Source organism: Lepidochelys olivacea (genome assembly GCF_965140295.1).
Source record: "Lepidochelys olivacea isolate rLepOli2 genome assembly, chromosome: 7".
NCBI classification, from domain to species: Eukaryota; Metazoa; Chordata; order Testudines; family Cheloniidae; genus Lepidochelys; species Lepidochelys olivacea.
In genome coordinates, this window is record NC_140417.1 from 49,204,638 (window position 1) to 49,490,522 (window position 285,885).

At 53.2% G+C, this 285,885-nt stretch overlaps 1 protein-coding gene and 1 long non-coding RNA gene across 3 annotated transcripts; both read right to left on the reverse strand.

The window, feature by feature from the left end:
* Positions 1-16,120: 16,120 nt before the first annotated feature.
* SEMA3F (semaphorin 3F) lies at positions 16,121-129,371 on the reverse strand. Of its 2 annotated transcripts, XM_084634473.1 has the most exons (19): positions 128,967-129,371; positions 120,776-120,927; positions 56,414-56,574; positions 52,913-52,975; positions 50,902-51,021; positions 47,721-47,810; positions 37,634-37,727; positions 34,682-34,801; positions 29,174-29,313; positions 28,504-28,618; positions 27,709-27,778; positions 26,044-26,188; positions 24,443-24,665; positions 22,444-22,532; positions 21,809-21,850; positions 21,135-21,292; positions 20,715-20,782; positions 20,384-20,517; positions 16,121-20,143 (listed from the first exon to the last, which is right to left on the reverse strand). In XM_084634473.1, the coding sequence occupies exons 2-19, from the start codon at positions 120,885-120,887 to the stop codon at positions 19,685-19,687; spliced, it is 2,403 nt and encodes an 800-aa protein (XP_084490599.1). In that variant the 5' UTR covers positions 120,888-120,927; positions 128,967-129,371; the 3' UTR covers positions 16,121-19,684. The 2 variants fall into 2 exon arrangements, with proteins under 2 accessions (XP_084490599.1, XP_084490600.1); XM_084634474.1 differs by lacking the exon at positions 47,721-47,810.
* A 79,805-nt stretch (positions 129,372-209,176) lies between these two features.
* On the reverse strand, positions 209,177-211,648 carry LOC311524116. The gene is made up of 3 exons (XR_014712488.1): positions 211,492-211,648; positions 210,020-210,216; positions 209,177-209,283 (listed from the first exon to the last, which is right to left on the reverse strand). It is a non-coding gene; the product is annotated as an uncharacterized lncRNA (long non-coding RNA).
* Between the last annotated feature and the right edge of the window lie 74,237 nt (positions 211,649-285,885).

The following is a 285,885-nucleotide window of genomic DNA, read 5'->3' on the forward strand; positions in this document are numbered from 1 at the left end:
ACACACGGCCTCGGTGCTAGTGGCCCCTGTGCCCTTCCCCCACTTACAGAGATAGTCCCCCAGCAGGTTGGTGACCTCCTTGTAAGGGACACCTGAGGTCTTGCGTACACCCTGGAATCGTTTTCTGTACGCCTCGGGGGTCAGTTCAAACTTCATCAGCAAAACCTGTTTGAACAGGTCATAGTCCCCGTCTAAATACCACCCATTTGGTTGAATGTCTCTTAGGCCTTGGGACCCAGCCGGAGTGAGTAGACAGCGGTGCCTGTCTGTGAGGTCAGTCTAGTTCAGATCACAAGGCTTCTCAAAGGATGTGAGGTAGGCATCAATAGCCCCCCCTACCCTGCCCCCTTAAACTGGGCCAACAATTTGGTGTCCAGATTCCCCGTAGAACTGGCTCTCAGGATCCTTCTCCATTTACCCCTTGGCAGGCCCTCTAGGCCTGCCTCTCCTCCAACTCCAGTTCATGCTTTCGCTGTTCTGCACGGTCCGCCAGCCTCCGCTCCTCCAGCTCCAGCTCCTTCGCTTTCAGCTCCAGTCTCTGCAGCTCCTCTGGGGAGAAACCGGATGTGGGATCCCAGCTGCTGACCAGGGAGTCAGGTCTGATAGACTCCCGGCTGCTACACCGATAGCCCCCCTGGCTACTCCCAGGCTCTCCGGAAGCCCTGCTGGGATCTGGAACTTGCTCCTTGCACTGGTCACCCTCTACCAGCTGGGAAATCAGCTGCTCCTTGGTGAGCCTCCCAATGCTCAGCCCTCTCTCCCTGCGCAGACGTGCAAGGTCCCTTTTAGGTAGCTGGTTATAGGCTAGGGGTGGGTAAATTATGGCCCCGTTCCAGCTCCTCTGTGCTCCAATGGGAGCTGCAGGGGCCACGCCTGCATTGGATGGGGCAGTGTGCAGAGCCACCTGGCCGTGCCTCTGCACTGGAGCTGGAGAAGGGACATGCCCCACGCCCCAACCCCCTGATCCCTCTCCTGCTCTCCAAACCCCTCAATCCCAGCTCGGAGCATCCTCCTGCACCCCAAACCTCTCATACCTAGGCCCACCCCAGATTCCACACTCCCAGGCCGGAACCTGCACCCCTTCCCAAGCCCTGATCCCCCTCCTGCCCTCCAAACCCCTCAATCCCAGCTCGGAGCATCCTCCTGCACCCCAAACCTCTCATACCTAGGCCCACCCCAGATTCCACACTCCCAGGCCGGAACCTGCACCCCTTCCCAAGCCCTGATCCCCCTCCTGCCCTCCAAACCCCTCAATCCCAGCTCGGAGCATCCTCCTGCACCCCAAACCTCTCATACCTAGGCCCACCCCAGATTCCACACTCCCAGGCCGGAACCTGCACCCCTTCCCAAGCCCTGATCCCCCTCCTGCCCTCCAAACCCCTCAATCCCAGCTCGGAGCATCCTCCTGCACCCCAAACCTCTCATACCTAGGCCCACCCCAGATTCCACACTCCCAGGCCGGAACCTGCACCCCTTCCCAAGCCCTGATCCCCCTCCTGCCCTCCAAACCCCTCAATCCCAGCTCGGAGCACCCTCTTACACCCCAAACTCCTCATCCCCAGCCCACACGCCTTCCCACACTCCAACCCCAATTATATGAGCATTCATGGCCCGCCAAACAATTTCTCAAAAAGAAAAGGAGTACTAGTGGCACCTTAGAGACTAACCAATTTATTTGAGCATAAGCTTTCGTGAGCTACAGCTCACTTCATCAGATGCATTCAGTGGAAAATACAGTGAGGAGTTTTAAATAAATAGTTTTCCCTATGTTTATTCCCCCCACCCACACACAGCTCCTCAGACGTTCCTGTTAACTGCTGGAAATGGCCCACCTTGATTATCACTACAAAAGGTTTTCTCTCTCCCTGCCCCGCTGGTAATAGCTCATCTTAAGTGATCACTCTCCTTACAGTGTGTAGGATAACACCCATTTTTTCATGTTGTGTGTGTATATAAATCTCCTCACTGTATTTTCCACTGAATGCATCAGATGAAGTGAGCTGCAGCTCATGAAAGCTTATGCTCAAATAAATTGGTTAGTCTCTAAGGTGCCACAAGTCCTCCTTTTCTTTTTGCGAATACAGACTAACACGGCTGCTACTCTGAAATCAAACAATTTCTATTCCCCGATGTGGCCTCGGGCCAAAAAGTTTGCCCACCCCTGCTATAGGCCATTTCCTCGCTGGTTACTTCAATTCCCTCATTTTACGCTGGCAGCCACTCACTGCCAAGTGCCTGCGCTTGCAGCCAACCATCAGCATCCACAAACCAGCCTCTGCTTCCATATTGTCATGGACTCACAGGACTCATGCTCTCTCTAGGCTCCGTACGGTCCCTGGGAGGAACCCCCTTCAGTGCAACAGCTCTTCTCGGGGGTCCACTCTCTCCTCAGCTCATTGTCCTTCCACTGGCCAGAACCGGCTGTGACTCCCGAGCTGGGCCTCCCGGTCACCAGGTCAACAGTCACTGGGGTATCCATTTTCCAGGCTGGTCATCAGGTCACTTGTCACTGGGGTATCCATTCTCCATTCGCTGTCCCTCTGTAACAACGAACACCTCTCCCACCACCTTGTTAAACCAATAACACACAGGGAAACTGAGTCCCATGTCCTCCGCATGCAAACCACTGCAAACAACAAGAAAACCCCCTGCTTTGTCACACCACCTTGGGGAGGGACTGGGGGGTGGTGTATGAAGCTGGGGGAACAAGGAGAGTTTGTTTGTGGGTGGTGGAGATGGAAGGGGGCAACTAGGCCTGAGAAACATGAACACCCCCCCACACAGTGGCTCAGACATGTGTAAGTGGGGGAATGGTCTCACTATTGTGGGGAACTTTCCTGACTTATACACGGTGAAATGGGCTAGCGAAAGAATCTGAGTCCTCACTCCCACTTCCTTTACCCAGAGGCCCCTCTGACCCCCAGGGCTCCCCTTCCACTCTGTGTGGCAGAGTCCTCATAACCCCAACAAGACTGGGCCCAGGATTCCTGAGGGGTTCGACCCCCAACCTTGTTGTGGTCACTTCGGGCAGGAGCTAGGGTGTCCCCACTCCGGGGTGCTCTCTCTGCACTGGATGCTTCCCTGACCCACTGATCATTACATACAGTTCAAAGAAATACAATTTATTAAACAGCAATCAATTTAAAAAAGATAAGGAAAAAACGGGAAAGGTTAAAGGAAAACCCGTCACCCTGCTCTATGGCATGGGGACATCACAACCAGCGTCTCTGGAAAGTAAGGGCAGTTCAGTCTATTCCTCACAAGTCCCAGGCCTTCTTCTCAGCCCTGGCTGTTCTGCAGGGATGCTGGGGGTCGGACACTTGCTCTGATGGTGGCCACACACTCTCAGGCTCTAGGTGTGTGACGTTATTGACTTGAACTGGGACCGTATAGAACATTGTTGTAACCAAGGTCCTGTAGGGGCACCAAATCTTCTATAAAGGGGGTCAAATAAGGTGTCTAAGATGAGGTTATGGTTTGCTGGTTAGGATTATGCTATCTGTTTGCATGTATCATTTTTGTATTTAAAGTTGTAAGTATTGGTTCTATACTGTCTGTATTTCAAACTTATGCTATGCTTCTGGGTGACACCCCAGACAAGTTGGTGTCAGCTCTGCCTAGCCTGCTTGATGGCCCATTAAGGACCAACAGCTATACAACTGACCCATTGACCGAAGGCAGACACGCCTTGGGACTCAGCAAGGCACGCAGGGACCTGCCTATGGACAGAACTCTGAGGTTTTTCCAGGCCATGTGATGGACAGCTTGTCTTTGGGACACTGAAAGAAAGACCACCTGGTGAGAGAATATAAAAAGCTGCTGCAGCTCCTCCATCTTGTCTTCAATCCTGCTTCTTACCTGTGGAGGAACTTTGCTACACTGAAGCTCTGAACCAAGGACTGAAAGACCTATCCCAGCTGTGGATGTACTCCAGAGACTTGATTTGAACCTGCAGTTTATTCCATCACTGCTACAAGCCTGAACCAAGAACTTTGCCATTACTGTATGTAATTGATTCCATTTAACCAGTTCTAGCTCTCATCTATATTTCTTTCCTTTTACAAATAAACCTTTAGAGTTTAGATTCTAAAGGATTGGCAACAGCATGATTTGTGGGTAAGATTGGATTTGTACATTGACCTGGGTCTGGGGTGTGATCCTTGGGATCAAAAGAACCTTTTTTCTTGGACTGGGGTATTTGTTTTCATAACCATTTGTCCCCATAATGAGGGGCACTGGTGGTGATACTGGGAAACTGGGGTGTCTAAGGGAATTGCTTGTGTGACTTGTGGTTAGCCAGTGGGGAAAAACCAAAGTCTTCTGTTTTGCTGGTTTGGTTTGCCTTGGTGTGCACAGAAACCCCAGCCTTGGTCTATAACGGCCTTGCTTTAAGCAATTTGTCCTGAATTGGCACTCTCAGTTGGGTCCCGCCAGAACCAGCCTCATTACAGGCACATTTCCTTCACTGTCACACTTCTCCACATGGGTAACAGGTAAGTTATAGGGACACTCATCTTCCACTATCCTTGCCTTCCCAAACTCCTGACTAGACAAAGCCATCAGCTCACAAGGCTGCCTAGGCTCATCCAGACTTTCCTTCCCAGGCACATTACCACTCCCCACAGATAAACTGCTGCTCTTCTCACTACCCTGAGCTACTGCCGGCAAATCACAGTTACGCTTTTCAGGTTCACTTTTATAAGTTGTACTAGCCAACAATCCATCACCCATCAAAAAAATCTACCCTTTCCTTCCTCAGTTAGGGCTTCAACCTGACCATCCACTTTAATCTGCTCCTGAGAAACATTGTCCTGACCAATGAGATCTTTCTGTGCTTGACCTAATTCCAGATTCACTTCTGAGACATTAGACAGACAATCAGAAACTTCATTCACAGACAAAATTTTTGGAAAAACCCTCCATAGATACAAGTTCAGGATTAATCCTCTCCTGTGCCTGGTTTGTGTTAACTTGACTGAACATAGCTTTAATACCATTTCCAATCATAAAATCCTTAGGGATTGTGTTCTTCACTCCCACAACCATGGTGCCCTCAAATCCCTTCCATTTAAGGTGGATTTTAGCCAAAGGCACCCTGACAAAATACTCAGATAGGGCTACAACAGTTACACTTTCATCTGGCCAGTAATCTTCCTCCCTGACAAGACTTGCTTTAACCAAAGTAATATCTGCTGCGGTGTCCCTCCATGCCATACACCTTACTCCATTCACTTCTGCACTGCTAATAAACTCTGCATTATTTTTCCCATATTTAGCTTTAATATGAGCTTTAAGGTCAAATTCTTCAAAGACCACAGAAACAGTATTTACACACAGGTCACCAGCACTGGGCTCTGTGTGGCTTGCCTGTGAGTTTATAATAACAGGATTAGCATTTGCCATGGCATTTGGGGTTGCTGGTTTTGGGCTGCCCTTCAGGGTTGGGCAATCTGGTCTCATGTGGCCCAGCACACCACAGTGATGGCATTCAACCTTGTTTATTCTTGTAGTGAGAGTTCCTACCCTCTAGGCCCCCTTTATAAGAGTCAGGGCCAGGTTTACTTTTAAATCCTTCCCTCCTCTTGAACTGGGGAGAATGGTGATTAATTTCCCCCTGGGGTTTATACCCTTCCCGAGCCTTGTTTTGGGTATGGGCATCTGCAATCTCTGCAGCCCGTAGGACTGACTCAGGGTCCCTATCACACACACCTGCTCTCACATGCTCAGGAACAATGTCCAAGAACTGTTCCAAAGTTATTAACTCCAGCAGTTTTTCAAAACTCCCATGGGCCTTTGCTCACACAAGACAAGTCACTTTTTAACAAAACCCATCAGCTTGTGAGCACATTCTACAAAAGTACAATCATTGGACATTTTAAACTTAACTCTGTAAGAATCGGGAGTAACCTTGAACCGCCTCAACACAGAATCTTTAAACCACTCATAATCCGAGGCTTCTTGTTCCCCCAGTTCATTAAATACCTCCCTGGCTTTTCCAGTCAGTCTGGTCAGCAAGACAGGCATTCGCTGACCATCAGGGATCTAGTACAGATTGCAGAGGCGTTCAAAGGTAGACAAAAACTCCTCTATATCCTCAGTATCATTGTAAATGGGAAACATCCTCTCCCAGTTTCTCTCGTGGTGGTGGGGAAGTGGAGTACCAGGTGGCGATGACTTTCTCTGCTCTTCCATGACTTGGAGCTAAAGTTTGACTGTCTCCTGTTCCATCTTGTGAGTCTCCTGTTGAGCTTTCTCCTCAGCCGCCAGCAGCTCCAGACGCCCCTTGTGAGCTTTTTCTTCTCTCAGCGGCTTCTCTTTCGAACTCAGCATTCTTTTGTTTTTCTAGCAATTGAAGATCTGCTAGATTCTGTTCATGCTCAAGTTGCAGTTTATTTGCTGCCTTTTGCACTCTAATTTTTTCTGCAGCTTCTGTAGCCTCAAGTAAGGGCTGTGCTCCTGCCTCCTGATCACTGGCCACTAACAGATTTCTCAGTTCTTGATTTGTAGCTTTCTTTCTAAAGCTTATCCCCTTTTCTGAACACAATCTTCCAGGGCCTTTTTGTCAAGGCCCTCATTATGCTCTTCGCTCACCCATTGCAACTGCTCTTTAACCAACCAAACTCTCGATACTAAAATGCAAATTTGGATAGCGTGGGGTTCTGACCCAAAGCTTAATTGACCTGGTTCTGTGGATCCAAGCATGACTACGACACTGTAACGAGGCTGGTTCTGGCGGGACCCAACTGAGAGTGCCATTTCAGGAGAAATTGCTTAAAGCAGAGCAGTTACAGCCCAAGGCTGGGATTTCTATGCACACCAAGGCAAACCAAACCAGCCAAACAGAGAAGACTTTGGTTTTACCCCACTGGCTAACCACAAGTCACACAAGCAATTCCCTTAGACACCCCAGTTTCCCAGTATCACCACCAGTACCCCTCGTTATGGGGACAAATGGTTATGAAAACAAATACCCCAGTCCAAGAAAAAAGGTTCTTTTGATCCCAAAGGATCAAGCCCCAGACCCATGTCAATGTACAAATCAGATCTGACCCACAAATCATGCTGTTGCCAATCCTTTAGAATCTAAACTCTAAAGGTTTATTCATAAAAGGAAAAAGAGATGAGAGCTAGAATTGGTTAAATGGAATCAATTACATACAGTAATGGCAAAGTTCTTAGTTCAGGCTTGTAGCAGTGGTGGAATAAACTGCAGGTTCAAATCAAGTCTCTGGAGTACATCCACAGCTGGGATAGGTCTTTCAGTCCTTGGTTCAGAGCTTCAGTGTAGCAAAGTTCCTCCACAGGTAAGAAGCAGGATTGAAGACAAGATGGAGGAGCTGCAGCAGCTTTTTATATTCTCTCACCAGGTGGTCTTTCTTTCAGTGTCCCAAAGACAAGCTGTCCATCACATGGCCTGGAAAAACCTCAGAGTTCTGTCCATAGGCAGGTCCCTGCGTGCCTTGCTGAGTCCCAAGGCGTGTCTGCCTTCGGTCAATGGGTCAGTTGTATAGCTGATGGTCCTTAATGGGCCATCAAGCAGGCTAGGCAGAGCTGACACCAACTTGTCTGGGGTGTCACCCAGAAGCATAGCATAAGTTTGGAATACAGGCAGTATAGAGCCAATACTTATATCTTTAAATACAAAAATGATACATGCAAACAGATAGCATAATCCTAACCAGCAAACCATAACCTCCTTTTGGAGTCCTTATTTGACCCCTTTATACAAGATCTGATGCCGCTATAGGACCTTGGTTGCAACAATGTTCTATCAGTTCAAGTCAATAACGTCACAAGGTGGCAGGACCCTTCTTCCCAGTGTCACCCCGCCCTGTCGGGATTACAATCTCCCTCCAAGTCTGGCTTGCCAGGTGTCTTGGCTGGGGGCGTCTCCCGGTGCTGGGCCTGCTGCCCAGGATCCCCTTCGCTCTTCCCAGCTGCTCACCGCACCCAGCTCCAGACTGCTCCAGCCCCAGCTCCACCCCTCTGCCTCAGCTCCAGCTCCGCTCTGCCTCAGCACGGCTGCTGCTCTGTCTCCAGCTCCCTGGGTGGCTTCTCGGACCCCTCTGGCTCTGGTTGCTGCAGCTCTGCTCCCAGGACAGGTCTGCTCTGCAGGCTGCTTCTGTGACTCTGCTCCCAGCACTGACCTGCTTCCCGGGCTGCTTTTCTGGCCGCTCTGGATCTGGCACGGCTCTGCTCCCAGCTCAGCTCGGGACCCTGCTTTCTCCTTAGCTCAGCCCGCCCTGTCATTCAGGCTGACCTGGAGCATTGGCCTCTCCCCATTGTTCCTGGGGACTGTCAGTCTCAGGGTCCCGATTCCCCATTGACCCTTCCCCTTCATAGAATCATAGAATCTCAGGGTTGGAAGGGACCCCAGAAGGTCATCTAGTCCAACCCCCTCCTCAAAAGCAGGACCAATTCCCAGTTAAATCATCCCAGCCAGGGCTTCCTTTTGGTACTGGGAGCTAGCCAACTAAAACACCCCCATTGAGTTTTAGTAAGGGGACAACAGTCCTCTTACATTCCCCCTTGCTAAAATTCTGCCGCAACCACAATATTCAAACTGATACATCCGGGCCCATATTAACAACATATACCCACATCATGTCATATTAAAAACCCATTAACAATTATCAAAAGAAAATTTAACATATTTAACATTCTACATCTACTTCTTCATACTATACGTGACAAGATTCATTAAAACATTACATAGGGGTGTTGTGAGAGGCTGAGTAGCAGCCCCAGAGACCGAAAACCTCACTGCAGCACAGGGACAGCCCAACCACCCATGAGTGTCCCAGACTGACTGGATTTCCTGTGCCGGAGGGGAGAGTGAGTCTGCGGGGCCTGTGTGCTCCAGCCAGGGAGATGATTTGGGTAAGAGCTCTGTGACAGGTGTCGGTTGGTCCTCCGAGCCCCTAGGGGCGATGGAGAGCTATGGTCTCCGTGGCAGGCCTCAGCCACACCTTCGGGGCATTGGGGAATTAGCGGGGAAGGTGTGCAGGCACGAGTCAGTAGCGCGCCCCTCAGGCGGGGGGGGCCGGGGTAGGGGAACGCAGGCCCACCCAACTCCACTGCCTTCCAGCCCAGGGCCCTGACAGTGGAGGGAAGCTAAAGTCCCGCCGCTGGGTCAGCGGGGCCGTCCGTGCCCGCTGACCAAACACACCCACCCCACGGTGCAGTTCGGCCCCTGGGCTACTTCCTACCCGGTCTCTCAGGCGGGTCGCTCCGGTCCCTCCATCTCCGCCGGGTATTCCGCTGCGGGCCACTCCCGCTCCCCCTCGGTATCGGACTCACGCTGGCCCAGGCTGCAGTCAGGCCCCTCCAGGTCCTCTGGGTATTCAGCGGCTGGCAGCCCTGGTTGCCACAGGTCTTCCTCCCGGTCAGACTCCTTGCCCAGGGCTTCGCCTGGGTCAGCAGCAGGATCGCGAGGGAGCAGCCTGTGTCTCTCTCCCTCCCTGGTGCTCTCCTCGCTGGGCAGAGGTCCCCGCCCTTTGTACTTCCTGTCCCACCCTTCCCCTTCCGGGGATTGGCAGAAGCTTGGCCTGGCCCCGCCCACTCAGGCTGAAAGGGTGGCTCTTTACCCTCTGGTTCAGAGGGGAGCCACCCTGGCTCCCTACATACCGCACCCCTCAAATCCAGCTCCTGATCTTCGGAGCTGGTGTCCTCACCTTCTCCGAGGCAGGATAGGAAATCTGCATTGCCATTGTCTCGTCCCGCCTGATGGTGAATCGTGAAGGCATAGGGCTGCAGAGCTAGATACCACTGCATCAGCCTGGCATTATTGTCCTTCATCTTATTAAGCCACTTCAGGGGTGCGTGGTCCGTAACCAGTATAAAGGGAGCCCCAAGGTGGTAGTAGCGGAGAGCATCGACTGCCCACTTAATGGCTAGGGCCTCTTTCTCCACGACGGAGTAGTTCCGTTCTCTGGGGAACAACTTCCGACTGAAGTAAACAATCGGGTGTTCCTCCCCGTCCACCTCCTGCGAGAGGACCGCCCCAAGCCCAACGCCTGAGGCATCTGTCTGGACAGTAAAGTCACGATGAAAGTCGGGGCTGAAGAGTATTGGATCGCTACACAGCTGTTCTTTGATAGTTCGAAAGGCCGTTTTGCACTCGTTGGACCAATGCACCCAGCGGGGACTGTCCTTGGTCAGGAGCTCCGTTAGCGGGGCCGTAATGCTTGTGAAGTGGGGTACAAACTGCCGGCGATAACCAGCTAAGCCCAAAAATTGACGTACTTGCCTCTTCGTGGTCTGCACCGGACATTCCTGGAGTGCTTGGACCTTCCCGATGAGGGGGCGGACCTGTCCCCGGCCCAAGGTGTACCCCAGGTAAGTGGTTTCCTCCCGCCTGATTCGGCATTTTTTCGGGTTGGCCGTCAGCCCGGCTGCGCGGAGGTCCCGGAGGACTGCCCCTACTTGGTTAAGATGTTCCTCCCAGTTATTTCCATAGATGACCACATTGTCCAGGTAGGCCGCCGCGTATTTCGTGTGCGGTTGCAATACCCGGTCCATCAAATGCTGGAAGGTTGCCAGGGCCCCACGTAGGCCGAAAGGCATCCAGGTGAAATGGTATAATCCTGAAGGGGTGGCAAATGCGGTCTTCTCCTTGGACCTGGGATCCAAGGGGATCTGCCAGTACCCTTTGGTGAGATCTAAAGTGGTAATATAACAGGCCTCCCCGAGCCGGTCGAGGAGCTCATTGACGTGGGGCATCGGATAGGCATCAAATTTTGATATGGCATTGACCCTCTGGAAGTCAATGCAAAACCGCCGGCTCCCATCGGGCTTCGGTATGAGGACGACGGGGCTCCGCCACTCGCTCTGGGAGGGCTCAATGACGCCCAGCTCCAACATCGCCTGGACTTCCTCCTCTACGGCCTCCCGCATTTGCCTAGGCAATGGCCGGGTTGTCTCTCGGACCACCACCCTGGGTTCCGTCTGGATCACATGGTAGGTGAGCATAGTCCGCCCGGGTTTCGTGGTGAACGTCTTGGGGAATGCCCTCACTAAGCAGAGTGCCTGTTCTCGCTGCTCGACGGTGAGTGTCTCTGCTAGCTGGGGTTCACCATTATCCGACTCCTCGGGTGGTTGGGGCCCCAGTTCCGGTTCGGGGGGATATGGGGCCACTAGGAGCCCTTCCCGGTCCTGCCAAGGTTTTAAGAGGTTTACATGATAAATCTGGTCACCGGCCGAATCTCATAAGTTACCGGCCCGACTTGGCGGAGGACCTCATACGGACCCTGCCAGCAGGCAAAAAGCTTTGATTCCTCTGAGGGGAGCAGGAGGAGTACTCGGTCCCCTGGCCCGAATGATCGAGCCTGGGCGCCCCGATTGTAGTGTTGCTCCTGGGCTCTTTGGGCGGTGTTTAAGTTCTCCCACCCGCGCCAGCCGCCCCTGCAGTTGTAAGACATATTGCAAGAGACCCTGTGTTGCGGATGGGTTGTGTTCCCAAGTCTCCCTCAAGAGATCACCGCCCATATCGGAGCTCGAATGGGGAGAACTTCGTGGACGCCTGTGGGACTTCTTGAATCACCAGTAGTAAAGGAGGGAGCAGCTGGTCCAGCTGGCAGAGGTCCTGGGTGGGGAAACGCCGCAACATCCCCTTCAGGGTCCGGTTGAACCGCTCGACCAATCCGTCAGTCTGGGGATGGTAGACCAAGGTCTGCAATTTCTTAATCCCCAATAGGGCACATACCTGGCGGAACAGCTTAGATGTGAAGTTAGTCCCTTGATCAGTATCTCCTGTGGGAGGCCCACCCTTGCAAAGATCTTCACGAGCTCCGCAGCGATAGTGCGGGCGGTGATACTTCTTAAGGGGATGGCCTCTGGGAAGCAGGTGGCGTAGTCCGTCAGGATGAGGATGTATTGATGGCCTGCCTTGCTTTTTGGGAATGGCCTGACCAGGTCCATTGCTACCCGCTCAAATGGCACACCTACGACTGGTAATGGGACCAGGGGGGCCTTCTGTACCCCGGCCGGGGCTGCATGTTGGCAGTCCAGGCACGACGCACAATACTCCTTCACCTCACGGTGGATGCCGGGCCAGAAGAACTTGGCCAGGACCCTAGCCACCATTTTTTCCTGCCCTAAATGGCCAGCAGCCGGGATGTCATGTGCAAGCTTCAGGACAGCCCGACGATGGATGCGGGGGACCACGAGTTGGGTCCGGACCTCTTGGGTCTGGGGGTCTTGGTCAAGGCGGTAGAGCCGCTCGTGGTTGAGTTCAAACCTGGGCCACTGGGTGGCATGCTGCGCCTCCACGACCTCACCATCCACCCGGGCCAGCTGCTCATAGGCAAACCGGAGCGTAGGATCCTCCCTTTGATCTCGGCTAAAGTCCACCAGGTCAGGAGGGGGACCCGCCATTTCCCAGCCGGGGGTGGGGCCTGGTTCAGCTCCAGGGTCGGAGCTCGAGTCAGGTCCTGTCTTCTTCTCAGACGGGGCTCCCCCGAACGCCTCTTTGGTGGGTAGGGGTTGTAGCACCTCGATGAAGTCTGGCCAGTCACGGCCCAGGATCACTGGATAGGTGAGGGATGACGCCACCGCCACATTCATCAACTGAGTTACTCCGTGCGCCATAATGAGACCCGCACCGTGGGGTATGATTTTACATCTCCGTGGATGCACTGAATCCGTACTTCCGACGGTCCGCTTGGTATCTGAGAAGAGCACCTGGCAGACAAGGGTCTGCCCACAGCCCGAATCGACTAGACCCACCACAGGGACCCCGGCAACTTCCATGGGAGCTGTCAGTTTGGCCACGGAGGGCAGACGGGCCCGTCGCTCCCCGGCGCACACCAGGCCAAAGTTGCAGTCCATTGCAGGACAGCCCCGTTGCAGATGCCCATACTCATCACATCGGAAACAAGGTCGTCCCTCTGTGCGTGCCACCCGCGAGGGGGCACCAGTGGGGCCGCAGAGTGGGCCGGGGCCTGGTGGTCGGGTTAAGCGTCCAGGGTCGGAGAGTGGTGTTGACTCAGGCCGTCAGGAAAACTCGGTCCTGCCACCTTCTGGTCGTCAGGTACGGTGGGGTGCGTTGGTTTGGGAGGTGGGCCCCCTCCGTTCAAGTTTCTGTGCATTGGGTCCAGGGTTTGGGGGGCAGGCGGCCAGTCCTATCGGGGCCTCAGCCTCGAGAAAGTCCTCCATAAGCCGAGGGGCGTGCGGGCATCGCAGGCCCCTCGCGACGGCCAAGCTCAGACTTTGTGGCCGGTGCCGTAACACACAAGCCCTCCCCTGGGGTGCGAGGATGTGCACGAATTGTTCGAGGATGACCTGTTCCGTCACCTCAGCTGCAGTTCGACGCTCGGGTTGGAGCCATCAGGTACCCACCTCCTTCAGTTCCTGGGCCACCGCCCGGGGTCTGGCGCCCGGTAGGTAGACCTTTTCCCGAAACCGTCGCCGAAAGGTTTCCGGGGTAATGTCGAAGGCATCCAAGATAGCTGCCTCCACTCGAGCATAAATGCGGGCCTCATCTGGGAGCCCACGGTATGCCTTCTGGGCTAGCCCCGTCAGATATGGGGTGAGGAGTGTCGCTCATTGGTCCGGCGCCCAACCAGCCACTGAGGCAACCCGCTCAAAGGTCACTAGGTAGGCTTCTGGGTCATCCTCCGGCCCCATCTTGGCCAGGCGGATCGGTGGGGTGGGAGGGGTTGGGGTGGCTGCCCGCTCCGGTTGAGCACCACCATGGCCCGACCACAGGGTTGCAAGCTGCTGGAAACACTGGGTTTGCTGTTCCTGGTGCTGGGCCCCCAGGGTTTGAAGCAACTGCTGCTGGTGGGCGCCCAGCTGCTGCATGAGTTGGTGCTGCTGCTGTTGCTGGCTCTCAGCCAGGAACTTGATAAGCTTTTCCATCTCCATCTTTCCAGTAGGGGAGCTTCAGAGGTGCCCTCGCACTAACGCCTTTCGGCAGGGGTTGGAATCGCCTGCCCACATTCTCCACCACTTGTGACAGGTGTCGGTTGGTCCTCCGAGCCCCTAGGGGCGATGGAGAGCTATGGTCTCCGTGGCAGGCCTCAGCCACACCTTCGGGGCATTGGGGAATTAGCAGGGAAGGTGTGCAGGGACGAGTCAGTAGCGCGCCCCTCAGGCGGGGGGGCGGGGTAGGGGAACGCAGGCCCACCCAACTCCACTGCCTTCCAGCCCAGGGCCCTGACAGTGGAGGGAAGTGAAAGTCCCGCTGCTGGGTCAGCGGGGCCGTCCGTGCCCGCTGACCAAACACACCCACCCCACGGTGCAGTTCGGCCCCTGGGCTCCTTCCTACCCGGTCTCTCAGGCGGGTCGCTCCGGTCCCTCCATCTCCGCCGGGTATTCCGCTGCGGGCCACTCCCGCTCCCCCTCGGTATCGGACTCACGCTGGCCCAGGCTGCAGTCAGACCCCTCCAGGTCCTCTGGGTATTCAGCGGCTGGCAGCCCTGGTTGCTACAGGCCTTCCTCCCGGTCAGACTCCTTGCCCAGGGCTTCGCCTGGGTCAGCAGCACGATCGCAAGGGAGCAGCCTGTGTCTCTCTCCCTCCCTGGTGCTCTCCTCGCTGGGCAGAGGTCCCCGCCCTTTGTACTTCCTGTCCCACCCTTCCCCTTCCGGGGATTGGCGGAAGCTTGGCCTGGCCCCGCCCACTCAGGCTGAAAGGGTGGCTCTTTACCCTCTGGTTCGGAGGGGAGCCATCCTGGCTCCCTACAAGCTCCCTCCTGACAAAATCAGAACTAGCCCGGGGTGGCAGAGCGGAAGGGGGGAGCAGGCTCAGGCCCCCACTTGCCCTGGCTCAGGGTTAGTCCTTGTCCCCAGCATTAAATTGGGGTGCACTACGTAGGAAGCACTGGCTGCTAGCCGATGGCCCAGGGTGTAGACCTTGGCTTCTCCACCTGAGGGTTTGTGTGCCCCATGCGACCCCGCTTCGGGCCCCTCAGTCCCGTCCCCTGGGCCCTGCCAGTGGAACCAAGATGCGCCAGATCAGGGTCAGTGTTAGAACTGGTGCAGAACTCAGCATTTGGGAAAAAAGCAGAAGAAAGGAACGTTTTAATTTCATTAGCTGTTACCTGGTGGGGGGGATTAAATGAAAATTTCAATGCGATAATTGTCAAAGAGGGCCTTGCATTTGGGTGACCCCCCCATCTGCCTAGACAAGTGGGGCGAGAGAAGCAAAAAGGGCTTTCCCCACCTCAATGGAATGACAGAGTTTTTGATTTTCTCATCTGCCCCAGCCCATGGTGTGAGCATTTCATATGCACCAAACCGTGAACGGTCCCCAATGAATCGAAAGTGACTGTCCCCCCAAAGTCTGACATTTTTCATTTTGAATTCTTTTCACAAAGGAAACTGCTGTGAGTTTTGCAGTGTTTTGCTTTGTTTGCAGCTGCTTTTTTCCAAGCAATTCTTTTGCATGCAGAAAAAGCCCACCTGTGTGGTGCTGGCCCAGCCCTTTGCCTTGGGAGCAGCTCTGAGTTCCCAAGCCTCCCTGCCCACTACTGACAGGTTGTGCTGCTCTCTTGGGGTGTCACCGTCTGATGTAGAGCAGTTGGGCGGGGGGAGGAAGTCCTCTCGCTGGCGTTTGCCCACAGTGTCACTGCACAAATATGTGCTAACCAGCTGTTTAGACTTGGAGTCTGAGGTGTATTACACCCGCTGCTGCCCTCTACTGGATTGGATGGGCTCTGCTCCAGGGTTTGTTACCCTCTAGTGGCTGAGTGGTGAATTGTCTCCTCTAGGTTGCTGAGCTCGGAGCGGGCTCGCCTGAGTGCTACACTTGATGCCACACACGTGCTTAGCTGAGGACTGTGGTGTCTGGCTGCACGGCACATGGCCACATATACCCACCCCGCCTCGGCCGCTAAGAATCATTGCTGGACATCAAACCCCGAACTGTGAGCATTAAAAGCCTGGGTTGCTATTATGTTAGCTAAAGGAGCAACTCCATGCATTAGTAGCAGTAGTAGGCTCTTATCCTCCTAGGGGAGCAGCCACTAGAGGGGGACTCATAACACAGCGCGCCGGTGGGTTACATGTGCACTGGCACAGCTGGACAATGGGTTGCTCTGATCACTAGAGAACTCCCACTAGCTCAAGGCCTTTCTAGAAAGAACGTGGCTGAGAGAAGGTTCAAGGAAGAGGCAGCGTCTCCATAAACAAAGCCATTGTTTATTAGTTCGTTCCCAGCCACAGGAAGTTCACAGTACAGGTGTGATGTGCCTTGGAGCTCAGTCTTGCTGCCTGCTCCGCTTCCGTTACATTTGCCATTTACAACTATTTACACCAGAGAGCAGATGCGCTTGGTCTGAACCGGCACAGGCAGCTGTCCCATGGGGTGGGGGACGGGGGGCATGGCCCTAGCGGGTAACTGTCAGTAACACCACATGAGCTGTGGGCTACTCAATCTCATGAGTGGCCTGCTTGGAAGTGGTTAACACTGGGCATTAGCAGCATTGGGAAGCAAAGGGCACAATTCCTGCCTCACTGGCTTGGCCTGGTAAGGGTGAGTTCTCCCTGGCTGTCCCTATGGCCCATGGTGTACCCTTTTGAGTCTCAACTAGCTGGGAGCGGGCTCTTAGGGCTTGATTTCCTGCTTTGGAATTTGCATAGCTGACCCCAGGATGCTTTGCTCCCTCACCCTCCCTCAGCTGGGGGGAGCTGAGCCCTATGAGGGGTGTGTGTGGGTAAGGAACCTGGCATTGTTATCTCAGAGGAAAACCAATGGATGACTCTCGGATGCCTGTCATGTGAATAGAGATGGGCACAGCCCCCAGGGCGCCCAGGCACTCTGACTGTGGTGGAATTGCAGGGTGAAGTGTGTCCCAGCATGATGACCCTGTCACATGTTCTTCTCTCATCTGAAATCATGGGTAGTTATCCATAGTATTGCCTAGCTTTCATTACAGACCTCCATGGGGCTAGCCACTAATTTCTATAGCCCCATATACTTGCCACCTAAGGCAGCTGGTTCCAGCCCCAGAAAGCCAGGAGTTGCTTGGGGAGAGCTGATCTCCGTGCTATAGTCTCCCCTGCCCAGGGAGAATCAGCACTTAGTGCCGTGAGTACTGCCCTGGCTTCCTTAGTGTGCAGCCACACATCGTGGCTCGGATGGGGCAGTGACCCTGGTGGCTAATGGTGCCTTCTCCCAGACTGGTACCTAGTCCCCTTTGTGTCCCCAACCCTTGGGCCAGCCCCCTTGCCCTGAGCCTGAGTAACCTCCCTGTGTGCTGTCTGGGTAGCATTTCCTGCCCTGCTTGGCTCCACTACTCCAGCCTGCCTGGATTTCCCCAGCGGGCAGCGCTACAGCCACTAGTGGCCATGGAGTGCCCATGTGCAAGAGGACCATGCCACGCTAGTGGGAGGACGGGCACCTGACTCCGGAGGGGCCAGGGCCGGATCCTCAGCTGGTGGGAAGGGGCGAAGCCCCACCAATACCCACGGCAGGCCATGACGCCACGCTACTTTGCACCAGCCACGGACTTGGCCTGAACTATTGGGGTGGTGTGGGCAACATGCCAGCGGCTCTGTGAGCCCAGGAGCTGGACCCCCTGCTCAACCCAGGGCTGAGGTTGGCCCCTAGTGATGACTCCGGACAGCACAGGCTGGGAGCAAGGGAGCCAGGTTAAACCCCAGGCTCAGTCTCTCCCCACCAATTAACAGCCCTTTTGGGCAGGTGCTTTGAGCACAGGCCTTAAAACTCCCACGGCAGCAGCAGCAGCCAATGCCTGCCCCAGGCACCTGGAGCCCAATTTGCCTCCTCCCCCAGCTCCCGGGTCAGCTTCGGAGTCCTGACTTAAGCTGTGGGGCAGAGGCTCTGTTGTAACCTGCCCCTCCCCAGAGGTAGCTGCATTTTAGCAGTGGGTGAAGTGCCCCTGTCAGTCCAGTTTGCAAAGCACTCTGGGGTCTGCCAGGGTGAGTGTGGCTGTGGCCACTAGGCCTAGGGATTGAATGCAGGCAGCGCTGTCAGCCAGTCAGCCCCTTCCCACAACCCCTTTTTTCACCCCCCCATCCCACTGGCCCCGTCCCCACATACACTCTGCTCTAGCTCCCAATCAGTGTAGCTGCCAGAAGACCCACTACTCAGCTCCCACACACGGGCCAGGGTAGCAACCGGGCGCCCCAGGACTTCACTACCCACAATGCCTCACAACTCAATACTGACCCTTCTCTCTCCCCCTGCCCCCCCCCCCATCATGAAGCCGCACAGCAGAGAGGCTGGTGTTGCCAGGTCCAGTGGCAGTGGGGCCATGGCTAAATAAATAATGAGAAGTAATCAGATGGGGAAACTGAGGCACAGATAGGGGAGTGACTTGCCCAAGGTCACTCAGTAGGGGGGACCCGGCTGTCCAGGTACCCATTGCCTGCCTCTGCTCCCCACCTTGCCTGCTCCCCGCCTTACCTCGCTCCATCCCCCTACTTGCTCTGTCCTTTCCTCACTTCACCCCACCTGCCAAAAAGAATTCTTCCCACCTCCGAGGGTGGGTGGGGGGGCGAGGAGGAGGGAGGAGGAGTGTCTGCCCCATCCATTCCACCAGAGAGCAGCTTTGGCCCCTATGCCCAGTCTCCCTAGTACCCTCCAAGGTGCCACCGCAGCAGAGCCCGGGAAGGGGCATGCTTGCTAGGTGCAGCTGGCACCAGAGGAGCGCAGCTGCAGCTGACATCCTCACCCCTCCTGCTTCCTGAATCCCTGATTTAACCCGGCTGCAGAGCCAGCTTTTTATACCACTGCAGCTCCACCTCCTTGAGGGCATCACATCATCCACCAATCAGCCCAGGCTGAGCCTGTGATATCATTCCCAGCATACCCCTTGCAGGAGTGACGCGTGGCCAGCAGTGGGTGGAAGAGCCTGGCCTTGTGCCCTCGACCCCCATGGGGTTTAGCCCAACGATGGTGCCTCCCTGGGAATTCAAGAAGCACCCAGGAGTGACATGCAACTGGGCGTGCATGCACGATGGGTGCCAGGCTCCTGGGGACCCAGTCCCCTTGTTGGGACCACTTCCCTCTCTCCCTGCCAGTCCCTTCCTAGTCCAGTGCCAATAGGGGAAGGATATTGTCAGTGGCCAAGAAGTTCCACCCCCAGCATGGACTTCCCATTCCTAAGTCAGACACCCCCCCAGCTCGGGCCCACCACACATCAATGCCCAGGGCACTGGTGGGAAACAGACCAAACCCAGGCTCCCCAACGGGTCCCATGTCAGGGGGAGAGGGAACATGGCAGCTCTGCCAATGGCACCCCAGCTCAGAGACACCCCCTCCCAGCTAGAGAGAGAGAGTGGCCCCTCCAGGTGCCAGCACTCTGGCTTGGGATCAAGAGAGTGGGCAGAGGGTCCTGCGCTGGCTCATACCTACGTTAGCATCAAGAGCTTCTGGTTTGATGAGGGACTGGGGGAGGGGATCTTACCATAGCCCCACCCCCATACTTGGTGCCTGCCTTTTATTTTACAGTACCGTAGACATTAGGAAGAGAAAAGGACAAGCTGCTGGCCAGGGTGCCTCTGGGAACCTGGCTATCTTGCCCAAAGGCCATGGGGCAATAGGGTGGGACTGCATCTCCCATGGACTATGTACAACCTACAAATAAATACTGTCTTGAAAGGGAGTGGGGGAGTGTGTGTGTATATATATATATTTATATATATATTTATAGATATTTTTAATATTAAAAGGGGGGGGGAATATAGCACTGTTATTACAAAGTCCCTGGTGGCAGTTTCATGTGAGCTGGTCCACGTCTGGCTGGTGATTCCGGCGGTTTCGAGGCTTCTTTTCTTCCTGCAGCTCCTTGGCTTTGAGGCTGGCCAGCGCCTCCTTGTGGCTGGAGGCTGCATGCCGCCAGTAGCCCTGGCAGTACTGGTTGATGAGTCCCATTTCAGGCTGGGTGAGGAGCTGCACCAGGTCCTGGTAATGGGGCCCGGGGGCACCAGGGAGGCCAGCCCGCATGCCCAGCGCAGAGGTGGAGACGTCGCCGTCGGCCTGCAGGGCGGGCGCCTCCGACTGGAAGAGCACGCTGTGCACTGTCTCGCTGCTCAGCACGTGCAGCTGCACCTTGGCCACCGTGTGCTTGAAGTTGTTCTCAGTGGCCGTGCAGGAGTAGAGACCGCTGTCTGAGAGCTGCAGGGAGCGTAGGAGCAGCCCCTGCTCCGTCCGCAGCACCCGGCCCTCTGTGCGCAGCTGGACGGGAGAGAGGCCAAGGGCCAGAGCATTAGAACGGGCGAGATACAGTCGGGCATGGCAGGGGTCATCAGAGGGCGGGAGGGGAGATTAGAGACAGGCTCCATGCAAGCCTCCCCCACTGCCTCAGTCCCAACCTGCAGCCCCCCGCTATGCCAGCCTGGCCCCCCACCCCAGACAGCAGGCAGTGGGCTGCAGGGCCTTTCCCTCCAGGCACCCCCCAGCGCCGCACCCTCCTACCTCTTTCCGCCGGTCACTGTTGTCCTTCTGGAGCAGCCACTTGACGGTGGCCTGCGGGGAGCGGGGCTGGCACTCCAGGAAGGCTGTGCTGCCCTCCACCCCGTACTGGACAGCCTCCACCGTGTTCTTGTTGGCTGGAGTGGGGCAGAGGAGACGGGGGGTCGGACAATGGAATAAGCACAACGCTGCGAACCCGACCCAACCCAGAGAGTTAGGAGAGGACATCTAATCTACATATTCCACATCTCGCTGTCTTTCTCCATCCCTCGTGTCCCAGACGTACCCGCCGTGTGTGTGAGGAGGGGCAGGGTGGCCAGCTGGCCCTACTCACCATTGGAGTTGTAGCCCCGGCACTGGCGGATGGGGTTGCCGTGTCGGACATCCTGGCGCCTGCTCCGCCTGTGGGAGGGGGAGAAGGCACAGATGGAAAATTGCTCACAGTCGCAGGGTGTCCCCAACCACCTGGGGCAGCCCCGTGGGTGGAGTTCGGCTGCAGTGTGCGGGGCTCGGTCACCCCCCTCCACGTACCGCGGGGATTGGGGCTAAGCCCCAATCCTGCCTCTCATCGAAGATACAGAGTCCCCTGCCCCCCCACGCTGTCTCCCAGCGCCCTGTTGGCAAACCCAGCCAGTGAGTACGAGAACGCATGCAGGGCTCAGGGTCCCCCCGTATAAAAGCCCCTCCCTCTAGCACTGCTTGGCCCTGTGCTGGGCCCTGGTACAACCGCCCCTGCAGTGCGGCTGGCCCCTACCTCTTGGAGGATGCTGAGTAGCGGGAGCAGGCCTTGCCGTCCCACGCGCAGTAGGGGTCCCTGGCCAGGCAGCAGTCGGCACAGGCCTCCCCGTACACGTCACAGCGGTGCAGGGCCAGGTGGGTCACGCCTATGGCCGAGGCCACGTACAGCTGTTGCTGTGGGGGGCAAAGGGGACGTGGTGAGATGCCCCCTTGCGGCAGACCCTGCACTGTCCCAGGTGCCAAACCCACCAGCTGGGAACGAGGAGGGGCTGCCTCTCTGAGAGCGCGGCGCTTGTCCGGAAATGGCCGGGAACTGCACCCTCCCAGCAGATCCCCTCTCCCCGGGGCTGGCTGAGGCAGAGCAAGCGGGTTTCTGGTACGCCCTGTGCATCGCCCGCCGAGCCGGCCCCCTGGTGCTTCCGCAAGCGGGGCTGGGCATTCAGATCTCTGAGTGACCCTTTCCACGCCCGCCCCACGAGTTAACGACAGAGCCCATCTGAGCCCACGGGCCGTGCTACGCGAATGAAGGTGGAAGCCCCTGGGGACGCTCGGAAAGTCCCTGTCCAGCTAGGAACACGTGGAATCTCCATCCCTCCTCAGCAGGCGGGAGTGCCGTGGCTGGGCTGGCATCTGCACCAGGTGGGCGACACCCGTGAGGACCCCATTCCCTGCAGCGCACCACTGGCTTACCCTCTTGGAGGAGATGGTCATGGTCTTGATGGGGGCTGGAACCTGGAATGAGAGCACGGCGGTTAGTCTGGGTCATTCAGCCCCCTCGGAGCTGCTCCTGATCACAGGGAGCAAAGGGCTGAGACAGAGTCAGAAACAAATTCATTGGCACCAAACCCTCTCCCTGGAGCAGTCACACATGCCCCAGGGAGCCAGGGCTCCAACCCCGGCTCCTTAGCGCCGGGAACAGGCTGCTGGCACATGATCTACTGGAGCGCTCCCTCAGCAAGCTGCAGTAGCAGGGCTCTCATACTTTCTGTGGAGCCCGCCGAATGGCGTGCTCACCTCCTGCCACTGACCATGCCGGAGGTCAGAGCCCATGGGACTGGGCACCTCATAGCAGCTGACGGGGCCCCGTGACACCCCCAACTGACACCAGCAAGTGCTGGATCAGGGCCCAGGTGCCTGCTGGGAAGCCGCAGATGAAGCTGCAGTGGTAGCCTGCTGCACATTGCCGCTACATTGCCTAGGAGAAAGGGAGGTTCCCTGATGCTGGGGGTGAGGGAGGGAGAACTGTCCCAGGCCATGGCAGGGGGGCGGGGGGGGGGCACAGCAAGGCCTGAGAGTGCAATGCACGCAGAACCAGGAGACGTTACCTTGAACACTTCCACCTCCTCCAGCATCAGCTCCTCGGTCTCCAAGTCGTCCTTGGGGAGGACGATCACCTTTTGGACTGTGCCGCGATCTGCAAGGCACAGCCAGCACTCAGTGCCATGCGGGATGGACCCTTCTGCCCTGCCACAGCCTGGGGCGCGGGACCATGCCGATGAGGATGGCGTGGGAAGGGAGAGGCCACCCCGCCATCACAGCTTTATAAACACGCTGAGGCTGGATCAGCACGAGGCTTTTAGCCAGCACAGGACTCCAGGGCCTGGACTGAACCCCAGAGTCACGGCTTCATCTTCCTCAGGGGGATCCAGCTGCCCAGTGCCGCCTCAGGTGCTTGGATCTCTCCAGCAGCCGCTGCGCCTGGCTGGGGATCTCTGAGGCGAAGCCTCCGCTGGAGTGCCAGGGAGAGGCGGGGGGCCCTGCAGGCAGCACCAGCAGGAGGAACTCACAAAGCTGCCGGCGTCTGCTCTGATTTCGGTGTGGGCCCCCGCGATGGGCCCCGTGCACATGGGGCGCTGCAGAACATGCTGCTCCAACGAACACACGCACATGGCACCGGCTGGCCCCTCACCCGCGGGTCGCCCAGCACTTCACAGCACATGCCACTGACTGGGGGTGGGACAGGCCAACTCCCGTCACTCAAACCAGTTGCCTCTGGGGGGCAGTGCAGCGGCGGATGAACAGAACGTAGCTGCGCAACGCAGAGCGAGGCTGGTCTGGGACTCTGATGCTGGTCTGGGACTCTGATCCTGGGCCTGGGGAGAGCTGGCTCGCAGGCAGGGCTGCCCAGGCAGCGATGGGGAAGCCCTGTCCCCTCCCCCACATCCTGCTGGGCACCCCACCCTTGGCAGGGCAGGGGCACTGGTGTGGGAGCGCCTCACTACCATCAAGTGCCGTTGGCGCAGTCATCTCCATCCGGGAACCAGCCTGAACCCCCTACGCCATCCCACAGGCTGCTGCAGCCCCTACCCCCGGGGGAAGGAACAGCTGAGTTCTGGCGATTCGTTACACTGATGCTGGGGCAGGGAGGAAATTCCCTGATGGGCGGGACAGGTGTTGGGAGGATTTGGCCAGGCTGCCGTGTGCAGGGGCGGCTGAGTGAACAGCTGGCCAGGAGGCAGCGCATTCGTTAGCAAATGGGATCTTTCTGGGTCGTTAGCATTCCCTGCCACCTGTGTGGTGGCGCCGGCTGGGCTCCCCGGGTCGGCTGGCAGCCAAGGGCACGGCTCCCTGAGAGGGGCCGAGGCAGCGCTGGCCGCTCTGTCACGAGCCCCCCAGTTAAACAAGCCCCCTGCCTCCTAGGCTGGCTCCCTGGGGGCCTGGCACAGACCCTGCCCCCACGGCCCCAGATGACCCAGACCCACGTGGTCCAGCAAGCGCCAAGCTGCCCAGCACAGGGTGGGCTGGGATCTGCCCAGGGCGTCAGCCTGGCGCAATCCCTCCATGAGGGGTGAGGAACCAACAGCCAGTGCAGACCCTGCCCCACCTACAGCCCTGCTTGGTGCGGCCCAGTTCTGGTGGCTGAGTCCCTGCTGAGGGCACCACGTTCCCCATGCATCCTGCAGGACAGCTCATGCCCCTGGGCATTGTTCACGCCAGGAGCCTGGGGGGGCCGAACACTCACCTCCAGATCCCCACACCCTCCCCGGCTCTGTGCCAGGCTGGAGTCACCACTGGGCACCCACTCCATTCATCCTGAATACACAGCCTGGCCTGGATTGCCGCACCCCCGGAACAGGCTCTGGGGCAGCCCCTGGGTGGGGGGACTCCAGATGGAATTCTCTGCCAGGCTCCCCTGTCAACGAGCTGATCGTCAGCTCTCGCAGTGGCCAGGCACGTCTGACGGGGAGAGCGCGGCAGGGCAGCCCTGGCAACGCTGACCTGGCGAGTCGGCCCAGAGCAGGACTAAGCTCCCTGCCATGCCCAGTGCCAGGCAGTGTGCCCTCCCACATGGCTTGTGTGTCTCCAGCGCACGTCTGCGGGTACCTGTGCCCAGGAAAAGCACCTCATAGCGCCCGTCGGCTGCGTCCACCTGGTCCACGGCCACGGTGGTGAACTTGTAGTGCACGTTGCTGCGCACGACCAGCGGCTGGCGGTGCACGGGGTACACGGCATGGTACATCAGCGGGTGCGTGCGCATGAAGTTGATCACCTCGTCTGGGTAATCCTTGGTCGACTTCATGGAAGGGGTGAAGGTGCCTCCCGGGCACTGAAACACAGAGCGGGCAGGCTGACCTCCCTCCTCTCAACCACAGCCCGGCCTCCCCCGGCTCCCCACCCCACGACCTGTCCCCCGCTCCCCACACCCAGTGGCCTGGCTTCCCCAAGCCCCACCCCATGGCCTGGCTTCCCCCCGCCCCACCCCATGACACCGCCTCCGCCCAGTCCCTTGAGGCATGGTCCCTCTGCCGCACCGCAAGGCCCGCCTCCCGATGCACAGCCCCCCCACCCCAAAGCATGGCCAGCCTCCCAATGTACAGCCCCCCACCCCAAAGCATGGCCTGCCTCCCTATGCACAGCCCCCGCACCCCACCACATGGCACGGCCCCCCTATGCCCCCAGGGCATGGCCCCCACCCCACCCATCCTGCATGACAGCTCATGCCCCTGGGCATTGTTCTGCCCACCTCTCCCTTCCTGAAGGCATTGGCGCACCCATCCTGCAGCCAGCATCAGGTGCCATGAGACCCCGACCCAAAGCAACCATCTCATGTGTGCCCCCTTTGTGGGGAGCCTCTGACTCCTTCGTTCCCCACCATGCTGCCCCTGTGCCCTGCCCCTGCCTCTGCCCAGGCCGGAGGTTGTGGTATGGGGGAGCCTCTGTCCTGGCAGAGCAGGCTGCGTGCCATTGGTGCAGGGGCTGGCAGAGCCCTGGCACAAGGCCAGCATGGGGCCAGCACTGGGCTGAGCACCCCACACAAGGATGCCCTCTCCTCACAGCAGGTGGCCAGGCAGCCACAGGGCCAAAGTGCCCTTTGCCCAATTCCCTGGGCCCCTCTCAGTCCCTGGCCTCTCTGCTGGGAAGAGGGGCTTGAGGGTGTTCAGAGTGGGGGGGGCCCCGGTAGGGGACCCCAGCCCACCCAGCACTAGGCTGACAGGGGGCTGATCCCAAGCCAGGCTAGGCTAGGTGGAGCCCAGGCAGTGGTGAAAGGCTCTACAGGCCATGGCCAGGCCTGGAGCCAGCCAGCTCCCCACAGGGCTGGGCAGTGCCAGCCCCACTCCCTTGGCACTGAGTGCACTATCTCGTGGCCCTTCCCTCATCCCCCTGCCCAGCCCCCCAGCCCTGGGAAGGTGCATCCCTTCATGGCCACAGCCTGTCTGCCACCCCCTGGCTCTCCTGGGAGACACCGGGGGAGTCGCTCTAGGCCCTTTAGTGAGGCAGGTCCCAGAACTCCTGGTGAGGAAGCATCAGAGTCTCTGCACAGGGGCGGTCCATGCCCAGACACACACAAACTGGCGGGCACTCTGTGATTGTGCCCCTGGCCCCACACCTCCGGTGCCCATCACTGCAGCCATCCCCAGAGGACCCCCGCTCCCCTACTGCCTGTCCTGGTTGGGTGCTCTGGCAGGAGGCCCCGATTTACTTACAGTGCCTGGGCGCGGATAGGGCATCTTGCCTGTGTATGGCATCCACTGGTAGTTGGGTCCCTCCTTGTGGGCGAAGGGCCCATTGAAGACCATGCGTATGTCAGCCATGGAGTACACGCACACGGCGGAGCCTTTGAACACGGACCTGAGGTGCGGGGGAGCATCACGTTATCCCCAGGGGGCACCTCTGTCAGACCCACCCTGAACCCATGCCCCGCCCTGCCCTGCCTGGCAGGGACCCTGCCCAGTTGTATTGGGACAGCACCTTGAGCTCTGCTCATGTGGGATCCAGAAACGCTCATCCCAAACGTATGTGAGGGGCCTGTTCCCAGGGTGCCAGGATCCTAGCCTGGCATGGGGGTGTCCGGGCACCACTGGCTGTGAAGGTGATGGCACAGCGATGCCCGGACATGTCCAGCAAACAGCGCCACCCAGATGCCTGTGATCCTGGATCTCTGCAGAGGCAGATCCGGAGGGATCAAGGTCCTCAGTGGCTGCCCAGCATGACCTCTCCAGCTAGGACTGACTCAGTGACGCCAGCTGGCACACCGCAAGGCTGTCCGCATGCTTACTGCACCAGCCTGGGCGCCATGATTCCTGGGTTACATGCCAGGCTCTGCCGCAGGACTGCGGTGTGACCCTGAGCCAGTCGCTAGCCTCTCTGTACCTCAGTTTCCCCATCTGTGAACTAGTGTGTGACTCCCTGCCGAGGGTGGGAGTGATCCTTTCCGGGGCTCTGGGTGACATTGGGTGAATCCCCAGTCGGGCTGGGATCCCCTCCTCTGGGGTAGTGCAAGACCCCCCCGACACCCCTGCCCCCCTTCAGTGATCAGCTGGATGGGTGGGGTAGGCTTCTGTGGGAGGAAAGAGACCCCTTTGCGCCCACGAAGCCCCGGGGAGCATGTGGCTAGATAGGGAGTGCCAGCCCCAGGCCCATGCCAAGATGGGGCAGAGCCCAACGTTGCCCAGGCCAGCACCCGGCCCTGCGGGGTTCCCAAGGTTGGGGAGGGAAGCCGAGAGGGATCCCCACTCCTGGGCCTGGTGCAGGCAGAAAAGAGGGAGTCTCAGGCCATGGAGCCCCTCCTGCCTGAGCTAAGATGGTGCAACGGAAGGCCATGCTGGTAGGGAGGTGGGGGTTGCCAGGGGGAGTGGGGAACAGGGCCCAACGGGGCACTGCTATCACCTGGGGGGACCTGACCCTGAATCCTCCCTGCCAGCGATGGGACGGGCCTGACTCTGAACCCTTTCTGCCCATGCTGGGACAGGCCTGAGCCAGAACCCTCTCTGCCAGTGCTGGCATGGGCCTGACCCCAAACCCTCTCTGCCTGTGCCAGGACTGACTCAGAAACCTCTTTGCCCCGTGCTGGAACAGGCCTGACCCCGAACCCTCTCTGCTTGTGCTAGGACAGGCCTGAACCAGAACCCTCTGCCTGTGGTGGGACAAGCCTGACCAGCGTGCCCTGCACCAGGAGGGTTTGCCCCCGAGTGTGATACCTCCGATATCTACTCCCCTCCCCCCAGAAACCCCTCCATGTCATCCTTGGGCTTCAGGGCCTGCTGCAGTGCTCCCCCCTCCACTCCCATGGGGATGCACTCACTCAGCAGGGGCTGCACCCAGCTTGGTCCCCACGGAGACCCATCCCCAACCCCTCCCAGTGGGCTCACCCAGAGGCAGCGAACACGGCGTAGATGATGGGGTTCTTCACGTCCTGGGTCTGCTGGATGAACACGTCCTCTGAGGGGAGAAGAGAAAGCATCAACAGCCAGGGAGACGCCCCAGAGCTCTGCAGGGATTGGGGGACACAGGGCAGATGGAGAGAGAACAGGGGGCGTTGCAGGGAGCGTGGCAGAAGCGCTGCCTGTCGGGGGGCTCCCAGCTACTCCAGTCTCTCCCATCAGGGGAGAGGCTGCTGTGGGGACCAGGGCAGGAGTGCTGGCTGTGGGGGGAACATCTGGCTTCGCCCAGGGCACTGTCGCATAGGGGATGCTTTGGCTGCAGGGCGTGCACCAGTGGGAAAGATGCAGGCTGGGGACAGTGCCCCTCAGGAACCAGGGGAGCCTCTGATCTAGGCAAGCAAAGCGCAGGGAACCAGCTGGCAATGGGATGGCGCGTCCTGCTCCCGGGTGCAGCCCATCCATCACGTGCCACGGCAGGCGCTGACAAGCTGCTGGGGACTGCGCTGCCTCCCAGCCTCTGCCGAGAGCAACTTCACTGGGAGCCTCCAGAGAGGCTCCTGGCTGGGTAGGAAGGCCCCTGTGAGCTCCCCAGGAGGCGCTGGGGACCTAGATGTGGCGCTGCCCTGCCACAAGCGATGCCCCTGCTCAGAGACGCTGCAGCCTGCAGTGACTACTCGGGCAGCACAGAGGTTCTGTCTGCTACCACCTCTGGGGTCTGTGGTCAGCCGCTGCCCCACCCAGACACCTCGTTGCCCGGCGTGCCCCCTGCCCACCGGCCCTTACGGAGCTCATCGAAGTGCGTTTCGATCCCGTCAGGCCCTGGAACGGAGCAGATGAGCCGGGCTTTCAGGAACGTGCTCCATTTATTGACAAGGCAGCAGTGACCTCCGTCGTCATTCTAAACCAGGGGGGAAAATACCATCCTCAGGCACCTGGGCAACCAGAATGTGAGCTAGGCTCGTCCTCCTAGCTTGGGCTTCCCAGCAGGGGGCGCTGTGGGGAGGGGCAAGAGTGCTGGCTGTTGGGGGTTCCCCAACTACTCCAGCCCCAGCTTCCCCCAGCAGGGGGTGCTGTGGGGAGTGGGACAGGGGGCATTGGTTGTGGGGGAGCTCCCAGCTGCTCCAGCCCGAGCCTCTCCCAGGAGTGGACACTGTGGGGAGTGGGACAGGGGATGCTTGCTGTGGGGGGCAACCCCGTATTCCAGCCCCAGCCTCTCCCAGCAGGGGGCACTGTGGGGAGGGGGCAGGAGCGCTGGCTGTGTGGGGACACTGCTGGTCCCCAGCTACTCTATTCAAATCCCATCTTTTCCCTGCAGGAGCTCAATCTGTGGGGGACACTGCTGGTATTCCAGGCCCAGCTGGGGGCACTGTAGAGAATGGAGCAGGAACTCTGTCTGTGGGGGGAGCTCCCAGCCATTCCCAGCAGGAGGTGCCGTGGGGAGCCAGGTACATACCAAGCAGATGCGCCCGATGCGGGAGTAGACAGCAGGGCTTTGTGGGGCATCAGCTGATTTCTCCCGGAAGAAGAAGTAAAGCTTGTCGTCATTCCTTTCGGCGCTGTCTGGGATGAGCTGGGCGTGAACAAACGCCGGGTCTGCAACCAGAAATGCCAGCGCTGTGAGCCTGCCCTGCAATCTACTGAGAGGCCAGTACGTGGCACCGCTGCCCCCCCGGCTGGCAAAACAACATGTGAATTTGTCAAGAAACACCCTATGGCAATACCCACACACAGGGCAGTTAAGGTTCTGTGGCTTTGGAATGCTCAGCAAGGCAACCTGAGTTTTCTCTTAACAGTTTTTAATGTAATATCCTAAGTTTTTAGCTAGCAATAAAGCCCATAAAGTGGAACTAGTTATCTAGAGAACTCCCTGTCTTTTGGGGGAATGCACTCCTAGCCAGAAGCCTCCAGGGCCTTCCCACAAGTCCTCCCAAAGGATAGACAAGTTCTCCTGCAAATGACCAGGAAGGACTCCACAGCACAAATAACTGTGGGATTTGCTGCAAGCACACGGGTGAGTGAAGACACCATAGCACAGCTTGGGCCTTGCAGTGGGGACGCTCAGACCCAGACGAAGCTAACCTGGCTGCTCAGACCTAGCTGCCAAGCCCCCAGGCTAACTGCAGCAACAACATATCCTGTGACCAATCCCATGGAAGCCAGGGGGACTTTTGCCACTGACTCTGACAGGAGCATTGACTGTGGTTAGGGTGACCATGGTTAACCATCTGGCATGCATGTTTCACTGAGGCCATAATGCAGACTGATGCCCATGCATTCTCACTGGCATGTCTCATACCATATGTCAGTGGCCTACCCCCACTTGTGCCAGTGCTCAAGGTGCTGTACAAAAGTCCGATGATTTTTTTTCTTAATAATGAGAAAAATGTATCCCCCCTCGGCTCCCAACTCTCCTTGGACTCCAAAATGGCTTGACAGTGTTTTGCTCAAACGTTTGGATATCAATTCACACGAAGGAGCCCACGCTTGGGAAATTTCAGCCCCGAAGCTCCAGCAATTTTCGAGCAACTGGAAGCAGGAAGTTTGAATGGAAACTGTTTGGCAGCTGGAAGTCTGTGCTGTTCCTGCTAGAATCTCTGTCCATCATCAATCAATATGCCTCCAAGCCCATGGTGACAGCTCTGCCTTCTCAATTGCAGCTACTGTGCCCAGAGGTATAATATGATCGCTCCAACTTCAGTTTACTCAGCTGTCACTGCTGCTTTGTCACAGTTGCAGGTGCTACTGGGAGAAGGCCAGGCATACTTTCCACCAGGGATCTCCCTCTGCTGCAGCAGAGAAGGGAGGGAGAGCAGGAGAGAAATGTTCTGGATTGGTTATTGCAGATGATGGGGTTGACACCCCATTCCCATTCAGACCCATCCAACTATTCCCATGCAGAACCATCTATCCCTCTATACCAGAGGTGGGCAAACAAAGGCCAGTGGGCCACATCCAACCCGCAGGACCCTCCTGCCCGGTCCCTGAGCCCCTCCCCGGCTTGCCCCCAGCCCCTCCCCTGCTGTTCCCCCTCCCCCACAGCCTCAGCGTGCGCAGTGCAGTTGCAAAGCTGCGTCCTGACCTGGTGCTCTGGCCGGCGCGGCTGCAGCCCCACCAGCCACTGGTGCTCCAGGCAGCATGGTAAGAGGGCAGGGAGCAGAGGGGGTTGGATAGAGGGCAGGGAAGTTGGGGGGGTGGTCAGGGGGTGGGGGTGTGGATAGGGGACGGGGCTGTCAGAGGGCGGGGAACAGGGGGGTTGGATGGGGCAGGGGTCCTGGGGGGACAGTCAGGAAGGAGAGGGAGGGTTGGATGGGGTGGTGGGGGGCAGTCAGGGGCAGGGGTTCTGGGGGCACTCAGGGGACAAGGAGAAGGGGTGGTTGGATGGGGCAGGGGTTCCGGGGGGCAAGTCAGGAATGGGGGGGGTTGGATGGGGCGGCAGGGGGCAGTCAGGGGTGAGGGGTCCGGGGGTGGTCAGGGGACAGGGAGCAGGGGGTGGTGGATGGGATAGAAGTCCCAGGGGAGCCGTCAGGGGGCGAGAAGCAGGGGTGTGGGGGGTCGGATAGGAGGCTGGGGCCTGGCCACGTCTGGCTGGTTGGGAAGACACAGCCTCCTCTAACCGTCCCTCCATACAATTTTGGAAAACCAATGTGGCCCTCAGGCCAAAAAGTTTGCCCACCCCTGCTCTATACAGACCCTTCCATCGATCCAGACCCACATATCCCTCCATCCTCACCCATCCATTCCCATACACATCTATTTATCTATCGATTCCCACACCCTATCTATCTAATCTATCTATCTATCTATCTATCTATCAGTTTTATTTGTTCTCTGTCCTTTGCTGTTTCTATTCCAGGACTTGGCTCTGCAATACTTGAGTTTGTGTGGGCACTTCCCCCAGACCCCACATGGGTCTTCAAGGGACTCCCTGTTCCTTTGGTAAGACCCTTTCGTTGAGGTTCACATGCTGGGAGGGAATTCTTGTCCTTGCCTGATGAAATGGCCACCACTTCTTCTGGGTTTTACCAGGTCTGAAGGTGGCTGAGGACATAGTGCTGCTGATTGGTTGTCCACTTTCCAGGGATGGAGCCATGAGGGCTTGGCAGCTACTGGGTTGACTGGCCTGAATTTTGGTGAGTCTGGGTGCACATCTGCAAGTGTCTCAGGTCATGCACCTGGGGCAGGTCTCACACTTTCAGATCACTATACCAGGGAAGGGCTGCCCTGGCAAAACAGGTCAGGGATGCTTCAGAGTTCCTCCTCAGCTCCAGCACTAGCCTGGTCCTTCAGTAAGAACCTTCTTCAGCAGGGCACTTCTATGTCATGGATGAAACTTTGACCCCCGTCCTAGGCAACGGCTGGTCTTAGGCAGCCATGTCCTGTCTGTACCACTTCCCAGTCTGACAGGTTCTCCTGCTCAATGAGGACAACGCCTCTGAGGGGAGAATGCAGCCAGACGCCAATTGCTTTGCTCTGTGTCCTGGGACGATATCAACCTTCCGATTTGTTTTCCTCCTGGGTTGCATGGGCCACAGGAGGTGAGGCTTTCACAGCCCCAGCCTGGGCTCTAGCTCAAGCTTTAGCACCTCCTGGTTTGAGCTCTGGAGGTCCCCAGGCCAAGATGGTGGCCATCCCATTTGCTCTTCTGGTATTTCCAGTGCTCACAAGCTTCCCAAGCAGGGCACCCAAGGACTTAGAGCCTGGTTCTGGCTGGCGCAGAGGGGAGCAGCAGTGGAATCTCTCTGTGCTCCCAGTGGACCAGTGACTGCGCTCATCCATGTTCTACACAACTGCTGAGGGAAGGAGACGGGCCCAGCCTTAGAACTGCCCCCTGGCACCAGCATCGCCGCAGCTCCACAGCAGGTCGCTGCGTGGGAGGCCTTTGGGATGTCTAGACCCGCTGTGACCAGAACCAGGAGGCTCGGCATTCCTGCTGGGGCCCTCACAGCGGTTTGCCATGGTGGGAGTGCCTGAGAAACTGGCAAGGAGGCAGGCAGGCAGCACCTTTGTGGTGCCCGCTGAAGATGGAGTGGGCCAAGCATGCATTGATGGATCTTTGCAGAAAGATCTCTTACTGCTGGACACACACCCAGAGTGGGGATTGCTGCCTATGAATGCCCCCGACCGTGAGTGGGTTGGCGGCAGGAGCCCACTGTCGCGGGCTCTGCTGGCAGAGGCAGAACTGCCAGCAGGAATCAGAAGGGGGCAGATGTGCAGGCCTCAGGCTCCAGGGGGCCCTGGAAGCAGCTCAGGGGGGTGGAAATGCCCTGGTGCCAGGCTCTGAAGGAAGAGAGTGATGGCTCCCAGCACAGGGGCGGCATGGGAGAAGGCACAAAGCTGAGGGGGGGTGAAGGGAAGTTGGGGGCTTGGAGGGAAGTCGAGGAAAGTTTGTCGTTCACTTCACCCTGGTTAAAACGCACCTTGCCCGCTCCTGCCCTGAGCCCCCAGGGCTGTGACTTCACCAGCTCTGCCTGGCATACCACGGGCAAAGGGAAAACTGCACCCCGAGGCTGCCCCATGCGTGACGTTATTGACATAATCTGTAACCATATAGATCATTGTTGCAACCACTGTTATATATTTGCAGCAAATATTGTACAGAGGTTGTCATGTGAGGTGTCTATTAAAAGATTATGATTTGTTGGTTATGATTATGCTATCTGTATGTGTGTATCATTTTTGTAGTTGAAGTTATGAATATTGGCTATGTACTTGTATCTCAATGTGTTTTAATTCTAAGTAGCCTCAGTGAAGCAATTGGTCAGCTTCTTGAGAAAGGACTATTCTCAGTAAGTGCCCAATCAAGAAACACTTAACTGACAATGGACTTTGGGAGACACCAATCCACATCTGAGCTTTCTGGAGAATGTTCAAACTAACATGTAAACAACGGCATCAGCCCCTGTAAAGAACGGAGTTATGCATGGACATGTGACTTGCCCATGTGACTCCAAATTCCATCTTGCTGCTGTGATTTTCCACAGTAAGAACAAAGGGGTGTCCTTCCACAGGGCAGAGTATATAAAAGGTGCTGGAAATCCCTCCACTTTGTCTTTAATCCTGCTTCTGGAGGAACCTTGCTCTGAACAAGCTCTGAACAAAGGACTGAATGACCCACCCCAGCTGTGGATGTACTCCAGAAACTTGATTTGAACCTGCAGTTTATTCCATCACTGCTACAAGCCTGAACCAAGAACTTTGCCATTACTGTATGTAATTGATTCCATTCAACCAATTCTAGCTCTCATCTATATATTTTTTCGTTTATGAAGAAACCTTTAGAATTTAGATTCTAAAGGATTGGCAACAGCGTGATTTGTGGCTAAGATCTGACTGGTATATTGACCTGGGTCTGGGGCTTGGTCCTTTGGGGTCAGGAGAACCTTTTTTCTTTTACTGGGGTATTGGTTTTCATCACCATTCATCCCTATAAGAAGTGGCACTGGTGGTGATACTGGGAAACTGTAGTGTCTAAGGAAATTGTTTATGTGACTTATGGTTAGCCAGTGGGGTGACACCGAAGTCCTCTCTGGCTGGCTGGTTTGGTTTCCCTTAGAGGTGGAGAACCACCAGCCTGGGGCTGTGACTGCCCTGCTCTAAGCAATTTGTCCTGCATTGGTAATCTCAGTCGTGTCCCACCAAAGCCAGCATCGTTACACCATGTACATGGCACAGCCTTGCCAAGCTGGCACGAGGCCACGATTGCCTTCCACCGGGGCTAAGCCATGGAGATTCTCCTGAAACGCTGCAGGGGGTGGGGATCTCCAGGGCACTTGTGGGATGTGGGCCCCATCCTGGATGCAGTGCTCATGCTATATGAGCCCCAGAGAAGCTCCAGGAATGGCAGGCCAGAGGGCAGCCAGGCACTGGGCTTTATACAGACCGCGAGGCCCCTGGGCAGCATCCCATGTCCTGGAGACGCATGATGCCGGCCCGTCCCCACCCGCAGCTCCCCCAGACTCACCGTTCAGCCAGCGGGAGTTGTACTGGTCAGTCCTCATGGCCGTCTGCTTGCCCATGGTGCGGAAGATGGCTGCGTCCGTGCCCATGAAGTCAATGTAGACGCCAGCATATAGCTCCTCATCTGTAGGTGGGAGGCAGAGGTCAGCAGAGACTGGGGTGTGGGGGGGAGCAGTTCCTGAAGGGGGAGCGTGTGGGGCCTGAGGACCCCCCAGCCCCTCTTCATGTAGACCCTTTGTCCTGCCCCCAAGCCCTGCCCAAAGGGGGAGCTTGCGGGCGGTGGTGGTGCTGATTGGCATGGGGGCCTGGCTGATGCCCTCTCTCCGCCAGGACATCCTGGGGCCGGGGGTGGAATGCAGGACACCACCATGGGAGCCAGTGAGGAGACGACTGGTGCCCACAACACCCCAGGAGCTGGCAGATCCTCGCTGCCCACGTCCACTGCGAGCGGCACACGCCATGGGACAAAGACAGGGAGTCACAACCTGCTGCTCCTGCAACACCGGGGTCACCAACTTGTGCCACTCATGAGCTGTCTCAAAGGCTGTCCAGGAGCAATGCCCTTTCAGCCTAGAGTGTATGGGCTGGCGCGGGGCCCCTGGGTGTGGGGAGAAAGCCCAGGGGAGAGAGCCTGGGGCAGCCCTGAGAGCACTCCATCTCCCCTCTGGGGAGAGGGACCGCAGCTCCTTGTCAGCTCCTAGACAGGTCTCCATCTCCCACATGGTGCCCGGTTGGCACTGTGGCGGGGGCACGGTCCCAGGTCTGGCTGCCATCCCCCTGCTTCACAGCTGCTCCCCAATGAACGAAGCAGTGCTGGGGCTGGCGTGTAAGGCAATACCTGTGCCTGGAGAGGATCAAAGGCAGCCGAGGCCCTGCAAGGCCTAGGGGCGGGGGGAGGGAGGGGGATTAGCAGTAAGTGAGAGCTTTGGCTAGTGCTCCTGGGGGAGCCCGGCACAGCTGTTGCCCAGACAGGCCCGGGGACGGCAGGACATCGATACCGACCCGCATTATTTCACTGCTCCGACTCGGTCTCTCGCCCTTTGCAACCCCATCCCAGCCATCCCTGCCCCTCGCCACCCCAGGGGCAAAGCACCATGGACACCAGGGCTGCCATGCACTGTGGCCTGGCACCTTTCAGGAGGGCGCCAGCAGTGCCCGGGGCTGCGCCTGATCAGCTGGGGGGGGGAGGGGAATAGGAAATGGGAAATGAATGGGGAGAATAGGGACAGAAATAGGACAGGAAGTTGGGGTGGAGATGCTCCTAGCACATGGGGCTGACTCACTGTGGCCATTCCTACGCCGGGGTTGGATCTGACCTTGTTGAGGAAAGAGACGCCCTGGGGATTTTTCCATCATCTGTCGGTGGCTTTCGGAGCCTCTCCTACCCCATTTCCACTCTGTTCTACCTAGGTTCGTCCCACACCCAACACCGTGGCATCCGGGGGCCTCTTGCCATGCCACAGCCCTCCAAATCCTCACATTGGGCCAAAGTGCCCCGTCTGCGTGTGTCTCGACCTGCTGCCTTCCCTCCCACACACCCGGACTGGGTTTGCTGGCCCCACAGCCGCTGGGCCCTGGACTCAGATCCCTGCTTGGCTTTCTTGGGGGCAGCCACCTTCAGCAGAGCTGCAGAACACCGCCAGGCTAATGTCTCCAGGGAGGGGGGAGCAGCCCCCCAGCAGCCACCCGTCCTGCAGTCCTAAACAGCTTCTCATCACCTCTCATTTTAACGTTGGTCTCAAACCACCTAATATTTCCCTGGCATGCAACCAGCCCTGGCACTCAACTCAGATTGGTGCAGGTCCCTCCCCGGCCCACTGCTCTGCTCTGATGCGGCTGGGAGGGAGAGCAGGGGTCTGTGAGCCACCCCCACGCAGTTGTGGCGCTGGCTAGTTCAAGGGGGTGGGGGACAGCCTAGGGGAGGCACAAAATGGGAGCTCGTGGGGAGAGACTTCCCCAGCCTTGAGCAATGGGGAGTCATGGTGGAGCCTTGTGTTAGGCCAGCAGCATCTGTTTCAGGTGAGTGCCATGCCAGGTTCATGCAAGGGGAACCGTGTGTGCCGGGGCCGGGAAGAGAACAGCCGGCTCCCCAGGGCTCTGCTCTCTGGCTTGTCCCAGGCAAAGCCTGGACAGGAGTTCTGGAGCTTCCTCCTCAACCTGGACCCCAGCCCATGCACTTCCTGGTTTCAGCTCCCCGTAACCTGCAAGTGGCTGCTTCTCGCTGGAGTGGCAAGTTCGAATGGGTTGCAGTGCAGCAGTGTCTGCACAAGGCAGGGCTCGCCAGCAGCCGAGACCAGAGCAGGCAGCAGGCATTCTGTGGCTGTTGAGTTCCCCTGGAGGTTCCCTGGGCAGCGAGAGTGGTCGTGTGGCACCACTGGAGAGTGTGACCCAGGGTTCAACTGGTGGCAGCAGGGAGGACAGAGTAGCTCAACAAGACTGACACGTTATCTGCAGCGGCTGCATTCCCTGTGAGCCAACCAGCCAGGTCCCTCCTGGCTCCGGGCCGGAGCTTATGAATTAAAGGCCACAACTGGGTTCTGACATGCCTGGGCACCTTCCCAATCTCCTGGTCCCTTGGTGGAGGGCTCAGGTACCTTCCTGCCCTGGCTGAGGTGGTTCTGGCGAGCAGCCGAGCTTAGATCTTTGGGCTCTGGTGCCCCCTGGGCCTTGGCTACTCCACCTTCACCCCTGCAGACATCTCCCCGTATGGAGACTAGGCAACAGCCCTGTCTGCATTTCCCCTTTGCTGCTCTGGCCCTTTCCTGGTCTTGTGCCTTGGCAATGGCTGACACCACTATACCCCTTTGCCCCTCTTGGTCTAGGACCATCTATGGTCCTGGAATCAGTGCCAAGAACCAGCTGGGTGTCCCTCTGGAGCACCGCAGGGCCCAGCCAGAGCAGCCCTGGTCCCCTTGGCCACCTTGCAGTGCTGCAGTCGCAAGAGAGAAGGACTCACTTATCAAGGCTGAGACGCTGTCCACCTTGGGGTCATAGGAACACTTCCCTTTCCCTGATTCCAGCTTCTCCGGCTCCAGGTAGAAGATATAATCCTGGAACAGAGATAGGAGGGAGCCCATTACACCCGCCCCTTCCATTTCCATAGGACAGAGGAACCCAAAGCACTTTCATAACTCCACAGCGCTCACAAGCCTCACCTTACCCAGAAGCGAAATGCAGCCCCCTCTGGGGAGCATGGCAGCTGTTAGCAGCCCACAGTCATGCTGCACATACCGAATGGTAGGCAATGAAGGAGAATGCTGGGTCCACTGGAACTGCAGAGGCAAAGTTAAGAGGCAGAAAGGAATTACCCATTGCCGAGGAGGAATCTGAGTGGGACACGGCGGTTATCACTTCTCCTCTGGGGAATTTTGTCATGGCACCAAACTCCAGCTGGGGCGCATCCCGGAGGCAACCTGGGAGCACCAGCTGAAACAGAATGTGTTGGTACGGTGGAACGGTGAGGGGCTGTTACTCCAGCGCTGCTGCGAGTGCCCAGTTCCCTTCCCAGCTGAGCCTAGACAAAGCTCTCAATGGCACAAGCCCCAGGTTGCTCAGCGATCGCCCCGTCACAGCACCTGTCCTTCTGTCTCTACCATTAATCTCGCTGGAGTCAGTGCCTGGGCATCTGTGGTAGAGCGGCCCCTGTCTGGCCACACCTTTGCCCTGGCTTTCCATGCAGAGTAGCATTGCATGCAGGGTTATTACAGTAGTAAGAGCCACAAGCTGACAACTCTGTCATCTCGCCTAAGCAACGGCACCTCAGCCACGCTGGGGGCGCTGACCCAAAGTTAAAAGGGCCTAATCATTCATTTTTAATGGGCAATCTGCCATCCAAATATCAACCAGGCCTGGCCCTGCTTAGCATGTGAGAGCAGAGACAGTCAGTGCCCCGGCATTTTATTACAGCTACAGAGTGACTGCTTTGCAGGAATGCTGCTGGTCATCAGTCACAAGCCTTTTGATGGCAGCCTGGGTTAGAACAAAAACAGAAGCAACCACAGCTAGGGCCCGTCTGAGTGGCTGCTAAGGAAATGACCTTCCAATACAAGCAGCAATGAGTTTAAAGTCTCCACAGTCATAGAATCATAGAATATCAGGGTTGGAAGGGACCTCAGGAGGTCATCTAGTCCAACCCCCTGCTCAAAGCAGGACTAATCCCCAAACTCAATCATCCCAGCCAGGGCTTTGTCAAGCCTGACCTTAAAAATATCTAAGGAAGGAGATTCCATCACCTCCCTAGGTAACGCATTCCAGTGTTTCACCACCCTCCTAGTGAAAAAGTTTTTCCTAATATCCAACCTAAACCTCCCCCACTGTAACTTGAGACCATTACTCCTCGTTCTGTCATCAGCTACCACTGAGAACATTCTAGATCCAACACGTCCACTGCTTTCCCCTCATCCACAGAGCCAGTTATCTCGGAGGCCCTGCTCCATGATTTTTCCAGGGACTGAGGTGAGGCTGACTGTCTTGTTGTTCCCCGAATCCTCCTCCTTCCCTTTTTTAAAGATGGGCACTACATTAGCCTTTTTCCAGTCATCCGGGACCTCCCACAATTGCCATGAGTTTTCAAAGATAAGGGTTAATGGCTCTGCAATCACATCCGCCAACTCCTTTAGCACTCTCGGATGCAATGCATCCAGCCCCATGGACTTGTGCTCATCCAGCTTTTCTAAATAGTCCCAAACCACTTCTTTCTTCACAGAGGGCTGGTCACCTCCTCCCCATGCTGTGTTGCCCAGTGCAGTAGTCTGGGAGCTGACCTTGCTCGTAAAGACAGGCAAAAAAAGCATTGAGTACATTAGCTTTTTCCACCTCCTCTGTCACTAGGTTGCCTCCCTCATTCAGTAAGGGGCCCATACTTCCCTTGACTTTCTTCTTGTTGCTAACATACCTGAAGAAACCCTTCTTGTTACTCTTAACATCTCTTGCTAGCTGCAACTCCAAGTGTGATTTGGCCTTCCTGATTTCACTCCTGCATGCCTGAGCAATATTTTTATACTCATCCCTGGTCATTTGTCCAATCTTCCACTTCTTGTAAGCTTCTTTTTTGTGTTTAAGATCAGCAAGGATTTCACTGTTAAGTCAAGCTGGTCACCTGCCATATTTACTATTCTTTCTACACATTGGGATGGTTTGTTCCTGCAACCACAAAAAGGATTCTTTAAAATACGGCCAGTTCTCCTGGACTCCTTTCCTCCTCATGTTATTCTCCCAGGGGATCCTGCCCATCAGTTCCCTGAGGGAGTCAAAGTCTGCTTTTCTGAAGTCCGGGGTCCGTATTCTGCTGCTCTCCTTTCTTCCTTGTGTCAGGATCCTGAACTCAATCATATCATGGTCACTGCCTCCCAGGTTCCCATCCACCTTCATCCTTTGCATGCGATACCACGATTATTGTCTGCTAATTAAACTCCATTGAGTAGGAAGCACAGGAAGTGGGATGGCAAGTGTCTCTATGTAAATGGGTGTTAGAAGATCAAATGGTGAGATCAGGCTACATGTCCTACCCTCACACTACATCATACCACCAGTACTGGGTGATTTCCTTCCAGGAAGTTCCACGCACCAGTAGTGCAATCCAGGAAGTACCGCCCCTTAGGATGGCATTCCAGGTAGCGTGGCAATTTATTTACTTTGTACATTTGACCTTACTTGGGAAATAGTCCCTGGTTTCCCCATAAAGTAGGTCCCAAGTCAGCAAACCATCCCTGTTAAACACATGCTTAAGTGCTTTGCTGAACTCAAGTGTTGCCAACTTTAAATGCAGAACAATCCTTAATCTGGCCTGCCAAAATCATGAGATTGTCTTAAAAACCATGAGATTTGAAAAAAAACCAACCTAATAATAATTGTGGGATTGTTTTTCTTAGATTTTTAGTTTCCAAGCTTTTGGGGCACACGTATGTCATGTTTTCAAGCTTTCCTCTGCAACCAGGAGGGCTAGAAACTGCCTTTGACTTTGAATGAAAGCCGAGACTCTCCTGTGATCTCTTGATGCCACCAGCCGGAGCTTTAAACAAATACTCCAGAAACTGCCGGACTCACAATCAAACCGTGAGAGTTGGCAGCAGTATTAACTTTTAACCATAAAGTTCAAGCATGTGCTTAAGTGCTTTGCTGAATGGGGCCCATATTTAATTAGGCCTGGTCTGTACTAGCGATTTCCCCTGAGTCCAGCCAGCCACCACTGTAGCTGAACCAGTGCAACTCCTAGTGTACGCAGGGCTAAATAGCTGTTTGCACGGATTGAGCCCACCCCTGCTTGCCATTTGGGTTGGCTGCTTCTGTGCCAGCAGTCATTTCCCTTGTGTACAGCAGGGGTCGCTACACCAGGGTGACATCCTCCATTCAGCCCAGGCATTAGCCAGCTTCTCCTGCAGTCTGAGTGGGTCCCCATACCGTGACGGCAGAGAAAAGCATCACAGAGGAGGAAGTGTGAGTGTAATACCACAGAACTGACAGGGGCAGGGCCGGGAGAGACATTTCACTCATGATTGAAACGGGCTAGATTTCAAATGGGTGGCGGCCCTTTGAACTCGCTCCACGTTCCCAGGCAATCTCCATGGCAGCCAGCCTACCACCGTGCGATCTGCTATAGCACCTTGTATTAGCCCTATACCAGCAATGGGCTTGCCTTGTTTGTCCGCCCTAGCAATGCTATTGCCACCTTATGCCCACAATAACTTTTGGTAGGGATATTCCATCTTGTACATAGGGCATGAGCCAGTTGCTGGCTACTAGAGACCTATGTGGGGAGAAGATTACCCGACTTCGACCGCTGCAGGGCTTTTACACCTTCCCCTGCAGCAGCTGGTGCCAGTGTCAATCAGAGATGGGACACTGGGCTGGATGGACCTTGGTTCTGATCCAGCCTGGCAATGCCCATGTTCCCGTGTATCTGGGCAGTCCAAGGTATCTCATCCCTGGCTAGTGATATTTTGTATGGCAGCATGGTACAAACCATCCTTGAATGAAAAGTCATACCAGCCCAACTGCCCTAAGCCAGCTGCTTTCATGCCACTCCAGCACTTGTGAGTAGAGAGCCATGGGTATCAGTCTCGGTGTTTCGAGGAAAAGTCATGCACCCATTCCTAGAACCTGACAAGGTGTCTTCTGACTTTTTGTCTGAAATCCAAGAGCCAGTCCTGCTTAAAGCTGTTGAAAAACCAGTGGAGTGAAAACCGTTGAAGTTGTTTTCATTTTGAATGGTTTGAAATTGACCCATTTTTTTCCTTCTTTGCAAATTGTTATACAATTGTTTTTTTTTTAAATTGAAATCCTTATCCAAACGGTCATTGCAATTTTTCATTGCCTGAAAGTTGGGAAACAAAAAATGCAATTGACACTTTGATCACCTTTCTGATAAAAAAATATTTGCTGGAAACCAAAAATAACACTGGTGATGGGGTGTGTGACCAAAAGAAAAAAGGGGCATTTATGAAAAAATCCTACTTTTTAATAGAAAAACTTTCCATTGGAACATTTCAACCGTATCTAGTCCAGATGTTCCGCTTGCATCTAAGCTGTTGGTAACATAATTGCTGTTGATTGTTGGAATGTTCCGCGAATACTTGTCTAACAAGGGGATGAAAAGGAGGGTCGGTTATGGGCTTCAGAGCATGGTAACTGTTTTGGAAGTGGCTGGATTTGAAGGGCTGGAAGTGAAAGACACAGGATTCAGATAGCTAACTGCTGAGCTCATCCCTGTCTCAGAGAGTCACACAAACGAGCTCTGCTGAGCTGTGCTGAAGTTGTCTTCAAGATGGATTGGATCAGACAGAATTAATCTCCCTCCCTTGACCCCTCTTTTACCTGAGGACTTGCTCATGTCAAGTCCTTTCCGTGGAATGGGCTGAGTCAGGGCAGGAGGTGCTCTTATAACATGGAGTCATATAGGGGCATTTTCAGGGCTGGATTACCCAATAGGCAGACTAAGCATGTGATTAGGGCCCCAGCAAAGCAGGGGGCATAAAAAAAATGAGATTAAAAAAATTGATATTTGATATTTCAAAAAAAGCATCAAAGTAGTCATCATGGGAAAAATCAGAACTTTGTTAGACTTCCTTACACTGCACTACACACTCTTCCCGCCATTTTTCTGTTCTCTTTTTACTACTTATCCCCACCTAAACCAGGGGGGCGTCCTACTAATGGGACATTTGGACATTTGGTTCATTTCAGAATGGAAATTTCTTGGGATTGTTGGAGCTTGTGGCTCAGTTTGACCCATTTTTAGCAGCCATATCTCAAAAGATGGGAATGCTGGCAAAGGTAACCCATCATACTTATCCAAGACAATATGTGATGAACTCATTGGTCTAATGCGTGACAAAGTGTGTTCAGCTATTGTGGATGAAATAAGTACTGCTGGGTACTTCAGTTTATCTGTCGACTCTACACCTGATCTTTCACATATTGATCAATTGAGTATTGTACTAAGATATGTGTCTCCCACAGATGGAAAACCAGTTCAACGATTTATAACATTCCTCAATCTGAAAAGCCACGCTGGTGAAGAAATGGCAAATCAAATACTGCATTATCTGTGCCAAGTTTGCAAAAGAGATTTCTCAAAGTGCAGAGGTCAATCTTACGACAACGCTGCCAACACGTCAGGGCGTTATCAAGGAATGCAGACGAAGCTTTTAGAACAGAACAAATATGCCATAGTCATACCATGTGCTACACACTCTCTCAGTCTTGCTGGCCGCGGTGCTGTTGATCGTTGTCCGGTGGCAGTAAGTTTTTTCTCAACAGTCCAGTTACTTTATACATTTTTCTCTGCCTCAACACACCGATGGACAGTTCTTAAAACATATTTGGGCAATGATCGTGTGTTGAAATCTCTTTCTAATACTCGCTGGGAAGCACATGCAGTGGCAACAAGTGCAATTCTGGAGTCCTACTCAAAGATTGTGGATGCATTAGAAAGTATAGCTGAAGACCAATCACAAAAGGGAGAAACTATAAGAGAGGCAAAAAACATTGCAAACAAGATGCAAGAACTAGAGTTTGTATTCATGTTGACCATGTGGAATGAATTTTACAACACTTTTACTACACAAGTCAAGCTCTCCAAGAAAAAGAACTGGATTTGAAAACATGTGCAGACCTCTGTCAATCATTAGCAGACCACGTACACACGTTGAGGAATGATTTCGAAAGATTTGAAGGCATATCAAAAGATATCTTGCCTGATACTAACTACAAAGAAGCTCAGTCCCACGAGCAAATCAGGAAAAAACAAGCAAATGATACCAGTGCAACAGAAACAGCATTGAATCCTAGAGACAAATTTCGCGTATCTACTTACTACGCTATAATTGATACACTTGAAGCTCATATGAAGAGGAGAGGTGACGTGTACAAAGAAGTATCAAGTAGATTTTCTTTTCTAAATGATATGGACTTATCTGATGAACAATATTCACAAGGTTCCCAAAAGCTAGTTGACTCATACCCTGTTGACTTGAACATGAATCTCTGTGGAAAAGTACAGCAGTTCCACTGTTATATGTGCGCAAAGTTTAATGAAACAGGAAAAATGAAATTCAGTCACATTGATCTTCATGACACAATATTGAAAGACGGAATACAATGTGTATTTCCGAATGTAGAGATCGCACTTTTTTCTAACATTGATGATTACTAACTGCTCCGCAGAACGCTCTTTTTCTCAGCTGAAAAGAATAAAAAACCTTCAGAGAACAACAATGTGTCAGGACAGACATGATTCATTTTCCCTATTGTGTATGGAAGCGGACATGCTTCGTCGAGTCAGCTTCGATGAACTTATCCAGAATTTTGCAATCAGAAAATCTAGAAAGAAGCTATTTTAATTTCAGCAAACGTAAGTTTTTTGTGTCATTTTGAAAAATAAAATTTTATTTTACGGTATAGTATTGTTTTTATTTTGAATTACATATGGGGGGGCACCATAATCTTTTCAGTGCTTAGGGCCTTTAAAGGTCTTAATCCAGCCCTAGTTGGGATGAATGGATGGGATGAAAAAGACCATGTAGCGCAGTGACAATGGGTAATGCAAACGACTAGCTTCACTGGGAGCATGCACATCAATGTGACTGAGGTAAAACTGGGTATGTATGACCCCCACCCTGGTGTATATCCAACCATCCCAATCCAACAGCTATCGCCACACCCGCACTGAATACAAACACATGGCTCCCCATCTGCAAATGCAGCACTATGGCACTTTCTCCTAGCATGAACGGCAGCTGCAATTCAGTGGTGCAGGTGAGCTGCACTAAAGGTTACTGGAGACTGACCCAGCGCTGGGCAACTCATTTATTGTGGATAATTCATCCAGCAAATTTAAACCCTTTTTCCTTCTGAAGCAGACTTTGATCTTCCCAAATTGAGTGCCTATTTGCAATGGTGAGACCAGTCATTTGGGCCAGACACTTTCAGACAATGGCTTCAGAAAACTTCACCACTACTGTTTCTCAAGTGCGTGATTGGTCCCCTAAGCCGCATGATATTTTTTCTGCTCCCTGATTGGACGACTTAAACTTTTTAAGCGGGAGACTGCGTGATGAAGAGCATGATAAAGGGCACCATCCCCCGAATATTCAAACCAAGTAAAACCTACTCATGAATAACCAGCAGTTAAAAAAAAAAAAATCCCAGCTTCAAACTCATTGCCTTCTGGGCTTGGAGCCTTTGGCCTCCATGCTTCCAAGCACATCAGTGAGGGCTAGAAAATTGCCCAAAGATGCAAGCTGAGTTCCTCCCATAAACCCCTGACTCCAGGTACTGGCACTCTGAGAACCGCCCCTCCTGAAATCTTACGAGAATTGAGCCATTTGGAATCCCAAGGCCCATCAGCAAACGCTGGTTTGCAGGCTTCGCCAGGTGCTAGTGGGGAATGTGGTAACGTGAGATATCCAGGGGGCAGCCCAACGATAGTCTCTCTGCTCGTGGCCAGGCAGGCCTGGGTTCTCCCACTGGAGAGGGTTCTCCTGGCTTAGTCGTGGGCGCGCTGGGGCTGCTACAAACTGGCATAGATTAAAGCTCCGGGCTGCCCAAGAGCTCAGATATGGCATCCAGCAAGCTCAGTGGCCCCCTGCCCCAGTTCCGTGCTGAGTAGAGCTTGACCAGAGGCTCCTGTTTCTTCCTCACGACGTTCTCTCTCTGCCTTGCAACTCCTCATCCTCTTGCTGGGGGGGTCCTGTCCAGGAGGGCCCTGGTGACCCCCCCCCCCCCGAGACATTCGCCTCTCAGCCCAGGGGAAGGGCACTGAGGCTTTTCCTCCATTCTCTGACGACGGTGACCCAGGCACAGCAGCAGGCGTGTAGTGAGACATCAAAGGGAGTTCTTCCTTTCTGGCCTGAGAGGGGCTGGCGCAGAGGGGGCACCTCCCAGGGACTGCTGTCTGCCTGTCACGGGGGCTCCTGCCCTGAGCCCAGCCCAGGCTGCCCCTGGCCCAGCAGGGAGCATGCTGTTGTCCTGATGGGGATACACAGCTCCTCTCTGGTGGGGTGCAGCGATGCTGAGGGACTGGAGCTGCGGCAGGCAGGTGCCTGGAGGAGAACCATGTGCCATGGGGGGCCTCGCACAATCACATGAGGAGCCAGCTCCCACATGGGAGCCAGGGAGGAGAGCTGGACTGCAGCCATGCTGGGGGAGGAGATACTCATGGGGGGGAGAGAGAGGGGCTAAGAAGACCCAGGAATGGGGGAGCTGCCACCCCCACCCTGCCCTGGGATGGCAGAAGGAGAGCAGGACACCAGGCCCCACCCCAGAGGGCTGTCGTGGGAGGCGGGTGCCCAGGTCTGTATGACACCCCCCCTCCCGCCCCACGGCTGCTTTAGGGAACAGTCCCCATGTCAGTGTCTCGGCCCCTTGCTGGGTGGCAGATGGTGCCTCCTGCCAGGCAGCTTTCTATGCCCCCCATGCTTTGGACCCCTCTGGCGGGTGGGGGAGGTGGCCGGTCTGAAACCTGCACAGGGACAGGCATCCACAACCCTTGGAATTGGGTCACAGCCGAGAGACGGTAGCTGAGCGTGGGCAGTTGGGGTGCTCTGAGCCCAGGAGGAGCATGTGTGTGTAAGGGGCACTGCTGGATCTCACTGGGCCCTGCCCACCAGCTCTGTGGAGGGCTTTGGTCTCTAGGCTCTCAGCGAATAACCTCCCCAAAGCAAACTGTCCCATGGAGAAGGTGCTGGGGCATGGGACGTGCCCATGGACTGGCAGAGCCCCCTGCTGGCTGCTCCTGTGGGGGGACGTAAGGACCAGACCTGGGTTTCTGAGCTCCTGGAACATGCTCTGGAGGCAGCTGGAGTCAGGAGGGCAGAGCAGATGCCCTCAAACAGGAGTCTTGAGTGTGTCGCTCATGGCACAGGGAAAACCAAATCTTGGAAGAAGCTGAACTTCCCCCTGAGACCATGAGCTCCTGATTCCTCCCGGCACCCTGAGCTGCTTATGGCATCAGCGACGTGAACCTGGGCTAACCCTATCTCCATGCAGTGAGCCAACCTGGCTGCTAGCCCGGTGGGAAGATGATCTCGTCGAAGAGATACTGTCAGGGGCAGGGCCTCAGAGCTGTGCATCCCATTCCCTCGCCTCATCTGGCCAGTTCCCAATTAAACAACACGATCCGTCTCCAGCTGGAGTGTTGTCAACTTTCCTGCCCAGGTGGTGGGCACTGCTGTGCTTAAAGAGCCAGCTGGGGGAGTGTTTTCGTAGGTCCACCGTTCCCCCACCCCTGCAAGCGGCCAGTGTTCTGAAAGGAATCAAGAGCCCGTGGCTCCGTTCCTGGCACAGGGCCCCTGACAGTGTCCCTCCTCCCTGCAGCGTCTGGAGCAAGGCCTGGGGGAAAAAGGTGTTAGTCCGAGAGGAGATGCGAGGACCAGCTGCCCTGTGCCAGGCGGTGGCACAGACAGCTTAGCCATTGCAAGAGACGTGCCCAGCTGGGGGTTAGCGGTTAGGTGCATGCCATGGGGGAGGAGGGTTAGGAAGCCCAGGCATGCCCTGGGAAGGGAGCCGGCTCCTGCCCTTGGGGGGGATCTGAGCGCGAGTCCCACCTTGCGTTCTGCTGGTGTCGGGCTGTGGGAGGAGTCGGCGGCTCGGCTTCCCCGTCCTCCCGGCTGGACACTTTGGGTCAGCGCAAAGGCCTGAGGAGAAGGAGCAGTGCAGAGAGTTAGAGCTGGCGGGGACAGAGGCCACCCAGGGGGTGGGCGGGGATGGTCACTAGTGCAGCGAGAGGGGGTCATGCCCACCTGGAAGGGCTAGAAACTCCCCCTGCCCCCAGCCAGCATGCCTGCCCCTGTTCCTAGAGCGCCCCCGTGGGCAGAGCCAGCGCTCTTGAGCCCAGGGCATTGTGAGCATGCCCAGGCTCTTGTGTGTGCCGCATGCAATTGTGCCCACCGTGTGCTAGTGTGGTGGCATGCTTGTGATGGCATGTGTGGGCATGGTGTGTGCCAGCATGCGTGGCACATGTATGTGTGTGGCACACACTGGATGGGCCTCCTCCTGCCCCGTACTGACACTGACAGCAGATGTGGAACATTGTGACAAGCCCCCTCCCCCCGCCCGGGGACAGAGGAAGGGACCAAGACCCTTGGTTAAACATCAGGGAATCCTGGCTCCAGCAGGGCTGGGTCCTGGCCCCGCTCTGGGACTGTGTGTGACCAAATGCCTGGCTCAGGCCTGCCACACAGTACTCATAACCGTGCCCTTTGCTCTGCCTGCCGCATCCTCATGACACCCAGACTGAGAACCCCAGGCTGCTGAGAGGCCAGGACAGTGGCAAATGCCCTGATGCGGCCTGCGGTTTGAGAAGCCTCAATGCTTCCCAGTCCTTACCCCACACTCAATCAGGCTTGCCCAGTGGTGCCCATGGGTGCTATACAGGAGGTGCCACCCTGGCTGATGGGCTCAAGGCACATGGTTCACTAGTCATGGTGTATCAACTTTAAATTAAAAAAAAAACAACAACAACCCCAAACTTAAGTTTATATTCTCAGCCGGGAATAGTGTGGAGCCCACAGTTCCATAACATGGCTGGGAAATCCCTTCCTGACCCCAGCTCTTGCCCTGAAGCATGAGGATAATGAGGAACTCCGGGATTACCCCAATCCCACAAAGCTGCTGTGGGGGGCCAGCTCCTCCCTCTCTACTCACTTCATGCACAGCTTCACCATCTGGCTTTTCTCCAATGGACTGCGGTGCTAGGAGGTACCACCCCTCCAGGACCCCAGGACCAGTGGGCAAAGCCCATGGCAAACAACAGGCCCCTCCCCCTCCAGTGACAGTCATAGCCTATTTGAATCCTGGGAGGTGGTGGGCGGAGCCTCTCCAAAAGAAAAGCCCACTCCCACTATATGGGCAAGAGTGGGACTAGATTCCCCCCCCAACTGGGGGGTGACCCCCTCCTGCCTTGGCCTCTCGGAGGAGACTGACAGCAAGGGCCCGAGGTCAATTAGGGCCCCTGATGCTCACGGCGATTAGGGGATGCAGCCCCAGGGGAAATGCACTGAGATCCCCATGAGCCCCCAAACAGCCTTAAGGAGGGGACAGAACAGCCTCTGCTTGTCAGGGATCACAGCTGGATTGGAATGGATGTGGGGGAGCCCCTCTGTCCCAGCCCCCATCCTCTAGGGCAAGCAGCCAATAGAAAGCCAGGAAGATGTGCGTCCATTTCTTGCACAGAGTGCGCAAAAATGCATGCCTGTTTGGCTGTGAGTGATGAACCCAAATCACACAATTAGAACAAGGCAGGTGTTAGCCAGGCACAGTCCACGACACAGAGGGCCTCATTGGGTGACGCTGTTCCCCAGACTTACAAGTTGGCCAGCTGGAAGAAATGCCGGGGCGGCTGGGTGCTGTGATGCACGTTCTGTAGGAGGGAGCTGCGGCAAGCAGCAGTTTGCTCGCCGCCCCATCCACTCTAACTAGAGTCAAGTCCGGAGGGCGAGTTGCTGCTGAAGAACTGAGCATTGGTGCATGGGCGAGATTCTCGGATGAAGGGCGGTTTGGGCCCACCTCAGTTCCAGGCCCGGTGGATACACTGCTTTCTCCTCCACTGGCAGGCTGGCCTGCAGGCCCCGAGCTCTGCAGAGGGCTCTCTGCAGAGAGCTCTGCAGGGGCAGAGGGGCAGCAGTATTAATGAAGCCATTCGCAGACACAGGCAGGCTTAGTAATGGGACCGAGGCGCTGACCTGTGCGTGGGATCAGCTCTCCAGTAACACAGGACGCTGGCAACCCCAACCAGCTGCGACGCAAAAACAGAGATTCCCTGTTCCACACCTCACTGTATGCACATGATAGAATAACCTAGAGCCGAGCGCTAGCAGAGCCCTGGTGGAGCCGAGCTGAGGAGCAGCACCTGATGACTTCATTTTTCACTGTTTAATATGTGTCCCCATCCTTGACTCTGGGGGCATGAGCCCATCTTAGATACAGATACAAAGAATTCACTAGTGTAAACTGAAGTTAAACGTACCAAACCTCATTTACCCCTCCCTCCCCATAGCTACCTGAGCACCTGCCATGCAAAAATTTCTGCATTTCCCATGTGCCCCATGCTGCCAAAACTCATCAGCCTCCAACGGGAGAGAGACGTTCCAGCCCCCAATGGGATCACTTGCTACCCCAAGCTAGGCCACCGAGCAGCGCCAACGACTCTGCAGGCAGCCAGGCCCAAAGCAGAGATTCTCCCACCTCAAGGAGTGTGCAAAGCTCAAGGCAGATCTTCAGCAAGAGCCAGGGGCTCGGCATATCTCAGCGCAGTGCAGGGGCTCCCCAGCTGCTTTCCAGATGGAGCCCTTCCCTGCCCGAGGATCCTGTCCAAAGGGGATTCACAGCCCAGTAGCTGAAAACTGCCCCCTGGCAAGGAAATCCATAAAGCGAACCCCACACACAGTTCAGAGACACCGGGATGGCCAGACAGCTGCTCTATTCCATGAGTGCCCCCTTTTGAGCTGGCTACAATGGCCCCAGGTTCCAGACTGAGAGGAGCAGCTGCCTGGCCTTGTGCTGGAGACCTCAGCCAGGCCTCTTATGGGCCTCCAGCAGGGTCCATTGGGTTGAGAGCGGCTGCAAGCCACAGGCTGAGCCAGGGTGATGGCCTCTTGGGGCAAATATTGCACCACCCAGGGAGCCTTGCCAGGACATGCCATGCCTAGGCCAGCTCCCTGGGGCAGAGAGGATGCCACCACTCCGGCTGGGGGTGTGTGGCTGAGCAATGGCCCTCCGACGCCTCACCTGTGCTTTGCGCCCCCTGTTGACGAAGGTGCAGACGGGGTTGTAGGCACCAGTGCCACAGACGTACAGGTGGGTCCGGTTCCAGGGCTGGATCAGGCGGATGAAGTTGCCACATTCGCCCTGTGAAGCAGGAGGAGAATGAGAGGGGTTATGGGGGCTTGGGGCAGCATGCGCAGGATCCTCGGCACCCCTATGCCCACCCCAGTTCTGCTTGCATGGTGCATGCTCAGGCCTCAGGTGTCAGGGCTGCTGGAGACTGGCATGTAGCCAGGAGAGTGTCCCGGTGCCAGAGGGGTGGTGTAGCCTGATCCCAAGCCTGGAGCTCCTCAGAGCACAGGGATTCAAATAGCCCAGGGATGGTGGGGGTCAGTAGGTACGGCCAGGACTGACCCCCGCTGCGTGGCCTGTAGCTGATCCAGCCCCGAGGATTCAGTGAAGGAACTTTCTCCCCACATGGAGTCCCACTGGGAGCGGATGGGGCTGGCGTAGCCATGAGCTCCCCCCAAGCCAGCGCTTCCTGCCCTGCTCCGGGCACCCCAACCCCTGTGCTCTGGGGCACAGGCCAGCGGGCACCGCACCTCCTCTGCCCCAGGGTGCAGGAGGCCAGTGGGTGCCCCACCCCTTTCTGCTCCAAGGGGGCAGGCAGGGGATGCTGGACTGTTCTTGTTGGGGCCGCGTTCCGGGGCCAGTCAGGCTGTATTACCAACGGGTGAGAGGCAGCAGTACAGCAATTATAACTGGGTGTCCTGCTGGGCCCGGCTTATTAGTTAACGACCCAGGGTCAGGGCTAGGCATCCTGTTTGCAGCTCCTGTTTCCTCCGCATCGGGGGAGGGGAGCCTGGGAGTGCAGCACGGGAAGCCGGCGAAGGAGCCATGGCAAACTGGGGGGCCGAGTGGGGACTCAGGCACGTTCGTCATCGGGGGAACAGGACAGGACCGACAGCAGCTGAGCGACCAGTGGAGAGAAGGACTGGGGGTCAGGCGGCTGCCAGGCATGTGGGGCTTGGCTCCGGTGGAGGCATCTCAGTGACCGCCAACCCCTCGCTTCCTCAGAACCAGGCACAGTTGCTCGGTGGCCAGATGGGAACTGTGGGACATGTGGACTGGGGATTTCAGGTGGAGCCTGGCTGGTACCAGCAGGAACCCAGCCTAAGCCTGGCTGTGCCCCAAGCAGCAATGACTGTACGGCACGCACGGTGTGTACGGCCGGGCATGGTGAGGAGCAGCAGTGCTGGCTGCCCCCCGCCCCCTCCTGGCTCTATACCCCTGACAGAGGGGCCACAGGGCCAAACCTGCTTGGGCAGGGGGCAGACAGTGCTGCTTATCGCCGCTGCCATGGGGCTGGCTCCTGCACCAGGCATTCCCCCCAGGTGCCCCACTTCCACTCTTAGGGACGGGGAGTGACGCTGTACCTGGGTGGGCCAGGCTGGCAGGTGGGGCCTGAGCCTAGCATGGGCTGAGGGGGCGAGGTGCTGGGGGCAGCAGCTGCAGGGGGAATGGCTCCACAGGTGCGTCCCATAGGCAAGATTTCTGGGAGGTGCCTCTGCCCCCCACGCCCACATCCTCTCCAGTTCGGGCCCTGAGATGTCCATTGGAACGGGAGGACGTCCCCAGCTCTCAGTGTCCTGCCGCGATCACTTAGCCTCCCAGCACAGCAAGGACTGAACTCAGACCCTCCCGTGGGTTGAATGACGGGACGATCACCAGGCCCGGGCAACCTGGATCCTCTCCCCATGGTCGATTGGTTACCATAGCAACACGTCGGGGAAGGTCACACGTACTTTCCCCTGGTGAGCCAACGGCCTCTTGAACCACATGCCAGTATCACACGGCTGGGATGCAAGGCACCGGGGTGGAGATTCCCTGTTGTCATTAGAGCCCGTAGTCTGTCAGCTGACCCGGGGAGTGTGGATCTCAAAGAGCCAACCCCTGAAGGAGTGCTCAGGCCGGCTCTCCATGACCACAAGTGCCTTTGCCCAGCCCCCAGGCACACGCCCCCAGAAGGACTCACATTGTTGTTCTTCCCCGACAAGATGCATTCTTCGATCCGCTGCTGGGACGCGGGCCAGTGAATCTGACAAAACAACAGGCGCTCAATTGTCACCTGGGGTTTTCCACCGGGGCTAAATTTAGATCTGGCTGAACCCACGCAGCCGAGGCCTGGGCCCCTCAGAAAGCTCCACGCCAGGGTCTGCTACTGGCTTCCTGGCAGGAACAGCCAACAGCTTGGCCAGCACACGGGGATTGAACCAGGGCCCTGCATCTCACCGTGCTCCGGGGGCCGGGAGAAGCTGCCTTGGACTGACAGACGGGGAGGTTGAATTCCCTTCTCCCCAGGGGTGGCTCCACTTCGGCCCACGGAGAAGGCATCTCCTACAGTGGCGGATTTAAAGCTAGTGGGGCACTGTGCACAGCTTCATTTTTGCCCCCCCCTCCACTTGGAACCCAGCCAAGAAAAAGAACATTCTCTCTTATCTTCCCACCACCCCGGGGTTTTCATTCCTCGTTCTCCTCTAAGTAATGGGAAGTAAATGAAAATAAAGTGAGGTACCTTGATTGGGGCAGGGGGTTGGGGTGCAGGAGGAGGTGCGGGGGGTGGGCTCTGGGAGGAAGTTTGGGTGCTGGGGGTGGGTTCTGGGGTGGGGCAGGGAGTTGGGGTGTAGGAGGAGGGGTAGGGGTGCAGGCTCTGGGAGGAAGTTTGGGTGCAGGGTGCGGGCTCTGGGCTGGGGCAGGGGGATTGGATGCAGGAGGGAGACGGGGGTGGGCGCATACCTTGGGTGGCCTGGCTCCCAAAGTGACCAGCACACCCCCCCCTCTGGCAGTGGCTCCTAGGCAGTGGGGGTGGTAGGCCAGGGGGTCTCCGCATGCAACTGCCCGCAGGCACCGCCTCCATAGCTCCCATTGGCTGGGAACTGCAGTCAGTAGGAGCTGCAGAGTCGGTGCTCAGGGTGGAGGCAACACAGGGGCCACAGGGACATGCCAGCTGCTTCCAGGAGCAAAGCGGCATGGAGGGAGGGAGGCAGAGCGAGCAGAGAGCCACCTTAGCCCTGCTGCACTGCTGCTGGCACGTCTCTGTGTCCCTTGGGAGGAGAGGAGCAATGGGGCTCCGTGCGCTGTCTCCCCCCACCAGGGGCATGCAGAGCCATGCCAGCAGTTGGCCACTTTTGGGAGTGGCGTGGGGCCACTGGCCATGGCATACAAGCAGCCTGCCTGCCTGAGCTCTGCTGAGCTGCTGGCTGAGACTCGGGGGCAGATTGTCAGATATTTGTCCTGCATTTTGGGGAACCCCCTGTTGTTGGGGGCCCCATGCCACTGCATGGTTTGTTTCATGGTAAATCTGCTCCTGGTCTCCTCCCCGGCAGCTCAGGCGCCAGATGGGGGAGGCGGCTCAGGGGCAGATAAAGGGCCCAAGCGGGGCTGACACCCTTCCCGCTCAGCTTATCCTGCCCTTTAGCCCCTGTCCAGCCTCAGGCATGGACCCACGATCTGCTGCTGCTGCTCCATGGCTCCGCATTGGGCAGACCCCAGGAGCCATGGGCTGGGGAAAGCTCCTCCAGAGAGGGCCCAGCTGAGCCCAGTCTGATGGGCCAGCAGGGCACCTGTGAGACCTGGGAATGCTCTGGGGGTGGCTTTGCCACGTGACATCCCACATGCAGTAGTAAGAGCTAAGAAGAGAGGAGGCAGGGTCTGGGCAAGCTCATGCTCCCCTCCCCCACAGCTCCATCACCACACGGCCATTAGGGTTGCCAGGCATCCGGTTTTCGACCAGAACGCCTGGTTGTAAAGGGACCCTGATGGCTGCGGTCAGCACTGCTGACTGGGCCACTGAAAGTCCAGTCAGCGGTGCCGCAGATCTAAGGCAGGCTCCCCACCTACCCTGGCTCTGCGTGTCTCCCAGCAGCGGTCGCCATGTACCTGTGGCCCCTAGGTGCAGGAGCGATCAGGGAAGCTCCAAGTTCTGCCCCTGTCTCCAACACTGGTTCCACAGCTCCCATTGGCCGGGAACCACAGCCAATGGGAGCTGCAGGGGCCTGGGGAGCGTGCACCACGCAGAGCTGCCGGGCCATGCCTCTGCCTAGCATCCGGACATGCTGGCAGTCGCACGGAGCCAGGGCGGGCAGGCAGGTAGGGAGCCTGCTTTAGTCCCGCTGTGCCACCGACCGGCAGCCGCCTGAGGTAAGCGCTGCCCAGACAGAGTGATCCCCGCCCTGCACCCCAATCACTGCACCTGGTCAGAACCCCTTCCCACACCCAAACTTCCTCCCAGACTCCATACCCCCACCTGCACCCCAACCTCCTGCCCCAGGCTGGAACTCTCTCTCACACCCAAACTCCCTCCCAGAGCCCACACCCCCTCCCGCATCCCACCACCTACCCCAGCCCTGAGCCCCCTCCCGTACCCTGCCTCAGCTCAGTGAAAGTGAGTGAGGATGGAGGAGAGCGAGCGATGGGGGGGAAGAAGGGGGCTGGAATGAGTGGGGGCAGGGCCTCAGAGAAGGCCTTGGGGAAGGGGCAGGGGCAAGGGTGTTCGGTTTTGTGCAATTAGAAAGTTGGCAACCCTAATGGCTGTGCGTGGGCGTGCTGGGGGTGACGCTGGTGCTGGTCAGAGGCGTCTGGCTGGCAGCCAGTGAGAGCATCCCCATGGGGGCCTCCTCAGTTCGGAGGTTTTCCTGCCCATGTCCCACCGCCGCACTGGAGCACTCAGGCTGCCTATGGAGGCTGATGTTTTTACTGGGTGGCTCATCTGCTCTCAGAGAAGGATTAGCCAGTGCAGAAACACAGCCCCATCTGCTCTAGTGCTTCCACTCTCGCTAGCGCCAACAGGGAATCTTCAGAGAGCTCCTGCAGAGCCAGCCCATGGGGCAAGTCTCCATTTAACCCTCAGCTTCTCTGCTGACACACCAGAAAGCACTGGGTCAGGGGGCTTTAGGGAGACCCAGACTGAGACAGGAACCCATTTCCCTGTCCCCAAAGAGCCAGGAAGGGCCGTAGGATTGAGACGGTCACCACTGGCATAGGCCAGCTTTGAACCCCAACCTAGAGAAATTTGTACCTATTCCTAGCATGTGTTTCTCTGGCTTCAACTCCCAGCCATTGGGCGGGTTCTGCCTTTGTCTGCTAGGCCCAAGACCCTCTGCTACCGGATCTGTCCTCCCCGCTCAGGCTCCCATCACCCAGGATCAACCTTCTCTGGGATCAATTAAACAGCTGGAGCTTCCTAAATCGGTCAGCAAAGGGCCCTGACTGGCTCTCGGCTTCCCAGCCTGCCAAGGTCCTGGGGGAAGTGCAAACTAGAACTGGACAATCCCCAGCAAGGGTCTCACGTCCTGGGGCCCTGGTCTCCCCCCGGCAATGACTCAATGGAGCCAGGCAAAGCAGGGGATGGATGGTGGCTACCAACTCATTTCACTCCAGCCCAGGGGCCTAGCATTCTTCCCCCTCCTGCCCCACATCTCCAGCCCTGCATCCCTAGCGGGCCCCCCAGGCGGAGGCAGGTCAGAAGGGCTCTTACAATGAGGGGCTCCCGGTTGATGTCGTGCAGGTCCAGCGAGAGGATGTAGTCCTTGCTGCCCACGTACATGCGGTCATGGTCCTCGTCCTTCAGCAGGATGCGGTAGTCCGTGGAGTTGAGCAGGAAGTTGAAGAAGTGAGCGGTGCCAGTGGCCTTCAGCTCTGCGGGCAAACACAGACAGGGGGGTCAGGCTCCTCCTGGCAGGGCTCTGCGTGCAGCAGGACCCAAGAGAGCAATGACCCCACAGCTCGGAATCAGCCAGCCTGCAACACAGGGCCACGATGTCCACCACAGCCTCAGCAGCTGCAAGGTTCAAACCCCCACAGCTTTGGGGTGCAATAGGACTGTGGCACATGTGCCAGGGTCTCCCCTGCCAGGCTCTGAGCACCCAACTCACATGCCAGGGCTCTGCCAGCCTGTGACATTACTGACATAACCTGGGACAATATAAATCATTGTTGCAACCACGGTAATATATTTGCAGCAAATATTGTACAAAGGTTGTCGTGTAAGGTATCTATGGAAAGATTATGGTTTGCTGATTATGATTATGCTATCTGTATGCATGCATCATTTTTGTATCTGAAGTTATGAATATTGGCTATGTACTTGTATCTCAATGTGTTATAATTCTGAAGTAGCCTTGCTTGGCTACACTTGGGTGAAGAGCGCTGGGAGTTAAACCAGCCTTTGGAGACTGCAGCAGGGAAAACGCTGCCATGTGTTTACACTGTCAGCTGCAAGCACACTGGTGTGGCCAAATTAGCAGCTCTTGCAACTGCCACAAAGAGCAGTGCATTGTGGTAGCTATCCCAGTGTCCAAGTGGCTGCAATGGGTGCTTTTCAAATGTGGGCTGGTGGAGTGTGACAGGGAGTGTGTTGTGTGTATGTGGGGGGAGAGACAGTGTGTTTTGGGGGGCTGAGAGCATGTCAGCATGCTGCCTGGTAAATTCAGACAGCAGCAGACCCCCCTCCCGTCTCCTCCCCCTCTCTCACACACACTCACAACAGCAGCATTCCATACTAATGGTTTGCTTTGTCCTGGGGCAGATAAGCATTCTGGATGTCAGAAACGGAGCTTTGAAAGGGGATATCTGCATTCCTACAGCCGATTTCAAAACAATGAGAAGAGTGACCACTTGACTTCAGGGGATTATGGGACATTTCCAGAGGCCAATCACAGCACAGTAATGCAACACGTCCTCCACACTGACACCCGGGCATTTCAGCCGGGGCGCAGCAAGCTTTATGCTTCTCGTGGAGGTGGATTACCAGGAGTGCTCCAGCTGCAGAGTCCAGGTGCTCTACCTGCCTTGCAAGTGTGGACACCTCAGGAGCTAGGGCTCCCGGGGCTGCTTTAATGTGCTCTAACTTGCAAGTGTAGCCAAGCCAAAGCTAGCATTTGGACAGCTTCTTGAGAAAGGAATGTGCAAGTTAAGTGCCCAACCAAGAAATACTTAACTGACAATAGACCTTGGTAGACTCCAATCCACATAAGAAGTCTTCCTGGGGACGTTCAAGATAGCATGTAGGCAATAGCTGCCACCTGTAAAGAACTAAATCATGCATGGACATGTGGCTTACCCACGTGACTCCAAACTGCATTTTGTGGTAATTTTCCACAGTAAGAACAAAGAGGTGTTTTTACACCTGGAAGAGACTATAAAAGGCAGCTGCCTCATCTCTATCTTGTCTTCAATCCTGCTTCTTGCCTCTGGAGGGACGTTGCTAAAAACTGAAGCTCTGAACCAAGGACTGAATGACCCATCCCAGCTGTGGATGTGCTCCAGAGACGTGATTTGAACCTGCAGTTTATTCCATCAGTACTACAAGCCTGAACCAAGAACTTTGCCGTTACTGCATGTAATTGATTCCACTTAACCAATTCTTGCTCTCATCAATATCTTTTTCCTTTTATGAATAAACCTTTAGCGTTTAGATTCTAAAGGATTGGCAACAGCATGATTTGTGGGTCAGATCTGATTTGTCTATTGACCTGGGTCTGGGGCTTGGTCCTTTGGGATCGAGAGAACCTTTTTTCTTTTACTGGGGTATTGGTTTTCATAACCATTTGCCCCCATAACGAGTGGCACTGGTGGTGATATTGGGAAACTGGAGTGTCTAAGGAAATTGCTTGTGTGACTTGTGGTTAACCAGTCGGGTAAAACCAAAGCCCTCTCTTTCTGGCTCGTTTGGTTTGCCTTAGAGGTGGAAAAACCCCAGCCTTGGGCTGTAATTGCCCAGCTTTAAGCAATTTGTCCTGAACTGACACTCTCAGTTGGGTCCCACCAGAACCAGCACTGTTACAGTGGCATAGTCATGCTAGGATCCAGAGAACCAGGTCCATTAAGCTTTGGGTCAGAACCCCACGCTATCCACATCTGAATTTTGGTATTGAGAGTTTGGTTGGTTAAAGAGCAGTTGCAATGGGTGAGCACAGAGCATATGAGGGTCTTGACAAAAAAGCCCTGGAAGATTTGTGTTCAGAAAAGGGGATAAGCTTTAAAAAGAAAGCTACAAATCAAGGACTGAGAGATCTGTTAGTGGCCAGTGATCAGGAGGCAGGAGCACAGCCCTTACCTGATGCTACAGAAGCTGCAGAGGCAATTAGAATGCAAAAGGCAGCAAGTAAACTGCAACTTGAGCATGAACAAAGACTGGCAGAAATTCAATAGCAGGAACTAGAAGCTAAGGCAAAAGTGGAAAGACTTAAGCTCCAACTAAAGAGAATAAAGGAACAACAGGAACTGTATCATCATGGAAAGCCAGCTTCTCTCAATAGCAAAGTTGGGGACAGAATCTGTCCAGTTTCTAACAATGTTGGTATGTTGTATAACTCTGAGCAGTTGTCTGGGTGTAACCCTGACACCTTTTATGTAAAGGCTGTTACTGTAAGGTCGGTAGAGACCCCATAAATTGTGCCCGTGCTATGTATGGCGGTGGAAATGAAAAATTCATAGAGAGTGTAAAAGTCAATGGAAAAAGCTGTTTAGGGCAAATTAGGGCTTCTAACATCACCCTTGTTAAAGCGGATCTTGTCAAAGAGGAAGATTACTTACCAAATCAAAGTGTGAATGAGTTTACTGTAAGAGTGCCTTTAGCCAGAATCCACCTTGAATTGAATGGTACTAAGCATGAAGAAAAGGAGTACTTGTGGCACCTTAGAGACTAACCAATAAGTTATAGCTGAGGTAAGGAAGTTATTGCCTAAGGATCTTTTGATTGGGGAAGATGTTAAAGCTTTGTTCAGTCCAGGTAGCCGGTCACAGGAAAGGAATGATCTTAAACCTGTGTCTATTATGGGCAATGATTTGCCCAGGGAGGGTTTCGCCAAATGTTTGTCTGAGGAAAAGAGCAGTTTGTGTGTGAATGAAGTTTCTGATTGTCTGTCTAATGTCTCAGAAGTGAATCTGGAATTAGATCAAGCACAGAAAGATCTCCTTGATCAGGAAAATGTTTCTCAGGAGCAGATTAAAGTGGATGGTCAGATTAAAGCCCTAACTGAGGAAGGAAAGGGTAGATTTTTGATGGGTGATGAATTATTGGCAAGTACAGCTTGTAAAAGTGAACCTGAAAAAGGTAACTGATTTGCTAGAAGTAGCTGAGGGTAGTGAGAAGAGCAGCAGTTTATGTGTTGGGAGTGGCAATGTGCCGGGCGAGGGGCTCCCAAGAAACATTTTCCTGATCAAGGAGATCTTTCTGTGCTTGATCTAATGAAGATGAGTGTTCCTATACCTTACCTGGTACCTGTGTGGAGAATTGTGACAGTGAAGGAAACGTGCCTGTGTCTGTTGGGGGTAATGACTTGCCCATGGAGGGAGTTACCCCGGTCTCCAAGCAGTTGTCTGTGAACAGCCCTGTGTGCTGGGACAAGGAAAATAAGATCCCAAGCTGTGTGTCTGGTGAAGGAGAATGTGTCTCCAGTTCTTTGTCTGTGAAGCCGACAGAAGGTGCCTTTCAACCTGTGATGGTTGAGAATACTGCAGTTGTCTCAGAGTTGGTTCTGAATTCAACTAAAGCCCAGGAAGGGAATGGTCCTAAGTTTGTGTCTGCTAGGGAGAATGGCACTGTAACTAGGTTGCATCCAGTTAGGGTATGTATACACTGGAAACTTAAAAGCGCTGCTGCGGGAACGCTCCTGGTAATCCATATCCACGAGGGAATTGGCTCCCAGCGCTCGGAGCCTGTCTATATTAGCGCTTTAAAGTGCTCAGACTTGCTGCGCTCATGCGGGTGATTTTTCACACCCGAGCCAGCAAGTTAGAGCGCTATAAAATGTAAGTGTAGACAAGCCAGTAGTGTTTTAGCAAAATCCCAGAGACCAGACAATTCTGGTGCTTGTATTTTGCCTGTTGCTTAATGTGTGGCTGAAAAAGGTTGTAGCAACTTGTCTAATCAGGGTGATATCCTAGCCAGGGCACAAGGAGAGCATAAAGGTGATTTAATTGTGTTACACACTGACAGTTTGAAAACGTGTAACAAGAAGGAAAAAATTCCTGAGCTTGTGTGTGGCAAAGGGAAGGAGAATGCTTCTGACCTTTAACTATGAAATCTAGCAGTTTGCCTGAAAGGGAATTGTGTAGAAATCCGTCTGATGAGCCAGAGGTGATCCTGGGTGTAAGATCCAGAAAGAGTCTGTTGTTGCTCAGGAACGTGTTCCTTTAGAGCAGTGGTTCCCAAACTTTAACAACCTGCGAACCCCTTTCACTAAAATGTCAAGGCTCGCAAACCCCCTCCTAAAAATGAATATTTCCAGGGATTTTCTCCTTTACCTGAGTATAAATTATAAAAGCAGTGATCTTGGAAATATAAAATTTGTTTTTATGACATGCTTATTACACACTATTTATTAATTATGATTTATCATTACCGTATTTTTATTACATTATGAAAACAGCAACACTCTTCCAAGATCTCACTTTTGTAGCTTGTATCACTTTGAATAAGCCAGTTATAAGACAAGGCTCCTATGTTTCATCAAGGAGCATCAGATGTGAAACAGCATGAAGGTATTTAAGAAACCAACTCAAGAGTTCCTCCTACACAAGCATTCAGGTCTTGAGCAGGCCAGGCAAACAACACACGTTACAACAAAGCTTAAACTTATTCTTCATAATAATTTTAAAAACAATACTATCTGCCCATTTAATTTTAAAAACAGCAAAAGATATCCACCTCCCTTTCCATTTCTTATAAGGAGTCTTGAACTTTAAATCTCCTCTGTGTGATAGATATGCTTGCTTTGATCTGCTTAGCTTTTGGAAGTCCAGGGGTTCCTAGGGACAGCCATTAGTGAATTTTTTTCCCGAGAACCCCGTGACATTTCATGAACCCCCAGGGGTTCACGGACCCCAGTTTGGGAACCACGGCTTTAGAGCAAGCCCTAGGTGAAGAGGGTAAGGGCAGAATTTCTGTGAGGGGTGAACTGCTGCTTAGAGAAGCTCCTATGGAAAGGAAACCTCATGGTAATGTGTGCAAGCAGTTTGCTGTAGCTGAAGAGTGTGGAAGTTTCAGTTCCTCACAGCCAGACATTTTCTGTTGTGAATGGATCCACTGACTTTCCTTTTGAAAGATCCAGTGTGGATAGCTTTAAGAAGGTCTCGGAGTAAAACTGTTAAGGAATTTAAACAGCCCTATAACCAAGTGGACAGCTTGTTGGGGAGTCAAGGTTGCTGAGAGAGGAATGTCTCCATGCTGATTCTGTAAGTGAACAGTCTGTGTCTCGGGTTCAGAGGGAAGACTGGGTAGCTGAGTCTGCAGAGCAGGACAGCTGTGCAGTTAATCTCTGGAGGATGCAGGGGAGGGCAGGAATACTCTCATCTCTAGACACTTTGGATATGACTTGTAGTCTCTCAGTGGACTTAACATCTGATTCCATGTTGTGGAAGCAGAGGTTGGTAATGGTAGGACCACAAAACTTTGAGTCTAACTTGCTGGTAAAAATGGATGGTATCTCTTTCAGACAGAGTCCAGCCTTAAAATTGGTAATGGCTGAGAATTTAAAAGCTAGTGTTTGTGTTGTTGCAAATTACTTGGCTGACTGGAGGAAAGACTTGCTAATAGCTGGTAGCACAGAGAGCACACCCAATCAGCCAGTGAATTCTGTTCAGCAAGAAAAATCAGGGTTTAATCCTTCAGGACATGGAGGAAAAAGAGACCTTAATTTTGCAAAGGAAAGCCAAAGGCTAACCCAAAAATGCCAAAACACCAATGGTATTGAGCCAAAGGTGTGGCATGACAAACATGATTGTAGATGGACACTTGCAATGAATTTGTTGTTATTGCGCATGGTGATTTTTGTAACGAATGTGTTGCTGTTACCAAGAATTGTAAAAATGTACAATGTGCCTAATCTTTTGGAAAAACCCTTGAACATGTTAAAAGGATTACATGAGAACACACTTTATGTTAAAAGGCCTTGTTATATGGATGTTGCACAGTTAGTGCCTGTAAACAATACTGGAACTTTTCACAGGGGAAAAGACATTCCAAACATAATGTGCTGTATAAAAAGGAAGACTGAGGCACACTACCATATTGCTTTCATGGCTAAATGCCAAGATTTCTATACTATGGACAATATTAATATCTACATGCCTCTGAGCGCCCGACCCACAGGCCAGGGCCCTGCCAGGCTGTGAGCACCTGACCCACACGCCAGGACCCTCCAGCATTCCCTCCTCACGCCTGGACTGATCTTCCACCAATCAACCCAGGGGCATGAAGCAGCCCTTCTACTCAGGCCCGGGCACCCCTAGGTCAGGAAAGGAGAGGGCTGGCAGTGGGTTACAATGACCCAAGCCCAGATATCATTGGGCCAGGCAGGGACAGGGCTGGCAGGGGATAACAATGACCCAGGCCTGGGTACCCCTGCGTCTGGCAGGGACGGGGCTGGCAGGGGATTACAATGACCCAGGCCCAGGTACCCATGGGCTGGGCAGGGATGGGGTTGGCAGGGGATTACAATGACCTAGGCCATGGCACCATGTGGCCTGTGTTTAACACGCTCCTCAGTCCGACCATCCTTAACCTCAGGCTGGCCATCATCCTATAGGACAGATCTGGACACCCCCACCCCTTCCCTGTCCCATCCCTCTTTGCACCTCCATCCCCCCTTCCCCCACCTCTGTTCGCTCTCCTGAAGGCTAACACTGGACACGCTGATGGCGCCTTTCACATCAAGAGATCACAGCCCTTTCGGTCATGCTTATAGACACCCAGATCATAAGAATGACCATACTGGGTCAGACCAAAGGTCCATCCAGCCCAGGTCGCGTCATCACTTTGGGAGTCCAGTCATACTGGAGATCCCATCACGACAGGCTGGCTGAGCTGTGCCAGGAAGTGGGCATGCATCGGGCATTTGTGCCCACAGCTGCCAGTCAGTGAAGGGGGGATGCAGGGAAAGGGGATTCTGTGCCCCCTGGGGAGCTGGGTCGTAAGGCAGAGCGGACCGAGAATCAGGGTCTATGCCCAACTGTGCCTGGCACCGTCAGCAATTGCCTTCCCCCTCTGTGCTGCCTCCCAGCCTGTGAGTATTTAAGACTGGCAGCCCGTGGGGGTAGGGACTCTCTCGCCATGTGTACGTGTAGCGCCCGGCACAGTGAGGCCCTGGGCTCAGAATAAGGCTCTGGCCCCTCATGCCAGAAAGCAAAGCAGTCAAGTACTCTGGTCAGCCCCGTGGAAATGTAGAATATTATCATCCATCCACCCACCTCTCATGCATGCATCCATCCATCCCTCCCTCCCTGTACATACACACCCACCCATCCATCCATCCACCAGTGATGGCAGAGCCTGGGTGACACAGTGAGGCAGGGCTGGGTGGCATAGGGCTGGGTGGCACGAAGGGGCAGGGCCGGGTGGCATAGGGCTGGGTGGCACAAGGGGCAGGGCTGGATGGCACAGCAAAAACTCATTGAAGAACCACAGCTCAGGACACTGTCTGCAGCAGGTGTCCCCCAGGGAGTGCAGGATTGGGGCCTGTTGGGAGCCCCTGGTTTGCCGCTGAACACCTCCCTCCCCCATGCCCTAGCACTGCAAAGGACACAGCTATTTTTGCCATGTTAATAGCCAAGCTGCTCGTGCTGTGGGGGGTGGGAGGGTTGCCCAACACCTGCCTCGCTGGATGCAAGGGAATCAGCTAGCTCCTGCCCAGTCTACTGGTGCAGGATTCCCCCAAAGGGCAGATCTGTCCCCACTTTCCAGGTCAGACCAGACCCAAGGCCCCCTCCGACTGGGCTCCCGTGCCAGGCAGGCCCAGGTGCACCATTGGCTGCAGCAGGACTCTGCATTCTGCCAGGAGCTGCCCCAACTACCCTGCAAGGAAAACAAGCCCCAGAGCCTGGCACCAGGGTTACACCCACTGCCCAGACACCAGAGCACCCACCTGCCTGCTCCATGTGGGCACCAGGGCTGCAAACCCTCACACCACGGCAGCCACCTCCGCTCACCCTGGACGAGCAGCACCGAGCCCCCCGCCCCCTCCTTCCCCACAGAGGCATTAAACCCCCTATGGGGTGTGGCTTGATGGGCTCTTTAATGACGCCTGCACCCTGGAGCCACGTGTCACCCCCAAGCCCTGCTGGCACCAGCTCCCACATGGCCACCACGCGCTGCCCTTCCCCGTATTGAGCCAGCACAGATATTAACAGGGGATTTGCACTCCTCTGCCTCCTGACCGTCACGGCACTCCTCATAGAGCTCCATCCCCCAGCAATGCCACCCACACAACGCTGAGTGGGCCATACCCCAGGCATCTTGCCAAGGTGTACTCATACGTCAGCCAGCAGATCAACCCCCCAGGCCTGCTGGGCCAGCAACCATGGCTCCATGCCAATGGGTGCTGGCCAGGACTAAGCTGGACTCCTCACTCCAGGGGCTGAGCACCATGCACGAGTGCCAGTCCTACCCAGCTGGCTGCTGGGGATGGGCAATTCTAAATGCAGCAGTGATGCTACCTTCCCAGCCGATCAGTGCCTGGGAGACCCCCTCCCTGGGTGCTGGCTGACTGCACTCAGGATGGAGGGTCCCTGGGAAGAGCCCCCCACAGTCGTCCCACAAGCTGCATGCCAAGAATTGCTCCAATGCCTGAGCTGGCAAAGCCCATCCATCCTGCCATTCTCACTTCCTCCTCATAGTTCAGAAGCTTCCCAGGTGCACACCTCTGTACTTCCCCCCCACCTGAGCAGGGCCTTCTAGGACGAATGCCAGGAATGCAGTGACCCGGAAGGAGGTACTGGGTCCAAACTGCACAGAGGGACCAGATCTGACCGAGAGCTCAGCATGCTGGGTGCACCCTGAGAACCTGCCCTGAGGTGCCTCGGCAGGAGCTACTAGGTGTGGAGTGTGTGAGGAAATCTGGCCCTTACTCAGGTGCCTCATAGGCAGAGAGCTCTTCCCAAAGCCAGGCCACACCTGAGATCTCCTGCCCTCAATGGAGTGACACCAGAGATGGCTCCAACCCTTGGCCATTTAGGCTGAATGCTGCTTGCTAGTTCATTTGTTCTTTCTTTTTCTTTCTTTCCCTCTCTCTCTGGAGATGGTTTCCCCGAGGGACCCATAGAATCATAGAATCATAGAATCATAGAATATCAGGGTTGGAAGGGACCCCAGAAGGTCATCTAGTCCAACCCCCTGCTCAAAGCAGGACCAATTCCCAGTTAAATCATCCCAGCCAGGGCTTTGTCAAGCCTGACCTTAAAAACCTCTAAGGAAGGAGATTCTACCACCTCCCTAGGTAACGCATTCCAGTGTTTCACCACCCTCTTAGTGAAAAAGTTTTTCCTAATATCCAATCTAAACCTCCCCCACTGCAACTTGAGACCATTACTCCTCGTTCTGTCATCTGCTACCATTGAGAACAGTCTAGAGCCATCCTCTTTGGAACCCCCTTTCAGGTAGTTGAAAGCAGCTATCAGATCCCCCCTCATTCTTCTCTTCTGCAGGCTAAACAATCCCAGCTCCCTCAGCCTCTCCTCATAAGTCATGTGTTCCAGTCCCCTAATCATTTTTGTTGCCCTTCGCTGGACTCTCTCCAATTTATCCACATCCTTCTTGAAGTGTGGGGCCCAAAACTGGACACAGTACTCCAGATGAGGCCTCACCAATGTCGAATAGAGGGGAATGATCACGTCCCTCGATCTGCTCGCTATGCCCCTACTTATACATCCCAAAATGCCATTGGCCTTCTTGGCAACAAGGGCACACTGCTGACTCATATCCAGCTTCTCGTCCATTGTCACCCCTAGGTCCTTTTCCGCAGAACTGCTGCCTAGCCATTCGGTCCCTAGTCTGTAGCTGTGCATTGGGTTCTTCCGTCCTAAGTGCAGGACCCTGCACTTATCCTTATTGAACCTCATCAGATTTCTTTTGGCCCAATCCTCCAATTTGTCTAGGTCTTTCTGTATCCTATCCCTCCCCTCCAGTGTATCTACCACTCCTCCCAGTTGAGTATCATCCACAAATTTGCTGAGAGTGCAATCCACACCATCCTCCAGATCATTTATGAAGATATTGAACAAAACCGGCCCCAGGACCGACCCTTGGGGTACTCCACTTGATACCGGCTGCCAACTAGATATGGAGCCATTGATCACTACCCGTTGAGCCCGACAATCTAGCCAGCTTTCTACCCACCTTGTAGTGCATTCATCCAGCCCATACTTCCTTAACTTGCTGACAAGAATACTGTGGGAGACCGTGTCAAAAGCTTTGCTAAAGTCAAGAAACAATACATCCACTGCTTTCCCTTCATCCACAGAACCAGTAATCTCATCATAAAAGGCGATTAGAATAGTCAGGCATGACCTTCCCTTGGTGAATCCATGCTGGCTGTTCCTGATCACTTTCCTCTCATGCAAGTGCTTCAGGATTGATTCTTTGAGGACCTGCTCCATGATTTTTCCAGGGACTGAAGTGAGGCTGACTGGCCTGTAGTTCCCAGGATCCTCCTTCTTCCCTTTTTTAAAGATTGGCACTACATTAGCCTTTTTCCAGTCATCCGGGACTTCCCCGGTTCGCCACGAGTTTTCAAAGATAATGGCCAATGGCTCTGCAATCACAGCCGCCAATTCCTTCAGCACTCTCGGATGCAACTCGTCCGGCCCCATGGACTTGTGCACGTCCAGCTTTTCTAAATAGTCCCTAACCACCTCTATCTCCACAGAGGGCTGGCCATCTCTTCCCCATTTTGTGATGCCCAGCGCAGCAGTCTGGGAGCTGACCTTGTTTGTGAAAACAGAGGCAAAAAAAGCATTGAGTACATTAGCTTTTTCCACATCCTCTGTCACTAGGTTGCCTCCCTCATTCAGTAAGGGGCCCACACATTCCTTGGCTTTCTTCTTGTTGCCAACATACCTGAAGAAACCCTTCTTGTTACTCTTGACATCTCCGGCTAGCTGCAGCTCCAGGTGCGATTTGGCCCTCCTGATAACATTCCTACATGCCCGAGCAATATTTTTATACTCTTCCCTGGTCATATGTCCAACCTTCCACTTCTTGTAAGCTTCTTTTTTATGTTTAAGATCCGCTAAGATTTCACCATTAAGCCAAGCTGGTCGCCTGCCATATTTACTATTCTTTCGACTCATTGGGATGGTTTGTCCCTGTAACCTCAACAGGGATTCCTTGAAATACAGCCAGCTCTCCTGGACTCCTTTCCCCTTCAAGTTAGTCCCCCAGGGGATCCTGGCCATCCGTTCCCTGAGGGAGTCGAAGTCTGCTTTCCTGAAGTCCAGGGTCCGTATCCTGCTGCTTACCTTTCTTCCCTGCGTCAGGATCCTGAACTCAACCAACTCATGGTCACTGCCTCCCAGATTCCCATCCACTTTTGCTTCCCCCACTAATTCTACCCAGTTTGTGAGCAGCAGGTCAAGAAAAGCGCCCCCCCTAGTTGGCTCCTCTAGCACTTGCGCCAGGAAATTGTCCCCTACGCTTTCCAAAAACTTCCTGGATTGTCTATGCACCGCTGTATTGCTCTCCCAGCAGATATCAGGAAAATTAAAGTCACCCATGAGAATCAGGGCATGCGATCTAGTAGCTTCCGTGAGCTGCCGGAAGAAAGCCTCATCTACCTCATCCCCCTGGTCCGGTGGTCTATAGCAGACTCCCGCCACTACATCACTCTTGTTGCAATACCCAGCAATGACCCTCATGCCCTTTTATCGCTGATCAGCACCAACACACTGAAATCACAGGCTCTTGAAACTGACGAACTCTCTTGATCCACCTGGCACTGAGCTCTGCGGGGGGGACCTGGAACCGGTCCAGGGGAAGGAAAGCCCAGAAGGATGAGAAGAGAGTGAGTGGTTGAAAGGACAAAGAGCCGACCTGGGTAGGTCTGTAATGTCCCCATGGGGTAGGTGGTCTCTCATTCTGGGAGCTTCTCTTGGCGTCTAATGGGCCCCGCATGCAATGTTGTGAACCGGTGAACCAGGGGCGCAGGCGCTGTATATTCTAGGAAGGAAATATTCCCCCTTGGGAAATTATTTTTAGCCTGAGTGTGGGAGAAACGACTGAGAGTATAATGAGGGTCATGAATATTCACGTGCTAAATGAGGCAGACAGATGGAAGTCAGGAGTGCTACAGATGCTTTGGGCAAGAGCCAGGTTTTTGTAAGCACACAGTGTCACTGGCGCTACAGCAGGACTCAGTCTGGTTACATTATCTGTCCCTCTGTCCATCCCTCCTTCTGTCCATAGGTCCATCCCTCCCTCCATCCGTCTGTCCCTCCATCCGTCTGTCCCTCCATCCATCCCTCCGTCCATCCATCCAGTCAGTCTGTCAGCCAGCTGTCTGTCCACAGGCCCGTTCATCTTCTTGTCCATCCCTCAGACTTTCCTATCTTCTTTCCCTTCCAGCCAGCCAGCCAGCCCACCCCTCCTGCCATGGCACACCCAGGAGGGAGCAGCTGGGAATGGCAGAGTCCCAGGCCAGATTACATCCATGGGTCAAAAGCAACAGCACCAGGCTAGGAAAGACCTGCATGCGGGGTGTGCTTAGACAGGCACTGAAATGATGCCACCTGGATCGTTGGCTGGGGGCACAGAGTGATGCCACCTCTCAGGACATGTCCCAGGATGCCCATCAGGAGCCGGGCAGCATGAGCAGACTGCAGCTGGCTCATCAGTACAAGGCGTATGCTTCCACTCACCAAGGGCACCTGACACTCCACAGGAGATGGGGGATTCCTCCCAGCAGTGCCTCATCAACACTAACCAAGATGCGAATGGAGTGAGCTCCCTCCCTCCAGCCCCAGCCTCGCCCAGCAGGGGGTGCTATGGGGAGGGGGCAGGAGCCCTGGCTGTGGGGGAGCTCCTGGCTACTCTAATTCCTTCTGGCAGTGCCCCTCCAGTGCCAGCCAGGATTTGGGCATGCAAGGTCCCTCACAGCCATACCCTGGCAGTGCCCATGGCATGAAGGGCAGAGTCAGTGTTGGACACCCAACCTGTGTCACAGGGACACTTGTGCTTCGTTCTGCTCTGTCACTGCTTGGTTCTGCCAAGTCCCAGCCCTGACGCCCCACCACAAACCCGGCTCCGCCCATACCCCAAAATAGCATGGGGCTCGCACAGGGTCTGGACCTCGGTTCCCTTTATGCACTGACCAGAGTGCATCTTCTGCAAGGTCTTAGTAACCCAGCTCCTGGGACTGTTCTGGGATGGCGTACGGCACTGCCAGGCACCCGCTCGGCTCCCATCCCAGCCAGCTCTTTGCGTCACTCACTGAAATCCCCCAGGTCCCTGCACTGGCCTCACACAAGTGGGAAAGGCATCCCAAGAGTTTTGATTCGATCCCCTGCCTCCCAGCCAGGTCCCCTCTTCCCTGCAAACACTGAATCCAGGAGCACAGTCGCAGGCCTACGACCAGCTGCGCCCTTTGGATTTCTCCTCCGCGTCGCTGCAATCCCAGCTCTGCCAGATACGGCTGAAATAACAAATCCTTTCAAGATCATCCAAGGATGTCCACGTGCAAGGGATGCCTCCGAAGCCTCTCCAGAAAGGGAAACTCTTTTGACAGATGTCTTCTCTACTCTGGTCCCAGCCTCTCCCAGCAGAGGGCGCTGTGGGGAGTAGTACAGGAGCACTGGTTGTGGGGGCAGCTCCTAGCTACGCCGGCCCCAGCCTCTCTCAGCAGGGGGCGCTGTGGGGAGCGGGGCAGGAGATCCTTAAGTGGTTGATGAATGCACTGACTATACCTATATAGCTACACAGGCTGAGCTGTGAAAGGGCACAAGGGGGATGTAGGAGGGCAACGGGCTCCGGACCAGCCCTAAGGCCATTCACCCCAGACCCCTCGGGAAATCCAGGGTGGGCCTGTGCCAATGGATGTTAGACACAGACCGGGGGGGGGGGAGGAAGGGGGGAGAAATTTGGGGAGGGTCTGGTGGGGTGGCAAAGGTTTCGGGGGCTGGAGGGGGAAGTCAGTGGCATGAGTCCCTGGGAATGGCAGACATGTAATGGTGGTGGTGGGGGGAATAGATCCCTGCCCTGTCTAATGTGGGGGGGGGGGCAAAGGGGGCAGGAGGAGTTGGGAGGGGGTGGAGGACTTGGGTGGGAGAGTTGGGGAGCTGTGGTGAATAGGGAGGGGACAGAGGGGAGTTGGGAAGGGGCAGGGGGGCTGGGGGAAGTTGGGAGGGGGAAGGGGGGAGTTGGGAAGGGCCGGGGAGCTGGGGGAGTTGGAAGGGGTGGGGGCAGGAGGGAGTTGGGATGGGGAAGGGAGAGCTGGGGGGAGTTGGGAGGGGGCAGTGGGGCTGGGGGCAGTAGGTAGGGGTGGGGGCATTGGGAGGGGGAGTTGGGAGGGGCAGGGGGGCTGAGGGGAGTTGGGAGGGGTAGGGGACTGGGGGAGTTGGGGTGGGTAGCAGAACCTAAGGAGAGCAACAAATCTGTATCGGGGGCTCTCCCCACCAGACTCCCAGTTCATCTCTGTTCCAGGCCCAGCCCCAGCCCCAGCCCCCAGGCCTAGCTGCACCTTGGGAGCCCTGTGCTATGACCCCAGCTCTCCGGAGGGGCCCCCACACTGACCCTGGTGCCTTCGTGCACTACCTGGGAGCTGCAGGGAGCTGCCTGCCCAGCTGCCACAGCAGGCCATGCCTGGTGGGATGGGTGCAGGGGGGGCCATGGCAGGGGGCTGGCACCCTGCCCGCTGCGATATCCCAGCACGTCCCTTGCTGGGAGCAGATGCCTTTGCCCTCACTCTTCCCAAACAAACATCTGGCAGGGGAGCTGGTGGGTGGCTCCCACATCTGGTTCCCAGCTGGGCTGAGCGATCGCCCAAGTAGGAGACGCGGGAAGGGGGGCCGGTGGCCTTGGCCAGCTCTGTTTATGTTGCATGGCGCTTGCTGCTCCAACATCCTCCCCAGCTGCTGCTACCCCACAGGCGAACGGGGCCCGGCTGCCCCCGCACGCTCCTGCAGCGCCCCCTGCTCCCAGCCCTGTCTGCGTTCCCCATTGTCCAAGCACTGCCCTCCGCCACAGCCCCACGGCTCGCAGCTTCATGGCGGGCCTGGGATATCCAGAGCCTGGCACGGCACCACCTGACTGTCAGAGCCGCTCCCCAGAATTCGGTGCAGACTAGGTGCATGGCACAGGATTGGAAGGGGGCCCTGAGCAGCGACATCCCATGAGGATCCAGAGACCCACTGGGGCTGGGCGGCAAGGCAGAGCAGAGCCTTCAGCACAACTAACATCCCTGGGCCCGGAGACCAGGACGGTTCAAAGCACATTGCAGCCTCTCGGAGCCACTCTGCCCACACCCCATTTCCAGGCAGCCTCTCACCCGCCCAGCCTGTGTGCCCACATGTGGGTGCTTGTGTGTTCCCAGCCTCGGTGTGCGTGCGTGTGTGCACACGTTCCCACCCTCGGTGTGTGTGTGCGTGTGTGATCCCAGCCTTAGTGTGGGTGCGTGTGTGTGCGTTCCCACCCTCTGTGTGTGTGCGCGTGTGTGATCCCAGCCTTAGTGTGGGTGCGTGTGTGTGCGTTCCCACCCTCTGTGTGTGTGTGCGTGTGTGATCCCAGCCTTAATGTGGGTGCGTGTGTGTGCGCGTGTGTGATCCCAGCCTTAGTGTGGGTGCGTGTGTGTGCGTTCCCACCCTCTGTGTGTGTGCGCGTGTGTGATCCCAGCCTTAGTGTGGGTGCATGTGTGTGTGCGTTCCCTCCCTCTGTGTGTGTGCGCGTGTGTGATCCCAGCCTTAGTGTGGGTGCGTGTGTGTGTGCGTTCCCACCCTCTGTGTGTGCGCGCGTGTGTGATCCCAGCCTTAGTGTGGGTGCGTGTGTGTGCGTTCCCACCCTCTGTGTGTGTGCGCGTGTGTGATCCCAGCCTTAGTGTGGGTGCGTGTGTGTGCGTTCCCACCCTCTGTGTGTGTGTGTTCCCAGCCTGTGCATGTTCCCAGTCTGTGTGTGTGTGCATGCATGCACCGCCTCCAGATCTCTTAAAAGCACAGTGCACTAATGTCGTAGGAGTTGGGACATATTTTCTGGTACCATCCCTCCATCTCCCTCTCTCTGCCAGCCCCAGCACCCTGCACCCTTCCACAGCCCAGACAACACAGACTGTACAAGACTCTAGAAAAGTCAGCCTATAAAAGACACTCTCAGCTTAGCCGTCCCCTGAGACGGGATGTGGGGCCCAGCTCCGTAGCTGGGCATAACAGACCAGACACCCTCTGTTTCGAGATCTTCTGCCCTAGGGAGCGTCTGGAACCTGCTCTTGTGGCACAGTGTTTGAGAGCAGGGTCACTGTGCACACGCATGCACATACGTGAACACTCACAAATACAAATGCACGCAAAGATGTGCACATGTGCAGACATGCAAACGTATACACACACGCACATGGGAAGTCAAAGCAGCCCAGGGATGTGTCTATTTTGCTCTTCCCCCAGCCGCAGGAAAGGAAGCAAAGCAATTCTCCGGTGTGCTCCCAAATGACAGTGGTTAGGGGAAGTGAGTGACTCCTCAATCAGTCGCTCACCGCCACCCTTGGCTCCCAGAAGGCATGCCCTCTGCCCTGTCCCTTCCGTGACTGCCAAGTCCAGGCTAGTCCATGGGGAGCCCTGGACCCCCAGTCTGCGAGCTGAAAAACCAGAGGGAACCACAGGGTCTGTCTGTGTCCTGCAGCCATAAAACGAATTCTGCTTTTCCCCTCTGCAGCTTGGCCCTGGCCCTTCTCTGCCACACGGGGCACAGCAGGACCTGACCCATGCTGCCACCCAGCTCCTTCTGGGGCCACTGAACGTACTAAGGCCAGGTCTGCAAAGGAGCTGATTCCTAGGGCAGCTAGGCACCAGAATGCCTTGGATGGTCTGACCGTGGGACTGGGTACTAAGGTGAAGAACGAGCAGCTTTGCTGAGTCCAGCCTGTTGTGCTCTCTGCAGCTAGCTCCGCTCTCCCAGCTACCATACCTCAGTGGTGCCCCCCAGGCCAGGTTGGGAACTGCTCCCCTGGGCCTCAGACAGTACAGGCAACAGGGCGTAGCTTACCAATTAACTCTTTCCGCAGCATGTCTGGCACAGGGCAAAACTCCCACTGGGTCTGCAAAGGGCGATTCTCACACTGGGGCAGCCTGGGGAAGGGCTGAGGGGAAGCCGGGCTGACATCCTTCTCCCAGTAGACGGTTGACACCAAAGCTTGAGACGCATAGAAACAGTGTGTGTGTGTGGGGGGGGGTGTGGGTGTGTAAGAACAATGTGTGTGTGTGCGCACATAGGAACAGTGTGTTTGTGTGTGTGCAGGAACAGCGTGTGTGTGTTTGTGCATGTAGGAACAGAGTGTGCGTGTGTAGGGAAAATGTGTGGTTTTGTGTTTGCAGGAACAGAGACTGTGTATGTTTGGTTTCAGAGTAACAGCCGTGTTAGTCTGTATTCGCAAAAAGAAAAGGAGTACTTGTGGCACCTTAGAGACTAACCAATTTATTAGAGCATAAGCTTTCGTGAGCTACAGCTCACTTCCTCAGATGCATATCGTGGAAACTGCAGCAGGCTTTATATATACACAGAGAATATGAAACAATACCTCCTCCCACCCCACAAACAGAAAAGGACCTTCCAAGAGGTGATTTAACCCTCCCCCCCCACCCGCCCCAGGGCAGGGACTGCTCTGCTCTGTGTCTGTCCAGCGCCTGGCACAGTGGGGTCCTGGACCGAGACCAGACTGGTGCAATCAGCTTGCACATAAACAATAATCAAAGCTACAAGGAAATACTCAAGTGTCCATTTGACTCCGTGAGGCCGGGGCACCCGCCCTGCAACCACCTCTTAGCTCTAGACGAGAACCAATTAGAGTGAATTAGCCTGTTCCACCTCATCCGGGTAGCCCTGGCGATACTCTCCCCAGGCACAGGGGCTGACAGCTCAAATGAGGGGCACTGTCCCTTTAAATTAGCAAAGCCATCGTGAAAGTAACAGGCATGGGGGGCCACCCCTATCACTGTGCTAATGGCCTAGGCAAAGGCTGCGGCAGGTTTTCATTAACTTGGGTGTCCCAGCTGGGTGATGCGTGTGAACTGGGCACAGGCAGGCAGGACGGTGCTGTGTCAGCAGACGAGGGGCACAGCTCGCCCTAGGGAGCAGGGCAGCTCTGGAGACCTGGGTGAGGAATGTGTGAAGATGTCCCACCTGCGATCATGTCTGTGGTTAGCAACAGGCAGAGACAGAAGCCGCGCCAAGCCTTCCAGGCTAGCCAGTGCTTTCGGCTCTCAGCGGGCTGGCAGACCCATGGCGGGGTCCTGGGGATAATCCACGGGTGGGTGGGATGGATCTGTGCTGGCTCACAGGGCGGGATCCGGGGCTCCTGGCCGATGGGGGAGACGCAAGAGTATTTGTGACCCTTTTTCTGTGAGCACTTGCAAATTTTCCCACACCAATGTCAGAGGGGTGCAAAATGCCCCTCGCTAGTGTGGTTTGTGGAGACCTGTCCTCACCTCTGAGCACCTGCTCTTCCTCCCTCTCTGCTTCCCTTTCCACGACCCCGATCAGGAACCTACCCACACACCAGAGCTGGCTGAAATTATTGCATCATTACGTTCATTCAACAGACAGCAACTTTCCAAGCTTTCGACAACAAAACCAAACAGAAATGGGACAAATCGCAGGGGGATTCACTGCAAGGCACTTGCGCACCCAGTGCGTTGCTGCCAACACAAGCCATGGGGCCTGTGAGCCTGACCCGCTGGCTCTGCCAGTCCCTGGCCCACTCAGCCAAGCGGGATGGCCAGAGTTCTGCACACCGGCAGGGAACCGCCTGCCACCAAAGCTATTGTCCCGGCCCAGCCCCCCTCGCTCCCTCCCTGCCCTGGGACAGGCGCTGACCTGCCAGTGACCCCCCACTGCACCCAGGTTCCTTAGCCTCTCCCCTGCGGACCCGGCATCACTGGGCCCACGCTGCAGTGGGGTGCCAGGCTGGGGACTAGGCTGGGCTCAGAACTCACAGCACACCTCGCGAACAGGCTTGTTTGACCCACACAGGTGCCGGCGCTGCTCACGCTCGGGCTGGAGTCTGGTTTCCTGGGCTAGCCTGCAATGCCGTCTGCATTCACAGCGCCCCACACACAGCCTGTGACCTTCCACTGGGGGCGCCTTGGCCAGGAGCCTGGGGTTAGTGCTGCCCCTTAGCTGGCCACATGCTATCCCGCAGGGCCAGCCCCGGGCATGGTGTCCCCACCCGGGACTGGGATAGAAACCCGCTGCCTGTTGATCCCAAGGCAAGAGCCTCAGAGCCAGCATAGGGACCGTGATGCCAGGCCCTTTCCCCACACACCCCGGGGCGGGGCAGCGCAGGACTATCAGCCCTGTCTGGAGGAAGCTGCGCCCCAGCCGCTTCAGGTGACCCCTCCAAGGTCGCACAGAATCACCGGACATCCCTCAGCCCCCACAAACATGCCATCCTGACACAGGGCCTGCTCCCTGGGCTGTCAGCCTGCGCACCCCCTCTCCAGATGCCCATGGGATTTGCGCCAACCACAGAGCCAAAGGGCAGTTTTCCCTGGGGCCTGGGGAAGGGCTGCGGGGCTGCAGCCCCTCCAGTGTCCTGCTGGGAGCCAATTACAGGTGGCTGGGGCCAGCGGTAGGGCCAGCTGGTGGTGCCCCGACTGGGGCTGGCAGTCAGGGTTGGCATGGAGCAGCTCGGGGATGTACCTGCTCGGCCGGCCAAGCCTGACCCACTCATAACCACCCACTGAATCCCCACTGATGCTCCAGCTACTGCTGGTCTCTCCACCAATCCCCTGGAGAGCCCCTCACCGCCTTCTCAGACCTGCTCCTGTTGCTCTTCCTGCTGCCAGGACAGGAAGAGGTTCTGAATCCAGAGACTCCCCCCAGTTCCTGTGACCTCCCCCACAGGACAGGGGCAGGAGATGAGGAGGAGATGACTGAGGGAGCCAACAGTGACAGCTCCCCCAGGGTCCTGCACCCCATGGCCAGAAGACCGTGTCCATGCCCAAGTGCCAGGGTTCAAAATGGCTCCCCCCGAGGCCTCCAGGCGGAGGTTCCCAAAGACCCGCACCACTATGAGGGGTTGAGGTCTCCCCTTGGCGGGAGGCCAAGGCAGCTCTCCTGCCCCTCTGACCAGCCTACCCAGCCCTCCCTGGGGCCCAAATTCTACCCTCCTTGCTCTCTGGCTGCACTGTGCTGGGGCAGCAACCTGCTCTAGGCACTCCCCACTGAGCTCAGCCTTTGTGGGGTCTGGGAAGGAAATCTACAGCTCTCAATGTCCAGTTCCCTGCCCTTAAAGCTAGGCATGTGGGGCCAGGAGCTAATGCTGCCACGGGAGGGGCGTAAAAGAACCCCCACCTGGTGCTCCAGTGGACCCGACGCTGAGGGAGACAACGGGGGTATGCCGAGGGGGTGCCAAGCAGGTTCTGAGGGTGTGACCGCGCACGGTCCAGTCTGGTTTGGACTCAGAGGGGTACACACGTATCCCAGCAACCCGTTTTGGGACATAAAGGCAGGGAGAGCATCGAATGTAGCTGCAATCGTGGGGGAAATTTCGGGAGTCAGAGTGTGGTTACCAGGAAAGCCAGTGGCACTGCTGAAAAGTGCCAGGCGGTTTGTAATTAACAATCATTATTTCTTGTGCCTACTCCCGGAGTGCCTAGCAGCCCAAGGAGCTGGGGGCTACACACACTCAGACCCCTGCCCCAAGTCAGACGGCTCATTTGTAAGACACCATCAGCCCCGATGCCAGTGGGTGGCAGGGGGCAGCACGCACCCAACTGAACTGCCAACACCACTTCCTGAAGCCCCTGGGTTTCCTTGGGCGTCTCCCAGCCCAGCCTGGACACTGCTCAGCATCCGAGTGCAGCCCAGGGAGACACAGCAGCTGGCAGCATGTCCATCGTCTTCCCAATGACTCATCCCTTCTTCCTCCAGCAAAGGGCAGGCAGGATCGGGTGGGTGATGTGGAGCCCAGGGACCATAGTCCGCCCAAAGCAGGGAGTGGCAGATTTTTGCCTCTTTGGCTGACATGCATGCCCAAGTGAGTCACTGCGAGCTGGAAAATGGGTAGGAACAGTCAGGGGAGCAGCTGGCCGCTTCCCTTTGTGATTCGGGCAGTCATCAGCCGTTTCCTCTCTGGGCCGTGCCACGGTCACCTCCGCTGCAGGAAACACGGGCACAGGATGTGAGCTCACCAGCCTCCTTTGGCCGTGACGGTTGGCTTCCCTGTTTGCTTTCCCAAGGGCTCAGGCGGACGAGTGCCTTTCCTGACCTCTGGCAGGCCGGCTCGTGGGGCTGGTATGCTCCCCGGGGGACCCGCAGATGCATGTCTGGATAATTGATGAACTTGAGTTGGGTTTATTCAATACAGCTGGCCAAGGAAACCCAACCTGTGACAGCAAACAAAAGCACAGCAAAGACAGGGCCGGGGCCTGGATTGTTTATGGCTGTCGGATCTGTTTTCAATAAGCTGCAGCCCTGGGGTGATGGATTGTTTGTGGGTGGCAGGTTTGTTGACATTGTTTTGGAGCTCACGGGATCCTCCCTGGGAGGGCAGGGAAAAGCAGGGGGCCCAAGGCAGCTGTGCTCGGGCTCTGGAAGGTGCTGTTCCCCACTGCCTGGAGAGGGGGATCCAGCAGGAGGGGCCACCAGAGGACAGGGTCCCTCTATCCCAAGGCCTGGAGTCTGGACTCCAACCAGAGGCATTTTAAAATCTTTGGCCTGGGTCTGGCTCCCTGGCATTTCGCCTTTGGCAGCAGAAGTGTGAGGAACATCAGAGTTTGCATCTGCCCCTCCTCTCCCCCAGGGTGATCCTCTCTATCCACAGTGTGCCCTCTGTGTGTGGGGCTGGCGGGGCGGGGCCAGCTATGTGTGTGCCAGTCCTGCCTGTTGGGGATCTCTCACCCCTGAGTGGTGCTCTGGGACGGCCCAAGGAGCTGGGGGCTACACACACTCAGACCCATACCCCAAGTCAAATGGCTCATCTGTAGGACACCACCAGCCCTGATGCCAGTGGGTGACAGGGGGCAGCACGCACCCAACTGAACTGTCAGGGAGCGTTTCTCCTCCGTAGCCTCGCTTGTGCAGACGGGCATCCAGCAGCCCGATGAAGGCTGGGCCATACCCCTCTGGCAGGGGCACTCTGGGGCTGGTTTCATGTGGGCACAGACACACACCTATGGACTGCCATGAGGCACCAGGGCTGTAAAAGTGGGGGCTCAGTCCTCCCCCCGCAGACTCTGGCTCCCCCAGCGCCGGGACCCCTACCCCGACTCAGGGGCCCCTGAATGGCCCCGGAACACAGACCTGCTCTGGGTGCCAAAACAGCGCTGTGTGGAATGTCCTGCCCGCTGTGTGCCACAGCACCCCAGATGCAAACTGGGCTGCTCTCTCCACCCGGGATGGAAATGCCCGTCCGTGGCCACCGAGCCTGGTAAAGGAGGAAATGTTGTTGGCCCGGCCGGGCCCATCGCATCCCTGCAAAACAAGATGGCAGCCGAGGGGCATCCCCTGGCTCAGGCCAGCAGAGGTAGGGTTGCTCCAGGATAGATGAGGCCGAAATCCCCTCTTGTTCCAGGCATGGCTGGGCCACTCTCTCCCACGTCCTGCAGGGCAGGAAAGGGAACCGGGGCCACCCTGCCCAAGGTCTCTCCTCAAGAGCTAAATTTAGCCTCCTGGCCCCGCGGTGAGCGAACACGGTGCTCCCAGTCTCGGGGATGCTGCCAGCTGAGCATTTCCTGCAGCCTTGGGCCAGGAGAGAGGCTGGCAGGAGGGACCGGGATGGGCTCTGCCGCAGCTTCTCACACTGCTTTGCTTTTCAGAGAGAAGATGCTGGCTAGTGGGTAAACTCCAGAGCACTGAACCTGGCCCTGCAGATTTGCATCCACACCAGCCAGCAAATCCCAGTACCGGGGGAGTCCAGCCAGGAGACTGCAAATCCTGGGTCCCTAGCAGGGAGCCACAAAGAGACGCCCTGGCACTGCATCACAAAACCGCACAGCCACACAGCACTATGGTGCAAACACCCCCACGGCTTTCCATGGACTTACGGGCTCCCCTGCTTTCCCCAACCCACTGCCCTGCCCAGAGGATGACGAGTGTCAGCAGCTCGGCTGCATCCGCTCTGTGCTTGTGAGTACCATGCCACAGCATAGGGCAGATGCTTCTGATGCTCAGGGGAGGCTAGACAGGTAGCTGGCGGAGCCTCCATCCAAGCTGTGGGAGCTGCATGAAGCCTCCTGAAGGGCCATGGGCTAGTCCAGGCTAATACCCATCCTTGAACTCAGAGGGAAACTGAGGCCCTGTGAGACTGAAGGTCTGCCTGCACTGTGCCCTGGACGTTTGGCTGCAGCCCGGGTAGACACACCCAACCAAGCCCTGCTCTAGTGAGATCAAAGCTCTCTTGAGTAACAATAGCAGTGAAGCCGTTGCAGCTGGGCGGGGGGCCCCCGGTGTGTGTGCCCAGGGCCCTGGGTGAGGGAGGCTAGCCAGTGCTGCCATGCCTTTGCTGCTGTTGTCATGTGAGCTCGCTCAGGCATGGCTACGTAGGCTGCAGTCACGGCTCCCAGTTGCAGCGCAGATGGACCCTCAGTCTCGCTGGGCCTCCGTTTCCCTTGATACAATGGGGATAAGAGCATGGTGCTGTGAGGACACAACCTCCAGGGCCACCCCAGAGCCTAGACTGACCAGCCATCCCTGAGCCAACCTGGTCTCTGCTGCCACTGCTCTGCCACTGCCACTGCTCTGCCCGCTGGCACCTCTTGCCATGCCTGCAGATGCAGAACATGCCAGGACCCAGTAGGCCGCCCGCTCCCCCATAGTTCTGCAGCCAGGCACTGCTGCTGCTGCTTGTCCATGGGTGCCCTCCGATGCACGGCCTGTCCATGTGACAGCACCATCCCCGGCATCACAACCAGCATCTGGAGCCAAGGGCCGAGAGCCAGTGAGGGGCAACTCAGCAACTCCCGGGGGGGCAGGGCACAGTTACCCTCTGCGAGGTGGGAGAGGGCCAGGGAGGCTGGGATTGGAGAAGAGAACAAGTGGATGAAGGGGTGTGTGGGCAGAGACAGGTGGGGTGAGGACAGAAGGGGCCGTGGTGAGCGGGTAAGGGGGTCTGAGGACAGGCAGGCTGGGGTAGATCAGGGGGAGGGGTGTACAGGGTGTGTGTGAGGTCATCCAGGCTGGGGTAGATCAGGGGGAGGAGGGTGGTGGTCAGACAGGCTGGGGTAGATTGGGGAGGGGTGTGTGTGGAGTAGGGAGTATTAACCTGGTAATGTTGCTTGGGAGTTTTACTAGTTTACTGTCTTCTGCTAACGCGGGGCGTGCCTCCGTTTCCCTGGGGTACTGCAACAATACTAGATGGTGATGGGAAATAAGGGTGGGACTTCACTGAGGGATGATACTTGACCTTCGTAACCTGAGCCCAGGATGGGGTTGGGGCCAGGTGACACCACCTGCCCAGGAAACTGGACAAAGGCTGGAGGATGGGCCGGGGGTGTGGCTGGGTGAGGCAGTAGGAAGAGGTTTCAGTTTGGAGCTGGCTGGGGAGACGGGGGGGAGGCCCAGAACCTGGATCTGGGCTCCCGACCCCCCAAGAGGGACCTGACTGAAGGGTCCTGTTTTCTGTACCTACAAGCTCTGTTTTAGACTGTGTTCCTGTCGTCTAATAAACCTTCTGTTTTACTGGCTGGCTGAGAGTCACAGTGAATTGCAGGAAGTGGAAGGTGCAGGGCCCTGACTCCCCCACACTCTGTGACAACTGCTGGCAGCGGTGGGATGTACTGCACTGCATGGATGGCGCTTTCTGAAGTAAATGACTGGGGAGCAGTAAAACGAAGGGGGATTAACGAGAACCAGGAGTGCTGAAGGCTCAGAGTGGAGCAGTTTCAGGAGATGGAGGAGCTACATGTAATCCCTGGGAGTGTGGGACCAGAGAGAAGGATTGTTGCAGTAACAGGGTCCCCCTGGGGACTGCAGTGAGCAGTTCCAGGGGCAGAGGAGTCTGCGGCTTGACCCTGGGAGAGAGGTGCTGTCATAGAGAAGGGCTGGCACAGTAGGGGTTCTTCCTGGAAACCGTGGGGAGCTGAGAGCACACAGGCCTGCGAGTCCACAACACCTTGGGAAAAGCGGGGAGATCTATAACCATCTCCTCAAGAGGGACCTTGTAGAGCTGTGCAAGGAGAGGGGGCTTCGCAGAGGGAAGGCCACCAAAGCACAGCTGATTGCCCAGCTGGAGGAGGAGGATCAGTTGGAGGAGCTGATCCCTGCTGCGGTGAGTTGGGTAGACCCAGGACTACATGGAACTTTGATAAGCACATCCTGTCCCAGTTTAAGGAAGGGGAGGACATAGATGGATGCCTGATGGCCTTTGAGAAGACCTGCAGGCTGCACAGAGTTGACCCTGCAGACAGGCTCTGGTTTCTCACCCCCTTACTGGACCCCAAAGCCATAGGAATGTACAGCCAAATGGAAGGGGTGGAGGCAGGGGACTATGAACTGTTCAAAAAGGCCCTGTTATGCAAGTTTGGGATGACTCCCGAGGCATACTGGAAAAAGTTCTGAAGTCAGCGTAAAACCCCTGAGGACACATATCTGGAACTGATCCTCTGAATGGAGGGATATGTCAAGTGGGCAGATGGGGTCCCGACTAAGGAGGACATGGTTAAACTGGTTGTACTGGAGCACCTGTATGAACATTGCCCATCCAACTTGAGGATATGGTTGGTGGACAAAAAGCCAGAGGACCTGCAGAGCGCAGGGCAGCTGGCTGACGAATTTGTGGACAGCCAGTCAGGGGATGGAACGGAGGAGTCCCAGAAGAATAAGCCCACCAAGGTGCAGAGAGAGAGTCACCCTGGGATCCCCAAAAGGGGGAATGTGGAGAGCCCCCTCTCCAGGGGAACAACCGGCACCAGGACCAACCGACCAGCTTGAGGCGACCAACGGAATGTGAATTGTTATTATTTTGGGCAGAGAGGCCACAAACAGACCCATTGCCCCATGCTCAAGGACAAACTGAGCAAATCAAACTCTCACAGGGTTAACTGGGTAGGGACCCAGCCGGAGGAGGGGCAGGCTTCCCAGGCAGGAGGGACTGGCAGCTTACCAACTGCTCAGGAGGGAGGAGTTTCCCAGACCAGCACTTCTGTGGGGCTTGATGTTCTGGACTCAAGGTTCTCAGTTTAACGGGTGGGTGCAGGGCTGTCCCTGTAGAGAGACTGCCTTGTTCCCCTGGAGGTGGATGGGAGGAAGGTCAATGGATACTGGGACAAGGTGACGCTGGCCCGGCCTGAGGTGGTGGCCCCAGATCGGGTGGTGCCTGATACCTACTTGACCCTGATGGGCATGAGCAGGACCCCATTCCAGGTGCCCATGGCGAGGGTACATCTGAAATGGGGGGCCAAGGAGGGCCCCAAGGACATGGGGGTGCACCATCATTTACCCACTGAAGTGTTGATGGGGAGTGACCTAGAGGATTGGCCAGGCAACCCCCAGAATGCCCTACTTGTGACCCGTAGCCAGAGCCGGCGAGGGGCACTATGCCCTGACATCGGGGAGAGTACCACTCCGGAGGCACAAGACCTTACCCTCATGGGGAGGGAGTGCCCAAGGACAAGGCTCAGAGGGGCTGCGGCTTCAGACCCAGCCAGTGAGAGGGAGCAGGCCCCCATCCCTTCCCCAACCACTGAGTTCCAGCCAAGTTGCAGAAAGATCCCTCCTTGAAGAAGCTAAGGATCTGGCTGGCCTCAGTGCAGCACAGACCATGGGAAAAGGCTGCCAGGAGAGGTTCCTGTGGGAGAAGGGATTCCTGTACCGAGAATGGGCTCCCCCAGGGGAAGTGGAGTCATGGGGAATCCACAGGCAGCTGGTGGTCCCCCAGAAGTACTGCCTCAAGCTACTGTATCTGGCCCATGACATCTCTCTCTCAGGACACCAGGGAATCCGGCATACCAGGCAGAGGCTGCTACAGAATGTTTACTGGCCTGGAGTCTTTAATACTGTCCAACAGTATTGAAGATCCTGTGACCCCTGTCAGAGGGTGAGGAAGGCTGGGACAAGGGGAAAGCAGCTTTGAGACCTTTGCCCATCATAGAGGAGCCTTTTCAGAAGGTGGCTGTGGACATAGTGGGGCCTCTCAGCAACATGACCAGGTCAGGGAAGAAATACATTCTGGTGGCGGTAGATTTCACTACCTGTTACCCCTAGGCAGTGGCCTTGTCTTCTATCGAAGCAGACACAGTGGCAGATGTGCTGCTGACCATTTTCAGCCGAGTGGGGTTCCCCAAGGAAGTCTTGACAGACTAGGGATCCAACTTCATGTCAGCCCTGCTCTGGTGCTTGTGGGAGAAATGTGGGGTCCAGCATATCTGGACCTCAGCATATCACCCCCAGTCCAGTGGGCTGGTGGAGAGGTTCAATGGAACCCTAAAGATGATGCTGAAAACCTTTATGAACCAGCATCTGCAGGATTGGGACAAGTATTAACCTCATCTGTTGTTCGCGTACAGGGAAGTGCCCAAGGAGTCTACCCGGTTTTCGCCTTTTGAACTGTAATATGGAAGAAGGATAAGGGGGCCCCTGGACCTGATGAGAGACGAATGGGAGGGGAAGGCCACTCCCGATGGAGAATCAGCAGTGGAATATGTCTTCACCTTCCGAGAAAGACTTGCTGAGCTCCTGGGCTTGGCCAAGGAGAATCTGGCCAGAGCCCAAAAGAAGCAGAAGGTCTGGTATGACCGCACAGCGTGGGCCCGCACCTACACCACCGGGGACCAGGTGATGGTTCTCATCCCCATGAGAAAAAACAAACTACAATCCACCTGGGAAGGTCCTTTCAAGGTTGTCAAGCAACTAAATGATGTAAATTATGTGGTGGAACTGTTTAAATGGGCACACCGCCACCGGGTGTACCATGTTAATATGATAAAGCAAGATTATGACAGGGGGAATGTGGTGTTGGCCATGTGTAGGCATTGAGAGGAGCAGGGAGATGACCCTTTAGTAGATCTAGTCCCTGAGACAGGGGCTGGCTCCTCCTTGGAAACAATTCCCCTCTCTGATCAGCTAACACCAGCCCAGCAAGCTGAGATCAGAGGGGTGCTGCATTTGTACCGACGGCTGCTTTCCAGCCAGCCTGGACTCACTAATCTGACTGTCCACCGGGTGGAGACAGGATCACATCCTCCTATAAGATGGTCCCTCTTCCAAGTCACAGGGGAAACTGCTCAGGACCTGGAAAGAGAGGTCAGTGACAAGCTGGCTTTGGGGGTGATCCAGCCATCTTCCAGCCCTTGGGCCTCTCCTGTGGTGTTGGTCCCCAAAAAGGATGGGTCGATCCGGTTCTGTGTAGACTATCGGAAGCTTAATGCCATCACTGTGTCTGATGCCTACCCCATGCCCAGGACTGACGAGCTCCTAGACAAGCTGGGAGGAGCTCGCTACCTTACCACTATGGATCTTACAAAGGGCTACTGGCAAGTGCCGCTGGATGCAGATGCCAGGCTGAAACCTGCCTTTATCACCCCTCTGGGGCTCTATGAGTTCCTGGTCCTGCCTTTCGGCCTCAAGGGGGCACCTGCTACCTTCCCGCACTTGGTGGATCAGCCACTGAGGGGAATGGAGAGTTTTGCCGTGGCGTACATTGATGACAACTGTGTCTTTAGCCAGACCTGGGAGGACCATGTGTCCCAGGTTAAAAAAGTGCTCGACCGACTCCAGGAGGCTGGGCTGACCATAAAAGCTGAGAAGTGCAAGGTGGGGATGGCTGAAGTATCTTACCTGGGCCACTGGGTGGGGAGCGGCTGCCTAAAGCCAGAACCAACCAAAGTGGAGGCGATCAGGGACTGGCCCACTCCCCAAACCAAAAAGCAGGTCCAGGCCTTTATTGGGATGGCGGGGTATTATCGAAGATTTGTGCCACACTTTAGCTCTATAGCCGCCTCCATCACTGAGCTATGCAAGAAGGGTAAGCCAGATAAGGTGGTCTGGACTGAGCAGTGCCAGAAGGCTCTCTGTGTGCTGAATGAGGCTCTGATCAGTGACCCAGTTCTGATAAACTCAGACTTTGACAAGCCCTTTATGGTGTTCACCGACACCTCAGACATGGGGCTGGGCGTGGTGTTAATGCAGGTTGATGTACCTACAAGCTCTGTTTTAGACTTTGTTCCTATCATCTAATAAACCTTCTGTTTTACTAGCTGGCTGAGAGTCACAGTGAACTGCAGGAAGTGGGGGGTGCAGGGCCCTGACTCCCCCACACTCCATGACAGGGTGTATGGGGGGTGTGAGGTCAGGGTAGCTGGGGTAGCTCAGGGGAGGGCTGTATGGGGGCTTTGAGGTCAGGCAGGCTGGGGTAGATTGGGGAGGGGTATACGGGGGGGTATGAGGTCAGGCAGGCTGGGGTAGATTGGCTGAGGGCTCTATGGGGGCTTTGAGGTCAGGCAGGCTGGGGTAGATTGGGGAGGGGTATACGGGGGGGTATGAGGTCAGGCAGGCTGGGGTAGATTGGGGAGGGGTATACGGGGGGGTATGAGGTCAGGCAGGCTGGGGTAGATTGGGGAGGGGTATACGGGGGGCTTTGAGGTCAGGCAGGCTGGGGTAGATTGGCTGAGGGCTCTATGGGGGCTTTGAGGTCAGGCAGGCTGGGGTAGATTGGGGGAGGGCTGTATGCAGGTTCTGAGGACCAGCAGGCTGGGGTAAATCGGGGGGAGGAGGGTGGTGGTCAGGCAGGCTGGGTGTTGCCAGCCATGGAGTCACTGTGCACCAGGGTGGCAGTGGCTCTGTATGCCAGTGTGGGAGCGGAGATGGAAGCGCTAGGAGTCCACTTGCTAGACGCCAGCCAAGGGCCATGTCTCCGATGTGCTGGGGGCGCAGTGCGCGGGGGGCTGGGTACCAATGAAACTGATGTCACGCAGCGCTGCCTGGCTGAGGGCTCCTTGCCCTTCCCAAACACGTCACAGCCTGTGCCTGGGCTGGGAATGCTCTCCCGCCTGTGCAGCACACCCACCGGGGCCACAAGCGGGGGCTGGGAAGCAGCCCCACTCTCTCTCTAGGGCTGGGCGTTCCACTAGCCCCCTGTCCGAGAGACAGGCCAGTGTATGTCCAGCCCTGCTTCCCAGCGTGCTCGCCCAGCCGCGGCTGTGCAGACTCCATGAAAGATGCTCCGGGCAGTCACAGCATAGGCACCAGCGTAGCATGTTTCTCCCCACAGACAGAGAGGAACCTACGCCACTTGCCCAAGCAGCTGAGCCCACCAGCGAATGGGCGCTGGGTGCCAGTGGATGGCTGTCCACCTGGGTATGGACCTGAGCTCACAGGCTGCTGGTTGCTTCTGCTCTGGGGCTGGATTTGAACCCCTTACCCTGCCACGAACTGCTCCAATCGCCTCAGTTCTCTCATGGCCCCCCTCCCATGAACAACCTCCTTCTCTGCGCGTTTGGTCCCCCTGCCTTCCCCCAGCCTCAGACAGTCCTGCCCTGCGCTGCCCTGGGAAGGGGGAGCCATGCCCCATACTCATCTCTGGGCTCATCCCCCGAGCAGCTGGCTGAGCCAAAAAGCTCACCCTGGAACCAGCATCTGTGGGGCCGGAACAGTGTCCTGCCAGGGGGCTGGCAGTGGGGCGAAGGGAGAGAGAGGTTGGAGTGGTGTGGGGTGCAGCACCACTTTGGACAAATCAGTAAACGCACTGGCCATGTATTCTGCATCTGATCGCATGCCCGGCTCCTCCGTCTATATTTCCACTCTGATCCAAATCCCACCGAGCCACCTTGCGTCTAGCTTGCTGCCCCAAGGGGCTCGCCCTGCACCAGCCTGTGCCAATGGAGCCAGCGCAGTCCCACCACCTAGGGCCAGGGGTTGCCACATGAGCAGTGCGGCCCCTGCGGTTGGTATGCCAACATCTTTCAGCTGGGAGCCCTGCAGAGCCTTTCTACCAAGGAAAGCAACCTCCATCAGCTACCTCCGCCAGGCCAGAGAGGCACAGCAGCCTCTGTCCTGCCACCCCCTTGCAGTGGGGCTGGCCCATGACAGCAGCCACTGCTCCTTCCAAGGGCATGGACCCCCTCCTTTGCCAGCACCCTCCCAGGGAGCAGGGTAGGGACTCCTCCTTCCTCAGTGCCCCCCACCCCGAATACCTGGCTCTGAACTTACTAGGTGGGTCCATCCTCCCCACTGATAACCCAGCCACAGACTGGCTGTGAAGTGCCAGCCCATCCCATGCCAAGCTGCCCACCTCACACCGGGTCCAATTCTCATGAGCTCAGCACTGAGCAGCTCCCATTACACCTGAGGGGGGTCTCCACTGTTCTCAATGTGGTGGTGGGGACTCCATTGTTCTCGTTGGGAAGGGGGAGTGTCCGTTGTTCTTGTTGGGAGGGAGAAGGTGGGGGTCTCCATTGTTTTCAATGGGGTGGGAGAGGGGAGGAGTGTCCCTTGTTCTTGGTGGCAGTTAGCCCTTGTGAAAATCCTTCCCCTGGTGTGGAGTAGGTTGCGAGGGGAAGACGGAGGACATCCAAACCTGCCCAGGAGGCTCAGGCGGGCTCAGCTCTGTGCGGGGAGGGAAGGGGAGTCATGGGGCTGGGTGCAGAACAGTTACAGCAAAATGACTCTCTTCTCCAGAGACTGCAACCTCCAGGGAGCGCTCTGTGTAAACAGATACAATGTGACAGCAAAGAGACTGCACCGGGCAGGAGATAGACAGACAGACAGATAGAGGGGGTGGATGGGGAGAAAGAAAGAAAGTAGTCTTCCTGTGCAGTTGCACTGAAGTAGCAGGATTCACAGATTGAACAGCCAGAAGGGACCTTTCTGATCATCCAGCCTGACCTGCCCAACCCAACCCAACCCAACCCAGAGGGTCTCACTCAGGGATCCCTTCCTCCAGCTTCTAACAACAGCTTGAGCTAGAACATGGGTTTTAAAGAGACCACCAGGGTTGATTTAAAGATTCAGAGGGAGAACCCACCATGCCCCTGGCTCTAGCATTCCCAGGGATAATTACCTCCACTGTTGCACATGGGTGCCTTATTTCTAATCTGAAGTTGTCTCGCTTCAGTTGCCAGACCTTGGATCCTGTTATGCCTTTGCCTACTAGATTATGGCACCATCTAATATCATGTAGGTTTTTGTACACCATGCTCAAGTCACTTCTTGGATAAACTACCCAGCTTGAGCTCTTTAAGTGTCTCACTCTTAGGCAGGTTTCCCAACCCTTCAGTCATTCTCGTGACTCTTCTCTGACCCATCCCCAATTCTTCAATGTCCTTTTCCAAGTGTATAACCTGGACACAGTACCCACTAATGCTATGTACAGAGGTAACACCACCTCTCAACTTCTGCTTGATGTTCTGTGACTTATACAGCCAAGGTCTGTGTTTGCCTCTTAGCTACAGCATCCCACTGGGAGCTCATGTTCAATTGTTTCCTGAGCATGCCCCCTAAGTCCTTTGCAATGTCACTGTGTTCCAGAGCACAGTCCCCCATCTTGTAAGGGCAACCTGCATTATTTGGTCCTAGATGGATGGGATTGCACTTGACACACTCAAAACCCTGTTGTTCGACTGAGACCAAGCGACCTGGCTCCCTCTGTCTAGCTGACCTGTTGCCCCCCGTCACTATTTACTGCTCCACCAATGTTTGATTCACCTGCAATGATTTTATATTATCTTCTAGATTACTGATAAAGACATTGTCTAGCCCCGGGCTGAGAATATGATGTCTGTGGGGGGCAACATGGAGAGAAGGAGCGAGCAGCTGCTCCAGGGATACCTGGGTTCCTTCTCAGGTTGAATGGACTGCAGCAGCTGCATGGAGCCCAGGGCCAACCTACTCGCACTGCATCCGCCCCATCCTCCAATGAGAGTCTTACTTTACATCTCCCCGGAAAAAATGTGCTGTGGGGCACCAAGCCCTACTGACAGTGAGACAGATGCCACCGGACACAGCAGCCCGTCACCACCCACGTACGCCAGTGGCATCCCACAATGCACCGCCAGAGAAATCCCCGGAGCCATAGAGCGCTGCACCATGGGAAGTCTGCCCAGAATGCCAGAGGTTATTTAGGACAATGTACAGCCGGGGGTGAGAGCAGCGCTTCAGAATGGAAGCAACTTAATAATACAGCATGCCGGTACTGTTTCTGAACAGTTATAGCTAATTAATTCAAGTGGAAACCCATAGTCTGAAATACCTTTCAAGTTGGGAGCAGGCCCCATAAAACCTCTGTCCAAAGAACTCGCCTGGGGTCGGGACTCCAAGAAAAGTGACCGAGGTGCTGTGAAAATGACCATCATCAAAAGAGCAAATTGCTAGGCTGCTGAATAAGCCCTAATGCCAGCTGGTTAGTGATACCAGCCTAGCCACTAAGTAAGTAAATACATTGGCTCTAGCTACCTCAGGCTCACTGACAGCAATTCCGGGCCCCAGGGCAGAACAGTCAATGGGTGGGTCGCTGGGGCGGGGAGCCGCTGCCACTGCGCATCGTGGGGGGCGGGCTGGAGCCGGGCCCCACGCTGCTGCTGGCCTGGTGTGGCATCGCCACGTGGGTGCGGAGCTGGATCACGTGCCATGCCTGCACAGATGCGGTCCGCCGGACATTTTGGCGGTGCTGCGCCTGTGCTGGCCGGTGCCCCGTGGCATGCCTGAGCTACCTACTTCCTTAATATTTGTATTGCACTAGAACCGAGAGGACCGGAGCGAGGTCAGGGCCTCCTTGTGCTGGTGCTGCACAGACACATAGTAACAGCCTCCATCCCAATGAGTTTACAATCAAAAGAAACAAATGGGGGGAGGGGAAATGGAGAGGTGAAAGGACTTGGCCAAGATCACAGCAGTGCTGTGGGTAGATCTGCACAGGGCAAAGCAGCCCCCAACCGCACAGCCAGAGAACAAGCCCTGCGACTGGCAAAGAAAGAAGGGAAATGGTTTACACAAACAGCCAAAAATCATGGGAGAAACTGTAGGAGCTCTCCAGCTGAAACCTCCGAGAGCCACTTGAGGCTGACTTATCCTGTGCTCCCTGCAGTGCCCCAAATCAACAGGAATCAGACAGAGCCCGGGAAAGGAAAGTTAGCACAAACCGAAGGTGCAACTTCTTCTGCCAGCCAAGCTGAGAAGAAGCTAAACCCAGGGAAAGGTATCTGATCCCAGCCCGGTGAAACCTAGAGAGAATGGGGCCACTCTGTAGTCAATCCAACCCCAACAATGTATTAGAGAACAAAACGGCATCGCGGAAGAGCCAGTTACACCTGAAAATGCCCATACTACCACCAGATATCCCGCTTCAGGGAGTTTTATGGCCCGGACAATAGACCAGGGGTGGGCAAACTTTTTGGCCCGAGGGCCACATTGGGGTTGCAAAACTGTATGGAGGGCCGGGTAGGGAAGGCTGTGCCTCCCGAAACAGCTTGGCCCCCGCCCCCTATTCGACCCCTCCCACTTCCTGTCCCTGACTGCCCCCCTCAGAACCTCCGACCCATCCAACTCCCCTGCTCCTTGTCCCCTTGTCCCCTAAACGACCCATCCTGGGACCCCCTGCCCCTAACTGCGCCCCAGGACCCCACTCCCTATCCACCCCCCCGCTCCCTGTCCCCTGATGGCCTATCCACACCCCCGCCCCCTGACAGGCCCCCCCAGGACCCCACGCTTATCTAACCCCTGCTGTTCCCCGTCCGCTGACTGCCGGCCCAGAACCTCCACCCCATCCAACTGCCCCCTGCTCCCCATCCCCTGACTGCCCCCTGGGATCCCCTGCCCCTTATCCAACCCCCTGGCCCCGGCCCCCTTACGATGCTGCTCAGAGCAGCAGGACAGGAGCACGCAGCCCCGCTACCTAGAGCTCTGCCCACGCGGCGGCATAGCTGCGGGGGAGGGGGGAGAGCAGGGGAGGGGCTGGGAGCTCAAGGGCAGGGCAGGATGGTCCCGCAGCTCGGATGTGGCCTGCAGGCCATAGTTTGCCCACCTCTGCAATAGATCAAGCGAGGTGCTAAAACACAGCAGGAAGCCTTGTTAAAGTTCACCAACTCTTCAATTTTGAGACTTCCTAGAGATGCTGTCAGGTGGCCACATTACCCCAGTCCACCCAAACTGATATGTTCTCACCCCAAACACAGGCAGAGGCATCTGTGTTAATGTCAGCAAACTGTTCTGCAGAATCCTCAAAAAAAGACACACATAATACCCGATAGGTAATACCATTATACCGGGAAGGTAAATTGGATTCCACTGAGACAAACAAACCACTACGCACATCTCTGACCACATAGATGTTCATTAACAAACAAGAGACAAACAAACCAGGCAGTGGGAGATACTTGTCTGCTTTTATAGACTTTTAGAAGGTTCCTTAAATTGCTACAGAATGGGATCAATGGAAAAGCTTACGACATCATTAAAACCATCAATCCACCAATCATCAGCCACAGGATAAAAAGAAACACTGTGCAAGCAGAGTCCTTCAAGCAAAGCAGGGGACTTAAACAGGGAAAGTAGCCACAGCTCAATGCTTTTCAAGGAGTCCATCGATCACCTACCACCTCCACTAGAGGTGTCCCCAAAGTCAGCCCCTTGCTACAACTCACAGGTACAATATCTACTGTAAGTTGATGATCTGATCATGCAAGTGTTGCCCCTTCTCCTGACACCAGCTGACATCCTGTTCTGTTGCCTCTCTGCTGAGCAGGGCCCTGCAAGTTGTCTTCCCAGTGGAGGAGAAGTTAATGATTAGTCTGGGTGAATGCTAAATGTAAGAGGTTTTATTTACAGATACACCAGGTGTGGAACAGCAGTAGTCAAACAGCAGCCAGTGCAATGCTGTCTCAGGGATATCAGCTCAACCCAAATTCCTGGCTTCCAACCAGTGACTCTGCCTCAAGAATTGCCTATTCGGAGCAAACACTTCTGCTGCTTATACAGTTCCCCAAAGATGCCTCTACACAAAACCTGGCGTAATCCCAAACTAATCACAAGGCAGACTGTCTTCCCAAGCGTCAAAACTTGCTCGCACGCTAGGAGAAAGAACTGGTGGATGATGTGTAATGGCACCACCTGTTGGCACCTGGCTGGTCGACACACTCTGACTGCTCAGCATGTTCCCACCGACCAGTGCTCCTGGACCAGCCAACCAGTGCTCTTTATCCATGAGAGGCCTGCAGCCAATCAGCATTGTCCAGCCATCAACACCTTCTAGCCAATCAGCATCCCCAACCCCTTTTGCTGGCCCCAGCGCTGCAAAGGCCATGCCCCCGAGCGTGGGGTGCAGACAGCGGTCTCTGCTGGCGGGGCAAGGGGTCACTGTTTTCGCCATGACCCATTTGCTCTCTAGTGCCAGTGCTGAGGCCTCAGGGTCAAACGGAACTCCCCGGGGATGTGCCTGACATCGCCCTGACATCCACCCAGAGCAGGCTGATCACACGGGATCCCCCTCCGGACCCAAAAGCTGCCCAGGGGCCACGCTGCACCAGATAGATAGATTACATCTCTCCTCCCATCTCTCTAAGTTGTTCTATGAGGCTGGGCTCCCCCTGGTCCCCACACCCAGCAAACTCTCTGGTTTACCCTGCTCCGAAGGGGAAGCAGCCTCCCCTCTCCTATGGATCTTGAATGCATCACAGAGCCATGGGCGCCCCATCCCTGTTGGGATCTGTGCTGGACTCTCCCAGAGAAGGTCCATGCTGGGAGCTGGGAATCATCCGACCTAGCCACCCGCTCTCCCTGGACCCTGCTGTGAATCAGAGGTTTGTCTCTAAGGGCTTTCCTGGGTTCTGTTCAGTGTATCCCTGCAAACAGAATGGGACAGGCTGGGTACAAAGGGCTCTGTGGGGCTCCAGACCCCACTGCTCAGCCCATTCAGAAGCTAAGCTCTCCATTCACCCTCCCGCCCCACCAGTCAAACGTTGGCTACCAAGACAAAACAGCCCCACGGCTGAGTGCTCAGCAGTGGGCGGACACACCCATTCAGTTAAAGTGCCCACAAAGGGGGCCGTGGTCCTGATGGACACTCGTCACTCCCCTGTCTGCTCACTTGACGCCCGGTGACAGCTCAGCAATCGCTGATCTGAGCTCTGTAAAGGTGATGGACAGCCAGCCGCGCCCACGCACTGACCTCTGACCCCCCCAACCCTAAATCCCCAGGAACCTGCTGACAAGCGCAACTAAGGTGGGCGGGCCCCTTGCTGCTTAATCCCTGCCTTTCAGATAGCTCTATGGGGAGGGGGGCTCAGGGCCTGGGTCACCCTCAGCAGAGATCTCAGCAGCTCGTCACAGATTTTAAACACACTCAGGTCAGGCCATGCCTGAGCGGCTCCCACCAGGGGGACAGACCAATTCCCCTCCCTCACGGTGTCTGAAAAAGATCTGGAGTGGGGTGGGGGGGCTAATCGGCTAAACAGGAGCTTCCAGTGCCATGCTCAGATGCATAAACAGGGGACTCTCCAGTAGGAGCAGGGAGGTGATTTTACCTCTATTTTGGCCTGATGTAACCGCTGCTGGAACCCTGGGTCCAGTTCTGGTGCTCCCAGTTCAAGAAGGATGGTGATGAAATGGAGGGGCTTCAGAGAAGAGCCGCAAGGATGATGAAAAGATTAGAAAACCTCCTTATAGTGGTAGTCTCAAGGAGCTTGATCTATTTAGGTTAACAAAGAGAAGGCGTAGGGGTGACTTGAGCCCAGTCTATAAGAACCTACGTGGGGAACAGATATTTAACTGAGTGGAGGAAAGTCAAACACAATCCATGGCTGGAAGTTGAAGCTAGACACATTCACACTGGGAATGAGGTGTATATTTTTAGCAGGGAGGGTAACTAACCACTGGAACCACTTACCAAGGGGCACGGTGGGTTCTCCATCACTGGCACTGTTTAAATCCAGACTGGCTGGCTGGCTAACAGATCTGCTCCAGGAATGATTGTGGGGGCGTTCTCTGGCCTGGTTAGCTAGGTCAGGCTAGACGGTCACATCCTTCCAGCCTTAGACTCTGGGAATCTAATGGGCTCCCCGAGAGTGGGCTCATACCAGGGGCTGGGCCTCCTTCCAGCAGTGCCCCATACTCACAAGGCAGTGTTTTGCCAGGCACACCAGCCTGCGGCTCACTGGGAAGGTTGGAGGTTCAAGTCCCAGTCCAGAGTTGGGTTTGTAGCAAGGTGCTGGGAGAGGGAGTGTGGCACTGGTGGCCGGGCAGGGCGATTCTACTCTGCGATCCCAGGGCCTGTATGGATCCCAGTAGCTCGGCCAGGCCTGGTCCAGGGCTCTGGTTGGAGTGCTGAGCCTGAGGGGAGCAGGAGCTAGATGCCGCTCTGAGAGCTTCCTGGGCACTCAGCTCTAGAAGGCAGACTCAGCATGGGGCGGATGAGTGGGAAATAAAGGGAGGGTGAGATATGACCTGACCCAGATCCCGTGGCAACACCCCGAGCCAGGACGCTGCTTCTTCAAGGTGTGTGTGCGGGGGGGGGGGGGGGGGTACTGCTGCCCTGTGCCTCGCTAAATCATTGCCTTGAAATGCCATCCCACAGGCAGGGAAACCCCGTGCCCCCCGACCTGCCAGACAGACCCACCCTCTCGCCACCGAGCTGCGAAGCTGGCTGGGTGCTTGGAGTGTGGGTCTGGTCTACAGTGTGAGTGGCTGAGGTGCCCCGGGAATACATGCGGGGGTCTGGGATCTGACCTATCAGGCTGTGTGTGTGGGTCACAGGGATGCCCATCTGGGGTGCGCTGAGGAAGCGGTGCAGATAATAAGTGTGTGATGGGGGGTTCCCCAAGGCATATCTGGGCTCTGCCGGGGGGCAGGCTGGGAGTGTCCTGGGGGTATGTGGGGAGTGCCCAGGGTATATCTGGGCTCTGGGGGGCAGGCTGTATGAGTTCTGGGGGATGTGAGGGAGTCCAAGGGGGTGGCTGTGCTCTGGGGGGGAGGCTGTGTGACTCCTGAGGGGACATGTGGGGCCCCCGGGTGTGTCCGAGCTTGGGCGGGGCAGGCTGTGAGAGTCCTGAGGGGACATGGGGGGCCCTGAGTGAGTCTGGGCTCAGGGGACAGGCTTTGGGGGGGAAAGGTGTGTCTGGGCTTGGGGGGCTGGCTAGGAGGTATGGGGGCCCCTGGCATGTGTCTGGGCTCAGGGGGTAGGCTGTGGGGGTGTATGTGAGGCCCTGGGGTGTGTCTGGGCTCAGGCTGCTCTGGCAGAGGAGGCCTCTCTTGCCCCTCGCTATAGAATGCCCCATGTTTAGTTTTCAGCACATGCCATTTCCCATATGCACAGTGGCCAGGCCCAGCCCCCCAGGGCGGCCAGGCACTGAACGCCCGGCTGGGCACAAGCAGCCCCCAGGCACTGAGCCTGGCAGCCCTTCGACCTGTGTCACAGAGCCAGAGTCCTGCCAGCCCATCTTAGTCCTGCCCTTCTCCACCCCAGCAAAGCACCTGCCTCTGGCTCTGCAACCCAACGTCCCATGGTAGGGCCAGCTCCCACACTGGGGGGAATCACCAGCACCCCCATTGGAGTCAGTGGGGCCAGGCCCCCCACTGGGGTAAGTCAGTGTCACTCTATTGTAGCCAATGGAGCTGTGCCAATTTACACCAGCTGAGGAGCTGGACCTTGGATTTTAAGATCATACAAGGATTTTGAGACATTGTGGGCCAAATTCAGTGGGTGCATAAATCCAGCGTAACTCCCTTGCCCCAGGGATTTGACAGGGCACGGCTGAGAGCAGAGTTTGCTGAGCCATTGTCCTGTCTCTCCGGATGCGCTCCCAAGCAGAGACAGCATTTTCCCAGCCTGGGAAAGTCGGCGTCCCTGGTGCGGTTCCGCTCCCAGAGCTTGGGAAATGCCGCAGCCCTGGCCACAGGACGGAGGCAGCGTTGCTGGGGTCTCCCCAGCACCCATGTAACCAAACGAAACACAGGCATGCCAAAGAAAACTGCTAATTAGTGGAGTCGCTTTCCTGACAACATATCTTCTCTTGCATCCCAGAGCCCTGCCTTGCACCAAGGGAGACCAACAAAGCAGCCCATTTCCACGGCTGGCCAGCAGCCTAATCCCCTTTTAATTGGCTGCCACCAGAGGAAAATCCCGGAACTCCCAAACGTCTTCTGCCCAGCTAGCCAATTAGCCAGCGGCGCGGAGTCCTGGGCCAGGCTCCTCGCGGACGGGAAGAGCGTATGGGGGACAATGGGTGCTGTCAAGCTGCTGGGCAGACATCCTCCCAGAGGTCAAGCAGTGAACAGTGCCACCCCAACTTGTGAGAGTGGCCTCTGATGTAGGGGGCCTCCGTGTTGGGGTGCTTGCTATTAAAGCCCCGCTTCCCCCACTCAAACAACAGGACATCCCAAATGTCAAGCAGTGTTGGGATTTTCTTTCCCCTCTCGCAATATCTGGGGCTGAGAAGGCTCCAGCTCCTGGAGTCCCATCATTATGGGGGAATGACCACTTTCAGGGGCAAAAAACCCCAGGAAGTTTCTAGCCCTTCTGGTTGCGGCATGAAAACATGAGCCCCTAATTCTCAGAAACCAGCAAGAAATAAGAACCCCCCAACATTGTTTTTTAAAACAATCTCAGGATTTTAAAGATAATCTCAGGATTTTTTTGTGCAGGGTGGGGGAGAGGGGGCTGGCTCAGGGGTTTTGAACTCTTGGCATTGGCCACACTGCTTTGCTTCTTTGGCTGTGCTGTGAAGGGCGTTCCAGCCTGGTTTTGTTGCAGCCACAGATCACAGCCTTCCAGCCTCAGCAATTTCTTCCTCCTTGGTACAAGATCCATTCTCTCCCATCCCACCAAACCAACATCCCATGGCATGTGGACACAGAAGTCCCCTGACTGGATCAGACCATTGGCCCATCTAATCCACGATCCTGCCTCCAGTTCCACCAGACAATGCAGTGACCCATCCAAGCCCGTGTCCTTCCCCTGCAGCAGACCCTTTGTCAGGTATCCTGCCTCATACACTAGATCAGACCCCTGGTCTAGCCAATCCAGAGCCTGGTAGGAGCCAATACCTGGTACCCACCTCACCCTGCCCAGGATGCAGCTTGTGTGCCATGCTGAACATGGGCAGTGGGGAAATCCAGGAGAACATTTTCCACCCTCAGGCATTAGCTTTAATTACCCGAGTCATCATCTCTTGAACAGCTACAAATGATGCTGGTGATCGTAAAATTATCCAGACCTTTAAAGAATCAATCTCCCAGCCCCCGGGACTCAATGCGCCCTCCCGGCAGTGAATCGTGCCGGCTGATGAGATGTTCCATCAAGCAGAATTCCCCTGGACTTGTTCTACATTTCCAGCCTCGTCACTTCATCCAGCCACTCCCCACTGTGGGGCAGCAAAGAAAGAACTTGCCCATCAGTTTTCACTCCACCCTCAGTCCTGTCCTGTCTAAGCCTTCTCCTGGCTGGGCAAAGCAGTTCTTGCCAGTTTTTGGCAGAGAGAAGCTTCTTCATACCCACAGCCATCTCCACTGTCGTTCTCTGGTGCATTCCAATCAAGCCAGTTTCCTTCCTGCAGACAGCTGACCCAGACTGGATTCCCCCCCTGCCCCTCACTTTCCAGCCGTGTTTGAGATGATGCCACGGTGGGTAGGATGGTCAGAAAGTGGACGCCTATGCGCAGATGGTCATTTTCCACCTGAAAACAGGCATTTCCTGGAGTTTGCATGGCCCACTCACAACTGCTCCAAGTCCTTGAGCCTCAATCTTCTGGCCCTATCAATAGCATGTTCTGTGTTATTTTCTATCCCTGCCCCCCTTTTTAATACCTCCCAAGCATCTTACTCGCATTGGAGGCCAGATCCTCAGCTGGTATAAATCAGGAGGATGCCCTCTACTGAGGATCTGGGTCTCTAATTACATACAAAAACCCCGTCCAGGTGGAGAGAGAAGAACCCAGCCCCGAGGCAGGCCAGACGTGCAAGAAAGCAATTGGCATGTGGTTTCATGGATAGCCAAGGTGGTTTTGCTTCACCGTTAGCCACGGGCTGTGTGGTTCCTTGATCTTGCGTATTCCAGTGCTTGGTTAGCCACCAGCCTGCCTAATGACTCCAAAGGTTTTGTGAATGTGAGGGATCCCAAAAATTCACACTGGAAGGGTGCCACTGGATACTCTCCCATTTTCAAACTTTCAAGCATCGAATCCAGGATCGGGATAATAGTGACCAATCACCAAACAGGAAGAGAGAAACGCTACCGACCCAGCAGGCGAATGCCCCACAGGCTGGAGTGTGTTTCCAGGGTCTGTTTATAGATATGATGGCAGAGGCCAGGATTGGTTTGTGGACAAAGAACCATGCTCCCAGGGAACCCAGAATCACTGACTGCCCAGGGCAGATCTACCCGCTCCCACTCCCCCATGAGGCTTTTCCGCCGGCTGCCCGCCTCCCTTGGAACCTACACAGGGCCCCTACTGGGAGCTGGCATGGCGGGCATCAAGGGTTAATTCCGGTTGGGGTGCGAGGCAGCTCTTTCCCCAGGTGCACCATTAACCCATCCGCTGCGCCTGCAAAACCAATTACATGCGCTCTCACCCAATTAGTTTCTAATTACGGCCTTGTAGTGCATTCAACGTAATTAACATGTAAATTACACGGCATGTTTATATTCAATAACCACTTCCCAGTGTTCCCGGCTGCAGGGACGGTGCTGCCTTTCGGGAGGGGGCTTTGCTTTATTTTAATCTGGGTGACTGAATTTAATTTAAATGCCAACAGAGTAGACGATACCGTATTTCCCTAGCTATAAGGCACACACCATCATGACTGCTGGTACGCAGGGATCATTCACACCTTGCATGTGTCTCTCAGCAGGATTCGCGTGCACACACACACACGCACACACACGTATGCAGACACATGCATACGTGCACACACATTCACAGGCCCACAACCACACACACACTCGTGTGCACCCACACACAAGGAAGGCAGAGTGAGAAAGGGGAAGTCACAGCTGGGAAAAGGCAAAGAGCAATCTGCTTCCAAGCGAAGGGAGCAGAGCAATGTGTGGAGGTGAGAGGAGATGGGTGGGGGAAAGAGACAAAGGAGTGAAGAAAAGAGCTAGGAGGCAGGCAAGGAGCGAGGGATGGGAAAGGAGCCAGACAGAGGGGAGGAGAGGAAAGAGAAGGGGAAAGCAGGGAAGAGCACAAGCCTGCACAGACAGAGTGGGAAAGCGCTCACAGAAAGGTCTGATCCTGCCTCTGCAAAGGTTGATGGCAAAATATCCCGAGCTGGGCGGTGCAGGGTCTGGGCCAGGATGCCATGTGAGTCTCAGGCACCACTCAGGCAGTGTCATTTACACCCAGAGGGGCCGAGGTGTATCTAAGAATCAAGCCTCGGGTCTGCATTGGGCCGGATTCCTAGAGTGCAGGGCATTCATTGGTAACCGTGTCCTTGGAGGGGAGGCCCGTAGCCTGGGAGATCTTGGCTGCGGCTTGGCAGGGAGGTTACGTCCGCAGCAGAGAGGTTCTGGCCCCGGCATTAGCGCTAACCTAGGGCTGTCTCACTCAGGCGAGCTTGTCTGCACCTGCACTGGGAATTGCACAGGCCCATTTCCTGCATGGCAGGTTTGATTCAGCTCCGGTTCGTAGCCCGGGGCAGAACTCGGTGCTCTTAGTGGGAGCTGGGCGTGGGTGGAACTGGCCCCAAGGGCAGGGAGCTCCATATATTAACCCTCCCCAGGCCCCTGGCTCTCACTCAGTGGTTGTGGGCAGCCAGAGGCATGGCACATGGCTCCCACAGAAAACGTCCCTGGAGAAGGGAGGGCATGGGGGTGGGGGGCGGGCACCAGGCAGCCCTGATAGGGGGTGGGTGGGCACCAGCAGGGAACACCCAGCTCTCAGAGATCACTGAAAGGGGGTTGAAATCCTGCTTGGAACGAGGGACTCCCCAGGCCTGCCCCACCTCCTCCCCTCAGAGACGGGATCTGCCTAATAATCGCTCAGATGCACAGCTGGGAAACAAACACGGGGACCATCCGTCCCTGCAGCAAACCAAGCTGAGATTTCAGCTGAACGGGTGCTTTCTAATGAACCCGGCTGGCTCTCCGGCAGCCTGGGAGATGGGCGGGGAGGGCACCCAGCTGAGCTGGGGAGGGTTTGGAAGCAGGAACAGGACAGCTGAAGGCCCGGGCTGCAAAGCCCAGTTCCTGCTGCCAGCGTCTGCTCCCTGTTCCCACACAGCCGTCCATCCCCCTGGCCCCAGCTGGCTTCTCAGAAAAGCCTCCGGCTCCTAGCCTGCATGTGGGCACACAGCATGGGCTCCAATCTGTACCCCTCTGCACAACAGCAGGGTGCGGAGCGTGTGTGCACGCCACTGGCCAGGGCAGGATGGGCCCCCTCAGGGCCCGAGCCACAGAGGTTAGGAGTGTTACAACCCTGGGCAAGGGAGGGAAGTTGGCTCTGTAGCTCAAATGGTAGCAGCTCAGGCTCTTAGCCCTGATTCAATTCCCCAGAGCGTCAGCCAAGATTACAGCTGTCACTCCTGCCCCACGTAATAGCACCCCTATGGGATGTGACACTGGTATTGCAGTGCCCCCAGACATGAACAGAATCACATACTGTCCTCCCAGCCACCCATAGTCCCAGGGACGGCACTGGGTATGGGGTAGAAGCTGTAGCCAGACACACATTAACTCCCCCTCCATGCCCAGACTCAGGATGCTCAGAGACAAGGCTCCTGCGGTGGATTTTGAGGCCTGGTTTAAGCCCCCAGGGCTCCTTCGCAGCCATGATGCCCCCTCCAGCTGGGAAGCTGTGGGGCTCGAGGGGAGGAGGAAGTGCACTCTGAACCCTTTGCACAGAGTGGGACAATGGCAAGAACCTGTAGAGAGCCCCTGAGAGAGGGAATGGCCTGCTCATCCCTAGAGGGCACCAGAGACACAGGGCTCCCAGCTGCTGCAAGCATAGCACCATTGCTGGAACCAGGCTTACCACCTGTGCCCAGCCACAGCCCCACTACTCAGCACAGTGGGGGGCACATGCTCTCTGACCCACAGTCCATAACACGGCAACACAGGCCCTCTGCTAACATCTCCTGCCCCTTGGTGCTGCAAGGAAAGCCACACCCACAGCTGCCAGCTCTGGGAAAGAGACACGCTGCTCAGCCATGCAGCAACCTTCCCCTGCCCTGCTCCAGTCCAACCCCTACAGCTGGGAAACACTCGGCTCACCCATTAAATACATCCCAGGACAGCCTGCCAGCTGGACACCAGACCCGTAACCTGGGGCTAACACGGCCGTGCAGCCATCCCTGGGCTTAGTTATTTACAGGCATCATCCCTCAGCCACCTGCTGCCAGACCTGGAGCCTCACAGGATGCAGGTTCCCTGCTGTGCAGTCAGCATTCAACAAATGGGGAAACTGAGGCCCAGGGAGGGGACATAACCGAGGCAGTGTAGCATCAGAACCCAGCCCTTGTGACTTAGTCATGTGCCCATCCTGCCTCTCGCTGGATGAGGCGAGCGGCCACAGGAAGGCCAATCCACGGGAAGCAGAGCCAGCGTGGGGTTCTCCTGGGACGTGGGGCACAAACACAGGTGCAGAGGGAATTCACACATGGCTGAACATCCAACCCCTCTCAGTAAACATGCCGCCCCCTGTGGGCCCCCTGGGATAAAAGGTCCATTTCCCCCGCCCCCTTCCCCCATCCCTGTCACAGGGGGCATGGAGCTTTCAGGGCTGACTGGGTAGCTGACAGCCAGCCTGCCCCATGCTGACTCTGCGGTGCTGAACCAAGGCAGTAAGGTGGGAGAGGCGGGCCTGGAATGCACCCGGGCGTGGCCTTTCCGGGGAGGCCCCCCTGCCCTGCTTCAGAGCCCGTCATCTTTTCCTGCTGACTCAATGCTTTGCCACGAGCCAGAGCGTCAGATCAGCAGCACAGCTTGCTGGGCAATGGGCACATGGGGCTGCAACCAACCGCAACTGGACTCCGCATCTTACACTATTCAAGCCACAGCTCTGGGAGGCAGGTGATGACAGACCTGCAGCTTCAATTTAACCACCACCATATCTAGCTCTTGGGGCTGCATCGCAAAGCTGGAAAGGTGCCAGCACCCCTAGGAGGAGAACAACAATCCCACCCATACTCCCTTTTATGGCGTGCCAAGTCGGGGGGACCCAGCCCTGGAGTTAGGGACTGTTTGGGCCAGCGACGCTGAGGGTGTGTGGCTGGGTTTCTTTACACAGCTCCAAATGGTTCCCAACTGCTTGAGGATGGCCAGTTTGTCTGAGCCTCTGATCACACTCACACTCTGTGTTTGCTTTACCCCAGGGGCGCTGGCCTCAGCTCGTGGGAGGGGAAGGGGCCCCAGCAAACCCACTGCAGCCCTCTCCACACTGCCCTGAGCCATTTTCAGCTGCTGTGTGTGCGTGACGGCAGGGGAGCCCAGCGGCCCAGCAGCACCCGGCCACGCCTCTGGGGCACAGTTCAGAAAATTGTCATCACACTGTCTGAGCTGCTTTTAAAGGGGGTCATGTCACTGAGCTAGGGGCATGCCTAATAATAAAGAGTTAGACACAATGGAAGTTAGGAACATTGATAATTACATTGTGGGTCTGGGCCTTACCCTCTTGTAATGTGCTGTGTGCCCAAAGGTATGAGGGTAACAAGAGTTTTCTCTATTGTACATCTGCAGAAACTGAGGCACATCACCCAGCAGCTCAGGAACAGAGCCCAAGCCTCCAGCCTTCCACTGGGGCCCAGGGCCAGACTGACAAAGGTATTTAGGGGCCTAAAGACACAGATACACAGCCTGCAGGATTTCCAAAAAGTGCCTAATTCTCACTGACTCCACTTGGAGTTAGGTGCCTACCCTGGTTAGGCGCTTCACAGGTGCCTAGCAGTTGCTGTAGGCACCTAAATCCCTTTGGATCCTTGACATCGGAGCTCCCCAGGTCGGACAGTGGCTCCAGGAGTTTGCTGGGCTGCTGGCGAGGTGGAGGCCACTGCCATGGTGTCGTCCCCTCGTGCCCTGAAATGGTTTGTTGCCATTGAACTGATCAGAAAGCAGCGCGGACTGCATTCTAACCGTGGCACTGCTGATTTGTTTGAGCGTCGCTCCCCCTTGATGGGTTATTTATGATGTAATTAAGCTAATTACATGTAATGCGAGCGGCTCCATGGCCCTGAGCCAAGCGTTTTTCCTATTTAACCACTTCACAGGTGGGAGGGAACGGAGGAACGCTGACGATGCCTTGGAGATGAAACGACTGGCTTCTTTGTGGCTCTGCTGAGCATTTGTGCTACTGGTGCCCGCTTGCTTTGATTGCGAGTGGCTCCGGCCTCCCAGAGGGCTGCTCTGCCCTGCATGATCACCTAACACCTGCCTCAAAACTCGCACAGTGCCTCCAGGGGGGAATCAGGACTGGAGACGGGCAGGGAGGGGAAAGAGCAGAGCTGCCAGGAGGGGGCGCTCTCGACTGCCTCAGCTACCCAGAATGAAAATACAGGGCCCCACAAGCAGGTCCCGTGACGCTCCCCTTCCTACCGAATACTGGGGGAGACCTCAACTGTAAAGCCCCTTGTGGGACTGGCACATAGCACCTGGAAGACCATGTGTCTGTGAATGACGGTGACATTCCAGAAGCAGCGAGGCTGGGGCCAGGGCCCCTCCAGCCTCATGGGGGCAGGAGGCAGAGGCCTTGGGAGCAGCCATCTCGGAAGGGGTTAGACACAGCTGTGGGGCGCCAGTCTGCCCCCCCACCGCCAACAGCAAGCCGAGAAGCCATCCACCCTGCGGCTGGAGAAGAAGGGTAGCTGCCCACTGTCCAAGCAAGGAAGGCACTCAGGTTGCTGGAGGGAAAGGAAGGAAGGAAGACAGGCACGGAGAGTAAAAGAGGAGGGCATGAGGAATAACAAGGCCAGGGGAGCAGCGCTCGCGGGGCCCTCTGCTCCCGCATGAGGCGTCTGGATCTCGCTGCTTGGAAAGCACTTTGGGAACCCGGGTGAGTTTTCACAGGGTGTGTGTGTGTGTGTGTGCGGGGGGTGCTCTTCTTGAAGCCAGCTGAGCCCCGGTAGCAACACACAGTAGCTTGGGCAGAGCACCCCACCCCCAGGCTCAACCCCATTATCCTGCCTAACGGAAACAAACTCTCCACGGCTAATTGAGATCAATAAATCACTCCTTCACAGGGAGCATTTTCCACTGGTTCCCAGTGACCCAGCCCCCTCCCCGCCCCAGGTTTGCCTCTCCCCTCTCGCAGGGAAGGGGCCAGGTGCTCAGAGAGTGGCAGCATCCTCACAGCCCTTCAGCCATCGGGATGGGGGGGAGGGATAGCTCAATGGTCTAAACCCAGGGTTGTGAGTTCAATGCTTGAGGGGGCCATTTAGGGATCTGGGCTAAAAATTGGGGATAGGTCCTGCTTTGAGCAGGGGGTTGGACTAGATGACCTCCTGAGGTTCCTTCCAACCCTGATATCCTATGACAGGAGAAAGCTGGTCCTGCCGTGGGATTTGGCTGGGATCCTAGGAGGCAAGGCCTGGGCTACTTGTTATTTAACTCTGTACTCCACTGGCCAGTGAGGTGGCACCTCAGCCGCTCAAGGGCCAAATTCTGCTCCCCCGGCACTGCTGTAAATGCAGAGAACAGCCATGGCAGCAGGAGGAATTTTCCCCACCGTGGCCATGCAGCCCACCACTTCTCATCCGTGGAGCTGGGGCTGGCGGGAGCATTTCGCCGCCGGGCCCGTCCCTAGACTCCAGCTGGCCTCTAGCTGCAGTTCCCAAGAACACTCCTGCTGGTGGGGCAGAGCAGCTGGTATGTCGGGGAAGCACTCAAGAGGCAAGGGGGAACAGAGGGGATGGTAAGGGGACAGCCCTCCATGATGAGGGTGAGGCCTCAAGTGGCGTTTCCAGAGGTGGGATAGCGCAGCTTCTCCTCAGAGAATTGCATAGCTCTGTGCAGGACACAGAACCTGCAGGCCTGGAAGAGACCCACCCTCCTGCTCCTAACAGCGCCAGGCACTGCAACTGCTAACGCATATAAATCTCAAATCCTCCCCCGACCCCCCCAAGCTATTTCCCTCAACAGCTATCCTACAGCAGGGCGTTCCGCAGGTTAACATCTGCAGTGCATGCACAAATGGCACCTAGACTCACATCGCCAGGACTAACAGAGGTCTGAGTGCCTGCCCTCATGGCCAAACCGAACAAACTGGCTAGGAGTCAGCCGCGCAGACCATGCCGTCAGCCAGCGTTGCTGAAGTAGCACTAATGGACTTTGGCCACAGGCCGCCCTTGTGGTTACTTATTTGAACAGATACGCTCTGATTAAACATTTACAAGCTACTTCACTGCCCAATTTGGTTTGGTTTTGAAAGGCTGCTGCCACGAATATTCATTTTTCAAAGCTATGTGAGTCAAAATCCTGGCCCCCGCAGCAAAACTCCCATCACCTTCTCCCAGGGCCAGATTCCACTCACAGGTTCCAAGCCCAGAAGGGCCCATTGGGATCATCAAGTCTGACCTTGCACCCCTAGCGATTCGTGTGTCGAGCCCCGTAACGGGTGGCCGAGCTGGCACGGAGCTTTTAGAAAGACCCATGCTTGATTTAAAGAGCGCAAGAGACGGAGAAACATGTGCACCCGGAGGAACCACTCCTCAACCCTAGACACCCATTCAGACTGTATCGATTGATGGGCTCTAGAAGAAACAAGGCCCAAACAGTAAAACGACTGGGGCTTTACTGTGGTGAATAAAAGGGCTAACTCTGGAGGCCAGGTTTACTTGTTAGCAGTGATGAGCTGCCAAAATCTTAACCACCAGTTCCCTATAAAAAGTTCTGATTTAAGGGATGTGCCCCAGTATGTATTTTTTGTACCAACAGGGTTACCATACTTTTCCCGGGAGGAATTTTTTTTCCCGGACGGCGATTTAAGAACCAAAAAGCCTGACCTGTCCGGGAAAATACGGATGTATGTTAACCCGGGCTAAAGTTCTTTTTTAAAAAAGATGGGCCTGAACTAGAAATGAGCTCCATTTCCCATGTATGGGTCCCCGCCCCTCCCTGGGGTTGTGCTAGGGTGACCAGATGTCCCGATTTTATAGGGACAGTCCCGATTTTGGGGTCTTTTTCTTATATAGGCTCCTATTACCCCCCCTACCCCCATCCAGATTTTTCACACTTGCTGTCTGGTCACCCTAGGGTGTGCACATGTGTGGGTCCCAGCTGCTCCCTGCCCCCCTCATTGAAGCAGGTGTGCAGGGTTACTGCCCTGGGAACTGCAGGGCACCAGGGAACGCGGGGCCAGCTGCAGACAGGGCATGGGGCAGGGCTAGCTGGAGGCAAAGGGTGCAGGGCTGGCTGTGGGCAGGGCATGGGGTGCGGGGCTGTCTGGAGACAGGAGGGTGCGGGGCTGGCTGCAGGCAGGGCAGGGGATGCGGCAGGGGCTGGCTGGAGGCAGGGGGTGCGGGGGTGGCTGGAGACGGGTGGCTGGAGGCAGGGCAGAGGGTGGCTGGAGGCAGGGGCTGGCTGCGGGCAGGGTAGTGGGTGCTCACGGGGAGAGTGGCTCGGAGCAGCCCAAGCAGCAGGACGCAGCCCAGGCCTGGCAGAACAGCCGGGGACCACCAGGCAGCAGCGGGAGCCCCAGGGCCAGGGGAGCAGCAGCAGCAACAGGGCTCAGGCTCAGGGCCAGGCGGCAGCCCACATGGCTCCTGCAGTGCAGCGCCCCCGGCGGCTGGAGAAGGAATTACATCACTTCCCAGCAGGAGCCCATCAAAGCCTCAGCACCCCCTGCAGGGAAGAGGGTTAACAACCAGTTCTAAAACTGCTTCAAAATTTAACAACCAGTTCGCGCGAACCAGTGCGAACCGGCTCCAGCTCGCCACTGCTTGTTAGTCTCCCCAGGATTTAGGCACACCCCCTGGCCTTTGTGAATCCAGCTACCCCTCCAGCAAGCTGCACAATGTTAGGCCCAAGCGCTAATTCATCCCCAAAGCATGCTATAGCCTATTTCTCTATAGAATCATAGAATATCAGGGTTGGAAGGGACCTCAGGAGGTCATCTAGTCCAACCCCCTGCTCAAAGCAGGACCAGTCCCCAACTAAATCATCCCAGCCAGGGCTTTGTCAAGCCTGACCTTAAAAACTTCTAAGGAAGGAGATTCTACCACCTCCCTAGGTAACGCATTCCAGTGTTTCACCACCCTCCTAGTGAAAAAGTTTTTCCTAATATCCAACCTAAACCTCCCCCACTGCAACTTGAGTCTATTAAAACGGTCTCCCTTTAAAACGGTTCCCCTTGTCCAATTAGGGAGAGGAAACGTGCATGTGACCTAACTGATCAGCCATGCAACGTGCCTAAAAGTCCAAAGAAACAACCCATAAACGTATTAGGAAAAGATTGTGGTATATTTCCATACTTTGATTAGTCTGTGAGAAGTCTCATTGATGGAGCAAGTTCACTGGAGAAAGGGTATCAGGATCAGGCCCTGGTGAGGAGTTACGAGTAAGCCCGTTTGTCCACATCATTTTGGGGTAAAACCCATATTTAAAAAAAAAAAAAAAATTCGTCTGTCATCCCAGTCAGCGTGCGACTGAGCAACACTCCACGAACTGGTTTACACATCTGGCTCTGTCCATGTCCAACCTAGTGGGGTTTGGAAGAGAAACTTTGGTTTTTCAAGCGTATAATTTCAGAACGTAGAACATGCTTTATCCAAACAAGACACACCAGCAAATGTTTTAGAAGATTTGTAGATCTAGTCGGCAGCATGAGGATTGTGGTGCAGTGCTTTTACACTGTGCGTGACAGCTAGTTCCAATGGAAAACAAACTTAGTAATATCAGCTGTTGTGTGCCAGGATTCTTTTTTAAGCTAAAATTCAGACTTTTGCCATGACATGCAGCCAGCCCTTGCAAAGATGCAGTGGATTTAAAGAGAAGCAGGTTGGTACGATGAATGGCGTTCACAACAGGCATTTCTGGGAGCAGGGAGTTCCAATGGCCCCCATTAGTCAACACTTACGAGAATACTTGGCTAACCTGCCTCTAATATCCTGGGACCGACATGGCTACAGATACGCTGAATGCAGGGCGAACCTGAACACTTTCAAGCCAGCTTCCATTCTGGGACTTTCCTTCTTGCATCCTCTACAATAGTTTAAAGCATCAGGGATAGTTTTAGAGAACTCCTGGGCACAGCTGATCCAAAGGAATGGAAAGAGTTAAAGACAGCAGCGAGGGGAAGACAAGAGGAGAAACAAGAACCCTCAAAGGAAGTCGACTGCTTTAGGAAGGGCTGAGGTAGTGACCAAAGTTGTCCCTTTGGAAGCAAGCACATAGAGCAATGCAAGCCATGAGTGGTAAGCAACAGGAGTTACTCAGAAACAAACTAAGCCAAACTAACTTTATTTATTACGTTGATAGGATAACAGGCTTAGTAGACAAAGGGAGGAGAGGGGACTTACTATATCTTGACTTTAGTCAGGCATTTAGCAGACTGGCAACAAGATTACAGAGTCTTTCAGCTCCAGATCACCAATTTCAGTCCAAGCCAGGTCAGTGATGAGTGGCTGGCTGGGCTCGTTACAGGCCAGGTGAGCAGGCTGCACCCCTGGCCCAACCCCTGGGGCGGGTGGCAGGATAGACCCTTGGAGTATCATCCCCTGAACTCTAGCAGGGGTCCCTCGAGGTTAGGATTAAAGGACATTGGTTGGCACAGCCTGTGCTGGACAGGTCTTAGTCTCCAGGGCTGTTGATCTTTTCTCCAGCGCTCAAATTCACCTCTGATTTCAAGATAAGGTCATTTGCTGTTATGTCTTACAGGCATGTTCAGAAAGGAGCCCTGGTAAGCTGTACAGGGCTTTTCCTCAGCAACCTGTTCTCAGGTGCTTCTGGAGCAAATGTCCCTGTAGGCCGACAGTTCTTTGTTCCCAGCCCAGAACTGGACATGGCCACGGGAAATCCCTTGTGAGTGTTGAGGAGTCACATGGGAGGGAGACCAGGCCTGGATGCCGTCCATCAACAAGGACCTGGGGGAGCTGCATTCTTATGCACACAAACAGCGTAAAACCAGTCACAATTCCTAGCCGGTCCTGGAGTCCATCCTCCGTGGAACAAGAGCCAGCTGTCCAGCCCCTGTAACGGTACAGGCATTTAAAAACACTGAAGCAGTCCTTGAGGTTCCTTTGACTGCAGGAGGGTCATGGCTGTGGCTGAGAGCAGGCCACGGCTCACTGTGTTCTGGGTGCGCGGGCTGCTGTTCTCCAACGCCCTGCAGCGGCGTGCAGCTCCCCAGGTGTGACTAGATACTCTAAGTCAGCAGGCCTTGACGCTCCGGTCTCTCTCCAGACCTTGGCCAGCGATCCCCGCCCCCGAGATTTCCCAGGCCCTGCCATGTTTATTTGACTATGCAGTCCCCAGGCAATCCCTAGCAATGTAGCTCCAGCTGTGGCTTAAGGAATCTCCTTCCACACACAGTCCCAAATTCCCTGCTCCTTGACGCAGCTCCATTCTGCTAATGGCTAGGTCAACGTGTTGTGTGTAAAGCAGGCAAAGGTGTCCCTGGCAGGTGGTTCACGGAGATCACAGCCCCACAGCACTAGGTGCTGTACAGTCACACAGCAAGAGCCGCTCTGGCCCTGAAGAGCTTCCAAACAAAATCGATCACACAGACAAGTGCTGGGAGGGGAAACTGAGGCACAGGACGTGACTTGGCCAGTAGCAGAGCTGAGAACAGAAACCCAGGGTGGGATCCTCACCCCCACTCTAGCTACTTTATGTCAGGTCAAAGTACCAGAGCCAGTGGCATAAAGGGTCCCCAGGAGCCCAGGGTCCAGCCAAGGGGGAATTCCCCTAATGGAGGCACAGCCGAGACGTCGCATCCTGCCCCGCGGCTACTCACGTGGCTCCCAGAGGGTCACAAAGGTCCCTTTGGGCCTTGCAATCCATGGAGACGTTTATCACCTTTGTTCTCCTCACGGTCCAGGGTGCTACGTACACAGGCCTGGGGCCAGGAGTCTCTACAAACACCCAAGGCCAGGTAGGCTGCCACGGCGTGACGGACGCAAGAGGTATATGGTCTCCCTGGCCAGGCCATCCTGCCAGCGAGGGAGGAGGGATGGGGGTACAGACCGCTCTGCATGAGGAGCCAAGCTAAGCCCACCACGGAACTGTCCTTCATCCAAAGCCAGCCCTCTGCTAGCTGCGGGGCCAAACCAGAGCTGCAGGCCTTGAGGCCAACAGTCCAATGCCCACTGCCCATCGCTGCTCTGCCCTGGTGGCCCTACAATACCACTAGGGCTCAGCGTAAGCACCGGGCCAGAGGGGGGCACAATTGACCCTGGAAGCTCTACCCACACTTATCACAACAGGCGATGGACCCCATCCAGGGCACCCAATACCCCACCAGCAGCAGGGTGAAAGCGGCCCATCCCCATGCTGCCAAATGAGCTGGCCCCAAAAAATGACAAAACTGCCCCCTCAGCCCCGGTCGAACACTTCTCCCAAAGCCATCACTCCAGCCCCGGCTCTCAGCCCCGCTCCTTCGGGAAACTGGCCCAGCCCCTTCCAAAAAGGGGCTCCTGTTCCTCCCTCAGCAAGACACTGAAATCCTGGACTCAGTGGCACCACTGCACCCTACGCTACCAGGAGGGGTCGCCTTTGCTTTGTAGCACAGACCAGGCCTCAGTTACAATGCTGGTTCTATGCGTCACTATGACATACCCCCTATCCCTCCTGTGTGCTGTGACTGCCCACTTGCTTGCAACATGTGTCAACTCCTTACGCTTCCTAATCGGTTCCACCTGGCATTTAGCTGCAGTGCTGTCCCGGACTGGAGGCAGAGCTCTGTATGGCTCAGAACTTGTCCCTTCTGCCAACGGAAGTCGGCCCAGTGAAAGCTATCACCTCCCCCACCTTGTCTCTCTCACTGGGAAGTAAACGAATTCCCACTTAGCGTAGCGGCTGGTTTCCACTAAGACGACAATTGATTCTTACCAGCACTTATCTCTGTGGCTTAGATATTGCTGGGCCCAGCTCCCTGCTGGCCCCCGTGCCTCCCATGAGGTCATGCAGTACGGATGGGCAGAATTCCTCCAGAGCCGCTTGCAATGCAGCCACTGTGAGCCTGGTCGGCGGGGGAGCAAGTGCAGTACAGGAAAGAGGGAGGTTCAGAGAGGAGAGAGATTCCTGGATCGTAAGGCCAGACAGAGCCATTCTGATGGCTGGTCTGCATAACCCAGACCAGAGAATTCACCCGGATTCCAGCAGCAGGTGCCACGGAGCCCCATGGCCTCGTAAGAATACGGGCACTGCCAGGCTGGATCAGAACCAAGCTCCATCCAGCCCAGACCCCATCTCTGGCTGCGGCATGCTGCCAAAGGTGGTGTCAGAAGTAGCAGATGTGAGATAACCTCCCCCCGTGAGCTCTCTAACGGCAAGCGATCAGCTTTAGTCCCGCAGCTGGAGGTTCAAGGCCCCTGCCAGAACTTGTCAGCAGTAACTATTCTAACTCGAGACAGTCTTGTGATCCATATCAATGGCCAGCCCCTCTTTCAAGCATGGCCTCAACCACTTCCTGTGGCAAGGAGTTCCAAGGGCTAACGACATGCTGTGTAAAAACAAGTGTTTCCTTTTATCTGACAGTAGCCCTGGGGGCTGCTGCTAAGTTCAGTCAACAGGTGAGATGCACAGATCTCAGGCTGGGATTCCCCAGGGACCTAAGGGAATGAAACTCAGTGGGAGTCACCTCCTAACTCCCCGTAACTACTGGGAAAGCCCCAGTTTCAAGGAGCGAGGAGAGTGCATGGAGCGGCCTGCAAATGCTCCTGGGGCCCTAAGCCAGCCTCCCGCGCATGGTGGCGGGAGAGAAGGGACAACAGCAGGCTGGGAAATGGAATCTGGGTAACAAGAAGCTGATTAAAAATATCCGCCCTGGTTTTGCCCAACACAGAGGAGGCTGGGCAATTGGCCTTGCTCCTGGGGGGTTCCCATCAGAACCTAGCCTTCCTGTCAGCACAGCAGGAGGCACAGAGGAGGAATAGCTCAGTGGCTTAAGCATTTGCCTGCTAAACCCAGAGTTGTAAGTTCAATCCTGGAGGGGGGCCACTTAGGTATCTGGGGCAAAAATTGGGGATTGGTCCTGCGGGGTTGGACTAGATGACCTCCTGAGGTCCCTTCCAACCCTGATATTCTATGACTGAAAGTTCTATGACTGACCCTCCCCGTGGCCTAGCCCTTTTCCTCCAACAGCAGCATTCTGGATCAGGGCTGTTTTCCATCGCTGCTCATCCCCCCCACCTGGGCCACGTCCACACACACGGGCTGTCTACGCTTTGCTCGGAGCCGGCGCTTTAACAGTGGCACAGACAGCATCGGCCAGCTGCCTGGCACAGCCCCACCTGAGAGCCTAGGTAGGACTTGGGCAGCTGGCCCACGCCACCGCCTGTGCTGCCCCAAAGCAGGCCCGAGATGAGATGGAGGCGCCCCCCAGCGCTGATGGGAAGGCTTGGGAGGGTAAGGATCACAATGGGTCTGGTTCTGGTCTCAGGTACACTGGAAGTAACTAACTGCTCTGAAGCAAAGGGGTGAAGCACACTCCGGCCCAGGCACTTCAGTGACCCAGCAAAAACTGTTGTCAAGCTGGAGATCAGGCTGAAAGTCCCCATCAGAGACCCCAGGGGTGAAATCCTGCCAAGGACATTGCAGAGAAGATCCTAGCAATGCAAAGTCAGGCAGCTCAGAGCCAAGTTCAATTCAGGCCACGTCACCTGTTCTCCTATATCCCACATCTCTAAAGGGGCTCGCATGGATCACCCCGAGTTTGCTGTGAACAAAGCCCACTGGCTACAAGCCAAACATGCCCGGCTGAGAGACTCCTTGGGGAATTTAGGAGCAAAACTGAGCAGTCATGGAAAGCAAAACTGCACCTTGACTCTAGAGTGTGGGCCAGTAGGTCTCAGCGCAGGGGTGACAGCCGCCCCTTGGCCAGCACTGGGGCCTGACTGGCACCCTCCCGAGTAAGAGCAGGACTCGCTGCAGCCAGACTGAGAGTGCACGTGTCCAATGAGAGAGCTCAGTGGGGAGCCCCTGAAGCTAGAGCCGAGGCAGCAATTCCCATCACCAGGGTTTCAGCCAAACCCTCGCCTGGATCCAGACCCTCGGCTTTCCCTTGGCTGTTGCGGCACAGCAGGGCCAGTGCCTCCCTCTGGGCGTCTGGCACAGCACCAGCCATTTGGTGCACGGGCAACTCCAGAGCTGTGGCTTTGGCAGCCTCGCCCTGGGGACCTCCGCCACCCCCAGCGTCACTGGTCCCTTTGTGCAGGTCACAAGCCTGTGGTCTCTCCCCCGTTCGGTGGGAATCTCTCCTGTGAGTCTCCACCTGCCAAAGGGGTCGGCTCAGACCCAGAGTTTCCTGGCTCTCTGTCTGCCTCCTGCACAGGAGAGCATCCATCCATCCAGACCCGACAACACACTCATCCGCATGGTCTCTCCAGGCAGTCCCACCTCCTGTGTGTGCATAATGCATCAGACAGCTGCTCTGGATCGACACCGGAGTAAAGGAGATTCTGCCTCCGTGGGCCTGAACCTTGCATACACCTGAGTGGCTCCCTGGATTTCAATGGCTTTCAGTCCTGGTTTATACCAGGGGCACGCACACGTGAGACGGGATCTTGGCCCTGTAATGCCAGGTAATACGAAAGGTAAAAGGAGGCTGTCCCAGATTAACTGGCTGGACTAAGAGGACATAGATGATAATTGCCTGGTCACAGGAGATTCTCCAAACAAACTGAATGGATATGTAAACCTTGAGGAACAAAGAACGCAGGCTGTACCTACAGGCTGCGGGCTCTGCCCTGGGACGCAGCAACTCTGAAAGATGTTTGGGGGGTTGTGGTGGATAATCAGCTGAACGTGAGCTCCCAGTGTGGTGCTGTGGTCAAAAGAGCTAATGCGATCCTGGGGTGTATAAACAGGGGAATCCCTAGTAGGAGCAGAGAGGTGATTTTACATCTGTATTTGGCACTGGTGCAGCTGCTGCTGGAATCCAGCATCCAGTTCTGGTGCCCACAGTTCAAGAAGGACGTTGATAAATAGGAGTGTATCCAGAGAAGAGCTGTGAGGATGATGAAAGGATTAGAAATCCTGCCTGATAGTGAGAGACTCAATCTATTTAGTGTAACAAAAAGAAGGTTAAGGGGTGACCTGATCACAGCCTATAAGTATCTATGTGGAGAACAAGTATTTAACAATGGGCTATTCAGACTAGCAGAGGAAGGTCTAACACAACCCAATGTCGGCAAGTTGAATCTCAACAAATTCACACTGTCCCTGCCCATTTTTAAAGCAAGACTGGATAGACAGGGGGTCAGATCCCAGTGGTCCCTTCCAGCTGTGGAATCTAGGGATGAAAACCAGGTGCCAGCTGCCCTGGGCTGTCTATCAGCCTCCTTCTACAGGCAGATCCCAACAGGGTAACTGGCTGCCACCGTAGTCTGCAGCCGGGTGGGGAGCTGGGCCTGGGGATTTTAAACATGGAATCAAACTGCAGGCCCGTGGGAGAGGCCCAGCAGGTGACCATCCTCACCTCTCTTCCTGACCTCCCCTTATCTGCTCTGGGGGCAAAATGCTTTTCTTTCTGCTACCGTCCGAGCCACCGGGTGCTGCCATGGCCCCTGCTCCACCCCACCCCAAGCAAGCCCCTTTCTCCAGGTCATTGTGGGGTGACCAAGCCTCCCAAACCTGATCCACCAGCCCCCTCCCATCACAGCTTAGCTCCCACCCACCCTCCGCTGCTCTCCCAGTTGGACACCCCCTGGCCTTGGAGAGCACTGTTCTGCCCTGCCAGACTGGGCAGCACAAGGGATGGACCTGGCTGGCTGGGCACAGAGTCAGTAGCCAGATCTGGGACCCCCGCAGGGCTTGGCCAGTCCAGCTGTCTGAGGCTCCTGGCATTCCTGGCACCTGCAGTCCTGCTGAATACCCAGACACCCCTTTGACAGGTGCCCTTCAGTTCCCACCTGCAGCCACCCCACAGAACTGAGTCCCCCACCCCCAGCTCTGGGCATCTTCCTGAACCTTTAACACTCCCCCATTAGCCCAGCCCTGGGCTCCCCACATACAGATCTCTGCCGGTGCCCCTCACTCCTGACCTGCAGCTCCCCACTAGCCCAGCCCTGGGCTCCTCCCACAGCTCTGCCAGTGCCCCTCACTCCCGTCCCACAGCCTCTGCTATCCCAGTCCTGGGCTCCCCCCCACAGCTCTGCCAGTGCCCCTCAGTCCCAACCCACAGTTCCTGCTATCCCAGTCCTGGGCTCCCCCCACAGCTCTGCTGGTGCCCCTCGCTCCTGACCTGCAGTGCTGCCCCAATTCCAATAATTTTCTCTTGAACAAAACCCAACAACTTGTGCCATATTGGACAACGGCTTTCATCGCATGACCAGTTCCCCCTAATGGGCCCATGGCTGAAACCGCCAAACTCATTCCATTGGTGACATAAAAGCAGGGCTGGATCCCTGTCCCACAAAGCTGGCATGCCATTAGCCCTGACAGCTCGGCAGAGGCGCAGTCCAGGCTCCCATTTCACTGCCTGCTGGGCCTGCGCCATCTGCACGACCCCGACAGGGCTTATCTTTGCTCACTTGCTTTCCTTTCCTGCCTGTGGAGGTAGGGCCTGTTCCTGCCGGCTAATCCGCGGTGGGATTTGGGCCAAGGGGGAGGAGAGAGCTGGCCCAGTGAATCCCTCACCTTTCCCCCAGCCCTGGAGTTGTTTTCATGCACAGAGCTGGCTATGAGGGCCTGCGCTGCTTAGCAGGTCTCCCTGCAGCTGCCCTCCCCAACTCGCCCTGCAGCCTCGGTGCAGAGAGACACACAGAGAAATTATCGACTCGTAAAAGCCGATTAAAGCCAGCTCAGTTTACAGCTCCAGCATCCCAGCTGGCTCTTAAGGAAGGCGAGAGGTTAATTCTCATTGACTGGAGACACTGAAAGAGCGCAGCAGCAGGGCAGAGAGAACCCCTAATGGACAGGGGGCAGGTGACCTGCTCATTCGGAGTAAGGCAAAAAGACGCTCCAAAAATTACTCCAGTTCAACGACGTGTAAACTGCACCCTCCTTGCCCATCACATCTGTGCCCACCAGCACCTAGGGTGGGTGGCTTTCGGGGAGGGGATAAAAGGAAGCAGCAATTCCCTCAGTGCCCCTCATTAACAGCTCTCCAATGGCTGCAGAGGCAGGTGCGCAGCTGTCAGCCAGCGCATCCCCAGCGGGTACCGCCTGGAGGCGGAGCGGCTGATGGGGGCAGCAGAGGCAAGTAGAGGAGTGAAAATTGGAAACACCACCCTGAGTCCCAAACCGGTGGGATTTCCAGAGGAAAGTGAAAGTCAATAAGACCTGTGCTCCTAAATCCCTCAGGTGACAGGATTTGGGCTCCTAAGTCAAGGGAATCCCACCTGACAACTGCCCGATCTGGCCGTTATACCAGAGACGTACAAGCAACGCCCAGCTCCCATGGAAGGGACTGCGTGTGGACACTCCCGCCGCACACCACGCTTAACAATGCTTGTCCGGACTGTGCTAGAGCTGCTGCCCCCGGCATGCCCCGTGCGGTTACATGCTGCCTGGTCTAGTCTCCGAAGTGAGAAGCAGGTGGCTGCAATTTCCCCCACCTCCCATTTCTCAATCCTGCAACGTTGCATCCTTCGCTCAGCACAGACACCTGGGTGTTGTGATGGCCAGCTTCCCAATAGGGGGCGCTGTTGGGTGATTACCTAGCGGGGCAGCGAGGCCTCTCCATTCAGTGAGGGCTTGTCGGGAGTGGGCAGCGTAGGTGGAAGGAAGGACTAAAGCCTGAATTTTACTCCGACTTGGCTCTCACTCCATGCTGGAGCCCAGACCAGCTGGGAACACCGCACATTGCGATGCAGCCCTGTTGCAGCGTATCACAGAACCACAGGCCTGCAAAAACCTTAGTAGCTGAGTCCACTTCCCAGCCTGTGCACAAAACACACTCGAAGTCCCAAGGGCTGGACTGTCCCCAGCCCAGCTCCCCTGAGCGTCCTCCAAGTTATACCCACAAGTACCGTGTGAAATAACTCCTCCCCCGCGGTTTACGCACGGCAGAGAACAGTGGCCTTTTGCAAAGAGTCTGTGGAGCTGAACTTCTCATTTTGCTGGCTAGATCTGTCCCAAGACTCGGCTCCTTTCCCAGCTCCCCAGGCGGCCCCACCTCCACGCTCCCCTTGAAATCAGCCTCCATTTTCTGCCCGCGCGCCTAACCCTGCCGAGCGCCTTTGTGTGGTTTCATTCTCCTCGCCTCCTCCCAGCTCGCCTTGATGGGCGTGTGGGTCACTCCCAGACCATTAGCAGAGATGTTATTCGAGGCCAGGCTAAGCCCATCGCCATGGCCACTCATCTCCCAGACAACACGGGGCTGGTCTGGGACGGTGGTCGACCCACTTTCCAGCCCACCTGACAGCGCCCCACCCCCACCCTGAGACCATCTGAATTAATGTTTCCATTCACGTTTTCCTGAGAAATAAAGGGCTGGGCTCTGCACTCGGGTACCCCAGCATAAGCCAGCAGGAACACCGCTAGAGTCAGCGGGGCAACGCAGGATCAGGTACATACAGCGTGAAATGAAATTCACTGAGGGCCGGCACACGCCCCGTTGGACACCAAAATCAGCAAAACAGGGACACCGGTGCCACCCAGGCCTGGCGAGGGGGGCTCTTACCCTGTCTGCACCATGCTAGCACAACAGCAGTACCACAAACGGGGGCATGCAGTGTCCTGCTTCCTTGGCTAACGGCCCAGGCAAGAAACAAAGCTCTTGGCCCTAGCAGCACAGGGTGGGGGCAACGAGGAGCCACGGCTGTACGGATCGCAGCCATTTGCACAGATTTGCACACCTGCCCAGTGGTACCAAGTGGCGAAGGGCCTGGCTGAGCCAGCAGGCATGCAGGGGCATGCGGGCATCATTACGGGACCTCGTTTGCAATGGGGCTGTGGGCTGGCCTCCACGAGCGAGTGAACGCAAGTTATCACTTGAGTGTTCCTATTAACTCCAACCCTGTCCACATGCACAAACCCCACACGGGCGGAGTGGCGGCAATCCCAGGACTGCGCTGGCATGACCGGGGTACAGCGACCGTCCCTCCTGCTCCCTCTAGTGTGGATGCAGGCTAGCGCCATGGCACAACTGTTGAAGGCTGCAAACCCTCAAAGCCTTCCCACAACCCTCTAGGACTCCCGCCCCAGCCATCCACCTGCTTCTTGTCCACACAGCACCTACCCACTCTGCTCAGGCCCAGCTGAGTCCTAAGTGGCTTCCAGTACCAGGATGGGAAGAGCCCAAAGGGCAAACCCCTCCAGAGGAGAGAAGAGGCAGGGGCTGAAGAGGCATGGGACTCTCCCTGGGTTGCATCCTATCATCTACAGTAGCACCTAGCAGCACCAACCCAAGTCGGAGTCCTGTTGGGCCAGGCCCTGTCTAACACAGTGAGAGACACTCTGCCCTGAAGACCTCACGGTCTCAAGAGCTGAGGAGCAAGAGGGGAAACTGAGGCACAGAACGGGTAGGGACTCGGCAAAGGTTGCAGAGGTGGGAACAGAAGCCAGGTCTCAATGAGTTCCAGTGTGGCGTCCTGCCCGTTAGGCCATGTTGCCAGCCTGCGGATTCTCCCCAGCTGGCAAGTGACAAAGACACCCAGGACACAGGCGCCATGCAGAGTTCACCCAGCGACTGGTCAGAGGCGCCCACGATGATCACAAATTGCTTGTGCAAATCCTGACCCTGCCGAAACTTGTTGCATCCACTCACATCCCTCCTCTTTCCAGCTCAACCCCCACCCTGGCAGCAGGCCTCCTGGCCTGGGGTCCAACACCCCTGGGGCGATCGCAAAAGGCCATGTACATCTGGACAGCGTCCAGGTATCTGAGCAAGTGCAGAGCCAGTGAGCAGATCCCACAAATGGACCCGGGGGTGATGGGGGAGAGCAGGTCCCAGCCCATACAGGCACCAACACCAGCAGGTGGCTTAATTTCCAACAGGCTAGCGAGCCCTGCTCCAGGGCTCTGCACCTGCTCCCTCCTTTGCCAGCTCGGATCCTTCACTCGTGCTTTCTGCATTCGCCCTGGCTGGGGCTTGCAGATAAATCCACCCTGCCGGCTCCCCCAAGGCCCAAGCCGTTCTGTGTTGCAGGGATGGGAAGGAAGGGCAGGGGAGCAGAAGCGCTCACTGCACACCCTGTGTTGTGACAGCAGCCGGCACGTCCTGCCAGTTCACCTTTCAACTACGTCAGCTGGGAACCAGGCCTGTGCTCCCTTCCACAGGGTGCTGTGGGACTGGACACAGGGCTCCCCTCTAGGACTATCTCAGCTGCGGCCCACAGATGCCACTAGCTGCGTGCTCCAAACCCTAGCCGCCTGGCACGGAGGAGTCCAACAGCCTTGCCCCACCGCATGGGCAGAGGGGGGACTAGCCAGAAGAACGGTGTCACCCCTCCCCCTTTCCGAGGGAGCCCACTCTTGGGCATCACCAGGTCCTAGGTGCCAGGACCAGCCTGGGCTCACCGCATTTCCACCTGCTGTCTGGTCCAACAGTCACAACGCTCGACTTGAGGAATGGTGGGAAAGTTCCCTGTGCCACAATGCAATTCCCCCACACCGCCCACAGCACCAAGCGGATCTGATTGGCACCAGAGGAACTGACTAGAATCCATTCCAGCAAGATCCAATGCTCCTGGCCAGGATTTTCCTGTGCCCCAAGGGCACATGTTGGCTCAGAAAGAGGGTGGACACAGAAGGGATTGATGGATGTGCTAATGGCCCGGAGGTTAAAGAGGGGGAAGGACCAGACCTGGATTGCTGAGCCCCTGGAATGGACTCTGGTGTAGCCCCTGGGAGGGGAAGAACCAGACCTGGATTCCCATGCCCCTGGAATGGACTCTGGACCCAGCTGCTACAGCGACCCCAAAGCACAAGACACAGGACCCCCAGCTTTAGGCTCGAGAAGGAAGGAGACAGTGTCTTACCTTTGAGGGAGAGCTGCACCCTCGGGGTGGCAAAGACGTAGTCCTTGGCGTGGGCCACCCGCCAGCCCAGCGTCAGCAGGGTGACCCAGAGGACGACGCCAAGGAGGGGCATGGTGGGGTGGATCTAAGTCCAGGCAGAGTCCTTGGGAAGCCTAGTGGGCAGGAGAAAGCAGCGTTACTTGGGGGGCGGAGAACGGAGCAGCCCGCCCATTGAGGGGACGTGGTTCTCACCCCATCCGCCTCTCCTGTGGGGAGCACCATCCACAGACAGACCCCAGACCACTGCCAGGGCCACACCCAGCTCACACATACCTCCCAGGCTCCTTCCCACATAGTCCCCCTCGCATCAGAAGATGGACGAGAACTGGGGGTGGGGGTGGGGGGGAAGGGAGCCAGTCTAGGAGTCCATAAGGGGTCTGACGGTCGGCACAAGCCCTATTGACTGTTCTTCAGACCCTGCAGTGGGGAGATGGGGCCCCAAGTCTTAGGGCCACCACTGGAGTAATTCCCCAGCCCCTGCCCAGCTCCCAGGGTGCACTGATCTGGGCTGACCTGTTAGACGAAGGGGGCACTACCTGGTGAACAAGGGGTTAACCACAGCTCAGCTTCCCTTCCCCTTGCACCAGTGTTCAGGGGAAGGGCTAGAATCTGGGGAGACAGCTTTTGGGGAGGTGGGGCAGCCCCCCATGAGGGCTTGAGCAGACCAGACAGGATGGTTGGTCATTCCTTTCCACATCTCTTGCTGTCTGGCCCATACAGAGGAGCCCAGGCAGCTGGCTCCCTTCGTATCTTTCCCGTCATTTTGCCAGGTCCCCATTTATAAAAGCGGCCTTCAAACCCAGCTCTTCTCTGACCAGTCTGTCCCTAGCCATCTGGTGGGAGGGGTGCAAACTATTTTTGTTTGCAAACTCTTCACCCGCCGCTCATTGAACGTGGAACTAAGGGGAGGCGGGTGATGGGGCAGGTCCAAACGCTCGCCCCATGACCAGACGCTTTTCAGGAAGGGGTCCCCAGTCCCCGCAGGACAGTGGACTCTGCCAAGCAAGCCAGCGTCCCCAGCACTGCCGTAATTAACCAGCTCACAGGCTGGCCTCATTTGCCAAAGCAAATGGGGTTTGACTGAGGGGCAGTAATCCAAGCGGCTGGTTCAGGACTGAACAGCCCCCTCCTGGCCCGACCCCACGGCAGTCATGGAAGGACCTGGCTGACCCACCAGCTGGCAGCTGCTGGCCCAGATCATGACTGTTCCCTCCCCTTCACGCCCCCCACCGAGCAAAGAAGCGCACGACCCAGGGAGCGGAGGGGAAATCTGGGCTTCATTATTTACAGAACAAAAAGAGACAAAAGGCACTTTGGAGAAAAAAAAAGATCTGTATGTGCCAGGTTGGCTGGGCACTGTGGGGATCCGGCAACACCACGAAGGGGAGAGCTGGGGGCCATGCACGAACCACCAGGCTCACAAGGGACGTAGCTCCCAGGGGGTGTGCCGGGAATTGAAGCTGATCTATCTTAATGCGGCAGGGAGAGCATTTTAAATCCAGATGGGACCCTAGTGACCGACCAGGGCTCCTCCCCCGTTAGCCCTGTGCTGAGCCAGCAATGAGGGAGACTCCCCCACACTCCTCAGTCCACTGGCTAATTATCCTCACTGTCAGCAATGCCACTTACTGCCACTGGGAATTGGTCGAACGTCACCTGCCAGCGCTGGCTACCTGTGCTCGAGGAGAGCTGCCTGCTACCAGAGACCTCCCCAGTGCAGTACTCACAGCCCGTGCTCAGTCTTCCCCTTCTAGTTCGACCTGCAAACGTGGGCCATACCCCAACCCTCACTCACGGCCCCTGAACATGGCAACCCATCTGCTAGAAAGGAGGCAGTGCAGTCCGGTGAGCAGAGCACAGGCTGGGCAATCAGAACTCTAGTCCTGGCTCTGCCATGCACCTGCTGGGTGGGTCATGCTTTGCCTCAGTTTCCCCTTCTGTAGTGTATTTCTTCTCACACACCCCTCAGGGACCAAGCTGTTACCCCCATTGGGCAGGTGGGGAACCGAGGTACAGAGAGACCAGGTGACTCACCCATCGTCACACAGGGAGTCTGCCACAGTGCAGGGATTTGAACCCAGGTCTCCCAAGTCCTATGCTAGTGCCCTACCCATTAGGCCTCCCTGCTTCAGCAAGTGTCTGGAAGGAGATGGGAGGGGCTCTCTAACAGGGACACTGCCTCCAGAGCACCCCTCATGCCAGGGGGAGGGGGGGCTCCTGAAACATCGCTGCTTCAGTTTCCCCTTAGTGACTCAGGCCTTCAGCTAAGCCCACCTCTTCCAGGGCGTGAGTCCAAAACCAAACGCAAAACACAGAGTCTTGCCAGACTCCCCTCCATCTCTACCCTCAACCCTTTGGGCTGCCTCCTGCCCTTTCCTCAGCAGCTGCCCCCCGGCCTTCTTCCCATTCTCCCCTCTTGCTCTCCATCTCCCCAGTAGCCAGCCCAGTCCCGCATCTAGTCCAGGGGGTCTGACTGGGTCACATGACCATCTTCATCTCCCCTTCACCCCCGGGGGGGCACAATGGCACAACTGGGCCGAGACCCACTGCCCCTTCAAGGACCAGCTGGATCCAACGTCTTGTGGATGGATCCCTGCTGAACGGGGTCAGCTGGTGGGAGAGGTGCTTGGCAAGGTGCCCTGGACAAGCAGGGTGGATCTGGTCTCATCTGGGATAAGCAACAACGAAAAGGAACAGCCTGTGGGCACTGAACGAGTTGGGTTGGATCAGAGCTGCCCCGAGAGTGAGCGCATTGGCCCGCCCCCAAATCCTCCAGCTGGCGCATCCACAGTAGGCCTGAGAGGACTAGTTTGGAACTGACTGATCACTTGGCAGGCTCCTCATTGCAGTCTGGCCAAGACCCCGTGCTCAGTCAGGAGTCAGGCCCCAACCAATCAGGAGATATTGGCTTAAATCTCATGAGATTTAAGCCAATAAGAAAACGAGGTTCTTCCCCTTTGCCTTCTGATTTCTGAGCTGTTACGGTCACCCGCAGGTCATGTTTTCCAACTTTTCTCTGCAACCAGCAGGGCCAGAAACTTCCTTCTTCCCAATTTAAGAGGGAGGCTCTCAAATGCTCACATGAATCCAGGCGCTGGGGCTTTATGGACCCCAAATTCCAGGACATTTGCCGTAAATGCACAGGAGGTGGCGACACTGCTGGTGTCTGGATATATCTGCTTTGCCAAGGGGGAGGGAAAGCGGGTTCGTTTCACAGCTCTGTGCTCTGCAGGCACCAGGTTATTAATTCTTCCTGGCTCAGAGATAGATCCAGCCATCTCCTTCCCACCACAGATCCCAAGGCCACATGTCACACCAAGGAAATAGATGGTGGCAAAGCACCGTTGACAGGGGTATGGGTGGAGAGATGCGGGGGGGTCTCAGACATTTGCCCAAGGGCCTTGTCTCCACTGGGGTATTTGTTGGTCAATCAGCCCAGCTGAGCCAGATGGATGAGGCCAGCAAGTGTGCATGGGGGAGGCAGAGTACCACAAATCATCACATGTGCCTGCACGAAACCCTCCTGGGCCGGGGAGGGGGGAAATCACATGAGCTGGTGCTCGTCCCCCACTGGGCAGCCACAGGTCCCCCTTTCTGCCAGTCCAGAGGCTGGCACAGCCCTGCTCAGGAGCTCTGGCTCTGCAGCAGGTCCCACATTGCGCTCTGGAGGTTCAAGCCCTAGGATGTGGCCATTGCACTATTCGTCTGAGGCCCTGATGTCTGGGGCAGGTGCTGAGGGTAGCAGGGCAGGGAGATGGCAGGTGAGCTGGCTGAGAGGGGCAGAACATGCCCTGACACTGCTTCTGGAGCAGCGGGGAACAGAGGGGCCTTCAGTGCTGCCCCCTGTGCCCAAGGAGCAAACTACAGGGAGCTGACAGGAGGAGACTGTCTAAATGGTGGAAACTAACTTTGGGGATTTGATAGGAAAATCCCACAAATTAGTCAGACGAATGGCTGGAAGGATGTTAGCGGTACAGGCTGAGCCCCTGGGAGTACAGAGCTTCTTTCAACTGTGGGCCCCACCATCACAGGAATTGCAGCTCCCCGCTCCCAGTCACTACTGCATTGCTATTGCCTTTGGAGTTCGTAAATATTTGTCTCATCGATCTGTTTCCCCTCTCCCGCACACACAGCTCTCTCTGGAGTCTATTGTACTCTCGCTCATTTCCATGTCAGCGTCTCCCTGCTAAGATTCTGCACTTAGCACAATGCCATGTGTTTTGGAGCCGGGACGTCTAAAAACCAAATTACCCTGCGATATAAAAGCTACAGTCGGCTGCAGTTAAATAAACCCCCCTGCCGGCTTTGGGAAATAGTTCTGGCAGATCCTGCTATTTCATTTGGATGGAGCTGTGTGCGCGTCAGAGAGGGAGTGAAATGGCAAACAAAGGAAAAGGGGGAAGAGGAGAAAAGGAGGAGAAAGACGAGAATGGAAAGAAGGGGGAGGAGGAGGAAAGAAAGAGGGATTGGGAAAAGGAATGAGAAATGAAAACAGGGTCCAAAGCTGGGAGGAAAACAAATGTCCAGAGAGAGCAGGGGGAATAGACTGATCTCCAAGTGCATCTTAGTGCTGCGATTCTTCTCTCCAATGTCGCTCACACTCAAATGTGGAAACTCAACTGCTCTGGACAGATTTGTTTCTCAACAAGAATCAGCCACCCTCCTCTCCTGGCACGGGCAGGCAAGGCGAAATTCAGAGACTGGGCATTCTAGATTGTTTTTATTTCATTATAAACAGCATAGCTATTTTCCCCATCCCCAAAATAAATCAAATAAAGATTAGCCAAAATGTTTGGGAGCCGAGGCAATTGGGCGGAAAGGGAAAGATCTCAGCTCTGCTGCTGAAATGCCCATTCGGAGGGGGTGGGAGCGGCTGGCCTGCGCCGTGCCTGGCTCTTGGTGTGCGTGTGTCCAAGAAAGGGGCTCCGAGAGCAGGAAGTGTTCCGGGAGAAAAAGAAAGCCGCAGGCTCAGGAGTCAAAAGGGACTTCTTAAGAACTCCGTAACTAAGACACGCACACAATGACATCAGCAAAACGCCGCAGCCCCTCGGACTGGACAGATAACTTCCCCCTACATAACTCCTCCACAGCCACATTTAACCCTCCGTTGCCTCCTCACGCCCCGTCCTCTCCCAAGAGGGGTCTCTCGGTGTGGCTCTGGTCCTTGGGGTCAGGCTATGGGATATTCCTCTCTCTTTTCAGCTGTCTGACCTGTGGTGGGAGGGAGTCTTGGAGTCTGACAGTGGGTCAGGGCTGGGAGAAGGTTGGGAGAACAAAACATCCTCTTAGTACCCCCCCTCCCCCAGGAGAGCAGCACCATTCTAGCCCCATGTGCATGGAGCTTGGATCAGTCAGGTAGAAGAAGGGCTGCCACTGCGTTAGATCATTTCCAAGGGCTGACAGACTGGGGGCACTTAGGAGACCAGGCCAGGTGGGCATCATAGGTTGGATGGGTCAGCGGGGTCACCTGACTAAGGCACTTGTCCTGGGTTTGATGCTGTGCCCTTATACCTGAGACATTTGCTGTCCCAGAACCCTTTGCTCCCAGCGGAGAGGAACAGAGCAGGCAAGCTGCATGTGGCCCCCTCTGCTGATGGCCCCCAGCATCCTAACAGCATGGGCTGGCAGTGTGTGGGGGCCTGTATTTCTGAAGAGGAAGTGCCCTGAGCCTGAACAACGGGGGGACGGTTGGAGGCTCCCCACTAGCACTCTGATCTGCGACCCCACTGCCCCACCCTCTGCCACTCCCCACCACAGCCATGCTCCCAGGGAGTCCACGGCACTCCATGCCCTGCACAGTGGCACTGGCAGGAGCTGGGGCTGCCATGTGACTCCTGACTATTTCCCCAAGGTGAGATCGGCCTCCCTCCAGGCCTGGTGGGGAGGAGAGACACACCCCCTCATTGCAGAGGGAGAAAGCAGAGTGAAGGGGAGGCGGAGGGGACTGGTGTTGAAAACCTGCCAGGATGAGACAGGGCCCAACAATGAGCAGACATGGCAGTGAGCCAGGCAGGTCCCCAAGCCCGGACCCGTGGGAGCACTCTGCCCGTCTCCAGGGCTACTCCTGCCACATTCCCAAACCAGCCATCTTGGGGCATCCAGCATACCCCAGGGTCAAGCACTGCTTTGTCCCCAATACACCATCCCCTGCCCTGGTGTTCTGCCCATCCAAATGTGAGTCGTCACCGCAGCCAACCCCTTGGCCCTCCAGCAGGACACAGCCAAGCTGCCCTCCCTACCTCCCCCCTGCTCATTAACAGTCTCCCGGTGCTCTGGGTCTGGGCACACTGGCTCCTCCAGGGTGAGACTGCCAAGGGCCTGGCATGTCTGTGCCCCTCCGTTCCCCATTGGCAGGTCCCTCTTTCCTCTCAGGGTCCCTTCTTTCCATCTTTCAGCCCTCTGACTCTCCCCTCGCTCCACGCCTCTCCCCCAGGCAGATCCACCTCTCCCATGGATTCAGGAGCCTCCCTACCTAACATCCATTCTTTATGAGCCCCACAACTCAGGGACAACTGGACCACAGGCCATCCAGAGATGGACGAGGAGAGAGGTCCCTGCACGGGAGAAGGCAAAACAGGTTTCAACTGAGGCTGCACAAAGAAAGGAAGGGGACAGGAATTGGGGGATGCTGAAATAAATGCCAGCAGCTGTTACTAACCCAAACAAGAGACATCCCCCATTCCAGGGCTTGGCTCCACAGTGTCCACACAGACACCTGATGCTCTGGCCCAAGGGCCCCAGCCCAAGCAACCCGTGCCAGCTGTTGGCAGGGACAGGGATGTCTCCAGCTGCACTGAGAGATCTGAGCTGCAGCAAAGGAGAACAAGGGGTTGGGGTTTTTGCCCTGTCTAACAAATTGACTCAATTAGCCAAGGCGGCCGCAGCTCCCCAGGCATGGCAATGTCTCCCACTAATTACCCAGCAGTTGTGTTTTCATTGGGGAAATGAAAGCCAAAGGGAAAACAAACAGGCTGATGTGGGAGTGAGGCTGGCAGCAGAACCTGGAAGAGCTCCTCTCCTCCCCGTCTGACAATGCAGGCTGTAGAGAGATGATGGAGGTGGGGGACTGGTTAACCCTCCCCTACCGCCCCACCAGGGGCAGGGCAGAGAAGGGAACACACCGCTGCCCCTAGGCCCAGAACTTGGGAGAAGAATTCAAACAAGGGGGCGAGGAGGGAGCAGGGGGAGGAGAGAAGGGAGAATGGACGACAAATGCAGGGAATTCAAGAGCTGATAAAGGTGAAAGAGCCCGCAAGATCGCTCAGACCCAGGGGTTTCGCCCACCTCTGTGCTGGGTCACTCCAGGCCCAAAGCAAAGGCCCTGGAGTGGCTGAGAGCAGAACCTCCCCCTGGGGCAGCGCCAAGGGGGCTGGGCAAAGCGGCCTGGGAAGGGGACAGAGAAACAAACCCCCTAAAGGTGCAAGCCAGCCTGGGGTTTGGAGGTAGCCCCTTCCTCGCACCAGCAGGAGACTTCGGAAAGGGAGACAGACTTTTCTGAGCTGCAGGGGCTGTGGGTGGCTATCCAGAGCCCTGCCCCACCAGGGCGCTGCGGGGAGCCAGGCCAGCCCTGGCACGCCATCCCTTTCCTTTTCCCACGCGGATCTGCCGTCCTACTCGACTCCCTCCCCGGCCAAGGGCAGCTCCCTCTAGCCAGCCGCACAGAGCCGCTGAGCTTCCCCGGGGAGCAGGCGGACTCGGCACGTCTAGCTTCCCCCACGGCTTTTTCGGCTGCTGGAGCTTCCCTGAGCCCTGCTAGCCCCTAGGAAGTCAGGACCCCTTTCCCCTCCTCTGCCCCCGCGGGTGCAGGACAGAACGATCAGACGACTTGCGCTGTCCTGGGGAGTTCAAACCAGCCCGAAGTTTGTAGGGAGCAGCGCTCGCCTGGATCTCTGCCTTCCCAGCCCCCCTCAGCCCCATCGGGACGGGAGGTCCCTGCCAGGGCCTGATCCCTGCCGACCCTCCGGAGGTGCAGCCCAACGGGCTTCCCCGGGCCCTCGCCTCGCAACAGGGGAGGATGTTCTGCAGCCACAGCCGGCGCCAAAGCCTTGGCGAAGTTGGGGGGCCCGCGGGGCAGGGGCCCGAGCCCCAGGGACTGGGTCCCCACTCGCCCGACGCAGCCATGCCCGCACCCTGCTCCGCGCCGGATACGTACCTCTTCGGACCGCTCCGGGGCCCGAGCCCCCCCGACGGGGCAGCAAGGACGCGCGGGGCTCCCAGCCGCGGCGAGCTGCGGGCGTGGAGCCGGCACCGATCCAGGCGCAGCCCCAGCCCGGAGGGGAGCGGGACCCTAGCGCCAGCCCAAGCGCATCTCAGCAGGGTGCCCGGCGGCACAGTCCCCGCGCCATCCCCGGGCGCCCCCAGAAGCCCCGCTGCGGGGTGCCGGCGATCAGGGACAAGCCGGCTCTGCCCCTCGAGCCATAGGCTCCCCGGGCCGGGCTGCGCTGCGCTGCCTTCCCCCCCCCGGCGGCTCGGTGCGCAGAGCGCTGGCTGCTGGCGAGGCGAGCAGAACTGCGCGCTGCGATGGCAGACTCCGGCCCCGTGCGCCCCCCGGCCCGCCCGGCTCCACAACTCGCACTGAGCCCGCGGCCCCGCCGCAGCCCATTGGCTTCTGCTGCCTGCGATTTGCATAGCCCCGCCCTCCCCCGCCCGGGGCGAGGGGCTGGATTGATTGGCTTCTCTTTCACCCCCACTCCCACCCCTTTCCACCTGTACCGCCCCTCCCCGCTGAAGTCGCTGGTGCCAGAGCCTCAGGAGGGCTTGGCACAGGGAGCATTGCAGAGGAATGCTTGGAAGGGGATTGGTTTGGTCTCCTCCCCACCCCCGGATCAGTTTACATGCCCCCGCAGCCCTGCCCAGCTCACCTCCAGCCTCACTCCCTCCACCCTCCCAGCCCTGCTCGGCTCCCCTGCTCCAGCCTTGGGGCCCGGGTTGGCTAGTGCGGCTCCTTACAAACCCTTGGTACCTTTCTTCACTTCCCACCCATTCTTTGGTGCCTGTTTTCTAGGGGGAGTGCCCAGAAAAGGGCGGGGGGGGGGGTGGTGTCACCTAGGAAATCTAAATAAATAAAGCTAGTCCTTTGTCTGGCTTAGTTCTGCAGCCTATTGCACTGGAGCCTCCTGGCTCCCTGGGGTGGGTGGGGGAGAGAGAGAGGAAGAGGAGTGTGAGTGACAGAGACAGAGAGAGAGAGAGAGAGAGAGAGAGAGGGAGGGAAGGGGGGGGAGGAAGGGGCCTTTGTGATATTGCAGAATCCAGCCAGCCAAATATCCTACAACAAAGAAAAACTCAGGCATAACTGACAGCAGCACCAAGCGTGTTCCCATCATTATCTCAGCTCCCGACCCCCCTCCTTCCTTGCATCAGTTCCCCAAGACAAGACAGGTTAACCCTTTGGGGGAGGAGGTTCGGAGTTGTCACCTACACAAGACAGAAGGCAAGCTCCCAGGGAGATGCAGGGTGAACCCCAATGTGGGGCTGGGGAAGTTGTTTGGAGTGGCAAGGCTTCAAGGCATCAGTGGAATCGGTGCTAGGGATCTCCAGAGAATTTCCGGGGCCCTGCCCTGCCTCAAAATTCAGCAGGTGGTGCTCTTTCCTCTGAGCAAGCCCGATGCTGATCCACATTTTTTGGCAGACTCTGCGCTACTCGAAGCCACGTCTTTCCGATGAGGTGTCAAACTATGGCTGCTGATCTCTTCCTCCCCAGAGGCGGCTGCATGTCAGTGGTGGGTTGGGTGATTTGTGTGGCCACCAGGGCATCTGGGGATCATATGGGGCAAAAGGTGTTCTGCAAATGCCCAGGATTGTTCTCTGCACAGTAAAACTGAGCAACCTGCAGTCAGGATGAGATACAAGAGATTCTTGTGATTAATGCGGAGAGCTGGAAGCCTGGGTTGTCACAGACATTCCCCTTGGAGTTATCCCATATGATCCCAAAGCCAGGCTCAGGTCTGGTTGCGTCTTTTCCCTGCTCTCTCCCGGCCTGTGCTTTGGGTGAGTCTGTGCTGCAAACATGTGGCTCATTCCTGAGATGATCCAGGGAGCGAGGTACCACTGTTGTGAAGGCAATGTCCAAATCACTTGCAACGGCTGTCCTGGGGGGCAGGACAACCCTGGGCCGTCATTTCCCCAGGAAAGAACTAAAGCAAACAAGCAAAGGTACACTTCCAAAGCAAATCGATGCATGGCCCAGCGCTCGGTGTGTGTTAGTGTGCTGGACCCACAGAGGACATGGGTCTAGTATAGCTGTCGGCTAGGGGATGTGCTGCTTTAGTGATTCACTCTAGATGTCTGTGATTCAGTCCCCCATGGTAACCAAGAGAATGGCCCAATTCGCTAGCTGTGGTTGGTGTTTGGTGCAGTTGTTGGTTGTGGCCACAGACTAGGCTGGCCCTTTATGGGAATCCAGCTTGGCCCCCACCAGTGACTAGCAGGCTGGCTCCTAGTGAGGCCAAGGAGCAGGTGAGAGCTGGATGATTCCCAGAAGAATCAGCATGAGCTCAGCTGAGCTGGAGAGCTGCAGGGAGCGCCTGAATCCTGGGAAAGAACCCAGTTCATGTATCAGCCTCTCAGGTGGCCTGCAGACAGCAGGTCAGATCCTGTATCAGGGGAAAGGATCCAGCTCTTAGCTGGCACCTGACATGGGACCTGGGGAGTTGGGAAGTGCAAGGAGTAGAAAGTTTCCTGCGGGTGTCCCTGAGGGTTTAGGGCAAAGGGCTGAAAGAGCGGAGAGAAAAGCCTCCAGAAACTGTAGCCAGATGGGGCAGAGGAGCTGCTTTATTTTGGCAGTTTGCCTAAGAATTTGGTTTAACCCCTAAATTGTGTCGTATGAGGCAAGGCCCTGACACAGACTCTGATGTGACGTTGACCCTCCCTGAGTTAGCCCCCGGCTTGCTGCTGTAGTGAGAGAGGGCTTAGTAAAGGGGTGGGTGCAGAAGGGTAGTCAAGGAGGCAATGGAAGGCTGGTGTGTCTACTAGGGCAGAGTTAAGGTTTTGATGAAGCAGGGCAGAGTTAAGGTTGTGATGAGTGGTGCTGCCAGTAGCTGTGGCAATGTGTGTTTGTGATGGAGGTGTAGGGGAGTAAGTTCACTTTTCATTGCCTTGCTTTTGTGGGTCTGTGCTGTGCGTGTGTTAATCCTGACTACTTTACAACAGAGATTGTTCTCTATTAATTCTTTGGGCTTTTTCTCAGTGTTTTCATGAGGGTAGACTTGCGGGGTTAGACGTGCAGTGGTTGAAAGAGAACGCTTTGTCTGCCAGCAGCCATGCATGAGTCCTTGTGTATCAGCAACTGCACGTGACCCATGGGATGTTGCCTGACAAAACCTGACCGGCAGTTGTAGCTCCTCATGGAGAAGATTTTTCTATGTGCCTGGTTTTCTATCAGCCAGGTTTGTGTGCACAGAACATGAACAGTGGCTGAAAATGACTCAAGAGCCAATTTTCAGAGTAGCAGCCGTGTTAGTCTGTATTCGCAAAAAGAAAAGGAGGACTTGTGGCACCTTAGAGACTAACCAATTTATTAGAGTTAGTCTCTAAGGTGCCACAAGTCCTCCTTTTCTTTTTTCAAGAGCCAATGTTTTCTTTAACAAATCTCTCCGTCTTGCATCAGATCTCGCTGGGCTTGGCCTCCCTGCTCCATTTTGTGCAGACAGGTGAAGTTTTAAAAGAGAGATAAATAAAAAGTAGGGCTGCCGAGGAAAAATTTCACCCCGAGCCCAAATTCAAACCCTTCCTATGAAAAATGTCTATGAAGAAAACCCAAGCAAAAATGATGGAGGATATTCAAAGGCATGAAAATGAACCCTGGGTGACATTTTCCACCCAGCGGCTGCCTACATTTAGAGGAAAAATAGGAATTTGGAGACCAATCTCAGATGCAGCTCTCCCTGGTGAGTTGCTGCCAGTCTCCTGCAATATGAAGGTGAGCAGTAGAGCTGGTTAACTACCATAGCGGAGCTGAAGCTCAGACATGATTAGGCCTGCCCAGGGTTGAAAGGCCGTGGGATTCTTCCAAGCTCCAGTCACACAGTGAGCTCTGCCCATGTGGGATGCCCCAATAAGATGCTGCGCACAGTAGATCATGGGGATGTTTAAAATCTGGGCTCAGGGAGGAAAACAGTATCTTCCAAACACCACCCACATGCAAACGAGATGTCTCTCGGAGGACGCAGATCTGGGACCTGCCCTCTCCTCTCTGCTGTGAGCCATGGGGCACTGAAATGATCAGCCCTGGTGGTCAGTCCTTGCTGACCGGGAAGTTCACACCTCTCCAAGTGACTGTTCCGGGCTCTGCAGACCCTTGCTGCAGCAAGTACACCCGGGTCTCATTTTTAATGTTTTCTTTGCAGCCAGAACAACTGAAAACAAGACTTTTTATTCTACAGGAAAGCTGAGGTTCTGGAGAACAAGCCAGTAGGTTCAGAGACCTGATGGCATGGGGGGTAGGTGCGTAGTGGCTGTCTCCAAACCCTGGGCTGTGATATGGACTGGGAGGGAGGGGTATACATACTGGTAAGTGGGTGTGAGTCTAAGGAAAGGAATCTCAGCTGGGGTAGCACATCAAGGGTGCTGGGAGATGGTGCTAGTCATCACAATTTAAACTCACCCAGACTCATTTCATAATCTGGCTCACCACGGTCACAGCTCCTCTCTTCCCCTGGAGATGGTCTTGCCAGCTGAGGGGCACACCAGCAGGGGGCAGTTGTGTGTGGGGTGCTCATACCCACAGGATAGGCTCCAGCTGACTGGATGCATTGCTCAGTCTGAACCCCCCATGAACAGGGTCTGGGCAATAGGGAGATGGCTTGGCTCCAGCACAACGGGAAACGAAACAAGAAGGAAGGAAGCTACCACCCCGTCTCCTAGGAAACGCATTTTGAAACAACGCTGCTCTGATCTGTGGCTCCCTGGGCCATCAGCTGGAGCTGTGGTTGCTCAGCGCACCGGAGATGGTCTCCCTGCACCAAGGGGGCTATTGCAAATGAGCGCCTTACGAATGGGTTGATACCAGCGTGGTCCCATGGAACCGCAGGCCACAGCAGAGCTTGTGGAGGGGGACCTCATCTCGGGGTCACAGTCACGTAGTCCCTGTGGAAGGGGAATTTAGGCTCATAGGACAAATGGGAAGCAAAGTTGAGTATGTGATGTGGGTCAAAGCACCAAACCAACGCCAGTGCAGGAAAGCCAGAACATAGGTTGCCGGTTCTTTGTTCTCTTTGTACAGCACCTGGCACTATTGGGTCCTGATCTGGGACCGGGGCTCCTAGGTGAGACCGCAATTTTTCATATGCAGAGAGAGTAACTGGCCTAGGTCAGTGGGATGAGGAGAGGCCAATGAAAGAGAAGAGTCCAGCAGTTCTGTACTCACCCTGTTACGTGCATGGAGCACATGGCTAGCCACAGAACTTTGCAGGATCCCTTTATTACAGGGGGCTGAATTTTTTTCAGTGAAAAAGGGGTCTCTTTTGCCAAAATGAGGGGGTTTTACAGACAAAAGAACCCACACACACACCTGGAAAGTCTCTACAAAAGGAAGTGGAAACACAATAGTTTTTTCACTTATCTGGAATTTCCTCCAGCAAATACTTCCCATTTTCCAGCAAGCCCCACAAGACAGAGTCCCTTCATCCTGGAGGAGCTCAGACCACTTGACACTGATTCCATCCACTGGCTAAAACATAGCCACCTCTAAGGTAGAACATCCCCACCACTCTGCCCCTTGCTGCATCACTAAGTGAAGAATAACTTCTCAAGTGGAAACTCCAGGAGGAACGTTAGGTTGTAGAAGAATGGAATTACCTGCATTGGAATTGGAGCGGGACACTGGGGCTAATTATGTTGCCACTGAATCTTTTAATGACCATGAGGGGGGCAGAGTATTAGGCTTACATTTTGTCTGCAAGATAGCCCATGCCCTCTCGCAGAGAAGTGTGTCACCTTCACACATCTTCGCAGAGAAGTGTGTCACCTACCGAATCACCAGGCTGCTTCTACACCAGCTGGTTTTTCCATAGAGCTGTCCTCTTCAGTCATGGACCAGATCAAATTGTGCTGTACAGAGAGGGCAATCTGGAAAATACCGTAACCGCGATGCACGAAATCAGCAATATATCTTCCCCTTTGTTAGTACGTTCACTTTGTCCCGAAAGAAGAGACTGCAGAAATATGTAATAGGGTGAGAGAGACGATCGGTGACACGAAAACATTCTGCAGAAGGAGAGATGAAAGAGGCTAGGCCTAGGAGGAGATATGAGCAAGGAATATGAAATGATCAATGAGCTAAAGAGAGCCAGTCGTCTCTCCTGTTTACCTTTCTCCCTCACATCAGGACGTCCCCAGCAGGTGACTTTCCTAAAGAAAAGGAAGAGCTGGAGAGAATACCAATTAGCCCTTGTAGAAATTGTGGCCCATGTTTCACAGGCAGCGCGGCACAGAGGTGAGGATTATAACCAGGGGAGCTGAGCTACGCGCGTCTGCAGTCTGGCTGATTAAACGAAAGAGAAGGATCAGAACGTGCATGGCTCGGAGAAGCTTACGTGATAACAGTGGCAGATGGAAATGATATATCTTGCCATCCCTAAAAGGCAGCCTTCACCGGGTGTTCCGGGTCTTCATATTGAATCAGCTGCTGGTGTGATTCGGGGAGGACTGGTAACTTTTATGTCACCTCTGGGACAGTACTGCCTCAGAATGCTGCCCTGGGGCTGCATAGGCGCCGACTCCGTGGGTGCTCCAGCACCCCCCAGTCACAGCTGTTTGGCGGCTTGGGGAAGGGCGGAGAGCAGCCAGTGGAGGGTGGGGGCATCGGGGTGGGGGCGTAGCGGGAAAAGTCAGGGCAGGGCCTCGGGGGAGGGGGCAGAGCAAGGGTCAGGCATCGGGGCAAGGGGCCTTGGGGCAGAGCAGGGTGGAGCACCCCTTGGGGAAAACTAAAAGTCAGCCCCCATGCCATGGACATGAAATTTGTGTTGTTGTGAGGAGCTGCAGAGCTAGAAGTGGGGCTGTGGAGCCTGGGACAGCTGGGGCTGCCACATCGCCACTGGGAGGCCAGGCAGAGCCACCTCGAAGCAGCACTGTGGAGATTAGGCACCACAAGAAGTACTGCCCAACGGGACCAGCACCCTGCAGCCCTCTGATTGGCCAATGCTCACTATTTAACCCTGGAAAATGGGCCAGGAAATTGTCCTGGACTGCTGTGAACTCCAGGTGTCACCTTGTTTTCTGGTCCAACCCAGCTTGGTACTCTTTCTGATCTCTGGTCTCCAACCCTGACCTGGCTCGGACCCTGACTTTCGCCTCTTGATCCCAGCTCCAGCCAACACCACTAGGCCAGACCGCCTTTGCCCTGGTCACTTGCAGCTCCTAGGAGCCCCAGTTCCTAAGCAGGACCCCGGCATGCCAGGTGCCTTACAAACACAGGACAAAGGCAGTCCCTGGCCCAGTGTCATCCAGGGGATGGTAGAGAAGATGCACTCAGTAGTCATAGTTCCATTCAGGAGACTGATTATTAAGAACATAGGAATTGCTAGACTGGATCAGACCTGAAATCCATCCCATTAGACGTTCTGTCTCTGACCACAGCCAGTGCCAGAAACTCTGCAGGAGGCAGCTACGGAGTAACCTGACCCTAGGGAAATTTTCCTCCTATCCCCCATTAGTCAGAGGTTCTCTCTCTGTCTGGTGCTTCCATGACCCCAGAACCAGAGCAGCTGACCCTCTCTGAATCTTTACTGTATTTATCCTCACAGCTCCATGAGGTGCAGCAGGGCTATTATCACAGTTGTATTGATGGACATAGGGGTGACAGTGGACAAGAAGCTGGATATGAGTCAGCAGTGTGCCCTTGTTGCCAAGAAGGCCAATGGCATTTTGGGATGTATAAGTAGGGGCATAGCGAGCAGATCAAGGGACGTGATCGTCCCCCTCTATTCGACATTGGTGAGGCCTCATCTGGAGTACTGTGTCCAGTTTTGGGCCCCACACTACAAGAAGGATGTGGATAAATTGGAGAGAGTCCAGCGAAGGGCAACAAAAATGATTAGGGGTCTGGAACACATGACTTATGAGGAGAGGCTGAGGGAACTGGGATTGTTTAGTCTGCAGAAGAGAAGAATGAGGGGAGATTTGATAGCTGCTTTCAACTACCTGAGAGGTGGTTCCAGAGAAGATGGTTCTAGACTATTCTCAGTGGTAGAAGAGGACAGGACAAGGAGTAATGGTCTTAAGTTGCAGTGGGGGAGGTTTAGGTTGGATATTAGGAAAAACTTTTTCACTAAGAGGGTGGTGAAACACTGGAATGCGTTACCTAGGGAGGTGGTAGAATCTCCTTCCTTAGAGGTTTTTAAGGTCAGGCTTGACAAAGCCCTGGCTGGGATGATTTAATTGGGGATTGGTCCTGCTTTGAGCAGGGGGTTGGACTAGATGACCTCCTGAGGTCCCTTCCAACCCTGATATTCTATGATTCTATGATTGGCTTAGGCCCTCATGCATGCGGTCATAGAAAGCCCATCTAAAAGGCACATTTTGTTTTGTGTTAAATCCTCACTGTTGCAACTCTGGACGCTTTTGTTTCTCCAGTCCTCTTTTGAGTCCTGCTAAACTCTAGACTTCAATGACACCATGTAGCTGGGAGTCCCACAGGTTAACTGTGTTGCGTGAAAAAGCCCTTTCCTTTTCATAGATTCATAGAATATCAGGATTGGAAGGGACCTCAGGAGGTCATCTAGTCCAACCCCCTGCTCAAAGCAGGACCAATCCCCAATTTTTGCCCCAGATCCCTAAATGGCCCCCTCAAGGATTGAACTCACAACCCTGGGTTTAGCAGGCCAATGCTCAAACCACTGAGCTATCCCACCCCCCCAGTTTTATCAGTTGAAATTTCTAATTGTTGTGCCAATTAACTCCCACACCTGTAATCTTCTAATCATGAGTGAAAATAAGCTGTGTGAAATGTAGGGGCTTCCTGAGATACAAGACTTTACATAGAGATGTTTCCCTTTTGAACCAAAGCCCCGAAAACCTTATCTAAACACCAAACCTTAGAGGATCGTCATCCCCCGCAGAGGAGCCTGGTATTGAAATTCCAAATGTTGTTTAATTCATGTGCTCTCAACAGCACGTTAATGCACAGGATTCTTATTGGTTTCAGATGGCTGGCTCATTAACTCGAGAGTTATGAATATTTGCATTTCGGAATGCCGAGTTTGTTGCTCTCTCAGTAGCTGTTGCAGTGTTTATAAAGCCTGCACATACGAACTGCGGAGTCTGTAAACTCTACAGATTAGACTGTGGTGGTGCAGGACTCTGGCTTGCAGGCTATGGCTACAAAGGATTGTCGGAGTTCTGCCGACCCCATGTAGCGTACACCTTCTGACAGGCGAATAGCTTTGGCTCAAGGAGATTTACAATCTATGCACCAAATGACATTTTAAAAAAAAAGTGGAGGGGAACTTTTGAAACCCCCCCTTCCCTCCAGCGAAGCTCTGATTGGCTGAAATCAAAATTGGGAGGAGCCAAAGGACTATAAATTCAATGCGGAGGGGAAGTTAATATATGTCACACCTTGATTCTGGTTTGATCTCAAACTTGGCCTGAGATACAGGTGAGAGTGCTCTAGACTTGGGCAGCTGACCTTTAGAAGGAGGAAGGGTCTGTACAAATCTTGCCTGAATTTTTCTATTTCAACTCTTTGTAGTGATCCTACTTTGAAGTCCATGATGCCCTCTTGAGTCACTTCTGTCCCGCTTCCCTTCAGTGACTTCAGATGATTCCATCATCCACAATCCCATGCTGCAGCTGTACTGTGATAGGCGAGTGCTACAGTCTAGATGGGGAGACTATGGCACGCTGTGGTCAGTGTGACTTGCACAGGGTTAGCCAGAAAATCAGTAGCAGAGCCAAGACTCAAACTCAGATCTCAGGGCTCCCCATTCACTGCTTTATTGAATGGATCTTTACAAATCGATTGATCGTGGAAGGCTTAACGGATCATAATTCCTTAAAATGGCTTTGCTCCATAAGCTTTTAAACCACGTTAAGTCAAGAACTGCCTTAAACCACCTTAAATCCCGAGTGGCTTAAACTCTTGAACTGCAACAGGGCATTAAACTGACTTAAACTTTAAACCACTGTAACTCCCTGCAGCAGCTAAAGAGCTTACATTCCCCAGCTCTTAGACCGCTTTAGTGTGTTAGGGTGGGTTGCAAAATTAATGGCATCCCACTGAACCCCTAACTTTGTTTAAACGTTAGGGCTGAGACAAGGCAAATTGTCTGGCAGGTCTTATTAGCCAGATTGCTCTTCGGGCTTCGGCCACACGGCTAGCCTAGGGTTTGGTGGTATCCGACTGGAATGGTTTGTTCCCAAGTGTAGATCGCTATAAATCATCCTCCTATTTAACCTACATTTCCCCTGCTGTAGCTTAAACCCACTGTTTCCTGTCCTAATTCACTAATGAGATTAACTGGTCCCTGGCATCTTTATAACACCCCTGAGGTCTCTGATGGAAACTTCTCTTGTCTCCCTCCTCAGATGATTGCTCCACTAGGCCTTATTATTCCTAGGTCTCAGCTATGGTTCCTAAGGCCTGACCTTCAGTGTGGATGGGGTTACCTGGGCTGCTGGGATCTTCCCCGGGAAGAGTGAAGAAGCTGTTTCTGGGGCTTTCCCCCAAAGGATCTTCCATGCTCATGCTAGGAAATGCACGAGGGGCAGAGGAGGTGTTTGTCCGGGGGAGCCAGCACTGGGACAAAATCTGGTGCCATGCTCCTAACCCCAAACGCTTCTTTAGCCATTCTTTGTAGCACCCTTTCAGGAATAGGTAGGGTGTCCCGGGTCAGGACCTTCCCTCTGGAAATGGGCAGCTGCATCTGTCTGGTAGGGAATATCCCAGTCTGGAGCTGGGTTTAGAAGGAGAAGCAGGACTTCATGAATCTCTTGGTGTGAGCCAGTTGGGATGTCTCTGCCCCAGCCTGCCTCCAGAATGGAACCAGATGGAGGCACTCGATCAATTGCCCCCGCTATTCAAGGTTAAAGTAAAATCAACCAGCATTTAGCTCCTACCCTCCAGAGCCAAAAATCATTAACCAGCTCCTCTGCTCGGCCTCTTCCAATCTCGCTCTCTCTCTCTCGTGCAATTCAAAGGGGTTGCACAGAAAATACCTTTGCAGGCTCTGGGCTGCTCCCCCTCCCTGTCTTCCGCTGTGGTATTATTACAGCTGGAGAGGAAGTGACGACCTCTTTGCTGGCTCCTGAAATCTATACATAGTTTTATACTGCGTCAACTTGCGAAACATACGCGCCGATTGCGAGGATTATTACACATTGGGTTTCGGCTGTTGGAGTGACTCACCCTCGCTAATGTTGGATCCAGCCTCATATTACCACTGTAATATCTATCTATCTATCTATCTATCTATCTATCTATCTTCTCTTTCTTCTCTTTGGTGCCCAGATGCCACAGTGCTAGGCATGGTATAAGAACATATGTGGGATTATAACTGTTGTGCCAATCAAGATCAGGGCAGGATCGGTGAGAGGCAGTCCCTTCCCCAAAGAGAAGAGGGTTTCCGCAGCCAGAAGATGGAAGAAAAGAAGGATCATTCTCCCCCATCATGGGGGGAACTGAGGCACAGGGAGTGGGCCAAAGCAGCCCAAGCTGTCTGTGGTGGAGCCAGGAATCAAAGTTGGATTTGCTGACTCCTAGCCTAGTGCTGTAACCGTAAGGCTACACTTCCTCTCCTAACCCCCTGCACACCCACCTCTCCCTTTCTGCCTCCTTCCTTTCATCCCCAGTGCAGTGGTGGCTGCAGACGGTTGGCTGTTCGTGGGATGGAGTATAAGCTATTGAGATTCCTAGATCCCAAGACTAGATGGGACCATCTTGTGGGATCAAACAGCAGCTCCACTCCAATGACATTCCCACTCTTCATCCCCACCAGCCCCTTTGTGTGCTCTTCCACACCAGCCTGTGCACAGAGGAGTCCCACAGTAAACCCCCCAACAGCTGCCTCATTGTCCTCTTCCCAACCCCCCTGACAACTCGCCTCTGCCGCGTGGGCTGCAAAGAACTCGGTAGTGGTTAGGCAGCTGGTGAGCTGTGGCAGGCCCTCATCACACTGGTTGTAATAGCAGTGTGGGGCGCCCTGGCTCTTTGCTGGGCTCCTGGTTGTCTCCTGTCTCATTGGCAGATGTGAGCTCATCGGGGCAGAGCTCTGTGTCCATACAGCACCGAGTGCAAGGGGGTCCTGACTAATAATAAGCAAATCCCAGTCAGCTGGCATGATTGCAGAGGCCCTTGGATTTCATAGCTTAGACCAGGCTTAAATCCGACGGGTCGGCTTTAAACTCTGCTGTTTTGTCTCTGGCCCGCTGGGGCTCAAAGATGCTGAGAGCACCTGCGGGAAAGAGTCCTGCAAAGGCAGGTAAGATTCAGAGGGTTAATCTAATGTAATCATTAAGTAGTTCCCTGTTCCTGAGCATTCCTGGATAACAGCCCTGTAAATTGCCAGGTCAGTTGCAGTGCATTGGGGAGGGGAGGGGAGGCAGAACTAACTCACAAGGCCCTCCCTGCCCCCCCCTCCCCCCTCCAACCCCCCCCTCCCCGGAGCAGTGAGCCATTCCTTGCCCCACCCTCTCACAGCCTCTGGCTAGGAGCATGGGGGGCAGGGGCGTGTGTCACCTGAATGTGAACTGGCAGCGGAGCGGTGGGGGGAGGGAGGGCAGAGCCTGGTTGGCCATGGGGAGATGGCTGCACGCCCTGCCTGCAGGGGGAGCTCTGGGATGGCTCCTCAGGGTTGTGAATTTGCCACCCAGGCCGGGTCAGTGTGCCAGGTCTTCCCTGTGAGCGAGATCCACTCAGCCGGTAGATAAAGGGGAGCTGGGGAGTGCCTGCGGCACCCTCTACCCTAGGCCTGCGCTGATCCCGGTGCCAGTGAGCAGGAGAGCCGCAGCCAGGCTGCTCTATGTTACGCCACGGGGTCCCCTAGCTGAAGGAAGGTAAGGTCACCCTACCCTGCCCCTGCCCTGCCAGGTGGGCTGTGCTGGGGGCTGGAGAGTTACTGTGGTAGCCAAGGACCAGCAGAGCGCAATGTCCATTAGCCAGAGGGCTCCTGTCAACCACCCTCAGCCAGGCTGGATGGCCCTGCTCCAGCGAAAGGGGAACTGGCGAGTCCTGCAGCCCTGGGCTAGAGGAGGGAAGCATGGGCTAGAAGCCAGGGGCTGGGGGCCAGGCACTAGCTGCGACTTGGCCCCACTGTGCCCCGTGGCTGCAGGAAAATCACTCAGGCCAATGTTGTCATGAAGAGCCAGTGTGTGTGAATGCCTGGGATCTGGGGTGCGCAGAGGACTGGCCTTTGATGGGCAGTGGGGGTGGGCTGATCTTGGAGAATTGGGCCCAGAGCACTTGGACCCTCCCCAGGCAAATAGCTCAGCCCCGGTGCCTCTGGGCCAGCTGTTCGGAGGCCTAAAGCCTGCCCTCACTATCCAGCCCTATGCTGCTCTGCCCTGGTCTCACCCCACAGGCTGAGAGCCCTGGGGAGAACTCAAGACTTCCCCCACAGGCTGCTCCAGTCACAGGGCCAATGTGGGGACAGGACTGGGGTGTGGAGCAGGGGCAGAGGATGTGAGGGCCTGATCCCTGTCTACATTACAGGTTCCATGGCTCAGCAGTGAAATGCCTCACCCGGTAGGCTAGCAGCCCAGGGGAATCCTTAGCCCCAGTGAGGTGCCTGGGCTCCCTGTGCCACACACGGGCAGAGCCAGGACTAAGCCAGGGAGCCTAGAAGCTGGGAAGCTGATCAGGGAGCGGCCTGTACTAGGTCAGAGTGAAATGGGGGGCAGAGGAGAGGGGCTTCCCTGGCTGATGGGCTGGTGAACAGTGTGCCCACCAGACAGCCCTGCGGAGCATGGCTGGGAGAGAGGAACAGGGGGCACCCGGGTCCCTTCAGGCGAATGTCCCAGCAGCTCCCAGAGAAACCTTCCTGCTTTCCAAAGCACCCATTTCCTGCTGCTCCTCCCCAGCCTCAGAGGCCAGCGTGCCCAGCAGGCATCAGGGAACGCTGCTTTCACCCCACATGTCTGCGGTGCCGTGGGTGCCAGGGCCCCTCCCTCATCCCACCTGTTACCTGCCCTACTCGTTTCTTGCCCCATGGGTTGGACAGTGGCAGGAGCGGGCTTCAAGCCTTTATTAAGGGAACTATTCACAGAGCTGCTGCAACTGGGTTTTTCTGCTAGCCACTGGGGAAATAAAGGGACGTGGGAAGGGGATAAGGACACCAGGAAGCCCTGAGCAAAGGGGGGATGCGGTGGGACCACAGACCTGATGTAAGGACTGTTATTTGTTGGCCTTTCTGGTACCCTGGAAGGGATGGGACCAAAACGTCACCTAGCCAGAGGGCTGAGCTGTTAGATGAGTAGTGCCCTACCAAATTCATGGTCCATTTTGGTCAATTTAACGGTCATAGGAATTTAAAAACCATAAATTTCATGATTTCAGCTTTTTCAATCTGAAATTTGATGGTGCTGGAATTGTAGGGGTCCTGACCCGAAAAGGAGTTGTGGGATGTCACAAGGTTATTGTGTGGGGGGGCGGGTTGCGGTACTGCTACCCTTACTTCTGCTCTGCTGCTGGTGGTGGTGCTGCTGGCGGCGCTGCCTTCAAAGAGCTGGGCAGCTGGAGAGGGCAGCGGCTGGCCAGGAGCCCAGCTCTGCAGGCAGAGCCACCGCCAGCAGCAGCGCAGAAGTAAGGATGGCCTGGTATGGTATTGCCCCCCTTACTTCTGCGCTGCTTGGCCCTCAGTCACTAGCCACCACTCTCCAGCTGTCCCTGAAAGCAGCAGTGCATGAGTAAGGGTGGCATGGTGTGGTATTGCCACTCTTACTCCTGCACTACTGCTGGTGGGGCGCTGCCTTCGGAGCGGGGCGCTCGGCCAAGAGCCGCCTCTCTCTGCCTGCCCAGCTCTGAAGGCAGAAGTAAGGGTGGCAATACTGCAACTCCTCTAAAATAACCTTGCAACTCCGCCTGCAACTCCCCAATGTGCGAAATGCTGCCCTCCCCCAGGAAAGCTGTATAGCATGGGGTAAAAACACACAAAAGACCAGATTTCACGGGGGGAGACCAGATTTCACAGTCCGTGATGAGTTTTTCCTGGCCGTGAATTTGGTAGGGCCCTACAGATGAGGCAGAGCACTGTGGGACAGGAGTTCCATCAGCAGGGCGTGCTTCTCTGCCATACCCAGACACAAGGGGGCACACTCGCCCTGAGTCCACCCTTCTACCTTATTACCCCCTCACAGTTCTGATGGCAGGGGCCAGTTGGAAAACGCCAATTATTTCTCCATGTACATTTCTTTTTAAATCTTGTTTCCTTTTTGAAATTTTCCCTGTGGATTTTTCCATTTTATTTTTTTTTTAACCAAAAAAAAAAAAAAATCTGGGTTTGAAAACCATTTTCATTCAATAGCTCTGTATAAACGTTTACTTTTGGGGAAGAGTTTTGGTTTTCAAACCCCCCCAAGGGGAAGGTTTTTGCCCAGAAGCTGTGTTTGAGTTGCTGGATTTTGGCCAACAATTTTGACCAAAATGGAAACTAGCCCCAAAAATTGTTAGTTTGGCAGAATTTTTTTTTTCGTTTTCATAGGATCATAGAATATTAGGGTTGGAAGAGACCTCAGGAGGTCATCTAGTCCAACCCCCTGCTCAAAGCAGGACCAACACCAACTAAATCACCCCAGCCAGGGCTTTGTCAGGCTGGGCCTTAAAAACCTCTAAGGATGGAGATTCCACCACCTCCCTAGGTAACCCATTCCAGTGCTTCACCAGCCTCCTAGTGAAATAGTGTATCTTAATATCCAACCGAGACCTCCCCCACTGCAACTTGAGACCATTGCTTCTTGTTCTGTCATCTGCCACCACTGAGAACAGCTGAGCTCCATCCTCTTTGGAACCCCCCTTCATGTAGTTGAAGGCTGCTATCAAATCCCCCCTCACTCTTCTCTTCTGCAGACTAAATAATTCCAGTTCCCTCAGCCTCTCCTCTTAGGTCATGTGCCCTAGCCCCCAATCATTTTCGCTGCCCTCCGCTGGACTCTCTCCAATTTGTGCACATCCCTTCTGTAGTGGGAGGACCAAAACTGGACACAATACTCCAGGTGTGGCCTCACCAATGCTGAATAGAGGGGAATGATCACTTCCCTCGATCTGCTGGCAATGCTCCTACTAATACAGCCCAATATAGATTCATAGATTCATAGATATTAAGGTCAGAAGGGACCATTATGATCATCTAGTCTGACCTCCTTCACAATGCAGGCCACAGAATCTCACCCACCCAGTCCTGCAATAAACCTCCCAAATATATCTGAGCCATTGAAGTTCTCAAATCATGGTTTAAAGACTTCAAGGTGCAGAGAATCCTCCAGCAAGTGACCCGTGCCCCATGCTACAGAGGAAGGTGAAAAACCTCCAGTGCCTCTTCCAGTCTGCCCTGGAGGAAAATTCCTTCCCGACCCCAAATATGGCGATCAGCTAAACCCTGAGCATGTGGGCAAGATTCACCAGCCAGATACCCAGGAAAGAATTCTCTGCAGTAACTCAGATTCCACCCCATCTAACATCCCATCACAGGCCATTGGGCCTATTTACCATGAATATTTAAAGATCAATTAATTGCCAAAATCATATTATCCCATCATACCATCTCCTCCATAAACTTATCGAGTTTAATCTTAAAGCCAGATAGGTCTTTTTCCTCCACTGCTTCCCTTGGAAGGCTATTTCAGAACTTTACTCGTTTGATGGTTAGAAACCTTAATCTAATTTTAAGTCTAAACTTCCCGATGCCCAGTTTATATCCATTTGTTCTTGTGTCCACATTGGTACTGAGCTTAAATAATTTCGGTATTTATCCCTCTGATATATTTATAGAGAGCAATCATATCTCCCCTCAACCCTCTTTTGGTTAGGCTAAACAAGCCAAGCTCCCTGAGTCTCCTTTCATAAGACAGGTTTTCCATTCCTCGGATCATCCTAGTAGCCCTTCTCTGTACCTGTTACAGTTTGAATTCATCCTTCTTAAACATGGGAGACCAGAACTGCACACAGTATTTCAGGTGAGGTCTCACCAGTGCCTTGTATAATGATACTAACACCTCCTTATCTCTACTGGAAATACCTTGCCTGATGCATCCGAAAACCGCGTTAGCTTTTTTCACAGCCATATCATATTGGCAGCTCATAGTCATCCTGTGATCAACCAATACTCCAAGGTCCTTCTCCTCCTCCGTTACTTCTAATTGATGCGTCCCCAGTTTATAACTAAAATTCTTGTTATTAATCCCTAAATGCATGACCTTACACTTCTCACTATTAAATTTCATCCTATTACTATCACTCCAATTTGGAAGGTCATCCAGATCTTCCTGTATGATATCCCGGTCTCTCTCTAAATTGGCAACACCTTCCAGCTTTGTATCATCCGCAAACTTTATTAGCACACTCCCACTTTTTGTGCCGAGGTCAGTAATAAAAAGATTAAATAAGGTTTGTCCCAAAACCAATCCCTGAGGAACTCCACTGGTAACCTCCCTCCAGCCTGACAGTTCACCTTTCAGTATGACCCGCTGTAGTCTCCCTATTAACCAATTCCTTATCCACCTTTCAATTTTCATATTGATCCCCATCTTTTCCAATTTAACTAATAATTTCCCATGTGGCACAGTATCAAACGCCTTACTGAAATCTAGCCTTCTTGGCAACAAGGGCACACTGCTGACTCATGTCCAGCTTCTTGTCCACTGTAATCCCCAGGTCCTTTTCTGCAGAACTGATGCTGACCCAGTCGGTCCCCAGCCTGTAGCGGTGCATGGGATTCTTCCTTCCTAAGTGCAGAACTCTTCACTTATCGTTGTTGAACCTCATCAGATTTCTTTTGGCCCAATCTCCAATTTGTCTAGGTCACTCTGGACCCTATCCCTACCCTCCAGCATATCTACCTCTCCCCCCAGTTTAGTGTCATCTGCGAATTTGCTGAGGGTGCAATTAATTCCATCATCCAGATCATTAATAAAGATGTTGAACAAAACCGGCCCCAGGACCAACCCCTGGGGCACTCCGCTTGATACCGGCTGCCAACTAGACATCAAGCCGTTGATCACTACCCGTTGAGCCTGACAATCTAGCCAGCTTTCTACCCACCTTATAGTCCATTCATCCAATCCATACCTTTTTAACTTGCTGGCAAGAATACTGTGGGATACCATATCAAAAGCTTTGCTAAAGTCAAGATATATCACATCCACCGCCTTCCCCTTATCCACAGAGCCTCATCACAGAAGGCAATCAGGTTGGTCAGGCATGACTTGCCCTTGGTGAATCCATGTTGACGTGTTTCTGATCACCTTCCTCTCCTCCAAGTGCTTCAAAATGGATTCCTAGAGGACCTGCTCCATGATTTTGCTGGGGACTGAAGTGAGGCTGTAGTTCTCCGGTTTCTCTTTTTTCCCTTTTTTAAAGATGGGCACTATATTTGCCTTTTTCCAATCGTCCGGGACCTCTCCTGATCACCATGAATTTTCAGAGATAATGGCCAATGACCAATGGCTCTGCAATCAAATTTCTTTTACTCCAACTCACGTTGTGGTGACAAAGTGTCCCTCACTCATGTGGCTCGGTGCTGTGTCTGGGGTGATGGGTCCATCTGTGCCATGTTGTTTTCCATTGTGGTTGTGTGGCTTGGGAGCAGGCAGACTGACGGTGCAGACACAGTTAGGAGGTTCTGTCTACAGTGCAATGACCTGCTTTCGGGTGTCATCTGGGCCCCTCACCATGGCTTCTGATCCCCACATTAGCCCTCACCCTCCCTGGTGAGGGAGGGACAGGCTGGCTCTGTTTTCCAGCTGGGGAACAGGGACATACAATGACTTGCCCATGATCACAGGGCTGGGGTGGGGTTCAGCGGCAGATCTAGGAATTGAACCTGTCTCCTGAATCCCAGGCCAGTCTCTGACCCCCCCCCCCCCCGCCAGGTACCCGTCCCTCTACATCCCAGCCTGGCCTCTGGCCAGGTCAAAGCCCTGTTAGCTGCCACAGTCACTAATGGCCCAACAGGCCGGAGCCAGGCTTGGAGCCGTCTGCGTCTCTGGCTCTAAACTCAGTTCTGGGCTGTCGTGCAGACAGGGCCTGGAGTGGGTGCAGAAGTCACAGCCATGGGGCGATCTGGACACAGTGCCCAGGGGAAGCCCAGTGCCAAGGAGCATGGAGTTGGCCCCGTCCCCAGGCACCAGCAAACCAGGGGGACATTGGCCTGACTTGTTCGTCCCCTGCAAGACCAGCAGTGCTGTAACTCAGGGCTGGCATGCCGCCGTGGGGCTGTGCTCAGTGTCACGCTCTTGGCCTGCTCCGGTAGGAGTCGGAAAGTCTCCTCCCATTTCCCCTCCCTGGACACTCTCAGTGCTCAGCCATGCTCCCCTGCCCAGCCAGGAGCGCTAGGCACAGTCAGCGCAGAGGTGATGGCAAGGTCACTGCTCGGTCTCTGGGAATTAGGGACCACTCTGGCAGCACAGGGCCGTCGGGATTAACCCTTCCTGCGCCACGGAGCAGCAGTGTGGTTGATTGCATGCAGAGATGGACTTGCGGGGTTATTTATGTGGATTTAGTGCTCGGAAAGCCAGGTGATAAGACTGGGTACATTTCTTGACCCAGTTCTACTGATGCCCCTCACTCCTGACCCGCAGCCCCCCACTATCCCAGCCCTGGGCTCCCCCCGCACACAGCTCTGCTGATACCTTTCACTCCCGACACGCAGCCCTCCTTCAGCCTTTCCTAGGCAGCACTTACACCACTCAGCTTCAACAGATCCTTGGATTTGGACCCTGCTGCCCAGAAAGACCTTGCCTCAAGTGAGCTGTGAGTGCAAATCTCCATGGACCGGGCTCTGCCGGGCCTCCCACTACCGCTAGCTGCTCTGTGGCTACTGGAACTGGCGGGAGGACTTCATACGCCCCTACATGGAGAAACAACTGGACTGGCTGGCTCTGGAGTTCATCTCAGCAAAGCCCTTGAGCGCATTTCTGGTCTGGTCTCCAACCTGGCAGCCCTTCAGCCCTCCCTTTTCCTTTCAGGCACACGCAGTGGGGAGAGTGAGGAGAGGTCTGGGGGGCAGCTCCCTGCCCATCCAGCCAGGTGGGTAGCAAGCTGGGGCAGTAGAAATTCAGTCACCATGCATTACCCTGCTGGCTCGCCCCACTGCCCGAGCTCCAGGGGCAGAACATTTCTGGCTCCGGCAGTAACCCCCATAACGCAGTCCCAGCGCTGTGCGGTGCTGCCGAGCCAGCATGCTGAGAGCAAGCAATGCAGAGACTGTGAAATTCCCCACCCCCATTCATCCCCGCGGGGGACTAATACGGGAGCCTAACTTAATGTGCTATTTCAATATGCTCCAAGTGTTAATTATCTTGCTGTCGATGCTCATCACAGAAACCTCCAGCTAATGGGCTTATCCCACTCAGGCCGCATTCCACCCAAGGTGACCTGTGAGGGGAATTTAGAGGGAGGGATCCGGGTATAGAAAACCAAAGGCCTGACTGCTTTGCTTTGAAAGGGGAGGGAGAAACTGAGGAAATTCAGTCCCCATCTGTGCTGTTGTGCATGAGAGACTCCCTGGAGGAGTGGGGAACTGATCACACGGGCCAACCTGGTGCAGTTCTCTATCCCCCTCTAGTGGCCAGATCCTGTACAGGGGCTGCTGCCTCCATGCTTTACTCTCCTTGTGGTTCCTAGGCCCTCTCAGCAGCAGGGATTCACCCGGGGCAGAAGCCTTGGAATCACGTGTGTCCCACTCACGCCCAGTAGGCACGCCAGGGGTGGGCACACCCAGCCCCTCCACCTGCGTGTGGCCCCATGGCTTGGTGTGGCAGCAAACAGATCCACCCTGCCCATGCAGCATGAGGTGCTGACTCAGCATTCAGAAGAGGGCATCGCATCTGGCTGGGCTCCCGCGGCTCTGCTGAGAACGCGTCTGCCCGACGGCTGTGCCGGACGAGCCTCCTATGAGCAGCAGCATAAAAAGATTTGGGTTCCCCGCTGGTTTGCAGGAATTTCCTTTGGTGTCCCGCTGGGCTGGGAACGTTCCTGCTTTTTATCCCCTGGCCGCCTCTTGCTGCGTGCCTGCCTTTTGCCTGAGAGCCTTCGGCTGTGTTTACCCTGTCTAGACAACGGCTTGTAACTGGGCCTTTATCCGTCTCTGAAAGGTGGGATGCCAGGCCTGGAATGCCAGCGGGGTAGAGGGCAGCATTGAGGGCCATCGGCAGAGCGGGGCAGGAGGGACACCAGGGCTGGGATAGCAGGGGGCTGCGGGCCAGGACTGAGGGCATCAGCAGAGCTGGTGGGGATGGGATAGCAGGGGGTTGTGAGTCAAGACTGAGGGGCACCAGCAGAGCTGGGGGAGGGGGCAGCGGGCCATCAGCAGAATTTTGTTCAATCTTTAGAATTAATCTCTGATTATTAACCAAACCCGATCCCTTCTGCCCCATCCCACCCCCTGGCCCTGAAGGTTGTTTAACTGTGCTGTGTCCTCTGCTCTGCACAGACACAGTGACAAGGTCATGGCTCGCCCGGCCTTGCCGAGAGCTGGGAAAACCTTCCCACAGCTGCCAGGGAATGGGACTTTCAAACTGCAAAGGAGATTTCCTGTTCCCGTTGGACTCCCTCATCCCTTCTCCTCTGCCCACAATTTCCCACCTTCTTCATCTTCCCTCTCCTAGCCTCTATTGGAACCTGTTACAACTCAGGACCTGCTGATGTGTCTGTGCATCTCCCCGGTGTCCGTCTGTCCTGGGCCCTGCTGGGCGATGCAGGGTGGGATGCTGGCTCATTATACGGGGTTAGAGCAAAGACAGGCTCTGGAGGGGAATGTGCTTTAGTGGTCACAGACCTGTCTGTCCCTGCCCCCCAGCCTCTCCTGTCCTCTTCTTCTCCCTCCCCATCCCCGCAGATCTGGCCTGTCCCCTCACCTGCTATGAGCCCCCAGCTCCAGCCCAGCCCCTGCATTGCTCCTCCTGTCCGGTCCCTCGCCAACCTCCAGCTCTTGCCCATCCTCCCCCAGTCCCTGCTCCTCGGCTGCATCGGTGATACTAGCCCTTTAAGAAGGAGCAGGGTCAGGTCCCATAACTAATCAGCTGCCTCCTAACTGGGCTCCTAGGCCTGACAGACAAGACACCCAGACACCCGGTGGGGCCGAGCCAGCCTGAGTAGCAGGAGCCTAGCCTGGGTAGCTTGGGTAGCAGGAGCCGGGAGCAGAGCTCCAGGAAAGCCACAGGGCAGCACTTCCAGGGCTGTCGCTCACAGTATTGCAATGTGGAGCAGCTTCCCCTGGGCCTGGGGAACCCCGTGTGCCCCATGGCAGCAGGTTCCCTACTATGCCCCTTCCTCGACACGGGGGAACAGCACATTCCAGCACCCCCCAGCACATCCCTGGACTTCAGAAAAGCAGACTTTGACAACCTCAGGGACCTGATGGGCAGGATCCCCTGGGAGAACAACATGAGGGGGAAAGGAGTCCAGGAGAGCTGGCTGTATTTTAAAGAATCCTTACTGAGGTTACAGGGACAAACCATCCCAATGTGTAGAAAGAAGAGTAAATATGGCAGGCGACCAGCTTGGCTTAACAGTGAAATCCTTACTGATCTTGAACACAAAAAAGAAGCTTACAAGAAGTGGAAGATTGGACAACTGACCAGGGAGGAGTATAAAAATATTGCTCAGGCATGCAGGAGTGAAATCAGGAAGGCCAAATCACACCTGGAGTTGCAGCTAGCAAGAGGTGTTAAGAGTAACAAGAAGGGTTTCTTCAGGTATGTTAGCAACAAGAAGAAAGTCAAGGGAAGTGTGGGCCCCTTACTGAATGAGGGAGGCAACCTAGAGACAGAGGTGGAAAAAGCTAATGTACTTAATGCTTTTTTTTGCCTCTATCTTCACGAGCAAGGTCAGCTCCCAGACTGCTGCACTGGGCAGCACAGCATGGGGAGGAGGTGACCAGCCCTCTGTGGAGAAAGAAGTAGTTCGGGACTATTTAGAAAAACTGGACAAGCACAAGTCCATGGGGCCGGATGCGCTGCATCCAAGAGTGCTAAAGGAGTTGGCGGCTGTGATTGCAGAGCCATTGGCCATTATCTTTGAAAACTCATGGCGATCGGGGGAAGTCCCGGACAAATGGAGAAAGGCTAATGTAGTGCCCAACTTTAAAGAAGGGAAGGAAGATCCTGGGAACTACAGGTCAGCCAGCCTCACCTCAGTCCCTGGAAAAATCATGGAGCAGGTCGGTCCTCAAGGAATCAATTCTGAAGCACTTAGAGGAGAAGAAAGTGATCAGGAACAGTCAGCATGGATTCACCAAGGGCAAGTCATGCCTGACTAATCTAATTGCCTTCTATGACGAGATAACTGGCCCTGTGGATGAGGGGAAAGCAGTGGACGTGTTATTCCTTGACTTTAGCAAAGCTTTTGACATGGTCTCCCACAGTATTCTTGCCAGCAAGTTAAAGAAGTATGGGCTGGATGAATGGTCTATAAGGTGGATAGAAAGTTGCTAGACTGTCGGTCTCAACGGGTAGTGCTCAATGGCACCATGTCTAGTTGGCAGCCAGTATCAAGTGGAGTGCCCCAAGGGTCGGTCCTGGGGCCGGTTTTGTTCAATATCTTAATGAATGATCTGGAGGATGGTGTGGATTGCACCCACAGCGAGTTTGCAGATGACACTAAACTGGGAGGAGAGGTAGATACGCTGAAGGGTAGGGATAGGAAATAGAGGGCCCTAGACAAATTAGAGGATAGGGCCAAAAGAAATCTGATGAGGTTCAACAAGGAGAAGTGCAGAGTCCTGCACTTAGGACGGAAGAACCCAATGCACCGCTACAGACTAGGGACCGAATGGCTAGGCAGCAGTTCTGCAGAAAAGGACCTAGGGGTGACAGTGGACGAGAAGCTGGATATGAGTCAGCAGTGTGCCCTTGTTGCCAAGAAGGCCAATGGCATTTTGGGATGTATAAGTAGGGGCATTACCAGAAGATCAAGGGACGTGATCGTTCCCCTCAATTAGACATTGGTGAGGCCTCATCTGGAGTACAGAGTCCAGTTTTGGGCCCCACACTACAAGAAGGATGTGGAAAAACTGGTAAACGTCCAGTGGAGGGCAACAAAAATGATTAGGGGACTGGAACACATGACTTATGAGGAGAGGGTGAGGGAACTGGGATTGTTTAGTCTGCAGAAGAGAAGAATGATTTGATAGCTGCTTTCAACTACCTGAAAGGGGGTTCCAAAGAGGATGGATCTAGACTGTTCTCAGTGGTAGCAGATGACAGAACGAGGAGGAGTAATGGTCTCAAGTTGCAGTGGGGGAGGTTTAGGTTGGATATTAGGAAAAACTTTTTCACTAGGAGGGTGGTGAAACACTGGAATGCGTTACCTAGGGAGGTGGTGGAATCTCCTTCCTTAGAAGTTTTTAAGGTCAGGCTTGACAAAGCCCTGGCTGGGATGATTTAGTTGGGGTTTGGTCCTGCTTTGAGCAGGGGGTTGGACTAGATGACCTCCTGAGGTCCCTTCCAACCCTGATATTCTATGATTCTATGATCAGCGGCGCCGGTCTCCAGCCAGGTACCCAGAGCTGAACCATGGCCCCAGCCCGGTTCTGAGCACTCGCTGTCCCCATCCAGGCCATGGCCCCAGCCCGGTGCTGAGCCCCCTCCCCCTGCACTCACCACTGCTGGCAGGAGAGATCCCAGAAAGCTGTGCAAATGGCCAGTTAGCGCGGCTGCCATCCCTGAGCACTGAGCTGCGCTATGGGGACCCACGGCACCTGCCTGGGCAGCATGAGAAGGTGTCTGAAGTTTTAAAATGGCTCCTCTATGACTAAAAAAAAAAGGTAAAAAAAGGAGCAGTTGGCCTCAGGCCAGGGAGCATGTGTTTCACAAGAAAACCAGCCAATTTTCACAAGTTTTGAAAATGAAAAAACATCCCAATTCCAATAATTCAGTAGAAAATGTCCCTTCCTACCCCTTTCACACCTGTCTGAGTTTAAAAGAGAAGTGAGTGTTCTGTGGTTGTGCTGACGGACTCACTTGTGACCCACCAGGGAAGTGTGGCTCTCCCAGCCAGGCTGTCCAGCCAGCAGCAATGTACCCACATGTAACCGTTGCCTGATGGGGTTTGCCGTGTGGGAAACTGAACCCCAGCGCGACACCGGCCCCTCCCCACCGGGGAAGGAAGGCACCAGGCCCCGTATAGAGAGTGGACTCGGGGGACACAGCGGGCAGGACGTCCCCCCTAGTCCAGCCTGCTTAGGGAACCCTCTGCCTGGCCCCATTGCTGATGTCAGGTCCCAGGGCGGCCTTCAGCTGAACTCAGCAGAGCCCCCCATGGCCACACAGACTAGCGGGAGCAGCCAGTGGTGGAAGTGTCCCCCAAGGACCAGCGCCCTCCAGAGCTGAGGCCCAGCACTGGCTCAGGGAGCCCTGCGGAGAGAAGGCTGGGAACAGAGGGGAAAGGGGCCTGTGGCTGGGGCACAGACAGGTTGACTTCCAAACCCGCCTTCCTCCCCCGAGCGGCTGCCGGCCGGGGGCGCAGTGCTGGCCCTGCTGCCCCCAGCCTGCCCTTCCCCCACGTCTCCTCCTCTCCCATCATCAGGCACTGAGCAGCCTCTTCCCTGCACCAAGGGGGGCTGAAGAAAGGTCATGGACAAGGGGCCCTGTCTGACCTGGCGATGGAACCCCCTGCTGGAGCCACTCTCTGGGGAACCATTGCACAGCCAAGCCCCCAGCCTCCTTTGAGTCAGACAGAGCGGGGTGGGGGTCCCCAGCGAAAGGGCAGGGGGTGGGTCATGCTGGAGACATGGGAGGAGCCGGAAATTGGGGACAAAGTGGGGCAGAGATTGGAGGAAAGGCAGGGCACAGGGGGAGAATAAAGGAGGAGATGGGGGGCTCAGATTTTGGGGCAGGGGAGACAAGTTCAGAGGGGTGACTGGGTAGGGGACAGAGGGTAACAAGTGACTCGGAGAGGGGAAAGAGGGAGAGGCAAGAGGGTGCTTTGAGGATGATGATGAGAGTTGCAGGGAAAGCCCTTTTCTTCCCAAACATTGTTCTGACAGCTGAGCACTCCAGCCCACTCCCCAGTACCTACTCCAATTCTGACCAGAGCTGGGGAAATTTTTCATCCAAAACTGTTGCCAGCAAAAAAACTGCAACATTTGTTGAGCCCAAAGCACAGTGTGAATTCACCAAATTGTTTCGGTGGGGGGGAAATAAACCTATTACAAAATAAGTCCTCCAAAAAAACAGTGTTTCAAGTTTTCAGTTTGAACCAACTTTCTGTTTTGACAACTTTCTGTTTGGTCCTGCAGTTTTATTAAAAACAAACCTGAAACTGAATGCTCGAGATCGAAACAAATGTTTCAGTTTGGACAAAACGTTCCATCCAAAACAAACTGTCATTGACTTTTCGATCTGCAGCCTATCGCTTGTAGGTGTTTGCTCGGCAAGGCATAAGAGCAAGAAGCTGACAGGCATCAGGCAAGAGTCTAGCCAGGTTGAAGCTTAACACCCAGAAGTCTCAGCAGAAGCAGCTAACCAGGAGTAATCGTGGGGCATAAGATATCACGAGACAGATGGCTTAATAACCAAGTGCACCTGAGCTGCCAAGGGCCAGAATTCCAGTTTATGCTAGTTTGGGATATTCTAGGATATGAACATCAGCAGATGTTCAACCAGCTATGGTCACTTACAGGCATATCAAATAATGAGCTTGAGGTAAATGATGTATTAACCTTTAGGAAGACAGCACTCCAAAAGTATTAGGGTGAGGGAGTTTAGATATGGACAGAGGAGGCAAGACAGCTCACGAAAGCTTATGCTCAAATAAATTGGTTAGTCTCTAAGGTGCCACAGGTACTCCTTTTCTTTTTGTAAAATCTTGGTGTCTGTTCTCTGCTTCCTTTACCTGTAAAGGGTTAACAAGCCCACAGGTAAAAGAAAAGGAGTGCGCACCTGACCAAAAGAGCCAATGGGAAGGCTAGAACTTTTTAAAATGGAAAAAAAAACTTCCCTTTTTTCTGTTGTTCTCCAGAGAAGCAGACAGGGAACAGCAATGCTATAAGCAGGAATGCTATGTAAAGCTTAAACCAGGTATGAAAATTCATCTTCCATACCTAGAAAAAATCATTAGATAGGGAATGTTTAATTAGGCTCGATCAGGTTTATTTCTTTATTTTGGCTTGTGGATCTCCCCTGTGCTAACCCCAGGTGCTTTTGTTTGCTTGTAACTTTTAAGTTGGACCCCAAGAAAGCTGTTATTCGTACTTGATTTTTGGAATTGCTCTTTTAAAATCTAGCAAAAACCTATGTTCCAGATGTATTTTCTTCCTTTTTGTTTCTAATAAAATTTACCTTTTTTAAGAACAGGATTGGATTTTAGGTGTCCTAAGAGGTTTGTGAATGTTGTTTGATTAGCTGGTAGCAACAGCTAATTTCCTTTGTTTCCTTTCTCAGCTCTTCCCTGGAGGGGGTGAAAGGTTTGAGGGTACCCCACTGGAAGGAATTCCCAAGTGCTCCTTCCTGTGGTCAAAGGGGTTTTTTGCATTTGGGTGGTGGCAGCATTTACCAAGCCAAGGTCAGAGAAAAGCAGTAACCTTGGGAGTGTAATACAAGCCTGGAGTGGCAAGTATTAATTTTTAAAATCCTTGCAGGCCTCCACCTTCTGCACTTGAAGTGCCAGAGTGGGGATTCAGTCCTGACACCATCTCTCTCCTGGCTGGCCATGAAGAATGCAATTGATGATGCCTTGTGTCAATATTTAGCTCTAGTGGAGACTCATTTGAGCTATTTATGGGCTCTCGGCCCAGCTGTTGGGATACAAAAACAAAACAAACAACTCTCTGGATCGTTTTCAGCACTGGAGAACTCTTGAAAAGTCTTATCAGTTTAATATTTAATCCAAGAACAAGTATAAACTTAGCCATTATTCATAGCGAAAGAAAAACACACATGATAGAGAGAGAGGGTGAAAAGGGGAAAAGGGCAAATTTCTCTCCTCTAAAGAGGGGGCAGTGACCAGGAGTAGCTCAGCACCAGTTCCAAGCCCCATGTGTCACTGGCATGAGGTCCTTAATGGGATACTTTTTTCTACCTTGCTTTGTTAACCTGCGCCCTGCGAGAGTGCCTGCCCCTTTAAATTCCAGCCCACCAGTGTCTGGCTCCTTGCAAAGCTGACAGCACCCCCTCGTGCAGATGCATCTGGGCTGTTTTACTCCTTTGCTGCAGTGACAAATGCCTTCTTAATGGGGGTTTATTATTGTAGGAAGCAGGAGGTGGCTCCAGCCAACTTTCTAATAGCAGCTGGGCCAAAAAATGTAGGGGAAAAACACCATTAATCACAGCTTCCTGGAGCCCAAACAGAGCTGCCCAACGGGCCCAATGCCAGGGAATCTGGGTCCCCGGACAAGCAGCAAAGTAGATGCAGCACATCACCTCCCAGCACCCAGTGTTCGTGGCAGCAGGCCCCAACAAGCATCCTCCCCCCCCACCTTCATGGCCTGCCCGGGAAGGGCTCAGGTAGCATCCTGTTCCCACTGGAGGAATTGGCACCTGAGTTTCAGGGGCAGGTTTAGGGGTCGATGTTGTTCCAAGAGCTTCTGGATCTATCCCAGAGGCCATACTGCTGCGACCTTACCTGCCACCCACACGGTCCTGGATGTCTCAGGTATCCTCCTCATCCCCACCCAGCCTGGCCATCACCTAGGTTCACCCATACAAGACACAGAGTTTTTCCATCTCCACCTGGACTGTCCCAATGGTCTTCTCCTGACGGAGCCCTTCTGGGGTTCTGGGGCTGTTGCAGAGGACGGGGAAGGAGGTGAAGTATGGGGGAGGAAGTGGGATACTTTTCAGCATCTTACAACTCTGGCACATCCCAGCCCCCTGGCATGCCCCAGCACCTCCTAGGCAGGAAGGCCAGCACAACAACCACCTGGGAACAGGGGTGCTGGAACAATTTGTACAGTGGGAGTACTGAGAGTCATTAGACCAAACTGTAAACCCTCTGTATGATGGAAACCACTTCAAGCCAGGCAGCAACCCCAGCACCCCTAGTTCTAGCTCCTGTGCTTGGGAAGCAGGAACCCTGGGAGATCCCAACTTGAGGAATGGGTTGCTGAGGTGCCAGTTCATGTCTGGGAACCCCATGGCTGATCCGGTTGTCCCTGCTGGCTCTCCATGGCTCCGACTTGCGTCCTCCCTGCTCTGAAATCAGGCAGGTTGTTCTGTGCTCCAAACTCCCTTCCAACAGTGCTAGAAACAGAAAGAAAGAGTGGGAGGGGCTTGCTTGGGAGATATACCAACCCCGGGACATCTACCCAAGATGAGATGCTGTCAAGCTCCCCTGATTCCCCAGAAGTTGATTATCCCATGGAAACCTCTGCTTTTGCCAAGCCCTAGATCCCTCCCATATCCCATAAAGGAGCCTGTTCCGTCACTTGAAGATGCCACAGCACAGATTGGCTGATGGATGCACTGATGGATGGATGGTTCACGGGCTTGCCAGCTTTTGCTTCTTTGGCCTCTGCTCTGTTTGTCTTGGCGGCTGTGCGCTGTCATCCCATCAGCAGTCTCCTGCATGAAGAGATAGGAAAGCCACAGGGTGTTACTGCAAGTCTAAGATTTAAACAACTCCCCTGTCAGGGGCTGATGGATCTGATGCTGGGCAAAGAGTGAGAACAAGGGAAAAGAGGAAAACCAGACGCCCTAGGAGCAGTTAGAAGAGTTAAATCTGTCGAGCAGGGCCGAGCAACAATCAAGGCAGGACGGGCTCACACCCGGAAAACAGCTGTTGGGTATAATGCCACCAGGGAGGCAGTAGGCTTGCTTTGCATGGGAGTGAAATTAATAGGGGAATGGAGTTGTCTGAGGAAAATCTCTGACAGTGTGACCAACAAGACTATGGAATAGTAACACCCATCCTGTTGCTCTGACAGCTGACACCAGTGTCCTGTTCTGATACCAGGGACGTCAGAAGGTCCAGAAACTATTTTTGGAAAGAAAAGAAATTATACATGTGACTGCTCCCTGGCACAGGAGGGGGGACTGGGGCTTGGGTCTGCAGCAAGGGGTGGGTGTTATGGGGAGGGGGATAAATGGGGATGGGAAGAGGGGTTGGGGGGTCCAGTAAGTGGAAGGGGAGGGATTAGGGGGATGAAGGGAGCAGAGGGGAGGGTTGGAGAATCTGAAGGGTAGCAGAGGAAGTTGGGGGCTTGGCTTGGGGTGGGGCTTTCAGCCTGGAATCTCCCCTTCCATGTGTGGGCTGGGATCTGAGGGAGCCCCACCTCTCTTCTGGGGTCTGAGCCCCTCTCTCAGCGCCTCCATGTGAGCTGGGATCTGGGGTCGGGGGGACTGAAAACAATGCAGATTTAAATATCTGAAATGCAGAAAATGAATAGTTTCGATACATGTCCCCCTGTGTGGGGTGAGGAACTGCTCAGTGTGTGTGGGAGGGGCCTGGTTTGGAGAAGGGGCGGACTGGGTAGACCTGGGGCATAGCTGGGGAAGCCTTGATGAAACAAGGGCGGGAGTCCCAGCTGTGCGGGGCAGTGGGAATGAGGGGCCCAGCTCAGGATGCAGCTCAGGCTATGTAACCTAGGTAGCACATGGCCCTTCAATAGGCAGCTGCCTGTGACATGTGCATGCAGCTGCACAGGGCAACAGACAGCATGGAGCAGCTTCTTACCTGTTACTGGCTTTTGCACAGCGACTAGTGGGGTGGGAAGGGCAGGGAGAGCTGTAAGTGTTGGTGTGGGGCTACAAGTTGTGGGACACAACAGGGTTGGGGGGAGGAGGGAGACACACCTGTCTTCTCTCGCATACTTAAAGTTACTGTAACCCTCATGTAATAAAACAGATTGCAAACAAGTCACAGCACGAGCATTATCCCCGTCCCACTACAGCAAAATGTACAGGAGCACTGAGGAATCGCATAGCAACCAGGAGACCTACTGGAAAGACCTCTGGACTGGGACTATTCCTAGCTCTGTCACTGGCCTGCTGGGTGACCTTGTGCAAGTCACTTCATCGCTCCGTGCCTCAGTTTCCCCATCAGCATGCCTGCCTAGAGTGCACCAGGGTGCAGAATCTCTTCTGGCTCCTCCAGAACCTCCTGCTGAGGTTCTGGTAGGTCTTCTCCTCACACCCACTCATTTATGCACACCCCTTTCTTGACCCCACAATGTCATGATACTTTCCATTCACCTTCCTCCTGGCACTGGCCTAGAGTCTCATCCCCCAGTCCAGGAGGAGGTGTTACAACAGGGACGTTCGCTGAGACTGTGGGGCTTGCTTCGGTTCCCTCATCATCTGACATATCTGGGCAGAGTTCCTGAGGGTGGCATCTTTCGGCTCCTTGAACTCCTTCGTGGAGCAGCAGGCACTGACTGGAGTTCAATTCAGTGTTGATAAATGCAAAGTAATGAACACTGGTAAATATAATCCCAACTATACATATAAAATGATGGGTTCTAAATTAGCTGTTACCACTTGAGAAAGAGATCTTGGAGTCATCATGGACAGTTCTCTGAAAACATCCACTCAATGTGCAGTGGCAGTCAAAAACGCAAACAGAATGTTGGGAATCATTAAGAAAGGGATAGATAATAAGGCAGAAAATATCATAGTGCCTTCATATAAATACACAGTATGCCCATATCTTAAATACTGTGTGCAGATGTGGTCATCACCCCATCTCAAAAAAGATATATTGGAATGGGAAAAGATTCTGAAAAGGGCAACAAAAATGATTAGGGGTATGGAAAGGCTGCCATATGAGGAGAAATTAATATGACTGGGACTTTACAGCTTGGAAAAGAGACGACTAAGGGGTGGTATGATTGAGGTTTATAAAATCAAGACTGGTGTGGAGAAAGTAAATAAGGAAGTGTTATTTACTCCTTCTCATAACACAAGAACTAGGGGTCACCAAATGAAATTAATAGGCACAAGGTTTAAAACAAACACAAGGAAGTATTTTTTCACACAATCCTGCTTCTGACCTTGCCAGAGGATGTTGTGAAGGCCAAGATTATAACAGGGTGTGATGTTATTGACATAAACTGTGACCATATAGATAACTGTTGCAACCACTATTATATATTTGCAGCAAATATTGTACAAAGGTTGTTGTGTTAGGTCTCTATGGAAAAGTTATGATTTGCTGGTTATGATTATGTTGTCTGTATGTGTGTATCATTTTTGTAGTTGAAGTTATGAATATTGGCTATGTACTTGTATCTCAATGTGTTTTGATTCTAAGTAGCCTCAGTGAAGCCTTTGATCAGCTTCTTGAGAAAGAACTATTCTCAGTAAGTGCCCAGTCAAGAAACACTTAACTGACAATGAACTTTGGGAGACGCAATCTGCATCTGAGCTTTCCTGGGAACATTCAAACTAACATGTAAACAATATAAAGAAGGCCTGTAAAAAACTGTGTCATGCATGGACATGGGACTTGCCCATGTGACTCAAAACTCCATCTTGCTGCTGTGATCTTCCACAGGGCAGAGGATATAAAAGGCTCTGGAAATCCCTCCATTTGCTCTTCAATCCTGCTTCTGATCTCTGGAGGGACTTTGCTACAAACTGAAGCTCTGAACAAAGGACTGAATGACCCATCCCAGCTGTGGATGTACTCCAGAGACTTGATTTGAACCTGCAGTTTATTCTATCACTACTACAAGTCTGAACCAAGAATTTTGCCATTACTGTATGTAATTACTTGTATATTGACCTGGGTCTGGGACTTGGTCTTTTGGGATCAGGAGAACCTTTTTCTATTACTGGGGTATTGGTTTTCATAACCATTCATCCCTATAACGAGTGGCACTGGTGGTGATACTGGGAAACTGGAGTGACTAAGGAAATTGCTTGTATGAGTTCTGGATAGCCAATGGGGTAAAACCGAAGTCTTCTCTGTTTGGCTGGTTTGGTTTGCCTTGGTGTGCAAAGGAACCCCAGCCTTGGGCTGTAACTGCCCTACTTTAAGCAATTTTTCCTGAATTGATACTCTCAGAAGTGTCCCACCAAAGGCAGCACCATTACACATGGTTCAAAAAAGAGCTAGATAAATTCATGGAGGATAGGTCCTTCAGTGGCTATTAGCCAGGATGGGCAGGGATGGTGTCCCTAGCCTCTGTTTGCCAGAAGCTGGGAATGGGTGACTAGGAATGGATCACTTGATGATTACCAGTTTGTTCATTCCCTCTAGGGCACCTGGCATTGGCCACTGTCAGAAGACAGGATACTGGGCTAGATGGACCTTTGGTATGACCCAGTATGGCCATTCTTATGTTCTCTGCTATGTGTCCCCATCTGGTGTTTTGAACCTTTGACCCTCATTCCTGGCCCTATTTTTCCATTTTCACTGTCCCATAATTTGTTGCATTCTGTACCCCTCCCTTCAAGGGATGGCCTTTTGTTTTGGGATCCTGGACCCACCCTCCCAGGATTCAAATAGGCCAGCACCTTCCATTGTTTCCACAATCCAAGCCAGAAATCAGTTCCCCTCCCACGCGTTATTATAAACTGAGCATTCCCCCAGGAACTCCTGATCTGCTGGCACAAACCTGATGCTGCGGGTATCTGGCATAACCTCACAGGTATTTAGGACAAAAGCCATCACACCACCCTCGAAGAAGTGCATCTGTACGGGACCCCCATGCTTCTGATGGGGAGGCTGCTAGAGAGACCCAGGTACCTATTAGAAATCCAAGCCTGTTAAGGGAAGAAATGGCCACTTAAGACACCCAAACCCCTTAAGTCTGCCCTGCAGCAGGGCCATGCAATAGCAACACAGTTATGATTTAGGCATTTCAGTGTTTGTGCTTCCAATGAAATCAGTTTTTAAAAACACATTAGATTTTTTTTCACTGCAGGGCAGTGAAAGGTGCCTTAAATTGGCATGTCAGACCTTAACATGTTTGGATTTCTTTAGGGTTAAATTTAAGGGGAGATCAGAGTGGATGATCCCAGTGGTCTTGTCTGGCTGTGGAATCTATGAAAAATAGCAAAGTGTTTTTTTGCAGAATTTTTATCCTAAAATTATCAGGGTTCCCCCCAGTACCCCCTTTATTTCCTCCTTTCTCCTCACAGGGTGAGCTTGGACTGTTAAGAGGGTCAGCTCAGACACTGACCTAGATGAGTTAACTACTTCCAGGGCTACACGTACTTCTGGTTGAGAACTACTGATTTAGACAATACTTAGCCCTGCCTTGATTGAGTGCAGGGGACTGAACTAGATGATCTCTCAAGGTCCTTTCCAGTCATACGATTCTATGATGAAATACAGAGGGATTCAGAGCTGCTGGCAAATCATGCTGGGTATAAAAGACCTGCTGTCCTTAGGCTGGGGGAGATGATGCTGAGAGTTTTCTGCCTAGGAGCTGGCTTGGTCAGGCCAGGCTGATCCTGCCAAAGGGAAAGGAGCTGAAAGCAGAATCCTGGGAGGCAGACTGGAGAAGAACTGAGTAAAGGACAGCGTGGGAGCCCTATGTGAAGAGGGGTGAACCCAGGAGGACGAAGGGAGATGTTCTCCTCAACCCTGCTGTGGGGCTGCTGTGCCAAGAGTTCTCTGTGTTCCTTTTGCACTGTTGTTCCCCCCCTGGAAGGGGGAGGTTTTGGTTCAGAGGGTTAAACTACCCAACCAACAGGGGAAACTGAGGCACTGGCCCTTCCTGATGGTAAGTGGCATTGTGTCTCTTCCTTTTCTCCCTGCCCCCCCATTTTGCCACTGAAAATGGGGGAGGGAAAAACTGGAATTTGGGGAGGGGGTGTTAACTTTTTGTGTGTGGGAGGGAACAAAACTTTTTGAAAAATAACTTTTCCCCTAAAAAGGCTTCTTTTGGTTTCTTTTTCTACTGAGAAATTTGTGTTTGGAAAAACGCTGAGCAGGTCAAATGTACGCATGGCCACATTTGCTGCCTACCTGGGGGAGAAAAAAACCCAGCCACTGTTTTAATGAACCCACTGAGCAAAACAAACCCTCGTTGAGCCTGATGATGATGAATCACTGGTCCCAGGAAAGCAAAGCACAAGGCTTGCAATGTCTTATTCCATCCCTCTGAGTGACAAGAGGGTGAGATCGGGCCTGGAGGATTTATATCTGATGAGAGACTTTTCCTGCAGCATGCTGGAATATAAACTCCTTACTCTGACTTCCCCAGCCCTAGATGCACTGAAGCCAACAGATGGCTAACCCCAGTGATGGACAAGTCAGCAGGAGCATTGTGGTTTGACCAGGAGAAGGACCTGTTGCAGATTAGAGGGTTAATTGGTAACATGTCCTGTTAAGGAGCTCGGTGCCCCTGCTGTCCTCTCCCTTCCCTTTACCCTGGGACACCTGGCTGCTTGAATGGGTTGCTGTGACCCCTCTAGGGGTCAGAGGTTGAATTGTAGGAAACACTTACTAACTCTCAGGGTGGTGGAGCTCCGGACCAGGCATCCAGGGGAGGTTGTGGAATCCCCATCAGTGGAGGGTTTTTAAGAGCAGGTTGGACAAACATCTCTCAGCGCTGATCTAGTTGACTTGGTCCTACCTCAGCACAGGAGGCTGGACAAGATGACCTCTCGAGGTCTCTTCCAGCCCTGCATTGCTAGGGTTTTCTGATCAATTGGGAACAGACCCCAAGTTTCCTCTCCAACTCAGGAACCAAATACGATGGCTGATTTTGGCCAATAGGTTCCTCACAGGCCTTCCACTCTGGCTCCTGCTTGCCCCACTGAGTTCAGCAGCTGGTCTGGTGAGCTCCAGAGTTGCATGGAGCTGCCTGTTCCCTGCCCCAGCCTTCCCCTGAACTGCCCAGCCCAGCTTCCCCTGGCCTCTCATACATGGCACTGCTTGCTTCCTGCATGGGACCCCCAGCATCTCAGCCAACCCCAGCGGTTGCTACCCTGAGCCCTGTGAGCTGCTGTTTTAACAAAAAGAAAAGGAGTACTTGTGGCACCTTAGAGACTAACCAATTTATTTGAGCATTAGCTTTCGTGAGCTACAGCTCACTTCATCGGATGCATACCGTGGAAACTGCAGCAGACTTTATATACACACAGAGAATATGAAACAATACCTCCTCCCACCCCACTGTCCTGCTGGTAATAGCTGATCTAAAGTGATCATCAAGTTGGGCCATTTCCAGCACAAATCCAGGTTTTCTCACCCTCCACCCCCCACACACAAAGCCTGGATTTGTGCTGGACATGGCCCACCTTGATTACCATGCACATTGTAGGGAGAGTGGTCACTTTGGATGAGCTATTACCAGCAGGAGAGTGAGTTTGTGTGTGTATGGGGGTGGGGGGGTGAGAAAACCTGAATTTGTGCTGGAAATGGCCCACCTTGATTATCATGCACATTGTAGGGAGAGTGGTCACTTTGGATGAGCTATTACCAGCAGGATAGTGAGTTTGTGTGTGTGTTTTTTGGAGGGGGGTGAGGGGGTGAGAGAACCTGGATTTGTGCAGGAAATGGCCCAACTTGATTATCATGCACATTGTGTAGAGAGTTGTCACTTTGGATGGGCTATTACCAGCAGGAGAGTGAATTTGTGTGTGTGGGGGGGTGGAGGGTGAGAAAACCTGGATTTGTGCTGGAAATGGCCCAACTTGATGATCACTTTAGATAAGCTATTACCAGCAGGACAGTGGGGTGGGAGGAGGTATTGTTTCATATTCTCTGTGTGTATATAAAGTCTGCTGCAGTTTCCACGGTATGCATCCGATGAAGTGAGCTGTAGCTCACGAAAGCTCATGCTCAAATAAATTGGTTAGTCTCTAAGGTGCCACAAGTCCTCCTTTTCTTTTTGCAAATACAGACTAACACGGCTGTTACTCTGAAACCTGCTGTTTTAACATATCCCTCTCCACTGTGATTTGCCCCCCTGGCTCAGACAGAGAACTCTAACTTCCCCTCCAAGTTTGTCCAGCAAGTCTCGGTCAGATCCACCCCCCAAGGATCAATGGTTCCATCCCCTGTAGGCGTTTCAGAGCAGCCGCTCCTCCCAGCGCTGCCAGACTGACTGAGCCAGTTCAGGCCAGACAAGGTGGGTGGGGGTGGGAAGCACAGCAGCTGCCTGGGGACTGCCCAGGGGACAATTCCCTAAAGCAGCTATGGGGTGGGGTGAGGAGTGGTTTGCACAGGCCTGGACACCCTCTCCCACAGCTGCCTCCTGATGCCCTGCTCTCCCTCTGCCATCCCAGGCAAGGTGGGGTTGCCAGGTCCCCTCCATTCCTGGGCCTGCTCAGCACCTCTCTGTCCTCCTCAGATTTCCCCCCAAACCCCCCCAGGAAGTTCCTCTTCTGTTTTCACACAGTCCTTGCCCCTCCCCCAGTCTCTGCCCCCACTTTGTCCCCAGTTTCCAACTCCTCCCGTGTCCCCAGCATCACCTGTCCTGGGGACACCTCACCCCACTCTGTCTGGCTCATGGGAGGCTGGGGTCTCAGCTGTGGAGTGGTTCCCCAGAGAGCGGCTCCAGCAGGGGGTTGCAGCGCCAGGTCAGACAGGGCCCCTTGGCAGTGATCTTTCCCCAGGCCACCTTGGTGCAGGGCAGAGGCTGCTCAGTGCCTGGTGATGGGAGAGGAGGAGATGCAGGGGAAGGGCAGGCTGGGAGCAGCAGGGCCAGCGCTGCGCTGGTGGCTGCTCAGGGGGAGGAAGGCGGGTTTGGAAATTAACCTGTCTGTGTCTCAGCTTCCCCTCCGTTCCCAGCCTTCTCTCTGCAGGGCTCACTGGGCAAGTGCCAGGCCTTGCACCTGGAGAGCGCTGGTCCTTGGGGGATGCTTCCGCCACTGGCTGCTCCCCCTAGTCCGTGTGGCCATGGGGGGGGGGCTCTGCTGCATTCGGCTGGAGGCCGCCCTGGGACCCGATGCCAGCGATGGGGCCCAGCAGAGTGTTCCCTAAGCAGGCTGGACTGGTGGGGACGTCCTGACGGCTGGATGCCCCATATTCAGTCTCTATCCAGGGCCTGGCACCCTTCCCAGCAGAGAGGGGCTAGTGTCATGCTGGGGTTTGGTTCCCTACACGGTAAACCCCATGCTAATGGTTACATGTGGGTACCCAAAGCACAACTGCCCATGGCAATGACTGTGTCTGGCTCCCCCCCACCCTGACTCTTTTTCTCTTTTACAACTTTCTAGTGACTTTTTTCTTTCATTTTCAAAAATTCTGAAAAATTGAACCATTTTTAATGTGCAAAACATGATCAGGTGACTAAGTACAAACCGTTCATTACATTGCAATTTTTTTAAAACAGTTTGGAAACTTTGGGACCAAGGGCATGTGTGGCTGGGCTAGCCTTAACTTAAACTAGTTTATGTGCTCATCCTGCCAGCAGTGGTGATGCGGAGTGTGTGGGGGTGGACTTCAGATCTAGGCAATGCTAGAGGAGAAGGGGGAAGAGGTGTTGGGACAGGGATGTGGGCAGGACCTTGGACTGGGAGAGGATGGGCAGAAGCCAGGTGTGTGGGGTGGAGGGTAGGTGTGGGGCTGGGGCTGGAGCTGGGGAAGGCAGGTGAGAGGACAGGGACAGGAGCTTGCAGTGTGGGTATAGGAGCAGCAGAAAGGGGCTCTGGGTGGTTGGCTGGTTACAAATACAGCTGGATGGCAACATTTTTCAGCCAAAACTTTTTTTGGCAAACAAGTCAGATTCAGTGACAGCAAAATGCTTCGTGAATTGGGATCCGTTTCGACAAATTGTTCATCTTGTGGGGGCAGAGAGAGAGAGTGTGTGTGTGTGTGTGTGAAGCAAATAAAAATGGAAACATTCTCTCTTTTTCAGAATCTCTGATTGGAATGACTTTGTCTCAGATTTTTCTTTAATTTTATTTAAAAATGGCAAAAAGGCTTTAAAAGCTCAAACTAGAAACAATGTTTTTTTCAGCCTGCTGAAAATCCCACCAAACATTTGTTTGGTTTAGTTTTTCAGAACTGCCAGTGAACCAGAAAAGGTGTCATTCTCCTAGCTCTAGTTACAGGCGAGGCCATTGTCCGCTCTCCTAAAGACAATTACAAAAATAAGCCTCAGGAAATGTCTTTTCTCTAAGATGACGCAATGAGCAATAACCCAGTCCCTGCACTACCCTGGAGGGGCCAGGACAGGCCAACACAGGGAATGACTAACAGGAACATCGTGGATTCCCAATCTTTAACAATCTCCCTCAAAGACAGTTCCTGGGGGGGATTCTCCGCTATGAACATGTGGGTTTGTTCCTCCTTGTCCAGCCCTGGGGGCGGGATCTGTGGGAAATCCCCTTCCCCCTGGGCCTGCTCTTGGCCTCCCTCATGGAGGGTTGAGGGGAGCTGGACTGTTCTCATCCTTGTCTTTCCTGTGCTCTGCAGAGGCCTAAACCTGGATTGAGTCCCCTGAAGGTGTGGGGGAATGACACCTTTCCAGCATGTTGAGATGCAGATGCTGGGGAGCCAGGCTGCTGACTCAACACAGATAAAGCTGGTGCCTGGGGACAGAAATGTTCATTTCGCTCTGGCTGATACAGGCACTGTCCTGCCTGCCTCTTCCTCATCACTTCTCCTCTAGACCCTGATCTGCAAACACTCATGTGTCAGGCTGGCTGACACATCAGTGAGTTCAGCCCATTGGAGTCAGTGGGATGACACACAGGAGTCCAGTGAGCGTGTGCATAAGGACTCATGGGACCAGGGCTCTTGTCCCTACACAAACACTGCCTGTGTGACAGATCAGGCTGCACAAATACAACCACCCCGACCCACACCCATCTGCTTATAATGGAGCGACTCACAGGCCACATGATTTTGCTTGTCATATGTAGCACCTTTGTCATTACTTCACTATGGACTTCCCAGTTCTTTAATACCTGGACTGGTGGTGGTTGCACAATGCGATGTTTGTGCTGAAATACAGCTCACATTGCAAGGTCACAGCCTGCAATAAGTCCACATAAATCATATCAGCCGCCTTTCCTTTGGCCGCTACTCAGTTAACTCTGTTTTCTAGCAAGTTGGAGAAACTTTATTTTCCCCAATAGAAACTGTGCTGGGTTGGCTCTGCCTCCTGCTCCTCTATCTCTGCCGCTCGAATGATCATTTCAACTTATTTACCCGCTACTGGAGTGAGGTTTAACTGGTCCGTAACCCCTACGAACACCCTAGCACCACAATGCTGGTGATCTTCTCATTTTCGAGTAGTGCAGACGAGTTGAGTAGTAGATGGGGTCACGTTTTGTTAGTAGCTGTGGTGAAGACTGAAGCATTGATGTCCTGCGGTGTCCTCCTCATGGATCACTCCTGCTTGCCCTGCAGACCTAGCAGGCTGCCTCCTTCTGACCTGCTTAAAAAGTCCATTTTTGCTTGGAGCAGCCCATTTCCTATCTTCTCAGTGACCTTCCTGACAGGCAGGTAAAGGACTGTTGGGGAAGCTAGACAAGATGGTAACAAGAGACTTTTTTAGGACATCACTGACCTTCCTCACATCACATCCTGCCTGCTCAGAAGGCGTCCACCATTTCCTGGGCATGGAACCGGGGCCTTGCTGGTGACCTTCGCCAGCCAGGAGGTCACTAGCCCACTGCCCAAGGGGTGGGTTTGAGACCACTAGTCACCCACTTGGAGCCTGGCAAGAGAGAACTCCTTCCTACACTGATACAGTCATGCCACTGGGGGGCCAGACTGAAAAGCAGCTCTGTGGTTGGAGGGGGCTATCTCAGGCTGCAGACAGTCTAGCCTTGCATACCCATGCCCAGCCCAAAGCAACTCTTCACCCTTGTGATGGAAGACACCAGAAACAGCTTTCTTGGCCTGTTTGAGAAGGTGTGAATATGTCCACATGGATTCCAAATAGAGTCCCCGATTAGACCCTTGGCCTCCTGTGATGCTCCTGTGTCCTGCCCAGCTGCTTCCCCTCTTACAAGTCACCAATAACGCAGTGAGTCCTGCAAGGACAAGGTGGGCCAGCAGGGGGCTTTGGTATCTTGTCAGAGCTGGTGGACGGCAGATGACGATACAGCTCTGCCAGCTCGTCACAAGAATTAACCATGGTAGGATGCACAGAACCTTCTCCATCTCTGCGGGAGTCACTCTGTGGCCAGACTGCGAAGGGGCATCCAAACATGGCCTCCACCTCTCGCTCTCCGGAGGGCTGACTACACAAGATGGAGATCCAGCCATGGCCAAAAGGACTTCCTGACCAAGAGAAGGCCAAGCCACGATTTCCCTGTATGATGGGGTCTTCCTATGTTAACCTGAGACAGGAGAGTAGAAGCTTCGGCCTCCATAAACTCCTGGGCCCATGGAGATGGAATTGTCACATTTATGGGGTTTTAGTCTCTCACTGTCATGAGCCTGGCAGCTCCATTGCCAAAGGGGTGCAGCTTCTGTGTCTCTGCATCCAGAGAAGGCTGGGAAGAAGCGGAGCAGCAGGAAGTGCAGGTTGGACATGGGAACTATTTTTCAGGTTGCTGAACTAAAAGCAGCCAGACCCCTGAGGTACAAAGCCTGTTGTGAAGGGCCCTCCACCCTGAGAGCATGAGCAGATGAGGCTGGGAAGGTGGAGCACAGGACTGGGATGGACTCCAGAGCAGGGGGAAAAACCACACAGCCTCCTAGATGAGACTCAGTTGCCCCTTTTAGATACCTCTCTTGCAAAATTTCCCACTCTGGAGGGGTCAACCAGAATCTGCTATGATAGTGGTGGGACCCTTCATGGGGCCAGTGATTGGCTTTGGAAAGGGTTTTTAATGAATTTTAGGGGCCCTCTCATACTGCCTGCCATCGTCAGGGCCAGGCTGGTCCTGGAGAACCCACCACCTCTTTGTGCCCCCCTGTCAGGAGCAATTAGTCTATCCTTGGTGATTCCCAAAGTGACCTAATGAGCTCTTAATGACCCAGCCCCTTGCCTCACTCCAGCAGGGAGGATGCTCTTTCATCTGGCATCTTCCCAAAGAGCCATGAGGTTGCCGCAGGGGGAGCGGACATGCCTCTGCTCTGACAGCTCCAGCAATGAGTGTGTCCCAGAGTGACACGCATATGGGGGACCCCCTAACTTGCAGGGACAGTGGGTGGGATTGTGGGGAGTGCAAAGCCACATGGATGAGGGATCATGGATAGGAACTTGGAATTGGGAGGAACTAAAATACAATGGGACATAGGAATCAGTAGTGCAGGGATTCTCAGCTGGAGGGGTGCAACCGTCCTGCCCTTCCCATACTGGATGGAAGGGGAGGGCCAGCTGGATCCCAGTTAAAAGGGATGGGGAGTAACTAGATCCCACCAGGGACGGGGGCAGGACTAAGATAGTTTGGGCTTGAGGGGCACTGACTGAGCTGTGTGTGTGTGAGCCAAGGACTGGAACAGTGGCAGGGGGGCTGCAGGTTTTGGCAGAGGTGCCATGACAGTGAGGGAGCCCATGACTGGAATAAGTGTGGGGGGGGGGGGACGACTGTGGAGCAGCAGTGAGCTGTCCAGCAGAGGGGAGGGGCACCAGAGGTCTGGAGTCACAGGTGGGCACTGTGGGCTAGGCCGGAGGCTCACTAACCTCAGTCACTAACCCTAAGTCTGGAAATGAGCAAAGTGTCCTGGGTGTTCCTGGCCTTGTGCTGCCATGCAGGGGGAGAAAGGGACCACCCCTTAGGCCAGCTACCAACACTGCAACTAACCGGGCAGAAGGACACAGCCTATATGAAGCCATCATGCCCCATGCACCTATGGGTGGATCCACCCCATCCCAATGCATGAGCCAACATTGCTTCTCTGGGGGGATCAGACCATGCCCAGAGTAGAGTGGGTACAGGGTACTACCTTTCTGCCCCACCCAGGGCATCACAGTGCCCCTTGTGCAGGGCAAAGCCACCCCTGCAACCTTTAACCTGTTAATTCCCTTATGGGCAAGCAAATATTCAGTCTTTTGTAACAAGTTTCCCCACCACTAGTGCAGGCTAGAGACATGCAGCTCCCTGGAACAGGTACCTCCCCACTGCTGAAGTGTCTCACTGCCTCCTATTCTCTAATGGGCTGAGGCACAGGGGTATGTCTATGCAGAAAAAACACCCCCGGGATGGCAAATCTCACCATGTGGGTCAACTGGCTTACAGGGCTAGGCAGCGTAGCCACTTGGGTTGGAGTCCCAGCACTGAGCGCCTCCCCGGATTTCAGAGTCAAGTCTCCACCCCAAGCATTTGCTTTTACCCCTGCAGCATAAACTGCAGCCAGCCAGACCTGCTGCTGGGAGCCCTTTTTTGTTTGGCTGTGTAGATGTACACAGCCTGGCTACGTAACTGGCCCCCATTCACACATGGAGTTGTTGGTGGAGCAGGGACCAGGTCTCCAGCATGCCAGGTCAGTACCCAAACCACTGGGCTTCCCCAGCTCGGCTGTTCTCAGAGGTGGCAGATGACAGAACAAGGAGCAATGGTCTCACATTGCTCTTGCTGGGTTTTCTGAATTTGGGGCAAAATCCCCTTGCCCCGAGGCCTAGGCACTATTTAGCTAAGTATGTAAGTGGCACATCAGCGATGCCTAACTCTTGTGCTGGTGAATTTCACTCGTCTTCACCCTTGTCCTGCCTGGCCGCTGCCTTTGTCTCCTCCATTGCATTTGTACACACGCCTGGCTCGGTCTATATGGTCTTTTGGGCACTGACTGCATTTCTTTCACATCAGCGTCCCACCTTGTGACATTGCAGTGCTATAAATATTAAACAGTAATAAGCCTGCGTTGGCATCTGCAGCAACTCATTAGACTAGTCTGTGTGGCCCACGCTAGAAGAGTGCCGGTCTCTGTCCCCACTAGTGCCTGGGCCATAGAAGAGTTTAATCAGCCTGTTACAGGTGCTGGTCATGTACTTTGTCCTTAGCCTGGTCAACAGAGGTGCCTGTTTGTAGATTGCGGGCTCCAGCCCTACTGTCAAGCCAAGGGGGGTGGTTACACAAGCAGCATGTTATTGTGGGGACTAGTCTTCAAACAGCTTCCAAAGCCCTGTGGGGGGAAGGTGGGGGGAAGGTGTCCTGTGGGGGGAAGGTGTCCTGTGTCCATGCTTAGGCAAATTAAGACTAAAAGGTAGCTGGCCGGCCTGGCCTGTGGACATCAGATCCAAGCGCCTGAGGCCCTACCTACAGCAGGACACCACCCACATACTGGGCTCCTGACTTATCCCCTGCCTAGCACCGGGATAACCTCATTGACACCAGTGGGTCTACTCCTGATTTACACCAATGTAAGCAAAAGGAGAATCAGGCCCCTAAGCAGTTTTGAATTCATTAATCTGGGGCTGAAATGAACCCTTGGGCAAAGGGCCTTCGGAGAGGCTCCAAAGATGTTAGTTTGTATGGCATTAGCACCCCGTTGTAGACCAGGCTCCCATTGTGCATAGCCCTTGAGATGGTGTCACCAAGACCAGTAAGGATTGCTTCCTACAATTATAAATTAGGTGCATGCAAGTGAAGCAACTTGCCCAGCACTACCTGGCAATCAAGTGGGGTCTAAAACTCACGGCTGGTTTCCATGCCCTACTCGCTAGCTCCATCTGCTTCCCTTGAATGCCCTCTTGGAACAAATCGGCACTTGAAAAAAACAGTTCCCTCCAGCTAACCCCCTCCTCTCCCTGCGAGGATCAGCAGCAGGGCAGATTGAACTGTGTGCTGCCTTTTCCAGGCACATGGCCGGCCTGAGCCAAAGTCGGCAGGCCTCTGTGACATGACTGTCCCCCATCTAGCTCCTATTGCTGCCATCACCAGTGTCCTACTGCCTCACATGCATCAATGATCTTCTCCGCACAACGCTCAGTGAGATTGGCCAGCACTAACCAATTTAGAGGAGGAGAGGAGAGTTTCAGGCTGTTATTAATGATGATGATTATTAAGTATTTATATTATGATAGTGCCCAAGAGCCCCAATCGTGGCCAGGACCCCACTGCACCAGGTGCTGTACAAACACAGAACCAAGTGCTGGCTCTCACCTCAGAGATCTGCCAATCTAAGTGTAGGACAAGAGACCACTGGGAGCAGTGAGTATGATGGGCAGTAGTTACAGCATGCCAGCGCCTAACCATTGTCAAGGTAGCACAGCAAGTCTGCAACAGAGCTGAACCCAGATCCCCTGATTCCCAGGCTTGCTGTGACCACACACAATCCTTCCCACACACACACGCAGGCTGCAGGAGGAAGGGTTTGGTCATGAGTGTCTACAAGTTCCAGGCCAAACCCCTCCGGTGCTGCATGGCAGGGGCTGTTCGTGTCCGTTTTGCGGAGGTGAGCACACATGACATCGTGGAGGAAAAGGAAGTAGAGGAATTAGACAGCTCTGAGTCAGGGAAATGCTTAGAGACTTCAAATCCAATGTCATGACCTCTCAGCCACAATTATATCGCGCGAGAGACCCATACAAACCAGTATGTGCATGCACCCAGCTGTGGTCTCACAAGAGCACTGGGATTCGCACATACCAGGAAACCTTCAGCAAGAGCCACCCTCTGACTGGGCTGAGTGTTGGAGCAGAGCTGTACAGCGATAGGACTTATTACTATTTATTACTTGTTTTACCATAGTGCCCTGGTCATGGACCAGTACCACCTGTGCTAGGCGCTGTACAGACAGAGTACTAAAGGACAGTTGCTGCCCCAAAAGATTAACCACATGGCTTCCACTTAACCACACGTCCATCCTTCCACACCTACGTGGTACCAAGCAGAGTGCTCCAGGGGTCGGTCCTGGGGCCGGTTTTGTTCAACATCTTTATTAATGATCTGGATGATGGGATTAATTGCACCCTCAGCAAGTTCGCAGATGACACTGAGCTGGGGGGAGAGGTAGATATGCTGGAGGGTAGGGATCGGGTCCAGAGTGACCTAGACAAATTAGAGGATTGGGCCAAAAGAAATCTGATGAGGTTCAACACGGACAAGTGCAGACTCTTGCACTTAGGACGGAAGAATCCCATACACCGCTATAGGCTGGGGACTGATTGGCTGAGCAGCAGTTCTGCAGAAAAGGACCTGGGGATTACAGTGGCTGAGAAGCTGGATATGAGTCAGCTGTGTGCCCTTGTTGCCAAGAAGGCTAACGGCATATTAGGCTGCATTAGTAGGAGCATTGCCAGCAGGTCAAGGGAAGTGATTATTTTCCTCTATTCGGCACAGGTGAGGCCACATCTGGAGTATTGGGCCCCCCACTATAGAAAGGATGTGGACAAATTGGAGAGAGTCCAGCAGTGAAAATGATGAGGAAGCTGGGGCACATGACTTATGAGGAGAGGCTGAGGGAACTGGGCTTGTTTAGTCTGCAGAAAAGAAGAGTGAGAGAGATTTGGTAGCAGCCTTCAGCTACCTGAAGGGGGGGTTCCAAAGAGGATGGAGCTCAGCGGTTCTCAGTGGTGGCAGATGACAGAACAAGGAGCAATGGTCTCAAGTTGCAATGGGGGAGGTCTAGATTGGATATAAGGAAACACTATTTCACTAGGAGGGTGATGAAGCACTGGAATGGGTTACCTAGGAAAGTAGTGGAATCTCCATCCTTAGAGGTTTTTAATATCCAGCTTGACAAAGCCCTGGCTGGGTTGATTTAGTTGATGTTGGTCCTGCTTTGAGCAGGGCGTTGGACTAGATGACCTTCTGAGGTCTCTTCCAACCCTAATCTTCTATGATTCTATGTGCATACACACTCACACAGTCTGCAGCAGGGAGGGTTAGGAACATAAGACTTGCCAGACTGGCTCAGAACCAATGCCCACCCCGCCCATATCCTGTCTCTGACAGTGCTGGCACCAAGTACTTCAGAGGACTGTGTCAGAACCCCACAAAGGTAGCAAAGGTGGGATAATCTGCCCCCTACATTAAGTCTCATCAAATTAGCAATTGGTTTAAGACCCGAAGCATGAAGTTTGATATCCCTTTGACAAAACTCATTAGCACTGGCTATTCTAACTCTGGATATTCTCGTGAGCCATAGAAACATCCAGTCCCTCTCTTCAAATCTTGCTAAATTCTTAGCCTCCATGCCTTCCTGTGGCCGTGAGTTCCACAGTCTAATGGTGTGTTGTTTGATAAAGTATTTCCTGTGGTCAATATTAAATTTCTCATCATTCTATTTCGGCGACTGTCCCTTTGTTCTTGTGGGGGACAAACGTGTGGAAGACAGAAGCTCCCAGCCGCCCTTCTTCATGTAACAAGAGCCTGAGAGGTCGCTGCCTCATGCAGCTGCCATGTTTGGAAGAAGAAGGACTCTGTGGGTGTTTCTGAGAATGAGAAGGGAATTAACCAGCTCTTAGCTGTCTGGATTTGAACCCGTGCAGGCAAACAATGATTACACAGTATAGAATAATGGTACTGAAGGGAAAATAGACTGAAAGAGACACAGGAAAAGATAATGAGCTCCAAAGCAGAGTGGAAAGGAACAGGTACAATACCCAAGGGGCTCAGAGCTAAAAGCAAATGTATTTATAGCTTGAGCTAAAGAGCCAGGCTCTTTAGCTGGGATCTGTAATACACTCCTGGCCTCTGTGGATCAGGCACAGAGGGTTACATATAACTCATTCTCACCAGCGGCTGCATTTGTTTTGCTGTCACACCCATGTCCATCTGCGTGTGTAATACAAGGATTGGGCCCTCGAGGGCTGGGTTTCAGGCTATGTCATTCCCCCACTCTACTCTCACGAGGAAGCAGGGACTAGCCTTTGGTGGGAATCCAGTTCCATGTAGCTAACTCTCGTGAGTCTCAAAACTTCAGAGGTTTTCCTAAAGGCTATAACTTCTAGAATCACGTTATTGCTGGAAATTTTGGCTTCTCTTTTTTTTAAGTAAGTTTCTGGCCCTCAGGGCTGCAGAGAAAAGCTTGAAAATGTGCCCCCTAATGTCTCTGAAACCAGAAGAGAAATCAAAAGAAGCCTATATTTAATATCTTTAAAATCTTATGGTTTTTTGGGGGGATCTGATTTGGGATTTTTGAACACTTGAGATTGGCTCCAAACCCTGCTAGCTACTCCCCAGAAGGTAAGCCAGATGGTATGCCCATCCGAGAGCTGCTGTTTTTCCCACTTAAAGAGCAGACACCTGCTTTCAATGTGATTTTCAGTGACAAAAAGCAGCAGGAAGAAAGCACCAAACTGAAGTCTTTGAAAGAGAGCACAGACTGTGAAACTCTTATGTAACAGGTTGCAGCAACTCTGAGAGCAACATGGCTGCTCCTCTGCATGCAGGCAGAGTTCTTAGTAATTTAAAGGGGCAGCACACAAAACAAAGGCATCACAATTTCACAACTGCACATGTAACAACTCACTGGGGAGTGTGCATTACAATTAAATGTGTGCTCAGTCTGCAGAGTGTAGGAGTCTTCTACAGCAGCAATTAAAGGGTCTTAGCAATTCAGCTCAAACTATAGCAGCTCATGCTTTGAATTCTAACCATGGGTCGCATCTCCAATGGGGTTGCGCTACCAGCAGATGGGGTTACGGTGATCCCGTGTGTGTGGAGGACACCATTTTGCTCCATCATGACCTTGTATGTTTGGCGTGTGCAAGGTCTCAATGCATGGAGGATGCCATTTTCTCTACCAAATGGCATCCTACACATAGCATGACTTTGCACACACCATAGATATGAGGTTGTGCTGTGCAGAGAAGGCCATTTTGCTCTCCATGCTGTCTGGGGTCCTGAGAGGAACTAATTAATTAAAATGGGGTCATCCTGGCAAAAAGTTTGGAGCCTCCTGCTCTAGAGATCTCTGGTTCAATCCCTTCTATGGGGTCACCACACATGTACCATCCTAAGTCTACTTTTAGGCCTTCCATCTTTGACAGCCTCTCTGTAAATTCCTCTGGGCCTCCACAGTCACAGTAAAGCTCACCGTCTCCACCTTTCTGTTTTATTTCTGCCAAAGTGTCCTAATGGTGAGATCTATTTGTTTGGGGAAGCATCTCCCAAGGGAAAAAAATGAAGTTGATCACACTGAGATGAAAAAAAGCAATGGAGACTATCTTGTAGGGAACATTCCTGTGCAGGCGGAGGGAGGAGATGAACTAACTGCCCTATTATATACTGAATAAAGTACATTTAAAGTACAAAATAAAGTACAGTTAAGGTCCTAAAGTCAAGCACTGAAATATTAGGAAATGCCAGAATTAAGACTGTCCATGCAATCTTAATTGAACCCTCTTGCGCATGCGCATTATGATTTGGCTTGGCCGAATTAGGTTTTATTATTGTATAATTCTGGCAGATAATCAGTGTTTATTTTTAAGCATTTCTTTAGATTTTTATCAATTTACATTTTCAGTTATGGGAAGGGGGATTCAACATCACGTATCAAAATATCCAAGGTAGATATCCATAAATCAAACTCTAATAATTTTTCAAGCAGCATGTTACTTATTTTGCCTATCTGTAAATTTTGATTATTAACTGTTTGTCAGTTTGTGCATGTATGCTGAGATGGACATTTACCGATAAATCCTTCCAAGCAGATTTATGATAGTCTTTAATTACCCACTCATATACCCTTTTTCCCATAGGATCCCTCCTTTTAGTATTGTGCTAGCACCTAAGGGCTCCAAGCCGCAATCCGGGCCCCATTGTGCTCGGCACCATATAAACGCATACCCAGAAGAAGGTCCTTGTACCAATTTAATGCCTTTTCTATTTTTGAGTTCCACAGGCTTCCACAGCAGTCTCAGCTGGATGAAAATGATAGCCAGGCTCTGCTAACCAGAATGCTTGCGTCCCAAATGAGTCCCACTCTGTGTCACCTTTTCTAATTTGGCTGCTGTTTAAGGCCTTTCTGAGAGGGGATGGCGGGAGTTGGTTGTAATTTCAGAGGTGTGTTGCTGCGGTGAATGTTGGGGGGAAGGTGTATCTCTCAGGACCCTCACCGCAGTTCCGCTTTTCCAACATCCAGCTCTGGTTTCTGGACTGCGATTGCACAGTTGTTGACTTGGAATTAGGTTTGCTTTTTAAGGGATAAGAATACAATTTCTCCCCAGCTAAACTGACTGACTGAGAATTTGTGTTTTCCATCAAGCTGGAAACTAATCCAAACTGAATAGTACGGATGGGGGAGGAAACTCTCCCCCTTCCTCCCCCCTTCAGTCCCACCTGAAATTTGGATTTGTATCTCCGACCGCCTCTGGCCCTCCGCTTCCTGGACACACGCACAGAGACGCGCTGCACGGTAATGAAAGATAACGACCTCGCACGTTGCCATGGTAACCGTGCAGTAGTCGTGATAATGAAAACCAGATCTGGGATTATGGGCCTCCACTCCTGCTCTCTCTCTCTCTCCGTCCCGTCAGAGGCAACTTGACAGACTGGCTGGAGTTCTCTCCCCTGCCAATACGCACACAAGGAGTAGCAACGAATCCAAATCCTGGCAGGTCTGAAGTTAATGACCTGGCGAGGTTATAATCTGTTTACAAGCTTACAAACACCTGTCAGGGATGGTCTAGGTAGTACTCAGTGCTGCCATGAGTGCAGGGGACTGGACTAGATGGCCTCTTGAGGTCCCTTCCAGGCCTACGATTCTATGATTCACCTGACCTAGGCCTGGCCCCTGGTGCATGCTTACTGCTGGCGTATCTCAGTGGACGCAAACTGAGCCAGGCCTTTAGACCTGCCAACTGTTCCTTATTGTGTCATTTAAAGACATGTAGAGGGAGGGATCCCAAAGATCAGACACTTCTGTAGAGCCCTCACACATGCATCATGCTCAGCCCTGCACTGATGGAAATCTTCAGAGCCTCATAAACACTCCTCTGAAATGCCTTTCCATTCAAATCAGCGGCTCACCGTGCAAAAGACACATCCTCCACAGGAAGCCCAGCTTCGAGACAACAGCTGGTTTCCAAGTCCTGCTTTTACACATCTGAGCTGGTATGAGGAGCTCAAGCGGTTTATGGTACCTGATATCACAATGCACAAGGGGCTGTGCCAGGATTTTGAACTTTGGGAACCTGCTGGTCTTGCCTGCTTTACTCTAACTACTACCCCAGCCTGCCTGAGGCTGACAATAAGGCCATCTGAAGAAAGAAAGAGGCTAGCCAGCCCCTTGGTGCTACTTTGTTGACCTGAGAGGGAACCATGGAAAGACATCTTCAGCAATGATTAAGAAGAATGGCTCAGACATAGATCATCACTGGTAGTACTGAGGGCTGTGATTACAGACAACTGGCCAAGTTCATAGAACACAAGAACAGCCATACTGGGTCAGACTGAAGGTCATCTAGCCCAGTATCCTGTCTTCTGACAGTGGCCAAATGCCAGGTGCTTCAGAGGACAGTTATGGAGTGATCCATTCTCATCCAGTCCTAGGTTCTGGCTATCAGAAGCTAGGGACACCCAGAGCATGAGGCTGCGTCCCTGCCCATCTTGGCTAGCGGCTATGGATGGACCTGTCCTCCAGGAACTTATCTAATTCTTTTCTGAACCTCATTATAGTTCTGGTCTTCATAATATCCCCTGGCAACGAGTTCCACGGGCTGACTGTGCGTTGTGTGAAGAAGTCCTTCCTTTCGTTTGTTTTAAATTTGCTGCCTATTAATTTTATTGGGTGACCCCTGGTTCATGTGCTTTATCTGAAGGGGTAAATAATACTTCCGTGTTCACTTTCTCCACAACATTCACGATCTTATAGACCTCTGTCAGATCCCTCCTTAATCATCTCTTTTCTAAGCTCAACGGTCCCAGTCTTTTTAAGCTCGCCTCATATGGAAGCTGTCCCATACCCCTCATCATTTTTGATGCCCTTCTCTAATTCTAGTATATCTTTTTTTGAGATGGGGAAACCGCAACTGCACTCATTATTCAAATTGTGGGTATACCATGGATTTATATAGTGGTATTATGATATTTACTGTCTTATTATCTATCCCTTTCCTAATGATTCCCAACATTCTGGTTAGCTTTTTTGACTGCTGCTGCACATTGAGCAGATGTTTTCAGAGAACTATCCATGATGACGCCAAGATCTCTTTCTTGAGTGGGAACAGCTAATTTAGACCCCCATCATTTTGTGTGTGTAGTTGGGATTATGTTTTCCAATGTGCTTTACTTTTAAACAATGGAATTCGTCTGCCATTTTGTTGCCCTGTCACCCAGTTTTGTGAGATCTTTCTGAAACTCTTTGCAGTCAGCGCTGGACTTAACTATCTTGAGTAATTCAGTGTCATCTGCAAACTTTGCCACCTCGTTGTTTACCCCCTTTTCCAGATCACTGATGAATCTGTTGGACAGCTCTGGGCCTAGTACAGACAGATCCCTGGGGGTTCTTACTATTTATCAGTTTCCATTGTGAAAACTGGTGGGTTAAGTGAATCTAAAGTGAATTCTACCCCTCTCAGTGTGTAAACTGCACTGACCTGGAGTGTCAGGGTGTGATCCACAGCCCATGTAAATCAGCACAGCTCCCTCCACTCCCAGAAACCATTTGAGGAGCTGGTTCCCTCCTTCCTGGAGCTAGTGTGTAAGTGTGATTGCCACCAGCTTGGCTGACACACCTGGGCTTGAACCAGAGCCAGAAACCACAAGCTGGTGCAGCTGTGACGAAAGCTCTCTGCTTGTTGCACTGATAGTCTGCCAGCTGCTGTGCAGCAGGCATGGAGGGGCCCTGTAACACCCTCCCCAGCGGTCACCTAAGGTGGTGAAATTCTGGCATCTGTGGCCTGATTCTGTGTCACACTCTTTCCTACACTTGATGCATGAGCTCAGAGTGGGACAATGTTGGCCTTAACCCACCTTTCCTCCTTTCACCTTCTGAGCCTGTCCTATGCCACTCTGGAAATTACAGCAGCCACTGAGCTACTCGAATTTATGTTGGGGCTGCTCATAACACCCAGAGGGACTGTAGGAAGCTCAGACTAGCCAGAGCGCACTGCATGCTGGCCAAGTCCCTTCCTCCCTGCCCCCTCAGGCAATAGATTTCTTGCTTTTAAGTTCCCCTTGTGTCACCAGAGCAACATTAGGATAATGGAGAATGGCTCTGTTCACTCCTTTGTACTTGGATTTCCTTAGCCCCATTTCCTGAGGAGTAAGGGAGTTTAAATGAGTTTATGGGAGGCTAATTTACACCACATCACTCCTGAATTTGGCCCTCTGAATCGAAGGGTGGTGTCTAACTGAGTCTCAGTCAGAGTAACTTATGCACTGAGGAGGTTCGAATGTGTGACCCCAAGTCTCTGGGGCAAAGGGTTCCCAGTTTGCAAACCTGACAAACTCACTGCACCAAACACATCTTGCAGGATATTTATCCATCAAGAGTAACAAGTAAGGTGTTGTCAAGGCTGATTCCCCACTCTGGCACTTTGAGTGCAGAAGGTGGGGGCCCGGAAGGATCAGGGACTGGTGGATAGCTGACACCTGTGCTCCAGTGTCTCTCTACTCAGTAATCTTCCTCCCGCTCACATTCATACTTTCCCTTTGCTCTGGGGGTATTTGCAAGGCATCTGGGCCTGAAGGCTCTTGGTGGGTCCCCGGGGTGATGAGTTGCAGTCGGCTGGTGCTCTTGGGGCAGTTGGCCTTCACATGCCCCAGCTTGTTATGTTTGAAGGATCACCCAGCTGACTGTGGGCTGGAGCAAGGTGGGTGTTTGGAGAGTGGGATGGTGGGATGAGAGGGGTTCTGGGGTTTCTCTGGCTGTGTGGAGGGCTCCTCCTTGTGAGGTGGGGTCTTGGGCTGACTGCGATGGTGGGGTGTCGTCTCGGGTTGCCCCTTCTGGTATCCTCACCAACTGCTACTAGCTTTCTTCTTCTCCGCCACCTCCAACCATTTGGCTCCGATCTCCCCAGCCTTGATTACAGTTTTGGGCTTCCCATCGAGGATGTACCTTTCTATTTCTTCAGGAACACCCTCTAAGAACTGCTCCATTTGAATGAGGAGAGACAGATCTACCAGAGACTTAACATTTGCTCCTAATATCCAGGCATCCAGTGTGGTAGGCATGTCGGGAAAATGCCACGTCTGGTTTCCACTTTAGGGCTCTAAACCGCCGACGGGCATGCTCCGGTGTTAGCCCCTCCTAATTCTGGCCTTTTGTTTAAAAAGTTTGTACTCTTCTTTAGGCATTTCAGCTGCCACCTCTGCTAAGGATCCACTGAGTTGTGGCCTCAGCTCCACCATATACTGCTCTGTAGGGATGTTGTACCCAAGGCAGGCCCTTTCAGAATTTTCTAAGAAGGCCTCTGTATCATCACCTACCTTGTACGTGAGGAATTTTTTGGCATGAAGAGCAGTACCTGGAGAAAGATTGTTAGGGCTACCTGATTGATCCAGCTTAGCCTTTTCCATCCCTAAGTGCTTCAGGTCCACTTCCAAGCACTTTGCCTATCTCCTCTCCACTGCTTCCGCCTCCAAGTGCTTTGCCTCTAGGAAGAAATTCCTTTCTTCCTCCGTTAGAACTTGGTCTGAGTTAAGGGCATCTCTCCATCCTGGCACCGGGATCTCGGTTCGGGGAGGGCTGACCCTTCCCTCCTGGGAAGTCTCCATTCCCCCATCCCCTCCCTGCATTGCTGTCTTGGAGCTGGATGTCTGGGCTTGATCTGGGTCTCTCTTATCCGTGGCATGCCGCTTTAGGAAGATTGGTTTCTCTAGGGTTTCGGTGCCCGACTTCAACCTCATGCACAGGGCTGCCCTACTCTAGCCTCGCTATTTCGTTGCCATAAAGCTAGAAAAAATAAATAAACTGCTTGTTGGAGTCCCTGGCGTGGCAGGCTTAACCCTTTGCGTGCCTGTTCTCCCTCAGGCAGGAAAGAAAGAAAGAAAGAAAGAAAGAAAGAAAGAAAGAAAGAAAGAAAGAAAGAAAGAAAGAAAGAAAGAAAGAAACCAACCAACCAACCAACCAACCAACCAACCAACCAACCAACCAACCAACTGCCCTGGCTTTTCAGGCTGCCAAAAGGAAAACTGTGTCCTTTTAAAATCCTGAGGTCTGTGCTTCTGTTTCAAAATGATCCCACCCCTCTGCCACCATGTCAAGGCTAATTCCCCACTCTGGCACTTGGAGTGCAGAAGGTGGGGGTCCGCAAGGATTCTAAAAATTCATACTGGCCACTCCAGGCTGGTATTAAACTCCCAAGGGTATAGCTTCTCTCTGACCTTGGATAGGTAGATGCTGTCACCACCTAAATGCAAATAAACCCCTTTGAACCCAGGAAGGCACATTTGGGAATTCCTCCCTGTGGGTTACCCTCAAGCCTTTTCACACACCCCCTCTGGGGAAGAGCTGAGAAAGAAAACAAAGGAAATCAGTTGTTGCCACCAGTTAATTAAACAACATGTGCACAAACCTCTTAGGACACACAAACCAATCCTGTTCTTAAAAAAAGGTAAATTTTATTAAAAAACAAAAAGAAAGAAAATGCATCTGGAATGTAGGCTATTGCTAGATTTTAAAAAAGAGCAAATATAATAATTAAGCATCAAGAATGGTTTTCTTGAGGTCAGGCTTAAAGGTTACAAGCAAAACAAAAGCATGTGGGGTTAGCACAGAGGAGTCCACAAGCCATAAAGAAATAAAAGAGATAAACCTAATTGAGTCTTCCTAGACATTCCCTGATCTACTTACATACCTGGGGTTTCAGATAAGTAGTTTTGAGGTATGATTTGATGATTTTTCTTACCTGGTTTAAAGCTTCTTACAGCATTGCTGCTCTGTGTCTCCTCTCTCTGGAGAACAACAGACAGATATACAAAGGGAAAGTTTTTTTCCCAATTTTAAAAAGTTCTAGCCTTCCCATTGGCTCTTTTGGTCAGATGCCCACTCCCGTTCCTTTACCTGGGGGACTTTTTTAACCCTTTATGGTAAAGCAAGTCGAGAAGATCCACCAAGAGGGACTTTATGGCTAACTGGCTGGCTGGGTGTCCATAAAAAGGAGCTACCCCCCTCCCGCTTCATTTATCACAAGTGTCTGGAAAGCTCATAATTTGTTGAGATACTTACATCTCACAATGATTATGAATTGGTAATATTTAAGGAATAATGTATTTATATTGAAAGCATGCTGTGTGACTTGGAGGAAAAATTAGTCACCAAGGGATATTATGTCTCAGTGATGGTCCATTCAGGCAAGAGGGAGTTGTCACCCCACCCTGTTTAGCCATTGATGCAATGCCAGGCTCAGTTTCCTGGAAAACCATCAGAGACAACTGCAAACAATTGAAACTAAGGAAGGTAAAAAATGGAACATTACAAGAGACAGAGGCTCGCCCATGAATAAAGACAAAAGCCTTTTTCTGCATAACACGGAGGCGGGACAAACAGTGGTGAGCTGGAGCCGGTTCGCACAAACAGGTTGTTAAATTTTGAAGCAGTTTTAGAACCGGTTGTTAAAAATTGTTAGGGCTCCCTGAGCTCCTGGCTGGGGAGGCTCCCCCGGCCCCTCCCCTGCCTTCCCCCCTCTCGCAGAGCCTCAGCTTGCTGAGCCGCCAGCGCTCTGGACCGCTCCTGGGCAGCTCTGCAGCTCCTGCCACTTTGAGCAGCATGGTACGGGGGTGGGGCCGTGAGCTCCAGCGGGCCGTGCGGCATCCATACACGCTGCCCTGAGCAGCATGGTAAGGGGGCTGGGCCAGGGCTGGGAGGAGGGGTTGGATAAGGAGCAGGGAGCGGTTGGAGGGGGCGGAGGTTCTGGGGGGGCGGTCAGGGGACGGGGAATGGGGCGGGGTTGGGTAGGTGTGGGAGTTCTGGGGGTCTATCGGGGTGGTGGTGGATGGGGTTGGGACAGTCAGGGGACAGGGAGCAGGGCAAGTTGGGTAGGAGGTGGGGCCCTGGGGGGCAGTTAGGCGTGGGGGGTCTCAGGAGGGGGTGGTCAGGGGACAAGGAGCGGGGGGGGTTGATGGGTTGTGGGTTCTGAGGGGGGCAGTCGGGGCAGGAAGTGGGTGGGGGTAGGATAGGCGGCGCGGGCAGGCTATTTTGGGAGGCACAGCCTTTCCTACCTAGCCCCCGATACAATTTTGCAACCCCAATGTGGCCCTTGGGCCAAAAAGTTTGCCCACCCCTGGTCTAGTTTATTATTTTATTAACAGGGGTTGCACTTGCCTCGTTCATTATGTTGATATGTGTTTAATAAAGCAATACTTTGTTTCCATTGTAATAAACGTAAAAATGTTTTTTATTTTTTTTATTGTTAAGTATGTCTCCCAATGACTCAATACACTGCCACTTCTTATGGAGAAAGGTACAAAAAATACATAACTGTGGCACATCCCTTAAATCAGAACTTTTTATGTTGTTAAGATTTTGGCAGCTTATCACTAGGGACAGGTCCTCTGAATCCTTTCACTGAGGAGACATCTTAAGCAGCGAGGAGTTCCTGTGAAAAACTGGATCCTTATTCTGTGAAGCCGTCCAGCTAATTCTGCAATAGAGGGGGGGAACACCTACTGTATTAGCTAGGAATGGTAACTATTTGTAAGTGCAGACAAAGTTTCGTGTGTTATGATTTTGCTTTGTGTGGTAACCGTTTGTTTCTGCCACTCTCTTGTTTCCAGTTGACACTGTTCTTTGTTAAATAAACCTACTTTTTTTGATTATACGTGCTCACAAGTGCGGAGTGATGTTACAGGCGTGGCACTGTAAGGAGCCTGCTGGAGGGGTGTTCTGAAATAGAGCAATAAGGAGAGGCAGAGGCAATCTAGAGGCCAGATTATGTTTTTTCTCAATCAGATGGAGTAAAGAAGAAATCAATGAGGTGGGGAATAATCACAAGTAAAGCAGAGGTAGTTGTTTTAGCAGGAAATACTACTTAGGCTTACGCTGTAAGCTATTACTGTTATCTCCTGCATATTAACTACTATTATCTTAATTAAACTCACTTTATAGGAAAGACTTTACATGTCAGAAATAAGAATTTGGAATTAGAAATGTAATGAACTAGAACATGAAACCCACCGTTAGTTTCCCTTTCCAGTTTCTCAGTTTTCAGCCTCTGGAAGCCCAGAGTTTGGAGGACAAGTTCTTAGGATGTGTAGTTATCTCTTAGGCAAGGCTCTTGTGCAATCTTTGTTTACTCTTTTGAGTTCCAGCTTAAATAAAGACAGTATTAGAGCTGTCAATTAATCGCAGTTAACTCATGCGATTAACTCAAAAAAATTAATCACGATTAATCGCAGTTTTAATCGCACTGTTAAACAAGAAAATACCAATTGAAATTTATTAAATATTTTGGATGTTTTTCTACATTTTCATATATATTGTAGTCTGTGTTGTAACTGAAATCAAAGTGTATATTATTTTTATTACAAATATTTGCACTAAAAATGATAAAAGAAATAGTATTTTTCAATTCACCTCATTCAAGTATTGTAGTGCAATCTCTTTGTTGTGAGAGTGCAACTTACAAATGTAGATTTTTTTGTTACACAACTGCACTCAAAAACAAAACAATGTAAAAGTTTAGCACCTACAAGTCCACTCAGTGCTACTTCTTGTTCAGCCAATTGCTAAGACAAACAAGTTTGTTTACATTTACGGGAGTTACCGCTGCCTGCTTCTTATTTACAATGTCACCTGAAAGTGAGAAAAGGTGTCCACATGGCACTTCTGTAGCCGGCATTGCAAGGTATTTACGTGCCGGATATGCTAAACTTCCGTATGCCCCTTCATGCTTCGGCCACCATTCCAGAGGACATGCTTCCATGCTGATGATGCTCATTAAAAACATAATGCGTTAATTAAATTTGTGACTGAACTCCTTGGGGGAGAATTGTATGTCCCCTGCTGTTTTACCTGCATTATGCCATATATTTCATGTTATAGCACTCTCGGATGATGACCCAGCATGTTGTTCATTTTAAGAACATTTTCACTGCAGATTTCACAAAACGCAAAAAAGGTACCAATGTGAGATTTCTAAAGATAGCTACAGCACTTAACCTAAGGTTTAAGAATCTGAAGAGGGATAAGGTGTGGAGAATGCTTTCAGAAGTCTTAAAAGAGCAACACTCCAATGCGGAAAATACCGAACCCGAATCACCAAAAAAGAAAATCAGTCTTCTGTTGGTGGCATCTGACTCAGATAATTAAAATGAACATGTGTCAGTCCACACTGCTTTGGATTGTTATTGAGCAGAGCCTGTCATCAGCATGGACGCATGTCCCCTGGAATGGCGGTTGAAGCATGAAGGGACATACAAATCTTTAGTGTATCTGGCACATAAATATCTTGTGACACCAGCTACACCAGTGCCATGCAAACACCTGTTCTCACTTTCAGGTGATGGAAACAAAAAGCAGGCAGCATCATCTCCTGCAAATGTAAACAAACCTGTTTGAGCGATTGGCTGAACAAGAAGTAGGACTGAGTGGACTTGCAGGCTCTACAATTTTCCATTGTTTTATTTTTGAATGCAGTTTTTTGTACATAATTCTACATTTGTAAGTTCAAATTTCATGATAAAGAGATTGCACTACAGTACTTGTATTAGGTGAATTGAAAAATACTATTTATGTTGTTTTTTACAGTGCAAATACTTGTAATCAAAATAAATATAAAGTGAGCATTGTACACTTTGTATTCTGTGTTGTAATTGAAATCAGTATATTTGAAAATGTAGAAAACATCCAAAATATTTAAATAAATGGTATTCTATTATTGTTTAACAGTGTGATTAATTGCGATTAATTTTTTTAATCACTTGACAGCCCTAGACAGTATGCCTTGATATGCTGTGTTGGCTTCCTGACTGAACAACGATCCCTTGGCTCTTTTCTGGTGTATGCTCCCTTTGCTCTGTGATGATTCCTCTATTCCTGTCACCTCACCATGCCTACCTTGAGAGACTGTCTGGACGTCCTGTGTTACAGTCCTTACTATTTTCTTACTTTGGCTCCTTCCCTTCCTCCTTATTTCTTTAGTCTGTTTCTCTTGTGACAGCTTATTTCCCTCATGTTGTACCTTTCTCAGTTTTCTAACAATGCTTTTCTATTCATTTCTTTGATTACTTAGAGGCTTTTTGGTTATTTTTCCTCTTAACTTTGCTGTTCCTCCTTCAACTTTCCCTTGTATGCCACTGACTTTCCTCTTTCTCAGTCCTGGCCCTTTTGTGGCTATCCCTGCTATCCCTATAGGCAGTGCTGTTGTAGCTGGCTTAGTCCTAGGATCTGAGAGAGACGAGGTGGGTGAGGTAAATTGGTCCAATCCAAGCTGTTACCTCCTCCATCTTGTCCTACTATCCCTGGCATTCCTGTCCTCAGCTGGGCTTCCTCCCTGTCCGCTCTGTTCCTGGGGCCCTGAAGATGGTGTGACTTGGCCACTGGGGCCCTATCCACTGGCTCCCCATGTACTTACTGCCTCTTGGCTTTTTCTGCTGTCTTGCTCACTTCTGTCCTCTCTCTCTTTCTCTCTCTCCCAACTCAAGGCACCCTCCCTCCAGATTGGTTCCATGCCACTACTGCTTGTTTGGCCTGGTCCTGGGGCATGCTGCCACCTGCTCTCCCTCCTGTTTCTTTCTTTTTCTTCTTCCCTCCAAAACTGTGCCAGGCTTGAGCTCACCCTGCTTCAACAACCCTGGAAACCTTGTTGCTCCCCGCAACAACTGTTTCGGGCCCCATTTTAAAAAAACAAACAAGCCATTATAAGCACCAGAAGTCTGCACCTATTATTAACCGGTGAAGACAGGGCTGACAGAGCCTGGAGGGGAGGGCTGGAGTGGCTGACAGGTTGGTGGCATCAGGAGCTGACACTCAGCCGGGCACAGGCAAGACTCCCTCCTAGTGGAGGCTGGGGGTAACAAGGTGACTCGCAGTCCTGGGTATCCCAAGAACCATCCCAGCATCTCAGTACTAGATGTTAAGGGGCTGAGGGAAAGCATCTGTTCGTATTAATTTTGGGAGCTCAGAGGGACTGGAGAGAAAGAGGAAGGGAAGAGGTTCCCATTGCAAATAGAGGAGTCAGAATGAGCCATCAAATGATGGCAAGATTCAGCATTCTCACCTTGCGAAGTCTCTATTGATTCCTCATCTCAGTCTCAGATGGGGCTGACAGAAAAGCGCCAGGATGGTTGGATCAACTTAGGTGAGCAAGCAACGTCCCAACAAAGGCGGTGGGATCTCAAGCATTAGATGTCTCCAGGATAGCTTGAGGATCACCCACTGGAGTCTACAATTCTGTCTTCAGCATTTGGAGCAGCAGATATTTCAGACTGAAATGAGGACCATTTCCTGCGATGGAGAACTACAGAAGGAACTGATGATGACCAGCTAAAGAGCTTGGCCTTTACACTGTGGGCTTGGCTACACTTGCGAGTTAGAGCGCATTAAAGGAACCCTGGGCACACTAGCTCAGTACCCGTCCACACGGGCAAGGCATGTAGAGTGCTCTGACACAGCGGCTAGAGCGCTCCTGGTACTCCACCTCGGCGAGTGGAATAACATTTGCTGTGCCACCGCTGGAGCGCCGCGGCACCAGTGTGGATGCCCTGGTCTCTTAGTGTGTTCTAATCTGCCTCCAGAAGTGTCCCAGTATGCTTGTTCTTGCCACTCTGGTCATCACTTTGAACTCTACTGCCCTGCCCTCAGGTGACCAACCATCAGACCCGCCCTTTACATTCTCTGGGAATTTTCATAGAATCATAGAATATCAGGGTTGGAAGGGACCTCAGGAGGTCATCTAGTCCAACCCCCTGCTCAAAGCAGGACCAATCCCCAACTTAATCATCCCCGCCAGGGCTTTGTCAAGCCTGACCTTAAAAACTTCAAAGGAAGGAGATTCCACTACCTCCATAGGTAACGCATCCCAGTACTTCACCACTCTCCTAGTGAAAAAGTTTTTCATAATATCCAACCTAAACCTCCCCCACTGCAAATTGAGACCGTTACTCCTTGTTCTGTCATCTGCTACCGCTGCGAACAGTCGAGATCCATCCTCTTTGGAACCCCCTTTCAGGTAGTTGAAAGCAGCTATCAAATCCCCCCTCATTCTTCTCTTCCACAGACTAAACAATCCCAGTTCCCTCACCCTCTCCTCATAAGTCATGTGTTCCAGTCCCCTAATCATTTGTGTTGTCCTCCGTTGGACGTTTTCCAATTTTTTCACATCCTTCTTGTAGTGTGGGGCCCAAAACTGGACACAGTACTCCAGATGAGGCCTCACCAATGTCTAATAGAGGGGAATGATTACGTCCCTTGATCTGCTGGCAATGCCCCTACTTATACATCCCAAAATGCCATTGGCCTTCTTGGCAACAAGGGCACACTGTTGACTCATATCCAGCTTCTCGTCCACTATAACCCCTAGGTCCTTTTCTGCAGAACTGCTGCCGAGCCATTCGGTCCCTAGTCTGTAGCGGTGCATGGGATTTTTCCATCCTAAGTACAGGACTCTGTACTTGTCCTTGTTGAACCTTATCAGAATTCTTTTGGCCCAATCCTCTAATTTGTCTAGGTCCCTCTGTAGCCTATCTCTATCCTCCAGCGTATCTACCTCTCCTCCCAGTTTAGTGTCATCTGCAAACTTGCTGACGGTGCAGTCAACGCCATCCTCCAGATCATTAATGAAGATATTGAAAAAAACCAGCCCGAGGACCGACCCTTGGGGCACTCCACTTGATACAGGCTGCCAACTAGACATGGAGCCTTTGATCACTACCCATTGAGCCTGACAATCTAGCCAACTTTCTATCCACCTTATAGTCCATTCATCCAGCCCATACTTCTTTAACTTGCTGGCAAGAATACTGTGGGAGACCGTGTCAAAAGCTTTGCTAAAGTCAAGGAATAACACGTCCACTGCTTTCCGCTCATCCACAGGGCAGTTATCTCGTCATAGAAGGCAATTATATTAGTCAGGCATGACTTGCCCTTGGTGAATCCATGCTGATTGTTCCTGATCACTTTCCTCCCTCTAAGTGCTTCAGAATTGATTCCTTGAGGACCGACCTGCTCCATGATTTTTCCAGGGACTGAGGTGAGGCTGACTGGCCTGTAGTTCCCAGGATCCTCCTTCTTCCCTTTTTTAAAGTTGGGCACTACATTAGCCTTTTTCCAGTCATCCAGTACCTCCCCCGATGGCCATGAGTTTTCAAAGATAATGGCCAATGGCTCTGCAATCACATCCGCCAACTCCTTTAGCACTCTCGGATGCAGCGCATCTGACCCCATGGACTTGTGCTTGTCCAGCTTTTCTAAATAGTCCCGAACCACTTCTTTCTCCACAGAGGGCTGGTCACCTCCTCCCCATGCTGTGCTGCCCAGTGCAGTAGTCTGGGAGCTGATCTTGTTCGTGAAGACAGAGGCAAAAAAAGCATTGAGTACAAGAGCTTTTTCCACATCCTCTGTCACTAGGTTTCAGAGTAACAGCCGTGTTAGTCTGTATTCGCAAAAAGAGCGAATTTCCAGCGAGAAACTGCTGAATTGGAATTCATTTGCAAATTGGATACAATTAACTTAGGCTTGAATAGAGACTGGGAGTGGCTTAGTCATTATGCAAGGTAGCCTATTTCCCCTTGTTTTTTCCTACCCCCCCCCCACCCCGTCAGACGTTCTTGTTAAACCCTGGATTTGTGCTGGAAATGGCCCACCTTGATTATCATACACATTGTAAGGAGAGTGATCACTTTAGATAAGCTATTACCAGCAGGAGAGTGGGGTGGGAGGAAGTATTTTTTCATGCTTTGTGTGTATATAATAAGATCTTCTACACTTTCCACAGTATGCATCCGATGAAGTGAGCTGTAGCTCACGAAAGCTTATGCTCAAATAAATTGGTTAGTCTCTAAGGTGCCACAAGTACTCCTTTTCTTTTTGTCACTAGGTTGCCTACCTCATTCAATAAGGGTCCCACACTTTCCTTGACTTCCTTCTTGTTGTTAAAATACCTGAAGAGACCGTTCTTGTTACTCTTAACATCTCTTGCTAGCTGCAAATCCAAGTGTGATTTGCCCTTCCTGATTTCACTCCTGCATGCCCGAGCAATGTTTTTATACTCCTCCCTGGTCAGTTGTCCAATCTTCCACTTCTTGTAAGCTTCTTTTTTGTGTTTAAGATCAGCAAGGATTTCACTGTTAAGCCAAGCTGGTCGCCTGCCATATTTACTATTCTTTCTACACATCAGGACGGTTTGTCCCTGTAACCTCAATAAGAATTCTTTAAAATACAGCCAGCTCTCCTGGACTCCTTTCCCCCTCATGTCATTCTCTCAGGGGATCCTTCTCATCAGTTCCCTGAGGGAGTCAAAGTCTGCTTTTGTGAAGTCCAGGATCCGTATTCTGCTGCTCTCCTTTCTTCCCTGTGTCAGGATCCTGAACTCGACCATCTCATGGTCACTGCCTCCCAGGTTCCCATCCACTTTTGCTTCCCCTACTAATTCTTCCCGGTTTGTGAGCAGCAGGTCAAGAAGAGCTCTGCCCTTAGTTGGTTCCTCCAGCACTTGCACCAGGAAGTTGTCCCCTACACCTTCCAAAAACTTCCTGGATTGTCTGTGCACCGCTATATTGCTCTCCCAGCAGATGTCAGGTGATTGAAGTCTCCCATGAGAACCAGGGCCTGTGATCTAGTAACTTCCGTTAGTTGCTGGAAGAAAGCCTCGTCCACCTCATTCCCCTGGTCTGATGGTCTATAGCAGACTCCGACCACGACATCACCCTTGTTGCTCACACTTCTGAACTTAATCCAGAGACACTCAGGTTTTCTGCAGTTTCATACCCGAGCTCTGAGCAGTCATACTGCTCTCTTACATACAATGCAACTCCCCCACCTTTTCTGCCCTGCCTGTCCTTCCTGAACAGTTTATATCCCTCCATGACAGTACTCCAGTCATGTGAGTTATCCCACCAAGTCTCTGTTATTCCAATCACATCATAATTCCTTGACTGTGCCAGTCAAGTTCTCCAGTTCTCCATGCTTGTTTCCCAGGCTTCTTGCATTTGTGTATAGGCACTTAAGATAACTCGCTGATCATCCCTCTTTCTCAGTATGAGACAGGAGCCCTCCCCTGTCGCACTCTCCTGCTCATGCTTCCTCCCGGTATCCCACGTCCCCACTTACCTCAGGGCTTTGGTCTCCTTCCCCTGGTGAACCTAGTTTAAAGCCCTCCTCACTAGGTTAGCCAGCCTGCTTGCGAAGATGCTCTTCCCTCTCTTCGTTAGGTGGAGCCCATCTCTGCCTAGCAGTCCTCCTTGTTGGAACACCATCCCATGGTCAAAGAATCCAAAGCCTTCTCTCCGACACCATCTGCGTAGCCATTCGTTGACGTCCATGATTCGACAGTCTCTACCCAGGCCTTTTCCTTCCACGGGGAGGATGGACGAGAACACCACTTGAGCTTCAAACTCCTTTATCCTTCTTCCCAGAGCCACGTAGTCTGCAGTGATCCACTCAAGGTCATTCTTGGCAGTATCACTGGTGCCCACGTGGAAAAGCAGGAAGGGGTAGCGATCTGAGGGCTTGATGAGTCTCGGCAGATTCTCTATCACATCGTGAATCCTAGCTCCTGGCAAGCAGCAGAACTTCTCGGTTTTCCCAGTCGGGGCGGCAGATAGATGACTCAGTCCCCCTGAGGAGAGAGTCCCCGACCACCACCACCTGCCTCCTTCTCTTGGGAGCGGTGGTCGTGGAACCCCCATCCCTAGCACAGTGCATCTCATGCCTTCCAATCGGCGGAGTCTCCTTCTCTTCCCTTCCCTCAGATGTATCATCTAGTCCACTCTCCGCATTAGTACCTGTGGAGAGAACATGAAAACGGTTGCTTACCTTTATCTGCGTTGCTGGTACATGGACGATCCCCTTTCTTCTTCTGGAGGTCACATGCTGCCAGATTTCTTCACCGTCCTTCTGTCCCCTCTGCAAGCCTGCTCTGAATCTTCAGAATGTTGTGTCCATAGAAGCATAGCCTGACATCTGTCCAGGAAATCTTCAGTTTCTCTTATGCAACACAGGGTCAATACTTGTTTCTCTAGACCTTGAACCTTCTCTTCCAATATGGAGACCAGCTTGCACTTTGTACAGACAAACATGGCACATCCAGTGCAGGTCACAACAGCTGAACACTCCCCATCCTTATTACCTTCCTTCTACGAGCTTCCTCAGGAATTGTAGTAACTACTCAGAGAAGCCGGCAAGATGTAAGCCTCAGTGGGCTCTCCCCAGGTGAACTCCCAGGCAAACTCCCTCTGTTAGCCTCTCTGCTGTTTGCTGCTCAGCTGGTTCGCTGAAAATCCCCTTCCTGTTTGCTCCGCCAGGCGTGGAGTACTCTCAGCGAATCTTTCCAGGTGACCATGCCTCCACGCGCCAGACAATCCACAGTATGGAGCAATGGTGATGTGCTGGACCTCATCAGTGTTTGGGGGGAGGAAGTTGTCCAGTTCCAGCTGCACTCTAGCTGTAGGAATTACAATACCTTTGGGCAGATATCAAGGGACATGATGGAAAGGGGCCATGACCAGGACGCTGTGCAGTGCAGGGTTCAAGTGAAGGAGCTGAAGAATGCCTACCGCAAAGCCTGCGAGGCAAACAGCTGCTCCAGTGCTGCCCCTGCGACCTGCCGTTTCTGCAAAGAGCTGGATGCGATACTTGGGGGCAACTCCCCTCCACTCCGAGTACCACCATGGACACTTCAGAGCCCAGTGCAACAAGGCAGGAGGAGGAGGAGGAGCAAAGCGGGAGCGAGGGTGCTGAGGCAGAGGAAGACACCTCAGAATCCCTAGATGCATGCAGCTAGGAGCTGTTCTCAAGCCAGGAGGAAGACAGCCATAGAATCATAGAATCATAGAATATCAGGGTTGGAAGGGACCCCAGAAGGTCATCTAGTCCAACCCCCTACTCAAAGCAGGACCAATTCCCAGTTAAATCATCCCAGCCAGGGCTTTGTCAAGTCTGACCTTAAAAACCTCTAAGGAAGGAGATTCTATCACCTCCCTAGGTAACGCATTCCAGTGTTTCACCACCCTCTTAGTGAAAAAGTTTTTCCTAATATCCAATCTAAACCTCCCCCACTGCAACTTGAGACCATTACTCCTCGTTCTGTCATCTGCTACCATTGAGAAAAGTCTAGAGCCATCCTCTTTGGAACCCCCTTTCAGGTAGTTGAAAGCAGCTATCAAATCCCCCCTCATTCTTCTCTTCTGCAGGCTAAACAATCCCAGCTCCCTCAGCCTCTCCTCATAACTCATGTGTTCCAGTCCCCTAATCACTTTTGTTGCCCTTCGCTGGACTCTCTCCAATTTATCCACATCCTTCTTGAAGTGTGGGGCCCAAAACTGGACACAGTACTCCAGATGAGGCCTCACCAATGTCGAATAGAGGGGAACGATCACGTCCCTCGATCTGCTCGCTATGCCCCTACTTATACATCTCAAAATGCCATTGGCCTTCTTGGCAACAAGGGCACACTGCTGACTCATAGCCAGCTTCTCGTCCACTGTCACCCCTAGGTCCTTTTCCGCAGAACTGCTGCTGAGCCATTCGGTCCCTAGTCTGTAGCTGTGCATTGGGTTCTTCCGTCCTAAGTGCAGGACCCTGCACTTATCCTTATTGAACCTCATCAGATTTCTTTTGGCCCAATCCTCCAATTTGTCTAGATCCTTCTGTATCCTATCCCTCCCCTCCAGCGTATCTACCACTCCTCCCAGGTTAGTATCATCCGCAAATTTGCTGAGAGTGCAATCCACACCATCCTCCAGATCATTTATGAAGATATTTTATGTGCAATCCACACCATCCTCCAGATCATTTATGAAGCCAGTCGCAGCAGCCGGTGCTTGGGGAAGGACAAACAGCAGAGGAGGTTTCTGGTAAGCGGCTTTTATTTTGGGAAGGAAGTTATTTGGTGTGGGGTCTTGGGACAAGGAGGATTAGGGCTGCATGCATGCCTAGATGCAGAATAGGGCGTTGATGTGCTCTCTCACATCACGGTAATCAACCTCAGTGATCTCTTCAAAGGTCTCATCCAGAACTTGGGCAATGCACTTGCGCAGGTTTCTCAGGAGAGCCACTGTGGTCCTTGTCCCAGTCAGGCTAACTTGTCCGCGCCACTATGCCATGAGGGGCGGGGGGACCATTGCTGCACACAGGCAAGCTGCATATGGGCCAGAGCAGAAGCCGCATTGCAGTAGAAGACCCTCCCTTGCTTCCCAGGTCACCCTCAGCAGCAAGATATCTTCCAGGACGAACTCCTGTGGAAAATGTGGGGACAGTGTTCAGTATAGGGGCCCCCTGCCACTGTTGGCTCTCCCCAAGCCATGGAAACCCAGAGGACAGTACAGCCGTGAAACAATCAGTCATGCTTGACCCTGTGCTTACTCACCATTTTGGGGATCCCATGTGCACTAGCTTTGGGATGGGCAAATTATGCTATTGTGTAGTCTGTGCTTGTGCTTAAATACGGGGAACTCATTGCTCTGTCTGGTGTGAAGAATCCTGCCTCTGTTAAGTGTTGCATTTTACTTTTACAGATGCAACCTTGAGATCTCAGCCGTCCGTGTTATCACTGTCTGAAAGACTCCAAAGAATCAGAAAGAGGCCACATAGAAGCAAGGAAGACATGTTGCATGAAGTAATGCAGCATTCAAGTAATGAAAATCAAAAAGTGAAGGAGTGGCGGGACAGTGAAAGGAGGATCCGCCAGCAGAATGAGGAGCGCCAGCACAAAAGTGCGGTGCTCTGGCAGCAAAGCACGGATTGGCTGATAGGCATAATGGAGCGCCAAGTGGACTCTATCCAGGCGCTCGTAGCCATGCAGGCAGAGCACTACTGTGTCCGCCCTGCCCCTGCAGCCCTTGTCCCAAAACTCTTTCCCTTGTGCCCCCATATCACCTCCAACCCACTTTCCCCAATATCTGGGTTCTTACCACCACCAGCTTAGGGAGGGATAGCTCAGTGGTTTGAGCATTGGCCTGCTAAACCCAAGGTTGTGAGTTCAATCCTTGAGGGGCCATTTAGGGATCTGGAGCAAAAAAAATTGAGGATTTGTCCTGCTTTGAGCAGGACTTAGACTAGATGACCTCCTGAGGTCCCTTCCAACCCTGATATTCTATGATTCCCTCCAACACCTGTAGCTTCACCACCCAGCCCTGAAAACTACAACCCTTACCCACTGCACTCAATCACCATGCAGTATAGCCATCCTGAAATACAGCACTCCAGACAGGAAGGCTGAGTATGATAACAGGACATATGCAAACCTGTGATTGTACTGTTCCCCACCCCACCCCCTTGCCCTTTGTGTTTCCCAAGCAGTTGTGTTTCTTTTCAATAAATGGATTTTTTGGCTTTGAAAACATTCTTTATTATTGCACAAAATAAAAGATACCTTAGCTGAGGAAAGAAACAGGCACTGCAAGTCAGCGTAGCAAACACAGATTCCTACTAACATTGGAACCACTGCACTTCACTCCCGTGCAGGACACCAGACATTACTGGTGGCTTTCAGCCTCAAATTGCTCCCTCAAGGCATCCCTAATCCTTGCAGCCCCCCACTGGGCCCCTCTAATAGCCCTGCTCTCTGACTGTTCAAATTCAGCCTCTAGCTGTTGAACCTCCGAGTTCCATGCCTGAGTGAATCTTTCACCCTTCCCTTCACAAATGTTATGGAGGGTACAGCACGCAGATATAACCATAGGAATGCTGTCAATGGCCAAGTCCAGCTTCCCATACAGAGAGCGCCAGCAGCCCTTTAAACGGCCAGAAGCATACTCCACAGTCATTCTGCACTGGCTCAGCCTGTTGTTGAACCACTCCTTGCTGCTGTCAAGGCTCTCTGTGTAGGGTTTCATGAGCCACGGCATTAAAGGGTAAGCAGGGTCTCCAAGGATCACAATGGGCATTTCGACTTCCCCTACAGTGATCTTCTGGTCTGGGAAAAAAGTCCCATTTTGCAGTTTCCTGAACAGGCCAGTGTTCCGAAAGATGCGTGCGTCATGCACCTTTCCGGGCCAGCCTGCGTTAATGTTAATGAAATGCCCACGGTGATCCACAAGTGCCTGGAGAAGCATAGAGAAATACCCCTTCCAATTTATGTACTCGGAGACTAGGTGGGCTGGTGCCAGAATTGGAATATGTGCGCCATCTATCACCCCTCCACAGTTAGGGAAACCCATTTGTGCAAAGCCATCCACAATGTCATGCACGTTACCGAGAGTCACGGTTCTTCTGAGCAGGATGCGATTAATGGTCCTGCAAACTTGCATCAACATGATTCCAACGGTTGACTTTCCCACTCCAAACTGGTTAGCGACCGATCGGTCGCTGTCTGGAGTTGCCAGCTTCCAGATTGCAATAGCCACCTGCTTCTCCACCATCAGGACGGCTCTCAATCTCGTGTCCTTGCGTCGCAGGGTGGGGGCGAGCTCCTCACACAGTCCCATGAAAGTGGCTTTTCTCATCTGAAAGTTCTGCAGCCACTGCTCATCATCCCAGACTTGCATGACGATGTGATTCCACCACTCAATGCTTTTTTCCCAAGCCCAAAAGTGGCGCTCCATGGTGGTGAGCATGTCCGTGAATGCCACAAGCAAACTCATGTCATATGCGTTACTCAAGTTGATATCGTTATCGGAGCCCTCACTGTCACTTTGGATCATAAGGAATAACTCGACTGCCAAACGTGATGTGTTGGCGACACTTGTCAGCATATTCCACAACAGTTCAGGCTCCATTCCCGCAGACCGAAAGGGAAGACAGAGCGCGCAGTACAAAAACACTGAAAGATGGCGCCAAATGTGGACGGAAGCACAGGGATGGGTGGGATGTGAACTGATGCATCACGGGGCATTGGCACAGGACCCAGAGTGCCCTGCACCCCTTCCCACAAGCCCCTTTCCCCTTTTCCCTTTCCCCTTCCCACAAGCCACAGGGCCAGAATGGGAAGAGGTGCTCTGTGGGATAGCTGCCTATAATGCACCGCTCCCAGTGCCGCTGCAAGAGCCACAAATGTGGCCATGCCAGTGGGCTTGCAGCTGTCAGTGTGGACAGACTGCAATGCTTTCCTTACTGCACTCTCCAAAGGCGGGTTTAACTCAAAGTGCTCTACATCTGCAAGTGTAGCTATGCCCTGAGTCACCTAATGTATCTAACTCTGGCTGGTGCATTGGGCCCAGTGAACCAGCTAATGGGCTTGAGCTCAGGTAGTTGAGGGCTGTGCTGTGATGCTGAAGGATGTGGGTCCAACACTGCTTGTGAGTTATGGGGTGTGTTACTTCAGGAACCTGTGACAAAGGGTTCCAGGAATGTGGTTGTCCTTTAGTGATGGGCTAAAGGCTGCTTGTTTTGAACTTAAGAAGGTTCCTTCTCACTCCACACAATGTTTGGTTGCTTATCTGAACTCTTTAGGCCTGTACGTTCCTCATTTACACAATTTGGCATTAAGAACTGACCTGAACGCGTTTCAGACTCTTGCAATTTTGTTGAGAATCCCATGCTATACCTGGTGTTATTAAAGCCTCAACTTCTAAACCAACGTGATTAGGTGAGAATTTGAGTTTTCATTTTTCTTTTTAAATATGCTTCTAGCCCTCATGGTTGCAGAGGAAAACATGAAACGTTATAATGATGACTAACAATTATATAATGAGGATGAAGCTGATCCCGTGATTTTCTGCGGCCTAATTCACGATTTTTGAATGCTTGGCATTGGCAATACTACATCAGCCTTATACAGAAGAGGGGAAAAGGGAACTATATGTTAATTCTCATCCATCTCTGATAAGCCAGTATCCTGCTTATAGCCCCGTGTGATCAGATTCATTTTCCCTCTCCACATTTTCCAGCATCTGTCTGTTTTTTTGTCACCAATCACCTCCCCCATGAAACCAAAAACTTTCCAAACAGACCCTCCAGCTCAACACACACTCCTGTGTGACGCTGTGGCAAGGAGGGTTACCGGGAGCCTTGGATGTATAAACAGGGGAGTAGTAAGTGGCCCTAGGGAGGTGATTTTACCCCTGTATACAGCAGTGGTGAAACGGACACTGAATACTGCGTCCAGTTCTGGTGCCCACATTTTAAAAAGGAAACTGAAAAATGAGACAGGGTGCACAAAAGAGCCACAAAATTCAGAGGCGCCGTTTTTCTAAGTTGCTGGGGGGCGGGGGGCAGAGCCTCGACCCCTGCTCCACCCCAGGCACTGCCCCCACTCCAGTCCTTCCCCCAACTTGCCCCGCCTGCTTCTTCCTGCCCCCGCCTTGCCCTATTCCACCCTCTCCCCTGAGCACACCCCCCCTCCTCCCGCAGTGCCTCCTGTCTGCCTCTAAATAGCTGATCGCGGTGGGTGGGCAGCACTGGGAGGGAGGGGGAGGAGATGATTTGGGGGCTGCCAGTGGGTGCTGAGCACCCACTATTTTTTTCCATGTGTGCTCCAGCCCCGGAGCACCCATGGAGTCGGCGCTTATGACAATATAATTCGAGGTTGGAGAAAATACCTCACAGTGAGAGACTGACAGAGCTCAATCTGTTTAGCTTGTCAAAAAGATAATTGAGAGGTGACTTGATTACAGCATTCAACCACCTTCATGGGGAGATAGTACTGAAGGGCTCTGTGATCTACCAGAGAAAGGCAGAACAAGAACCAATGGCTGGAAGCTGAAGCCCAACAAATTCAAATGAGACATTTGGCACAAATTTTTAACTGTGAAGGTGATTAACCACTGGAACAAATTACCAAGGGCATCGGTGGATTCTCCATCATTTGGTGTCTTCAGATCTGGAAGAGATGCTTTAGTCAAACACAAGGCTCAATACAGGGGTAGATGGGTGAAATGTAATGGCCTGTGATATACAGGAGGTCCCTCTAGATGATCTCATGGCCCCATGAAATCAAATAGTCATAGCTGCAAACGTTAGCTAAACACTTAATTTTAAAACAGGCGAAAGCTCTTCTGTGACAATGTGACCTTCTGCTAAGTAGCCAGGGTGGAGGAAGAGCGGGATTGCTCTTTTGGAGAGCTTGCTTTCATTAAATGACATCATAGATCATTAGAGACACAAGGTGAGTGAGGTAATATCTTCCATTGGACCAGTTTCTGTTGGGGAGAGAGACAAGTTTTTGTACTCTTCAGACCTGAAGAAGAGCTCTGTGCAGCTCAAAAGTGTGTCTCTCTCCCCAATAGAATTTGGTCCAATACTTCACCCACCTTGCCTCTCATCATAGATCAATATCCTCACAGTGTCTGCTGGCATGTCCTGGTCAGTGTTGCAGAAGATGCAACAGTAAATAGGGTACAGTGCTGGCTTTGAAGGGCTGGAGAAAGAGATAGTCCAAGGAAAGTCCATCAATACTTCCATTTTATGGAATTGCCTGTAGGCCTGGGATGTTTCTGTCCCCAAAGTAAAGGTCTAAATGAGTAGCCCCTATATATTCTTTGTTTCCCCCCACCCCTCCACAGATATGTAGATGTATTTTGTCAGTGAACAAATGGCCAAACAGGGTTTCGATTAGATCTGGTCAAAACATTTTCGACTAAGTGAAATTTTTACGAAGCCAAAATATTTCACAGAGACATAGCAATTTTGACTAATTGTTTTTTTTTGCTCCAGAAGTGGGGAGATTGTCATGCGCTATAGCCTGGTGAGTAGGACATTGGGAAGGGAGGTAGGAGACTTAGGTTCAAATCCTGACTCTCCCTGATTCAGGGTTATCTAGGATGTAAAAACTGTTCTGGACTGTGGAAGGGCCTGCTTGCTCCTGCCTCTGCTCAAGTCCACAAACAGCTCGTAGACCTTGTTGCTGGTAAAACACCCAGTGCAGTTTATTTACGGTGTTAGTTACCGCCACCCGTATACTCCTTATAGCCTCACACCAGCAGTCTAGGGAGCCTGAGGGGAGCAGAGAGAGAGAGATTGCTCTTATCTGCCTCCTCCTTCCTTCCTGTGCTTTTTGTATCATCTGCCTACTGGCCTAATTAGCCTCTTAGTTCTCGTCAGCCCACCAATTAGGCACAGCTCTTCTTAATGAGGTCTGCTGTAGAGTAAAATTAATTAAAGCTGCAGTGACCAGAGTGCTGACTCAGCCACTGTTACCCAATAACTCTGCAGGTATAACTGCATTTCCCACGGTCTCTGTTGCATCTCTAAGACCTGCATAATCTGTACCGGGATCCCTTTTAGTTGTTTCTCAGCCCCCTTAGATGGGAGCAGCAGCTCTGGGGTCCAACTTGGGAAAGTACACTTGCCTTCAGCAAAAAAGGTCCACATGCAGCAGCTCCATTGTCCCTCGCTTTGTTCAGTACTTTAGTCTCTTCACTCCCCCTTGTGTCAGGGGCTACCGTTATCTCTAGTCATTCACGGTCCCTTTGTGTCAGGGGTGACTGTTATCTCTAGTCTTTCATGGTCCCCTTGTGTCAGGGGCGACTGAATGCCCGTGTTCTCCACCAATTCTCACTGGGTGTCTTAATCACCACTTGGCAGTGCCTCCTAGTGTTTGTTCTGAGGATTAGCTCAACCAGGCCAACACCCCTTCCAACAGTTGCACTCCCTCTCTCTCTCTCACTATGCAGCCCCTGTCTTGCTCCAGCTTCCTCTCTGTGACTTGGCCCTCTGACCAGGTCACTAAGTGATTTCCCCTTCTGGGGTATCAGGGTCTGTCCATACCAATGGTCTCAGGAAGTCTTCTCATGCACTGTTCTGATGGTCCCACTTCCCCAGGGGCCAGAAGGAGAACCTGGGCCTGCCCAGTACTCGAGGTTCCAGTTCAAGGACCTTATACCTGGCAACTGTGGTGCTTTCCCTCGGAACCTGTTTCTCCTTCCTACAGCTTCTGGCTCCCCCATCTCCGGTGTACCAACTCACACTCCCTCCTCCCAGGGAGTAACTGAAGACTACTGAACTCCATCACCTCAAACACACATCCCTACTCCCAAGAAGTAACTGCAGACTGTTTCCCTGTAGCCCCTTTCTGTTGCCAGCTTCCTGGCTTTATCCTAGCCTGCTGTTCCTTCTCAGCTGGGGCGTCATCACCATTCTGGGGATTACTTAGGCCCACTGAGGGGAATTAGGTGGCTTATCTGGTTAATTGGCCCTGTCTCCACCTAATTAACCCCTTACAGGCTGGTGAAGGGTGAACACCCCAACACATGGACTTGAACCTGTATCCTATGCCACACCAACCCATGTACCTCTTCCAAACTGGCCTGGTTTTGATCTGACGTTTTGACCCAAGTCCATCTTCTCAAAAATGTTCAGAAGGTTTTGGTTTTGTTCCAGTGTGAAACAAAATCACATTTCTAAAGCTCAAAAGATGTCATTGCTTTGGCCATCTCAAACCCCCCTTATTATAGACCCATAGGGTACATCTACACTGCAAAAAAAATCTCATGGCAGCGAATCTCAGAGTCCAGGTCAACTGATTTGGGCTTGTGGGACTTGTGCTATGGGACTAAAAATAGCAGTGTAGACATCCCTGCTCAGATGGAGCCTGGGCTCTGAGACCCTTCCTCCTTGCTGGGTTTGGAGAGCCTGAGTGAGAACATCTACACGGTTATTTTTAGCCATGTAGAGTGGGCCCAGGCTCTGAGACTCACTGTCACTGGTTTGGTTTTTTTGCAGTGTAAACGTACCACAGAGTCCTTAGATTCTAAGCACCAGGAGGCACCATTACGATGATCTAGTCTGACCTCCTACATAGCACAGGCCGTAGACTTCACTCACTGACTCCTGCATCTAGACCAACAACTTGCAGTGGAACTACAGCATCCGTTTTAGAAAGACATCCAGTCTCAATGTAATGACTCCCACATGACAGAGAAACCAGCACAGCTCTTGGTAACATGTTTCAATGCTTCATCACCCTCAGTGTTAAATATATGCATCTTATTTCCAGTTTGAACCTGGCTAGACTCAATTTCCAGTCACTGGATCTTGTTATGCGTGTGTCATCTCGATTAAAGAGGCCTCTCCTATCAGCTATTTACTCCCTGTGTAGGTAATTATCGAGCCTGATAGAATCACTTCTTAACTTTCTTTTTGATAAGCTAATTATATGGACCTCATTTAACCTCTGGTATTTTCTATTTAATTCTATTCTCTTCAGGTTGTTTCACCTCATGTGTCACTGCAGTATCTGAGCACCTTCCAACATGGCATTAACCAGCGTTCATTCCCGCAGCAGGAAGAATTTTATATGGTTTGTATATCCCGAAGGAGCTGATGCAGTGCAATGATCATATATATGTAAATAACTCATTATCACAGTCACATTCTAGTCACACCAGCATAGCAAGACATCCCTGTTCTGGCCCATATGGGACAACCTAGGTTCTCTATAGGCTAATGTCTCCAACTGTAATGCTGGTGGCTTTCTTTATAGCACTCAATTACCATCGTTGGATCTCCAGTCCCTCATAAGTGATGAACATCAGCTCACGGAACAAAACTTTGGAGGACACTCAGAATCCAGGAGTTCATTTGTAGAAGATAGAGAGGACATGACACCTGAACTGCTCTCATTTTACACCGGTGTAAATCAGGAGTGGCTGCACTGAAGTCACTAGAGTTACACTGGAATAAAAATTATGTGATTGAGAGGGAGATCATCTCTCTGGAGTTGTAGCTCCTGGACTTTAAGGGCATGAGTAGATGTGGTGTTTTTCTAATGCTTCTACAATGTCATCCTATTCATCATTGGTCACTGAAACCTATAATGGGATATGTCACAGTTGAGAGCAACTGCAGCTGTATTTCCCCCTCATGATCCACCAAGAGCACCCACTCTGGCTCCTCAGCCATCACCTCTCTTGGGTAGAGACCCACGTCTCCCACCCTCTTGACCAGGGTTGTTCCATGCTGCGCAATTCCCTGTCTATATTGTGATATCCCCAGCAAGCCAGACTACCTAACCAGGCCACTGTCTGCACTTTGCATTCTCTCTGAAGGATGTGAATGGCTGTAATTGCCAGTGGTTACAAGTTACCACACAGCTCTTTGTAAGAAAGCACATGTGTTCTTAAGGTGAAAGCATTGCAGAGAAAATATAATAAAAACAATAAAGAACCTCCATGCACTCCAAAAGGCTTATCAGAGGTCATCCCAACTGCAATCTCAGACTCTGGTAGGCATCAGTCCTTCAAAATCCACAACTGGGTTTTCCCCACAATTACAAGTTCACAGTCTCAGATTCAGAACCAGAACAACCAGCTGGGCAGTTCATTGGTGTCTTTATACAGCTTTGGCCTTTTATCTCCAGTCTCTGAGAACAGTTAATCGGCACACAAAGACCTTATCCTCAGGGCATAGCTTCAAAAGGCAGGGTTTTTTGCAAAACCAGAGGTGGGGAATTTCCATTCACTTCTCCTTAGGTATTTCCCAGGAAATCCACTTCACACATATTGTCTCAAAAGTCCATTCTTCTCGGGGGTATTGTTCAATAGATCCTTTTGATTATCCAGGGACATCCCATCTGTCCCCTAGAGAAGCAACATACAATCCTCCCACAATAATGCACAAACTTGCAATTTAATACAATGGACCCCAAAAATACTTAAAATTCATTCAACAAGGTTTTTCAAGGGTTGAAGGGTTACGAAGGGCAATACCCCATTCCAGGAACAAGCTGTTTGACAGCCAAGGCAGGGACTGCGGGAAGGGAACTGGTATCAGGTTTGGAAAGGCCCCACTGCAGAGTCCCAAGAGTAGGGAGGGTTGGATCGCCCCTCAGCGGTGAGGGTAGAGCTGGCTTTTTGCCATTCCAGCCCATTTCTTTCTCATGGGGCCAGGCTGGGAGCTGTAGTCCCCCAGACAGACAAGTCTGTAATTCAGTGTTCTGGCAAGGCCTGCTGGGAAATAAAGCAGGGTACTGTGATGTTCCCCTCTGGTGTTATCTGGACCAGAGATCTGCTAGGTCACTCCAATCCTTGACTCTGGGAGCCAGCCTAACCCTGCTCTAAACTCCTGAGCTGTTCATGCACAGCCTCTGGCATGTAAGCTGCTCCTTGGATTGTGCAACCAAATGACACTAGCCAACATCTCTGGTCCAGACACAACCCTAGAAACCTCTGTCTTGCAGTGTCCAGTTATGCCCGCTGGATGCTGCAAGCTTATATGAGTTGTCAGTTTAACAAAGAAATTGATATGTACCAAGCTTGTTATCCCAAGGGGAGTCTCTGACACACTTCAAATGAAACACACTGTTTCAGGTAGAGTAAACAAACAGATTTATTAACTATAAAGGTAGATTTAAGTGATTATAAGTCAAAGCATAACAAGTCAGATTTGGTCAAATGAAATAAAAGCAAAACGCATTGTAAACTGATCTTAACACTTTCAGTGCCCTTACAAATGTTGATGCTTCTCACCACAGGCTGGCTGGTTGCTCTTCAGCCAGGCTCTTCCCTATGATCAGTGCTTCAGTTGCTTGGTGTAGTGTCTGTAGATGTAGATGGAAGAGAGAGGATGTACATGGCAAATGTCTTTCCCTTTTATCATGTTCTTTCTTCCCTCTTGGCTTTGCCCCTGCCCCCCCATCAGAGTCAGGTGAGCATTACCTCATCGCAGTCGCAAACTGACCAAAGGGGGGGTTGACTGACTCGAGAGTCCAACTGATCCTTTTGTTGTTGCCTAGGCCCATGTCCTTTGTTCCTGTGAGGCTGGGCTGGGTTTGTCCCATACCTGCCCTGATGAGATGTGAACTGTCTCTCTGCTCTTGGAGAGTTTTTGCCTGGGCTTATTTTAAGCCCTGAGGATATATTTTCAGCCTCATAAGTATATACACGAAATTATAACCTATAACATTACTGTAACAACAATGCTCAGTGAACCATGAGCCTTCTGAAGACACCAGACATGATAAACTTTGCATTGGATACCACACAATCATTTTACAAGGATGAAAGTGGGAGTGCTGGGTGTTCTCCCAAAGTACAGAGGTCACAGGTGTATAGAGAGATTCCTTCCCAGAGAACAAGGAGTGACCTGGAGTGGTTTATCCAAGAGATGAGGTGCAAGGAAGACATTTTAGTTTTCTCTGTATTTTGTTCCTTATGCACCTGTGTTTATTTTGGAAAAAGACCCTTGAGGCAGGCTCCGAGGAGGAGGGGGCTGAACCAGTTTCAAGACTGACTGGGGAACAAGACCCCCAGGAGGCACGCATGGCGACTCTTTCATTTGTGAGGCTTGCCGCACAGCTGCACTACCTGTCTGTAGCTGGGGTGGTGCAAACAGCCCCTCTGGCACTTTGTTCTGCAGTCAGGGGTCCTTTGACTCCCTGTGCTGATATGGTGCTGTTGTTGTAGAAAGCAGTGCTCCCCCCATGGCAATGGGCAAATTCCAGAATCCATGCTCTTCCCCCTGTGACTCAAGGTGTGACGCGGTCCCCTGAGCGAGGGGCTCTTGGATTTGTTAGCGAACACTCATGAACCAGCCGCGAGCTGCTAAGTGGCCCCAGGAACTAATCAGGCACTTGGCTGTGTGTCAGAAAGTGTCTCAAACACGGAAACAGGTCATTAATAAGCCGTGGCTGCTACACAGAGAGCTGTGAGGCGCTAGTGGGCCAGTAAGGATGGAGGGGCCAGAGGCCCCGCAGCGCTGGTCAGGTGTGCGGCATTTGGAGATGAATTGTGGCACTCCTGGCATGACAGTGAGGTTTTATTCACTTCCGAGGGGACTGGGACCAGAGCCCTGGCTCTCTGAGACCGGAGGAGCCAGGGTTTGGGGCAAACGAACCTGAGGAAATGACCTTGATCTCCCCCAAATCACTGCAGAATTTAAACTCCCTGGGCTTGATTCTGATCAATGAAACCCCATTGATTTCTGTGAGTTACTCCTGATTTACACTGGGGCAGGTGAGATCTGAATCAGACCCTCCCTCTCCATCCCTCTCCCCCTCTCCTCGACTCTCCTCTGCATTCCCCTCCCAACGCACAGGTTCCCTCCGGCTCTGTCTCAACTTTCCCTGCTTAACCTACAAAAATCTGCCTAAATTACACTCCCGCTCCCAACGGAGGTGGGTCGCCGTGGCAACCATGGCCAGCGCCAGTGGTAACGAGAGGAGGCAGCTCCCGGCAAAGGGACAAGTGTCACCGAATTCACATCCATTAGTGTAACTTTAGGCTGTCCGCCTCAGGTAATCCTAAACCAAGTCACAGTGTGGGTGGATCAGAGGTGGGGGGAGGCAAGGAGAGAGGACGACTAGGAGTCAGACCAAGCGATGCGTTCTCCTTGGCTATGTCCGTCTCCGTGTCCTAAGAGTGACTTTCTTGCTGTACAGGGATCCAGGAAAATGAGAGGCAGAGAGAGAAAGTATACAAGAGACGGGATGAAATCCCGTTCTCAGGCCTCTCCAGCCGGGGCTATATTTCATCCCAAACTTGTTGGCTTTTGCTGTGTGTTTTCAGGGGATGGCTAAAGGATATCCTTCCCAGAGCGGCTCATTAAACAGGTTAAATATGATGATATGATTTACTTTTTTCTCCTTCTTCTTCTAAGCAGAGTTTCCTGCTGGGACTCCCGTGGGCCTTCTGGAATCACTCCATACCTGAGCTGTGTTATTGCAGAGAGTCTCGGAGCTGTTCATTCATCACCCCCATCTCTGCTCAGTTCATCCATTACCAGGCTGGCGGGAGGAAGAGAAACTGCGTCTCAGTATCTTGAAGTGACACCTGCATGGGCTGCAGGGACTCCGCACCATTAACTGTGACAGATCCGGCTTATCTCCCCTTGTGGTTGTTTGCCATACCAGGCTGGGATTTTACACCTGTCTAGAAGACTTTTGCTAGGAGTCACTTTTAATATAGTAGCTGCTTCCACGCCTTTGCCACCCAGACTCACTGGCAGTGCAGACCACCAGCAGATGCTTCATGCCCTGCTGTAACCTCTGGCTACTGCCCACCAAAGGGCAATGGACCAAGAGCTCGAGAGGATGGGGTGTCCCAGTACAGCTGCCTCCTACCCCATTAATCTGTATTTGGGGGTGTGCCAGAGATCCGAGTGGAGAGGATGTGGCCATCACATAGCCAGATTGGGTAATTCAGAGCAGTTTGTAGGTTACTCTAAAGCATGCCCTAGAGCTGGCCACAGGATCAGACAGCTCCTTGGTGTGCCCCCATACTGCAATGGGAGGATACTGGGCAGAGCGGAGAAAGTAGCTCAAAATGTCCCAATCTAACTCACCCCAGTGGCTTTGATGGGTGCACTTGAAAATTAATGCATAGTCAGGTCGCCTGATTTCTCCAGCCTGTTTCAAAACTGATCCTTGGGATATTGTTATTTAACACCTCCCTGGCAATCTTCCCCATGGGGGTTTCAGCACCTCCACTGGCCCCGTACCAGGCACTAGCAGGAAAACAAACCTCAGTCGGGATCTGCATGTCCCATGGAATAACCTTCTGCCCCCTGTCCCCCGAGCTCCATGGGATGGAATTCCAGCTCACAATTCTGAGGACTCCAGCTTCTCACTCCAGCTCTGGTTCTCCTCTCAGCTACCCCTGGATAGCACCACACACTCCCAGGGCCAGATCCGCCAGTGGAGCAAGGCTGGAGCTGTGTTCTGGGGAGGAAAGGGGTCAGACCCCACATTACCCTGGTGTCGGCTTGAGGAAATTTAGGCCCAGAGGGTTTTGCGTGAAGACCTTAGGTGGCATTTCTGCCATTTATGTCCAGAGACAGGATTTATTTCAGGGTGTATCAGCACTTGAGATCAGCTTGTCCTTTAGCAATCCTTAGTAACACCTCCCCACCACCACCCTGCACATTTCCTTGCATCTCACCCTCTAAAGACTACTCCCCCTCCCTTTGTCCTTCACAAAAATTCTTAACAGCCTTCTTTTGAACTTCAAAGCCCAGCGCAGGGCGCCTAACCTGCAGCTTTTGTTCTCTGAATTGCTTCCAGGGCAGAGAAGATGCTTTGAAAATCCCCCTCTCTCCCCCCTCCTCTGCTGGGGAATTTCCATTTCCAAAACACACCAAAAGAAGGATTTTCGCTTTGTTTCTCTCTTCCCTGCACCCTTTGTCAGCTAAAACTTTCTGATCAGCTGGGGCTGGTGCCGGGGGAGCTGAGGGAGAAGCTGCTGCTCTGAAGGTTAATATAGGTCCAAAGTGGGACACAGGTGACCTGGGGAATGGTCCCGCTATTGTGAAGAACTTTCCTGGTTTATACACTACCCCGGTGAAATGAGCTAGCAAAAGGATCTGAGTCCTCGCTCCCACTTCCTTTACCCAGAGGCCTGACTGACATCAAGGGTTCCCCTTCCACTCTCCTGTGTGGCAGAGTCCCCGTAACCCCAACAAGGCTGGGCCCAGGATTCCTGGGGGATTCGACTCCCAACCTTGTCACTTAGGGCAGGAGCTAGGGTGTCCCCACTCCAGGGTGCTCTCTCTGCACTGGATGCTTCCCTGACCCACTGATCATTACATAAAGTTCAAAGCAAATACAATTTATTAAACAGAAATCAATTTTAAAAAATAAGGAAAAAATGGGAAAGGTTAAAGAAAAACCCGTCACCCCGCTCTGTGGCATGGGGACATCACAACCAGCGTCTCTGGAAAGTAAGGGCAGTTCAGTCTATTCCTCACACGTCCCAGGCCTCCTTCTCAGGCTTTGGCTGTGCTGCAGGGATACTGTGGGTTGGACACTTGCTCTGGCGGTGGCCAGACGCTCTCAGGCTCTAGGTGGCAGGACCCTTCTTCCCAGTGTCGCCCCCGCCCTCTCAGGATTACAATCCCCCTCCAAGTCTGGCCTACCAGGCGTCTTGGCTGGGGGCATCTCCCTGTGCTGGGCCCACTGCCCAGGGTCCCCCTCGCTCTTCCCAGCTGCTCACCGCACCCAGCTGCAGACTGCTCCAGCTCCGCTCTGCCTCAGCACGGCTGCTGCTCTGCCTCCAGCTCCCTGGGCTGCTTCTCTGGCGCCTCTGGCTCTGGCACGGCTCTGCTCCCCAGCTCAGCTTGGGACCCTGCTTTCGCCTTAGCTCGGCCCCACTCTATCTGCCCCAGGCAAGTGTAACTCACACGGAGGACGCGACCCTGCCCCCCGCCCCCCGGCCTCCTGACTCCTTGATTAGCCTGCCTGCCTTGTCAATCAAGCTGACCTGGAGCATTGGCTTTTCTCCATTGTTCCTGTGGGCTGTCAGTCTCAGAGTACTGATTTCCCATTGATCCTTCCCCTTTCTTTTGGTACTGGGAGCTAGCCAACCAAAACACCCCCACTGAGTTTTAGTAAGGGGACAACAGCCCCCTTACACAGGCATGGATTTCCCAGTTGGGAAGCCAAAAAAATAACTGACATGGGAGATGTGTGATGCGGGGAGGTTTTTCCTGTTTAACTTCAACCCCTTCCCAAGCAACATAACCTAGATCAAAAAAGAGGTCCTCCGATATCGCCATGAGCATGGCCACAGAGGGGGTTCTCCTGGTATATACTGGGACAGGGAAGTGTGGGAATTGATTTATTTGGTGCATGCAATCTGGTTAAGCCAAGCCACAGCACTGTGGGAATGAGAAGGGAGGACTGTGTATCTAGGCTTAGGGCCTTTGCTAGTTCCACACTGCAAAGTGGGGGATAGGAGGAGTGGGTCACAGGTAAATACACACGCTGACCCATCCCAGCATGCCCCTCAGGGCATGTCTGAGGGCATTGCATGGAGATGATAGCAGGGCAAGGGTAGACAAGCATGGCATGCAGTGGAGACATACCTTCAGTCAGTTAAATTCATACTCTGTAGCTCTCCCAGTCCCAGGCTGCCCATAGCATCCTCAGGCCCCACGTGAGGAGATTTTGGCAGGAAAATGAGCAGAGATAGAAAGAGACAAATGTCCATGGGCCAGATCTTCCTCTGTTGTTAGCACAGATAAACTGGAGTCAATGAGCCGGCTCCCCAGCAGGTGTAAATCAGCATCACTCCTTTGGAGTCAATGGGCCAGCTCCCTAGGAGGTGTAAATCAGAGTGGCTCCATTGGAGTCAATGAGCCAGCTCCCCCGTGGGGGTAAATCAGCGTTGCTCCATTGTGATGGGTTTGGTCACAGAGACCCCCTTGGGACTGTGACCTGATGTGCTGGAACTACCTCTGAGCCCATTTTCTTTGATAGGTTGGGACTCCAGAGCCCTGTCTTGTTGAGCCAGACACACTAACCTGCTGCAACACAGACCCAGGGTCTGAACCATGCCCCCAAAGCTGCAGACTTAACTGAAAACAGCTCAGCAAGTACTCCTGTCTCCAGCATCCAGACACCCAGCTCCCAATGGGATCCAAACCCCAAATAAATCTGTTTTACTCTGTATAAAGCTTATGCAGGGTAAACTCATATATTGTCCGCCCTCTTTAACACTGATAGAGGGATATGCACAGCTGTTTGCTCCCACAGGTATTAATCACCTATTCTGGGTTAATTAATAAACAAAAGTGATTTTATTAAGTATTAAAAATAGGATTTAAGTGGTTACAAGTAATAACAGACAGAATAAAGTAACAAGGAGTCCGGTGGCACCTTAAAGACTAACAAATTTATTTGGGCATAAGCTTTCATGGGTAAAAAAAACACTTCATCTGAAAACTACTTCATCTGTTGCATCTGAAGAAGTGGTTTTTTACTCACAAAATCTTATGCCCAAATATATTGGTTAGCCTTTAAGGTGCCACCGGACTCCTTGTTGTTTTTGTGGATACAGACTAACACGGCTACCCCTATACAGAACACAGTAAGTTACCAAGCAAAATAAAACAAAACACACAAGTCTAAGCCTAATATATTAAGAAACTAAATACAGGTAAATCTCACCCTCAGAGATGTTCCAATAAGCTTCTTTCACAGACTAGACTCTTTCCTAGTCTGGGCCCAATTTTTTCCCCTGGTACAGTTCTTGTTAGCTCCAGCTCAGGTGATAACTAGGGGATTTCTCATGACTGGCAACCCCCTTTGTTCTGTTCCATCCCCTTTTATATCTTTGGCCCAAGGCAGGAATCCTTTGTTTCTCTGGGTTCCCACCCCTCCTTCTCAATGGAAAAACACCAGGTTTAAAATGGATTCCAATATCATGTGACATGGTCACATGTCCTGTGAGACCCCAGCCTCCATTCTTCCAGGGCTGGTCGGCACATATCCCGGAAGGTTTGCAAGTAAACAGAGCCATTTACAGGTGCTTGATTCTGCAGCACCCTTAACGGTTTCCACTTAACATGTTTACATCAGTAATACAAGTTTGTATCTTACTCTCCTAACTTCATAGAAATAACACATGCAAACAAATGGGATGAACACACTAAATGAATTATAAGCTTTGTAATGATACCTTACAAGAGACCTTTTCCATGAAGCATATTCCAGTTACATTATATTCACACTCATTAGCATATTTCCATAAACATACAGAATGCAACATCACAGCCCAGCTCCCCTGTGGGTGTAAATCAGCGGGGCTCCATTGGAGTCAATGGGCCGGCTCCCCCGTGGGTGTAAACCAGCGGGGCTCCATTGGAGTCAATGGGCCGGCTCCCCAGTGGGTGTAAATCAATGTGGCTCCATTGGAATCAATGGGCCGGCTCCCCAGCAGGTGTAAATCAGTATGGCTCCATTGGAGTCAATGGGCCGGCTCCCCAGTGGGTGTAAATCAGCGTGGCTCCATTGGAGTCAATGGGCCAGCTCCCCAGTGGGTGTAAATCAGATTGGCTCCTTTGGAAGGGGTTAAAGGTCTCCTTGAAACCCATTGCAGCTGCTAGAGGAGGGGAGAAAAGGGCTAGACATCAGGTTAGTGTTCCCAGCTCTCATGATTTTATCCTGAGTCTGGTGATATTTGGTGTTTTTCTTAAAGCTCTAGCTCCTGGAGTCAGAGGACTATGGGGGAATCTCAGCTTGTACTGGGGAGAGGAGGAGGTAAGTTTCTATCCCCTGTGGTTGCTGAGAAAGACCTGAAGCTAGGGCAATGGAGAAAAACCCTACCTAGTTTAGTTTTACATTGCATGGTTTTTAAGCCAATCTTGTGATTTCTGCATTGGCAAGGCTGCATTTCCTAGAGATGGGGCGGAACCAAGGAGCGGAGGAGCCAGCTGGATGGCAGAGGGGTATCAGCAACAGGTGAATGAAAACAGCTGATCCCTTTGAAAGGCTAGCAGACGGAAGGGGTGGAGAGTCCAGCCCTGGGGGAGGGGGGAACCTTGTAAGGAGTCGGAGGGGCTGTGGCTACCAGCTGCTTTTCTCCAGTTATCCCTAGCTGGTGCATGGCCCATTAGGGCTGTAGCCAGACTGGGTACTTCAGAGCAGCCTTCAGCTTGCTCTGCAGCATGCCATGGACCAGGCAGCTGCTGCTGGCTGGACACTGGCCATAAGCAGTGTTCCTGAATTACAGAGGGACCTGAAGAAGCACCCATGGGGCACTGTTGTTCTGGCTCCACAGCAAGGCTAGGGTTAGGGTTACAGCTGAAGCTCACCTTCCTTCCCAATCTGCTCCAAACCAGTATCAATCCTCCCTGTTTACCGCTCAACTCCTTCCTATGCTGCCGGCTCCATGTGCCCTTGCAGGGATGTAAGTGGGGAGGAGGCCATTGGCCTAGAAACGTAGGGGAGAGTCAGGACTGGCTGGGCTCCACCTCGCTGGCATGCCAGCCAGCACAGCTGAGCAGGTGCAGGGAGCAGAGCAGGGCAGAAGTCTGCTGTGGGGATGGGTAAGGATCAGCTTCCTGCCTCCGTGCATGATGTAGGGAGCAGGGAGGGAGGGTCCCACTACGGCAGGCCTTATGCTGACTTGACCATCTCACCGCTGTTTCTCTAAAAAGCAAATGTCTTTTCCCAGGTTACAGATTGCACCTGGCGAGCCGGATTCTCTGCTGCTAGCACACAGCGAGCAGTACTGTCCCCTGAGAGTCCTGCCATGGAGGGACAGACAGCAAGGTGCTTCCGCCCCGGGGCACAATCTGGCCCGAGGTGATGAAAGACTAGAGGGATGTTAACAGCCACTTCATTTCTCCCTCTGTACGCTGAGGTTTGCTTTCCGCAGGCATCGCAGCTACCAGCTTAACAGGACAGTGAAACAGACAGAGGTGCTGTACTGTCCTTTCTGATCAGTTCCAATCTCTTGCATAGTCAGTTTCTCTTCCTTGTTCATACACCGAGCCCGTAGCCAGGATCCTGCGCACCCGGCCCATGGCCAGGGTCCCACAGACCCAACCTGTGGCTAGGGTCCCGCACACTAGCTTGTGGCCAAGGCCCCACACACCCGGCCCGTGGCCAGAGTCCCGCACACCAGCTTGTGGCCAAGGCCCCACACACCCGGCCCGTGGCCAGGGTCCCGTGTACCAGCTCGTGGCCAGGGTCCTGCGCACCTGGCTCATGGCCAAGGTTCCAGGCCTGTAGCGTGATCCTCTCGCATGCCATTGCAGGGGTACAGAGGCCCACACTGGCAGCTCAGGACAATCAGTGCAGTGACTATGCTGCAGCTAGAGACGGTGCTGCACAGCACTTGACGCGCTAGATTGTCCCCACTCTGTGTGCCCCATGGAGGACCAATGCAGCCCCTGAGCCCAGGGGGCACCCAATCACTGCACACCCATGCCTAAACACCCAAAAGGGGCAGGGCCACGTCCCTTCTCCCTCCCCATTGGCCTGTGGTGCTGGCCAGGTGCAGTGTGGGAGCAGGCCCCATGATCCAGATCCATGGAGCGTCTCCTGCATATTGCAGAGCCCCAGGCAGGAATCACGGGTCCCTGCTGGCAATCTGTCCCCAGCACGAGGCCCTAAAGAGTCAATGGAAGGAGACTGGCATCACAGGCAGCATGGAGAATCCAGAACAAAAGGCAATGACCCAATTCAAGGTGTAAGGACAAAGATTAATTCCCCACCTCCCTGCAGCCATTGAAACCCCTCTTTCTGATCTGGGAGCCTTTAACACTCACGGTCACTAATACCTGCACAGGGGGCTGGGCCGCAGACTCGCTGCAGGTGGGCTAAAGTGGCAAGGTGCAAGCCAAATATTTACTCTTGCAGCAAAAATAGCAAGGCAGCCCAGGTGCGGTGAGTAGAATTGACTAGAGTGGTGAGTGGCTCAGCGGGGGTTTAAGAGGAAATGCGAATAGCCAAAGGTATCCAGACAATTATTAAGCAATCCCAGTGGGTCTGCAAGCTTGCCTGAGCATAAAGGAAGCAGGCAGAGAGGCCTAGGAGATAGCAGAGGAAACCAGTGATTTATTTGCATCAATTTTCCCCACAGAAGCGTCTGGCGAAATACCTAGCCTGGGGTTATGCGCGTTGTCAGAAAGCTAAAGTGCTGTTTGAGAAATTAAATTGCCGTGAATCACCCGCAGCGGACAGCATTCACCTGAGAGTTGGGGAAGGCACTCGAGGATGAGGCGGCTGTGCTGCTAATACAAACATGCAATATATCATGTGAGACAGATGCTGCTCTAGGGAGCCGGAGCAATGCCAGCACGCCCCATTAAAAAACTGCTACAGGTAATCCTAAGAATTACAGAACAGAGAGATGGGGTTATTCAATATTCATTGATATTCTTAATCACCACAGTACTAGGATTGAGAGAATTCACAATCCCACGTGTTGGATTTTGATGACAGTCATGCCCGGGGGGGTGGAGTATTTGTGGAACAGATAGTGATCACTCTGGGGATGAGTGCAGGGTATAATGCACACACGGAGGTGTGGTCTTTGCCCTAGAAAATGGACAGTCTAAAGGAGCAATGGTTCAGGAGAAGGAGGGTGTGGGGTTTGTTTATGAGTGGGATCGCTGGGAGCATGAATTTGAAAGATGGTCAATATCTCGTGCAACAGCTCAGTCCCTAACCCCAGCTGAGATCAGAGTCCCATTGTGTCCGGCACTGCACAATACATAGCAGGAGACAGTCCTTTTCCTGAGGCTTTTGCAATTGAAATAGACAAGACAAAGCTGGGGGCTCCTCAGTCTAGCAGACGAAGGTATAACAAGATCAGATGGCTGGAAGCTGACACTAGATTCATTCAGCAAGAAGTAAGGCACATGGTTTTAACAGAGAGGGTCATCAACCGGGGACCAGCTTCCTAGGGATGGGGTGGATTCTCCAGCACTTGACATTTAAAACAAGGTTAAATGCCTTCCAAAGGAGCTACTCTAGCTCGACCACAAGATATTGGCTGGGGGCAGGAACTGGCGGGGTGAAATCTTCTGGCCTAGGCCATGCAGGAGGTCAGACAAAGTGAGCTGAATTATCCCTCCTAGCCCTAAATCTGTGAGTTGGTGTTAGCCCCACTGTGGAGATGGGACACAGCAACCGTATGTGGCTCATTCCAGAAATCTGTGCCAGAGCAGGGAGTTGGCCCCAGGCGACCACCAGCCCATCTTTCCTCTTGAGAGGCTGCAGGATGAGCCCAGAGAGAGTGTCGCAGGCAGAGGGGCCAGTGTGGTAGAAGGCACATAAAGGAGAGTGGGAGGAAGAGTCGCGTACTGAGAGCAGGGGGGTCACAGAGGCTTTCTAGGTGAGTCTCAGGAGCTTGTGGATGTGGTCAGACAAGGCAGCACTGGAGTGATTCAGGTGATGTCCCCAGACAGGTCAGCTGTGGGAACTGAACCTGGGACCTCTGGAGCAAAAATCACAAGTCTTGCTGGCTCGAGCTATAGGACCAGACCTGGAGTGCTAAAGGGATTTAGGCACCTAACAAAGCAGAGAGCTGCCTAGTGGGATTTTCAAAAGTGCCTAGGTCCCAAAGGTATTTAGGTGCCGATTGCCCATGGACACCTGTAAGTGGCCAGGCTGAGGGACAAGCCAGCCCAGTTCTCCTATGGTGACTCAGGACTCGCCAACCCAGCAGAAAGGAGTGATAATTAACAACGCGGCAAGGAGCAGAGAGCTAGTGGCTGGACGGATTTAGACTTGTCCAGGGCTCTCCCTAGAGGCTGCTAAGGAAACCTGGTGGCCATGAGGAAAGAAGTCAGAGCCTACCATGGATTATAAACCGGTGAGGAGGCAGGAAACAAACAGTAGGAATAAATTTCCAATGTGCAAAGAGGTGCCCCGGGGCTCAGAACTAGGTCTGCTGTTGTTCAGCAGCGATAGGAATGACCTAGGAGGGAGTTTGGGGGGACAAGGGAAGTGACAATGTTTACTGATAGGTTTCAGAGTAGCAGCCGTGTTAGTCTGTATTCGCAAAAAGAAAAGGAGCATAATGCTCTAATAAATTGGTTAGTCTCTAAGGTGCCACAAGTCCTCCTTTTCTTTTTGCGAATGTTTACTGATGACATTCAGTTATTTCGGTGCCCCAGGCCAGGGCCTGCTGGGTAGCTCTGCTTAGTGTAACTCTGGCCAAGGGCAAGAGAAATCCTGCACCGGAAGCAACTAACCAGAGAGTGCCTGGGAGTATAAATTAACCCCCCCCCCACCATTAGTTTAGCTCTCCTTCTGTCTCCTCAGTGTGTGGATCATACCAGCTCAGACTGCCTTAGGTGCTGGCAAGCTGGGGTAGCTGGTGTAAGGCCAACATTGGAGGGGCCTACAACACTTGAGCTCCCCCACAAGCCACTGGGCTGGGTGTGGGAATCCCTGGGTGAGGTTCTCTGGCCTGTGCTGTGCAGGAAGTCAGACAGAGTGGTCAGAAATGGCTCTTCTGGCCCTGAAATCTAGGCAGAAGGCAGTTTAAATGAGTGGGTAGAGCCCACTGCAGGCACCGTCTGGGGTTTGGAATCAGCCTCTACCTGACCATGAAGTCTAACTCCACTCACTTCAATATCAGTTGACACTAACTCCTTCCACTCCACTATCAACTACCACTAACTCCACCCACTCTGCTAACTCCTCCCACTCCATTAACAACTGCCACTAGCTCCTCCCACTCCACTAACACCTCCCGCTCCACTCTGAATTTGGCCCCACATGCCTGGCTGGAGTAGACTTTAACAAGTGATGCTTGCCCCATTTGTCTCCCTGTTTCCCACGCTGAGTACCGGAGCTCCGCAAGTTCCCCCAGGCCTGGTGTCCCACTTCCCTATGGACGGGCTCTCCCCAGCTTGCAGATACATGGATCTGAGCCTCAGCAGGTGATTTATTGCAGAAGGATAATTAGATGCTCTGCTGAGAGGACACAGGGCTAGGGGATATGGCAATTGGGAGCTGTGCTGTCACAAGGAACATATCAGTAGGTCCCTCATGAGGGAAGAAGAACGCAAGGGATGGGAGGAGCAAGGGAGATCACGTGATATCCCCAGTCAGGGGGAACTCTTCGGGCTTTCCCTCCTTTCCTTGGGAGCTGGCAATAAAGTAAATCCCTTACAATGGGAGCAGTTACTCCCACAAGTATTGCTATAGGCTCTAGTGGCGCTAATCTGGAGAGGAAGTGCTCACACTGGGAGTACGGGCCTCACATCCTGACCCTTATAAAACATCCCAGGTGCCTTCATGCTCACTTAGATACTGGTCTATGGAGTCCCTGGCAAGGTCGATACAGCACTGGAGATACTGGTCATGGATGGCTGGATGGTTAGACAGAGATGGTGCTGTCATAATGTGGATGGATACTGCCCCCTAAATGATTAGATAGATAGATAGATCATGGGTTTGTATGAGAATAAAGGGAGAGATGGGTCTCGTCCATGGCGATGCAGAGAGGGTTTGGCAGACAGAGATGGCTGGGGAAACCTGGTAGAGTTCTGTGTGCAAAGGGGTGTGTCTGTGTGCAGGGGATGGAGGGGATGTGAGGGTAACTCTGGCAGGGCTGGGTATGGGGGCAGGGGCTAGGGTCTGGGCTGGATATGGGGGGTATGGGTGGTAGGAGATGGGGTAGCTCTGACTGGGCTGGGGATGGGGACAGGGGATGGGATAGCTCTGGCTGGGTTGGGTACTGGGGGATATGGGGGCATGTAATGGAGTAACTCTGGATATGGGGGGGCAGGGGATGGGGTAACTCTGGCTGGGCTGGGGATGGGAGGGTATGGGGGGTAGGAGATGGGGTAGCTCTGGCTGGGCTGGGGATGGGGGCAGGGGATGGGGGGCAGGGGATGGGGTAGCTCTGGCTGGGCTGGATATGGGGGGATATGTGGGGCAGGGGATGGGGTAGCTTTGGCTGGGCTTGGTATGAGGGGTATGTGGGGGGCAGGGGATATGTAGCTGGGGTAAGCTCAGGCTAGCCCAGGTGATGTCCTCCCTTGTCTTGGGTCAGTTCTGATGCCCACAGAGCCCCTTCTCCTGGGCTGTGATGGTGAAGTAAGCAGGTCTAGGAGCCTGTGCAGCACAGTGGGGGATTACATGGTGCCAGGGACCTACAAGAAAACATGCAGCTGAGTCAGAGGGTGTGTGTGCATGTGTGTGTGTGTGTGTGTCTATGCTTGCATGGTGTGCGCGCGCAGAGCTGGCTTAGAGAGACTCCAGGGTTCCCTATTCGCTATCGAGACTTTTTCCTCCATAGCTCCCGAGGCGGGGAGAGAATTGAGTCTGGCTCCAAATCTCCCTTACAGCCTGCACTGGGAGCCAAGAAACCCCATGGAAAGCAGCCAGCTGGGGGCATCACAGGGGTGCGCTCTCTCCTCCCTGCATTCTGGATCTTTAGTCTGCAGAAGAGAAGAATGAGGGGGGATTTGATAGCTGCTTTCAACTACCTGAAAGGGGGTTCCAAAGGGGATGGATCTAGACTGTTCTCAGTGGTAGCAGGTGACAGAACAAGGAGTAATGGTCTCAAGTTGCAGTGGGGGAGGTTGGATGCTAGGAAAAACTTTTCCTCTAGGAGGGTGGTGAAGCACTGGAATGAGTTACCTAGGGAGGTGGTGGAATCTCCTTCCTTAGAAGTTTTTAAGGTCAGGCTTGACAAAGCCCTGGCTGGGAAGATTTAGATGGGGATTGGTCCTGCTTTGAGCAGGGGGTTGGACTAGATGACCTTCTGAGGAACCTTCCAACCCTGATATTCTATGATTCTATGACCCTGCAGATGCTGAGCTATCCAGATACAGGAGACTATCAGAGTGACCCCAAGGTGTGTGTGCGCATTACCCACAGCCAGTCACTTCCTTCTCTGGAGCCAAAAGCATTGAGTCATCGAAGGAGGTGGCTATAGAGCCATTTTATAGAAAGGGAAACTGAGGCACGGGGTGAAGTGACTCACCCACACTCGGGAGGGAGTCAGAGCTAGGAACAGAACTCAATCCTTGCTACCTGCTATCCTGCATGTCCACTTTAGCTGCCAGGCCTTCAGCTCTCCCCTGCAGTGTCAAGAGGCTGCTCTCGAGCTGTTATTGATGGGCTTAGCCAAGGTCAAGGGTTCAAGACTCAGTGGCCCTAAATCAACAGTAACCTTCCAAGTGACAGCTTTACAGGACAACTCCTTTCACTGAGCTAATCCTCGGGCAGCCAGCAGAAGAATTCCCATCCGCTGCCAAGATCCAGCTTCTGTCAGGAGTTGGGTGTGTATGCATCAGCTGTTCATGGTTATGGGGCTGGTAGCAGAGAGGCTGGTGGAGTGTGGAAGTTCCCTTTAATAGGCTGGTATTGTCTTTGGCCACACTGTGCTCCAGGCAAGCACTCCCAGCTCAGGCCGTTTGACAAATCCTCCCCAGGCTGCACCTGACAGCGACAACTGCTGCCCAAATCCTCTGCGCACCGAGGGCCCGAGCACTGCTCCTGTAGGGCTACAGCAGAACTCCTTCTTCAGATGGCAGTAGTAGGTCTGTGATCCTCTCTCCAAGCACTGGGGCAGACTCACTTGGATACCCAAAGCAGGGGTGTTGGTAAAGTCATACAGTGGGTGGGCATTAATGCTGCTACGTAGCTGTTCACATACGGGCCAGGAGTTGATTCTTCCTGTTCCTGAAGTACCATAATCCTGAACTAGGCCCACTGAAGTCCTGATACTGCGGCTAGCTGATGGGCAGTTCAGCAATTTAAAGCAATCTCAGAGCTGCTCTGAGTTGTGCCTGGTCCCAAGAGTCAGTGCCCCATCTCTGTATCCACTCTACTAGCTTCTGTCTCTGTCGGAGGCCCCTGGGTGGTGCCATTAACTCTTTAGTGGCCTTGGTGGCCACAGCCGCACCAGTTCCCCTGAGAGCCTTGTGTCCCACAGGAGGCCTCATGCTGAGCTCAGGTATATGCTGTGGTTACACACTGCATGGAGGCTGGATGGACAAAGAGCGATCTGGGCTGCAGCTAGCACTGCCATCAGCTGTCTGTCCCCATCACGATTGGCCGTGCCAGGTTCCCTGGGGTAAGAGACACCCATTTCCTCTGCCAATCCCCGAGTGTCCCGTTATGAATGGGGTGACAGAATTCCCCGCTGCTGGCACTGGCGTGGGTTTGTGGCTGCCCACCTCCAGCTAATGGCCACCCGACCCAGCTTAAAGGGCAGAGCAGGTGGGTTTCAATGGCTTGAGTGGTGGCATTTCCTTTCATCCCCGGCCAGCCTGCATCTCACTTTCATGTCACCTTCCTGCCACTTGGGACCAGCTGAAATGCTTGGAAGATCTAGGAGTGTTTGAAGTGAGGCACTTGGCTGCCTTCCCCACCTCCCAGTTTCATTTCAGAGTCATATCAGGAAGACACCAAGACAGGGGGAATCCCTAAGCAGGTCAGTCCCGCTGTGTGGGAATGTAACTAAACCTCTTTGGGCCACATCCCAGGCTGGGAATCGGGTGACACTTTAGTGAGGTCTCTGGCACCTGGTTGGATTTAGTGGGGCCAGACCCGCTGGTATTTTGGTGTTTCCAGTCTTAGCCCAAACAGGGAATTGCAGATACAATGTAAGCACAGGTTTGGATGTGAGACCCAGCATGTGTCTGCTGGGTATGACTATGAGTGAGTGTGAGATGGGATTTGCGCATGTGCACATCAGTGTTTGCATGCAGATGTCCGTCTGGGAAGATGCTGCTACTCTCCCAAGTTCTGGCTGCAGTCAAGCTCTGCCCCAAACCCAGAAAGACATGAGCTCCACTCACTTATGCAACAAATGAGAATTCAAAATGAGACGCCACTCCCAGCAAATTGTGCAGCCCTTCACAATACACTCACCCCTCCCCTTTCTGACATGCTTTGGTCAGCAGGGACATAGTTACCAGTGTTCATTGGAATCACCATTGTTAGGTTTCAGAGTCAACAACCCATTGGACTGAATGGGGACATTTCACAACTCTCTGAGCTATTATTTCTGGCCCTCAGCAGACTCAGACAGATGTCGCTGTGTCAGTTACATTCAGGTCACATTTTGATGCTTTCCTTTGCAGCCATAACAGTAAGAAAAAAATACATTTTGTTTTCAAGGAAAGTTTAGGTTATGTGGCACAAGATAGAAGCTAGTAGGAGACAATGCCAGCTTGCCATAATGCCATAAAATGGTCCAATCTGGTGTGTGTGTGTGTGTGTTTGTGTTAATAGGGAAGGGAAATGAGTGTGTGTATATACAGTATAGTGAAAAAATACAAGAGGCTAATTAAGACAAGCAAAACTGTCATCAAAGCAAGTTACAAGAGCCGCCAGTTCTGTTTAGAATGGCTTGTTCCATCTGTTCTTATCAGTGATTGATGCTAATTCCCCATCAGAGGAGCTGGGGCAGTTTGAATCAGTTCAGGGCAAAGCAATTGACAACATTTCCTCTGAGAAATCACCTTAACAAGCCTGCGCACCACACAGGGCGCCCTCGGACATGCACCGCACTCCGTGCTCGTTAACTGATGCAGCTGGGACCAGGAATCACCCCCAGCTTCCCGCTGCCTGCCCAGAAGAATAAATCTCCATCCGTCCCATGGAGTCCTCAGCCTCCATGAAGGGGGAGCGCGGCAGAGAGAGGAGAGAGACGTCAGCCCTGTCCGCACACCCTCCTGTGCTCGAAACGCTGCCGGAGACTTGCTTTGAGAACTGGCCGTGTTGGACAACGGCTCCCATGGGGAAGCTTTGCTAATGAAATGGTAACAGCACCTGCTGCACCCGATCCCGTCCACACGCTCCCAGGAACTACTGCACGCTGCTGGGGGGCTGCAGAGATGGGCATCAGCGTGCGGCAAAACTAAGGCTGGGTCTGAAAACCTGTTTGGTTTGGAATAAGTTGCAACACCTTCTGCTTCGCTTGATCTCCCGCCTTCTCCGGAACCCATCTGGGCTCTCAGCACACCTGGCTACCTCTGAGGGGCACCTACTGCATGGGGGCTCAGTGAACAGCCACCGAGGCAGAGTACCCTGGAGCAGGTAGGTTTGTGGACAGCACCCTGAGAACTGGGCCCCCACATGCCCCCAACATGCCCCCTGCCCTGAGAAGTTCACACTCTACAGAGCCAAGGCAGACACAGGAAGGAGGAGGAGATGCCCCCACAGGCAGAATGACCCAAAAGGCAGAGGACCTGGTGGGGGGAGTGTGAGATGGGGGTGGGGACCAAAGTGGCCTGTTTAGAATAGGAGAGGGAGTTGGTGTTGAATACAGTCAAGTGTTGGGTGAAATGGGGACCAGTTGGTTACAGCTGTCGGTGACTTAGCGTAATTACAAACCAATTTCTTCAATGAAAACCGGTGCTCCAAATTTCAATTCACTGGACGGGCAGTTTGATGAGTCTGTTTTTCCATCGTTAAGCTCACTGGAGACAAAGATTGACGCCGACACCACATTTCTTAGAAGCCCCATTTTTTGATTAATTTGAACTCAAACTAATGAACAGATTCACTGGCAAATACTCAGAAAATTTACCCTGTGCCCAACGAGAAAGTGTGGTAAGTGTGTGGGTGGGGTGGGGGGCTGTGCCATGTTCTGCACAGCAAAGAGCTGAAATCCCTGCTTGATGTGCACAGCTGCGCTCACCCTTCATCACAGATCCACAAGCAGCGTCTCCATAACGGGACCCTGCTGGGGGCCCAGAATCCAGGGGGAAGGATGCTAGTTGGCTGGAGGACATAGGAGGTTTGGACTGCAGCTGTGACTTCAATGAGCATCACACAAGAAAAGATTTTGCAGGCTCTCCAGCTGAGCCTGCAGACGTGGGGGCAGCCAGGATGAGAAGCCACTTTGAAGAATCAAAGAAATACAGGACTGGAAGGTACCTCAATAAGTATCTAATCCAGTCCCCTGCACTGATGCAGGTCCAAGAATTATCCAGCCTGACCCTGACAGGTGATTGTCCAACCTGTTCTTAGAACCCTCCAGTGATGGAAATCCCACAGCCCTGGGGTCATGTGTCCCAGTGGGGCCTTTGCTCATTGAACATGCATGATGGTTTGGTGGGGACCTGGAGATGCACCCAGCCCACAGCCTAGACTCATCCAGCTGGTTTGGCTCATCTCGGCTTTGTGTCTGACTCCCTGCGTCCTCGCCAGTCCAGCTACCTCAGCATTTTCTCTCTTCTCCCCTGGGACGCTGAGATATGAGGACACGCTGGCATTGCAGACACACCGGGTGTCGTTCAGTTCACTGGGTTTTCCCCATTTCCTGCTTCCTCTGCAAGTCTGGCTCCAGCAACCACTGCCACACTGCAGGGGAACGCAGCATGGATTGCCCTTTCGGAGGTCTCAGCGCTAGCCAGAGAGCTGGACACCTGTCGGGAACTGCCGTCACATGCTTCCCACCATCACTAGAGCAGGGGCCAGCTTGGGACCTGAGCAACTTCCAGGTGCCACCATCACTGACTCTCATGGCCACTGATGACGGGGCGAGCCATCATTCTTCCAGCCTGAGAGTTCCTATGAGGGCTCCAACTGGCCTTGGATGTCTCAGTGCCACCATCACACAGCAGCCTGCTCTCACAGCTCTGGACTGAGGCAGCCTTGCAGGGCTGCCAGGAAAACAGCTGGAACCATAAACCTGTGGCCCAGCGTCTGTGGCAGGAGCACCAGTCCAAGCCCGGGTTGGGTAGCAAGGGTCATTTCCAGCGAGGGTCATTTCTGAGGAACAAAAGCCCCTTCAGAAGAGATTGTAAAAGCAAATAATGTGTCCTTGTTCTCCAGGCGTTTGGGGCGGGTGAGAACTCAGCCCTGGAGCTGGCCGGGTTGGAGTCCAGCTCCGAGGGGTTTTGTTTATTCAGATGTGACTGCCCGTTTCTTGCAACATGAGCTGGACCTAAAAGAACGAAGCTGGAGGGGAAGCTTTGGCCCAGCACTGGGGGACACTGAGGGAAGCAGCCTGACAAATGGCACTCACCTGTTCAGCCAGACCATGTGTGTAGTGCTATCCCCTGCTGGGTGTGATGGCACAGCCGTGTGTGTGTGTGTGTGTGTGTGTGTGTGTGTGTGTGTGTATAGCACTCCCCCTGCTGGGTGTGATGGCACAGCCGTGTGTGTGTGTGTGTGTGTGTGTGTGTATAGCACTCCCCCTGCTGGGTGTGATGGCACAGCCGTGTGTGTGTGTGTGTGTGTGTGTGTATAGCACTCCCCCTGCTGGGTGTGATGGCACAGCTGTGTGTGTGTGTGTGTGTGTGTGTGTGTGTGTATAGCACTCCCCCTGCTGGGTGTGATGGCACAGCTGTGTGTGTGTGTGTGTATAGCACTCCCCCTGCTGGGTGTGATGGCACAGCCGTGTGTGTGTGTTTGTGAAATGGGGCTAGATTCAGGTTAGGATGACCACAACCTCTGCTAGTATCATTCAGGGACCTGCCCGGGGGCTCCCCCCACCACACACCTCCATTCTGCCCAGGGGTCTGTAGCTGGCTAGTGCAGCCCACAAGTGGCTGATTCTGCCAGGGCAGCCAGGGAGGTGCTGACGCTGGGCACCCCAGGACAGCCTGTGCTGGTGGGGCTCATACCAATGTGACCCAGGTGTCAGCTCTGATTCCAGCGAGGTAAGTTACATGGCGGGTGCGGCATGTAGAACAAGAAGGGGCCAAGTGGAGTAACTTTCACCCTCTGGGATTCTGTGGGGACCGAGTCCAGCCACAAGTGGGGCAACACCTTTTGGAGCCCACTGGAGCCGCGCCTGCTTTCACTATGGTAGGATTTGGCCCCCAAAGTGGTGGGGATGGTGCTGACGTGAGTGAAGCCTGGGCACTTTGTCTTACCCCCTCTGGCTAATAAAAATACTTAGCTCTTATCTCATGCTTCCCCTCTGAGGCTCTCAAAGCACATCACAGGTGGGGAAACTGAGGCACGTGAAGGTGACTTGGCCAAGGTCAGCGGCACAGCCAGGACAATAACCCAAGCCTTGTGTGCCAGTCCAGTGCCCAGTCAGTAGCCACACTGTCAGCCTTCCACACCACCAATCCTTGGGCATGTCAGTTACACTCGTTTTGCACACCTGCCAAACATCAAGACACGGTGTTGATGCTTATGCCTGGTTTCTGACCAGCTCGTGTCACTGCTGAATGTGGCCCCGGGCAGGGATGACACTCACCCATTGAGCCTGATTCTGCTTGGTGCAAATCTGGAGCAGCTCTGCCGATATCAATGGGCTTGCGTCAGCATCGCAGAGCCGAATCCGGCCCATTTCAGATGGGCTGCGTTTGGCTGGGGGCCACAGAGGAGGGGTGTGTGGGTGGCTGCCGCACAGTAGGTACCTGGCACCGGGTTTGTGTGTGTGTACAGCGCAGACAGAGTGGGTGTCGAACAGAGTGTGCATGGAGTCTTCCCATTCTCAGACAAGTTTTACACTGGGGATCTCCCCTGATTTCAGAGGAGTTTACTCCTGCTTTACACCAGAGCCAAGGAGAGCAGACACACCCTCTCTGGGTGGGACGGTTACATCCCCTTTGCTAGTAAATAAGGAGGAGTGAGACTGCACTCCCACAGGAATTGTGTGGGAGTTCCAGCATTACTGAGATTCAAACAAGGGCCCCGGGGTGGCTTTGTCCTCGCAGCTCCAATATCCAAGCAAAGACACAGCCCCGGATTTGTGAAAGCCACACACCGGCTGCCTCAGCTCAGTGACTGCCTGATCCAGGAAGGGAAAATAAAGGCGGGAGCAGGTGGATGAGGCAGTCTCCTCTGAATAGTGAGAAAGCAAACAGGCAGAACATTAGGATCGATCCTGGCTAATCCACCCGCTATAGCAACAGGCATGTTAGAGATTTCCAACCCCGGCCTTCCGTTGAAAGGCAGGGCCCTGCATGCAAGAGAGTTGATAGATCTCCAAGCAAAGTGAGGCTCATCCAAAGAACGAGGCGGTACATTTAACGAGAAGGCAGGATGTTAAAACCCACTTGTGGAGTGTGGAGGTACAACCTGATTTTCGGTGTACCATGCCTTCAAGTTTCTAAAAGCCTGCTCATCGGTTGTTACCGCTGCCATGTTGTGCCTCGTCGCGGAGGCAGTGTGTTAACGTGAGTCACATACCCTGTGCTCTCTCTTTGAGACTTCATTTATGTTCTTTCTTGTTTTGTTGTTTTCTCTTCATCTACAGTAAGAAGATGGTCAAAAAGAAGATTGAGAGGTTACAGTGTATAAATCCCTGCGGTGGGAGAAAATAGCAGGTACGAAAGGGTCTTTAATCTGTCAGAGAAGAACAGAACAAGAACCAACCACAGGAAGCTGAAACCAGACAAATTCAAATTGGAAATCAGGCACCAATTTCCAGCAGTGAGGGCAATTAACCACTGGAACAAACTACCATGGCAAGTGATGAATTTTCCAGCTCTTGGTGGCTTCAAATCAGGAGTGGATGCCGTTCTGGAAGACGCAGTAGTCAAACGCAGCGTATCTGGCTCAACGCAGGGATAACTATCTGAAATGTGATGGCCTCTGAGACACAGGAGGTCAGAGTAGACGATCTAGGAATTGAGGAACAAACATCTCTCCATCTGTAAAAAGATGGCTGCTTTCTGTGTGTGGAGAAACAAAATGCTCAGTCCCAGTTAGCTGGGCCAGAGGGAGGGTGCATGTGGGGAGAGTGTCCAAGGGAACATTCCCACTAGCTTTGCACCAGGGTACCCCCCACCCCCGATTTCAGTGGAGTTATTGCTGATTGACAGCGCGCATGGCACTGACAGCAGAGCGAGGCCGTCACAGAGGAAGAGTCAGTTCACAGAGGAAATAGCTGATGCTCTGAGCCAGCTAGTGCAAAGCACCCTCTGCACTCACAGCCTATGCATATGGGGCACTGCTGGTAAGAGCTCTGAGCCACAAGGGCATTCTGGGTCCTGGCCATGCCAATGAGCCTGCAGAGTCAATGCTCTGGCTACTCCCACTGAACCCTGGGAGAAACCAACCCAGCATCCCACATTCTCCAGCCTGTAAGGCTGCCTCTAGTAGGCCACCTCCTGGGAGATTTCCAGCTCAGATGGAGACAAGAAGGAGCAGAACTCTTGCCTGAGAAGTAGGGTTGCCACCTTTCTAATGGCAGGTAACCGGACTCTCAGGGTCCTGCCCCCTTCTCCGCCTCTTCCCTCAGGCCCCGCCCCTCCTCTGCCTCTTCACAAGGCCCTGCCCCCGCTCTCCCTCTTCCCCCCCAGGCCCTGCCCCCACTCTGCCTCTTCACCCCAAGGCCGCTGCCCCTGCTCTGCCTCTTCTCCCAAAGCCCTGCCCCTTCTTCGCGTCTTCCCCCCAAAGCCTCGCTCCTGCTCATCCTCTTCCCCCAGATAAAAAAATCAAAAAGGACATCAGGGCTTGTCAAATGGCACCAGGACACATAGCTGAAACCCGGACCGTCCAGGTGAAAACCGAATGGGTGGCAACCTTACCGAGAAGTTTCCACTGGGAGATTTCTGCCTCCCACATTCTCCCTGTAATTTCCCCTCAAGATAATCTTCTTCACTTCCTGTCCCAAACTGTTCTGCAGCTTTGGAGTGCTAAACAGCTGCTGTTTTTCAGCATCTCCACAGGACGTGATCCCTGCTTATAGGTACTCAGCATCCGCTGCCCTTCGAGGCAGAAGGCTCAATAGTGAGAGATTATTATTATGCAATAGTTTTGTTATTATTATAAGGGCACCTTGAGTTCAGGGAGGGCTGTGGTGATCCAGATTTAGCGTTTAAGCTTCCCTCAAGTCCCATTTGGCAGGTTGAGCTACTATTAATCCCCTAAAAGGCTCTCCGTTTGGTTTGCCTGACTCAGCGTTCCCCAGGCCTGATTATTCTGGTAATCTCCAAGTGCTTGTCTGGGAGCAGATTTCCCCGGAAGAGGGGGAGCGTCTGGTGAGAACTGGAGATACGTTTCCGTTAGAGTAGAAAAGAGAGCAGCTCTCCAGCAACTCTTCCCCAGCAGCGCTCTCCGGCCTCCTATTTCAGCTGGGACCTAGCAGGAGAGACCATCGGGAACTTTTTGATAAAACAGAAACTTTTCATGGGAACAGATCCGTTTTGATTCAACCTTTGTAGGGACAAGTTTCTCAGGTCCAGGATGGAACTTCCGGTCAAAAGCAGCAAGAAACCGGCACTCACTTGGGAGCGGGTTGTCTCAGTTCAATTCCTCTGCTCTCTGATTCAGAGCAGAAACTTGAACCTGGGTCTTCCACATCCCAGCTGAGCGCCCTAACCAATGTGGTGGCATGTTCTATCTTGTCATGAAAAATTTCTAAAGGTCCCAGTGTCATCTGAGGGGAAATGAGAAAATTTTCCAAATCTCAACAAGTTTTGCAGGATGGGAAAGCCATTTTCCACCCAGCTCTACCTAAAAGGTCCATCCATGCGCCGTCGTCAGTCTTACTGAGTTCTAGTGTTCACTCATTGTGCCTCTCTCAGAGTGCAAGGAGATATGAACTCAGGTTTAACTGTGTCCATCTCCTGCAGATTGGGAAGCAGGCACCAGCTGAGCTTGGGAGAAGCCAGTTTCCATGTGCACTCAGTGCTATCCAACAAGTGTGCCTCATTAGGGGTGCAGATGAATGGCTCCCAGAAGAAGAAAGGAAGATGGTCACTCCCTGCACGCTGCTCTGGAGTCACAGGTGACTTCTGCTGGTTTAAAAAACTATGTTGGGAGACCCTTACCTTGACATTACAAAGGGCTGTGCTGTCAGAGGAGCTGAGAATGGTTCTAGATTTGATTGGACACATGTCAGTGAGTTGTCTGATTTGTGTATGTGGAAGCAGAATTGCCAATCCTGTGCAATAATTATAATGTATTATCTGTGTTACCATAGCGCCTAAGAGCTAGGCTGGACCAGGACCCCTTTGATATCTAGGAATATATTTCACACTTTTCTAACTTTGCAGTTAGGAAGGTTTGACAAAACAGACCATTTCTTAAACACAGGTTGTAGCTGGCTGCACAAAACAAAATTTGCCATTGTGAGATTTTGCGCCAGGAACACTAAGAATGAACACTGGAATGCGTTACCTAGGGAGGTGGTAGAATCTCCTTCCTTAGATGTTTTTAAGGTCAGGCTTGACAAAGCCCTGGCTGGGATGATTTAATTGGGGATTGGTCCTGCTTTGAGCAGGGGGTTGGACTAGATGACCTCCTGAGGTCCCTTCCAACCCTGATATTCTATGATTCTATGAGTCTATGAAGCTTATCCAATCAGGGAACAGAAATAACACCATGTGACCTCAGAGTCCAATTAAAACAGTTCGACTTTTGAATACTCGCAGAGAACCGCCTGTGAAAAAGCTATATATAGTCACGATTCAGTCACCAACACTGTGTGGAGGAGAAAATTGTAGGCTGAAAGAGGCAGAGTTCATCAGATTTGCTGTTCTCTGTGGATCATTCCTCCCGCACCTTGAGCAGAGGAATCTGCCCTGGGAGTTCTCTGAGCCAGGGCCACATGGAGCATGAGACTGGCCTGTGTCTACAGCTCTGAGTGTGGGGGTCACGCCCAGCTTGGCAAGCCCAAGGGGCAGACAACTACACAAAGCTGAGTCCTGCCTTGCCCAGCCCAGCCACCCCTAACAGCCCCCACTGGTTTCCACACCCCACTGCAGGTAACGGGGGGGTCCTGGCTGGCCAAGCAGAGGTGGGCAGCTGACTGCCAGGCCCCCCTCACCAGTACTGCTGCCTCCTCCCTAGCTATCAGTGTCCCTCCTCAATAGGCAGCTGGGAAGGGGAGAGTCCCTGACCACCAGCGCTGCGGCTGCTGCTACCACTGGGGCATCTCTCCTGGCAGAGCAGGGAGACAGACACCCGCAGCCTGCTGCTCGTGTTCCTTAGGTATCCCCCTCCCCCAGGAGAAGCCACCACCACCCCGCTCCCCCCAGGAGCAGACAATGTTGCATGTGGGGGCTGCCATCTAAATGACCTCAACTGGACTGGCAGCAGGGGCTCCCCTGCACAGAGGTCCACCCAGCTCAGGTGGGGAGAGCTGAGACCTGTAACCCCCTCCCTCCCCATGCACACATGCCTCTTACGGACCCCATACTGCCTGAAACAGGTAGGGAGGCAAGGTGGGGCTTTAGCCACACCCATTCACAGGGCCCAGTGGCCCTGCCCCTTGTGTCAGCTGCAGGGTTGTACCCTCTCCTGAGACCCCCCCCCCCACTCCAAGGGGTGGGGCACAGTGCAGCCTTGGGGCCCTGTGCTTAGTACGGCAGAGCTCCTGCAGCCAGCTCACCTGGGATATAGCTTCCAGGCACAGCACCCATGACCCAAGAGGAGGTGAAGACCCAGAACCAGGTTCCTGGGCCCAGCTGGAGCTGATCCAACCATTCCCAAGTGGCCTGGTAATGGTAACATGAGAGGGGCTGGTAAAAGAGCTTATCCTTAGCATCCCGGATGGTCCTGGCTCCAGGAAAGCAGCTGGAACGCAGAGTGTGGCTGGTTTTGCTAATGTCGAACATATGTTTTAACTCAGGAAGGTTCTACTAGGGCAAGGTTTATTGCTTCCCCCTCCTCCAAATATCTTGTGAGGATGAGGGTGGGAGAGTCAGTGAGTGTATGAGTGCGTCTGTGGGCCTGCATGACTGTGACTGAGCCTCTGGAACTGCACCATGACAACCCCATTTCCTAAATACAACCAGGAGATACAACTCAGGGCTGGGGCAGCTGCTTCATTTGGCTTTGTTTCACAATCCACCTGTTGTCTAGCAATGAATCAGCAAGATGCTGCAGGAAGCGGTGGTGATGAGTGGGGTGGGGGTGCGCTCCTCTCCCAGTCAGTACTGACTGCAATGCCCATGTGTGGTGTTAGGGGGTGCTGTGCTGCAGGGAGCAGGTGATTCAGTAGAGGGTGCTCTCCTCTCTGAGCCAGCGTGGATGACCGTGCCCCAGTGCAGCGCTAGGGGTGGCTGGACGGCAGGAAGCAGTCTAGATGACGTCGGAGGGGCCACTCTCCCCCTGAGACATTGCTGATCCCAGTGCTTGGTGCTAGGCAGCCCTGTAGGAGATAACAGTGTTCAGGTGAGATGGAAAATCGAGCATCTGACCAGGCAGAACAAGTGCAGATCCCCTGGCTCTTTTTGCATGACTCGGGCTTGGCGGCCTGACCAAATTCTCGCTCAGGCAGTTACTGGAGTTTGGGAATTGGCGTGGTTCCTGTAGCAGGCGGATGTGGAGAGGGATGCAAACGTCTGCAACATGTGGTCGCGGCAGTCTGAAGAGCCCTGCAGCAATTCCAGCCCTTGAGCTCATAGTTGACCATCTATTCAGTTTCTAGCAAGATAGGAAAACTGTAGCCTGCATCCAAAGTGGTCTGGGTATTGGGTGCAACACATCTCTCAGACCTGCATCAATCAGCTGCTGAGGCCTCACAGCTGGCTCCATTTTCCCTATTTCTAAGCTGTTGCCCCTGGGTTCTGATGAGCTCAGCTCTCAAAACTGCTTGCCCTTAATGGAAAGTTTCTGCACAGCTTCAGAAACAAGCTCCTGAGGATGCCCTGTAACTACCATATCCCTCCCCTTGGGGTCTCTGGCCACTTGTAACTAAAGGTGATCTGCTCATGTGCCAAGACACAGAGGATTCAACACCAATCTGTGCCCCCTCCCTACTGCTTCTCTCCCTTGCTGCAACATAAACATGTGGGTTACCCATGTCCCCTGCGTGCTGTTAGCCCCCTGCTGAGGCATGATGGGAGAGCTGCTCACGTTCTCCCAGAATGCACCAAGACAGATGCAATCTGGGAGCATGGCCAGCGTAGCCATGCAAATGCAGTTGAAACACGATTGTGTTGTGAAGAGAACTGCTGCATAGACACAACTCAGCTGTGTTTGTTGTAGCTGGCTCAGATGAATATGTTTAGAAAACCATGGTAGCATTCGTAGTGCAGACTGGGCTTAAATCGATGCACTCCAGAGAAAAGCCCAACATCTGTTGTGGTTGAGAAAAGTCTTTATTCTAAGGATATTAAAGGACTTAAATACATTAGCAACCTTGAATGACAGCTTCATATTGAAAGTGGGCCTGATTCATCCCTGGTGTAACTGCACTGACTTCAGTGATGTAGCTACAAGCTGCTTTTGGCCCATTGAGCTGAAATGTCAAGGCATGGTGGAAATAACCAGGACCACATCTTTAAAAGTGGTCTAAAATTGGGATTAATTACCCTCCATTTGGCTCCCAAGGAGATCCGTGAATGAGAAGGGTTTTTTTCTCACAGCCCAGAGATCTTTGAAGAGATAATAGGAGTTCTTTACTGCTAAAAAACAAAAACCTCATGTTTATGGCCAAATGAAAAGCTTTTTCCTCAATGGATGATTTTATTAGACTTTTATGGGGAAAACTAAAACGAATGCACTTTAAATCATTTGCGTTAAGTGAATGAGAATCATATTGTTATAATTATTTTAAAAGAGATGAATCAACAGTGTATTAAAGAATTTATTGCGGTTTCTTTTTTTTTTTAAACTGGACTTGAGGAAAAAACCTGCAGTTTTTGGGGGGAAAGCTCTATGAGTTGGCCCATTTTTCCTGCAGTTTTCCACTGGGTAGGGAGTCTGGAAGGCAGTCTTATGACTAAGACAGGGGCCTACAACACAAGAGTTGTGAGTTCTATTTCCAGTCCTGTAACGTGACTTTGACCAAATCATTTAGTCTGTCCGTGCTCTGGTTCCCCATCTATAAATTAGGGGTGTATTTCACAGAGCTGTTTCCCAGTGCCACATCTGTGCAGCTATGTGGTGTTTGATTGGTCAGCTGAGACAGGTGGTTGTTTCTGCTTCCTGGTTGGATAATGAAAACTTTTAGACGAGAATGACAAATAACGAATAATCTTTTCCTCATTCATATGTTAACAGTCTTTTCCCAAATGTTATCAGAGTGTTGCCAATTCTTGCAATTTTATGGTGCATCTCATGATAGTTGCTGCTTTTCATGAGGAAAAAAGAATCATGGTACATTACAAGAGCTGGCAACTCAGCATTACATTCGTAAAACTCAAAGGAGTTACTCTGGCTTCCCACCATGGGCCCTGAATCAGAATCAGGCCCTGTCATAAGACAGGTCGGAAATTTACTATTAAACCTTTTTTCTGGAAAAAAATTGTTTTTTTTTTTAATAAACAAAAGTGTCCGTCAAAAGTTTCTGCTTTTCTCAAAATGTTTTGATTTTTCATTGAAAAAGCAAAAGCCTGAAAACTGGGGGTGAGGGGGATGGCTGATCTGTACTGTTTTCTGCAGTTCAGGGGCTACACATTTTCATGGTGAGGCAGTTTTCAGCCAAACGTTTTCCGATACTGGCTTTTTGATTTTTCGCCGAAAAGTCGGCATTTTCTGCAGAAAACATCAATGAAAAATACTGTCATTTTCATTGTGATTGTCCATGGGGGACCCCCCACCCCCCGCCATTTCCCACTTAGCTCTTCCAAAGGATTTTCCTACTGTCAGTCACTGTTGCAATGTATAGGCCCTCCAGCAGTATATCCCCCGGTGGAGGCCAGAGAGTGCTGCTGATTGTTGCATCATGGAAACATTGACTAGCTCCCAGCTTTCAACACAAAGAAATTGGCAAGGAGAAGAATGTGTCAGATGAGAAAATCAGAGCTGAAGAGCCTGTTTCCCGCCCCCTGCCTGCCAAACTATGGAGAGTTTTTCACGCTCTGTTCCTTCGGCCCATAAAGCAAAAAACCATGCGGTTGCTCCCAAGCTGCTCTCCTCCCAGCGGCAAATGGTTTTGCCCGAGCTAGTTAGCACAGAGGAGGTAGCACTGAATTTCTTTATGGATGCTATCGCATGTCAAGCCCAAGCCATGTGAGTGACGGGAGGCAGCAGAGGCCCCAGGAATGATCCTGTCTAAAAGCTGCAGCATGGCTCCGACGGGACGTAATTAAAAATGATTGAATCCCTCCCCCCGTCCAGCTCCATGTGATGTCACATAAATTCTTCTCTAACAAGTCCCAGGCTGCCCCTGCCGGTGCTGTACAGTTCACAGGGCTTTGGGGAGGAATTAAAGACACATTTGGGCTCTGGTTTAGGCGAAGGCAATAATGTCTCTGCACAGCTCTCAGGCACTCACAGGTCAAGGCCAGTGGGTACTTTTTTATTTAAGCTTCTAACTACAAAAGGAAAATGCTGGCTTGAGTTAATCTCCCTGGGCCTCCCCTGTCCACAACTGCTTTTCAAGAATGAGTGTGTCCTCTTGGCACCCGGCCACACAGCGCCACCTCCAAGATCAAATGCAGTGAAGACCAGAGAAGCTGAATCCAACAGCCATGCGTGGCATGGAGAATGTCCTTGCTGCAGGCACCACGGGTGCATAAATGCCATGGAGGGCCAGTTCTCACCCCTGGAGTAGGAGCATCATGTGACATGGCGATTGACCCCTTGCAGTCTGGACCCGGGGGCCAGGAGATACAGGTCAGTCCCTGTAACCAAATAATGACAGGTTTCAGAGTAGCAGCCGTGTTAGTCTGTATTTGCAAAAAGAAAAGGAGGACTTGTGGCACCTTAGAGACTGAGGAAGTGAGCTGTAGCTCACGAAAGCTTATGCTCTAATAAATTGGTTAGTCTCTAAGGTGCCACAAGTCCTCCTTTTCTTTTTGTAACCAAATAGACTCTCCTCTAGGGCACCTCCCTCTGGCTGCTCTGGGAATTAGCTCCTGTCAGGTCCAACGCCCCTTTCTGTCACCTGCTTGCATGTCCCTCAGCCTCTCTGCAACTCGGGGTGCTCCCTCTTCCTGCCGTGGCCCTCCAGCCAGCTCATGGTGTGTTTTCCTCCTTCCGGGGAATCAAAGTCCCATAGGACAAACCTTCCTAGGCACTGCCCTGACTATGCCACATCCCCAGTGACTGGTAGGGGAACCTGGGCCCACTCTCTACTCCAGGTTCCAGCTCAGGGACCCTCTGATCAGTGGCCAAGGTCTGCACTGTCCTACCTTGCTGCCATTTTCCTAAGCCTGTTCCTACTCTGCCTCTCTCTGGCTTCTCTTTCCCACTCTTCAGGGTAAATACTTTCTCAGGGCTTGGATCCCCAGGGTTTCTACTATTCCCCTGGGTTTCCTCTTTCCCTCCCTAATGCCCAAAGAGGGGCTGCAGGCTTCCTCACTGCAGCCCCCGTCTGCTGCCAGCTTCCTGGCTTTATACCAGCCCCGCCTGGCCCTTCTCAGCCAGGCTCTATCATCAGTCTGGGGTTACTTAGGACACCAAATTCCCCTCAGCTGTAGCCGATCCAGTTAATTGTCCCTTGTCAGCCTCACTGACCCTTTACAAGCTAGTGGGGGGTGAATACCACCTCACAGTCCCTACCCAGCACACCTGTGGGTTACCCCTAAGGAGTTCAGAGTGAGAGTCCCTACCAGCAGCCCCAGTGAGTTACATGGGAGTGTCCCTTACCACAGTCACCTGAATTCTGAGGGAAAGCCCCTGCAACAGTCCATCTGCAACCTATGACCCCGCCTCCTAACCAGGTCACCTGAGCCTTTGAGATTCCACATGGGTGGGGTGGGGCAGAAGGAAAGAGATGCTTAAACTGCTTTAACCAAGGATTCATGAGGATGGGTGACTGAGGGGAGTGAAAGGGGCATAAGCCCCTGCAGGGATTGGGGTATCTCCCTGGTGGAAGAAAGATTGGGATTTGGCCACCGCTGCCTTGGAATACAGTCTCAAAGAGGCATGGAATATAGGATTGTTTGATACTGTGCTTCTGACATCCCACAATGCACAGCAGAGACACTGCCGGCTAATGCTGGGAGAGGTTGGGGACCATAGACTAGAAGTGGCAGGAAGGGTTGTTAACAGTAATGGTGTGGGGAGCAGCAGTGGTGCACTGGACGTAGGCAGTAGAGTGGGGCTCAAACCTGGCAGTGGATGGATGGATGAATGGATGGACATAGGCAGTAGAGTGGGGCTCAGACCTGGCAGTGGATGGATGGAGGGATGAATGGACAGAGGCAGCAGAGCAGGGCTCAGATCTGGCAGTGGATGGATGGAGGAATGAATGGTCAGAGGCAGCAGAGCAGGGTTCAGATCTGGCAGTGGGTAGATGGAGGGATGGATGGACGGATGGACATAGGCAGTAGAGCAGGGCTCAGACCTGGCAGTGGATGGATGGACAGATGGATGGATGGACATAGACAGTAGAGTGGGGCTTAGACCCAGCAGTGGATGGATGGACAGATGGATGGATGGACAGAGGCAGTAGAGCGGGGCTCAGACTTGGCAATGGATGGATGGATATAGGCAGTAGAGTGGGGTTCAGACCTGGCAGTGGATGGATGGATGGATGGATGATCAGTCAGGCACAGGGAGACATGCGGCCTGCCCGTGGGACCTTGGCTGGTGTGGTGGGACCAGCAGTGCCTGTAACCTGTGCGGGAGGCGTGGCCAGAGTGGAGGGAGCTAGTGCGGGATAGGGTGAGCTGAGCCCTCCCACAGGGAGTTGGGGACACAGCAGATGGTTTGGAAGATCAATGTGACTTAGCAGTGGCCCTGCCCCTGGTTACGTGTCGTTTGTGAGCACACCACCACTGGGTGTCATGATATGACTGGGTGCATTTCCAATGTCACAAGGCCAATGTGATCATTCACAAATGACCCTGTGCTGAGAACTGTTCACCCTCCCATCTGCCAAATGCTTATGATGGCTGGCCCTTGTACTCTGTGGGGCTGCTCCAAGGTCACTGCACCCCTCCAGGTATCCTGAGGGGGTGCTGCTGGGGCTTAGGACTCTGAGAAGTCACCGCTTCCTGCATTCCTGCTCATCCCCCACAAGCCCCGCAAAGGTCACTACGTCCCCATGTATCCTGGGGGACCGAGCTCCTCCTCTACCTCTGTGCCTCTCAGCGCAGGGCTGCAGGGCCAGCCCAGGCTCCCCGATTGCTGAGAGCAGCAATCTGCTCTCCCTCCAGAAGTATATCAGAGCCTTTTGTGTGCTAAGAAGGCCCTTCAGGAAGCAGGGGAGGTGCAGGCAGAGAGATAAATCTCAGCAGGGGATGGCTGGAAAGGACAGGGCTCAGCAGCCAGAGGGATGGCTGTACAGCAGAATTCCAGGTGGCAGTGAAAGCTCAGTGGCACTGCTGGCCCAGCTTACTGAACAGAGACAGAAGGACAGACACATCTTCTGAGTGCTACTGATACGCCCATGGACCTAGCACCCAGGCCTATAGAGCTGCCAGGCAGCCGGCATTGCCAGGCTGCCAACTAGGGTTGCCAACTTTCTACTTGCACAAAACCGAACACCCTTGCCCCGCCCCTCCTCTGAGGCCCCATCCATGCCCCGCCTTTTCTCTGAGGCTCCGCCCCTGTTCACTCCATTCCCCCTCCCTCTGTCACTCGCTCTCCCCACCTTCACTCACTCGCTCATTTTCACCGGGCTGGCTCAGAGAATGGAGGTTTGGGAGGGGGTGAGGACTCATAGAATCATAGAATCATAGAATATCAGGGTTGGAAGGGACCCCAGAAGGTCATCTAGTCCAACCCCCTGCTCAAAGCAGGACCAATTCCCAGTTAAATCATCCCAGCCAGGGCTTTGTCAAGCCTGACCTTAAAAACCTCTAAGGAAGGAGATTCTACCACCTCCCTAGGTAACGCATTCCAGTGTTTCACCACCCTCTTAGTGAAAAAGTTTTTCCTAATATCCAATCTAAACCTCCCCCACTCTGGCTAGGGGTGCGGGCTCCGGGGTGGGGCTGGGGATGAGGGGTTTGGGGTAGAGGAGGGTGCTCCGCCCTGGACCGAGGGATTTTGAGGGCGGGAGGGGGATCAGGGCTGGGACAGGGGTTGGGGCGTGGGGGGGAGTGAGGGCTCCAGCTGGGGTTGTGGGCTCTGGGGTGGGACTAAGGGGTTTGGAGGGAAGGAGGGGGATCAGGACTGGGGCTGGGGTAGGGGTTTGGGGCCTGGGAGGAGGTCAGGGGTGCAGGCTCCGGGCGGCACTTACCTCAAGCAGCTCCCGGAAGCAGCGGCATATCCCTCCTCTGGCTCCTAGGTGGAGGCGCTGCCAAGTGGCTCTGCGCACCGCCCCATCCGCAGGTGCCACCCCCAGAGCTCCCATTGGCCATGGTTCCCGGCCAATGGGAGCTGTGGGGGAGGTGCTTGGGGCAGGGACAGCATGCAGAGCCCCTGGGCTGCCCTACCCATAGGAGTCAGAGTGGGGACATGCCGGCTGCTTCCCGGGAGCTGCTTCAGTGGTGCTGACCGGAGCCACCAGGATCCCTTTTCGCCCAGGTGTTCCAGTTGAAGAACAGACCTGGTCTCCCTACTGCCACCCAGCAGTGGCCAGGAGCCACCATGTGCACCACCTCCCATGACCCACTGTGGACACAGACCTTGGGAAGTTCCACCTTGGCCATTATCTTTGAAAACTCGTGGCGAACGGGGGAAGTCCCGGATGACTGGAAAAAGGCTAATGTAATGCCAATCTTTAAAAAAGGGAAGAAGGAGGATCCTGGGAACTACAGGCCAGTCAGCCTCACCTCAGTCCCCGGAAAAATCATGGAGCAGGTCCTCAAAGAATCAATCCTGAAGCACTTACATGAGAGGAAAGTGATCAGGAACAGTCAGCATGGATTCACCAAGGGAAGGTCATGCCTGACTAATCTAATCGCCTTCTACGATGAGATTACTGGTTCTGTGAATGAAGGGAAAGCAGTGGATGTATTGTTTCTTGACTTTAGCAAAGCTTTTGACACGGTCTCCCACAGTATTCTTGTCAGCAAGTTAAAGAAGTATGGGCTGGATGAATGCACTATAAGGTGGGTAGAAAGTTGGCTATATTGTCGGGCTCAACGGGTAGTGATCAATGGCTCCATATCTAGTTGGCAGCCGGTGTCAAGTGGAGTGCCCCAGTGGTCGGTCCTGAGGCCGGTTTTGTTCAATATCTTCATAAATGATCTGGAGGATGGTGTGGATTGCACTCTCAGCAAATTTGCGGATGATGCTAAACTGGGAGGAGTGGTAGATACGCTGGAGGGCAGGGATAGGATACAGAGGGACCTAGACAAATTGGAGGATTGGCCCAAAAGAAATCTGATGAGGTTCAATAAGGATAGGTGCAGGGTCCTGCACTTAGGACGGAAGAACCCAATGCACAGCTGCAGACTAGGGACCGAATGGCTAGGCAGCAGTTCTGCAGAAAAGGACCTAGGAGTGACAGTGGACGAGAAGCTGGATATGAGTCAGCAGTGTGCCCTTGTTGCCAAGAAGGCCAATGACATTTTGGGATGTATAAGTAGGGGCATAGCGAGCAGATCGAGGGATGTGATCGTCCCCCTCTATTCGACATTGGTGAGGCCTCATCTGGAGTACTGTGTCCAGTTTTGGGGCCCACACTACAAGAAGGATGTGGATAAATTGGAGAGAGTCCAGCGAAGGGCAACAAAAATGATTAGGGGTCTGGAACACATGGCTTATGAGGAGAGGCTGAGGGAACTGGGATTGTTTAGTCTGCAGAAGAGAAGAATGAGGGGGGATTTGATAGCTGCTTTCAACTACCTGAGAGGTGGTTCCAGAGAGGATGGTTCTAGACTATTCTCAGTGGTAGAAGAGGACAGAACAAGGAGTAATGGTCTCAAGTTGCAGTGGGGGCAGTTTAGGTTGGATATTAGGAAAAACCTTTTCCCTAGGAGGGTGGTGAAACACTGGAATGCGTTACCTAGGGAGGTGGTAGAATCTCCTTCCTTAGAAGTTTTTAAGGTCAGGCTTGACAAAGCCCTGGCTGGGATGATTTAATTGGGGATTGGTCCTGCTTTGAGCAGGGGGTTGGACTAGATGACCTCCTGAGGTCCCTTCCAACCCTGATATTCTATGATTCTATGATTCTATGACCTCAAGGGTTTGATGAACAGCAGCCCCATGGCTCCTGATTGGCTTCCTGCCCTACAAAAATCCAAGGTGCGTTCCAGGAATGTGTAGGCAACAGTGGGGATCTCCTGTAGCTGCCATGACCCATCCTCTCTTGCATGCCTGGCTTGACCTGGGCTTCACTTCCTCACTGGGACTATGACCCCTGGTTTCGACCCTGGCCTGGACTTGGCTACAAACTCCTCTGTTACTTCCAGCCTTAGCCTTGCCCCACTCTGACCCTTGGCCATGAGTGCCCTTGTTGGGATCCTGCCAGCCCCTGCCAGAGGTACCCGGCCAACCCTCTCAGAGTCTAGCACAGAGGGCAGAGCACATAAGACCCATGGCCAGCGTTGGTACCCACATCACATGCTCCTGTGCATGCCGGGCCCCTGATTACTGGCTTGCCTCACAGTGGATAGCTAGTGCGGTTGGGACTATATGGCCAGACCTCAGCTGTGCTGATTAGCACTGACTCCAATGGAGCTGCGCCAGTTGAGATCAGCTGAGGATCTGGCCCCTGGTGTCTCCAGCCTGTTCAGGTTACACCCTGGCTGGGTATAGCAGTGAACTTTGTCATACCGGTGACCGTACTGTTAGATGCAAGTGCTGCTCCTACAAGCATCCTCCATGCCCTCCCACCCCCTCTCTCATGAAAATGGGGCGTGGAGATCAGTGTGTTAGCACTGAGATATGTGTGTGGCTCCCTCCCCACAAAGATCTCCGTGCCCCCACACCTACCCACCTGCTCACCCTGGCTATAAAAGGTGGGTACCACTTCCCTCATGTCTAGAGGTATCTCATGCCTTCCCTTGTGTCTTCTCCCAGCTAACAGACTTTGGGTCAGATCCCTGGCTGGTGTAAATCAGTGGAGTGCCTCTGAAGCCAATGGAGTTGCACCAACATACACCAGCTGAGGATCCGGCCCACGATTTGTCATCTATGAGCACAGAAATATTTCCAAACAGCTTGGGCAGAATCCCCAAGTTTAGTTAGACTAGTGCATGTCCCTACGGGGAGGGCAGGGCCTGCTGAGACTCCTGGAGCCGAGGTTGGGATCATCTCCGTCCCATGGAGCAGAGGCAAGGGCTGCCTGTGCTTCACACAACAGAGCCTCATAAAAGGGAGTTTGCAATCTTCAGGGCCTCCGAGGGGTGGAGACCAGGGGATCCCTCCCCTGCTGGAACTTGGTGTCTTCCAGAGGGAAGAGATCCTTGCTCTTCAATCAGATGTCAGGATCTTTGCTGCACACAGCTTTCCCCATCTAATGCCTACCCCCAGCACCTCCACACCCACACGCAGCCTCTTTCCTTCACCTTGCTCTCCAGTGGGCACCTCACACACCCCTGCTTACTCAAGAGATACGTTTAGCTCACTGTGCTCATCCCCACACCTAGGGCCCCACTAAGTGAAACTCACATGCAGCCCAACTCATTTGAGTTCTCTCCTTGGCCTCTCAATGAACCAATTAGGATCCGGAAACTAACCCACTAAAGCAGTCAGGCATGGCCTCTCCGCGATGGCAGGTCTGGCTCGTTAGCACGGAATCTGGAGGGCTGGCAAGCTGCAGCCCTCGCTCTGAACTTTGCATGGCAGTTAGCTGCCATTTCTGATTCACCTCCTCAGTATTCAGCGTCACATGTGTGTACTCAATTAAAGATCCTGGGCCGAAGGGCCGTGGCAGGCTGGTCATTATGCGGGGGCAGAGGGAGTGGGAGCTAGTTTCATGGGAAAGTTTAATGGAGTGGAATCTACCTTCCCAGACAAATGCTTTCAGGGATTTCCTGCCCCCAGAAATGCCGCTCTGTTCAATCACTTCCAAATTATTGTGCGAGGAACCAGATGAAACCTCTTCAGATCTGGAGTGACCATCATGCTTCACCCACGCAGTAACAGACAGATAATAGATCCCAACCCCCGCTTCACTCCTGCCCCCATCACCCCACTCACTACTCTCCCAGAGCGGAGGACAGGACCCTAGCCCCATGCAGCACAGCACTCACAGTATGCCAACCATACCCCTAGCCCAGTCATAGATCTACTCTGCAATGGCCAGAGGGAATGTGGGCTAGTGGTTGGACTGAGAATCCAGATGCCAGGGGTCTATTCCTGGCTCTGACTTGCAGTATGACTTTGGGCAAGCTACTTAACTGCCTCCGTGCCTCAGTTTCTCCCTCTGCCCTGGAAATAATATCACTCACTTACTTTGCAGGGGCGGGGGGGGGGGGGAAGATTCAATTCACTATTGTTTGTGAAGTGTTCTGGGGTGGAGGAAAGGAGGTATAGAGGGTGAACCTTGAAGGGGACATGAAAACCTAACCCCTATCTCTACTCCTCACCATCATTATCAATGGACTCCCAATCCACTTGTGCTATCTGGTACCCGTTAATACAAAGGCCCAAAGACTTTATGACTGTGAAGGCTTGTTCTTCTGTATTCTCACACATGCCTTTAGGGGAGAGGATCCATAAAAGTGAGACACCAAGACCCACTCACTTTGGCCCATTTCTGTCTCCCAGGGAGGATTGGTGAATGACCAGGGTTTAGCACCAAAGGGCCGATATCACACCTCTTCATTCTTCTGCCATCCCACCTTGTGCTCTTAGACCTCATAAATCCTAGGTGGGGTGTCAGGAAAGCCTGCCAGCCCATGTGTGTGGAGTTATAGCATCCAGCGTTGCTGGCTACAGTCCTGGATCCTAGTCTTGTCTTGTTAGATGCTACCAGGGGCCTCTACCTTGCCCTTAACCAGAGGTGAAAGTAAGCTGGATGGTCTGGTCCAGCTTACCAGTAAGAAAGCCGGTAAACAGCCTACCATACTGGCAGGGCTGATGATGCAGGGGGGCAAAAGGGGCAGTTGCCCTGGGGCCCAGCGATTTAAAAGGGCCTGGGGCTCCCAGCAGTTGCTCTGGGGCTCTGGCAGCGATTTAAAGGGCCCTGGGCTGTGTGCCACCGCTGCTGCTACTGTGTCAGCTGCTGAAGCTCTGGGCCCTTTAAATCACCACCAGAGCCCCGGGTGGCGCAGGTCGGGCTGCACTGAAGAGTTGGCTGGGGGAGTCTGGCCCCAGCTCCACCCCTTCTGCCTGAGGCCCCGCCCCTTCTGGGGCCCCAGAGCACCCCCCCACACACACACCTTGCCCAGGACCCTGGCCGCCGTGCGTACCAGTAAGTCCGTTAAGTTACTTTCACCCCTGCCCTTAACTTCCAGCACCATGTACTCATGCAGGCTGTTCAGCAGGGTCAGGCTAATGCTGATGGACTGCTAATGGACTGAATAGATTAGTTGAGCGAGACTCTCAAATCTCAGACTTGCCCTTCCCTAAGGACTGTGGCCCTGCGCCCCAAAGGGGCCCCCAGCTGTCTGGCCGATCTGCCAGCTGAGATGTGAAAGTGCTGCGAGGTTTAACCATAAACCTTCCCTGGACAGCACCAAATTATTCCTGAAACCCAGACAAGAGCCTATTATCTGGACAGGTGCCTGGAATTTCCCATCAGACCCTGTTCCAGTCATTCACTCAGCCCCCTTTTGTTAAGCATCTGAGGTGGGGCATTGTATGCAGAAGCTGTCTTGCCAGCTGAAGACTTTGGGAGCCATTCAGCACTAGGCCTGACTCTACCCATTACATATTCCAGAAGGCCCACCCGTCTCTCACTTAAACAGACTTTACTGCCCCAGTGGAACCAGTGAGGATGTCAGACTGGCACCGATGGATCAGATGGATCCTAAGCAACCTTTTAGCACATAAGGTCAAAATTCCTGCTATTGCTCTTCTTGAGTCACCTCAACCCATTCCATGTCCTCTCTCTTTCCCATTGTTCTTTGTCTGCAGTCTGATCAGCTCCAAGCTCAGCCATGAACTGCATCCAACAGTGGTGGACAAGCCCATTGCTGTCACTCCTTGTTTCTCCAGAAATCACCAGCAATGAACTAGCTAGCAGTGCTAAAATGTGATGTGTATAATTAGGTTTCAGAGTGAACACTGGGCAGTTTGTGCCCCTCAAACTTGTTAATTCTGTGATGCTGTGGCTACCACCCATTTGAGAGAGAAGAGGGGAAGGAGGCCCAGATGATCTGGATATGGAGTGAGCATACGTAGATAGCAACCATAGCAATAGCAGGAGGGGAAATGCAGCCCCTGAGACACCGCGGCCAGCCATGTGGCACAGTAACCTGAATCATGGGGGAAGCACCCGGGACTGTAAGCTGATAACAGGATTTTATAATTCCAGAGGTTTCGGGGTCAAGAGGGGCAGCAGAGAGGTCAAGTGCATGAGGTCAGGGCTTCGGTAAAGCAAAAGGGAGTAGTGTGGCAAGCAGGCATCAGGTCTCCTGACAGAATGGGCCACTTGAGCTGTGATGACGGTTTACATTTGGACGATGGCAGCTCTTAAAGGGACAGTACTCCTTTTCCCACAATATTAATAGGTCAATCTGTCACTTGGCTCTGTCCTCTGTTGGCAACTTCTTTAATTTGGGGATCAGCAGCCAGGAAGGGTGCAGAAAGGGGCCAGCTTTTTTGTTCAGCTGGTCAAAACTCCTCTGGAGTAGCAGGAAGCACCCGTGTTTTGAAGATGGATGGATGCTGCAGCAGCAGTAGCTCCACAGAGTAAGTTACTCTGGATAATCCGCGCACCCCGCTCTGAGAGTCGCCGTGCTAGGGGAAAGCACTCCGCTCTGCAAGGCGCAATAACCTAGCACAGAACAGTCTCCTGGCCCAGGACTGCCTCATTAGCCACAGTCAGGTGTTTCATCCTGGATGGCATCTGCGGGACCTTGGACAGATCTAATCTCACCCCACAGACTCCCGAAAACCAGACTCCATTCCAAGTGGGCTCCAAAAGCCAGTTCAGGGTCCACCTCTCTCTGTGCATCCAGGACTCCATCTTTCTCTGGCTCACCGGGTCCCTGTCTCTGCCTCATGCTACAGAGCTGGGGATGCTCTAGCTCCACACCAGTGCCCAAGCTGCCCCAGGAGGAAGGGTCTCTGTGGAGGACTCAGGGCATGTGGCAGCATAAGAAAGCCAGAAATGGAGGTACCCATGCAGTCCCTAAGCAGGTGAGCACCACTGTCCTGTCTCTAGGGTGATAGGAATAGACACTGCTGACAAATGGACCAACGGGAACAAAGGCCAAGAGCAGTGTGTGGATCTCACCTGCTTCTGGCAGATTGCTGAGGGGCCAGCATCTCTCTCACCCCTTGCTGACACTTGTGTTGCTTGTGACACCAGTGTTTCCCCAAAGTGAATTTAAGAGGCTGTGGGGATGCACATCATAATCTCACACAACACAAGCTCCTGGGGATCTCAGCCCCATCTCTCCTGGTCCTGGGAGAAGCCTGAGGTGCAGAGGACCTGGTACTCCTGCCAGCTCTGTCCCAGGAGATCAGCACAGGAAGCCCAGCCAGTCAGCTTCACAGGTGACGATTCCACTCTCATCCACTCCTACATCCCAGTCCATGCTCCATTTCCTAAACACACCTGTACGTCCACAGCCAGCTAATGAGCTTGTCTAATGCCAGCCGCCCCCTCTCCCGCACCAGCTGCTTCAGCCTAATTCGCCTAGGTGACAAGAGCCATTGTGGTGTCCGGTGCAATTATCCTGTCTGTCTCACTGGGAGCCAGGGGAATGGCCTTGATCTTCTCTTAATTTGCTGGCTAATGTGGCAGTTATAAACATGAGCCCTTTGTGCAAGATTCACCCTCGCCGCTCCAACAACGCACCTCCTCCCTGACCCACAGCACCCCAGCTGTTCCCATGCTACCCCGCCCCAGCTCTGACTCCTGACCATTGCTGATCTCCACCCACACAGCTCTGCCAAAGCAGCTTAGCCCTGAATTTTGGCACTTCTGCCATCCCAGTTCCTGGCCTCTGAGTCAGAAAGACGATCAGCAGAACTCCTCAACATTTTTCCATTTAATTTTTTTTCCTTAGACAAAAATTGTTTTCGTCTGAAATTTTCAATTTTTTCCCAACGAAAAAACACCCCCTCAAACTCCTCCCCCCATCTGAAAATGACATAAATTTTCTGTTTCTTTCCAGATTTTCCACAGAAAATGCTCACCCTTTTCCAACTGGCTCTGATGATCAGTCATGCTGAATTGAGTGGCTGTTTGTTATAGATATGTATATAAGAAATAACCCTGCGGAACTCATTGCCAGGGGATGGTGTGAAGGCCAGAAGTATAACTGGGATCAAAAAAGAACTAATGAAGTTCCTGAAGGTTAGGTCCATCAATGGCTGTTAGCCAAGAGGGTCAGGGGTGCAACCCCATGCTCTGGTTGTCCCTAAACCTCTGACTGCTAGAAGCTGGGGCTGGACACCAGAGGTTGGATCACTTGATAATTGCCCTGTTCTGTTCATTCCCTCTGAAGCATCTGATGCTGGCCACGGTCATAAGCAGGATACTGGGCTAGATGGGCCATTTGTCTGACCAAACATGGCCGTTCTTATGTTCTTTAAAGGATTCCAGTAAAGTCATTTCATGGGTGCCCCAGGGCAGGATTTGAACCCAGGCCTCTGGAGATAAAAGGCTGGTTTACTAACCCCCTAGATTACACAATCCCTTAGGAGTGAGATTCTTATTTTGGCATCACTGTGCTGATGAGTCACTCACCTTATAGCCGATAGCTTTATAATTAAGCTCATTAGTGCCCTACAATAAACAACATATGTCCAGGGAACAGGCTGCACTCCCAGGACATCTGTGGTGCATCCTGCAGCTCCCGTGACAGCCAGGCACCCCTCTGAGGACAGGCAGGGCTCTAGGCTGCAGAACGTGCCTGGTAACCCGGCACTACTTTTTTACAACTGAGGTTGAAGCATCCGTTAATCTCTGATGCTGGGGAGGAATCTAGGTCTTGGTGCCATGAGGTTAGAGGCAAATGGCAGGTTCTGTGCTGCCCCGAGATGCCAACCATTTCCCCTGGGCATTCACTGATCCTTTTGGAGGATCTGGTACACGCATACACACACAAAAGAGGCAGTTTGGGACAGGAAGTGAAGTAAAAGTCTGCATCCAATTGAATCTGCTTCAGGAAGGAAGAGGAGAAGAGCAGGAATTCAGCCAGGGCACCAGAACTGAGACCCCTGCACTCGCAAGCGGGATCTGGGGATCGTTGGAACTTGACCACTCCAGCAACAGCCCTGCACCCCCTTAGCTGCGTGTGCTGATGCCCCCTGACTCTGCCAAACTGTATGAATCCCTGTTGGAACAGATATACTGGTGTCCCCCGCCCACACATCTGTACTGTTTCGTCTCGTTCCCCGCCCATGACACCTCTCCGTATATCTGCCCTGGTCCCTGCTCCCTGCTCCCCTGCACCGCCCATCCGCACAGCTATCTGCCAGCCATGAGATCTGGCCTCTAACCCTGAAGAACACAAAAGCATATTGTGGCCTCAGTTAATGATGCTTGGGCCCAGTCCAGCAGGGGCTGCTCCAGAGAGCAGAGTGGGTTGCTGGCAGAACAAAAAGCTTTGTGTTGCCAACACAGGCCATTCTTCCTCCCCCTTAAAGAGAGTCCTGGACTTCTAACCCTGCAGCTTGGGCTGTTTTCCTGACCCCAGCGGGAGCACTGATCTCTAAACCCTAATATTAGTCTTGTGGTTTCTCCTCTGACCTGAGCTGGGCTCCTGGACTCTGTAACTCTGTCATCACCAGCTAACACAATGGCCCCCTCTCTGCATATCCTTCCTTGGGTCATTCGATATCACAGCACAGGGGGCTGGAGGGGTCTCTCCCTGGTCAAACACAGACAGCCCCTGGCGCTTCTCTGATCACGGGCCACTTGGCTTGCCCTTATTCTGGGCCAATGTACTTCAGGTGTCCTGTGTCAACAGGTGGCCTAGCTGTCAATCAGGGTAGGTGGTGGGTGATTTACAGTGCTGGGTGACTTACAGCACTCTCCATACATGCATTTCTGTGCCCACAACTTGTCACTGCTCCAGGACCATGTCATTAAGCCTGAAGACTTACCAAGCTATTCTCCTACATCCCCATCTAGGTACAACCTGCTGATACCCCCCTCCACTGTCCCCAGATACTCCCTGGTGTTTTCAGTGAACGGCTGTAGCTGACCTCCATTTGGAATGGTCCTGAGGGCTGTGCTAGTGAGACCAGCTCTATTGAAGGAGGAGGCAGGGAGAGATCAGTCCTGGAGTCCCAACATCTTTTGCATTATCAGCCCACGCTGCACTGCAGCCTCAGCTCCCCTGGTAGTGCTGCCTCTGGGCACAGGGGGTCTGAGGCAGTAGTGCCCCAGCAAGCCTTTTACACACTGATGCCAAAGCTGGTAGCAGCCACCAAATCTTTAAGGAGAGGTGAGCCAAGCCCAGTGAGAACTCTTGACTTGTATCCAGTCTACTTCATAACATTGAGCCAAATATTAGAGGGGTAGCCGTCTTAGTCTATATCCACCAAAACGAGGAGTCCGGTGGCGCCTTAAAGACTAACAGATTTATTTGGGCATAAACTGTGATGTTATTGACATAAACTGTGACTGCAGAGATCACTGTTGCAACCACTGTTATATATTTGCAGCAACTATTGTAAAAAAAGGTTGTCGTGTGAGGTGTCTATGAAAAGATTATGATTTTCTGGTTATGATTATGCTAGCTGCAGGCATGTATCATTTTTGTATTTAAAGTTATAAGTATTGGCTCTATCCTATCTGTATTTCAAACTTGTGCTATGCTTCTGGGTGACACCTCAGAAAATTTGATGTCAGCACTGCCTAGCCTGCTTGATGGCCCATTAAGGACCATCAGCTATACAACTGACCCATTGAGAGAAGGCAGATACACCTTGTGACTCGGCAAGGCATGCAGGGACCTGCCTATGGACAGAACTCTGAGGTTTTTCCACGCCATGTGCTGGGTGGCTTGTGGCTGGAACAAAGAAAGCACAAGCCACATGGCAAAAGGACTATAAAAGGCAGGAGCATCATCTCCATTTTGTCTTCAATCCTGCTTCCTATCTCTGCAGGAACCTTGCTACAAACTGAAGCTCTGAACAAAGGACTGAATGACCCATCCCAGCTGTGGATGTGCTCCAGAGACTTGATTTGAACCTGCAGTTTATTCCATCACTGTTACAATCCTGAACCAAGACCTTTGCCATTACTGTATGTAATTGATTCCATTTAACCAATTTTAGCTCTCATCTATATTTCTTTCTTTTTATGAATAAACTTTTAGATTTTAGATTCTAAAGGATTGGCAACAGCATAATTTTTGGGTAAGATCTTACTTGTATATAGACCTGGGTCTGGGGCTTGGTCCTTTGGGATCGGGAGAACCTTTTTTCTTATACTGGGGTATTGGTTTTCATAACCATTTGTCCCCATAATGAGTGGCACTGGTGGTAATACTGGAAAACTGTAAGGGAATTGCTTGTATGACTTCTGGTTAGCCAGTGGGGTGAGACCGAAGTCCCCTCTGTTTGGCTGGTTCGATGTGCCTTAATGGTAAAGGAAACCCAACCTTGGGCCGTAACTGCCCTGCTCTAAGCAATTCATCCTGAATTGATATTTTCAGTTGTGTCCCACCAGAGGCAGCATCATTACACAAGCTTTCATGGGTATGCCCAAATAAATCTGTTAGTCTTTAAGGTGCCACCAGACTCCTCATTGTTTTCATAACATTGAGTCGTTACAACCAATACAATTGTTGCATACAAATTAGATACACAGGAAGAGTGGTGAATGGTTGAGCTACCTCTGATGTCACAATGGCCTCAATCGTTAATAACTTTAATTACAACTTAATTTCTTCTGATGTAGCCTACACACAAGGTTTCAATTAACTTGATCCAGGTGACAACTTTGAAGAGTCCATGTTAGTCTATCATTAAGGTAATTCAGGACAAAGAGAAGCCTCAGGTAGATGCTGCATTTCTTTAAAGTTTTAGTTCATTTTAAGTCATAAAGTACTGAACAGATTTACTGGCAGATTCTCAGAAAATTCACTCCTTGTCCAAAGTGTAAGTGCTGTACGGCTGGGGAGGATACACAGTATTCTTCATACCAAATGAAAAGGATGAATCCCTGCTTTAACTGTAAAACTTAAAGGTCTTTAGACTCCTAACACCCAATTGATTTCAGCCTTTGTGGCTCTGGGTCACAGAGCCTTGCTTTTTAAGGTCTTCTCTCCCACCTCAAGCTGTGGGATAGGTTAAGTCCACCCCGCTGGGATGGGAGCTGGTGGTCCCAGGCAGTCCCTAAGAGCTCACACCCAATGCCTAGTGCACGAAACCATCCTCTCCATTATGGTGCTCACTGGAGGACCCTGGGGCTAGAATGGATTGTGGCTCTCAGGAGAAAGGATGGAGAATGAAAGGAAGGCAGCGCTCAGAACCCCATGCCGGCTGGCCTAATTTGGACCAGATATGAGCACTCAGAAAAATCTGAGCTGTTTATGGGGATTAACTCCATCTTCACACACCCTGGGCCAGAGCTGCAGTGTCACCACTGGATCCACACCTCACCAAGGACTGGGGTTGTGGTTAGACCCATCTGTGCCAAGCACTGACTTCAATTAACTACAGACACCTGCAGCTGAATGACTCGCCTGAACCTTGAGCACGATTCGTTCCCTAAAGTATCGGGCTGCCCTTATGTCTGTTTCTGATCTATCTACCCATCATCCATCTCACTCGGTGACATCATTCATGCTAGGGAATGTTCATCTACCGATCTACCCCATTTCCACCCTATCAGCATAATTCACATCTATCAGTCAACACACCATAATCCATACCTACCTAGTCAGACCCATCACCCCCGGCACCATAACTCATATCTGGCTAGCTAAGGTGCTGAGTACCCAGAATTCCCATTGAAGTAAACTGGATTTTACCAGGGAGATTTTCTAATTCGTCTGTGCCCATCACCCTGGTATCTTAGCACCTACCCAAGACAAGAGCTCTGAACACACAAGGCTGCACCAGGCTGCTGGGTTCGGAAATTCTCTTCCTTATGGAGCACTAGCTCTGTTTTCATGGCACAGATCTGTTGCTTTCACAGGGCTGTTCCCTGTTGTGCTGGATAGTTGGTGGCTGGGGACGGGATGTGTGTGGGAGGGTGGGGAGTAATTCTGCATCATAGGTGTTTCTCCTCTGTTGCCTGTTCAACATGGCACCATTGTGTGTCCCACTTTGGTTGGCTGCACTGACAGGGTGTCCTTCGAACCACTCTCTCTCTATCCCCCGCCATGCGCTCCCATCAGCCACAGCCACACTGAGCCAGCCCCATCTCTCCAGCGCTGCCTCCCCCCTCTCCATGCTGCAGAGCCTCATTATCTCTGAGATCCCACCTTGCCAAAGGCAGAGTTGGAGAGGGCGCTGTGTCCCTCGGGAGTGGCAAGCCAAGTGATAGCAAAATCAGAGTGAAGAGAGGAAAAATTACCGTTCCTGAATTTCAAAAAGGACCACCAGTCACCAGGGTAACAGAAAGATGCATCATGTTGCTATGGCAACTAGGCAACATCCAGGTTTGCCTTGTGGGCTACAGACATCAGAATGGGGACAATGGTGGGAGAAGCTGTGATCCATGGGCCATTAGCTGGGGTAAGGAGAAGCCAGTTGAGGGGACAGCAACCACCTCTAGGTTGGGTTGGTAGCACTCCAGTCTCTTGGGTCTGAGGCTGTTCTCAGTGTGAACTCAAGCAGGTCTCTCACACACACCTTGTCTCATACCCACAACTATCCCTTGATATCTCCTCTGATGGACCAGCTCGGATTGTACTATCCTCTTTGAAGCCCCCCATCTCCATCAGCTCCATTATGCCTATGATCTCTGTGCATCTACCATCAGTCCCCAGGTTCATTCCACTCCTTCTCCAAGGGGAGCTGCTAATAAATGCTGGAGTTGGTGACATTGGCCACGCAATCATCTATTTTTATTTCAGCACTGTACAAGGCACTGATTAAAACATCTACTGAAGTTTGTAAACTAAAGCTAGAAAAACATGGCCCCATTTGCTAGCCCTGAGGTTCAGAGGTCAGGTTCGGTCCAGATAAGTGTCCAGTGGCTTTGCTGGAGCTATTCCCAACACTACGGACCAGCTGTGTCAACTAAGTTGCTTCCAGATGGTCAAGAAAGACCATGAGAACAGGGCAATGGTTGGTTGGGTGTTTTGCAAAGAGGAAGTGTGGGTGACTGGCGAGAAGTTGGGAGTGGGGTAGGCCCCCTAGCGGACTCTCCGTGTGATCTCAGGCATATCCCCCTCCATGTGCCTCAGTTTCCACATCTGTGAAGTGGAGACAACAATACTGCACTTACCTGCATCAAAGGGCAGTGTATAACGGCCAGCTGAGGATCACTATAGGAGCTGAAGCTGTGAATTATGGATGTTAGTGCTATGAGTCCCCCAATCCTGGCTGATGAAAGTGGGTGGGAAAGTTAGCTACGCTTCTGCTACTCTCAAAATGTTCCAGGAACCAGCTCCCGAATTCTTAGCGTCACCTCCACTAACAGAGACTTAGACCTGTGAGACACAGGACGCCACTGGGAATGTCTCTTCTCATGGCCTCAGTCTCTTGTAACTGCCTCTCTCAACTTCCCATTGTTAAGTGAGATGCCCTGGGATTCCCCCTGTCACACTGCACAAAGAGCCTGGGGCTAAATCCCGAGTCATTTTCATGTGCCATTGATAGGTCCTGAAATTCAATTCTCCATCCAGCTAGCGAGTGCTCCAGATCTTGTCACATCACACAGGGATACGTCGCCTGCTGTGCTAGGGACACCGTTCACCTAAGAATAAACCTCCCAAATCTCTTTCCAAGGGATCCAGACACCTAAAGGTGGTCTGGCCATTCCATTACTGTGACCGACCTTGCCCACCAGAGGGGAGTAGCTTTACACAGCAAGCAATCCCTTTCTTTTGAAATCTAAGCAAGGATGGTCATGGAGGAAGAGCTTGCCATGCAATGGACTGCGCCTGAACACAGTCAACATGATTCTCAAGCGCTGCAGCAGCATCCAGCTAGAAAAACCCTGGGGAATGGAAGAGGTACTCGGGGAAGAGGAAATCGCTGGTTACTGCAGCTTGTTCTTCACCTTGCACGTTGCACAATTTTATGTTTTTATTTAAAGTGAAAGGGCTCAGACTCACTGGCCTGGACAAGGCCTAGCAGGGACCTCGGGGGGTTTTACCTTCCTCTGCAGCATGGCTCACCTGCGGGGATCATCTGGGCATGTCTCACCTAATCTCACCTTTGCAGGGACTTGGGGCACCTTGGTCTCTCCTGTTCTTGGCCTGTGGCACACAACAGGTTAGTGTCTCTCAGACTGAAAGGATATGGTCTAACAAAGCCCTTTTGGCTCAGTACAGGGCTATCTGGGGGAGATTTGATGGGCTGTGTTACACAAGAGGTCAGACTAGATGATCACCATGGTCCCGTCTGGCCCTGGAGCCCACGAACGATAATAACAGGCAATCTGAGGGTCGGGGGCCTGGACATCCACCCACTAGGAGCTGAGATGATGCCACATGTTTTGATATCAGCGTCATGCAGGAGGAACTTTCACTCAATGCTGACGTGAGCGAGACTTGACCCGGTGGACTAGGGTTTGAGCTCCTCTGGAGAATCATAGAAGATTAGGGTTGGAAGAGACCTCAGGAGGTCATCTAGTCCAACACCAAATAAATCATCCCAGCCAGACCTTTGTCAAGCTGGGCCTTAAAAACTTGTAAAGATGGAGTTTCCACCACCTCCCTAGGCAACCCATTCCAGTGCTTCACCACGCTCCTAGTGAAATAGTGTTTCCTAATATCCAACCTAGACCTCCCCTACTGCAACTTGAGATCATTGCTCCTTGTTCTGTCATCTGCCACCCTGAGAACAGCTGAGCTCCATCCTCTTTGGAACCCCCCTTCAGGTAGTTGAAGGCTGCTGTCAAATCGCCGCTTACGCTTCTATTCTGCAGACTAAATAACCCCAGTTCTCCCAGCCACTCCTCATAAGTCATGTGCCCCAACCCCCTTATCATTTCCATTGCCCTCCACTGTATTCTCTCCAATTTGTCCACATCCTTTCTGTAGTGGGGGGACCAAAACTGGACGCAATACTCCAGATGCGGCTTCACCAATGCCGAATAGAGGGGAATAATCACTTCCCTCGATCTGCTGGCAATGCTCCTACTAATGCAGCCCAATATGCCATTTGCCTTCTTGGCAACAAGAACACACTGCTGACTGATATCCAGCTTCTCATCCACTGTAATCCCCAGGTCCTTTTCTGCAGAACTGCCACTTAGCCATCCGGTAGCAGTGCATGGGATTTTTCCATCCTAAGTGCAGGACTCTTCACTTGTCCGTGTTGAACCTCATCAGATTTCTTTTGGGCCAATCCTCCAATTTGTCTAGGTCACTCTGGACCCTATCCCTACCCTCCAGCTTAGTGTCATCTGTGAACTTGTTGTCATCTACCTCTCCCTTCATCTTAGTATCATCCATGAATTTGCTGAGGGTGCAATCCATCCCATCATCCAGATCATTAATGAAGATGTTGAACAAAATCGGCCCCAGTACTGACCCCTGGGGCACTCCACTTGATACCGGCTGCCAACTGGACATCGAGCTGTTGATCACTACCCGTTGAGGCCAACAATCTAGCCAGCTTTCTATCCACCTTATAGTCCATTCATCCAATCCATACTTCTTTAACTTGCTGGCAAGAATACTGTGGGAGACCATTTCAAAAGTCTTGCTAAAGTCAAGATATATCATGTCTACCCCTTTCCCCATATCCACAGAGCCAGTTATCTCATCATAGAAGGCAATTAGATTGATCAGGGATGACTTCATAGAATCATAGAATCATAGAATCATAGAATAGAATCATAGAATATCAGGGTTGGAAGGGACCCCAGAAGGTCATCTAGTCCAACCCCCTGCTCAAAGCAGGACCAATTCCCAGTTAAATCATCCCAGCCAGGGCTTTGTCAAGCCTGACCTTAAAAACCTCTAAGGAAGGAGATTCTACCACCTCCCTAGGTAACGCATTCCAGTGTTTCACCACCCTCTTAGTGAAAAAGTTTTTTCTAATATCCAATCTAAACCTCCCCCACTGCAACTTGAGACCATTACTCCTCGTTCTGTCATCTGCTACCATTGAGAACAGTCTAGAGCCATCCTCTTTGGAATCCCCTTTCAGGTAGTTGAAAGCAGCTATCAAATCCCCCCTCATTCTTCTCTTCTGCAGGCTAAACAATCCCAGCTCCCTCAGCCTCTCCTCATAACTCATGTGTTCCAGTCCCCTAATCATTTTTGTTGCCCTTCGCTGGACTCTCTCCAATTTATCCACATCCTTCTTGAAGTGTGGGGCCCAAAACTGGACACAGTACTCCAGATGAGGCCTCACCAATGTCGAATAGAGGGGAACGATCACGTCCCTCGATCTGCTCGCTATGCCCCTACTTATACATCCCAAAATGCCATTGGCCTTCTTGGCAACAAGGGCACACTGCTGACTCATATCCAGCTTCTCGTCCACTGTCACCCCTAGGTCCTAGAATCATAGAATCATAGACTTGCCCTTGGTGAATCCACGTTGACTGTTCCTGATCACCTTCCTCTCCTCTAAGTGCTTCAAAATGGATTCCTTGAGGACCTGCTCCATGATTTTTCCATGGACTGAGGTGAGGCTGACTGCTCTGTAGTTCTCTGGATTCTCCTTCTTCCCTTTTTCAAAGAAGCTTGCTCCAGGTGTATTTTGAACATCTCAGCATGGCTGCAGCTCACACAGGGCGATATAAAGCACCAACATTGTCTACACCTACAGAAGTCACACACACTCCCCAGCCATATGAATGGCAAGTGACTCAGAGAGAAAGGTCCAAAATAACCCCATTGGTGCACTCTGAAAATTAGCTCCAGTCCCATCTGATTTTGCCCTCTGATTACCAAGTTTGTCTCCTTGGGTCAAAGGAAATGCCAGGCTGGATCAGAACCAAGATCCACCCGACCCAGAGGCCTGTCTCTGCCTGTGGCCAGAACCAGAGGCTGTAGAGGAAGGTGCATGAAACCCCCTTGGAAGTCTCCTCCAAAGTCAGCGATTGGTTGAAGTTCAGAACATCCTTTCAGCAGGGGGAGAATGGAGCTAGGGATCCGGACTGATGAAGTTTCTCTGTAATCGTTTTCTGTCTGACGAGGGTGACGGTCTCAGAGAGGCCAGCAAATCCCCCCTTCATCTCTTGGACAGTCTGGATCTGGGATATCAGTCCTTGCCTTCCTTCATCAGGGATAAAGCCCGGACGGGAAGGGCATCATCGCTACCCTCAATTCATGCACTGTCTTCTTCAAGTCAGACATAGACAGGAGGCCGTGGGGGCCCTTAGCTTCCAGATGTGCAAAGCCTCACACATCTGCAGATGGGCAGCATGTTCAGCCAGGACTGAAGGCCACCATTACTCAGAGTGTAGCCGGGGCTCAGGATGAGATGGTGGCAGATCTGGGCCATAAGTGATTAAGGCTAACGTTTTCAGAAGTGGCCATTTGCTTTCAGAAGTGCCCAACCTGAGACCCTTAGGTAGATTTGGCTGCAGGTGAATAATGCATTGTCCTGGAACTGGCAGGCAGTCCTTACTGGTAGAGACCACTAGCAAAAGCATTGCAAAGGCCCTTCTTTCCGAGAGACACAACAGATCTTTGTGTCGGCCGTTTGCCCACAAGCCACTCATGCCTCACGTCAGTGCTCACAAGCCAGGATCACTGACACTGTACATCACGCCATGGTCGTGGCTACACAGGGGAAGCCGGCACAGCGGTGACTCAAACCCCTCACCCAAGGGTTCTGCCTTGCTGCTAGTGGACATGTTCCACCGCTGATTCAACACCTGCAAAGGGCCGGGGAGAACAGCAAACAAGAGACAATCATGTCACAATGTGGTGGGACAGAACAAGAGCAGTTCTGGTCATTCCAGGTGACAAGCAGCAGCAATGGAGGGCTGGGCTCCACTCAACTCGGCCCTGGCTCCCATCTCTGCAAGCTGACCCATGCACAGGCTGGAGATGAAAACTGAATAGATTTCCTTGGCAGCTGCCATCAAGGCTGGTGGCTGGTTGTATCATGCTGTCCCCTCCCAGTGCATCTATGCATGGGCCTTGTGAGCTGCTGAGAGTTTGACATTGACAAGAATCCTGTTCCCAAAGGGGAAAATAGCTAATTATAGGGAGAGTTTGGCAAAAAATGGATCCTTTGATCCACACATCCTTCTCCTTCGCCCCAAACTAGATCCCTACTATCCCAGACTTGGCTTTAGAAAACCAATTAACCAATAAGTTTTTGCTAAACCAAAACCCAACCCCTCCTGTACCCATCATGATGGGGCATTACACTGTGGGTCTCTTCACAGTGATCCATTGGGGGACTGCTGGGTGATCACCTGCTACCTCTGTTTAATCCTTTATGTCCTTCTGCAGGGAGCTATTTAGCCTGGCAAGGTCTGAGGATCTGGTTGGGATCAGATCACATTTCAGCTGTGGATCCCAACTGTCTGAACCTCTTGGGGCTGCTTAATTAGCACCCGATCCTGCCAAGACAGCAGCACAAGATTCCTTACTCCATTGGCGTGGGTGGGACTTACGGTGCAAGTGAGGGTCATGAAGGGGGATCAATTTGGGTAGCTAGACAACCTCCATGGGCATCTTCTCAGGGGACAGCCTGCATTATTATATCAGCATTATTAGGGGGGGGATTTGGAGCCAGTAATCAGGCTGGATATGCCACGGGACGAGGCTGCATCTGTTACCCCAGATCATGCCCCCAACTCATGCCCATTCCATGGCCTAAGTGAAATGGCGTCTGTTGGCCTTAGTCACATTCTTAGTGGACATGTGTCCACATTGCAAAAGCCACCACTTCAACCTTCCTTCGGATCCCTGGAACGAACAGACCACAGAGAACAAACCCACTCTGGGTCCTACGGGCATTATGTGTGGGTCATGGTTGAAGCCCAGGGATGGAGCTTGGTGAGGGAAGCTGTTTGTGCTGCACTCGCTCAGTGAGTAAAACACAGAGGGCAGCCATCTCTAGGGCTGTCAGTCCAGGAAGATCTGAGCTGCATGAAACCCATTAATTTAAAGACAAAACCCCCTCCCTTGCAGCCTTCTCAGGCCCTGCAATTAATCTCACTCAGCATCCCTGATTGACTCCCCCTGCTCCTAGGCAAATTATTCAGGCACATCTACACCTGTCCAAATAAACCTCCTTCAAAGGCTGCGCTGAGCGTGCTTCGGCAGCTCAGTGCTGACAAGAGCCGTTTAGCTGTATCTGTATCACACAGCGATCAGCAGAGTGGGGAGAAGTTGGTGGGGAGAAAGGCGCTTTTTTTCACCCTTCCAAGCTGCAGTCAGATCAGGTGTTTTCCAGAGATACCAATTCCCTGTGGATGCAGACTCCCTGATAACAACTTGCTACAAAGCCTTCACATTTTATCCCCAATCAGCGGTAGGTCAGTATTCAATAAATTTCATGTGGCTTCCATCAGTCTCTGGCAGGAGTTGGTTGGGACTGAAATATATTACATTCTTTAGTCTGCTTTCTCGAAAAGTGGGGGTGTGCTTGGCAAAGTCAAGATTTCCAAAGGCTCCTGAGCCGGGGCACAGGAGAGCACAGTATTTTGGGTAGCCTAGTTCTCCCCGGATGTTTTACCAATACCCAGTTAATGAGGGAAGGTAATGAATAATTCTTTTTCATAACGCAGTCTCCTGCAGCAGATTCTGTCTGGCTCTTCTGAGTGAGAAGCACAATGGAGCTGATACTATTAGGTTCGCAGCAGAGTTATTTATACATCAGGACATTTTTCAAAGCGCTGCTTTGATGTTCTTCCACCGGCTCAGAACAAAAAGTAGTCCATCCCAAAATAAACTAAAGTAAAAGTAGCATCACTTCATTATCAGCGTTATTCAACCAGGGGGATTTGGAGGCAGGGAAGAGAACAAAAGTCTTCACATTCAACCCATCAAATCCTCTTCTTTTAAGTGTGTTTCAAGTCAATTAAAAATGAGGATCTTGGGTAGAGAAATGATAAAAATCCTTTAAATCCATCACTCTCGCAGGGGGACGAGCATCATTATCTCTGGTTTAGAGAGGGAAACTGAGGCACAAAGAGGCCACACATCCCCCATTGTCAGTCATGGCCTCTGATTTGGGAAGGCTCCATTTTTAAGGAGGCACACAGAGCCAGGAGCCAGTTTTGGGATCAGAATTTGGGCTCACCATCCTCTCCAGAGTCAGATCCTGACCTCTTCCCCGCAACAGTGCTGGACTGCCCTTCCCCATGTGTCTCAATAAGTCAGTGGCCTCATGTTCTTTCTGAGATATAATGAGACTATACAGCTGGTCGGGGATGGGGGGGAACAAAAACAGAAACCATCAGCTGTCTTTCTAGGGACTATTGATAAAAAATAATCTTTTATGGTTTTGTTAAAGTTTCCTTTTTTGTTATAAAAACTGATCTCCTTCCCCCCTCCTACCCCCGCAAAAAAAATGTTCAGGTTTTGAAAGCTGTTTTCAGTTTAAAAAAAAAATCTTGTTGGAAAACCAAACATTTTGAGGGAAAATTGTAAACATTTAAACTAAAATATGTTTGTTTGTTTTTTAAAAAAAACTCCAAAAATGTGTCGTTGACTATGGAAATGTTCATTTTGGAGGAAAAGCCATTGTTCATCTAAATGACCTTTGAGACAGAGCTTTGAGCCACGCTGTGTGACTGTCCGGCTACAAGAAAAGGAGGACTTGTGGCACCTTAGAGACTAACAAATTTATTTGAGCATAAGCTTTCGTGAGCTACAGCTCACTTCATCTACATTTATCTTCATCATTCACTACAGTCGTTCACCTGAGTGCCACATTAATCGGCTGTAAAGGCCAGCCATCTAGTGGCCTTGGTGTCTGGTGTCTCTGTCAGGTTGTACCTGGGAGGGGACAGGCTGCTGTGGGGTGTCTGGCTGTGGGGCCGTGACACTGGAGGTTCTTTAAGTCCCTGCTCGCCCCTCAATACCGTCCCCCTTTGATTCAGGCCCCGGTTTGCTGTATGTTGCTCTGCCCCTTGATGCTCATGTTCAGCACAGGAGCCAACTTTCCAATGTGCTGGGGCGTGCTTGACCCCAAGCTCTGCTCCAGGCCTCACCCCCACTCCACCCTTTCCCCCAAGTCCCCACCCTCACCCCGCCTCCTCCTGCCCCCGCCCCGCCTCTTCCCACCCCATTCTGCATCCTTGCTTATACCCCATCTCCCCCAGAGCCTCCTGCATGCCGTGAAAAAGCTGATCACGGCAGGGGAGAGGCACGGGGAGGGAGGAGGAGGAGCTGATCGGTGGGCTCCACCAGAGGACAGGAGGCATTGTGGGAAGGAGGGGAGGCTAATAGGGGGCTGTTAGTGGGTGCTCAGCACCCTCCATTTTTTCCCTGGGTGATCCAGCCCCAGAGCACCCACGGAGTCAGTGCCTATAATGTTCAGCCTCCAGCTCAACGATAGGCCAGACTTTGCCTAACCAAGGGCCTATGTGCCACAATGGCACCAGAAGTTGTGAAGGCCCAGAGTATAACTGACTAAGTTCCTGGAGGCTAGGTCCATCAATGGCCAAGGGGATCAGGGACCACCCCATGCTCTGGATGTCCCTAAATCTCTGACTGCCAGCAGCCAGGAGGGGAAAGCAGGGGTGGATCTCTCCACATTGCCCTCTTCTGATCAGCCCTCTGAAGCTCTGGCACTGGTCGCTGTGGAGACCACCGTGTTAGGTAGGGTGAGGGGTTGTGGCCATGAGGGAGAGCCCTGGTCTGATGCCTCTCACCCCTCGTCTTGCTGCTTTCTGTAGGCGTCTGAGTGTGCCGGCCGCCAAGCCATCTGGCCACCTGTCACTGGGCAGCGCGGGCGAACGGGTCCCCTCTCCCCGGGTCATGTCACAGCCAAACAGCCGGCAACTCCCACTCTGCCAGTCACCTCGCCCAGCACAGCAGCCACAAACAGGGCAAATGAGAAGGAAATTCAAAGAGGAGCCCATTGACTGCAGCGGGGCGTGCCCACTGCCCCTTCCAACCAGGCACCCAGCCCCTCTCCCTCCCCAGGTCAATGGGGCTCTCAGCCCCCCCCCTCCCCAGTTCAATGGGGTATTCAGACCCCCCACTCTCCAGACCAAGGGGCACTCACCCCCCCACACTCGCCATGCCAAAGGGCACTAAGCCCCCACTCCCAATCCCAAGGGGCACTCAGTTCCCCAACTCGCCAGGCCAATGGGGTACTCCATGCCCCCACTGGCCAGGCTAAGGGGCACTCAGCCTCCTCCCACTCTAGGTTGACAGGTGTCCAGTTTTCAACCAGAACACCTGGTCGAAAAGAGACCCTGGCGGCTCCGGTCAACACCGGTGACTGGGCCATTAAAAGTCCGGTCAGCAGCACAGCGGGGCTAAGGCAGACTCCCTGCCTGCCGTGGCTCCGTGCAGCTCCTGGAAGCACCGGCAAGTCCTCCCTCCATCTCCTAGGCATAGGGACAACCAGGTGGCTCCACACGCTGCCCCTGCCCCTACTGCCAGCTCTGCAGCTCCCACTGGCCATGGTTCCAGTGTGCAAAGCCACCTGGCCATGCCTCCATGTAGGAGCCAGAGGGAGGACATGCTGCTGCTTCCAGGAGCTGCTTGAGGTAAGCACCACCCAGAGCCTGCACCCCTCACCCCCTCCCACGCCCCTGTCTCTCGGGGCGCTTTGTGTCATCTTCCCCGTGGAGCCTTCCTGTCCCCCTGTGGTCTCTTTGCTGCCACAAGAATGATTGCAGTGCTCTTCCCGCCAGCTCCCGTCTGCTGGAGATGTCTTCTCCTAAGAGGACATCCTTAGCTGGGCCTTCATCTTTACGTACCCCTGCCCCCCTCCAGGGGCAGCCATTGGAAAATGGACCCCTTGGGTCTACGTTAGCCCTTTCACCGCCGGGGTGCTGTAGGTGCCCCAGCACAGAGTTACCATTAAAAGGAGCTGACTGATGAGGGGACCGGATAAAAGTCTATAAAATACTGGCTGGTCTAGAGAAGGGAGATCGGGGACGCCCGCTCTCCCTGTCTGAGAACACAAGGCCCTGGGGTGACACCATGAAATTACAAGGAGGGAAATTCAAACCTGAGCAAAGGAAATACTCCACGTGACATGTACATAGACTGCAGAACTCATGGCCACAGGAAGTTGCTGGGGCCAAGAACTTGGCAAAATTCAAAGAGGACTTGGACATTTGCAGATATGTCCAAGTCCTCTTGCAGATAGAGGTAAGAAACCATTTTCAGGCTCTCTGCACAGGTACTATGGCAGAGAATGGTTTGGAAGGCATGGGATGCATTGTCCTAGGGATGGGGGTTCCATGACCACCACTCCCAAGAGGAGGAGATGGATGGTGGTGGTCGGGGACTCCCTCCTAAGTGGGACAGAGTCATCCATCTGCCGTCCAGAGCGGGAAACTCGAGAAGTGTGCTGCTTGCCTGGAGCTAGAATTCAGGAGTGTCTGCTGAGATTGATCAAGCCCTTGGACCGCTACCCCTTCCTACTTCTCCATGTGGGCACCAATGATACTGCCACGAATGACCTTGAGTGGGTCACTGGAGACTACGTGGCTCTGGGAAGAAGGATAAAGGAGTTTGAGGCACAAGTCATGTTCTCGTCCACCCTCCCTGTTGAAGGAAAAGGCCCAGTTAGGGACCATCAAATTGTGGAAGTAAATGCATGGTTGTGCAGGTGGTGTTGGAGAAAGGGCTTTGGATTCTTCGACCATGGGATGCTGTTCCAGGAAGAAGGATTGCTAGGAAGAGATGGGATCCACCTAATGAAGAGAGGGAAGAGCATCTTCGGAGGCAGGCTTGCCAACTAGTGAGGAGGGCTTTAAACTAGGTTCACCGGGGGATGGTGACCTAAGCCCAAAGGTAAGTGGGGAAGTGGGATACCAGGAGGAGGAGGGTGCAATAGGGAAGGCCTCCTAATTCATACTGAGAAAGTAGGGCAATCGGCTAGTTATCTTAGGTGCCTGTACACGAATGCAACAAGCATTTGGGGAGAGGGATAGCTCGGTGGTTTGAGCATTGGCCTGCTAAACCCAGGGTTGTGAGTTCAATCCTTGAGGGGGCCATTTAGGGATCTGGGGCAAAAATTGGGGATTGGTCCTGCTTTGAGCAGCGGGTTGGACTAGATGATCTCCTGAGGTCCCTTCCAACCCTGATATTCTATGGTTCTATGATAAGCCTGGGAAATAAGCAGGAAGAATTGGAAGTCCTGGCACAGTCAAGGAACTATGAAGTGATTGGAATAACAGAGACTTGGTGGGGTAACTCACATGACTGGAGCACTGTCATGGATGGATATAAGCTGTTGAGGAAGAACAGGTGGGGAGAAAAGGTGGAGCAGTTGTACAGTATGTAAGAGAGCAGTATGATTGCGCAGAGCTCCAGAATGAAACTGGAGAAAAGTCTGTTGAGAGTCTTTGGGTTAAGTTTGGAGGCAAGAGTAACAAGGGAGGTGTCAACTGTGTGGAAGCCCACTGAGAGGGGGCACTGTCAGTTCAGGGGGCCTCAGTCAATAGGGCTATGCCGGGGGGACAACCGAAGCACCAAGGCCTGGTCTACACTATGAGTTTATGCTGAATTTACCGGCATTAAATCCAAATTAACCCTGCACCCATCCACACAATAAAGCCATTTTTTCAACATAAAGGGCTCTTAAAACCGATTTCTGTACTCCTCCCCAATGTGGGGATTAGCGCTGAAATCAACATCACTGTTTCGAATCAGGGTTAGTGTGGACGCAATTCGAAGGTATTGGCCTCCGGGAGCTATCCCACAGCGCACCATTGTGACCGCTCTGGACAGCACTCTGAACTCAGATGCACTGGCCAGGTGTACAGGAAAAGCCCCGGGAACTTTTGAATCTCATTTCCTGTTTGGTCAGGCGAGCTCATCACCACAGGTGACCATGCAGTCCCAGAATTGAAAAAGAGCTCCAGCATGAACCTAACGGGAGGTACTGGATCTGATCACTGTATGGGGAGAGGAATCCGTGCTATCAGAACTACGTTCCAAAAGACAAAATGCCAAAACATTTCAAAAAATCTCAGAGGCCATGAGGGACAGAGGCTACATCAGGGACGCAACACAGTGCCGTGTGAAACTTAAGGAGCTCAGACAAGCGTACCAGAAAACCAAAGAATCAAATGGATGCTCCGGGACAGAGCCCCAGACATGACGCTTCTACGCTGAGCTGCATGCAATTCTGGGGGGGGCCGCCACCACTACCCCACCCCTGTCCGTGGACTCTGAGGATGAGATACTCTCCGCCATGGCTGAGGATTTTGCGGACGGGGAAGATGAGGAGGAGGAGAATGAGCTTGAGGAGAGCACACAGCACACCATTCTCCCCGACAGCCAGGATCTTTTTATCACCCTGATTGAAATACCCTCCCAACCCAATGAGGCCAGAGAAGGGATCTCTGGTGAGTGCACCTTTTTAAATATAATGCATGTTATAAAAGCAAGCAGTTTTTAATGATTAAGTAGCCCTGAGGACTTGGGATGCATTCGTGGCCAGTACTGCTACTGGAAAAGTCTGTTAACGTGTCTGGGGATGGAGTGGAAATCTTCCAGGGACATCTCCATGAAGCTCTCCTGGAGGTACTCTAAAAGCCTTTGCAGAAGGTTTCTGGGGAGAGCAGCCTTATTCCGTCCTCCATGGTAGGACACTTTACCACGCCATGCTAGTAGCAAGTAATCAGGTATCATTGCATGACAAAGACAGCGTATGGTTCCGGTGTTTGCTGGCATTCAAGCAACATCCATTCTTTATCTCTCTTTGTTATCCTCAGGAGAGTAATATCGTTCATGGTAACCTGGTTGAAATAGGGGAATTTGATTAAGGGGACATTCAGAGGTGCCCATTCCTACTGGGCTGTTTGCCTGTGGCTGAAAAGAAATCCTCCCCACAGTTAGCCACACGGTGGGAGGGAGGGCCATTGGCGCTGAGCTGTTCGCATTTGGCTAGCAGGGATCTTCTCTGATACCAGCCACGCAGTGGCAGGAGGGGAAAAGCGATCATCCCAGAGAATTGGATGCGGGGAGGGGGTTAGTTTGGTTTCTGCTGCTGCACGTTAACAGGAAAACTGCAGCAGTAAATGGCCAGCTCAACGGGCTTTGCTTGGTGTGGGAAAGGAGGGGGCTGCTGTTATGAAGGTTGCAGAAGCCGAAAGGCTATGGCTTACCATGGCCGCCTGCAAGCCGAATTTTGTTGCCCGGCCCTGCATGTGTGATCTCTAACACCAAAGCCGCAGGCACTCAATATAAGATGCAAAATGAGACCTTGTACCAAAATCTCATGTGCTATGTAATGTGAATAGTGTTGTTCACCGTGTATAGCCATTGTTCTGTAAAATGTATCTTTTTAAATACTTCACTCCCTTTTTTTCCTCCAGCAGCTGCAAATGTTTCAAGCCTCCCTCCTCCATCCCATAGGCTATCTCTAATAAGGCGGCAAAAAAAATGCACGCACAATGACATGTTCTCTGAGCTCATGCAGCCATCCGGCACTGACAGAGCTGTGTGGAGGGACACAATAGCAGAGTACAGGATGGTGGCCAATGAACGTGAGGAGAGGTAGCGGCAGAAAGATCAGAGGAGGCATGAGGAAACACTGGGGATACTGCGGGATCAAACGGACATGCTCCGGCTTCTGGTTGAGGTTCATGAACAGCAGCAGGATCACAGAATGCCACTGCAGCCCCTGCTTAACCGCTCTCCCTCCTCCCCAAGTTCCATTGCCTCCCCACCCTGACGCCCAAGAACGTGGGGTGGGAGGCTCCGGCCACCCAACCACTCCATCCCAGTGGACAGCCCAAGCAACAGAAGGCTGGCTTTCAACAAGTTTTAAAGTGGCCTTTTCCTTCCCTCCTACCCTCCTCCCACACCCCACCCGGGCTACCTTGTGAGTTATCTCCCTATTTTTATAATCAATTAATAAAGAATTCACGTTTTTTAAACGATAGTGACTTCATCTCCTTTGCAAGCAAGCTGTGATCGAAGGCGGGAGGGCGGGTAGCTTACAGGGAATTAGAGTCAACCAAGGGGGTGGGTTTTCATCAAGGAGAAACAAACAGAAGAGTCACGCAGTACCCTGGCCAGTCATGAAACTGGTTTTCAAAGCTTCTCTGATGCGCACCGCTTCCTGCTGTGCTCTTCTGACTGCCCTGGTGTCTGGCTGTGCGTATTCAGCTGCCAGGCGATTTGCATCAACCTCCCACCCCGCCATAAACATCTCTCCCTTACTCTCACAAAGATTGTGGAGCACACAACAAGCAGTAATAACAATGGGAATATTGGTTTCGCTGAGGTCTGAGTGAGTCAGTAAACTGTGCCAGCGACCCTTTAAATGTCCAAATGCACACTCTACCACCATTCTGCACTTGCTCAGCCTATAGTTGAACAGCTCCTGACTACTGTCCAGGTTGCCTGTGTACAGCTTCATGAGCCATGGCATTAACGGGTAGGCTGGGTCCCCAAGGATAACTATTGGCATTTCAACATCCCCAACAGTTATTTTCTGGTCTGGAAAGTAAATCCCTTCCTGCAGTCATTTAAACAGACCAGAGTTCCTGAAGACATGAGCGTCATGAACCTTTCCTGGCCATCCCACGTTGACGTTGGTGAAACGTCCCTTGTGATCCACCAGTGCTTGCAGCACCATTGAAAAGTACCCCTTGCGGTTTATGTACTGGCTGCCCTGGTGGTCCGGTCCCAAGATAGGGATATGCATTCTGTCTATAGCCCCACCACAGTTAGGGAATCCCACTGCAGCAAAGCCATCTAGTATGACCTGCACATTTTCCAGAGTCACTACCTTTGATAGCAGCAGCTCAATGATTGCGTTGGCTACTTACATCACAGCAACCCCCACAATAGATTTGCCCACTCCAAATTTATTCTCAACTGACCGGTAGCTGTCTGGCATTCCAAGCTTCCACAGAGCTATTGCCACTTGCTTGTAAACTGTGAGGGCTGCTCTCATCTTGGTATTCTTATGCTTCAGGGCAGGGGAAAGCAAGTCACAAAGTTCCATGAAAGTGCTCTTACGCATGCGAAAGTTTTGGAGCCACTGGGAATTATAGAATCATAGAATCATAGAATATCAGGGTTGAAAGGGACCTCAGGAGGTCATCTAGTCCAACCCCCTGCTCAAAAGCAGGACCCATACCCAATTAAATCATCCCAGCCAGTGCTTTGTCAAGCCTGACCTTAAAAACTTCTAAGGAAGGAGATTCCACCACCTCCCTAGGCAACGCATTCCAGTGTTTCACCACCCTCCTAGTGAAAAAGTTTTTCCTAATATCCAACCTGAACCTTCCCCACTGCTACTTGAGACCATTACTCCTTGTCCTGTCCTCTTCCACCACTGAGAATAGTCTAGAACCATCCTCTCTGGAACTACCTCTCAGGTAGTTGAAAGCAGCTATCAAATTCCCCCTCATTCTTCTCTTCTGCAGACTAAAAAATCCCAGTTCCCTCAGCCTTTCCTCATAACTCATGTGTTCCAGACCCCTAATCATTTTTGATGCCCTTCGCTGGACTCTTTCCAATTTATCCACATCCTTCTTGTAGTGGGGGGCCCAAAACTGGACACAGTACTCTAGATGAGGCCTCACCAATGTCGAATAGAGGGGGACGATCACGTCCCTCGATCTGCTCGCTATGCCCCTACTTATACATCCCAAAATGCCATTGGCCTTCTTGGCAACAAGGGCACAATGCTGACTCATATCCAGCTTCTCGTCCACTGTCACCCCTAGGTCCTTTTCCGCAGAACTGCTGCTGAGCCATTCGATCCCTAGTCTGTAGCTGTGCATTGGGTTCTTCCGTCCTAAGTGCAGGACCCTGCACTTATCCTTATTGAACCTCATCAGATTTCTTTTGGCCCAATCCTCCAATTTGTCTAGGTCCCCCTGTATCCTATCCCTGCCCTCCAGCATATCTACCACTCCTCCCAGTTTAGTTTCATCCGCAAATTTGCTGAGAGTGCAATCCACACCATCCTCCAGATCATTTATGAAGATATTGAACAAAACCGGCCCCAGGACCGACCCCTGGGGCACTCCACTTGACAACGGCTGCCAACTAGATATGGAGCCATTGATCACTACCCGTTGAGCCCGACAATCTAGCCAACTTTCTACCCACCTTATGGTGCATTCATCCAGCCCATACTTCCTTAACTTGCTGACAAGAATACTGTGGGAGACCGTGTCAAAAGCTTTGCTAAAGTCAAGAAACAATACATCCACTGCTTTCCCTTCATCCACAGAACCAGTAATCTCATCACAGAAGGTGATTAGATTAGTCAGGCATGACCTTCCCTTGGTGAATCCATGCTGACTGTTCCTGATCACTTTCCTCTCATGTAAATGCTTCAGGATTGATTCTTTGAGGACCTGCTCCATGATTTTTCCGGGGACTGAGGTGAGGCTTACTGGCCTGTAGTTTCCAGGATCCTCCCTCTTCCCTTTTTTAAAGATTGGCACTACATTAGCCTTTTTCCAGTCATCCGGGACTTCCCCCATTCACCACGAGTTTTCAAAGATAATGGCCAATGGCTCTGCAATCACAGCCGCGAGTTCCTTTAGCACTCTCGGATGCAACTCATCCGGCCCCATGGACTTGTGCACGTCCAGTGTTTCTAAATAGTCCCTAACCACCTCTTTCTCCACAGAGGGCTGGCCATCTACTCCCCATGCTGTGATGCCCAGCACAGCAGTCTGGGAGCTGACCTTGTTCGTGAAGACAGAGGCAAAAAAAGCATTGAGTACATTAGCTTTTTCCACATCCTCCGTCACTAGGTTGCCTCCCTCATTCATTAAGGGGCCCATCATCGCAGACCTGCAACACTGTGCGGTCCCACCACTCTGTGCTTGTTTCCCGGGCCCAGAATCGGCGTTCCACAGCATGAGCCTGTCCCATTAACACCATGATCTCCAAATTGCGGGGGAACGCGGTTTTAGAGAAAAGTGTGTTCAGGGCCTCATCACTGCGCTGCCATCGCCTCCTTGCCTGGTTTTTCAGGTGCTGGTTCTGCACACACTGCACGATAATGTGTGAGGTGTTTACAATGGTCATAACTGCTGGGGTGAGCTGAACGGGCTCCATGCTTGCTGTGCTATGGCGTCTGCTCCTGCTTGGGCAATCCAGGGAAAAGGGCATGAAACAATTGTTTACCGTTGCTCTGGCAGAGGGAGGGGTGACTGACAACATGGCTTACAGGGTTGGCTTACAGGGAATTCAAATCAACAAAGGGGGTGGCTTTGCAAGAAACAAAATGGCCCCCTCAAGGATAGAACTCAAAACCTCAAGGATAGAACTCAAAACTGGGTTTAGCAGGCCGTTGATTTCATGGAGAGAGGGAGGAGAAAATGAATACAAAACAAATCTGGTCTATTTCTTGTTTTGATCTACTTCATCTATCTTTATACATCTTGCTGGCAGCAGACTGTGCAGTAGGACCGCTAGCCATCGTCATCACCTGGGTGCTCGGCAGAAGACGGTGCAGTATGACTGCTGGCCATCGTCTTCTGCTGGCTGCAGATTAAAAGACAGTGCACTGCCGGTAGGACTGAATCGCCATGAGACGAAACTTAAAAGGGAAATGACCTGGCTGAGTCACTGCCATGTTTACCCAGGCACCCCTGACCTCATCGAGGTCGGTTAAAAGAGCACCCTGGACTATGTCGACAACGGTTACCAGTCAAACTGCACTGACTGCTGCCAAAAGGCAATAAATTGCTGCTCTGTAGCAATGCATGAGCACGTCTGCAAGCAGCCAGGAGACGTATGGTGACAGTGAGCTGAGTGGACTCCATGCTTGCCTTGGTATGGCATCTGCACAGGTAACTCAAGAAAAAAGGTGCAAAACGATTGTCTGCCCTTGCTTTCATGGAGGGAGAGAGGGAAGGCGAGCCTGACGATATGTACCCAGAACGACCCGCAACAATGTTTTAGCCCCATCAGGCACTGGGATTTCTACCCAGAATTCAAATGGGCAACGGAGACTGCAGGAACTGTGGGATAGCTACCCACAGTGCAACACTCTGGAAGTCGACGGTTGCCTCAGACACACTCCACCGACTACATGCACTTAGAGCATTTGTGTGGGGACACACACAATCGACTGGTGAGGCCTCATCTGGAGTACTGTGTCCAGTTTTGGGCCCCACACTTCAAGAAGGATGTGGATAAATTGGAGAGAGTCCAGCGAAGGGCAACAAAAATGATTAGGGGACTGGAACACATGACTTATGAGGAGAGGCTGAGGGAGCTGGGATTGTTTAGCCTGCAGAAGAGAAGAATGAGGGGGGATTTGATAGCTGCTTTCAACTACCTGAAAGGGGGTTCCAAAGAGGATGGCTCTAGACTGTTCTCAATGGTAGCAGATGACAGAACGAGGAGTAATGGTCTCAAGTTGCATTGGGGGAGGTTTAGATTGGATATTAGGAAAAACTTTTTCACTAAGAGGGTGGTGAAACACTGGAATGCGTTACCTAGGGAGGTGGTAGAATCTCCTTCCTTAGAGGTTTTTAAGGTCAGGCTTGACAAAGCCCTGGCTGGGATGATTTAACTGGGAATTGGTCCTGCTTTGAGCAGGGGGTTGGACTAGATGACCTTCTGGGTTCCCTTCCAACCCTGATATTCTATGATTCTATGATTCTATGACTGTATAAAAACGTTTTCTACAAAACCGACTTCTATAAATCAACCTAATTTCATAGTGTTGACAAGGCCCAAGAGTAGGGCTTGACAGGGCTGGGCCAGAGCCTTCGTCCCAAGGTGGGGAAACTGAGGCACTGCCAACCAGGGCTGTACCCTCAAACCCAGCAGCTGAATTCCAGATGGAGCTGCAGGAGGATACCTAAGCTGAGGGCCCTTACTGGCCACAGTGGTGCATGGTCCCAGTGCGGGGACCACCGGGAGAGATTCCTGTGGGAGAAGGGATTCCTGTACCGGGAATGGGCTGGTTTGGGGCAAACTGAAGCTTGGAAGGCTAGGAGACAGTTGGTGGTCCCCAAGAGGTACCGCCGTAGACTGTTGTACTTGGCCCACGATATTCCCCTTTTAGGACATCAGGGCATCCAGTGCACCAGGCAGAAGCTGCTGCAGAACTTTTACTGGCCCGGGGTCTTTGACGCTGTCCAACAATATTGCAGGTCCTGTGACTCCTGCCAGAGAGTGGGAAAGGCCAGGGATAAGTGTAAAGCAGCTCTGAGACCTTTGCCCATCACAGAGGAGCCTTTCCTAGAAGGTGGCTATAGACACAGTGGGGCCCCTCAGCAGGGCTACTCAGTCGGGGAAGAAATACATTCTGGTGGTGGTAAATTTTGCTACATGCTACCCTGAGGTGCTGGCCTTGTCCTCTATAAAGGCAGACACTGTGGCAGACGCGCTGCTGACCATGTTCAGCAGACTGGAGTTCCCCAAGGAGGTCCTTACAGATCAGAGGTCCATCTTTATGTCAACCCTGCTCCAGTGCTTGTGGGAGAAGTATGGGGTCCAACAAACCTGGGCCTCGGCATATCACCCTCAGTCCAGTGGGCTGGTGGAGAGGTTCAGTGGGACCCTAAAGATGATGCTGAAAACATTTATGGATCAGTGCCCGCAGGATTGGGACAAGTATTTACCCCACCTGCTGTTCGCCTACAAGGAAGTGCCCCAGGAATCCACAGGGTTTTCCCCTTTCAAGTTGCTGTGTGGGAGGAGAGCAAGGGAACCAAAGAAATCTGATGAGGTTCAACAAGGACAAGTGCAGAGTCCTGCACTTAGGACGGAAGAATCCCATGCACCGCTACAGACTAGGGACCGAATGGTTAGGCAGCAGTTCTGCAGAAAAGGACCTAGGGTTACAGTGGACGAGAAGCTGGATATGAGTCAGCAGTGTGCCCTTGTTGCCAAGAAGGCCAATGGCATTTCGGGATGTATAAGTAGGGGCATAGCGAGCAGATCGAGGGACATGATCGTTCCCCTCTATTCAACATTGGTGAGGCCTCATCTGGAGTACTGTGTCCAGTTTTGGGCCCCACACTGCAAGAAAGATGTGGATAAACTGGAAAACGTCCAGCGGAGGGCAACAAAAATGATTAGGGTACTGGAACACATGACTTCTGAGGAGAGGCTGAGGGAACTGGGATTGTTTAGTCTGCAGAAGAGAAGAATGAGGGGGGATTTGATAGCTGCTTTCAATTACCTGAAAGAGGGTTCCAAAGGGGATAGATCTAGACTCTCAGTGATAGCTGATGACAGAACAAGGAGTAATGGTCTCAAGTTGCAGTGGGGGAGGTTTAGGTTGGATATCAGGAAAAACTTTTTCACTAGGAGGGTGGTGAAACACTGGAATGCGTTACCTGGGGAGGTGGTAGAATCTCCTTCCTTAGAAGTTTTTAAGGTCAGGCTTGACAAAGCACTGGCTGGGATGATTTAGTTGGCGATTGGTCCTGCTTTGAGCACGGGGTTGGACTAGATGACCTCCTGAGGTCCCTTCCAACCCTGATATTCTATGATTCTATGACCCCTAGACTTGATGAGGGACGAGTGGGAGGGGAAGGTGTCTCCCAGTGGAGAATCAGTGGTAGAGTATGTACTGACTTTCCAGAAAAAGCTCGCAGAGCTCATGGGCTTGGCCAGGGGAAACCTAGCCAGGGCACAGAGGAAGGAGAAGGTCCGGAACGATCGCTCAGCACATGCCCACTCCTATGCTACCGGGGACCACATGATGCTCCTCATCCCTGTGAGGAAGAACAAGCTGCAAGCTGCCTGGGACGGCCCCTTTAGGGTCATCAGACAGGTAAACAAAGTGAACTATGTAGTGGAACTGTCTAACTAACTGGGCTCACAGCCACCAGGTATACCATGTCAACATGATGAAGCCATACTGGGACAGGGAGAAGTTGGTGCTGGCTGTGTGTGGGCAGTCGGAGGAAAAGGGAGAGGATGCCCTGGTGGGAGTCCTCCCTTAGGTGGGGGCTGACATCTTGCTGGAACAAATTCCTCTCTCAGACTAGCTAACTCCTGCCCAGCAGGCTGAGATCAGAGAGGTGCTATATTCATACCGGCAGCTGTTCTTCCATTGGCCTGGGCTCACTAACCTGGCTGTTCACCAGGTAGAGATGGGACTCAACCTTCTCATCAAGTGTTCCCCATTCAGGGTCACTGGGAAAACAGCCCAGGACCTGGAGAGAGAGGTTGGAGACATGCTGGCTTTAGGGGTGATCCAGCCATCCTCCAGCCCCTGGGCCTTTCCCGTGGTGCTTGTCCCCAAGAAGAATGGGTCGATCCGGTTCTGTGTGGACTATTGGAAGCTCAGTGCCATCACTGTGTCCAATGCCTACCCCATGCCTAGGACCGATGAGATCCTAGACAAGTTGGGGAGCGCCCGGTACCTCACTGCTGTGGATCTCACCAAAGGCTACTGGCAGATGCCTTTGGACCCAGAGGCCAGGGCGAAGTCTGCCTTCACCACCCCAATAGGGTTCTATGAGTTCCTGGTCCTGCCTTTTGGCCTCAAGAGGGCACTGGCCACCTTCCAGCGCCTTGTGGATCAGTTACTAAGGGGGATGGAGGACTTTGCTCTAGCGTATATTGATGATATCTGTGTCTTTAGCCAGACTTGGGAGGACCATGTGTCCCTGGTGAAGAGGGTGCTGGGTCACCTCCAGGACGCAGGACTGACCATAAAAGCTAGGAAGTGCAAGGTGGGGATGGCAGAGGTGTCATACCTGGGCCACAAGCTGGAGAGTAACCATCTGAAGCCTGAGCCGGCCAAAGTGGAGGCAATGAAGGATTGGCCTTCTCCCCAGACTAAGAAGCAGGTCCAGGCTTTCATTGGTATGGCGGGGTACTACCGGAGGTTTGTGCCACACTTTAGCTCCCTGGCAGCTCCCCTCACAGAGCTTTGTAGGAAGGGAAAGCTGGACAAGGTGGTCTGGACCGAGCAGTGCCAGAGGGCTCTCTGTGCGCTAAAGCAGGGCACCCATCCAAAGCTGATAAACCTGGATTTTAACAAACCCCTCCTGGTGTTCACTGACGCCTCAGACACCAGACTGAGTGTGGTAGTGATGCAAACGGATACTAAGGGGGAGAGACACCCCATTGTTTACCTGAGCAAGAAGCTGCTGCCCCGGGAGCAGCACTATGTGGCCATAGAGAAGGAATGCCTGGCCATAGTGTGGGCCCTTAAAAAGCTGCAGCCATATCTATTTGGGTGACCTTCACTGTGTACACTGACCATTTGCCCCTGACATGGCTGCACCAAATGAAAGGGGCTAATGCCAAGCTCCTGAGATGGAGCCTGCTCCTCCAGGGTTATGACACGGAGGTGGTCCATGTGAGGGGGAGTGCCAATGTTATAGCCAATGCTTTATCACGGGGCAGAGACCCTGAACTTCCCCAGATCACTAGCAAAGTGAACCGCTCAGTTTAGACTCGAAGGGGGTAGAGATGTGAAGAAGTGGGGAGTTCTCTTGTTTTTTTTGATGGTTTGCATGCCGAGGGGGTGGGACACAGTTTCCCTGGGTGTTACTGGTTTAACAAGGTGATGGGAGGGGGAGTTAGTTGTTACAGAGGACCAGTGATGGAACTTGGGACCCCAGTCAAAGGCCGGGAGAATGAATACCCCAGCAACTGGTTACCTGGTGACTGAGTAGAATCACAAGATCAAGAATCACAGCTGGTTCTGGCCAGTGGGAGGACAACGGGCTGTGAAGAGAAGACCCCGTGACCTGATCAGCTGGTTCCAGCCAGAGGGGTAAAAAGGATGTCTGAGAGGAGAGGGGGCCCAGGCCACAGGAGCACTCATGGGGAAAAATTAGTGGGTGTTCCCACCAGCAGCCAAGCTCCTCTCCCACCCCACCCCACCTCCTCCTCCCACCCTGAGCACGCCACGTCCCCGCTCCTCCGCCTACCTCCCAGCACTTCCTGCCCGGCAGCTGCCAAACAGCTGTTTGGCAGCATTAACACGCTCCGGGAGCGGGGGGTGAGGAGCGGGAACGTGGCATGCTCAGAGGAGGAGGCGGGGAAAAGGCAGGGCCAGGGCAGGGATTTGGGAAAGGAATTGGCATAGGGGCAGGGAGGGGGCAGAGTTGGGGCGGGGACTTTGGGGAAAGGGTGGGAAGAGGCAGGGCAGGGGCGGGGCCCCACGGAAGGGGTGGAGTGGGGGCAGGACTGGGCAGAGAGGGGAGGTTGAGCACCCATGGGAAAAAGGGGAAGTCAGCGCCTATGGCCCAGGTAACCCTGTTTACCTGGTTAGAAGACAAAGGACAGAGGCGGGACTTGGGGGAGGTGATATCAGATGCCCAGCTGGAAAGTACAGGGTCTTGGGACTGGAGAGAGAGAGCAGGCAGAGCCCACCTGGATGCAGGGGAGACTTAGATGTACTGTGCTGAGGGAGGCCAGGCCTGAGGGACTTGAGAGTTTCCTATGCTGTGTTCAGATGCTCAATAAACCCTCCTGTTTTATGCTTGCTGAGAGTCGCAAAAGTCTAGAGAACAAGGCTGCATTATTCCCTCTGGGAGTGGAGGGCCTGGAGGTCCAGAGGGAGTGGACTCCCTGAGGGGGGTGAACAGCTAGAGACAGGCGTGCTAAGGCTCAGAGAGGTGCGGTTCCAGGAGGCGAAGGGGCTTAACCCCCGAGAGAGAGTGGACCCCCAGGAAGGGCTGTCTCACTGAATGGGTCCCTCCCAGGACTGTACAGGCCAAGAGTGGGCATGACCTGTGAGTCCGTGACAGCCCGTTGGAGAAAGCCGCCTGTCACTGAGCCTGGTCAGGGTTCCTGTCAGCCCCAGCCTGACCAGCCAACAGGGGTGTCATCCCAAACTGACAGGCACAGAGCGACTCAGGGCCTCACTCCAGGGCATGGAGCCCTGTGTATCCTAGCACCGTGTTTATCTGCACCGGTGGGCCACATCACTTGGCCTTCCTGTCCAGCGCCCTGCAGGGAAGCCCAGAGCTTTCCCGTGACTCCCAAGCCCAATCCTGGAATGCTCAGGGCTTTGCTGGATAGACAGGGACAGCAGAGTGGATTGGGGGAGGTGGGAAGGGGGTGTTGGCAGGTTTGGAGCGAGGATGGTGGCAGGAAAGGTAATTGCTTTCTTTGCTGGAGCCTGTCCACACAGCCTGTGACAAATGCCTTGCTTTCCTCCGGCAGGTGCCTCCGCCCCCTCCAGCCACACCTACCGTAGGAGGCACACACTGGCCACCAGCATTTCCAACAGGAAACCCGCGCAGCTCAATGCTCCGAAGGAGGCTCGAGTTGGGGCAGGGCAGATCACCCCCATTTCCCACAGCGGGAAGATATACGGGCTTTCCTCTGCCTAAAGTGGGCCAAACACTGCTGCACCAAGCCAATGTGTGTGGAGCAAATATTCTCCCAGCCTCCGGCCAGGACCAGTGCAAGGATGTTTCACGCCCCAGGCAAAACTTCCACCCTTGTGCCCCCCCCGGCCAAGCCCTGCAGCAGCTCCCCTCCGCCCTGAGGCGCCCCCCTGCAGCAGCTCCCCGCCCCTCTCCCCCCCAGCGTGGGGAGCTGTGTGGCAGCTCCCCGCCCCCCCGGCCCAGGGAGCTGTGCAGTAGCCCTCCACCCCAGCTCACCTCTGCTCTGCCTCCTCCCTGAGCATGCTGCCGCTGTTCCGCTTCTCCTGCCTCCCAGGCCTGCAGCGCCAATCAGCTCTTTGGCGTTGCAAGCCTGGGAGGGAGAGAAGCAGAGCAGGGCGGCATGCTCAGGGGAGGAAGCAGAGCAGGGGCGGAGAGCAGTTCCCCTGTGCACTGTCCCCGGCCCCAGTTACTTGCTGCAGGCGGCCCACCACCGCCTCCCCGGAGCACACGTTTGGCCACCACCAGCCACTTGGCGCCCTAGGCGGCTACCTAGTTTGCCTAGTGGTTGCACTGGCCCTGCCTCCGGCTTCCTTCTTGATGTTAGCGTCAGCATCATTGCTGTTTGTCTTCAGGGGGGGAACCTGCCGATGCCAGCTGTCACGATAGTGTCTTAAAGCCCCAACTCCTGGGGTCATATTATTACAGGAGAATCTCATCTTGCATTTAAAGCAGGGAGGGGAGTTTCTAGCTCTTCTGGTTGTGGAAAACCTCCCAGGAAATGTGATTTGAGTGAGACCTCGAGGCTCCGAAAACAGAAGCAGGGGGAAAGAGTCCCCCTCCCCGTTTTTATTTATTAAAAAATCTCCTGAGTTTTAAGCAAATCTCATGATCCCAGCTCCTCAGATCTGAATACCAGGGCTGGCAGAACTGGGCCGGCTAAGCTCAGGGCCCCTGGGGGCTGGGGAGACATACCCACGCTGAATTGACCTGGGGGAAGGACAAACAGATGCAAATGGGGGAGTGACTGGCCAAGGGCAAAGTTTGATCAAGAGCCCAGGTCTCCTGGCTCACGCCAGTGCCCTACCCATTGGCCTGCACTGCCCCTTCAGCCTGGTTCTCCTCACATAGTGCCAGGATTGGTCCCCTTTAGTCTCCAAAACTCCGTTTCCTTCCAACTTTTCTCCAGTTCATCCCCTCCCCTGCCTTTGCTTCCTGGCATTTATTTCTTCCTCTGGCTGGTTTTCCCTTTGGCATTTTTTTTCTTTCCACCATTACCCTTCACCTTCTGTCCCAGCCCCAGTGCAGGGAAGGGGGCAGCTTTATGTAGGGCAGGATAGCCATTACAGATGGGATAGAGCCCCATTTGTGGGGCTTCTAGTCCAGCCCCTGGCCCCACAGCCTTCAGGGCAGCACCAGATTGCTCTCGACAGCCCCATTTCAGCTCGGAAATGGAGTAGCCAGGAGCTCCCCCACAGCCAGTTCTCCTGCCCCCCCCCACAGTGCCCCCTGCTGGGAGAGGCTGGGGCTGAAGTGGCTGCCCCATTCCCTGCCCAGCTACCCTAGTGTATAATGGATCCCTCGCATCCAAAAGATTTTCCTGGACTCAATTTCCCACTTACTTGCACGTCACAGAATCAGAGAATATCAGGGTTGGAAGGGACCTCAGGAGGTCATCTAGTCCAACCCTCTGCTCAAAGCAGGACCAATCCCCAACTAAGTCATCCCAACTAGGGCTTTGTCAAGCCTGACCTTAAAAACCTCTAAGGAAGGAGATTCCAGCACCTCCCTAGGTAACGCATTCCAGTGTTTCACCACCCTCCTACTGAAAAAGTTTTTCCTAATATCCAACCTAAACCTCCCCCACTGTAACTTGAGACCATTACTCCTCGTTCTGTCATCTGTCTAGATCCATCCTCTTTGGAACCCCCTTTCAGGTAGTTGAAAGCACCTATCAAATCCCCCCTCATTCTTCTCTTCTGCAGACTAAACAATCCCAGTTCCCTCAGCCTCTCCTCATAACTCATGTGTTCCAGACCCCTAATCATTTTTCAGAGTAACAGCCGTGTTAGTCTGTATTCGCAAAAAGAAAAGGAGGACTTGTGGCACCTTAGAGACTAACTAATTTATTAGAGCATAAGCTTTCGTGAGCTACAGCTCACTTCCTCAGATGCATCTGAGGAAGTGAGCTGTAGCTCACGAAAGCTTATGCTCTAATAAATTGGTTAGTCTCTAAGGTGCCACAAGTCCTCCTTTTCTAATCATTTTTGTTGCCCTTCGCTGGACTCTCTCCAATTTATCCACATCCTTCTTGTAGTGTGGGCCCCAAAACTGGACACAGTACTCCAGATGAGGCCTCACCAATGTCGAATAGAGGGGGACGATCACGTCCCTCGATCTGCTTGCTATGCCCCTACTTATACATCCCAAAATGCCATTGGCCTTCTTGGTAACAAGGGCACAATGCTGACTCATATCCAGCTTCTCGTCCACTGTCACCCCCTAGGTCCTTTTCCGCAGAACTGCTGCTGAGCCATTCGGTCCCTAGTCTGTAGCTGTGCATTGGGTTCTTCCGTCCTAAGTGCAGGACCCTGCACTTATCCTTATTGAACCTCATCAGATTTCTTTTGGCCCAATCCTCCAATTTGTCTAGGTCCCTCTGTATCCTATCCCTGCCCTCCAGCGTATCTACCACTCCTCCCAGTTTAGTATCATCCACAAATTTGCTGAGAGTGCAATCCACACCATCCTCCAGATCATTTATGAAGATATTGAACAAAACCGGCCCCAGGACCGACCCCTGGGGCACTCCACTTGACACCGGCTGCCAACTAGACATGGAGCCATTGATCACTACCCGTTGAGCCCGACAATCTAGCCAACTTTCTACCCACCTTATAGTGCATTCATCCAGCCCATACTTCTTTAACTTGCTGGCAAGAATACTGTGGGAGACCATGTCAAAAGCTTTGCTAAAGTCAAGAAACAATACATCCACTGCTTTCCCTTCATCCACAGAACCAGTAATCTCATCATAGAAGGCGATTAGATTAGTCAGGCATAACCTTCCCTTGGTGAATCCATGCTGACTGTTCCTGATCACTTTCCTCTCATGTAAGTGCTGCAGGATTGATTCTTTGAGGACCTGCTCCATGATTTTTCCAGGGACTGAGGTGAAGCTGACTGGTCTGTAGTTCCCAGGATCCTCCTTCTTCCCTTTTTTAAAGATTAGCACTACATTAGCCTTTTTCCAGTCATCCAGGACTTCCCCCGTTCGCCACAAGTTTTCAAAGATAATGGCCACTTGTTCTGCAATCACAGCCGCCAGTTCCTTTAGCACTCTCAGATGCAACTCGTCCAGCCCCATGGACTTGTGCACGTCCAGCTTTTCTAAATAGTCCCTAACCACCTCTTTCTCCACAAAGGGCTGGCCATCTAGTCCCCATGTTGTGATGCCCAGCGCAGCAGTCTGGGAGCTGACCTTGTTCGTGAAGACAGAGGCAAAAAAAGCATTGAGTACATTAGCTTTTTCCACATCCTCTGTCACTAGGTTCTGGTCCTCCTGGTACTCAGAGTGCGCAGAGTGTCCCGAGGTGCTGGGAGACTAGGGGAAATCACAAGACTGGCTTAAAAATCATGAGATTTTGTTACAAACTAAGAACGGGATTCATCTTCTCTGCCCCAAGGAAGGGACAGTGATGGAGGCGCTGTTCCTGGGTGACAGGACAGTGGGAATTTAGCATGAGAGTCTTGGGCTGCCTGCATGGGAACTGCGACCCCTGTAAGACCAGCAGGACGCCTGTGGCTAGTGTGAATAACTAAATGCCTCTGCACTCACCTGGGGGGCACAGCTCCATCTGAGTGCCCTGCTGCAGGGCCCCCAAAAACTCCAGTGACCAGACACCCTGTCCGCTCTCGGTGCCAAGAGCAGAACCCAGGAGTCCTGGTCTCCCCAGCTCTGGGCCTCAGCCCCAAGCCCATTCCTCCCTCTGCCTGGGGCTCCCAGAACCAAAGCCCCCAGCTGCATCATGCTGCATCATCTCCCACTCTCCCCCGCAAACCCCCACATCCTTCCAGCTGCTAAGCTCCCTCATCCACACCGCAGTCTCCCTGTATTCACCCTGCTCTAGGAGGAAGCTATGGTCCATGGCTTTGAGCTCACTCCCACTGGTGCTGCTGATGTCACTCGTGGTGACCAGCCCAGGGGGCAGGCTCCAGTGCAGGGGGGAGCAGAAGGAAGCGAGGCTGATCTGTGGGGCAGGAGGAGGCAGCAGCGCAGATCGTGCCCAGGAGCCGCCAGCTCAACGGCTGTGGCTGGATCCCACCTCGGACACACGGCAACTGTCAGAGCCTAAACCAGAGCTGCGCCTGGCTTCCGGAGCTGAGCCCCTGCTCTCAGGGGACTGGGTTTCGCACGGATACTGCCAGGTGCGTCTAGAGCTGCAGATCTGGGGAGGTGGGAGCCAGGGGTCTGGCAAGATGGCCTGGGCCTGGAATCCATCCCCTGGCCACCTAGACGCAGTCCATCATTCTGCTGCAGGCACTCGAGATGTGAGTTACCAGCTCCCACTCCAGGGCTAACACACAGGAGGTCCCCCCCACCGGGCTGGCATGGGGGTGACAGCACTTGGGGCTCTCCAGATTCAGGGCAGCTTGTTGCTGCTGCACTGGAGAAAGCCCACATTGTGCTGGGCCCCTCAGGGCCTCCGCTCCCCCTACCCCACCAGGCCACATCCTTTAACAGCTCCCTGCAATGGGCTGAGAAAGTGGAGGAGGGGACTTGCAATGGAAACCACCTAGGAGGCATGGGGGGCCACACAGATGGAGAGGGGAGAGTACCCCCGACTGAACCACCACTTCCCAGGACAACCTGGGCTTTCCTGAGCAGTGTCACCTCCCAGGACCGTGCAGGCCTAGCCCTGTTCAGTTTGAGATCACAGCAGTATGGGAGGTTAAACAGTTCCAGAGTTTAAGGATCCCCCTAAATCAAGCTGCACGAGGAGGCTAGCGAATCAGTGACAAGGCCCAGCACACGGCGCGTTTGCTCTCTGCTAAGAGCCAGGCTCAGGGGCAGCTGGGGAGGGTAAAGCGGCTGCGTGGTCTGGTGCCAGCCCCCCACCGCCCGCCAGCATGGCTCCACAGATCATATGCCGCCTGCCGCCCATACAGACTTGTTGTGAATATCTGACACCAGCCCACGACAGCCCTTTCGTTCGGGGCTTTGATTGATTGTCCCAGACTGCAGATTCCTCTTCCTTTGTCCTGGCCTTCCTCCCTACCCACAGCACCTGGCGGCTGAGAGATCATTTCCATGGGAGGAAAAAAGCTGCCTTTGCAGGGGATGCTCCATCCCAGCTGACCCGGGGCAGGCCCCTTTGTGATGACCGGGGCCCATCAGCCCACACTCTGGATAGAAAGCCAGCTGCCCAGGGATCGGGGCAGCAGAGCAATGGGGGGAGGGTAGAACTGGCGCCATGCTGCTGACCCCCATGGCGAGGTGGCGTCTCTGAGCACTGCATTGAGCACAAGGGCCCTGCAGGAGGCAGCACCAGGGCAGGCATCGTCGCGGGGAGCGGGCACCTTGATGGGGTGTGACGAAAGGAGACCGCTATGTGTGTGCTGCTGCTAGTGTTCCCACAATTCCCCCCTCCCCCCAGTTCAGCACACATTCCCTCCATCTCTGCCCGCCCAGCACTCCTCCGCCATGCCCTTTATGTCACGGCCTGCTGAATCCAAATGTCCCAGCCCTCCCTGGCTGACCCAGAGCCTGGCAGCTGACAAGGAAGATTTGCCCCCTCCCATCCACCCCAGCTTGGATGAGGCCCCCAGGTGCCCCGCCCATTGGCTGAGCCCCAGGCACGGTGCTAGATGAGTGGAACTAGAGCCCAATCAGAGTGGAGTTAAGCTGCTGTAGAAAAATGTATCTATACTGTGGTCTGTAAATTATGTCGGTTTACGCCACAAGCATTTTTTTTAAAGCATTCCTGCACGGTGATGCTGAAGCTCCTTCTGCCTTTGTGGCTTTATTCACGCTGCATGGGGCTTTTTTCTCCCTTTTAATCAATTGGTTAAAGCCAAACAAGGTTGGTTACCATGTTCTGGTTGCTGCTTTAAGGCGCATGACGTGTGTGTGATTAGCAAAGTGCTCCAGTGAGGACATAGAAATCCAGGGAGGAACCTGCTGAGATGGGAACATGGAAGGAATGCACCTTAATGAGCAGCCTGGGGGGTATCAATGAAATGCTGTCAGTTTCTTTAAAAATCGGGTGTTTAAAAAAAAAGAGCCACTTGTGGGTAATTGCGGAGAGGGGCTGGGTGGCCGCGGAAGTGCCACGCTTTGAGAACATGCTGCAGAAATAGATGCAAGGGCTGTAAAGCACACGCACGGGGAGTTCAGAGGCCACCACCCTCCACTTTTTTGCTCTGCTACATCAGCTCTTTGAGACAGCTGCCAGCCCCCATCACTCACTCATATTCAGGCCATATGTCATGCAATAGTTGGTAGCAAACAGTCAACCCTTCTACTCCTAACACCGCAGCAGGGATTGAACCTGGGACCACCACTAGAAAGCGACAGAGCAATGCCTGTTGTGTGGGGGTGTTACATTAACCCTATGGTGCCGCCTGCCTTTGAGAGGCCTATCCCTTGGGACCCACGAGGAGCAGAACCTTCCATTCAACCCTGTTGCTCAGGTTACTCGCTGGGCCCCTGGCCTGTCGCTTTGATCACCAGCAGGTTCTGCATGGAGAACACAAACATTTGTACTCTGGCAAGTTTTGGATGCCAAAAGAGGCAGCTCAGCCCAGATCCTCCGAGGTATTTCAGGGCCTAACTCTTGTTGATTTTACAGGTGCCTAAATAGCTCTGAAGAATCAGTTCTTTATCAAAACTGTAGTGGGGGTTGGGGGGACTGCAAAAAGACATGATCTAAAACGGC

Bases quoted from the DNA above. Each gene is read 5' to 3' on its own strand.
- SEMA3F (XM_084634473.1), bottom strand. From the start codon at position 120,887: ATGCCCCTCCTTGGCGTCGTCCTCTGGGTCACCCTGCTGACGCTGGGC. The intron at 27,779-28,503 runs GTAAGGGCCGGT...TTCTCCCCTCAG, and splicing joins AACGCACTTCGATGAGCTCC to AGGACGTGTTCATCCAGCAG. The intron at 20,783-21,134 runs GTAGGGGCCAGC...CCCCTCCCACAG, and splicing joins TACTCAGCATCCTCCAAGAG to GCGGAGCAGGCGCCAGGATG.